Below are 288,358 nucleotides of genomic sequence, written 5' to 3'. Positions count from 1 at the left end.
GGGCATGAAACGGCAGCAGTGGTTGGGAGGGGAGTGAGACAGGGTTGTAGCCTACCCCGATGTCATTCAATCTGTATATTGAGCAAGCAGTGAAGGAAACAAAAGAAAAATTCAGACTAGGAATTAAAATCCATGGAGAAGAAATAAAACCTTTGACGTTTGCCGATGACATTGTAATTTTGTCAGAGACAGCAAAGGATTTGGAAAAGCAGTTGAACAGAATGGACAGTGTCTTGAAAGGAGGATATAAGATGAACACCAACAAAAGCAAAACGAGGATAATGGAATGTAGTCGAATTAAGTGGTGTGATGCTGAGGGTATTAGATTAGGAAATGAGTCACTTAAAGTAGTAAAGGAGTTTTGCTATTTGGGGAGCAAAATAACTGATGATGGTCGAAGTAGAGAGGATATAAAATGTAGACTGGCAATGGCAAGGAAAGCGTTTCTGGAGAAGAGAAATTTGTTAACATCGAGTATAGATTTACGTGTCAGGAAGTCGTTTCTGAAAGTATTTGTATGGAGTGTAAGCCATGTATGGAAGTGAAACATGGACTATAAGTAGTTTGGACAAGAAGAGAATAGAAGCTTTAGAATTGTGGTGCTACAGAAGAATGTTGAAGATTAGGTGGGTAGATCACGTAACTAATGAGGAGGTATTGAATAGGATTGGGGAGAAGAGGAGTTTGTGGCACAACTTGACAAGAAGAAGGGATCGGTTGGTAGGACATGTCCTGAGGCATCAAGGGATCACGAATTTAGTACTGGAGGGCAGCGTGGAGGGTAAAAATCGTAGAGGGAGACCAGGAGATGAATACACTAAACAGATTCAGTAGGATGTAGGTTGCATTAGGTACTTGGAGATGAAGAAGCTTGCACAAGATAGAATAGCATGGAGAGCTGCATCAAACCAGTCTCAGGACTGAACAACACAACAACAACAACAACAACAACAGCAGGTCCGCTGTAGTATGAGTCTTATGATGTATTGGTGGTATGCCGATGAGGAAACTTAGAATTCTTTTGAACGTGACGAAAGTGACCTGTGTTAGAGGAGGGGCTGGAAGGGGGGCGGGGAGATGCGGAAGAGCCCCGTGCACAAGTTTTGCACACGCCACCGCACCCTGATGTGGTCAGCACACAGCTCTCTCGGCGGTCGTTAGTTTTCGTGACCGGAGCCGTCGCTTCTCAATCAAACAATTTTTGAATTGGCCTGACAAGGGCCGAGTGCACCCCGCTTGGCAACAGCTCTCGGCAGACTCGAACGATGACCCATCCAAGTGCTAGCCAAGCCCGACGGCACATACCTTCGGTGATCTGACGGGAAGCGGTGTTGCCACTGCGGCAGGGCCGTTGGCTTGTTTCAGCGTACCGTTTACAAAAATTATTCCTCGTTCATTACCCTCAGGGTCACGTTTAAATTAGTAACGTTCACAAAGTTGCCGACTATGCTGGTAGTGTAATAGATCAGCCAATAGAGACCAAAAAAGGTGGAATGTTGGGAATAGTTCGTGTGATCGGAAATTTTTGTTCAGTGGTCGGAGGGTGTACCACGAACAATATTAAAAATCCTGACAGCTGTGGGATGAGTGTGAGGTGGAGGTGTGTCTGTTTTCCTTGAATAACTGTAAAATCATGGCCTCCTGCGAAAACGTATCCCAGTACAAAATTTAACCGCATTATATTTCCTGCTACAAAAAGGTAGGACTGATAGTTTGCGAGTAGCGAGCGAGAGAATATGAAAATCTCGCGCGTGCTTTATGAGGACCAGCTGTGACACTGCGGGTGTCATCAAACGACAGCAGTAGGGACCACCATATACAGGATGAAGCGAAATTCGCGCACTCGGGCTTTGCAACGCGACTCCTCCCATGACAGCGATAAAAAAAATCTCTCTCACAAAATTTCGCCCGGCGAGTACATCCAGCAGAAGAAGGACATTAAAGAGTGGTAATCTGGCAACACTGTAACCACATCTATGGTAACTACCATTGTCAGTGAATAGAGTCTTGGGTTATCATGCAGGAGGTCAATGGTTCGATCCTGGTTTGAGGCATAAGTTTTTAATTTGGTAAATGTAGTCCAGGTGGTAAAGTACCTGGCATCTTAATAGTCAACAACGACTACAGCGGGTCCTCTTGAAAACATTTGCACTTATATATTACAATCGTAGAAATGGAAGATTGGTCAGCTTTTAAAGCAGCCCTTTTGCACGTCGGCGGCGTGAATTTATTCTCACCACTTCATTTACCAGATGCGAAACCTGTTTTCTTTTGTATCCTTCTCCAATGGTACCATAAATTAGTACCAAGTATTATTCTTGCCTCGTTCACGTCCATTACATTTCGTTAGCGCCTTACGTTACCAGTAGGACTAACAACGTGCTTTGCGAATACTGCGAATGGTTCCAACAGGAACATGAAGCCAACGACGACTTCGTGGATGACTGGATGAAGCAGCATTCACTCTTGACGGCGTCTTCAATACTCAGAATGCCTACCACTAATGTGAGGTTAGCCTGTACGTCACCTGTGACTATGGATATCAAGTTCGCTTTGGTATCAACGTCTGGGCCGCAATATTTGACGATACGTGTTTGGGTCCTACATATTGCCTGACCAGTCGACTGCACGAAGGTATCATGCATTCCTCTCAAACTATCTGTCTGATGCGCTGGAAGACGTTCCACTACATGTTTGACAGAGGATGTGGTTCAACATGATGGTACACCTCCACACTCTGGAATTAATGTGCGACAGTATTTGGACAGAACATTTCCAGAGAAATGGCTCGGTCGTGGAGGTCCAGTTGTAAAGCCACCGCGTTCACCTGATCTAAATCTCCTGGATTTCTTCCTGTGGGGACACCTGAAGAAGCACGTGCGCTCTACTCCGCCGACGAATATGGAAGAATTGGTAGTGCGTGTTCATGCTGCTCTTTTTACTGTGGATGCAGATTTTCTGCGCAGGATACAGAGCTGTATAATCCGGCGGGTTGCGCAGCGGTTGGACGTACAGGGAGGTCGCTTTGAGCATCTGTTGTTCTGAGGACAAAGTATTCTGTTCTGAAGGTCACGCGGTCATTAATTTGGACATTATTACTGTAACTGGTTGCTAATGTGCAACATCTGAGCGCTCATATTACATGTAGTATAAACGACTAGTAGATGTTATGTTATTGTACTGTGCTATAATCTTTAGCATAACGAAACATATTGTTTTTGTAGTTATTCTGTCTTATGACAGGTCATTTGTTTCAACTGTCTATTTCTTATTGGTGTAACCACGTATTTGTTATGTTCAACGATACAAAATGTTGTAAATTTAGGATACTTGTGACCTAAGAAACGGTGTATATTATAGTATGAAATGTCAGAATGAAATTAGCAAATAAAAAAATGCGGCCCAACCCATGGTCGAACCCTCGACCTCCTGCATGCTAACCCAAAACTCTATGCACTGCACTGACTGTACTGCACAACTAATGTATACTGACATAGTTAGCATACATCTGGTTACAGAGTTGCCAGATTGCCACTCTTCAACGTCAGTTTTCTGCTGGATGTACTCGCCGGACGAAATTTTGTTACAGACATTTTTTTTATCGCTAGCATGTAAAGAGACGCGCTGCGAAACCCGAGAGCGCGAATTTCGCTTCACCCTGTATAGCACACGACATGCTACAGTTTGCCTTCGCTAATTGTTTCTAATCGTTGGATTATACAAAGGGGACCGGCACCTTGACTGGCCTGTTCTCTGTATTTGACATCCTTCGATAATTTTTTCTAGTGAAAGCTAAAAGTCACTGTTGACCACGACGTCAGACTACACCAGATGATACAAAACGACCTATTACTGCTGTCTGTACTAAAATTTTTGGAATAATAATAGAACATGTGCACCAGTCATGACATGGCAAACATGAAGCCTGAACTGAAGCTGTTGGTGGACATTTATAACATTATCTATGAAGACAAATTCTCTTTCTTGTTCGGATTCCACAGCATTTGTTTATTCACTTGTTTTCCATAAGTTAGTGCAGACACAGGGTACAGATAATATCCGGTGTATACAATTTTCTAACTGTGATTGCTCGTGTACTGCTCGTCTGCCTCTGCGACTAATTGTCTATCACTGGTGTCTATCTTGTTGGAAACCACTGTAATATACACAGTGCATGACCTGCAACAGCTTTCCTTCACCGATTGTACACCAGCACTATAAAAACACCAGTTACAATAAAATTAGTACTAGTTTAATTTTGTTTACGTCGGTGGGCATTGTTTCATTTAAGAAAATCTTACCTTATAAATTAAGTGAACATCCTAGTGCTTGTTAAAATATTTTTTGTGCTGCAATTGTGGGTCTTTCGTTACATTTAATTTCTGTGAAATCAGCACATCGATGGCTCCTTCCTCTTCAGAAGTGTTTGGGGTGCAAGTCTTAGAATACTCACCCTGTACACTGAAGAGCCAAAGAAATTGGTACACCTGCCTAATGCCGTGTACGGCACCCGCGAGCACGCAGAAGTGACGCAACACGAAGTGGCATGGACTCGACTAATGTCTGAAGTAGTGCTGGAGGTAACTGACACCGTGAATCCTATCGGGCTGTAGGGGGGCGTGAAGATTTCTTCTGAACATGCTCAATAATGTTCATGTTTGGGGAGTTTGGTGGCCAGCGGAAGTGTTTAAACTCAGAAGAGTGTTCCTGGAGCCACTCTGTAGCAATTCTGAACGTGTGAGGTGTCGCATTGTCCTGCTGGAATTTCCCAAGTCCGTCGGAATGCTCAATGGACATGAATGGATGCAGCTGATCAGATAGAATACTTACGTATGTGTCATCTTTCAGAGTCCTATGTAGATGTATCAGGGGTCCCATATATTCCAACTGCACACGCCCCACACTATTACAGAGCCTCCACCAGCTTGAACAGCCCCCTGCTGACATGCAGGGTCCACGGATTCATGAGGTTGTCTCCATACCCGTACACGTCCATCCGCAGGATACAATTTGAAACGAGACTCACCAGACCAAGCAACATGTTTCCAGACACCAACAGTCCAATGTCGGTGCTGGCAGGCCCAGGCGAGGCGTGAAGCTTTGTGTTGTGCAGCCATCAAGGGTACACGAGTGGGCCTTCGGCTCTGAAAGCCCATATCTATGATGTTTCATTGAATGGTTCGCACGTTGACGTTGATGGGCCAGCATTGAAATCTGCAGCACTTTGAGGACGGTTTGCACTTCTGTCACGTACAACGATTCTCTTCAGTCGTCATTGGTCCCGTTCTTGCAGGATTTCGTTCCGGCCGCAGTGATGTCGAAGATTTGATGTTTTATCGGATTCCTGATATTCACGGTACACACGTAAAATGGACGGAGTCGCTGTTTCACATCGCTCGTGGGCCGACTATAACACCACGTTCGGACTCACTTAAATCTTGATAATTTACCGTTGAAGAAGCAGTAACCGATCTAACAACTGCGCCAGACACCTGTTGTCTTGTACAGGCGTTGCCGACCACAGCGCCATATGCTGCCTGTTTACATACCTCTGTATTTGAATATGCATCAGCATAGCGGTTTCTTTGGCGCTTCAGTATATATGCTATCCATTCAAAAGTGTCCATACATACATTACTGGACATTACTATAGAATGCGTCTGCCCTTCGCCCTTATGATTGCTTGAACCTTGCTGGGGATGACTTCAGTTTGGTGTCTGAATGTCTGTGGAGGAAAGACAGTCCATTTTTCCTCAAGAGCCGCAACCAGAGAAGATAACTCCAACTGCACACGCTGAGGTTTGGAGGGAAGTCGACTATCTATCTCATCCCAGACGTATTGCATTAGGTTCAGGTCAGTGCTCTGGGGAGGCCACTCCATTTCATGGATGTTACTGTCCACGAACCTATACCTCACAGATGCTGCTTTATGAGAGGGAGTATTATCATGCTGATACAAACAACCCTCGTCTCCTAACTGTTCCTGTACCGCACGCAGTACATAATGTTGTAAAATACGTTCATATCCTTCCACATTTAACTCTTTGTTACGTGCAGTAAGGAGACCATGCCTCAACCACGAAAGATACCCCCATAGCGTAACACCGCCTTGTCCCTACTTCACTGTTGGCGCTAAACATGACGGCAGGTAACATTCTCCAGGCATTCGTTGTGTTTGTTCCGTCGCGTTCCACTTCAGTGTCACAACACCAACAGTCTACTTGGGCAGCTTTAGAAGGGTTCAATAACCCTAATGGATTTATCGTTCAGGTGACAGCCAAAGATATCCACATTCGAGATCACTGAGCTCTCCTCACCTAGCCATTCCGCTGTTACTGACAACACACTACTCCCCGCCTCCTTTTATACTGGTGGATTCACCTCTCGTGACATCTATTGGATAATTCCGCGTGATATAGGATGTCTGGATACTTTTGATAGGATACTGTACAATTCGCGTATTCGAAGCTAATATTCGGCGCGGTGGCGGATGGGAGCAACTGTAAGGGAGTTGGCCTTTTACAGTAGCTCCCATCAGCCACTGCGAATGCGTAAATGGCACGAAGTGTTTTTTATGTGGCTATGCAGCATTATTATTTGATATCAATTTGTCTGGTTCCTTTTCTTAACAGGATTTCTTATTCCTCTTCTATTTTCCAGGAAAACTGAGAGACGTCACTGGCAGCTACGCCGCGTGTTTCCTCGCGCTCATGGTCCTCGGCCTGCTGTGTGTAGTGCCGTGGACGATAGAGATGGTGGTCACTGCACTCAGAAGTCGAAAGAAGCCGCTCGCTTAACGTCATATTTATTGAAGCCTGTGAGCAGAACGACACAGAAAAGTGTGTCACTGCAGGAAGCGGAGATCTTTCGATAGCGCTGGCGTAATGGTTTTATCCCTTATCCTGCCGCCTCAGCAGAATATGTACTGTGAATAAGCTTCCCTGGATGGTATCGCACTAGACAACTAAATCTTGAAAAAGACTTGCAAGGGGCAGATGACACTGTTCTTCTAAAGAAATTAAGAGATTAATTAACTGACAGTACATTCCATTCTCCACTGTAAAAGGTTAAAACCTGCTACAGATAGATCTTAATTTCGTATACGTAAATTAAACTCCTACTATTTTATTGGTATATTCTTATTTACTGTATTGTTTGTACATGACTCCGTCACCCATGCTGAAAAAACAACAAATGTCATAAACACAAAGAGGTATTCTGGCTTGCGAATACAACGCTTTGTAGTTTTGTTTTCACCCAGACCTGTCTGAGCACTTTTTGTGCTAAAGTTCAGTGGGTTTATATGTTTCTTTTCCTCCTCACCTTAAGCTATTGGTTGTTTATGCTGGTAGCTTTAAATCTGCCGCACAAGCAACAGTTTGTCATAGTATTTGATGTTATAGTGGTTTGTGTGTGTGTGTGTGTGTGTGTGTGTGTGTGTGTGTGTGTGTGTGTGAAGTTAATATGCTTGTTTCTTTCGCTTTTGTCGTTAATTGTGCATTTCGTAAGATTTGTTCGTCAAGCACAGAGTTTCTTTCGCCATCGCCAAATCTTACAAAAAGCGTGTGTAACGACAACAGCGAAAGAAATAAGCATGTTACCCTGACACAAAGAAGGAAAAAACACCACAACATCAGAAACCATGACAAGTTGTAGATTGTGTAGTAGATTAAGAAATACCAGCATAAACAACCAACAGCTTCATGTACGAAATAAAATAAACAAATAAGTCCAATGACGATAGTATACAAAGTGCTGAAAAATGTCTGGGTGAGAACAAAACAACAAAACAGTGTCTTGCATAAAATCGAATTCCTCTCCAGGTTTTCTTAGCAAGCACGGAAATAAGAAGTGCAACATTTACAAGATGGTTAGTAATAAATACGTACAACGTTGTAAATTAACCATAATGAGCCCTTTGTGAATCTACACAAATTTGTACATTTGTTACAGACAACGTCTGATATGTTTTTAAGTAATACTTTGTCGATATTGTGATCTTCAGTCCGGAGATTGGTCATCCTATACATTGTAGCCTTTCCTGTGCAATCAGTAAGATCACTTATTGTGTACATACATATTTAGCTGGACGTTGATACTACATCAGAATATTTCATGATCTGAAGATGGCAGTAGCCTAAACCGGTAACAGTGAAGTGTAAAAATTTGTGTGATCAAGACGGACCTGTAAAATGAAGTATCCCGTGCAAGCCTCTTGTCTATGCATAGCTATTCCAAGAATACCAGAGAAGGAAATTTGCTACTCACCATATAGCGGTGATGGTGAGTCACGATAGGCACAACAAAAAGATTCACACAATTAAAGCTTTCGGCTATTAAAGCCTTTGTCAGCAGTAGTTACACAAACACACACTTAATTGCCACCTTACTATTCCTTGACATCTCAGAATGTGTCCTATCAACTTAAACTGTATAAAATCATCTTGCTTGGATTGGAAGCTGCTGTTGACTTTTTTTCCGTCTTTCCGAATTAAATATGTTTTTTTTTTTTCTTTTAAACTCCACGTTATGCAAAACACAATTTATTCTTTTTTAAACTCCACATTATGAAAAACACAGTTCATTCACGCATACACATACATCACATCACATTACATCATATAATTTTTCCCTCAGCAGACACACTACAATAATTCTCACCAAAACATTCCAAATTAGTACCACAACGAACGAAAAACACGCACACACACACACACACACACACACACACACACACACACACACATCACATCACATCACATCGCAACACGTTAATTCTTCCCCAGCAGACACACCAGAATAATTGTCACCAGAAAATTCAAAACTGGTGCCACACTCAACAGAAGGAAAACGGTGAACAAGTCCAGCGACAATAACATAGCACCTCTATATGATATGGAGAAGAAAGCATTTACTCAAATATCCTTTTGCGAATAATACCTGTGAAGGGAAAAATGTTAAGAGTGAAACATTAGAAAATCGTAGTTGGTAACAAAATTTTTGGTGTGTGAAAGAAAATGAAAAAAATTTTACGTTTAGTTTGATAGTTCTGCTGTCCCATGTTTTCATAACAAAAAAATCAATTTGACTGTTACATATACAACATACAAATGCATATGCCATGTGTGAAGGGGTAAGGTTGTCACTAAAACTTCCTGACGGATTTACCTCAAAATTTTTCACGACCCTCTAACATTCGGACGGACACAGGCAGATGGTCTATATATTTTTGTAATATATACAAATATATGTAATATATAAAAGGGGCAACGTTCGTCAGCATAAATTTCGAAAAGTTCTTGACGGATTTACTGTAAACATGTACATAAAAGAGAAACGTTGTTACCAAAAATATCGAAAACCTCTTGACGGATTTACTTCAAATTTTTCACGATACTCTAAAAGCCTAGTTTACACGACGACACTAGGTTGCAGGCAATTGCGCTACCGGCCACTGCGCATGCGCGCCGCGTATTTGCGCAACTCGTCGGTAAAACTAAACACTTTCGGCGTGTTCCAATTTTGGCGGCACTAGTTGCATGAGTTTTAGAAGTTATGCGTGTTCGTAGAGTGTAGACAAATTGCAATATGCAGTGAGGAACGGAGAATAATGTTAACTTTTTGGATATCTACGTTTTGCGTAGGTGTTTTTTGGATTTCATTGATGGTGATTACAAAAATAAGCAGTATATTGCTGCTCATGAGACCTTCACGTGCGATCAGAACACAGAAAGTTTGAACATATCTGAGCTGCAGAGCAAAATTTATTGAATTAGGAACACATATACAACTGAATTAAGAAAAATACAAGCAAATGTAATTCTAGCTGTGGAAATGCTCTCGTCTACAAGACTACAATCCCATTGTTCGAGTTGGCCGACTCTTTTTTAAGGAATATTGTTGACAGGAGGGAAGGCTACACAAATCAAGAAGCTGCATTCTTTATTCAATATTAATCTATTTAAAACGTCGCAGCAGTGCTCCCCATTCAAATAAGTTTGAATTTGAAATATTGCCACTGTACAGATCTATCTTCAAGACAGTAGCTTGCAAACGGTTCTCTTCTTAATGCGGCCTGTTCGAATAATTACTGCTGTTAATAATGATTACAGTTAATATTAATAATTATCGGTGTCTATGAAAAAGTGTCATTGCCAACTAAATCCGCATCTTATAGCATGTCGAGTATTCTCGATTGTCATGCACACAATGTGATATGTAATTTCAGTTCTGATGAAGTGCTTCATGCATTATGGTATCTTTATTCCTTATCACAAAATTAACTCTATTTAGAAGAAACGTGAACAGTTCAGGTGATATTCTAAGATAATTAAAAGAATGCTGAGCCGAGCTGACGTCTTTTCTTCATCCAGTCACGAATCGAAACACGTTTCTTACTTTTTCCTTATGCAGCTATTCCATGCGACAAGCTTTAACTCCATCACAACTCGTGCGACGTGCACCTGCAAAACTTTCGTTTGAGACACGACTCAGGAGCCCACTAAACGACAAACAAGTGTACACTGGTTTCGCCGTGTCGACAGTCAAATATGAAACCATTTGCGTGCAACTCATTCAACCCAACGAGTGGCGCAACCCAATGTCGGCAAGCAAACTTGGCTTTAGGAACATTAAGACGAAAATGGACATAGATAGGTGGCAGGAGGACAGAAAGAGAGGGGAGAACGTTATGCCAGAGAGGTGGGGAGAGGAGGAAGTGTATGGAGAGAGGGGGTGGGGAGGGATGAGAAGACGGCCAGAAAGAGGGGAGAGAAGGAATTTAAGATGTTTATAGAGTTCCCATACATATTTAGCAATTGCGAAGCACTGCCGAGTTCGCTAGTTATAGGATTAAAAAAGTGTTACTTTAAGCCGAGTTGCGAGCTCTGTCAGCCTCTCGGCCTCGTAAAGCTTTTTCTACCGTTACTGTTTTCATTCATTTGTTAGGCAGTTTACACTCAGTGGCCCAGATGAAAGTTTTGCGAAGTGGTTTGTCGCATAACCCTTTGAGGTCAGCTCTTTGTGACGGCAGATTCTGGACTCGCATTTTGGGCGATGGTGATTCAGATCTTCATCCTCCCAACCACCTGGATATTTTCCACAATTTCCCAGCATATCGCTTGTGGCAAATGTCGAGATGGTTCCTTTCAAAATGAGATGGCCTATTTCTCCTGCGCTCATTCAACAGTGACCTTTTTGGCGGGACGCTAAACCCTGACCACTAATCTTTCTTACTGATATCGCCATTCCTGAGAAGTCATTTGTAACTACGGTTTTCGTACTCTCTTACTGCAAGGCGTTAGGTGTTTGTGTTAATTATTCTGAGTCTGTAGTAGCGAGGCGTTAGGTGTTCGTAACTGTAATCCCTTTCAAAATATTGTTAAAACTGACACTATTTTTTTGGAATTATTGCTATTACTATTATTGTCATTGTTATTGTTATTATCATGTTTTTGTTTACGATTACCCAAGTAACAGTATTGTTTTTGTAATTATTGCCATTGTAATTACTATTATATTATTGTTAACGATTATCCGTTATTGCATCGCATCGTGTCCTAGTATTACACTGAATAATGTCGTATGCCCTCTATTAAAACACGGTGAGGAAGTATGGTTTCCGACTGTGTATTACAAAGATAATATTTGATTCTCTTCAACGCTGAAAAGGATCTTTCTGCCGAAGAACTTGTTGCGGGAGTTGTTAAACTTAATTTTATTAGTTCTGATGCTACAGGTACTGCTTCATCGAGGCCACAGGAGGTGTGATATTGATTTTTTTCTAAATACTGGCTGGTTTCGGAATCCGTCTGGAGAATATACCACAGATAGTTCCGTCTTTAGTCAAAGGATATCAAAATGTCCAGCGTAGAATACCTTCAATGAATTAAATGCAGCCTCAGGGAAGTTATCTATATATTGTCTATAGTTTTCGTAATTAGTAAGTGAAAGAAAGTCTAGATTATCCGAATCAGCATACCTGTCTGTTAACTGATGCGAGCAGAACACATGGCCAAAGGTACAATTTTTGTGTCTCTTTACAGCCATATAACCATTAGTAACAGAAGTATCAAGATTCTTGACAATGCCTGACATAATATTTAGTTACTGTATTTAAATGTGAAAAATTTGATGTAAGTCGTTACTGTTTGATCATGTCGCTTTTCCCTTCCAAATTGATATTTCCACAGACTTTCCAGCACACGTTTACTATTTCGTATGTCTGTATCTTTTGAGGAGCCCACTACTTCGTCCACATTGTTTTAGCAAGCCAACTTCACGCTTCCGTAACAATTTAAAATCACTAAAAATATGCTGTTCACTGAAACTATAATGAATAACTAATTACATATAGTGAAACACTATGAAACAGTAAAATATGTGCTCTGACTTACGTCTGAAAATTTTCAGCATTGTGTTTTTAGAAGCGCTAGAGAATCGAAGGCTACACGATTATCAACTGTCTTTAACGGCTACACAGCCATCCGTCTCTTTATCCAGCGGAAGCGAGATAGGGGATGGACCTTACAATTTGATGAGTGCATACGCAACGTTAATCGTTGTTACTGAGAAGTTACTGGGGTGTAGCATGTATCTGACGAACTCCTGTAGCCTTCCAAACTGGTGACTGTCATACAGACAGCCTTATCAATTGAAGATACAAAGTCTGAAAATGAGTCCGTGATCATATTTTTGGCACTTTATTTTACAGGTCCGTCTTGATCACACAAACTTTTAGACTTCACTATTACCGGTTTCGGCTACTGCCATCTTCAGATCTGCTACAAACAAAAACAGTGCCTAACCAACCAAGTTCAGATTTTGACGCTGAATTTATAAAAGGCCTGATGCTACATAAGAAAGATAAAAAGTGTTTACATGATTAACAGCTATATATACCAGCCATAAATATCATACAGTATTCTGATGTAGTATCAACGTCAAACTAATCATTTAGGTACATAGTAAGTAGGCCAACTGGTGATGATCAGAATGCGTCTGGTATTTATACAAGGAAACTGAGGCCAGCAGAGGACACATACCGCATTTTACCCATTACTTTTGCGATAGTGGTTAATCATGTACCCTAGCTATATTGCCCTCTGCTGGCCTCAGTTTCCTTGCATAAATACCAGACGCATTCTGATCATCGCTAGCAATTACTATGTACCTACATCTTTAGTTTGGCGTTGATACTACATCAGAACATTTTCTGGTATGTATGGCTGGTATACATGGCTGTTAGTCATGTAAACACTTTTTATCTTTCTTCTGTAGCACCAGGCCTTTTATAGATTTAGCGTCAGCAAACTGAACTTAGTTGGTTAGACACTGTTTTTGTTTGTAACAGATCTGAAGATGGCAGTAGCCGAAACCGGTAATAGTGAAGCGTGAAAGTTTATGTGATCAAGACGGACCTGTAAAATAAAACTCTGACAGCCGTTAATGTCTGAAATGCCCCAGGGTTAACAGTGCGTTTTACAAGTATGAATTATGTCCGCAAGTGAAATTGTAGAAAAATATACGGTATACCAAGAATGTTAAGCAATTTTCAGAAACAGTAATCCGCTCTTGCAGCAGTTACTAGCGCCCCTCGCCCCTGCTAGTCTGGATCTTTGGATCTGAAAAGGGTAAGATTATAGTTTTAACGCTTATTGCTAGACTTCGTCCGTAACACTTCCTACTCTTACCAATTATGTTTGACGGATTCTTAGGAACATCAATGAATCTCTCTTTAAGTGTGCAAGATGCTTTCCTATCAGTCGGACCAACGCGTTGGACTTGGCGTCGTTAACCTTACCTTGAAAGTGCTGACGGTCCACGAAACAATTATTGAAATCCTAGCGAATGAGACAAACAAAATTGTAGATGTTCTCAACTACAGTACTTTAAGAACTAAATTTCAATTGAGTCGCATATTACTAAAATGAGATACGACTACTCCTCAAAAATTTAAGTGCATATTTTATTAGTTAGGGTTTCTTGAGACACAGATGCGTAGATTGTAACCAAAATGGGACGCTGTCACGATCTTGCCTCTTTTAGAGAGCGGATTTAATTTTTGCCACTGTTTCTAATGGGAGACAATTCCATGAGTTGTCGCGTTTTAGAAACAAACGTGCGGCAGACCTGGAATCATGCTGAGCCACTCGGTGATTTATATTGCAAACTTTGTTTAACTAGTCCGCAGATAATGTTGAGCAGCTTAGGGTTTTCAGTTCCAAATAATGATGAAAACACAAGAGAATGGAAGAAAGGTAAGCTTGCTCACTTTTTGGCTTAATTTTGAGATATACGGCTTGAAAACACATGAAGTTATATTCTAATGTTACCACAAAGGTCAAGGTTAAAAAGGCCTTAATGAAGTGTGCACCTCTCTTTACCTTTATATTGATATATTTGTTCCCAAGAAACATAAGTGAACGCTACTTCTTCAGCGATGCCCACTGAGGCCAAAATCGCACTCATATGGTTGTAAAAATGTTAACAGTTGTTAACAGACAGTGGCTGAATTGACAAAAATCTTCCACTATTACCATGTTGCAGAAGACTCTTATCTGCATCTCAATGTGACTTAGGTATCGCGAAAGGAAAATTACAAATCTACGACCGAGTTCTTATTCCAGATAAGTGCATGTCATTTATCATCGAATCCAGCTGTCTCAGTCTCTTTAAAGTTTGTACTGCAAAAATAAGCAATGTGGTGGATGTTAAAACATGGTGGATTGTTACATATAAAAATGTCGTCCTCTCAGCTGAAACAATGGAAAAAGCCAAACAGGACAAAAAATAAAACTTGCTCTCCAGCAGTTCCTGTACTGTGAGTACAGTTCAGAAACGAAAGAGTAATTTGTTGCTGAGTTCTAAATCTGAAGGTCGAAGTCCATGCCTTTACATCAGTGAAAGCCAAGACATATTTCCAACAAGAACATTGCGTACTCTCAAGCGGAAGCATATGATTGGGAAGTCTTCACAAAAAAAGAAGAAAGATAATAGTAGCAAATAACTGAAGTAAGTTACAGATCCGCAGATCAAGTCTTTCATAATCAGCTAAAGACGTCACCCATCACAGAACTGAAAAAAGATTAAAACTTATTATCTTTTATAACATGTTACATATTCAGTTTCGTATGAACTTATTGCAGGTTTGTGAACACGTAGGGTTAAAAAAGTTAATAGCTGACATGTTCAGCGGTTTAGGTTCAAAAGCATTGAGAAACAGTAAATTTTTTGGTCATAATTTAAACGTACTTTGTAACTTCCTAACATACAGCACTGTAACTATGCATTTTTCTGTGCAATAGAACGCTCAGCACAGATATATTTTCTTTGTATTACATTTATTGTGCACAAAATACTATCAAATTAATTAATAGTAAGCTCATACTTTCATTTAAATAAATAAATGCCTTAAAACTTATTTGCTTCCTCATTTATTGCTATAAGCTGAGAACGCCAGATGATAAAAATCACAACAGCCACAAGTATTTTACAAACAAGGTAATATTGGGGTTACACATTCCGGAAAATTACTACTTCACAAGGTAGAAAGAAATTTGCCATTAAACTATAAGGTTGTGCAATGTTTTTTTCGTCCTCCTGAATAATTTATGAATTGCGGGTTGTTGACTATTAGAAATAAGCGATTCTATTCATTTGTGACTTCACGATTTTTGCACACCATTGTATAAACCTCTCAAAGACGGTTGCTCCGTCCCAGCCTTGGCCAAAAACACTTTCTCATGCATATTATCTTTCGTTCAATATTCACGAAAGTGACGTCTGCAGAAGGTAAATGATTCGCATATTTTCGTGTCATAGTGATTTTTTAAACAGTCCTTCATTATTTTAACGTAAACGCAAGACTTATCCTTATTAACGAGTTCTACTGATTTTTTTCAATTTTCCTTTTTTTAAAAAACTATCCCCAGGGGCACCTTATCCTTGAAGGCATTGCCCTGATAGTAACAGTATAGCTATACTCCTGCTATTATTGCTGTTAGTTTCCATAATTTCGCGGTGGTTATTTTCTGCGTTTGCTCTTGGAGTAAACATGGCGACGTGACGTCGTTACGCAACAATACAGTAGTCTCTGCATCGATGCAAGCCGTTGCTTAGCGTCAGTTTAAGAGGAAGCGAATGGCGAGCAACGTGAGTGTGTGTGTCCGCAGTCAGCAATATCTTACGATAACCGTGAAATGCAGTAAGAGCACAAAGTAACGGTAGCAGTCAGAAGGTAAGACATCAACGAACATATGAGTTCTGCCAAACCGTGCCACCATAAACACAGACGGCAGATCGAGTGCACCTTTCTGTGAGCGCATAACATAAAATCTCGTAGACATCACGCTGGTCACTTTTCGTCACGTTCACAGGTGCCGGCGCAGCGTCAAATTATAGTTCCGCTGCGATTTAAAACACGTGAACTATTCTGAGACTCCAGTGCCGACTTGGTCCAGTGAGTTAAAAAAATTCCTGACAGGTGCCGTAACGCCGTTCCGACACTTTCTGGCCAAAATTAAGACCGGTTCCAAACTGTTTATCAAGGTTGTCTGAGACAGTTTGTCTCGGAGAGGCACGAATTTTATAAGTTACTGGAAACTCGGAATGTTTCTGTACCGAATGATCTCTGTATTCGCTCTAATGACATTGTCCAACAACTCGAGCGTATCACCACCGTCTCTTGAAACACACATTTTCCATGCACACATGAGAATATCTAACGATTATGGACGAATTTCTAACATTAAACTGGAAATTTGTCCGAAAACTAATTTGTCGTTTAAGTCACAGGCGTGTTATAAAACGGAAAGAAATGCGATTTGAAATTAAACAAGGTGAGCCAGATCCTCAGTCCAAGTTTAGTGTACCCACATTTTCTTCGCTTATCGTCCCCCTAATACTGAATGGGTAGCAGTAGCTGGAATTGTAGATGCTAATAACATGATTCATCATGCTGTCAGCTAGGCCTACTGTGCACAGTAGACCTGACACCATAGGAATCGGCAAGAGAAGCCAAGAGGTTGCTGTAATTTGAGTGTAGGATTTATATTCGTTATAGTATTTTCACACATTTCTAACAATGATTATCAGATACTCCACTGAACTGCAAGTTTAACATATGCTGACCCCAACGGAAATCAGCATAACTTAAGCAACCACTATACATCTCGGCGTGTTTGGTTGTCACGCTGTTCATAGGAAATTTGCCAGTTCCTACATGTGGCAACGATTTCGGCGTTCTTCTGCAATCAGGATGGGTGCGAGATTTTACAGAACCATGCCATCATCCATTCTCCAATTCCGATATGGATGACCTCTCTCTTTATTGAACAATGGCATCGTAACTGTTCTTTACCGTTTTATGTAGACGAAGAAGATCAGTAATGCAAGAGCGTACATGACAGTTTGTAGGGGGGGGGGCAATGGGTAGGGGGGGGGGGGGGGCTAGATTTGGGGGTATGGTGCATTTTTAATATTTTGGAAAACGAATGGTGACCTGTAAGTAGCCATAAAAATTTCCATTTCCTACACTGTTCAAAGCCAGCGTAATACCAACTTTTAAAGCATTTCCTTGAGAGAAATACACCTGACTAGATTTTTTCCTTTCCCTGAGAGCTGGGAGGGGCGGGATCCTCCCTTTGTTCCCTAGTATGAGCCTCCTTGCTGTCATGGCTCGCTGCATAGTTATGCTACATTCAGTTTTACATGGCAGAGCTACTGTAGTGCTCTCTAAAAAACACATCATACCATACCACATGTGTGTACACTTACACTGAAACTTGGGATCTAAACACATCTGTCGAAATAAGATAACGCCATTTTCTGTGAGAGAAGAGGAAAAAAAACTGGTGTTAATTTTCAAGATCAGAAAATTATCTTCACCAGCCACTGGGATATTTCCGAACTCAATGGGGTGCAACACAGCCCCAAATGCAGTCACAGAGCTAGCGTGATAAAGCAAACAGACAAGAGCTACACAGGTTCAACTCCAGGCATTTACAAGCTGATTCTGTGAGCCTATTTGAGGGTGATTCTGGCCGATTTTCCACTTTCATTCATTCAGATGGTGTGCGTGGATTACACTTTGCCCATGCAACGTGAAAAATATACATTTCAAAACATTTTTTATTCAACTTAATTATGACAGTTGACATTAAAAACAGAAAACATGAAATTAATGTAACAAACCCATTAACATGATCAGATGTACAGTTTAAGCAAACAAAATTGTAAGGTATCAAAATTCAATATGGAAAGCAAGCTCAGTACAGAAAGCAATTTTATTTCTCACTTCATAGCCTACACAGCATATGTAGTAATGTTCCAATATCTAGAAAACACATTGCAGTGTGTGGAAATTCAGTTGACATTGTGGCAGTGGCAATACTGATGATGTGTAGCAAAAAGAATGTTACAGCCTTGTGATTGTTTATTGGTACTGGTTTTAAGGGGAGCTTTTCATTTTGACCTCTATGTGCACTGCAATAAATTATCTGCTTTATACAATTAGCAAGTAAACATTTTTATTATTTTTATTACACTCCTGGAAATGGAAAAAAGAACACATTGACACCGGTGTGTCAGACCCACCATACTTGCTCCGGACACTGCGAGAGGGCTGTACAAGCAATGATCACACCCACGGCACAGCGGACACACCAGGAACCGTGGTGTTGGCCGTTGAATGGCGCTAGCTGCGCAGCATTTGTGCACCGCCGCTGTCAGTGTCAGCCAGTTTGCCGTGGCATACGGAGCTCCATCGCAGTCTTTAACACTGGTAGCATGCCACGACAGTGTGGACGTGAACCGTATGTGCAGTTGACGGACTTTGAGCGAGGGCGTATAGTGGGCATGCGGGAGGCCGGGTGGACGTACCGCCGAATTGCTCAACACGTGGGGCGTGAGGTCTCCACAGCACATCGATGTTGTCGCCAGTGGTCGGCGGAAGGTGCACGTGCCCGTCGACCTGAGACCGGACCGCAGCGACGCACGGATGCACGCCAAGACCGTAGGATCCTACGCAGTGCCGTAGGGGACCGCACCGCCACTTCACAGCAAATTAGGGACACTGTTGCTCCTGGGGTATCGGCGAGGACCATTCGCAACCGTCTCCATGAAGCTGGGCTACGGTCCCGCACACCGTTAGGCCGTCTTCCGCTCACGCCCCAACATCGTGCAGCCCGCCTCCAGTGGTGTCGCGACAGGCGTGAATGGAGGGACGAAGTGAGACGTGTCGTCTTCAGCGATGAGAGTCGCTTCTGCCTTGGTGCCAATGATGGTCGTATGCGTGTTTGGCGCCGTGCAGGTGAGCGCCACAATCAGGACTGCATACGAACGAGGCACACAGGGCCAACACCCGGCATCATGGTGTGGGGAGCGATCTCCTACACTGGCCGTACACCACTGGTGATCGTCGAGGGGACACTGAATAGTGCACGGTACATCCAAACCGTCATCGAACCCATCGTTCTACCATTCCTAGACCGGCAAGGGAACTTGCTGTTCCAACAGGACAATGCACGTCCGCATGTATCCCGTGCCACCCAACGTGCTCTAGAAGGTGTAAGTCAACTACCCTGGCCAGCAAGATCTCCGGATCTGTCCCCCATTGAGCATGTTTTGGACTGGATGAAGCGTCGTCTCACGCGGCCTGCACGTCCAGCACGAACGCTGGTCCAACTGAGGCGCCAGGTGGAAATGGCATGGCAAGCCGTTCCACAGGACTACATCCAGCATCTCTACGATCGTCTCCATGGGAGAATAGCAGCCTGCGTTGCTGCGAAAGGTGGATATACACTGTACTAGTGCCGACATTGTGCATGCTCTGTTGCCTGTGTCTATGTGCCTGTGGTTCTGTCAGTGTGATCATGTGATGTATCCGACCCCAGGAATGTGTCAATAAAGTTTCCCCTTCCTGGGACAATGAATTCACGGTGTTCTTATTTCAATTTCCAGGAGTGTATTTATTAATTTACTCTAGGTGATACATATTTGCAATAGGAAAAGTAACTGTGGCAATTGGACTGAAAGTGTCATTTATTATTACTGTAACGGATAGTGTCTTTTAGTTACATAGCCTACTGTTTATATGTAGACTCAGTTCTTTTCTGGGGATCAGATGTGCAAAATATGAACACAATTTTTATCAAATGGTAGAAAAGGACAATAAGAATAATAACTAAAATTAGTAGTCCAGCTCATTATTAATATCTGTTTAAAACACTGAGGATTTTAAATCCATTGTGTGAATACATTTATCAAACAGTTATACACATCAAAAGTAACATTGGTAATTGTTGCACAAACAGCTTTGTCCATGACCATGAAACAAGATCTAGATTTATATTTACCATGAACAAATAAACATAAAACTCAAAATATCGTTTTATACCACCTGTACAATAAGTTACCAAAGGAGAATGGAGAAACTGTTAGAACAAACTAATTTAAAAAGGCAGTTAAAAAGTACCTGTTAATCCAAACATTCTACACATATATATTTCCTTCCTTTTTTTCCTATTTTGGTAAAACTTACCCCCAAAGCAATGCAATGTGTAACACCAACACCTTACCCTTTCTGAGCTCAACATCTCCCTCATTATAGAGTTTTTCAATGGTCCTGACATCTGCTGGTAGTGTGTGTAGTGTTATGAAACAACGTGTGTATAATGTGTGCAGTGAGTGGGATTGAGAAATGAATGAACAGTGTAGTATTGTACGCTAGTGGTAAACTGAATGACGTAACACTGTTTTAAACAGATTGGCCTTGTATTTGGGAGGATGGAGACTCCAATCTTCATTCAGCAATCCAAATTTGGGTTTCCTGAGGTTTTCCTAGATTGTTTCAGGCAAATTCCAAGATAGTTCCTATTATAAAGCCAATAATTAACTGTCCCTTCCTTGTAAAGTCTGTAAATGTCTGTATATATTAGTTAGACCTACTTTATTTTGTTGTTCTTATATTGTAAAACCAAAACATGTTTAACATGCCAGTGAAAGAGAACTACAGATAAATACTACTACTACTGCAATTCCATTGCTGTTTATTACCAATTCTATGTCTTTCTCCAGCCATGGCTTGGCAGACAGCCCTAAAGCGACCAGTTCTAGTCCACATCTACACACAAGTTACTTAAGTCAATTTTCTTGGCATTGAGCTTACAATCTGCATACACAGATGCATCAATGTGGGTAGTAGTTTCCCTGCACCATACATTCACCATCTCTATTCTACTTGGCAAGCAATGGATGCGGCTTAAAAAAAAAAAAAAAAAAAAAAAAAAAAACAAGTACTGGCATAGTATAGGCATCTAAACTTTTTAATATTTCACAGGGAACTTTGTATCTACATCTTAAATCTGGTTCTGCTAAGTCAGTACTTGGATATTTTAAAAAGGAATTTTCATTATAAATGAAACTGAAAACTGTTAGTCACACAAAGGAACTAGACAAGAGTTTCATGGTCTGAATTCATTGGCAGTGAAGAACAACATTGCACATCCCTTTCAGAGTGGAAATGCAGGATCAGATTGGCCTGAGTAGGCTAATTTATGAAAAGCAATCCTTGAATTACTTTCAGAACTCCAGAATCAACTAGCACAGGTCATTGAAATGGATTCAGTCAAGCTATAATCAACAGTTCTTTTGATAACTCGTCCAAGGTCTACAAGTATTAAAACATAGTCAAGTATGGTAGACCTCTATCAAAGATTTTCCTCTCCCACAAGTTAATGGACCTAAATAACCTGAGAAAAAACATCATCTTATTTTACAGAAATCATAAATTATAGCTGATTCTCTGTTTAAAAATAAAATGATAGATAAAGTAAAAGTATACCCAAAATTGTGTTTTCTATCTGAATTAAATGCTTCGTCTTCTTTGCAGAAAATTTGTTCATCCAGACACAATAAGAAACATTGCTAAACATATTTAAAGGAAAACCTACAGATGTCAAAACTACCTCTAGACATTCCTGTCCCTGAAGGATCTGTCCCATGTCTTATCTGTGCTGCTTTACTTGAGAATAATCTAAACAAAGAATAATGGATTCAGTGTAATTTTTGTACAAAGTGGGCTTCACACAATGTACAGACTTCACAAAAAGTAAGAGATTCGCTATTTATGATCTTTGTCACAAACCTAAATGGCAGGTTGTTAAATTTTGGTTTATAGCACCTTGCAGCCAATGAAAATATACTATAATTTGTTAATATATTTCCATTTTACCCTCACAGTCTTTCCATTGTGCCCTCTGTCTGAGAACAAGATGGAATTAATGTATAAGTTTAAAAAATATTTATTGTCTGTATTATGTGATCTGTAAATACAAAGTATTGTGTTATGTATAACTGTACCAAATAGTTGCAGGTTGCAAAAAGTAGTTACCTTTCGGACTGAATTGTCTTGCAGTATTTTTTGTAAGTGCATGAAATTAATTTTTCCATATTTTCCCCTCTCACATATACATGTCATCGAAGTTGAACAACATTTTTTTTTTTTAAGTTAATTTACTGTTTCTCAACTTTGTAGAACTTTTTGTCTTTTTTGTTGGTTGCTTTTGTTGATATCCAAAAGGATGTTGCATGGGCTGTGGATTAAATCTGCCTTGCAGATTAACGATGGGGATCTGTGTGGCAACCAGCCTGGATGTGTTTTCAGGTGCATTACGTAAATACCATGGTGGTTCCAATATGCTGCCTGAGATACACTATGTTCAACCTCTCTGAAAAACAATATCTCATTTGGCCTTGCAATAATGCTACACACCAATTCCTTTCCTCACCCGCCAATAAAGTGTAAACTTTGAACAATGGATCTTCACCAATCTCTCTTTAAATTCATTGGCCAAAATGTAATTAGGTGTAGTGGTCTTAAGGCCTGAGAGGTGGAAAATGCTTTAAGTGATATGGATAAAATAACTTCTTATACGTAATTGATTATGGCTCCAGAAGTTCCAATTTTCTGCACACATGTTCCAAGATAATCTTCTACTCATTGTAACACTCTATTCTCCATATCTGCTGTGTGAAGTTGTGAGGTCCACTATGATCCAGTGTTATTATTGTAATGATCTTACATTAGCTACCTGCTGGAACAACCTGCTGCACATTTTTGCACGCAGAAAGTAATGTTGAGGATGTAATTTGACATAATTGACACGTGCCTGTTTATTAATGCCAAAAAGTAAACAATAGTAGAACATCCTGGCAACCATTTCTTGTGTAGAGTTGTGGGAGGCCTTTTCAGTGTACACACTGCATGGAATCATTTATATCGTTCTCAACATTCTCAAAACAATGCATTCTTTATGGAGACAGATGTTCATGATATGTCTAATAACAACACCACAGTCAGCGGACTAACAAATATGGAGTGGAAGTACACAAGTAAAATTACCCGTATCTCAATATACATTTGTTACTAGAGGTATGTCTAAATGATTTGTTTTCTAGTTTTCACCGTTAGCCTAGTATCTTCTGAGAAACTTGGAACAACATAAAAAAAGAATATACTGTTTAATTTAATAGAGAATTCCAGTGTTCGCTTTGTTTCTTCCATACATCGTTACCTTTTCATATCTTTTAAAGAACTGAGAACCTTTACAACCACTAATAGTCACAGTGTCTTCTGACATTAACAATTATAGGAACATATTTTTTCAACGGCTTATCTTATTTCTTATGACATTGTTTTTCTTCAGATCCTCAGAACAGTCTTTTCTGCAATCACAGCCTTTTTGCAATTACAGATTTCTTCCTAATTTTTCCACATTTCTTCTTTCCTTGGATTCTTCTGTCCATGATGACACAATCACCATGATGATATATGTAGCAATCTTGTGTTAATGTACTGTTATTTTTATACTGCAGCCTTTCATCTGGTACAGGATCATACTCCCTGAACGAGTGAACTACGTGTTAATCAAAGACCTAAAGTAATGTTATTTTCAGTCTTTGATTTTGGTAAGTGTTTTGCTTGTTCGAGGTTCTGCTGAAACCTGATACGTTGATTAATAGTCATTGGCTGTGCATTCATACTATTATAGGTGGACGTTAAGTGGTAAAGGCTTGCCAGCATTGGTTTTGAACAGAGAATATCCAAGAAGCACATAGAGCACAAATATTATTGTAAAGAAATGGTAACCATACTGAATCAAAAAGGAGTTAATCAACTTCTTGTAAATTGTTGAAAAGTTCCCTTGAGTCCTCCAGGTGATGGGGGAAGCAACTTACACCATATATTATCAGTAAACTGAAGAAAGTTGTGAGGAATTGGTTGAGATTAGTAGGAAAATAGCTTGGAAAAACTTTTATGATAAAGATAATAATACTTGGAAGGTGATATCAAACAGAACAGTGTCTAACATTTTTGAACATTTCCAATCATTAATATCTCATGCCATAATTTTTTGGGGTAACACTTTACTTGGAAAGTTAAGCAGTCCACACACAAAGCTACTCAAAAGAAACTGATACTGAAATTACCAACTTCATTAGTGACATAGCACCTCAAGCACTATTCAAGTGATTGAAATAGGTAGTTTTTGTGTGTTCATGGTTCAAAGTGTAGTACAGTCATTGTTAATTTCCATGGATAACACTTCAAGTGATGATTCCTGTGATGAAACTGAAGTACTAGGTTGTTACTATCACTATAATAGAAACATAATAGGCCTATTATAAAGATATTGAAAGAAATTTTAATTGACTATTTTTCATTGCTGCAAAAGAACAATAGATTTCTGCAGCAACATTTTTACCATTTTCTCGTGTGTCTAAAAGCAGTTATCTACAGATAGGAGAAATGACTTCCCCTGAACTGCACAGATGAAATACACACAGGATGGAATGTTTGGATCCACAAGAACAGATATTAATCACTCTCTGGTAGGGAAAAAAAAGTATATCAAAAACAATACAAATTCTTCAAAATATATCTTTGAAAATGTTTAAATTTTATGCAGATTAATTTCATTGTTTAAATGTTTCTTGCACTGTCTCATAGTACCCTTCTGGGACCTGCACTTTTTATAGTTCTCTAGCTGGCACATCCGCAAGGTAGACATCTCACCAGTCACTGTTTCAGGCATGAAAAATACTTCTGCTGTTTTCAACACTGATGATGCTAATGTCTCTTGAGGAGAATCAACTAAGAAGAGTGAAAGAATCTCATCCACTACATCTGGTGTTTTTCTTTCAAAATGACATGCCTGACTGTAGGCAGGATACTTAACAATAACATTTTAAGTTTTTGCATTCTATATGCTGCATATGGTGAGCTAGTGTTGTCATAAGTGGTATGTTTCTTTCATGGACCAGATGCCTGTGCTGTTGAAGCTGCCAATGGTTTCGCTGGAAAGAACAGTGATAGAGGAATATTCAATAAATCTGGAGAGAGAGAGAGAGAGAGAGAGAGAATATTCAACTACAAGTTAAGCTGTGGACAAAAAATCATGCAGCATGCTTTAGACATAGCATGCAAAAAGTTTTCTGTTTTAAATGATCTTCTTTGCATTCAAATTCCAGAAAATGTGGATTTCATCATCAAAGATGCATGTGTTCTCCAAAATTATGTAGGAAAACAGGAGGGCTCTGATTACAAAATAGCTTCTTCTAAAGACTGTACAGGCAATAATGATGACACAGCACAACCACAACCAGGGCCCGCTGCGATGGAGCACTTCCTTTCACGCTGATCACCTGCCATCCTACCTAAAACCTCTTTCCTCATTACCTTAGCCAGCTTCATCCTGACCCACAACTTCTTCACTTTTGAAGGCCAGACATACCAACAATTAAAGGGAACAGCCATGGGTACCAGGATGGCCCCCTCGTACGCCAACCTATTCATGGGTCGCTTAGAGGAAGCCTTCTTGGTTACCCAGGCCTGCCAACCCAAAGTGTGGTACAGATTTATTGATGACATCTTCATGATCTGGACTCACAGTGAAGAAGAACTCCAGAATTTCCTCTCCAACCTCAACTCCTTTGGTTCCATCAGATTCACCTGGTCCTACTCCAAATCCCATGCCACTTTCCTTGACGTTGACCTCCACCTGTCCAATGGCCAGCTTCACACGGCCGTCCACATCAAACCCACCAACAAGCAACAGTACCTCCATTATGACAGCTGCCACCCATTCCACATCAAACGGTCCCTTCCCTACAGCCTAGGTCTTCGTGGCAAACGAATCTGCTCCAGTCCGGAATCCCTGAACCATTACACCAACAACCTGAAAACAGCTTTCGCATCCCGCAACTACCCTCCCGACCTAGTACAGAAGTAAATAACCAGAGCCACTTCCTCACCACCACAAACCCAGAACCTCCCACAGAAGAACCACAAAAGTGCCCCACTTGTGACAGGATACTTTCCGGGACTGGATCAGACTCTGAATGTGGCTCTCCAGCAGGGATACGACTTCCTCAAATCCTGCCCTGAAATGAGATCCATCCTTCATGAAATCCTCCCCACTCCACCAAGAGTGTCTTTCCGCCGTCCACCTAACCTTCATAACCTCTTAGTTCATCCCTATGAAATCCCCAGACCACCTTCCCTACCCTCTGGTTCCTACCCTTGTAATCGCCCTCGGTGTAAAACCTGCCCCATGCACCCTCCCACCACCACCTACTCCAGTCCTGTAACCCGGAAGGTGTACAGGATCAAAGGCAGAGCCACGTGTGAAAGCACCCACGTGATTTACCAACTGACCTGCCTACACTGTGACGCATTCTATGTGGGAATGACCAGCAACAAACTGTCCATTCGCATGAATGGACACAGGCAGACAGTGTTTGTTGGTAATGAGGATACCCTGTGGCTAAACATGCCTTGGTGCACGGCCAGCACATCTTGGCACAGTGTTACGCCGTCCGGGTTATCTGGATACTTCCCACTAACACCAACCTATCCAAACTCCGGAGATGGTAACTTGCCCTTCAATATATCCTCTCTTCCCGTTATCCACCAGGCCTCGATCTCCGCTAATTTCAAGTTGCCGCCACTCATACCTCACCTGTCATTCAACAACATCTTTGCCTCTGCACTTCCACCTCGACTGACATCTCTGCCCAAACTCTTTGCCTTTGAATATGTCTGCTTGTGTCTGTATATGTGTGGATGGATATGTGTGTGTGTGTGAGTGTATACCCGTCCTTTTTTCCCTAAGGTAAGTCTTTCCGCTTCCGGGATTGGAATGACTCCTTACCCTCTCCCTTAAAACCCACATCCTTTCGTCTTTCCCTCTCCTTCCCTCTTTCCTGACGAAGCAGCCATTGATTGCGAAAGCTAGAATTTTGTGTGTATGTTTGTGTTTGTGTGTCTATCGACCTACCAGCGCTTTCTTTTGTGAGCCACATCACCTTTGTTTTTAGATATATTTTTCCCACGTGGAATGTTTCCCTTATATATATATATATGTGTGTGTGTGTGTGTGTGTGTGTGTGTGTGTGTGTGTGTGTGTGTGTGTGTGTGTGTGTGTGTGGCTAGTATTGTCTGTTATTAAATTTTAATGACATAACACCTTTGATTTAGGATCATCATTCAATTACACTGGCCATGAATGATAAAAAGCTGTTTTTAACTGACATAATGGATGTCATCATTGTAAGAAATATTTTAGTGATGTGTGAAGCTGCAATGGCACCAAGATTGCTAGATTGTTAGCTGAAATTAATAATACATCCAAATAAAGAAGATTTCACAAACAATTTTGACTTAATGGGTTTTCAATCCCTAACATAAATAAAAATTTACAGATTCTGTATCTCATGGTTGACAATGTCAACAAATTTAATCCATTTTAAATATAATCAGAATTATGCCTTCCATTCCAGTTTATTCCCTGATTCATTTATTTGTTTTCAGTCTCTCCTGGTAACTTCCAGCATGCAACCTTCAATTGGTCATAGAGCAGCTCTCAATTTTAATTGCTTTTTGCATTAAAATTATACATTTCATTACCAATAAGTCAAACAGAGACATTAATTGTAAATTTCCCTTATTAGGCATATCAAAAGATTATTTTTAAACTCTATTTCACTCACCAAAAGCACTCATGATCATTTCCCTAAGTATTAATTTGCTGTCTTCAAATACCCAAAATACAAAAACACCACAACTGCCACTATGATTTCTTTATTAATTTCCATTAATTTCCTTCCAGTGTGTTGTATTACACTATTTTAATCTTATCACTTTTGAATTTCGAGCCTATTTGCAAACTTCTTTTGCTGAGTACTTTCACTTGAAGTTGATGTTTCACTTCACACAAGGCAAACAGTACAGTGTCATTAGCAAAATAAAGGTGTCTCAGATATGTTCCATTAACACAAAATCCTTCTTCTTTATCACAGTTAGGGGGAATCTGGAAACATCCTATACTGCAGCTGGGGACATAATTGTGCAGTACACCAATGTCTTTGTTTGTATGGTTACAAAATGCAAATCCTGCAACATCTAATGCCAAACAAAAAAATATTCGTACAACACTTTGCTATGGATATGGTGTAGCCTATTGTCATGACTTTCAGCTTCCTGGAAATATTCTCAGATGAAGTAACTTTTCATGTACTAGGAATAGTTAATTGGCATAATGTTCATATCTGGAGCCCACTCTCATTGAACATGTTTGTGATAGCCCTAAATGGAATGTGTGGTCTGGGCTAATGCATGACAGTATTGTTGACCCATTCTTCTTTGCTGGAATAGTCAATCAGACAGTGTAACTGGACATGTTGGAGCTGTTTGTGTAACCACAGATACATGACTTGCAACCCATCATCATCTTTCAACAGGATGGAGCTCCATCACATTGGTCAATGGCTGTTCGCAAGTTCCTGGAAATTTCCCAACCACTGGATCAGACACATAGCACCTATTGCCTGGCCCCCACATTGCCCAACATTACCCCACTGGACTTATCCTTGTGGGCATTCATGAAGGACATAATGTGAGAGTTAATGAATTGAATGATTAGATGGGAAAATGAGAAATAGGAATTGAAAGAGAAGACTGTTGACAAGTAAGATGTGTTGAGAATTTTATGTGAGAAGAGATTTCTGACAATAATTAAAAATGAAAGAAGAAGCTGATATTGAAGAAAAGGAACAAAAGAAAACAGTGCAAGGACAAATGCTGTGAAGTATAAAAGACCGAAAACAGTTGACAGTGCAAAAAATGGAAAGCTAAAAACATGGAGTTAAAATTGTGATCCATAACAACAATAAGCTCTGAATAAGTTAATGGCATGTGTTTCCTTCACAAGAAAACCTATTTTCATTTAAATGTGAACCATTTGCGGAATGAAGTTATCAAGTCTGTATTCATTTTGTTGTCATATTCTTTATAAACTGTCCTCTGTCACTGCCACAATCACACCTGTGATACAACCTCTTAACATTGGAATATCTTCCACATTGGTCGCATATACATGGTCCTTCAGCATAAATCCCGCTAGATGACAGCCGACTGACCCAGATATGCTAATTCGCATACTGTAGGTAAAATTAGATCAGATGTCAGAATATGTTAAAAGTTATACTGACAGTAAACCTATTTTGTGGGCTTCTGAATGTGTTACGATATATTAAGTTATAAAATTTTATCATACAGTAATCCATTTGAGGCACTGATGGGGGAAACTCCTCATCACACGCGCTTCATATTTAGTGGTAAGATGGACCAGTGGATAGCCCATCAAAAACTGATCATGGATCAAGCATGAAAATGGGAAGAAGGTGTAGTGAACTGTAAATAAAAATCAAAATAGAAACAGTGAACAGTGCAAGCTTAACACGTACAACATCGAGTGCACCTGGATAGCCATGGCATCATGATTAAGTGATCAGGGTGTTGGACTGCAAAGCGGATGGACAGTGATCAAAATTCCCTCATGTCTGGTGACAGACAACTCATTGTAATGCTCGAAGTTTAGGGTCATTCTAGTGCTCGAGGTTTAGTTCTGTAATATCAGCAGGCACAATTAGTAAAATTCTGTGGTAACCTACGAAGCAATTAATCTGTCTGGCAAGGACCTGTTCAGGAAATTGACGTCAAACATTTCTTTTTTACGCTTTATGATACTTTGGTTAAATTAACACACACTTCCCAGACCTCTTACTATAGTCTGATCCATGAATGATGGCAGTTCGCGCGTGTCGAGGCAGGGACGGGGATTGCATTGTTGAGGGTTCCAAGAGACGGTTGCGGTACGCGCAAGCGCATGCTTTCCACTTGAAGAAAGTGTTTATCCTGCAAATTATGTCTCTCCCTCTCTTGTGCAGATGTTATCCCTTACCACCACAATCAGCGATGCCAGCGTGAAGCAAACGGAATCAAAATTCACCAAGCAACTCCCTACAATCATGTTTAATGCTTGAATCAGCTTCGTGATTCACAGAAGAGTGCTCAGAACACTTGACTGCCGGAGGATATGTGTCGTAGGTGTGCATCGTTCATGTCTCCATCTATAGTAGCTGCAGATATATGATGTATTTTTCGAAATGGGAGTGTTTTTCAAAACCGCTATGTGTCACAACAATCTATACTATATTTTCAAATTAATGAAGTAAGCAGTTTTATAGAGAATCCTCCATTAACCAACCTAAAGTGATTACCCTTTCATGAGGCTAATAAAATGATTTTGTTAAAGGACTCCTTAAAAATTGAATCTAAGGTATGATATACACAACGGCGCATTGAAAAAAAATAGTGCACACTAACGCCGCGTGGCTGGTTCCTGAAGCTTTGTCACCATCTGACTGGAGAATATTGTCAAACAGTCAATACTTGACCTCACACACTAAGTATATACTGACAGTACTGAAGATATTTTGACACCCGTCAACACTTCTAGGATTAGTCAATTCGGGCCCTCAGATTGTCAATATAGTGTCAATTTGACAATATTATTGAGCGTGTGAGGGCCCCTTAAGGGCCATGCCACATAAACCCAAAAGGCGACTGCCAATCATTGTTTGTTTATGTGGTTGATTGTGTGTGCAAATGATCAGCGTTATTATAATTATTTGCGAAATCCATAGATTCAGACTACCAGAGTGGAAATAAATGACTAACAAGTAAGAAAGATGAGATATTATCTTCTCAGTGTATTTAAGAAAATAAAATGTTGACAGAAAATTTTTGCCACATCGATACAGTACAGTCCCCGGTCAGTGCCCAGTCCCTAATGAACGAGGCAGGAACTGAAGTTGAGGGTAGTAAAACAAAACCTGAAATGCGTAACTCCATTTAGAAATGTCCCTTTAAAAAAGAAAACCCATGAGAGTTGCTCCAGTTTAATACTCCAGGCCCCAATGGAACAATGGAATCCCTGTCAGATTCTACTCTGAATTTGCAGCTAAGTTAGCCCCTTCATAGACCCCCCCCCCCCAAAAAAAAAAAAAAAAAAAAAAAAAAAAAAAAAAAAAAAAAAAAAAAAAAAAAAAAAAAAAAAGTACGTTTCTTGATTTCAGAAAAGCATTATCGTATCGGGTATCAAATGAAATTCGTAAATGGATTGAGGACTTTTTCATAGCGAGGGCACAGCAAGTTATCTTGGATGGAGAGTCGTCGTCACATGTAAAAATAACTTCAGATGTGCCCCAGAGAAGCTTGGTGGGACCTTTGCTGGTCATGTTGTGTATTAATGATCTTGCAGGCAATATTAATACTAAAATCAGGCATTTTGCAGATGATCCAGTTATCTATAATGAATTACTATCAAAAGGAGCTGCATAGGTATTCAGTCAGATCTTGACAAGACTTCAGTATGGTGCAGAGATTGGCAACTTGCTCTAAATGTTCAGAAATGTAAAATTGTGCACTTCACGAAATGAAAAAAAACTTAGTATCCTATGACTATAATATCAATGAGTCACTGTTGGAACCCGCCAACTCATACAAATACCTGGGTGTCACACTTTGTGTGGATATGAAATGGAACAATCACATAGGTTCATTGCGGGTAAAGCAGGTGGTGGACTTTGGTTTATTGGTAGAGTACTGGGGAAGTGAAATCAGTCTACAAAGGACAACACTTACAAATCACTCGTATGACCCATCCTAGAATATTGCTCAAGTGTGTGGGACCTGTACCAGATAGGGCTAACAGAGAATACTGAATGTATATAGAGAAGGGCTTCACAAAAGGTCACAGGGTTGTTTACTCCTTGGTAGAGTGTCACAGAGATACTGAAGGAACTGAACCTGCAGACTCTTGAAGGCAGATGTAAACTATACCGAGAAAGTCTATTAACAAAGTTTCAAGAACTGGCTTTAAATGATTACGCTATGGATATATTGCAACCCCCTAAGTAATGCTCACACAGGGATAGTGAGGATAAGAATTACTGCATGCACAGAGGTATACAAACAATCGTTCTTCTCACACTCCATATGTGAATGGAACAGGAAGAAACCCTAATTACTCATACAGTCAGATGTCCCTCTGCCATGCACCTCATGGTGGTTTGCAGAGTATAGATGTAGTTGTAGACTGCTCGATATTATAGTCATAGGATATTAAGCTTTTCATTTTGTGCAATGCACAGTTTTAGATTTCTGAACATTTAAAGCAAGTTATCAATTTTTGCACCACTTTGAAATCTTATCAATATTTGACTGAATATTTGTGCAGCTTCTTTCAACCGGTACTTCATTATAGATAACTGCATCATCTGGAAAATGTCAGACATTACTGTTAGTATTGTCCTCGAGGGCATTAAAATACAATATGACTAGCAAGATTTCCAACACAAGTCCCTAGGGCACACCCAAAGTTACTTTGACCTCTGTTGATGACTCTCCATCCACAACTACTTGCTGTGTTCCCCCTACCAAAAAATCCTCAACCCAGTCACAAATTTCATTTGATACCCCATATGACTGTGCTTTTATCAAAAGCATAGATGTGGCACTGTGTATTCAGTGTATTATGTGCTTCATCAGAAACCAAGTATTGAATGTTACAAAAATAAAAAGGTTTCAAATAATTCACATCCAAAAGTAGTACTGATCTATTCATTATGGTAAACAAGTTAGCCCTGGTACTTAACAGGTTAGTTAGCACTGGTACTTAACAGGTTATAGATACTCAGTGTTACCCATGTGAAGCTCTGGCAGGACACTGGTTAACCACAAATACCATTACGGAGTATATTTATTGGCAGGTAATTGCAAGCTTCTGCAAGATATTCATTTACAGCATTAAACAATATTCTTACTGCAAGCTTCTATAGAGTAATAACTTATTTCACCATAGCTACAGTGATTCATAAAATTATGCCATGGGACTTGAGTGAGTGCAAGTTTGTTCAGTATCTTAGGAATTTCATCTGCTGGTCAACACAGTGGAAGATTTCTGATGTATAACACACAGAACTGAGATGTTTGGTTAACTTGTGAATGTGCGATACCATTTCGTACAGTACCTGTCTGGATACCAAGGAACATCACACATGGAGCTTCATCCAGTGTGAGTCTCTGTAAGATTAAGATTAAAATTGCTTACTGTGAACCAGTTGTAAATCATCCCCATTATTTTTCTGTCTGTATCTGATATGAATATATTCAGACCCCCTATCATTATACTTGAGTTATCAGTAAACATCACCGAGCGAGGTGGCGCAGTGGTTAGACACTGGACTCGCATTCGGGAGGATGACAGTTTAATCCCGCGTCCGGCCATCCTGATTTAGGTTTTCCGTGATTTCCCTAAATCGCTCCAGGCAAATGCTGAGATGGTTCCTTTCAAAGGGCACAGCCGACTTCCTTCCCTGTCCTTCCCTTATGTGATGAGACCGATGACCTCGCTGTCTGGTCTCCTTCCCCAAACAACACACATGCAGTAAACATCAATGTTTTTGAAGATCTCTCCAGTGTCCCTGGTAAAACAATAGTGTAGGCAACAACAAGAGTGAGCAAAACACTAAGTTTTGTGGGACATCATATTTAATGTTCCCTGAATTTAGTGATATTCCTATGGCATCACTTATTAATGGTGTATTTGTCTATTTTCAAGATACAGCTCCAGCCATGAAATGAGGATGCTGTCAATACTCTACCATTGTAATTCCTCTAGTAGAATTTTATCATCTTCAAAACTAAAGACTTCAGTAAGATTGCAGAAAGTTACCTTGGGGTAATTTTTGTTGTTTAGTTCTACTAGAAGTGAGTTCATGAGATCATTTTATTACTTTTCCTGTAAAGAAGTCTTTCAAGAAGCCAAATTGAGGTGTACTTAAAAAGGTTTTGTTGGAAAGGTGATTCAACATTCTGTTGTAAGCTAGCTTTTCAAATATTTGTGAGAATACAATATAAAGTTACTTTATTTATTTATTCAGCAGCTGTTAAGATGTAATAATTGAGTAAAACGGATTTTTGTCTAATACATTTTTTAAATTCATTTACGTTCTCTATTTGCATAATGACAGTTGGAAGACAGTTATAGCAGCGCATTCCTGTGTATGTAATCCCTTTCTCATATTGGCTGGTTCAATGCTGAACTGTGCTTAGTTTCCAGCAATTCCTGGTTTCATATTGGTGTACCTGTTCATATGTTTGACAGAGATTACTGTTTTTCTGTTGTGTGTGTTAGAATTCTGCTGATTTAGATATTTATAGCTATTACGATGTTCACTTTGAAGTTTGGTCTTTAAGTGGTATGTCTCTTTTGCCTTGTCACTACGTGGATGGCATTTTTCTGTATAATAAGGATCTTGTTCATATTTTATGGACTCCCACAAAGTTCTGTCCCATAAGACATAATGGAATAAAATTGTGAATAGCAATATTTTATCAGGGTTTCTATGTTGACAATTTCACTTAACTTCCTGATAGCAAAACAAACCGTGTTGAGCTTATGACATACAATATTGATGTGCTCCGACTATGTCATTTTGTCATCTATGCAGAGACCTAAAAATTTTGCACTTTTCACTTTCTCAAGGCTGTTGTCATTAATTTTTAATTTCAACACATTTTGTTTGCTCTTGCTTTTTTTGAAACAGTTATATTGGTTTTCTTGTAATCTGATACTAATCTATTATTGCAAAGCCATTTATCAAGCTAACAGAGAACACCTTCAGCATTTCACAATATTGGTATCATCAGCGTTAACGATGGTCTAGCTTTGGATGCAACTGGGAAGATCACTTACATAAATCAAGAAGAGTAATGGCCAAAGCACACTTCCTTGTGGTACACCATGTGTCATTTTCTTTACGCCCGAGTAAAATTTATTTCCTTTTCCATCTATATTTCCACTTTCTGACACCTGTTTGTCAAATATGATCTTGACAAGTCAAGCACAGTACCCCTGATCCCATAGAATTCTAATTTCTCCAAAAGTAATTCGTGATTTACTACGTCAAATGCTTTAGATAAGTCGCAAAATAATCCTATTGTAGTTTCTTCCTTGTCAAAAGCATCTAGCACATAGTCAGTGAGATCTTATGCACCACTAGTGGTGGGCTTATTTTTCTGGTAACCATGTTGACTTCTGGATAATATTTTGTGTATTGTGAAACCTCATCAACCTGTTGTACAGAATACATTCAAAGATTTTTGCTATTGTTGGTAAAATACTAACATGTCTGTAATTTTCTGGTTCTCTTGCGTCACCATTTTAGAATAAAGGTAATAACCTTGCAACTTTTAGGCTTTCTGGAAACACCCTCTCTGGCATTGACTCTTTGAAGACTTTGGCCAGTGGCTTAGCTATAAAGATGGAAGACAGTGTCACGGACATAGTTGATGTCCCATAAACATCGATGTCTTAGTGTTGTTCAGGTTGCCATAAATGGGAAATTTGTGATTTGATATCTCCTGTGCCTTATCTTTCCAGTCCCCTACCACCTCCCAATGTCCTACTGTCTGGATACAGAGGAGCATTTCGTTTGTAACTCAGTACCACCAAGAACTGGAGCAACTGAATTACATTCTCCGCGAGGGTTTCAACTACCTCTCACCGTGACCTGAAATGACGCTGCTCACTATCCTTCCCACTCCTCCAAAAGTGGTATTCCATTGTCCACCAAACCTACACAATATACTTGTCCATGCTTACACAACCCCTGCTTCCAACTCCTACCTCATGGCTCACACCCCTGTAATAGGCCTAGATGCAAGACCTTTCCCATACATGCTTCCTCCACCACCTACTCCAGTCTGGTCACAATCGTCATCTATCGCATCAAAGGCAAACGGTTACCTGTGTGAAACCAATCATGTGATCTACAAGCTAAGCTGCGACCACTGGACTGCATTCTATGTGAGCATGATAATCAATGAGCTGTCTGCTCGCCTGAAAGGCCACTGACAAACTGTGGCCAAGAAACAAGTGGACCACCCTGTTGCTGAGCACGATGCCAAACATGACATCCTTCATTTCAATGACTGCTTCACAGCCTGTGGCATAGGGATCATTCCCACCAACACCAGCTTTTCTGAATTGCACAGGTGGGAACTTTCCCTGCAATACATCCTATGTCCCTGTAACCCTCCTGACCTCAACTTTCATTAGTACCTATCCTCACCCATCCAGCCCCTTCCCTGTTCCCATTCCAGTACTACACAGCTGTCATTCCACCATCACACTCAGTCCTTTTACTTCTCACCTTTCCTTCTCCCCCCCCCTCCCCAATTTTACCCTCCCCTCCGTCTAACCTGCAGCACTTCTCTGTCTGCCACCCCTACCATACTATCCCTTGCCCTCCCCACCCCAGTCTCCTCGTGTGTGTGTGTGTGTGTGTGTGTGTGTGTGTGTGTGTGTGTGTGTGTGCGCGTGTGTGTGTGTGTCTTCTATTGTTGACGAAGGCCTTACTGGCTGAATGCTTTATTTGTGACAATCTTTTTGTGCCTATCTGTGACTCAGCATTTCAGCTGTATGGTGAGTACCAGCTTTCTTTTTTCCTAATTTTTCCTAATTATTTGCTGAGATTGTGGTATTGTCTGTCATATGTTTTCAGATATTTAAAGTAGTTATTGAAGAAATTTGCTATTGATTCAGGGATTTTTATTAAGATGCTATCTGTAATAAAATGGCGGAAAGTGTAAACTGCAAGTGTGTTAGCTCTACAAATATTAACGTAAATTGCACGAAAAATGTACGACATACATAAAAATCAGTGAATACTGCAGTTGTAAATGCATTGTGTGTGATATTATAACTCAAGTGTGCAGAAATTTGGTCTAGAAATAGTGAACTACTGGTACGTATATTAAGTCAAATAAAATGGCTCACGAGTGTGATGTGCACAATGTTCTACCACGCGGAAATACAGCCGTTAAAAGTGAAAATATTCCATGTAACAAATGTGTAACAGATATTGAACATTTAAAAGAGTGTATCATAAGCATGCAAACAGTGATTAACACTTTAAAGAATGATTTAATGAAACTTCGAAATGAAAATACCGAACTGTTAGGTTATCTGAAATCGAGTGCACCAATCAAAACAAAACGGACAAAAACTGTAAATAGTGAGAAAGAAAAGCAGCAAGAATGGAGCAGAAGCAAAAATACTACAGCGAAGGACTCAAGTGTTTGTGTTATGAAGTACCCTGACAAAACCAACAGCGTTAATACAAATGAAAACTGTAAAAAAAGCAATAGACCAGTGCCCCAAAAAATGATATACAGTGATAACAAGAGACAGAATGTATTAATTCTTTCTGACACTTATGGTCATCACTGTGCAAAAATTATGAACAGTTCTCAAAATCAAAAACACCACATCTCTTCTGTAATAAAATCAAACGCACAGTTAAAGGACGTGGTTTGTAACATAAACGGGAAGACGAAAGAATATATGAAAAATGACAGTGTCATCATTCTAGGTGGGACAAACAACATACTAAAGAAATTTCAGGACTTCAAATGTGCCTTAACAGACTCTCTTCATAGGACAATCCACACAAAAGTTATCTTGTACTCAATTCTGTACAGATACGATGTACCAAAACTGAACAACAGAATCTATGCTGCAAACGAATTCTCAATGAGGACAGCAAAAATTATGAGCATCTAATGGTAGTGGATGTCAATACATTCCTCAGTAGAAGCGATTATACAAAGCATGGACTTCACTTGCGAATGGAAGGCAAAGAGAAATTATGTAGATATTTACAACTGGCAGTAAGTGTCAATCTGCAAATACCGGCTCCAACATACATACAATGTGAAGACCTTTCAGCAAATATGACAGTGAAAACACAAGAAAAATCAGCAGCAGAAACGGACTTATCCAACTTGATAGTTATGAAAGATAAACAAGCAGGCGCAAAAAAGAACTGTACTACACTTTTATCATTCAAAGAAGACACAGCGGAACAAAACTACTATTGACTAAATAAGTCTGTGATACCGGCAAAAGCATCTAACCAAAAAAAAGCAGCAGAACCAAATTCCACACCCGAAGATATTCAAGATACAACAAGAAGAACTGGGCACTGGAAACCAGAAGCAGTACCTACAGGAGACCCACTAAGGACATCAACAGATCAAGTCTCAAAAGTATCACCAAGGACATCTAATTTTACATGTATCGGTGAACATCAACAATCTACTACTACCACCCCACAACAGGAGGAAGTTCAGCAATTCCAGTGAGAAGAAGTGTAAGGCGACCATGTCATCTACAAGATTTTTTATTCCCAGAGTGCCTCAAGACCAAATTAGGATAACTAGTGCACCTATCAACACCACCTCCAGTAGCAGTCCTTGCAGCAAAAACAGAAACCACCTCAACATCGATCACACAAGTAAAATGATCAGAGAGATGGAGAACTGCCCCTATTCACCATCAGGACATTTTCTTATGACCAATGGAAAAAACCAACTCACGCTTCTAGATGAGAACAAAGATTTCTCACACAATTTAAATTCAGGAATAAAGGTAAGTAGTCAACCAAGTACAATCAGAACAAACCTAAAATCTCACCAGGTCACTCTTCTTCATCAAAATATACAGTCACTTGGGAATAAAGTAAGAGAGCTTGAAATCTTGCTATCAAGCGAACTCCGATACGTTAATATACTGTGCTTAACTGAACACTGGCTGAAAGAAAATGAGTTAAAGACAGTGAAAATAACGGAATATGTGCTAGCAGCACAAACTTGTAGAAATAAGTCTACACATGGAGGGAACTGCATATACACAAAGAAAGATATCGAATTCAATAACTTAGACAATGTTGAATCCTTAAACACTGAGAAAGATTTTGAAATATCAGGCATAGAAATTCCAGCATTCAAGTTAATTGTAATATGTTTATATAGATCTCCAGATACTCACCTAAAAAAATTCAACACTCGGCTTGATACTTTACTAAATAAAGTAGTAACAAATAGAAAAACAGGTCTTATATCTGGAGACCCTAATGTAGACTTTAATAAGCAAAGCAATTCAGAATCTGAGCTGATGAACATTTTAACAGCCAAAAATTTGGAGATTACAATCCACTCCCCTACACGTGAAACGAATCACTCTAGCACTACCATAGACCAAATAATAATAAGCTCCAAATCAAAATATAAATCAGTTGTAATAAAAGCTGGACTGGCAGACCAACATGCACAGGCTATAAGCTTTTGTGTAAACACTAATCCATCCTATAATTATATGAGGAAGACCACACACTTGGGCAGAACTTTCAGTAATACTGCAGTACAAACATTCCAGAATTATCTCCAACAAGAATCATGGGAGATAGTGTATAGTACAGAAAATATTTCTGATAAGTTTCAGACATTCATGAGTATTTTTAAATATTATTTTGATCTTGCTTTTCCATTGAAAGTCAAAACAACGCAAACCACTAAAAGCAACAAGTGGATTACTAGTGGTATAAGGAAATCTTGTCCTAGAAAATGGTACCTTCACAATATTGCAAGAAGCTACAACATAACTCACGACTTTGATAGTTACTTTAAAAAAATATAAATCTACCTTAAATAAAATAATAAAGGAGGCAAAGATACGAGACAATGACAAATACATAGAAGATGTTTCAAACAGAACCAAAGCAATCTCGCAAGTTGTAAAAAAAGAAACCAAATCTTACAAAAGTAGAGTTAATAATATAGTATTAAAGGCTGACTTGGAAAACATTAATAACCCACAGGAAGTAGCTAATATGTTTAATAACTATTTTATAAATGTAACAGAGAAACTATTACAACAGACTTCTAATAGAAAACAGCATACAGGAACAGGGAAAAAAGTCACAAGCAGATCAATGTTCCTGTACCCAACAAATGTAGAAGAAGTTCAGTTTACAATAAAAAGTCTCAAAATGAAACACTCTGCAGGTATAGATGATATACCTGATTTCATTATAAAGAAGTGTGGGGACTTGCTTACTGAGCCCTTAACCCACCTATGTAACGTATCTTTTGCTACAGGAACTTTTCCTTCATGTTTGGAAGTAGCAAAAGTAAAGCCATTATACAAGAAAGGAAACAAAGATGATGTTTCCAACTACAGACCCCTGGCACTTCTTTCTGTTGTCTCAAAAATATTAGAAAGACTCTTCAATAAGAGGCTAACAGACTTCTTAGAGGTAAATAGCATTCTGTCAGAATCTCAACATGGATTTAGAGCAAACCACTCAACCAAATCTGCAGTTCACTCCTTTCTATTAGAGGCACTGATAACTTTAGACAGCAAAAAACTTACCATGGGCATATTTTTAGATTTGTCAAAGGCATTTGACACCATAAACCATGACAAATTGCTACACAAGCTAGGAAATCTTGGCATTAGGGGAACAGCTAACAACTGGCTCAGCTCTTATCTTAAAAACAGGGAACAATATGTGGAAATAGATCAAGAAAGGGACAATGTCATTAGGAAATATAATTTCAAGCTACTATGGAGTGCCACGAGGATCAGTAATGGGTCCTGTTCTGTTCTTGCTCTATGTAAATGACCTAAACATAAGCAATGACAGCAGTAAAATATTTCAATTTGCTGATGATAAGAGTGTCCTAATTACAGGAAACTCAGAAGAAAGTCTTGTAAAAAACATAAAGGAAATCACTGACAGGCTAACATGTTACTTTGATGACAATGACTTAATAACAAACACTGAAAAAACTGTAGCTATGGATATACACACAGCACAAACAAAAAATCTGATATCACCCAATCTAGATCTATACGGACAGACAATTGCCAAAACAGCCTGTACCAAATTTCTTGGACTTCATCTACAAGACAACTTGAAATGGAAAGCACATATTGAGCAAATCAAAAAATTAAGTACTTCTTGTTTTGTGCTGCATACATTAAAAAATTGTACCAGCTACAACACCCTTCAGTGTGTATATTATGCAGCTGTACACTCTCACCTCCGGTATGGGATTATGTTCTGGGGAAATTCTGGAGATGCCATCAAAACATTCAAAATTGAAAAAAAAAAAAAAAAAAAAAAAATTTATAAGAATAATGGAAGGGGTAGATAATCGCAAATCATGTAGACCATTGTTTCAAAAAAGAATGATCCTGCCACTTCCTTGCATATACACTCCTGGAAATTGAAATAAGAACAACGTGAACTCATTGTTCCAGGAAGGGGAAACTTTATTGACTCATTCCTGGGGTCAGATACATCACATGATCACACTGACAGAACCACAGGCACATAGACACAGGCAACAGAGCATGCACAATGTCGGCACTACTACAGTGTATATCCACCTTTCGCAGCAATGCAGGCTGCTATTCTCCCATGGAGACGATCGTAGAGATGCTGGATGTAGTCCTGTGGAACGGCTTGCCATGCCATTTCCACCTGGCGCCTCAGTTGGACCAGCGTTCGTGCTGGACGTGCAGACCACGTGAGACGACGCTTCATCCAGTCCAAAACATGCTCAATGGGGGACAGATCCGGAGATCTTGCTGGCCAGGGTAGTTGACTTACACCTTCTAGAGCACGTTGGGTGGCACGGGATACATGCGGACGTGCATTGTCCTGTTGGAACAGCAAGTTCCTTTGCCGGTCTAGGAATGGTAGAACGATGGGTTCGATGACGGTTTGGATGTACCGTGCACTATTCAGTGTCCCCTCGACGATCACCAGTGGTGTACGGCCAGTGTAGGAGATCGCTCCCCACACCATGATGCCGGGTGTTGGCCCTGTGTGCCTCGGTCGTATGCAGTCCTGATTGTGGCGCTCACCTGCACGGCGCCAAACACGCATACGACCATCATTGGCACCAAGGCAGAAGCGACTCTCATCGCTGAAGACGACACGTCTCCATTCGTCCCTCCATTCACGCCTGTCGCGACACCACTGGAGGCGGGCTGCACGATGTTGGGGCGTGAGCGGAAGACGGCCTAACGGTGTGCGGGACCGTAGTCCAGCTTCATGGAGACGGTTGCGAATGGTCCTCGCCTATACCCCAGGAGCAACAGTGTCCCTAATTTGCTGGGAAGTGGCGGTGCGGTCCCCTACGGCACTGCGTAGGATCCTACAGTCTTGGCGTGCATCCGTGCGTCGCTGCAGTCCGGTCCCAGGTCGACGGGCACGTGCACCTTCCGCCGACCACTGGCGACAACATCGATGTACTGTGGAGACCTCATGCCCCACGTGTTGAGCAATTCGGCGGTACGTCCACCCGGCCTCCCGCATGCCCACTATACGCCCTCGCTCAAAGTCCGTCAACTGCACATACGTCCACGCTGTCGTGGCATGCTACCAGTGTTAAAGACTGCGATGGAGCTCCGTATGCCACGGCAAACTGGCTGACACTGACGGCGGCGGTGCACAAATGCTGCGCAGTTAGCGCCATTCGACGGCCAACACCGCGGTTCCTGGTGTGTCTGCTGTGCCGTGCGTGTGATCATTGCTTGTACAGCCCTCTCGCAGTGTCCGGAGCAAGTATGGTGGGTCTGACACACCGGTGTCAATGTGTTCTTTTTTCCATTTCCAGGAGTGTATATACTTGAAAATATAATGTATTTAAAGCAAACCTTACATACAAAAAGACCACTCATCACTCAAAATCACACAATACACAGCTATGATATGGGACAAAAATTGGATGTACATGTTCAAAGCGCCAACACAAAGTTATTTCAAAACAGCCTTATCCATCCTAGTATCAAACTATACAATGCCTTACCAGATACCATTAAACACATACAAAACATCGGTCACTTCAAATCTAAACTGAAGTCGTACTTGGTTGATCACTACTTTTACACAGTAAACGAATACCTACAAAACTAATTTTTGTCTGTTTACCCAATGTAGTCTCATTCAGAAGAACATTTGTATTTTATCTCTCTGTATATAGCGTAACAACATTTATTTAAGTATTCATCATTCATTGATTGTGTTATTATGTACAAAGGTATATTATATGTAAAACTGTTAATATTAACAAAAAAAAATCCAAATATCTCTTACACATTGTGCAGCTGTAGATGAAATGGATCAATAAATCAATTCCTTCTAATTTCTTTGGAACAGTCCTTTTTATTCGTTTTATGACCTGGTTCTTCATTTAACATTTGCCATGCTGTCCTGACCTTGTTTTCTGACTAAAGCTTTTGCTGAAAGGCTGATAGCCATCTCAATAACCTTTTTCTTAGCACATTTTATGACTTTGTTCTATTTTTTCTTATACCTAGTATAATACATCTTGATATTTGATCACTTTGTTCTGCACTTAATTAAACTATGCAGCTCTTGAGCCTACTACTGGATGCTATAATGCCCCTACTTATCCAATTATTTTAATTGTTTTACTACAGACACATTTGTTTTTGGATGGGAAAGCCTCGTTGAAGTATTCACAATATTTAGTTATACGGCAATAATATTTTTACTGTTTTCAAACTACTTACAGGAATTCAGCCCGGTAATATTTACAGAAACCACCAGTATTTTGGAGGGAGTATGCCTATCCATTTTCAAGGCACAAACTGCAATGGACAGGTGATGTACAGGCAAAATTTAAAACACACACACACACACACACACACACACACACACACACACACACACTGAGTGCTAGTGCCACCAAAGATGACCAAAGTCAGAGGTATTGATAGTGAAAGATTACGAACTAGCAAGTGACTCTGTCCCTCTGTTTTTTGAAATGGCAGAGAGCAGGATTCCAAGCAGAGGTTAGATAAAAACCTCCATCCCTGTTTACAAGGTTGCTCGCTAATTTAATCTCAACAGACTCAATAATAACACTGTCCTAAAAGCTGTATGTGCATGCAAATATCTCAGTATTGTTATATAACATGGGGTGACCAGTATCCAAACAATTTTCAGCAATATCAGATCTACTTGGCGGCTGCAATCTTGTGTGCCGTTTATGCTCAGTACATTGGCCCTCCACAGTCCTGATAGTCTGACCAATATGAGCCATGCCACACTACAAAGAATGCCGTATATACCCACCTTACACAAACCAAGATCATCCTTAACAGAACCCAAGGCACTCTTATTTTACGTGGAGATTGGAAAAAAACATTTCACATCGTATTTCCGTAAATTATGACTAATCTTGTTGGAAGTGCTTCCACGTAAGGGCAAAAAGGCAATAGACTTAGGTGTCGACTCCATATTATCATCAATCACTCAATGCACAGTTGGTTGATAGCACAACGTACATTCAATCTGTCTTTCACTATAACCATTCTGATGAAGTGTACCTTCAGGATGGGCCAGCTCAGCTGGCAAAGTCTCAGTGTCAGAATTGATATGTGCCGTATGTACCAAGGTATGAAGTACCCCTTCATGCTGAGCCAGATAGTACCCCTTCACGCTGAGCCAAGTAGTACCCCTTCAAGCTGAGCCAGATGGTGACAACTATCAGCTTGTAAATACAAGTCAGTGTGAGTATGTTTCCGGTAAACTGCATGTCCCAATGATCTATCAACCTTCTTCCTAACCAAAACATCAAGAAAGGGAAGGCAACCATCCTCTTCCACCTCCGTCGTAAAATGAATATTCAGGTGGATCGAGTTCAGATGTTATAAAAAGGCATTGAAATTCTCCCTATCATGAGGCCAAACAACAAAAGTATCATCAACATATATGAAGAAACAGGCAGGTTTCAAAGGCACCAACTCCAATGCACATTCCTCGAAGTCTTCCACAAACAAATTTGCAATCACAGGAGAAAATGGATTACCCATCTCAGCTCCATCTGTCTGCACGCAATACTGGTCATTGAATAAAAAGTAAGTCGATGTCAACATACGCTGAAAGAGATTAGTTAATTCAACACCAAACCTAACCTCAATTAACTGCAGTGAATCAGACAGAGGAACATGAGTGAAGAGAGAGATCACATCAAAAATCACTAAAGTATCAGAGCCATTCAATCGCATTCCCTTCAAACAATGTAAGAAATCAGCTGAGTTCTTGATACGATGTTCACACTGACCAACTTGTGTACTTAACAGAAAAGCAAGGTGCTTGGCTACAAATTATGTCGGAGTGCCAATATTGCTCACTATAGGATGGAAAGGAACCATTTCCTTGTGTATCTTAAGAAGGCCATGGGGAACAGCACTATAGGTGTTAAGACTCTTGATAGTGTCCTGTGACAAACCATTTTTCTTCAGGAGGCTGTTGGTCTTTCTCTCAACACTTTTGATAGGATCAGCATCGATTCTGTGATAAGCTGAGTCAGATAATAAGTATTGCATCATTTGTACATAATCCTGTTTGTTCATAACAACAGTGGCATTGCCTTTGTCTGCAGGTAAAATAATGATATCAGGATCAACTTTGAGAGACCGTAAAGCAACCCTCTCTGCTGTTGTTACATTACTCTTGGGTGGACGAGCCCTAGTCAACAAACGGCATGCATCCCTCCTAACCTCCTCTGCAGTGTCAGGAGGTAATTTGCAAACTGCCTGTTCAATTGAATTAATAAAATCAACTACTGGCAGACTCTCTAGTGTGGGTGCAAAATTTAAACCCTTCCCTAGCACGGATAAGGCTGTGTCTTCAAAAGATTTCTCTGTGAAATTTATCACAGAACGTCAAGATATAAAATCAGACTCCGAGTGATGGAAATGTTCAAACTTTGCCAGATGCTGAGCAGTAACAGAATTGTATTCCCAATCAGCTTAAGTACATGAGGCTCTGTCCAGTCAATCCAAAGCGAAATTTCAAAGCAACTATTAAATGGAAACAAAACAATTCTTTGGAAACAGAACCCAAATGCCAATGAGTAATATGAATCCTTTCACACCCAAGAGCCAAGCCACCACACTGCTTGATGCGATTGGTGGCAGGAGAATTAATATGGTGCACAACCTTGGCCAGTATTGGCAAATTTTTTGTGACAGTATAATCAATTGCAGTGACACTGTTTACAGAAACTCTAGTAGGGACTGTAATTGTATTGCGCATGTTGAAAAAGGTGAATATTGATTGAAGTTCTTGTTTTTGTTTAGAATTCTTGAGATAATCAATGTTGAAATCCCCACAGAGTATTAAGTTGCATTTAGATTAATACTTTATCCAAGCTATTGAGAAATGTTATTAATTTACTGTCAGGTGGTCTATCAACATTAGTGATTACATATCATAGACATGTTACTTGGTCTCATTAGCATTGTGAACATCCATCTTCATCAATCTTCTCCTGCTACCTGATAGGTTGTTTCATAGCAAATAATGAGCTACTATAACAACACAGTCAAATTCATTTGTTTTGTTTCATTGCATTTTTTGCTTTAAACTTACAATTATCAATTTTTTGAAGCAATTTTAACTGTTAATACATCACAAGTTTGCACTTCATGTTGTCTGTGAGTGATTTAACATAATCAATCAATGGAAACTCGAGCTGGAATATCAACAATATAAGCAAAAGATAGATTTCTAGTCACTGTAAAGATGACACATTAAGTTGCAGACAATATCAATGAAAATACCCTTACACATCTGCTTTCAGCAAAAGCCTTAAGCAGAAAAGGAAACACACACAGTTGTTCATTCACACAAGCAAGCACACCTCATGCACACATGACCACCATTTACAGTATCTTGGACCAGTAGTAGGAAGAGGCAGAGAAGGAAAAATAGTAGATGAATGTGAACTGGGGGAAAGGAATGAAACAAGAAGTCACCTTCTAGAAATTTGCACAAAGCATAATTTAATCATTTGCTAACATTTGGTTTATGAATCATGAAAGGAGGTTATATACATGTAAAAGACCTGGAGACACTGGAAAGTTTCAGACTGATTATATAACCGGAAGACAGAGATTTTGGAACCAGATTTTGAACTGTAAGCGATTTTCAGGGGCAAATGTGGACACTGGCCACAATTTATTGACTATGGACCATAGATTAAGCCTGAAAAAAATGCAAAAAGGTAATAAATTAAGCATACGGGACTTGGATAATTTGGAAGAACCAGGGGTTGTTGAGAGTTTCAGGGGGAGTATTAGACAAAAGCTGACCGAAACAAGTGAAAGGAATAAAATAGAAGACAAATATAACCGGAAGACAGAGATTTTGGAACCAGATTTTGAACTGTAAGCGATTTTCAGGGGCAAATGTGGACACTGACCACAATTTATTAACTATGGACCATAGATTAAGCCTGAAGAAATTGCAAAAAGGTTATAAATTAAGTATACAGGACTTGGATAATTTGGAAGAACCAGGGGTTGTTGAGAGTTTCAGAGGGAGTATTAGACAAAAACTGACTGAAACAAGTGAAAGGAATAAAATAGAAGACAAATATAACTGGAAGACAGAGATTTTGGAACCAGATTTTGAACTGTAAGCGATTTTCAGGGGCAAATGTGGACACTGACCACAATTTATTAACTATGGACCATAGATTAAGCCTGAAGAAATTGAAAAAAGGTAATAAATTAAGCATACAGGACTTGGATAATTTGGAAGAACCGGGGGTTGTTGAGAGTTTCAGAGTGAGTATTAGACAAAAACTGACGGAAACAAGTGAAAGGAATAAAATAGAAGACAAGTGGAGATATGGAACATTGAGAGCAGTAGAGGATCAAGTAGGTAAAAGAGGCAAGGCCCAGGAGAAATCCTTAGATGTCACAGGATATACATAATTCGATTGATGAAAGGAGCAAATGAAGCAGGTGAAACAGAACACAAATGATTAAAAAGTGAGAGTGACAGGAAACACAAAATGACAAACAGGAATGACAAGAGGACAAATGTAAGGATATGGAAGTTTATATTACTTGGTGAAATATAGAAAATGCCTATAGGAAAATTAAGGTGGCATTTGGATGGAAGAGAAGCAGCTATATGAATACAGGCAACGGCCTTACTGCAGTGGATACACCAGTTCCTGTGAGGTCACCGAAGTTAAGTGCTGTCAGGCGTGGCCGGCACTTTGGTGGGTGCCTATCCGGGCCACCACATGCTGCTGCCATTTTTTGTGGTACACTCAGCCTCATGATGCCAATTGAGGAGCTACTCGACTGAATAGGAGCAGCTCTGGTCTAAGAAAACCATAACAATGACCGGGAGAGCAGTGTGCTGACCACATGCCCCTCCTACCCACATCTTCAGCTGAGGATGACATGGCAGTTGGATGGTACCAATGGGCCACGTGTGGCCTGAAGATGGAATGCTTTGTATGAATACAGGTATCAAGAGCTCAGATGAAAAACCAGTACTAAACAAATAAAGGAGCACTGAAAGGTGGAAGTTGTGTGTAGAGGGACCATACAAAAGAAATGAACTTGAAGCAATATTATAGAAAGGGAAGAGGACATAGATGCAGTTGAGATAGGAGATACAATGCTGTGAGAAGATTGTGACAGAGCACTGAAAGATGTAAGTTGAAACAAGGCCCCTGGAGTAGGTGACATTCCACCAGAACTGAAATACCCACAGACTTCAGGAAGAACATGATAGTTCAAATTCCAAAGAAAGCAGGTATTGGTGGGTGTAAGTATCACTGATCTATCAGTTCAATAAGTCATGATTGCAAAATACTGACATGAATTATTTACAGGAGAAAGGGAAAATGGCTAGAAGCCAACATTTCGGAAGATCATTTTGTGTGAGGCATTACTGACCATCTGATGTATATCAGGAGATAGGTTAAAGAAAGGTAAACCTATGTTCACAGCTTTTGTAGACTCAGAAAAGCTTATGACAATGCTGGCTGGAATAAATTCTTATTCTGAAGGTCAGGGGTAAAATAAAGGGAGCAAAATGTTACATACAGCTTGTACAGAAACCAGATGGCAGTTATAAGGGGGTGAATGGGAAACAACAGTTGAGAAGGGAGTGAGTCAGCATTGTAGTCTATTCCCAATGTTATTTAACCAATACACTGAGCAAGCAGTAATGGAACCAAAAGAAAAATTTGGGAAAGGAATGAAAGTTCAGGGAGAAGAAATAAAAACTTTGAGGTTTTTCCAATGACATTTTAATGCTGCCAGAGACAGCAAAGGGGTCTTGAAAGATGTCTTGAAAGGAGGATATAAGACAATGTTAATAAAAACAAAACATGGGCAATGGAACATGCTCAAATGAAATCAGGAGATGCTGAGAGAATTAGATTAGGAAATGAGATAGTAAAAGTATTAGCTAAGTTTTGCTATTTGGCAGTAAAATAATTGATGATGGTTGAAGTAGAGAGGGTACAAAATGTAGAATGACAATGGCAAGAAAATCACTTGTGAAGAAGAGGGATTTAGTAACACTGAGTATGAAAGTAAGTGTTAGGAAGTCTTTTCTAAAGTTGTGTGTCTGGAGTGCAGTCATATATGGAAGGGAAACTTGGACGATAAGCAGTTTAGACAAGATGAGAATAGGGGCTTTTAAAATGTGGTGATACAGAAGAATGCAGAAGATTAGATGGGTAGATTCCATAATTAATGAAGAGTTACTGAATAACTAAAAGAAGGGTTGGTTGTTAGGACGCATTCTGAGTCATAAAGAGATCACTATCTTAGTACTGGAGGGAAGTGTGGGAGGTAAAAATTGTAAAGGGAGACCAAGAGATAAATACAGCAAACAGGCTCTAGGCTGGAGTAGTTATTCAGAGATGAAGGGGCATACATGGGATAGAGCAGCATCGAGAGCTACATCAAACCAGTCTTCAGACTGAAGACTACAATAACAGCAACACCCAACACACCAATTTTTAAAAGAATGAATGAATTATATTTTTAACAATTACAGAGAATCTCACTGTGAAGCTCATGAAACAAATAAATAGCATTTTACTTTACATTATACACATATTACATGATCAAATACATTTTCTGTAAGTTCTTCATTTAAGTTCATGACTGACATGACACATTTCAACAAATAATGTGTATTTTCATCCTTCAAGCAATTATCACATATATCACAATCACATTAACAGTAGGTTAAAAGAAAACCACGTTAATTGTGGATGTCATTGCTGTTTCAGTTGGTGATACAGTCACTGATAACTTTATGCAGTTTACAAATTTTACAAAATTTCCTTACAGTATGGAAAAATATTTACTGAACATGATTCAGTGCTCAAGTGTTTCTTTCATGAAAGTGTAAAATACACACATGCAAGTAAATGTCTAGTCAGATATCTGCTACACAAGAACACTCCTCATATTTGCATAAAAGCTACAACTGAATGATAAGAATACAGTAACTAAGAGCAAAATTTTTCTTATGTTATGGTGTTATTACATTAATAGAATTTAGCTCTTAGGTAGCAATAGAAGAGGAAAACAACAACAAGTTTAGTGTTCCTTTACTAATACACAGACAATACTTTTATGTGTACAGTGCATCTCAGTGCTGCTTGATACATGTGAGAAATTAAACTGTATATATTTCTTAACTATTTTAATCACATATTAGGAACTCCTGGCTTATTCCGAATAACTAACACAGTTTTTGTTACTTATCAAATTGTGTCACCAATTATAGGCAACAGAAAATTGTACAGGCAGTTGCCATTCTTAACCAGATTTAAGGCCACAGAGATATTTATCATATGATCACGATGCACAAACTGTGAGAATGTTGCAATTATGCCTGTGCCTCACACAAATGACATAGCAGTAAATGTTATGATGATAAACATTGCACACTAGCACATATTTAAGATAAGATGTGACCAACCAATGTTATACTGGCTGGTAGCCATATTAATGTATTATGTTCCATCCAGCTTTTGTTGGAACTGATTGCCACATAATCGTGTATCGAAAATAAATTAATACTACATGTGGGCCATTTTAACATAAGGATTTTATAGTTACCAGCTTGTGTAACAAAGAATATCTGTATCTGTATTCTTTTTTCTGAGATTACTCTTCCAAAATTTTACAGATGTATGCAGAGTGCATGAGCAGACACCCTGAAAATTCTTTTCGTAATGTCTCATTAGTTTATGTTTGTTCAATAATCTCTCTCAGACTTGACCATGTGCCAGTGGCAAAGCCAAGCACACCAAACATAATAATTAAAATATTTTTCCAGAGGTGCCAGTAACAAGTACCAAGACCAGGTGAGTCCCAGAATGTAGCCAGTTCAATAATTGCAGGGAATATGATGCCCATAGTAGACAAACTGACAGCTCCAACTAGTGAGATGAAAGGGCCTATGTTTGGCACTGCAGCTGCCACGCCCACTGCAATAGAGTAAATGTAAAAGATTGTTATTTTATTTCAGTATATTATAGAAATATTTATTTTAGGTACCAGTAATATTAATAATGACTTGAATGTAAATCTTCTTTGCTGACATGAGGACAAATTGTTTTCCTTCATGAAACTCCTGCAGATTTTCTCTAAGAGGATAAATCTTGATTAGTGTTCACCGCTACATAAAATAAATCAATCAGGTAAAAAAATCTATAACCTAATAAACTTCTACTTATAAGTTGGTGCAGACATATATAGAAAAAATAATAATAATAACATGAGCACTTTCTTTCAAAAGCTAGAAAAAGGTAATAGCAAATGGCAGGGAAACCAACTAGGATGTTAGACTAGGAGAAAGACAGCAAGACAGAACAATAGGGAAACTATAGTTGTCTCCTTTGATCAAATATCCTGAATGACTTTTCTATTTAAATTTAACAATACACCATTTTAACTCTTTTTCAGACAAAGTAAGAGCTATTTCAGGGAGTCACTGGTTCCAACACTGATTTGTGGAGAGCCTTTCACCTTACTACCACCTAGGAAACAAACGTTTTCTTTTTTATCTAGTTGTAAACTGTTCAAGCACAATATTTTTGGCAGTGTGACTTCATATGAATGTGGCAAAATACTTGCCTGCCAAAATAGAAGCTTTTTATTCCCAGTATTGTGTTTTATGATAGTCAAATACACTCCCAGAAAAAAATAATACACTTTGAATGATGAACTTGATTTTGATCTGATGATGGCATATGCCACCTGGGAGAGAGTAGATGTACTGATAATGGTTTCAACATTGTCAGCCATCAGACAGAGTAGTGGCATAGCTACCAGAGCTCCACTTGTGTCTACCCTTCAAGAGGGAATGCTCACAGCCAGAAGACTCAGTGTGATGCTAAAGTGTGAAGCAAGCAGGCAACCATGCCATGGAGATGCACTAATGCTTCCTACAGCAAAATGAGTGAATTTGAAAGGGCCAAACTGTGGCCTTTTGAGTGGTGGATTGGTCCTTCCAGAGAATTGTCACACAAGTTGGATGAGCTGTATCAGTCATGCAATGATGCTGGTATTAGTGGTCACATGAACGTTCTCACACTTGTAGATGAGGTTCTGGGCATTGATGCAGCACAGATGCCTGCCAGGATTGTTGTTGTCAGGGCAGCAGCGGCAGATTGTACAGCCACATAACACAGATGAGAGGGCTTGTGAGTCTTGATGTGTCAACATGAACTGTTGTGAACCAGTTATTACAAGTGGAACTACAGACACAAACACACACACACACACACACACACACACACACACACACACACACACCTCTAGCCTGTCTTCCACTCATGTCACAGCATCGACATTCACAGCTCAGCTTTTGCTGTCAGAGGATTACTTGGAATAAGGAATGGTGTACCATGATTTTCAGTGATGAAAGCAAATTCTGCCTGCATGCAAGTGATGATTGTTGCACAATGACATAGACACGGTGAGTGCTGTCTTGCAGACTGTATTTGTCCTTATAGTCTGAGGTGTGACAAGCTACAACTCTTATTCACCTTTCATTTTTCTGGAGGGTACACTAACCAGTGCTTGGTATGTGCAGAATGTTGTCAGATGCATTGTTTTGCCATTGTTGCAACAGCAAGGTGATGTGTTGTTCCAACAGGATAATGCTTGCCAACACACTGCTCATGAAAATCAATATGCTCTGCGAGAAGTGCAGCAACTTCCCTGGCTAATACAACCTCCAGATGCCAGAGACAGAGCCTGCATTGCCACCCATGGAGGTCTACACCATGTACCAATATGGACATTTCAGCGAGGGTCGACACCTGGTACCTCAGCACTGCACGTGCTTTTAATTTGTAAATGTAATCACTTCATGTACTCCACAAGAACTGTTGCAACAGTAGATCATGAGTAAACTGGAAACCTCTAAAAGGGTGTACTAATTTTTTCTGGCAGTGTATTTGGAATGATTCGTCATAGGAATTCAGTTTTCCCGTAAACATCATTCATCATTAACTGATTAATTCATTCATTAATCCATAAATTGTGTTCCACAAATTTCATAATGAAGGGAAGTCTTGTGGGGTGTAGAATGAGTCAAGCTAGCGTAGTACAATTTAGTTTTTGCATGTTCCATGGATCAGTGTTGCATTCTCTCATTGTTTTGTTTTTCAGTTGTGATTAATTGTTGACAACAGACATCATAAGGGAATAAATGCAGTGGGTGGCTGTCGTCAGCAAGCCCAACTGCTTGAAGAGTTGTTTACAAGAGGTTTTAGTGTGGACACCACATATTATCCTGTGCAACACACAACTTTCTTCCTCAGTGATAGACTACCCCAAAATATGAAGCCATAAGACATAGGAAAGGTATGTCAACTTTAACATTTTCAGTTTCAAAATCTAATATTTAGTATCAGGAAAAAGTTGTAGAGTTTAGATGTTTAACAATATTTGTACCACATGACTTATGGTTCACTCTCTTATCAATATTGTGGAGCTTAGTCAAAGAACATAAATGAGTATCTGTACTCTTGTTGAATCTACTGTGAGCCACAATCTTTTGTATGGCCTGTTTTTTTTTCTTCTCTTTTTATATGAATGTTTACCTTTGCTTGTGCCATGCGCATAACTATTTGTTGTATATCATTGAAATGTCTGAGGCCCTTTTCACATGGAGTGTTGTAATAAAGTGTTAAATAATATGTATATTAGTGTTTTCAATACAACTAAACAGTGGCAGAATTGTCAATATGTGAGACAACTCTCAACAACTATAAACACCCTATAATTTGGAATATTCTGTTTCATTCATTCATTTATTTACACTCATGTGGTTCTTATAATGATGAGTGGTCTAGCCATGTATAGTAGAGAAATGGATATATTATGTTTCATCCCAGTTCAGTAAAGCTCAAATATAACAATAACAACACTCTCTCTGGTACACCTGTAGTGATTATTCCCCCATACTGAAGACATTGTTTTGTTGTGTCCATGACCTAAGTTCCTTAATGCTACACTCTACATCCATTAAGTTATATGCATAAAATCTGATTATCAGCAAGCTCCCTGATATAATAATATTTCAGCTGTTCTAGGAGAAAACTGTTAATTGTGTGATAAAATGCTGTTAAAAATTCACAGACAGCATTTTATCACTTAAAATTAATATGATATGATTAATCAATTTCAAAATGGCATATTCTATGACACAATCCTTTTTAAATTAGTTTTGGTGAACTATGAATTGCGTTTTAATCATCGCATGACGTACATTTGCAATCCATTTGTAATACAGTTACAATTATTTTACATTAATAAATAATAGTACTACAATAAATAATAACACTATAAGGATATTTTTTGGAATATATATAACATTTTATCCAGCTCAAATTTCCAGTTTGTCCTGCATGAATTCATCCACTGAGTAATAACACTTCATTGTCAGTACCTCATATAGCTTTCTTTTAAGTGAACCTAAATTCATCTGCACCAACTTGTTCCCTTTTAATTCATTACAAAAATTTTCATTTCCATATATTGAGGCCAGGAAAGAACAAATTGATCAGCTGGTCAAGAAACTTAGCTCATCATGCTTTGCACTAAGAGCTCTCCATCAGTTAGTAGACAGAGAAATAATGTTGCTGTCATACTTTGCAATTTTCCATTCTGTTCTCTCCTATGGCATAATCTTCTGGGGAAATGCTGCAGGTGTTGAAAAAGTCTTCAGAATACAAAAATGAGCAGTGAGGCTAATATGTGGGGTCCCTAATGCGACATCTTGCAGAGGTCTCTTCAAATCTCTCAGGATACTTACCATCACAGGTCAGTATATATACTCACTGATGTTATTTGTAGCCACCAACAGGGAACTGTTTCAGAAAAATTGTGACATCCACAAGCATGACACAAGACAGGTGAAAAATTTTCATCAAGGCTCTGCATCTCACACTAAAGTACATAGGGGAGTTACTGAGACAGGTATAAAGGTCTTCAATAAGCTCCCCATCAATATAAAAAAGGAAATAAATAATATACAGGTTTTCAAAAGGAAACTAAAATTATTTCTCATCGAACAAACTTTCTATAAAATGAATGAATACTTAGAGTTATGATGTACAAGAGTGGGGGAAACTGCCTAAGAAAAGCACTCCCTTAAAGATAAAGTGTGATGCTGTTAATTGCAGTTTAACTGAAATTGTGGTGATAAAATGTAAATTTATCTGTTTCATTATGAGAAAATGTGAACTCCCATGTATCCCACTCTCTTGAGCATTCACTTAAACCTCTTCTTAAGGAATGCAGTTAAAATTTGTATTCATTCAAACCATGACCATGAAGAAAATTTACTTCTTTATATATGTCAGTAGCATAAAAATATGCACTGTCACTTATTCTACTATTTTAAACAATCACTTAAACTTTTTTGGCATAATGCAGGCTTTAATACTGCATGCAAGTAATTGTTCGTGTAAAATAAACCAATGTCTGTGCAATGTGATGTATAAATATTAATGTACTACTGTAATTGCATCAATTGACTTGTTCTATATTACTTGTACACTGGCTGTATAATGTGTAATCAGCAGGGCCAAATAAATAAACAAAAAAATAAAATAAAAAGACGTACCTGGTCATAAAATTTTCTTTGTTTCTAGTATCATGTGAATGGACAAAAGGTTTCCTTCAAATAATTCATGTCTATTGTACAGAAATATCAAATCTCATATATGTATAAGGGTGGCAGAGTTAATTTAAGTATTCTAGATGATGATCGACATGGTTCTTTGTGATCTTCAGTGCACATATTTCGAATGATTCTTTTCTGTATTTTTAGTATCCACACTATGTCAAGTTACCCCAAAAAACAATACCATACCTAATAATAGATTCGAAGTAGCTTGTATATGCTACTTTTCATTGTCCCTGTCAGTTGTAGTTGATAATATTTGCATTGCAAATGCAAAGCTGCTCAATTTGTTTGGTAGGTATTCAGTGTGTGCCTGCCAGCTCAAATTTTTACCTACATTTAAACCAAAGAATTTGATGAGTCAACCTCTTCTATATCTTGGTTGTTGTGTACAATCTTAATCTGCTCATATTGTGAATGTTTGGTTTTGAACTGCATCATGTGTGTCTTAGATATGTTTAGATTCAACTCATTTGGCTGAAACCAAGTTTCTAAGGTACTGAGGGCTCTGAATTGTTTTTGAATTCTGATCTCCAACTAAGACAGAAGTATCATCTGCAAACAGAACTGATGGGGAGCTGATATTTTATGGTAAGTCGTTAACATAGAAGAGAAATAGGACTGGACCTAATATGGAGCCTTGTGGAGCACCCTGATATATATATATATATATATATATATATATATATATATATATATATATGCGTTTACAAATGTCTGCTTGTGTCTGTGTATATGTGGATGGATATGTGTGTGTGTGCGAGTGTATACCTGTCCTTTTTTCCCCCCTAAGGTAAGTCTTTCCGCTCCCGGGATTGGAATGACTCCTTACCCTCTCCCTTAAAACCCACATCCTTTCGTCTTTCCCTCTCCTTCCCTCTTTCCTGACGAAGCAACCGTTTGTTGCGAAAGCTAGAATTTTGTGTGTATGTTTGTGTGTCTATCGACCTGCCAGCGCTTTTGTTTGGTAAGTCACATCATCTTTCTTTTTAGATATATTTTTTCCACATGGAATGTTTCCCTCTATTTTATATATATATATATATATATATATATATATATATATATATATATATATATATATATATATATATATATATATATATATATATATATATATATTTCCCACGTGGAATGTTTCCCTCTATTATATTTATATATATATATAGATGATGAGACTTACCAAACAAAAGCGCTGGCAGGTCGATAGACACACAAACAAACACAAACATACACACAAAATTCTGGCTTTCGCAACCAACGGTTGCCTCGTCAGGAAAGAGGGAAGGAGAAGGAAAGACAAAAGGATATGGGTTTTAAAGGAGAGGGCAAGGAGTCATTCCAGTCCCGGGAGCGGAAAGACTTACCTTAGGGGGAAAAAAGGACAGGTATACACTTGCACACACACACTTATCCATCCACACATACACAGACACAAGCAGACATTTGTAAATTTGGCCTTTACAAATGTCTGCTTGTGTCTGTGTATGTGTGGATGGATATGTGTGTGTGTGCAAGTGTATACCTGTCATTTTTTCCCCCTAAGGTAAGTCTTTCCGCTCCCGGAATTGGAATGACTCCTTACCCTCTCCCTTAAAACCCACATCCTTTCGTCTTTCCCTCTCCTTCCCTCTTTCCTGACGAAGCAACCGTTTGTTGTGAAAGCTTGAATTTTGTGTGTATGTTTGTGTGTCTATCGACCTGCCAGCGCTTTTGTTTGGTAAGTCGCATCATCTTCCTTTTTAGATATATTTTTTCCACATGGAATGTTTCCCTCTATAAAATATATATATATATATATATATATATATATATATATATATATATATATATATATATATATATACACAAAAGGATATGGGTTTTAAGGGAGAGGGTAAGGAGTCATTCCAGTCCCGGGAGCGGAAAGACTTACCTTAGGGGGAAAAAAGGACAGGTATACACTTGCACACACACACTTATCCATCCACACATACACAGACACAAGCAGACATTTGTAAATTTGGCCTTTACAAATGTCTGCTTGTGTCTGTGTATGTGTGGATGGATATGTGTGTGTGTGTGTGCAAGTGTATACCTGTCCTTTTTTCCCCCTAAGGTAAGTCTTTCCGCTCCCGGGATTGGAATGACTCCTTACCCTCTCCCTTAAAACCCATATCCTTTTGTCTTTCCTTCTCCTTCCCTCTTTCCTGACGAGGCAACCGTTGGTTGCGAAAGCTAGAATTTTGTGTGTATGTTTGTGTTTGTTTGTGTGTCTATCGACCTGCCAGCGCTTTTGTTTGGTAAGTCTCATCATCTTTCTTTTTAAATATATTTTTTTTTTCCCACGTGGAATGTTTCCCTCTATTATATTCATATATATATATATATATATATATATATATATATATATATATATATACACCTAAAAACAAAGATGATGTGACTTACCAAATGAAAGTGGTGGCAGGTCGACAGACACACAAACATACACATACCTAAAAACAAAGATGATGTGACCCACCAAATGAAAGCGCTGGCGGGTCGACAGACACACAAAAACGAACACAAACACACACACAAAATTCAAGCCCTCGCAACAAACTGCCACCCCACCAGGAAAGAGGGAAGGAGAGGGAAAGACGAAAGGATGTGGGCCTCAAGGGAGAGGGCAAGGAGTCACTCCAGTCCCGGGAGCGGAAAGACCCACCCTAGGGGGAAAAAGGGACGGGTACACACTCGCACACACACACACATCCATCCGCACATATACAGACACAAGCAGACATATTTGGTCTTTAAATATGTGTTTGTGTTCGTTTTTGTGTGTCTGTCGACCTGCCAGCGCTTTCATTTGGTGGGTCACATCATCTTTGTTTTTAGGTATATTTTTCCTACGTGGAATGTTTCCTTCTATTATAACCATATATATACACTCCTGGAAATGGAAAAAAGAACACATTGACACCGGTGTGTCAGACCCACCATACTTGCTCCGGACACTGCGAGAGGGCTGTACAAGCAATGATCACACGCGCGGCACAGCGGACACACCAGGAACCGCGGTGTTGGCCGTCAAATGGCGCTAGCTGTGCAGCATTGGTGCACCGCCGCCGTCAGTGTCAGCCAGTTTGCCGTGGCATACGGAGCTCCATCGCCGTCTTTAACACTGGTAGCATGCCACGACAGCGTGGACGTGAACCGTATGTGCAGTTGACGGACTTTGAGCGAGGGCGTATAGTGGGTATGCGGGAGGCCGGGTGGACGTACCGCCGAATTGCTCAACACGTGGGATGTGAGGTCTCCACAGTACATCGATGTTGTCGCCAGTGGTCGGCAGAAGGTGCACGTGCCCGTCGACCTGGGACCGGACCGCAGCAACGCACGGATGCACGCCAAGACCGTAGGATCCTATGCAGTGCCGTAGGGGACCACACCGCCACTTCCCAGCAAATTAGGGACACTGTTGCTCCTGGGGTATTGGCGAGGACCATTCGCAACCGTCTCCATGAAGCTGGGCTACGGTCCCGCACACCGTTAGGCCGTCTTCCGCTCACGCCCCAACATCGTGCAGCCCGCCTCCAGTGGTGTCGCGACAGGCGTGAATGGAGGGACGAAGTGAGACGTGTCGTCTTCAGCGATGAGAGTCGCTTCTGCCTTGGTGCCAATGATGGTCGTATGCGTGTTTGGCGCCGTGCAGGTGAGCACCACAATCAGGACTGCATACGACCGAGGCACACAGGGCCAACACCCGGCATCATGGTGTGGGGAGCGATCTCCTACACTGGCCGTACACCACTGGTGATCGTCGAGGGGACACTGAATAGTGCACGGTACATCGAAACCGTCATCGAACCCATCGTTCTACCATTCCTAGACTGGCAAGGGAACTTGCTGTTCCAACAGGACAATGCACGTCCGCATGTATCCCGTGCCACCCAACGTGCTCTAGAAGGTGTAAGTCAACTACCCTGGCCAGCAAGATCTCCGGATCTGTCCCCCATTGAGCATGTTTGGGACTGGATGAAGCGTCGTATCACGCGGTCTGCACGTCCAGCACGAACGCTGGTCCAACTGAGGCACCAGGTGGAAATGGCATGGCAAGCCGTTCCACAGGACTACATCCAGCATCTCTACGATCGTCTCCATGGGAGAATAGCAGCCTGCATTGCTGCGAAAGGTGGATATACACTGTAGTAGTGCCGACATTGTGCATGCTCTGTTGCCTGTGTCTATGTGCCTGTGGTTCTGTCAGTGTGATCATGTGATGTATCTGACCCCAGGAATGCGTCAATAAAGTTTCCCCTTCCTGGGACAATGAATTCACGGTGTTCTTATTTCAATTTCCAGGAGTGTATATATATATATATATATATATATATATATAAAAATATATATTCTTTTCCCCAGACAGAAAAATAGTATGCGCCATTTGAATAGATGCTAACTCTTTACTTTCTGTTCGATAAGTAGGATTTAAGCCATTATAGGGCACTGCTGCTAATGCCATACTTTTCAAGTTTGTAAACAAGCAATGCATGGTTTACAGAATCAAATGCCTTTGGGGGTTGCAGAAAATTCCTGCCACCTTATTTCTCTTGTCTAATGATGTACTTATTTCCTCAATGAAACTGTTTAGTGCATCTATGGTCTTTTTCCCCTGCTGAAAACCAAATTGATTGTTTAGAATAACAGAATATTTTGCAATTAAGTTTTGGATTTGTGCAACAGCTAGTTTTTCAAATACTTTAGATAGGACTTTGAGAATTGAGATAGGACAATAATTGCCATGCTCTCTCTTGATCCCTTCTTGAACAGTGGTTTGACTTCTGAATATTTCAGTACCTCTGGGAAACAGCCCTCTTCAAAACATTGATTTATTATTTGAGCTAGTGGGTTTGCAATTCTTTTGTGTACCACTTTACTAACTTTGGTGCGTATTCCATCCCAACATGCAAATTTTTTGTTTCTTAATATTGGAATAGCATTTTCTACATCCTCCACAGAAACTTTTAAGAATGTTGTAAAGTTTCCAGAGTTTTCACCTAGGCCAAAGGGATTTACTTTTTTGTGATAATCTGTTACACCTATGTCAGACTTGGGTACATTTATAAAGAATTCATTAAAGTACTCTGGTATTTGAGTTGGACTTACAATAATTCCTTCAAAGTCATTTTGACAAAGAAGAAGAAGAAGAAGGGGGCAGAGAGAGAGAGAGAGAGAGAGAGAGAGAGAGAGAGAGAGAGCAGCTTTACATATTATAATACATAATTTCTATGAACTCTTTGTAAGTCCAAATACAGACAAACTAATTATCTCATTTTGATATAGATGTGTTATGGTTCTTATACATTAGTTGGTAAAAGTAGCCACTGCAGGCTACTTCCACAAAGTGTGTTAACAACTATTTATGACTAATGTTAATGTATTAATGCTGATTATGTGATCTATGTTCATCTATATTGGGAGAAAAATGTTTACTTTGATACAAGCTACTGGTATTTCTCTTCTGCTATTACTCAGCTGTTATTTTTATCTAACACTTTAACCAAAGCATCTGTGTAGTTTTACACAGCTGTCTACATACTGACAAAGTTATGATCTAGTTAATAAAAACGTTGGAGATATGCAAAATTTATCTTCTTGTGTCAATATATTACGATAAATTCAAGGACCAGGTAAAGAGATATTGTTTTCCTTTGTTTTTGAACATCCGGGTGTTTTTAATTCCCTGCCTAATGTCTGTGTCTAGCCTATTAACTAGTTTGGGTCATGTAAGGACCATACTAGTTTTACAGTGATGTTGTTGTCTGCCATTTCTGGTGTTCTTGGTAAAGCTTAGTGACTGCTTTCTTGTTAATACCTTCAGCATTTCTGTTAGCCCAATAGTCTTTTTTTCCCTCCTGAACTCTGTCTTGCATTCCTCAGATCATTTCCTTATATCATTGTGGTTAACTTCTGTAAAGGATGTTAGGAATGGTCCGGTTTCAATAGCTAAATGACAGTTACCCCTCTTAATTATTATGTCTTGCCTAATATGAAATTCTGGAAGGTTTTTCTCTGTTTGTTTGATCCAAAGGGACACAGATGCTTTACCCTTGTTGGCTACTTTGAAGATCTGATAGGACAGCTTATAAGGTTCCATACTGTACAGTTGGCTGTAGAACACTAGTTGTCTTCTTCTCATTGCATTGGTGAAGTTATTTTCTTGATTTTGGCAGAGTTCACAATTAGGTTTATGTCATTGTTTTCAATCCTCTAGGATCCTTGGTGCCACTAACTTTCCTTTCTTGTAACTTGAGGAATCTCATTGACGTCTTGTTACTTAGTGATAAACATTCTGCTGGTTAGAGGACTAAAGCTCTGACCACTGTGTTATGATATCTTAGTTTTATTTTGATCAACAGCTGTTTCAAGATGTACATTTTTCTGGTAGCATAGATGCTCTCTGTAGTTTCATTTTCCTTTGTTCAAAAGCTACCATCTCACTGGGATCATCTGAAATCCATTCCACAAGATACTTTATGGTTTGGATCTCTTGATATGCTTGTTAGTGTTGCCTCTAATTGTTATCAGGCCATCTTGAATATTGGTAAAGATTTTGGTCTTTTTCATTTTAATCAACAGGCCTGTCCCCTGTGCTGCTAAATGCAGTGCCTGTAGTTACAAAGAAGCCTCTCACATGGCATTTTCCAGCAAGGTCAAGTCATCAGCAAAGTCCAGGCATGGAATCTTTCTGCTGTCTACTTTGATCCCTGTCGTTAGCCCAGTGTTTGCTGGTAGAGATTTGGTCCATTCCCTGATGACTTTTTTTCCATGACATAGTTAAATAATACACACTACCAGGGAAACACTAGTACACCCTTTTAGAGGTCTCCAGCTTGCACAAAATTTACTGTTGCAACAGTGCATATCGCGTGCATGAGATGATTACATTTACAGATCTATAGCACAAGCAGTTCTCAGGTACCAATGTTGATCCACTCCGAAACACCCATACTAGTATATGGTGTAGCTTTCATGGGCAGCAATGTGGACACTAACTCTGGCATCTTGTTGATCATACAGATGGCAAATGCTGCCCTGGGACATATTATGCCACACCTGCTTGATCTGTTCACATTGTTCTGTAGAGTTGCTGGCTGACGAGACCCATCATATCCCGCATGTGCTCAATTGGAGACACATCCAGAGATCACGATGGCCAGAGCAGTTGCTGCAGATCTTACGGAGTAAATTGATTTTCACAGCCAGTGTGTGGGCAAGGAATATTCTGTTGGAATTACACATCATCTTCCTGTTGCAAGCATGGCAAGAAAATGGTCTAACTACATTTTGCACATACCAAGCACTGGTTAGTGTCCCCTCCAGAAACATGAAAGGTGAACAAGAGTTGTAGTTTGCCACACCCCCAACCTTAAGGACTGGGGTGGGGCCAGTGTGTCTTAGACAAATACACTCTAAAAGACAGCACTCACCCTGTCTACATTGTATGTGCAAATGGTCATCACTTGCAGGCAGAGTCTGCCTCCATCATTAAACACCATGGTGCTCCATTCCATCTTTCTAGTGATCCTCTGACAGCAACAGTTGAGCCATGAACATCGGTTCTGTGATGTGAGTGGAAGACTGGCTAGAGGTGTGTGTGTTTGTAGTAGTCCCACTGTTAATAACAAGTTTGCAACAGTTCATTTTGATACATCTAGACTCACAAGCCCTCTTATCTATGCTGTGATAGCTGTAATATCTGCCACTACCACCCTGACAACATGAAAATCCTAATTGGAATCTGAACTGGATGTCCAGAATCTCATCTATGGGTGTGAGAATGTTCACATGACCACTATACCAGAATGATTGCACAACTGATGAATCATATCCAGCTTATGTGGAAATTCTGTGAAGGGACCATATCATTATTCAGAAGGCCACTCTTTGGCCCCTTTCAAACTCACTCAGTTGGCTGTAGGAAGCATGAGTGTGTCTGCATAACATGGTCACCTATTTGCTTCACATATTTGCTCCACAGCGAGTCTTTTTCCTGTTACCATTCCCTATTAAAGGGTGGGTACAGATGGCGCCCTGGTAGCTATGCCACTACCTTATCTGTTGATTTTTTGGCAGATGATGTTGAAACCATTATCAGTACATATACTATACCCCAGGTGGCATAAGCCATCATCGCATCAAAATTGAGATCATCTTTCCAGGTGTACAAATTTTTTTCTGGTAATGTACATGAAATGTTGTCTCATTGCCTTACCCTTATATTGATCAGGAAACTTCTTGACAGCTGTCCCCTGCACTCTACATTGGATCTGATGTTTTAGAGCATGGTCTCATGTGTCTTTATTGAGAGTCCATAGCTAAACTATGAAAACTGAAGGTTATCAGTTTTATAATAATCTAGATGTAATTACCATAAATATTGGTGTGAACAGAATAACACTAGTAATAATTTTATGTTAGTATACTTTACAGAAGTAGCCTGCATGTCTATTCTACCTATTAATGTACAGATTGACTCATTCCATATCTCTGTATGTACTCCTTCATTGTGGCATCTGTGAAACACAGTGCATGAATGAATGAATGAATGAATGAATGAATGAATGAATCACTTGTGAGATCATTTATGGTTCTGTTTCAGAGAACTCTTCCTAAAAACAAGTCTCACTGGTAGTTAACAAGCACTTTCAAAAATTTGGGTCTGTGTATATTTAATAACCACTAAAATATCCCATCAAGTTATCACAAGATTTAAATAGTTTCTACAAACATTTTCAGACCTGGAGGGGTTAAAACCACCCGAAAGTGTTCTCTGACTGGACAGTGTATAAATTATACCTGTCATTTGATCTAATACATTAAGATGATGATTGTGTCAATTTTCATTCTATAATAGAACATTGCACATATGGGTACTTAAATAAGCAACATTATGAAATAGTTAATGAAGTTATAAACCTCTTACCTGTGCATAAAACAAGAACTGTCCTTAAGGCATACTCAGCTAACAATCTGTAGGAGCCAAAATAGTGCTTGGATGCGTTCCAGATGACTTCAAAGGGAACATAGAACTGCAGCGCATATGTGAAGAAGATTGCCACTGCAATCTTGATCTTAACCAACTGGGCCAATCTGTAAAAATATACAGTTGTTATGGATGTGCTTAATTTGGACTGTTCACACTTTTTAAATAAGCTTTCTCTCTCTCTTTCTCTCTCTCTCAATCTCTCTCTCTACTCTTTACTCTCTACTACAGAGCGAGGTGGTGGATTCAGGAGGATGATGGCTCAGAATCACATGCAGCTACCCAGATTTTGACTTTCCATGATTTCTCTAAAATTTTCCTAAATCACTTCAGGCAAGTGCCAGTATTGTTCCTTTGAAAGGGCACAACCAGTTTCGGTACCCATTCTTCCCTAATCTGCACTGCACTTGTGCTCCAATTCTAATGACCTCTTTAAACAGTAATCTCCTCGTCCTCCTTCTACTCTCTACCATCTCTCTCCTCCCCCTCCCCCTCCTTCTGCCTTCCCCTCTCTCCAGTGTAACTGATACATGGAATGTTTTCATACGTGTCTATCTTTGTTGACTGTTTCAATTTGGAACACATTATTTTGTATTGCCCAGTTGTCTTGATGAGCTCCTTTCATCAATCGTGTGGTCACTGCATGAACTCAAACATATATAGCAGTAGTGGTGGGAGAGGCGGGAGGAGGCTACCATTACAACACTTAAGGAGAGGGACAAGGGATGTAAGTAGCACACACATCAGAAGCAGCCAAGCAAATTATCTGTCAACAATCACCACACAAAGTATAACCATGAAATGAGATAGAATTATACCTGCCTAATGGTACAGATTACAGGTTTCTGGACTAACATATTAAAGGTATCAGTTGAAATAGAGATTTCACGTAATATATCATACAGTTATAGAGTTGTCAATTTTACCAATACATGAGCTCCAATGTACAGTTTATTAAGAGTTAACTGGCCACTTCATCTTTAAACTTAAGAAAAATCCTGGGAGACAGCGAATTCTGTAGACTGAGGATGCTAGAAAACACATGTGCATCAAAGAACATAGTTGATACTGGGAATCAAACTCAGGCATAAATAGATGCTTGACACTATAATTCTAGTAGACTCCTATGGGAGCACTGTGTCCACTGCATTATACCCGACCAACAGAGTAGAAAGGTCTACTTTGTACTGTTAAAGATAGTCTAAGTATCCATAAACTAGGCATGTGCCACATTCAATCCAGTGGGGTTCTGACAGGAAATACAGCTTGAGTCACTTAATGACTGCTAGCAAAGCTCATCAAGTTAGCAAAAGACTTAAATGAATTCTATAAATGCTTTCACATTCAGAGGGATTATACCCATCTACTACTGTTCTCAGACTGGACAGTATATACATTACAGCTGTCATTTGAGTTAACAGGTTTAGATGACAAATGGGTAAATTGGTTTGGTAGGACAGATAAGGGGAAGTGCCAAGAGCATAAGCAGCAGTCCTACCTGAAGCAGCCAAGCAAATGGACAATTGCCGTGCATTGCCCTAATTAAAATCATAAAATTAGATGCTATAAACCAGGATTGAGAGAGAAAGACACCACCATATAAAGAGGGACAGAGATTTTAATTTAAGAGGGGATTGGTGCTTGCTTCACAGTTTATCTCAGGAGACAACTAATTCAGCAGTGCTAGGAAACACTAAGAGGGTTCTGTTTCATAGAATAACTGCACAGTTGTACGAAAACAAATGTGCATGAAAGGACTGTATAGGTGCTGCAATTTTAACTTGGCTATAAATAAGAACATGACATTAGTAACAGTGTCAGTAAGAGTGACAGGATACACATTGCAGAGTATCTGAGTACTCACCATCAGATATTCAATGCTGAGGATGAAGATGAGGAGCACAAGTAGATAAATTTCAAACGTTTCATTCAATATGCCTTAGACACATATTTTTGGAGCAAGGTCTTAATGGATGGGAAAGACCCACTGTGGTTTAATAGGCATGTTAGGAAATTGCTATGTAAACAAAGAGAGTCAAAACCTAGCTGACAGAAGCTGAATGAAGCAAAAATAAGTTTAAGAAGATAAATGAGAGAAGTGTTCAATGACTTTGAAAGTAAAATTCTGTCAATTGATTTAAGTAAAAACCATAAGAGGTTTTGATCTCACTTCAAATATGTAAGTGGTTGAAAATGCATTGTTCATTCACTCAGTGACCATACTGGTACTGACACAGGAGATAACAGAGAGAAGGCTGTAATACTGCATTTTGTTTTCTCAGATTGTTTCATCATGGAAGACTGTAACATAGTCCCTTCTTTCAAGCATCATATGAACTATGAAATGGTAGATACTGAGATAACTGACACTGAATAGATCTGTAACTACAATCACTAAGTAGTGGAAAGGCATCAGGACCAGATGAGATACCTATAAGATTCTACAAACATTTTGTGAAAGAAATCACTCCCCTTCTAGCTGCAGTTTATCATATTGATTGCTGAAGTAACAAAGGATATTTATTGATTAGAAAAAGTGCAGGTCATTCTCATTTTCAAGAAAGATCATAGGAAAGACACACACACACACACACACTCACACACACACACACACACACACACACAATATTGACAACATGCTATTGTAGAATTGTGGATTCTGTTTTATGTCCAAGCCTTAAGATGCTTTTGAAGAACAAAAAAGGTCCTCAATGAAAATCAACAGGGATTCCGCAAATAGAGATCTTGTGAAACTCAGCTCACTCTGTTCCTCCATGAGACACATAGTGCTGTAGGCAGATATCACTCAGGTTGATCTCATGTTTGTTGACTTCAGGAAGGCATTTGACAGCGTCTCACACTGGCATTTAGTGCAGAATATATGAGTTTACTGAGTATTATACCATATTTGTAACTGGATTCAAAACTTCCTTGTAAATATAAGTCAACACATTACTCTCAACCGATCAAAATCAACAGATGTAAAGGTAATTCCTGGAGTACCCCGAAAAAGTATGATAGGACCATTACTGTTCTTGTTCATAAATAATATAGTAGAAAGCACTGGAAGCTCCTTAAGACTGTTCATGATGATATGGTTATCTATAAGAAAGCAGCAATGCCAGAAGACAGTATTAATTTGCAGAATGGTCTTCATTCAGGGTATTCCATAGGTTTTGCCATGGAGGAAATTCTTCAGGGGTGTGAAATGAGTCAAGGCATACATTAACTAAGTGGACCATAGATAAATAAGCTGTATTTGGCCCTCAAAAGCATTATACCTGAAGCCTTCAGTGACTACCAAATAAAGGCTGTTTGAGGCACCAAAGTTGACGTCTAGATGGATGATACAGGAAATCAAATGATTGATAGTAAGCAAAAGCAGAAATGCTGAATTCTGTTTTCAAGGGGGGAACTAGTAGTTCTGCCCTTGTTTAAATCTTGTACCACTGCTCAGATGACTGATATAGATATTAATATCAATGGAATTGAGAAACAACTGAATTTGCTAATACTGAAAAAGGCCCAATGGAACCTTTATCAAATTCTAGATACACACATCAAAAAAAGTTCTGAGAGTTCCAGAACCTGTACAGAAAATTGGAATAGAGATCAACGTAAACATCATTTCTGCCCTTTTTATTGCTCATGAAAACCACACATTGCATGTTGTACCGCCATACAGCGAGACCTTCAGAGGTGGTGGTCCTGATTGGTGTATGCACCGGTACCTGTAATACTCAGTAGCATGTCCTCTTGCATTGATGCATGCCTGTATTCATCGTGGCATACTATCGACAAGTTCATCAAGGCACTGTTGGTCCAGATTGTCCTACTCCACAGCAGCAGTTCTGCATAGATCCCTCAGAATGGTTGGTGGGTCATGTCGTCCATAAACAGCCTTTTTCAATCTATCTCAGGCATGTTTGATAGGGTTCGTGTCTTGAGAACAAGTTGGCTGCTCTAGTCGAGTGATGTCATTATCCTGAAGGAAGTCATTCATAAGATGTGGATGATGGAGGCCTGAATTGTCATCCATGAAGACGAATGCCTCGCCAATACGCTGCCAATATGGTTGCACTATTGGTTGGAGGATGGCATTCATGTATCGTACAGCTGTTACGGTGCCTTCCATGACCACCAGTGGCATACGTTGGCCCCATTAAACGCCACCCCAAAACATCAGGGAACCTCCACCTTGCTGCACTTGTTGGACAGTGTGTCTAAGGCATTCAGCCTGACCTAGTTGCCTCCAAACATGTCTCTGACAATTGTCTGCTTGAAGGCATATGTGACACTCATAAGTGAAGAGAATGTGATGTCAGTCCTGAGCAGTCCTTTCGGTACATTGTTGGGTCCATCTGTACCACGCTGCATGTTGTGGTTGCAACGATGGACCTCACCATGGACGTCAGGAGTGAAGTTACACATCATGCAGCTTATTGCGCACAGTTTGAGTCATAACACGATGTCCTATTGCTGCACAAAAAGCGTTATTTGGCATGGTGGCGTTGCTGTCAGGGCTGCTCCGAGTCATAATCCATAGGTAGTGGTCATCCCATGCAGTAGTAGCCCTTGGGTGGCATGAGCCATTTGAAAACCAATTTATGCTTTTCTCATGTGATATTGTGAAAGCTGTGGACCAATAAGGCAGGTAGATGCAGTACTTAATGATTTCGAAAAGTAATTTGGCTTATCAGCAAAAGTAGTAACAGGGAATATACTACAGCCCCCTGTGTATTTCTTCCATAGGGGCTGCAAAGAAAAGATGAAACTAATTACAACATGAACAGAGTCATTTAAACATTCTTTATTCTCATGTCCCATATGTGAATGGAATGGAAAGAAATGCTAGAACATAGTAATGTGGAGGCCTCCTCTGTCATTCACATCACAGTGGTTTTCACAGTGTGCTAGGAGTGTGAATGTAGATTTAGTTGTAAAATAGCTGTTACAAACTAATTCTGCACATTGTATAAATGATTAACAATTGTGTAGGCATATTGACAATGTAGGGAAAGATAGATTGCTACTTACCGTAAAGAAGACGTGTCAAGTTGCAGACAGGTACAATTAAAAGACACTCACATGTTGCTATTGGGCCATAGGCTTCATCAGTAAAGACATACATACACACACACACACACACACACACACACACACACACACACACACACACACACACACACCTCATGCACACATGACCACCAACTCCAGCATCTCAGGCCAGAAGGCAACATCATGTGAGATGCAAGCAGCAATGTGGATGGGATGGGAAAAGGGAAGGGACAGTAGTGTTGAGAGAGATAAATGCTGTCTAGTGGAGTGTACAGGGACTAGATTCCAACAGGCACAGTGTCAGGAGGTTGTGGGGAAGGGAGGTAGCGAAAAAAGCAAATAAATAAATAAATAAATAAGAAGAACAGGAAAGACGGGTGGATGCATTGACAGACAGCTGCAAATAAAGAGGGTGTGAGGTAAGAATGGGGAGGAGATGATAGGACATGGAAACTGTTGGTGGATGGTGTGGGAGCAATATGTTTCCGTAGGTTGAGGCCAGGATATTTATGGGAGTGGAAAATATGTCGTAAGGATAACTCTCATCTGTGCATTTCAGAGAAGATGGTGTTGGAAGGAAGGATCCAGATGGCTCGGGTAGTGAAGCAACCATTGAAGTCAAATGTGTTATGTTCAGCTGCATGTTGTGCCACAGGGTGGTGTCCTTTGCTCTTGGCCACAGTTTGTCAGTGGCCTTTCATCCTGGTGGACAGCTGGTTGGTATTCACACCAATGTAAAAATCTGTACAATGATTGCAGCATAGCTGGTAAATGAAATGGCTGCTTTCACAGGTGGCCTGGCCTCTCATGGGGTAGGATAAACCTGTGACAAGACTGGAATAGGAAGTGCTGGGTGGCTGGACTGGACAGGTTTTGCACCTATGTCTTCCACATTAGTATGATCCTTGTGGCAAAGAGTCATAGGAAGTGCTGGGTGGCTGGACTGAACAGGTTTTCCACCTAGGTCTTCCACATTAGTATGATCCTTGTGGCTAGGGGTCGGGATTGGGAGTGGCATAGGGATGGACTAGGATGTGAAAGTTGGGTGCCTGATGGAACACCACTTGGAGGGATGAGAAATATCTCGGGTTGGATGTATATTATGTAGATAGCTTTTTTTTCAGATAATTTTTTGCAGTCAATAAGTGTTTCAAAAATCTCATGACACTGAAATGCATTAACTGTATTTCATTAATACTATCAGTTTCATCTGTAATCCATCATCTGGTATGAAAATCACTTAAAAACATTTAATTTGTCAAGAATATTGAAAAACAAAGCACTGAATATTTTAATCAACATGAAACACAAAAAAAACTTATTCTTTACATTTACAAGCACAGCAATCATTATCTTCATATGACATGGCACCACAAAGCACTGAATATTTTAATCTACATTAAACACATAATAAAACACTCATTCTTAGCATTTACAAGGACGATTGCTACTTTTGTAAATGCTAAGAATGAGTGTTTTGTTATTGTTTCATATGGATTAAAATATTCAATGCTTTTTCTTTCACTATTCATGACAAATGAAATGTTTCAAGTGATTTTGGTACCAGATGATGGCTTACAGCCAAAACCAGAATACTAATAAAACCCAGTTACTGCAGTTCAGTGTCATAAGTTTTTTGAAATTATTATTGTTTACAGCTAATGTCTGCGTTGGAGTTTTTTTATGGCAACTGGGACCATATAAGAAATTGCCCGGACGACCTGCCTTCCTTGTTCCTACCAGTCAAGAACGCATCGACGAACTAGCAATTACATTTTATGGCAACAAAATTAACTATTCTGCTGCTGTTATTGTGTTAGAAGAGTTATGGTATTAAAGGCTAATCTTGAGCAACTAATTAAACAATTCAGGGATTCATACAGAGAATTTGTTTTTATGCCCAATGGTATAAGGAATGGCTTGTCATTCCACACACATCCAAGAGAATAGTGAAACTTAATTGGTTACAGGTTGTCGATAAACACCTTAATACTCAACTTTACAAAAACTCATACTGTGGTATTCCAAGTAAATAATGTATCAGAAGTAGATATCAGTGGGTACACATAAATGAAGGTCTGTGTGTCAAATTTTCTGGTCTGCAGCTGGATAACAAACTGAGTTGACACCACTATAAGAATAAGTTAAACACAATTCTTAGTTGTATACCTTTGAATTTAAAAACTTCAGTCACTGTATTGACCTGTAGAAAAGATTCATAGCATACTGGGCATATTTTCACACTATACTGTCCTATAAAAAATCTTTCAGACTGGTGTAGCTAGGACCATGAACATACTTGTTCTACATAAGTGTGCAGTTTGAGTGTTAAATACTGATTCTGAAAATATTGGAGAAGCTTCGTTCAGGTTCCCAGCAATTCCTACACTCATGCACCATTACATTTACTCCCTAATGGTGGTGTGGCTAATTATAAGAATGAAATTAGCATAAACTATAAATAACATGACTATAGTAGTAAAAGAAAAAATAATTTTGATTTAGACTGTGCATCCCAATCTACATTTCATAATAACTGACTTCTATATTCTGGCGAGAAAGTCTTTAGCAGGTTACTGGCAGACATCAGGCAGGAAATTGGAAACCCCAAGATATTCTAAACAAAATCAATAAAACAACACTTCATTATTGATTACTTCTGTAATTTATCAGAACATTGGGGCATGGGGACAAAAATTCTAGTTAACTTCAATGTTCACATTAAACATGTTTCAATCTTCCTAGTAGATAAACAGCTTATAGTATTATCTGAAATCAGTAAATTTATGGAAATGTTTACTATGAAGTAGTTGGTTGAAACAGCAGCTGGGTAATGCAACAAGAAATTCAGTGGCTTTTTTGAAAAGTAACAGCTTTCTCTATTAATCTAAAAGTAATTCCCATAGCTAACAAGAGTATATTAGTATTAGTTGTAATTGGTTGTTGGTATGCTTCACAGAATTAGCATGTAGTGACTGCTTCTGCCTCTTAATGTAGTACTCAACCATTTGCACATCCCTGAAGGCACTTCTTCATGATAGCTATTGCCCTTCATGATGTGTGGATGAATGGATGATCTAAACCTCTACATACTATTTACACTAATAGTAAAAAGCTAGAAAGCAGCAGGACAGCAATTAAAAAAAAATTATACCAACAACATGACAGTATAACATAGACAGTTCAATACAGTTTCTAGAATGTACAACAGTGGCTGGCGGTATAACATAGACAGTCCAATACAGTTTCTAGAATGTACAACAGTGGCTGGCAGGAGCCAGTACATGAAAATATAAAGGGCTTTTGTCCACCAGGAGCCACTGGCTTTCTGCTGCAGGTGACGAAGGTGCTGTCCGTGGTCGACAGCCTCTGGTGGGTTGCCTGGAGCTGCTGAACAGCACGCTGCTCAAACATGATGTGCACCATGACAGCAGTGGTAGAACGTGTAGTAACATGCAGATTAGTAAATGAAGTTATACCAAGTGAATTCGGTGATGAAGGTGAGTTTTGTAGGATGACTCAAGATATAAATTACTACAGAGACACAGTGCCTGTTTCTGTATTTAAAATTAACATATTGTTAATTACTTCATCTTCTACATGAAGATCTTTTCCATACATTAAGAATCACAGGTGAGATCACTGAGTAATTAGTGTCATCACACATCATGTTCTGCGAATATCATCATGAAGGGGAGCCTTTGGGGATGTAGAATGAGTTAAGTTATGTATTAACAGGAAGAGGCAGACACTACAGGGATCTCTCTAGAGTAAACATGGACAAGCAATGACTAGTGACAATCTACTCGAACAGATAAAAATGGGATTTACTTCTAGAGTAACCTGTGTTAAATATGAGCATATATTTTATGAATAAACAGCTACTTTGATGGTAGTTGATTTAGGGGAGGGGACCAAACAATGAGGTCATCAGTCCCATCAGATTAGGAAAGGATGGGGAAGGAAGCCAGCCTGCTCTTTCAAAGGAACCATCTCAGCATTTGCCTGAAGCTATTTAGGGAAATTATGGAAAGCCTAAATCAGGACGGCTAGGTGTGTGCCACGTTGCTCGGTAGCTACTCAAAAAAAGATAGTTCTTCTCTCTTCACTTCCTAGGTGCTGTCAGCACAAAGTATTTATGTGACATAAAACAGAATACTATGAAGTGTCTGTAAAAGCACCAGTGGCCTAGGGGTATGTCTCTGACCAATAATCAAAATGTCACAGGTCCTGCCATTGCTTGCATTTGGAATGAAAATCAGCAATGGTGGCCAAAGACTTCCAGCCTAAGAAGTTACCCTCAACCTTGTCAAAGAGGGCAGAGGAATGGACAGAAGTTCAGGGTACACTCTTGCCCTTGGTGTGAGAACTGCCCATAAAAGGTGGAAGAATCAGCATTGATCAATAGCATGAAGATGCAGAAGGCAATGGAAACCACTGCATTAAAGACACATGAGGTGTATCCACAAGTAAGGGGACAGCAAAGAGGAAAAAGAGAAAGGTAACCAAGAGACAAAGATTGAATAAGCAACAAAAGCGTAACATTCTGCGAGTTTGGGTTTCTAATGTCAGAAGTATGAACATGGTGGAGAAACTAGAAAATCTGAAAATGGATATGCTAAGGCTCAATCTAGATATAGTGAGTGTCAGTGAAGTGGAATGGAAAAAAGAGAAGGATTTATGGGTAGACATGTGTAACAGAGTCTCAATTTTCTTTTCCATTCTTCTGTATATCATTCTTGCCAAGGATTTAGATCCATTACCTGGTAAGCTGATTGTGCCTTAGTTCTCACACTTCTTGTCTCCTGTTATCTTTGGAACTGTGTGGTGATGGTTTTCCAGAATTCCGATGGTATATCGCAAGTCTCATACATTTTCCACACCAACTGAAATAGTTATTTTGTTGCCACTTCCCCAGTGGTTTTAGAAGTTCTGATGAAATGTTATATATCACTTCTGCCTTATTTGATCTTAAGTCATCCAAAGCTCTTTTAAATATTGACTCTAATATGAGGACATTGAAAGGGTAGTTCAGTATGTAAAGGGAGATAAAAATCTAAAAGTCATGGAGTCTGGAATGTAGTTCTAGGGGAAGGAGTAGAAGAAGGGGTTACAGGAGAATATGGGATTGGTAGTAGGAATGAGAGAGGGAAGGACTAATTGAGTTTTGCAACACATTTCAACTAGTAATAATGAACACTTTGTCCAAGAACCATAAGAGGTGGAGTTATAACATGAAAAGGCGAGGGTATATGGGACAATTCCAGTTAGATTACATCATGGTCAGGCAGAGATTCTGAAATCAGATATTGGTTTGCAAGGTGTACCCAGGAGCAGGTACAGACTCAGATCACAATTTAGCTATGATGAAGTGTATGCTTAAGTTTAAGAGACTAGTCAGGAAAAATCATTGTGCAGAGGAGTAGGGTACAGAAGTAATAAGAAATGAAGAGTATGCTTGAAGTTCTGTGACGCTAATGATACTGCAATAATGAACAGCTCTGTAGGTAGTTCAGTTGAAGAGAAATGGACATATCTAAGAATTGCAGTCCCGAAGCTGGAAAGGAAAACACAGGTACAAGGAAGGTAATTGATGGAAACCATGGGTAACAGAAGTCGACAGAGAAGAGATGAGGGTTCCAATATTAGAGTCAATATTTAAAAGAGCTTTGGATGACTTAAGATCAAATAAGGCAGAAGTGATATATAACATTTCATCAGAATTTCTAAAACCACTGGGGAAGTGGCAACAAAATAACTATTTCAGTTGGTGTGGAAAATGTATGAGACTTGCGATATACCATCGGAATTCTGGAAAACCATCACCACACAGTTCCAAAGATAACAGGAGACAAGAAGTGTGAGAACTAAGGCACAATCAGCTTACCAGGTAATGGATCTAAATCGTTGGCAAGAATGATATACAGAAGAATGGAGAAGAACATTGAGACTCTGTTACATGATGATCAGTTTGGCTTTAGGAAAGTTAAAGGCACGAGACAGGCAGTTCTGATGTTGCAGTTGATAGTGGAAGCATGACAGAAGAAAAATCACAACAGATTGATAAAATTTGTCAACCTGGAAACAGAGTCTGACAATGTAAAATGGTGCAAGATGTTCAAAATTCTGATAAAAACAGGGGTAAGCTATAGAGAAAGATGAGTAATATACAATGTGAACAAGAACCAAAAGCAAATAATAAAACTGCAAGGCCAAGAACAAAATGCTCAGATTATAAAGGGCGTAAGACAGGGATGTAGTCTTTTGCCTTCACTTTTCAATCTACGCATGGAAGAAGCAACGGCAAAAATACAATAAAAGTTTCAGAGTAGACTAAAACTGCAGGTGAAAGGATATCAATGATTTACTGATGACATTGGCATCCTCGTTGAAAGTGCAGAAGAATTACTGGATGTGTTGAAAGAAATGAAGAGTCTTATGAACACAAAATATGGCTTGATAGTAAATTGAAGAAAGATGAAAGTAATGAGAAGTACCAGAAATGAAAACAGTTAGAAACTTAACATCAGAATTGGGAATCACAAAGTAGATGAAGTTAAGGAATCCTGGTATCGAGGCAGCAAAATAACCCAAGATGGATAGAGCAAAGGGAACATAAAAAGCAAATTAGCACTGACAAAGAGAGCATTCTTGGCTAAGAGAAGTCTGCTAGTACAAACATAGGCTTCAATTTGAGGAAGAAATTACTGATACTGTATGTTTGGAGCACAGAATTGCATTGTAATGAAATGTGGGCCGTGCGAAAACTGGAACAGAGGAGAACTGAAGCATTTGAGATATGTTACTACAAAAGAATGTTGAAAGGTAGGTGGTCTGATAAGAAAACAAATGAGGAGGTTCTCTGCAGAAAGGCATATATGGGAAAACACTGGCAGGAAGAAGGGACAGTGTGATAGGACGCCTGTTAAGACGTCAGGAAGTAACTTCAATGGAACTAGAGGGAGCTAGAGAGGCTAAAAACTGTAGATGAAGGCATCCAGGAAATAACTGAGTACATAATAAAATTTTAGAAAGGATGTTTGTGAACATATGGGGATTTTCAGTTTCCTGCTTGATGTCTACCAACAACATTTATGAACTTTTTCACTGGATTATGAAACTCCTTTCTGAAACATAGATAGTGGTGCATAGTCTGTATGACAATTGTTTGTATTTCTGGTATTGTGATTGTAAATTTCACAGTTCATCCTAAATTCACTCTTTTTTATTAATCACAAATGACATTAGGCTGTAGATTAATTGGCATGTAAAAATCTTGAGTGCCTGGTGATCTGCAGCTTTCAGATATTTATTAAAAGACAACCTGTATACACCATGAGCGGCACTAGAAATATTTTATTTGCTAAAGCTTGTATTTGGGTTTATAACCCATAATCATTGACATATGATACAGAGGAATAAACAACTGTATGTGCATCGATTTCTACAAAATGATAACTTTTACATATATGGCAGTAATATAACTCTACTTACATTAAGCACTTCTACAGAAATGACATGCTTGTCAGTTAACATTACAGGATCTGAAATATGTCCTGTAACATACTACACAGTTTGTTATGTATGTTATTGCTGTCAAATTTTAGGCTGTGACAGTGCCTAATAATGTTCGACATAACTGTTATATAGAGTAAAAACAGAACTGACAGGTCAAGGAATTTGCATTATATGTCTTCTGTTATTTCTAAGATCATATTTATATAAGATATCTGTGTGGTGCAAAAATTGACAGTTGACACTAAGTAATGAAAAGTATGAGGTCAACCACATGAGTGCTAAAGGAATCTGTTTAAACTTTTTTTACATGATAAATCAATCTAATCTAAAGACTGTAAATTCAACTAAATATCTAGCAAATACAATTATTAACACTTAAATTGGAAGTTACACATAGAAAATGTTGTTGAGAAGGGGAACCCAAGACTGTGATTTATTGACAGAACACTTAGAAGATGTAACAAATCTACCAAAGAGACTGTCGATACCATGCTTGTCTGTCCTCTTTTGGAGTACTGCTGCATGGTATGGGATCCTTATCAGGCAGAATTAAAAGAGTACATTGAGAAAATTCAAAGAAGAGCAGCATGTTTTATATTATCAAGAAATAGGGTATGGAGTGTCATGGACATGATACGAGATTTGGCGTGAACATCATTAAAGAAAAAGGTATTTCTCATTGCTGCAAGATGTTTTCACAAAATTTCAATCACCAACTTTCTCCTCTGAATACAAAAATATTTTGTTGACACGAACTTATGTGGGGAGAAATGATCATCAGAATAAAATAATAGAAATCAGAGCTCACACGGAAAAATATAGATGTTTGTTTTTCCACGCACTGTTCAAGAGTGGAATAATAGAGAATTATTGTGAAGGTGGTTCGGTGAACCCTCTGCCAGGCACTTAAGTGTAATTTGCAGAGTATCCCTGTAGATACAGATGTAGTCCATGTAGATTTAGATGTAGATGAAGTGCATAATGTAAGTAGACTTATACACTCCTGGAAATTGAAATAAGAACACCATGAATTCATTGTCCCAGGAAGGGGAAACTTTATTGACACATTCCTGGGGTCAGATACATCACATGATCACACTGACAGAACCACAGGCACATAGACACAGGCAACAGAGCATGCACAATGTCGGCACTAGTACAGTGTATATCCACCTTTCGCAGCAATGCAGGCTGCTATTCTCCCATGGAGACGATCGTAGAGATGCTGGATGTAGTCCTGTGGAACGGCTTGCCATGCCATTTCCACCTGGCACCTCAGTTGGACCAGCGTTCGTGCTGGACGTGCAGACCGCGTGATACGACGCTTCATCCAGTCCCAAACATGCTCAATGGGGGACAGATCCGGAGATCTTGCTGGCCAGGGTAGTTGACTTACACCTTCTAGAGCACGTTGGGTGGCACGGGATACATGCGGATGTGCATTGTCCTGTTGGAACAGCAAGTTCCTTTGCCGGTCTAGGAATGGTAGAACAATGGGTTCGATGACGGTTTGGATGTACCGTGCCCTATTCAGTGTCCCCTCGACGATCACCAGTGGTGTACGGCCAGTGTAGGAGATCGCTCCCCACACCATGATGCCGGGTGTTGGCCCTGTGTGCCTCGGTCGTATGCAGTCCTGATTGTGGCGCTCACCTGCACGGCGCCAAACACGCATACGATCATCATTGGCACCAAGGCAGAAGCGACTCTCATCGCTGAAGACGACACGTCTCCATTCGTCCCTCCATTCACGCCTGTCGCGACACCACTGGAGGCGGGCTGCACGATGTTGGGGCGTGAGCGGAAGACGGCCTAACGGTGTGTGGGACCGTAGCCCAGCTTCATGGAGACGGTTGCGAATGGTCCTCGCCGATACCCCAGGAGCAACAGTGTCCCTAATTTGCTGGGAAGTGGCGGTGCGGTCCCCTACGGCACTGCGTAGGATCCTACGGTCTTGGCGTGCATCCGTGCGTCGCTGCGGTCCGGTCCCAGGTCGACGGGCACGTGCACCTTCCGCTGATCACTGGCGACAACATCGATGTACTGTGGAGACCTCACGCCCCACGTGTTGAGCAATTCGGCGGTACGTCCACCCGGCCTCCCGCATACCCACTATACGCCCTCACTCAAAGTCCATCAACTGCACATACGGTTCACGTCCACGCTGTCGCGGCATGCTACCAGTGTTAAAGACTGCGATGGGGCTCCGTATGCCACGGCAAACTGGCTGACACTGACGGCGGCGGTGCACAAATGCTGCGCAGCTAGCGCCATTCGACGGCCAACACCGCGGTTCCTGGTGTGTCCGCTGTGCCGTGTGTGTGATCATTGCTTGTACAGCCCTCTCGCAGTGTCCGGAGCAAGTATGGTGGGTCTGACACACCGGTGTCAATGTGTTCTTTTTTCCATTTCCAGGAGTGTATTACTATTGTATATGTGCAGCTGTCATTTTGTAGAAACCACACACATACAGTTGTTTGCTCCTCCGTACCACATGCCACTGATGATGGGTTATAAATCTGAAAACTGGTTTTAGAAAATAAAACATTTCTAGTGCAGCTCATGGTGTATGGAAGATGTCTTTTAATTGATATGTGAGTGTAACAATTCTGGGTCCCTGAAGAGGCTGCAACAAGATGTTCAGTTACCAACTTCACACAATGTTCTTCCTACATGTGTCTTCAAAATAAATACTTTTTTGATTTTGGCTTGTTTCCACAGAAGGTTATGACATAGTCCAGTAATGAGTGAAAGTATGTTACTAAACCTAACTGCAGATCAACATAATGAAGGAAATTTCTAAGAAAAAAGCCAATAGAACTGAGATTTGATTTTAACTTATACATATGCCGCTGCTACCATAGTTTATTCTACAGCTGTATTTACATCTTCATTTATACTCCACAAAGCAGTGTAAAGTTAATCCAAGAGGGTACTTTTCACTGTACTGCATCTTAGAGCTTCTTCCAGCCCCATTCAAATATGGAGACCAAGAAGAATGATTGCTGAAATGCTGTTGTATGTGCTACCTTGTCTGTAGGATACCTACTGGAGTGACATGTAGAAGGCTGTTGTATGGGCTTACTCCCAGAGTCCTTGTTTAATTGCTTGTACCTTGAATATCTGTATGTAAGCTTTCACTGGATAGTTAATGTTGGTCTTCATACATCTCCAAGTTCAGGATTTTCAACATTTCCATATCACACTCTCATGAGTCAAACAAATATGTGACAATTTATACTGTCTTCCTTTCTATTTTACATTCAGTATAGCCTGTTAGTTCTGTTTGATTAATTGTTTGGCCTGATAGCTTTGATGTTTGCATCAAACTTATTTTCTAACTCAGTAAATAATTCCCGTGTTTGATCTTTACCCTTGAGAAAATAACAGAATATCCTAGAACAGCCATCCACTAGTACTGTATGGGATTTGCTCAATGAGCCCACATAAATCCATATGCAACAAGCCTAGCACCTCACACTGATTCTGTCTTCCATCCTTACAAAATTTAGACATCTTACTAAGCATACATGTTTTACACTTGTCTACAGAATCCACTTTGTGCCTCCACTCTGTAAACATCACGTAAGTCCAGTGCCAACTCCAACTTCACCAAGTCTATGACGTGATACATCTTCCTTGTTATTAACATTACTAACAGCTAAGGCATTCTCAAGGGACACAGGTTCAACATTTTTTAGTTTATAACTGGGATTCGACTCCAATCTTGAGAAATGTAGCTCTTCCCTTTTGAACATCTTACATCCATCATTGTCAGAGACATCTATGCCTTTCTCAACCAAAGCAGGAGCAAATTTATGGCTAATCCAGGGACAAGAATAACATTTCTCATTGGAAAAAATATTGTCAAGGGCAGTTGCTACTCACACATAGTGGAGATGCTGAGTTGCAGATAGGCACAACAAAAAAGACTGTTGGAAAGTGAGCTTTTGCCCAACAAGGCCTTTGTTAAAAATAGCACACACACACACACACACACACACACACACACACACACACACACACACACAATCCCAGTTTACACCCACAAGACCACAGTTGCTGGCAGCTGAAGTCAGACTGTGAGCAGCAATGTATTATGGGAGAGGCAACCATGTGGTGGGGGTAAGGAGGAGGCTGGGGTGGGGAGGGGGGTATAACTGGTTGGCAAGGCGGTAATCTGCTGCTTATGGGAGTGAGCAGGGATGAGGTAGAGAGAGGGTAGTGCAGCTAGGTGCAGTCAGGTGGTTATACAGAGGGTGGGAGAGGGCAGAGGGGTAGTGGAAAAGGAGATACATTGTGGAAAGAGGGCTGTGCAGTGTTGGAATGGGTACATGGAAGGGGCTGGATGGGTAAGGACAATGAATAATGAAGGCTGATGAGGCTGGGACAGTTAGAGCAATGTAGGATATATTGCTGGGAGACTTCCTACCTGCACAATTCAGAAAGCTGGTGTTGTTGGGAAGGATCCAAATGGCACAGGCTGTATGGAGTCATTGAAATGAAGAATGTAGTGTTGGGTGGCTTGCTCAGCACAGTTTCTTGGCCACAGTTTGTTGGTGGTCATTCACGTGGACAGATAGCTTATCAGTTGTTCATGCCCACATAGCATGCTGCACAGTGGTTGCAGCTTAACTTGTAAATCACATGCCTGGTATTGCAAGTACCCCTGCCTTTGATGGGAAAGGCGATGTTTGTGACTGGACTGGAGTAGATGGTGGTGGGAGGATGTACAGGACTGGTCTTGCATCCAGGTCTATTACAGGGTATGAACTATGAGGCAAGGGGTTGCGAGCAGGGGTTGTGTAGGGATGGACGAGGATATTGTGTAGGTTCGGTGGGCAATGGAATATCACTGTGGGAAGGATGATGGGTAGGACATTTCTCATTTCAGAGCATTGTGAGAAGTAGTGAAAACCCTGGTGGATAATGTGATTCAGTTGCTCCAGTCCTAGGGGGTACTGCACCATGAGAGCAATGCTCCTCTGTGGATGGATGGTGAGACTCTGGGAGGTAGCAGGTGACTGGAAAGATAAGGCATGGGAAATTTGATTTTGAACAAGGTTGGGAGGGTAATTGCATACATCAGTGAGGCACTTGGTATATTTCTAGTGGGATTGAGGTTCTGGAAGAATGTGGATAGGGTATCCTCATCCTCAAGTCAGATTACGAAGATGTTATCAAAGGATCTGAACCAGGTGAGGAGTTTCGGATTCTGGGTGTTCAGGAAGAATTCCTGTAGATGGCCCTTGAATAGGTTGGCATAGGATGAGGTCATGTGGGTGCCCATAGCCACACCTTGGATTTGTTTGTAGGTAATGCCTTCAAAGGAGAAGTAATTGTGGGTGAGGATAAAATTGGTTATGATGACTAGGAAGGAGGTGGTTGGTTTGAAATTCATCAGGGATTGGGGAAGGTAGTATTCAATAGCAGTAAGGCCATGGGCATGGGGGATGTTAGTGTAATGGAGGTGGCATCAATAGTGCTGGGCACCATATGGTATAGAATCAGGAGCTATGGAGTGTTGTTGGAGGATGGTTGGTAGCTTTTTTATAGGAGGGTAGGTTGTGATTAATAGGCTGAAGGTGTTGGTCTGTGAGAGCAGATTCTCTCAATGGGTGTACAGTAGCCAGCCACAACAGAGCAATCTGGATAGATTGGTTCATGGATTTTAGGAAACATGTAGAAGGTAGGAGTGCGAGGAGTGGTGGGGATAAGGAAAGAGATGGACTTGAGGGAGAGGTTCTGGTATGGGCCTAAGGATTTGAGGAGGGACTGGAGATCCTACTCCTGGAGATCCTGTGGCTTAGCCACAGCCTGGAGGATGTTTCCTGAATGAGATTTGAGCACTTGCCCACAAAAGGCGAAGGTCCTGAGTTCGAGTCTCGGTCCAGCAGACAGTTTTAGTCTCCAAGATCCAGGCAGTTGCAGAGGATGGGCTTACTGGTAGTTGGGAGCTCCAATGTCAGGCACGTAATGGGGCCCCTTAGGGATATGGTTGCAAAGGAGGGGAAGAAAACCAATGTGCACTCCGTGTGCATACCGGGGGGAGTCATTCCAGATGTGGAAAGGGTCCTTCCGGATGCCATGAAGAGTACAGCGTGCACCCATCTGCAAATGGTCACTCATGGCAGCACCAATGATGTGTCTCACTAAGAATCGGAAGAAATCCTCTCTGGCTTCTGGAGGCTATCTGTTTTGGTGAGGACTGCCAGTCTTGCTAGTGGGATGAAAGCAGATCTCACCATCTGCAGCATCGTCGACAGGGCTGACTGCGGACCTTTGGTACAGAGCCGAGTGGAGGTTCTGAATCAGAGGCTGAGACAGTTCTGTGACCATATGGGCTGCAGATTCCTCAACTTGTGCCATAGGGTGGTGGGGTTTCAGGTTCTGATGGATAGGTCAGGAGTCCACTACACACAGCAGGCGGCTACATGGGTTGTGTAGTGTGGTCTGGGCAGTTTTTTAGGTTAGATGACCTCGGGCAAGTACAGAAAGGACAGCAGCCTCAAAGGGTATGGGGCAAAGTCAGGACATACGGGGACCAAGCAGCAATCGGTATTGTAATTGTAAACTGTCGAATCTGCGTTGGTAAAGTATCGAAACTTCAAGCGCTGATAGAAAGCACCGAAGCTGAAATTGTTATAGGTATGGAAAGCTGGCTGAAGCCAGAGATAAATTCTGCCGAAATTTTTACAAAGGCACAGAATCTGTTTAGAAAGGATAGATTGCATGCAACCGGTGGAGGCGTGTTTGTCACTGTTAGTAGTGGTTTATCCTGTAGTGAAATAGAAGTGGATAGTTCCTGTGAATTATTATGGGCGGAGGTTATATTCAACAACCGAGCTACGTTAATAATTGGCTCCTTTTACCGACCTCCCAACTCAGCAGCATTAGTGGCAGAACAACTGAGAGAAAATCTGGAATACATTTCACATAAATTTCCTCAGCATGTTATAGTCTTAGGTGGAGATTTCAATCTACCAAATATAGACTGGGACATGCAGATGTTTAGCGTGGGTGGTAGGGACAGAGCATTGAATGACATTATACTGAGTGAACTATCCGAAAATTACCTCGAGCAGTTAAACAGAGAACCGACTCGTGGAGGTAACATCTTGGACCTACTGCTAACAAACAGACCTGAACTTTTCAAGTCTGTAAGCGCAGAACAGGGAATCAGTGATCATAAAGCCATTGTAGCATCCCTGAATATGGAAGTAAATAGGAATATAAAAAACGGAAGGAAGGTTTATCTGTTTAGTAAGAGTAATAGGAGGCAGTTTTCAGACTACCTAACAGATCAAAATGAAAATTTCTGTTCCGACACTGACAATGTTGAGTGTTTATGGAAAAAGTTCAGGGGAATCGTAAAATGCGTTTTAGACAGGTACGTGCCGATCAAAACTGTGTGGGATGGGAAAAACCCACTGTGGTTCAACAACAAAGTTAGGAAACTACTGCAAAAGCGAAGAGAGCTTCACAGCAAATTTAAATGCAGCCAAAACCTCTCAGACAAACAGAGGCTAAATGGTGTCAAAGTTAGTGTAAAGAGGGCTATATGTGAAGCGTTCAGTGAATTTGAAAGTAAAATTCTATGTACTGACTTGACAGAAAATCCTAGGAAGTTCTGGTCTTATGTTAAATCAGTAAGTGGATCGAAACAGCATATCCAGACACTCTGGGATGATAATGGCATTGAAACAGAGGATGACAGGCATAAAGCTGAAATACTAAACACCTTTTTCCAAAGCTGTTTCACAGAGGAAGACCGCACTGCAGTTCCTTCATTCCTCGCATGAATGAAAAAATGGCTGACATCGAAATAAGTGTCCAAGGAATAGTAAAGCAACTGAAATCACTCAACAGAGGAAAGTCCACTGGACCTGACGGGATACCAATTCGATTCTACACAGAGTATGTGAAAGAACTTGCCCTCCCTTCTAAAAGCCATGTACTGTAAGTCTCTAGAGGAACAGAAGGTTCCAAATGATTGGAAAAGAGCACAGGTAGTTCCAGTTTTCAAGAAGGGTCATCGAGCAGATGTGCAAAACTATAGGCCTATATCTCTGACATCGATCTGTTGTCGAATTTTAGAATATGTTTTTTGCTCGCGTATCATGTCATTTCAGGAAACCCAGAATCTACTCTGTAGGAATCAAAATGGATTCCTGAAACAGTGATCATTTGAGACCAAACTCACTTTATTTGTTCATGAAACCCAGAAAATATTACGTACAGGCTCCCAGGTAGATGCCATTTTCCTTGACTTCCGGAAGGTGTTCAATTTAGTTCCGCACTGTCACCTGATAAACAAAGTAACAGTCTATGAAATATCAGACCAGCTATGTGGTTGGATTGAAGAGTTTTTAGCAAACAGAACACAGCATGTTGTTCTCAATGGAGAGACGTCTACAGACATTAAAGTAACCTATGGTGTGCCACAGGGGAGTGTTACGGGACCATTGCTTTTCACAATATATGTAAATGACCTAGTAGATAGTGTCGGAAGTTCCATGTGGCTTTTCGCGGATGATGCTGTAGTATACAGAGAAGTTACAACATTAGAAAATTGCAGCAAAATGCAGGAAGATCTGCAGGGGATAGGCACTTGGTGCAGGGAGTGGCAACTGACACTTAACAGAGACAAATGCAATGTATTGCGAATACATAGAAGGATTCTTTATTGTATGATTATATGATACTGGAACAAACACTGGTAGCAGTTACTTCTGTAAAATATCTGGGAGTATGCGTACAGAACAATTTGAAGTGGAATGATCATACAAAATTAATTGTTGGTAAGGCGGGTGCCAGGTTGAGATTCATTGGGAGAGTCCTTAGAAAATGTAGTTCATCAACAAAGGAGGTGGCTTACAAAACACTCGTTCGACCTATACTTGAGTATTGCTCATCATTGTGGGATCTGTATGAGGTCAGGTTGACAGAGCAGATAGAGAAGATCCAAAGAAGAGCAGTGTGCTTCATCACAGGGTTATTTGGTAAGCGTGATAGCATTACGGAGATGTTTAGCAAACTCAAGTGGCAGACTCTGCAAGAGAAGCTCTCTGTATTGCGGTGTTGCTTGTTGTCCAGGTGACAATACTACCTACAGACATACCAAAATCATGGTGTAATTGCCAGGTGCTTATCTGTGGGTTGTGGTACACTGTCACTAGTACTGCTATTTCATTAGCTTCTCCTGTAATGTGTTTGCTTCATTTCTTTTTGCCAGTGTATACACTGCCATCAGACATAAAGATATTCATAACCTTGTAAAAGAATGAGTGACGGGAAGCTTTCTCTGGAAAATGTTTGACATACAAGGCAACAGCATCTTCAACATTTCTCCTACATTCCCTGTAAATCAGGATATTTCAGTTTTTCTTCTGTTATTGCAACATTCATCATCCACTTGCAAGTCTGTTTTCCAAATGATAGATAGGTGTGCACGCAACAAACACTGTGCAAGTATTGTAAAGTTTAGAACCACTGCTGTTCTACATGTGCATGGCCCCGGTCACAGTGTACTGCCTGTTATGATATGTCATAGTTTGCTGTATGGCCGTGGTGGTGCATTGAGTAGTTCCTTGTTTTATATGTCAGAGAAATACAATGTTGTGAATGGGATTTCCAATTAAAAGTTATGAAATACTGGCCTATCCTCCCCTCAAAGTATGGAGGGTGGGTCCTATATGTCATCAGATATTCAATGGCCATTGAGTAGCATGTTGTAAATTACAATTGTGTATACATTTCTATTCGTCCAATTACAGCACCGTCTGTAGTGAAATGAAGAAAATGCTTCAGACAAACATATGTAGATTTTGCTGTAGAATTGTAATCTGTAATAAGAAATGGTGGTTCCCATTGGAGATTTCAAATTTCCACCCTCGCTCGGGGTGGGGTGATGGGGTGAATGTGTTATGGTTGAATGTCCCCTTCTGAGACAAAAACAATTGGAATTATAGCCTTTTTTGATCTGATGTGTGGTTTTCAAGATGTTACAGCAGTGGTCCAAACACACATCCCTGAAGTATGTCTGCAGTTAAAATGAACCCTCTGTATAGTTCACTGCACAGATTTATTTTCCAGGGCAAATGACCTGTTAGAATGTGTTAGTGTATAAGTTTGTAATGTTGGTGTGTGAATACAAGTATTATGAATGATGTAGTTGTTATTTTTTCCATACTGTCATAAATAACAGCACATTGTAACACATATTACTACAAACTATTACACACAGATGTCTGTATGAGTTAACTGGTTACAATTCCTACTCACTGATGCTGTATTCAAATGGTACTACATTTATTGACTTTTGAAGGTGCACAATTTTACTTTTCTCAACAATTAAAGCAAGTTGTCAGTCTTTGCATGACTTTGAAATCATATCACGATTTAAATGAATATATGTACAGGTTTTCAGACAGTACTTCTTTACAGACAACTGCATGATTTGCAACAATTTACTATTAATATTGTCTGTCAGGTCATTAATATACATCAACAACAGTGGTCCAAACATACATCCCTGGGGTATGCCTGAAGTTCCTTCTGCACATTTCAATGGCTCTCTCCATCCGAGATCCTCACTATAAAGGAAACCTCAATCCAGGCACAAATTTTGTCTGATACACCATATGACTATACTCTTGCTGATAAGCATTGTTAAGGTACTTTTAAGAAACATTTTATTTTCAGTTAGATGTCTGTGACTTTCACACATGAAACTTCATCCAGTTTTTTATGTTGATTTCTACTTTCTGTACCTGTTCGTTTGGAATTACATAATACAAGTCTTTGAAAATATAAAGTAAATGGATGGGTAAAAATCCTACTCACCAAGTGGTGGGAGGAGAACACACATATAAAGGTATTTAAATGTGCGGGCTTATGGAGCCAGTGGCTTCTTCACTGCCAGAATGTTTGAAGGGGTAAAGGAAAAGAACTGGCAAGGTTTACAAAATGGGGAGACTGGAAAAGTCACCAGAACCCTTGATCAGGGGAGACTTACCAGATGGTATGGCAAGGAAAGATGAGCTAATAAGAGTAGAATGCTAAGTGCATTGTTTGTGGTAGTGAGGGAAAAATAGAGGGGTCAGAAAACAAAAGATATAGGAAACTAAAAGGGAGTGAAGAAAGAATAGTTACTGAGAACAAATGCTGGGACTGAAGAAATTAACATAAATTAAGGGCAGGTGGGTGGCAAGAACCAAGGAAATGTAAAAACAATTTCCACCTTTGGAGGTCTGAGAAGCTGGTGTCTAGGGCAAGAATCCAGGTGGCACATGTGATGAAATGGGCACAAGGTCATGACTGTCATGTTGTAGAGCAATCTCTACAACAGGATATTGTGTGTTGTCAATACTGTATACATCCTCTACCTTCGACCATTCGTTCTAAGTAATAACTTGGTCGTAGTCAAGCCACTGTAAAATTCTGAGAGTGTTTACATAGCAGTTGGTACATGATGTGTTGTTTCACAGGTGACTCTGCCTTTACTATTAAAGGCATGCTGATAAAGGTGATGATAGGAGGATGCATAGGACAAGTCTTACAGCAGGGATGGTCCCAGTGGTAGGAGCCATAGAGTAGGAAAATGGGTGCTGAAGGAGCAGTCTGACAAGAATATTGCATAGATTGGGAAGGCAAGGAAACACTATTCTCGGTGTGGTAGGCAAAGTATCAGAAAGATTTGACCTTTTTTCAGGACATGGCTTTAGGAAGTCATAGTTTTGTTTAAGTACCTGATTAATACATTCAAGATGAGGATAATACTAAGTGATGAGAGGTGTACTCCTGCTTTGCTTTTTGGGGGGATAAGCAGTACAAAGATGTGATGGCTTGAGAAATCTGCTTTTGACCTAGGTTGGTGGAGTAATTACATCCAGTGAAGGCTCAGGTTATAATGGTGGTGTATTGCCGCAAAGGGCCCGCATCTGAACAAATATGTTTTCCTCGAATGCCAAGGCTGTATAGGATGGAACATTTAACATAAAAAGGATGACAACTTTCAAAATATTAAGTTCTGTTGTTTGTTGGTAGGTGTAACTTGAATAGAAGTGTGTGAGGATGAGATCAGCATGTAGGAAAAAGGCATGGAATTCAGAATATGGTCAAGTGAAATTCAATTGGGAGAATGTACCATATTTACCCAATTATAAGACAAGGTTTTTTCCCAAAATTGTCAGTTGAAAAATACTGGGTTGTCATATATTCAGAAATAAAACTGTGGTTGCTGAGGTCAATATTTTTATGTTGTTTAATAAGTTGATATAAGGGTCATTTTACACTTACAAATGTAACTTTGGCTGTTGAGATCTCACGCAGATTTATTTTTAAGGATTCAGAAGGGTAAGTTAAGTTAATGATACTTGTGGTTGAACAGGCTATGGATTTCCTGATATGCTGAAGTGCTCAATATAATATCAACCTTGCTCAAACAATCATGTGACATTTGATGTGTGCAACACTAGTGCAAGGGATGCATGATTTCATGGTGAACTATGGACTAGCAACCATAGCAATCTAATGCTTTGCTTAAAGTTTGATAGTTTTGTGAAACACAGGAGAACATAATATTGAATTCTGTCATCTTATAAACTCTTTTTGGATTGAACAAGTTTGCAGTAAAAGTTTTCATGGGTGTCTGGATACCATATACAGACATTTATGGTGCTCCTTAAGTAAAGCTGATATTGACAGGTGAAAATATTGTCCTTGATAAAACATTTCCAGAGTCTGAGCACAGGTTAATATTTTATTTGGTTTTGAAAAACTGTGATGATCTACCAACTGAGTTGCAAATGAGAAATTTGGTCAGTGCTCATGTATTAGAATACTGGATAAAAATGTTATGACCTTTTAATCAGCTTTAGAACAATATTGTGACATTCAGGTGAAGCAAGAAAGAAAATTAATCCAGAGTAAACATCTAAATGATGAGATAAATTGTGTTAAACTGACTGTAATTGTTATTTCCAGAAGAAAGTACAGCCTCAAGACAGATGTCACTAGATTGTGGGATGGGTGAATGTTTGTGAATTGGACTGAATTGTGATTGCAGTCTTTTATTTATGTATTAGTTGGTGTTGGTACATGTGACCTGCACTGTAAGAGATATTGCAGTTTGTGTTTTACAGTTGCTCAAGCACAGCACTGCACAAATGTTTGAGGGGGAACAATGACACCAGCTGAGCTGAGAAGTAGGATGAGTGTGGGAAGAGGAGTGGTGAGCAGGCAGGCCAACCAAGGAAACCTGTACCATGTACTTTGGCTTTTTATCAGCATATACCACATTCAAATTACAGTTTGTTTGAATCCATTTGAATTTACTTTAAAACTGATCAGATATGCAACAATAGTATATATATTTCTATAGGAGATGGTATCTATTTTGTGCAACAATGTCTTTGATGCTTATCTTGAGGTATGACAAGGAATGAAAGGAGGTGTGTCAGCTGCCAGTTCTATGTGGCCAATTGGGGGGGGGGGGGGTAGACCATATATTTGGAAGCAAAAAACATTGTAACATTCTCATGTCAGTATTGAAGCAAAATAAGATTTGTATTTGGCAAAAGTCCATAGCTGCATTATTAGGATGTTGGTGATGATTAAAAATAGTGATACCCCAGATGATATGCTTAAAGGTACTGAAGATAAAAATTAATGAAACCATATCTTTTTGTTTATCTTTTTTCTCCTTTTATTATCAAATTGTAGGCAATTAATAAATGGCCTACATTTAGAATAGGTATATTGCTCATGTTTCAGGCAGATGCTTTATGCCAGTAGAACAGTTTGTAATTTTGATTACTCAGAATTTTTTTTTTTTTTTAAGGTGTCTGTTAAAAAAGGGAGGTCGCCCTATATTCAGAGTTGTCTTATACTCAGGTAAATACAGTATTTAGAGATTCCAAGAATATTAACAGGTCAGCCTCACCATGAGTCCATGTCACAAACATATCTCATCAAAGTATCTAAACCAAACCAGCAGCTGAAGCCACTTATATCCCTGGAAAGCACCCTCCAAGTGATCCATGAAAAGGTTGGCATAGGAAGCAGCCGTGCCAACCTGTCTATGTCAAATGTTCCCTCCCATACAGCATTGGCATTCAAGGCAAACATATTTGTTCAGATGAATACTCTTTACAGCAATACACCACCGTACTCACTTCAGCCTTCACTGGATGTAATTACCCCACCAGCTTAGTTCAAAAGCAGGATTCCTGAGCCATCACATCCAATCCCGGTACTGCAAATCCCTCCAAAAAACAGCTCAGGAGTACCTCTCCTGTCACTCAGTGTTATCCTCATCTTGAATGTATTAATCAGCTACTTCAACAAGCCATGAATCCCTAAAATAATGCCCTGAAATGTTGTCCAATCCGTCTGACATTTTGCCCACCACACCTAAAATAGCTTATTGTCACCCTCCCAATCTTCACAGTATCCTTGTCAGACCCTGTGCTCCTTCTGCATCCATTTCCCTATCATATGACTCTTACCACTGTGTTGTCTCCACTGTAAAACTTGCCCTATGTGCACTCCTCCCACAACCTATATCAACCTTGTAATTGACAAAACACATATTATCGAAGGGAGAGCCACCTGTGAAGCAATACATATCATGTATCAGCTATTATGTAAACAATGTTTGGCCTTTTACATTGGCATGACTACACCAAACTATCAGTTAGGATGAATGGGCCTAGTCTGACCATGTATACTGCCAACACACAATATCCTGTTGCAAAGCTTGCTCTACAACATGACAGTTGTGACCTTGGTGCCCATTTCTCCACATGTTCCATATGGCCCCCCCCCCCCCCCCCACCCCAGACGTCAGTTTCTCAGAACTCTGTAGGTGGGAACTGGTATTACAAGAAATCCTTGGTTCTTGCCACCTATCTGCCCTTAATTTATGTTAATTTCTTCAGGCTTGGTATGTCTTCTCAGTAAGTATTCCTTTATTCACTCACTTTTAGTTTTCTGAATCTTTTATTTTCAGACTGCTCTATTTTACCTATCCCTCATCTCTACCTTCCCGCTATTATTAGCTCATGCAAGATACTTTGTGAATGGTCTCTCGTCTTGTGTATTGCCCTGTCTTCGACTTTTAAGCTCTCAGGTTTTCAAAAATTCATATGCTGCAGTCCCTAACAATCAATCTTTCTCCTCATCCTGTCTGGTAAGTCTCCCATGACCCAGGGTTTGGCTGACTTTTCCAATTTCCTAAACTTCATCAGTCCTTTTCCTTAGCCCCTCTTGCCTCCCCTTCAACCCTTCTGCCAGAGAAGAAGCTACAGGCTCTGAATGCTTGCAAATTTCAATACCTTTTTATGTGTGTTTTCCTACCTTTGCTTGGTAGGTAGATTTTTTTATCTATCCAATTGCATTATATTTTCAAAAACTGATTATTTAGTGACAGCTCTGTAGATGGTTACTGTTTCTGCTTGTAGCCATTAGTGCTTCACTGTTGAAAGTTGACAACATCACTGCAAGGTGTCAGGGATCTTCTTACTCCATCCCTACTGTAGTATAGGTGTGATTGGACCCTTTGTCAGTATACTATAACTGGAGTCACAAATGATGGCTATCAAGCTTAGGCTCATTTTGCCCACCTACGTCACACATTCTTCAATAGCCAATGAGTGTCCAGTAGTGTTCTGAAAGCTGTGCTTTGAATCTCGTACCCAATGCAACCATTAAACATGATCTTAGCTAGTTATTTAGTGAATTTGTATCCAATTTGTTGCAAGTTGTCATGGCTGATGGTAGTGGCAAGTGACAAATTCTAAACAAGGAAGTGGGAGATATAATTTGCAGGATACACATTTACTTCAAGCTCAAAGCATGTGCAGTTGCATACCACAACTGTTGCTTATATCTGTCAACAATGAAATCCCATCCATTTCTTGACCTGCATGAACTACCATTGTTTGTGGATCAGATTATAGTGTCATCATCAAATATCACAATTTTTGAACAGTCCTCCTGTTTGGGGAAAAATCATTTATATTGGGTATGAACAGGAGTTGGAAAAGTCTGTCTTGTGGGATGACAATTTTTTCCCTCTTTCGACTTAGTCTTCTGCCAGTGGTATCATTTGTTAATGGTATCCTCTGTTTTCTAGTGTTAAGATATGACTTCATTCATGTCAGATGGAATTCCTTTCACAGTGTGCCAATTTAGTTTCCCCAGTACAATTTCATGAACTATTAATCAAAGTCTTTGAACAGAGCATATTGAATGCCAATAAGTAATTTTTCTCCTTTAATTCTAATGGGATATAGTTTTTGAGATCATATATTGCTTATTCTGTAGAGAAGCCTTAGGAAGCCGAAGAGGTATTATTAAAAGATTATTGTCAGAAAAGTGGTTCCGTATTATATTGATAGTTACATTCCAAAACTCCTTTGAGAATTTGTAGGTACGGGAGTGGGTCTATAGTTAAGAGTTCACATGCTCATATTTACATCTATACATTAGTGTCTCTACTACATATTTCAACCACCTAGAAAATACACCTTGACTTTTTAATGATTAACAAAAAACCCAAAATGGAGTTCTACCAAATCAGTAAAAGATTTTAGTGGTCTGGCTAAGATACAATTATAGACAAAAGAGTTATTTCTTTTCAATAAACTGATTATTTTGTTCTGAGGAAAAGAAATCTTGGTGACAAAAATTATTGTTTAATGACACATTTTGCCTTTTTAGGGCACCATCAGATTTTCTATGACAAAGAAGGAAGGAAAATATAAGTAGCTATCAAGTACAGCTCAAAAGAAAAATATCAGAGGAATGTCTATGAACCATTAGAAAGAAAACTTACATTTGTCATTGTGCTGTGAAATAAGAATACATCAAGATCACATTGAACAGGGTGTGTACCTGTACAATAAATATGAGTAATAAATAATCTTAAAAATGAAGAAGTAGTGCGATAACAGAAGCAAAATGAAAAGTTCAAACAGTACTTTCAATACACAATTGATGGCAGGCATGGTGGTGCAGTGATAGGACCACACAGAAATGCAGACATCAGGCTTCATTTAAACACAGTGTTGTGAAACTGACCAACACATTTGAAGATATCAAGCATGTGAAACATCAGACTAGCTACCACTTGGAGCTTCCTGAAGGAAACTCACACAGATGATGGTCATGAGTAATTTTAAAACATAAATTTAAATGAAAGTGCATAACAGAAATGAAAAATAAGGTTACTGAACAAGACATTATAAAGAATGAATATATTACAATAATAAATAAACATTATACTATATTAAAATTAGAAGAAGAATTGAGCACTAGCAGGCCACAGGTCCAGTGGTAGATAATGGAAAGTGATGGGTACATCATTAAAAATGCAGTACAAAATATACAGCATGAACTATGCAAATCTAAGGCCATAAAATAACAATGTAAAAATTTAAAAAACATTTTACACGTTCAAAGGCCAACTATGTAAATATTCTAACACTTGACATCATGAAGTCAAAATAATTCTGACTTTTATGAATCAGGTGATCTTGAAGCACTTGATATTGATCACTGATGTTTGTTTAAGAATTTCCATTTCTTCAAGAAGATTTAGCTTTTTGCCTGTTTGAGCATAATGTAAAATCTGGAGATTGTCCAGTGCAGGTGTCTGTTGCTCTGTTACTTTCAAGTGCTCAGCAAAGACAGAGTGCTGGGCCTTTTTAGGTAAAAATGTTCATTAAATCTAATCTTGAATATCCTGCTGGACTACCCTATGTAAAACATTTAACAGACAATACATTCTAATCTATACACTCCAGAAGTAGCATATTTATCTTTATGAGGCCACTCATTATGAATATAATTGTGTTGAGCTCCATTTTAAGTTATTAAAACTATTTCAATATTGAAATTTTTGAATAATTTAGCCAAGTCCTATGATATCTTTCCCAAAAGTGGAAATTTAAAATATAGCATTTATGAACAAGTTTTTATTCATGCCTGACAATTTCGTTTTATATAGCTTATTCAAAATCAGTCGACTATATATATCTTACTGACTGCAACAAATTTTAAATTTTTGAGTTCTCTGTTGACAGAAAGTGTACTGAGAGGAATATAGTAAAGTTGGTCAATCACAGATTTAAAAAAAGCTTAGTTTATTTATATGCTACTATGCATGTGGTCTACTGGTCTCTATGGGTATGTCCTTCTTCTAATTTATACATCCCACAAAATTTATTTATTATTTTAACATATTTGTTCTGTAGAATGTCTAGTTCAGTTACCTATTTTTTAATTTCTATTATATGCTTTTATTTAAATTTGTATTTTAAAACTGTGTGAGTTCCTGCCACTAAACTCCACTAGGTGCCTAGTCCAGTTCTTAATTGTTTACATATTTGATGTCTTCAATTGTATTGGTCAGTTTCATTATCCTGTGTTTGAATGAAGCCACATGTCTGCAGTTCTTTAAGTGTAGTCCTATTGCTGTACCACTGTACCAGTCATATGTGTGTATTGGAGAAAATGTTACCACTTTTCACTTTGCCTCTGCTACAGTACTTTTTCATTATCAAAGATTTTCTTCTTACTCATATTTGTTGTTTAAGTGCATGCTTGTGTAGTGTGATCTTGCTGTATCCTTATTTTACAACATAACAGCAAAAATACATTTGCTTTCTATTGGTTTGTAGACACTTCTTTGAGTTTTTATTCTGGGCTGTGCATGACAGGTCCATGCCCCTGGCTATTTACATTTCCCTTTCTTCTTTGTTTTAGAAAATCTGATGATGTCCTTAAAAGGTGAAACACTTCATTAATCAGTAACCGTCACAACCAAGGATGCTTTTCTCCATTATAATCGTTAAAGGGTTGCTGTACCAGCCACTTGATGGAGTGGGAAAAGTTTTATAATTATTTTGTGCTGTCTACAAGTTGATCTGATGCTTAGTGGTGGAGTATGCAATGCCTTTCTAAGTGATTCTAATGGACTTTCATTCAATGGCCCATTTTTGTCCCTTTGTTTTCAGCTACTATTAGGAATATTTTATTGCATTTAGTAGCTGATTAATTGAATTTAATACTATCTAACATGCTACTGGGAGCATATACATTTTTCTTACAGTGTTTATTCCTTTTGTTCCTAATAATCTTCTAAATTTGCTATCACATTGTCCTTGGATTTTTAGCTTTTTCTACTTAGTATTATCATTTTTTATGAAATGGTGAAGAAGTTAGCAAGAGCTATGGTTGGTCAACCCCCCCATGAACCATGGACCTTGCCGTTGGTGGGGAGGCTTGCGTGCCTCAGCGATACAGATAGCCGTACCGTAGGTACAACCACAACGGAGGGGTATCTGTTGAGAGGCCAGACAAACGTGTGGTTCCTGAAGAGGGGCAGCAGCCTTTTCAGTAGTTGCAAGGGCAACAGTCTGGATGATTGACTGATCTGGCCTTGTAACAATAACCAACATGGCCTTGCTGTGCTGGTACTGCGAACGGCTGAAAGCAAGGGGAAACTACGGCCGTAATTTTTCCCGAGGGCATGCAGCTTTACTGTATGATAAATGATGATGGCGTCCTCTTGGGTAAAATATTCCGGAGGTAAAATAGTCCCCAATTCGGATCTCCGGGCGGGGACTACTCAAGAGGATGTCGTTATCAGCAGAAAGAAAACTGGCGTTCTACGGATCGGAGCGTGGAATGTCAGATCCCTTAATCGGGCAGGTAGGTTAGAAAATTTAAAAAGGGAAATGGATAGGTTAAAATTAGATATAGTGGGAATTAGTGAAGTTCGGTGGCAGGACGAACAAGACTTTTGGTCAGGTGACTACAGGGTTATAAACACAAAGTCAAATAGGGGTAATGCAGGAGTGGGTTTAATAATGAATAGGAAAATAGGAATGCGGGTAAGCTACTACAAACAACATAGTGAACGTATTATCGTGGCCAAGATAGATACGAAGCTCACACCTACTACAGTAGTACAAGTTTATATGCCAACTAGCTCTGCAGATGACGAAGAAATTGAACAAATGTATGATGATGAAATAAAAGAAATTATTCAGATAGTGAAGGGAGATGAAAATTTAATAGTCATGGGTGACTGGAATTCGAGTGTAGGAAAAGGGAGAGAAGGAAATGTAGTAGGTGAATATGGATTGGGGCTAAGAAATGAAAGAGGAAGCCGCCTGGTAGAATTTTGCACAGAGCACAACTTAATCATAGCTAACACTTGGTTTAAGAATCATGATAGAAGGTTGTATACATGGAAGAACCCTGGAGATACTAAAAGGTATCAGATAGATTATATAATGGTAAGACAGAGATTTAGGAACCAGGTTTTAAATTGTAAGACATTTCCAGGGGCAGATGTGGACTCTGACCACAATCTATTGGTGATGACCTGTAGATTAAAACTGAAGAAACTGCAAAAAGGTGATTTCAGGAGATGGGACCTGGATAAACTGAAAGAACCAGAGGTTGTACAGAGTTTCAGGGAGAGCATAAGGGAACAATTGACAGGAATGGGGGAAAGAAATACAGTAGAAGAAGAATGGGTAGCTTTGAGGGATGAAGTAGTGAAGGCAGCAGAGGATCATGTAGGTAAAAAGACTAGGGCTAGTAGAAATCCTTGGGTAACAGAAGAAATATTGAATTTAATTGATGAAAGGAGAAAATATAAAAATGCAGTAAATGAAGCAGGCAAAAAGGAATACAAACGTCTCAAAAATGAGATCGACAGGAAGTGCAAAATGGCTAAGCAGACATGGCTAGAGGACAAATGTAAGGATGTAGAGGCTTATCTCATGAGGGGTAAGATGGATACTGCCTACAGGAAAATTAAAGAGACCTTTGGAGATAAGAGAACCACTTGTATGAACATCAAGAGCTCAGATGGAAACCCAGTTCTAAGCAAAGAAGGGAAAGCAGAAAGGTGGAAGGAGTATATAGAGGGTCTATACAAGGGCGATGCACTTGAGGACAATATTATGGAAATGGAAGAGGATGTAGATGAAGATGAAATGGGAGATACGATACTGCGTGAAGAGTTTGACAGAGCACTGAAAGACCTGAGTCGAAACAAGGCCCCGGGAGTAGACAACATTCCATTGGAACTACTGACGGCCTTGGGAGAGCCAGTCCTGACAAAACTCTACCATCTGGTGAGCAAGATGTATGAAACAGGCGAAATACCCTCAGACTTCAAGAAGAATATAATAATTCCAATCCCAAAGAAAGCAGGTGTTGACGGATGTGAAAATTACCGAACAATCAGTTTAATAAGCCACAGCTGCAAAATACTAACATGAATTCTTTACAGACGAATGGAAAAACTGGTAGAAGCTGACCTCGGCGAAGATCAGTTTGGATTCCGTAGAAATACTGGAACACGTGAGGCAATACTGACCTTACGACTTATCTTAGAAGAAAGATTAAGGAAAGGCAAACCTACGTTTCTAGCATTTGTAGACTTAGAGAAAGCTTTTGACAATGTTGACTGGAATACATCAAACCAGTCTCAAGACTGAAGACCACAACAACAACAACAACACCAACATTTTTAATGAAACATTTTTCACTGATGAGGCATGGATTCATTTACCCGGGTACGCAAAATTCTCGTATGTGGAGCACTGCATATCCATTGTGTATTCATGAGAAACCACTTCATTCTGTTAAAATAGGGGTTTGGATTCAATATCTAGACGTCAGATTGTGGGTCTCATATTTTACAACAAAACAATAAATGCACAATGGTACTGCAGTGATATTATGTACCCATTCATACGAGAACTTGTGTTAAGTGAAATACTGAATGGTTATTTTCAACAAGATGGTGCAACTGCGCATACAGCTTGCGTTTCAGTGTCACTGCTTGCTGATGTTTTTGGTGATTGCATAATTTCACAGGGACTTTAGCCTCTACAATCGGCTGACCTAACACCACCTGACTTTTTCTTCTGGGATGCAGTGAAAGCAGCAGTCTATAAAAACCATCCAAAATCCACCGATGAATTGAAAACTGCAAAATCCACTTTCACTCCTTCTGTTACAGAAGAAATGTGTTTGGAAACATGATTAGATGAATTGAATTGTGTATTCAACAACAGGGGGGATACTTTCAACATTTAATGTGAAAATTTGGAAGTGAAAATGAATATTCAGTAAATTAATTCACTGTGTTTCAGTTCGCTATATTCACTGCGGCTACAGCATGCACGGCTAACAATCATACGGCACTGCAGAGAGACTTTTTGAACACCCCGTATATGAGTAGTGTATGTAGTTGTGGCAACTGTATCATGCCAGTTTTGGACACGAAAGTCTTTAAAATTTGATATTGCAAAACCCTTGTTCTACTTCACTTGTACGAAAAGTATATTTTCAGCACTTCACAAAATGCTTTCACCCCTGCTTGCACTCCCATCACTGAAAGACCACTCCCCCTCTTCACACATTCATTAGGCAAGCTTATTTTACTTGTATTAGCGTGGTGTGGTGGCTGTGCTGGCTATTGTGTGACTTAACAAGTCACCAGCCAAAACGAGTTCACTAGCTGGAAATGGGTGCTGTTTCCTCGATTATCACCAAGCATATTCTTGAATTTAAAAGGTTGATGATTGATACAGTTACTGAATGTAGTACATCAGAAATACATGCAAAAAGATATGAGACTGAGTTATAAGTGGCACAAGAAATGGTTGTGGTTGGCCTGTTCGTCACATTTTGGCTCAGCCCAGAACACTTCACATTGACTGTCTTGTTTATCCATCACTGCTGCAACCTAGCAGTACTTGTATCATAATTCCACAGTTAAGCTAAATGTTGTAAGTTGTGCTAGCAACACTGATCGTGGGTTAGTCAGCATTTCCTCTCTCACATACCGTGAATGCAAATTATACATTCAAAACATGTTTCAACATGTTTCTGTGAGATCAGCCTTTGTTCTCATGCAGAATAAAGCAAAAATTGATGAACAGGTTGAACTGAACCAAAAACATCACAGCAGCTTATGCTCCCTTAACTCTGCCACCACAGTCACATCAAATGTCAATAGGAAGAAAATAGGATGAAGTCAAGCGAGACATCGAGTAAGAACAGAATCCATGTAAACCTCACTAGGAATAAATGTAAATTAAGGAAATTTTTAGCATTGATCTTATGGTGTTTTTTACAGGGGCTGCAAATTTATGGTGTGGGATCATGAAAAACTTATAATTGGAGAATGTGAAATTGAAGTTCCACTGTATATGCTTTGACATGTTTCATGTCCTGTAATATCTTCCATTATTATAGGATCTACATAACATGATGAATGGATCATAAGAATTAATAGATTATTGTGCACCTGTTGGCTTTCATCAGTCAGTACACGTTTCTCATAGTTCCTTTACTTGAATTTAGTGTGAGAAATATCCCAACTGGAACATTCCACTCTCTTTGTTCATCCAATTATGTTACTAGAGCACAGTTGGTAGAGCACTTGCCCGCAAAAGACAAAGGTCCTGAGTTCGAGTCTCAGTCTGGCACACAGTTGTAATCTGCCAGGAAGTTTAATTTATGTTACTGTTCATGTTACCATATTTACGTGATTATAATATAATACTTTCCTCAAATCTTCTGTTTGAAAAGTAAAGGGTTATCTTACACTTGCAGATTAAACTAATTGCTGCTGAGGTCAACATTTTACATTGTGCCATAGTTTAATATAGGGGCTGAAGTGCAGATTTATTTTGAAGAATGTAGGGGTAATAAATAGTGCCATCAGATTGACTGAGATCTATGACCAATGTGGAGAGACACGGTCAGTGAGAGGGCAGCATTTTGTGATACTGCCAACCATGGAAATGTATGCAGTGTTTGGCTCTTTATGAACAGCTAACACTTTTAAACTGTAGTTAGCCTAGATCAATTTGAATTCAAAATTAAGTTGCCTTTGTAATTGCACAATATTGAACAACAGTACACATTTCTGCAGTAGTTGGTAAAAGCCTAGATAGGGAATAGGGACCACTGGCAGGCATACTTAAGTGTTTTGTGCACCAACCAGCACCATTTGAAAGCTTGATGTGAGGTATGGTGGGAATGAAAGGGGTTCTGTCAGCTGCTGGTTCTATGCAGCCAATGCGAGAGCAGTGGGCATATGACACATTTGGAAGCAAGATAAGATTGAATATTGTCACATTGTCATGTCAATATACATGCAAAATCTGCTATGTATTCAGCAAGAACAACTGTGTTATCATGTGTTATCAGATTCCGCTACAAGCATTAATCTCAGAAATCGAATTATTTGCAAGAATCGGTCAAATATTTTACTGATGCCCTATTCACTTGCACTAATTTAAGTTGTGCCATTACATCCCATCCTTATCTCCACCTCATAAATTACAATATATACATAGTCAAGATGTTTGTGACAACAGTGAGGAAGAGAAGGGTATCAGTTTTGATGCAAATAATTCATTGCCTCTCTTCTCACCTCTCATTAGTTACATGAAAGTATCGTCCCATTGGCTATGTGGAGCAGATGCCTTGCCATCCCATTAACAATGAAAAACACTGCTGTGACTGATGGTAGCCCAGATCTAAACGTTAGTCAAAGGAAGTGATATTCCAAACAACTGGCTTAGATAAGAGGCAAAAAAGGAAGTGAAGATAAAAATTAATGTAAACTATTTCATTTTGTTTATTTTATTCCACCCTGTATTATCAGGTTGCAGATAATCAATAAATAGCATAAGCTTAGAATAGGTACTATGATAACTTTTTAGGTAGGTACTTTATATCTGTGAAACATTTTGTAAGTATGATTAACTTCAAATATTAAAAATAAAATTATATCAAGGAGCTTAAAAAGGGGGGTGTCATATTTGAGATCACCTTACACTCAGGTAAATATGTTACACTGAGCAATAAGTAACAAGAATGAAACTGATGAATATCATATTAAATGAATCAAGAATCATTAAAAATGTTAACACTACAATCACACAATATTAAAACATTTTGATACCTACACTTCTGTTGTTGGTAGATTCAGTGTAATATTGGCTTGTGTAGTACTACCATACTTTAGGTAACCAAAGAAACCTACACTCACATACAGAGCAACCACAATCGTCATACCAATGTTCAGCACTCCTGGACAACCAACAAAATGTGCTGGTGTCTTCATTTTATTAGCCAATGGCATTACCTACAGAAACAAAATAAAAGTTTACTTAAATTCCCAAGATGTCCCACTAATGAAACTTTTATTATTTCTTTATAAAAAATTTTGCACTCAATGCAAGGAAGAAAGTAATTCATCAATTTCACTATAATACTAGCCAGAATAAATTTTTTTGTCTTTGTAATGGGATACATAAAGCTGATTATATTTAGTTGCTAAAAGTGATCATATCTAATTTAAAATACATAAATGTTTTCCAGATACAGTGATTCCATTTCAGACAGAGAGAAATGTTGGTGGAATTGGGATTTTTCAATCATTATACATGCATACCGGTATCACTGAAGATCCGAAGTAAAAGGAGGCATGAAAGGTTAAGATAAATTCAGAATTACTGACAGCTAAAAATCTGAGAAACTGGATTCTACACAGAATGAAATCAACAAGCCAGAGGTACAGAATTTATATTTCATAAGTAATGCATGGATGCCAATCCGTTTCCCTAACTGCAGAAGAATGGCATGTTCCAATCATTAGTCTTTAAATATTTGTTTTTATCTATTGACTAACAGCTGCCTCATCAAAATAATAACACTTATAATAATAATAATAATAATAATAATAATAAGGGAAACTGATTTTTGATAACATAAAGCAGTTTTCACAGTATTTCAAAGGCTAATTGTTTTCCACGACTTTTTATTTATGAGTGTAAGGTGTGTGGAAGAGGAAGTGGGGAAGTCATTTAGCAGATGTAACTTACCACTCCAATGCCTTCTAGTGCAAATATGGCAGTTCCAAAAAACAGTGGTAATTGTTCCCAAGAAGAAAACTGTGGCAAACCACTGTGAATAATGGGTGGCAAATCACTAAAAATGTAGTAGAAGGTGATTCCTAGTCCAACAGTCAACAAAATGTTTGCCAGCAGAGAGAAGATAGCAAGATACTTCAGATCTCGGACCCAATTGATTAAGATCAATAAGGGTGCCATGATTAGCAAATAATACTGAAATTGCCAGTCTTTTACTATGTAAAACTCAACAACCTGAAAATGAAAACAATGGGCATTACTGACAATTTCTAAACACAACAACATAGAATATTGTACTTCATTATATACTATGTGGCAAAACTGTCCATAGGTGATAGTGTGTGGCAAAACTACCCTTCAGCCTTGGTATACATTTCAAAGAGACAAGTCATGCAACTGATAATATGTTAGAACTTTTTAACTGTTATTGCAGTGTTTGGCTAAAGTATTTGGCAAACTTTCCTCTCAATTCTGATACATTGCAGACAGAATGTCATCCATTCTCTGTGAATTATTGTGAATAATTGTTGCTGTGACTTTTGAGGAAATTGGCCTCTAACTCATCAGGTATTGCCTAGCAATTTATCCCTGTTCAGGCACCAATTTAAAATAACTTTTATCTTAATAATATGAATATTTATATATGTGTTTGGAGAGAGAGAGAGAGAGAGAGAGAGATTTTTGTTTCAGACTTTTGAGTTGTAACTGGTACCTGAATTTTGGTTGCTGCCTCCTTAAATGATCAGCTTCTGCACCAGTTGGTGACATATTATAAATTTGAGGACGTTATTGTTCTTTAAGATTTAAAATATGACTCTGTTGGTTACTTGGCCATATTGCGGATAGCTTTGAGCTCAAGTTGTCATAGCTTTTCAGACCTAAGGGACCACTGTTGTAAGTAAATAATATCAAACAGCATTCTGCTTTTTGTGAAAAAAGGAGATTGCTTGGCACACAAACTTACTTCAAACAACACGTCCTGTTGCATCAAAATTGGTCAGTGGAGTTCAGCACCATACTATTATACAAGAACATAATTCAATTAAGAAATTATGAGAGGTTGTTACATATTGAATGAAAACTAGAGAGAATGCATTTCCTTTCCTGTATTTTAGTTAACTTTGTACACTTACAATTCTGTCAATTGATGGCTGGCAACGACAATGAAGTTCACCTCCTTTTCCAAAAACAAGATATTTCTATTCTTCACTTCCAGAAAATATGTATACATAAATGTTTGGCAATTATTACACATACTTTACTCGGTTTTATCACTGAAATAGCAATTTTCATTCTATGTAACAATATGGTCTATACTCAAAGATTCACAACTACTATCATTGCGGGGATTGTGTGCTATGGAGTTTCTTGCTGTCCAGCTGCACTGTACTACACGTCAAGTACTTTTTTAATCAAGTTTACATTTATGGTATTTTCATACATTACTGAGCTTCTTAGAATAAAATCAGGCACAGATTAGTTAAATAAAAAAAAGGCAGTGAAGTTCACATAACATTACAACCTGTAACTATTTATGAGTAACCAAACAAAGACAAGGAACACCACGTTATCATACCACACCTATTGAACTGAACAGTATATTCCATTAGGGAGAGCTCTGCCAGGTCCACTCATGCTCATTTGAGTAGTGCATTGTGTAGACCTACTGTGACAAAATACTCCATAAAACATTACCCACTACTCCATATACCAATAATAGCATTTTTGCATTGTTGTAAGTGATATTATACATTTATTTTCATAATAAGTGGCATCTGGACAGCAAAAAGAACTGCATTCCACCACCTTTTGCTGAATATTTCTGCCACTATTTTGCAATGGATGTCATCTGCAATAATTCTTAAGGATGTCTAGTAACTGAGTGGTTTAAATTTTGCTTCAGTGTCAGCTTATTTTACCAATATGACATCGTGCTTCCCTAATGAATACATTACACAACAACAGGGTTAACAATGAATTTAAGCACATGACATTAATTTCAAATGCTATTGACATAATGTCTGAACTCTTGTACCCCTCTTATAATGTCACATTAGAAAATCAAAATTCAGTCCAACACAATTCACATTATAAGGTTCCATCAGATACACAGTCTCACTCACACACTCAGTATAATCATAGTGGTGTTTTGAGACTTTGACGTGTGTGTGTGTGTGTGTGTGTGTGTGTGTGTGTGTGTGTGTGTGTGTGTGTTTGAGAGAGAGAGAGAGAGAGAGAGAGAGAGAGAGAGAGAGAGAGAGAGCAGCAAATTGGGAGTGGGGGTTAAATGCTAGAAATTTGAAACCACTATTGTAGTGGATAAAAAAAATTTGTTTCTATTATGACTAAATGTCAATAAAAAATAAAATGATTTAACAATACCAAACTAAATTTGAAAATATTTTAGCTTCTCAGTATGGTATTAATGAAAATCAGCAATTTCTTCTTGTGAATGTTACTCACATTCTTTAATATAATGATTTACATTTAGTGACTTACATTTCAGCTACTGTTTACCTGTTGTATATTTCTTGCAACAAAGACATTGTAGACACAGCAGCAGCCCAGTAAGTCAATAACCAACAAAGTATTTATACAGCCCCTGAAAGTGAAGGCACCACTTCCATTAGCATAATCAAAATTTTTCATTTATGGTAGTGAATTTATGCTAGCTAGTCTGTAGGTGATGTGACCAAATAAAATTAAACAGAATACAGAAAGTCTTATGAATGAAATTAAGTTTTAATGATCTATGAGAGACAATAGCTCTCTATGGCAAATCTGTTAAATCATTAAATTGTTTAAATGAGGCTAATGATTTCAGATAGATGTACTCAGCTAAAACCGAATGAGTATTTCATAAGTTTTTACGCATACTTACGCAGCAAATCCAGAAAATTTGTGTAAAATTGGTGGGCCCATGAGAAATGCAGTTTTTGCTGTTTCAGAGAAACTCAGTGTTGGGACCTTGGATCTTTTACAGAGGATATGGGAACACTTCACCTACAAAAATGAATGTTATTTTAATTATTCTAGAAAATTATAGCAATTACACTAATAAATTTTCTAAAATACTTATGTTCTGTACAACAAATGTGGGAAGTGGCTGGGAGGTATTCATAATTTTAGCTCCTAATAACTGATTGATTTTCAGTCGATGTCATCAACATCTTGGAGAATGCAAACAGGTCGTGAGGCAACCAATTAAAGTTTTGCAATTATATTTACTGTTGTATGTTCCATATTGAAACATAACATTGTTATGTTTGTGCATAATTAAGACACACAAACATGATTTGATTCAATATTATTTGCATTCTGTGTACTTTATTCCCATTCGGCAGTGACATATCATTATGCAAAATGATCAAAGAAGGTTTTTTGTTACAGATTTCACAGAGTATAATGTGTATGTGGAAGGTGCGGGGAGGGGGGCAAGCTGAGGGGGGGGGGGGGGGGGGCAGGTTCATATGCTAATGGAAACATGGTTCAGTCATTACAAAGCTATAATAATCTCAGACTAATGATTAATAATAAGGTATAGAATATCATTGCTGGCCAATGCAGGCAAAACAATATTGTTACATTTTTTATATTCAAATACATAATCATTGTCATCAGCTACCAGTATCTGACATCCACTGCAAAATATAGACGTTTGTAGGCTATTGTTTATTATCTTTCCTGGAAATCCCTAGCATGCACATCTCATTTATTTGCCAAAGGGACTAATTTAGAACCTTAATATCATTGTTTTACACTTTTTCATTGAGATTTAGCTCTCTCTTCAACGAGCATGAGCATTTGCAAATAAATGATACTGGTAAATTATTGTAAACTGGGGAGCAAAATCTATGTATATGTAATATACTGCTCTGCTTAAGACAAGAGAACACCACCACCAGTGACTAATATGATTTATTATGAAATAAATCACATAAAATAATCACATACAATGGTTTTCACTATAATAATTGACTCGTATTACGCCAAAATTTCAAATCTCATATCTGTCAGTGTAAATAAAGATGCAACAAAATTAAAAGAGCACAAACATTCTGCATTCCACACCAGTGGAACAACACATGCTGTGAACAAGTATAGTACGAAGTGAGGCATTATGTATGCAGTTTCAGAATACTGGCACTTTTTACACTTAATATACCACTTTCAATTTGTTCATCAAGTGCTGAATTCATTGTATAGTGGCAGACAACTGCACCTCATTCTCTTGTAATACCTGTGATCCATCAGAATGGATCTTGCTACACATTTGCCTGGGAAGTAGCTTGATCCAAATTGACACTGACCAGAAGTGAAGGCTAACTTATATAGCCTTGGGACTGGATTCCCTTGTTAGGGCATGGCTGCTTTGATACAGCAACATTATTTTAGATATCCCTAGACTGCACAATGAAATATTGGATGATCAAGATGCTACTGCTGTGGTAAGTCCTCTACTTTGTTGCAAGCAGAAGAAAAAAAAAAGGTGGATGAAAAATTGGTGTAAGGAGCATCAAAGATTCATATACAGTTATCTGTTAGGGAATAGAAGTTGTATGAAGCAAATGACTATCAGAAATTTTGTACACATTAGTTGTTCATCACTGATACATCACTGAAAATGGTTTGCCTCTATGATCAAAAAACAAAATATTCTCTCTGAGCCTCTCACTGTTTTAGCTTCTTTCCTCAAGTTTGTCCTTAAAGAATTAAATTTTTCAGTCTTCTGCATTCTATATTTAGTGAGCAACAAGCAGTAAGAATCATTCTTAACTTTCTGATTTTATATTTGTCCTAAGGTCTCATAATACAGACAATGATTTCTACATTTCAGCACACTAATAAGTTTTCAAGTCATTTTTGTATATAATTAGATCAGTAAACACAAAGAAGCCTAGAGACTGTACTTCAGTGGAGTTTATGAGTTACTGGGGAGGGTATTGTCAATAATGGCCACTGATGGTAGCTCCATATATGTTTCACAAGTTTTGATATGCTCGGTATTAATACACACCCTCAAGCTCACACATTCAATTTTATTGCACATCCAGAAACATTAAGCAATAGTATTGACAGTTTAGGGATCACTTTACTAGGCAGAGAGAAGTTTATCCTTTGCTACAGTGGCAAAGTAATACAAGCGCACCAGCGTCTTCAGAACTATATGTAGCATGAGACCAAGAGCTTGAACAAGGAAGAGGACATGGCATCAAAAATAGTATGATAGTTTCCTTATGTGACAATTGTCAGCAGCATTGAAGGTAGCAACGCCAGTGTAGCCATCATGACAGGATATCATTTTCCGATTACAATGATTTTTGTCTTTTGGTTCTCCAGAAGAAAATTAGAGGTAAAGCCTTCACATGTTATTTCATATACATCATCTGTAGAATTTTGCTATGCCTTTTGAATACTGATGAACACCGCCTCAGCTGGACAGACAGCGTCAAGATACAACATTATCAAAATACATGAGTATAACTCTATTATGATAGTAATTTAATACCACAAGACATATGTAAGTTATAAATTAGATTACAATAATGTCACAACAATAAAACAGATACAAGTATAAAATGAAATTAAATATAACGGTTGCTGTTGGAGTCATGGCTAGCCCAACCATAAACAGAATACTACGGAAACATTGAATATTTAGAAAAGGTGAATGCATGGTGTAGAGAAACTACCATCCATGGTGGTGTGGCTGTGTATGTAAATAGCAAACTCAGTGCCAGTAAAATTGACTTAAGTAAATTTTATGTAGGTCTAGACATAAAATCAGCTGCTTTGGGACTGTCAGATGCCAACTTTATTGCTGTTTCTGTGTACTGTTCCCAGATGGAAATTTTGAAAATTTCCTCAACCAGTTGGAAAGCTGTCTGTGTCATCTAGTGCACTTAGGGACAAAAACTGCTTTATGTGGAGACTTCAACATTCATATTGGAGAAGGTAATGATAAAGAAAGAGCTTTCATGAACTTAGTAAGCAGCTAAGGGCTACTCATAGGGAACTCTCTACCAACAAGAGGAGCTATATGTCTTGACACAACTGTGACAAACCTAAATAGTCGGGACTGCAAAGTGAGTGTGGTGGACCCTATACTAGCAGATCATCATGCGGTTATCATGAAGTTATGGACAAACTCAGTAAGTACACAACAAATTCCCAGCATTCAAATTATGTATTCAGAAATAGAGTTATTACAAAGAAAAGCTTAGATGATTTCAAAACTACAGTGTCTTCTATAGAATGGTACCAAATAACTGACAAATTGACACCAAATTCTGCATTCTTAAAGTGAAATTTAATGAACATTTTCCATTAAAACCCAAGATATATTCAAATGCTAAATCCAAATGTAGACAAAGAACTAGCAAAGTAAAGAAGTGATATACTGCTAGACTAGCCAAAATAAAATGTATTGTCCAAATACTAAATGACAAGGTCGAAGCTGCTAAAGATATAGATATTAAGGATAGACTGTACTCTAGTTATTTACAGACCAAAAGGGTCTACAGAAAGGAAGTAGAAATAGCAATGGAGGAAAGCAATGCCAGATTTATTGAAGAAGCTCACAATCCTTGCAAAGCAGCATGGGATCTGGTTAATGAGCACAGGAAAAAGCCCATCTCTTGCTCTAATTCTTGTAGTCCAGATGAGTTTAACGACTATTTTATAAAGATAGTGGAAAATGCAGTAGATGAAATTCCTGACTTTCGAATAGATCCTGCAGCTGTTGTGAAATTTGAGAATAAATGCAGCATGGTAATGTGGAAGAGAGTGTATCCAAAAGAAATAATAAAAATTGTAAAATGCTACAAATCTTAAGGGAGCCCTGATATTTATGGCATGTCCTGTACTATGTTAAAAACTATAATCAGAGAAATTGCACAGTCATTAACAGTAGTAATAAATAAAAGCCTCCGTGCAGGGGAATTTCCAGACTTCCTGAAAGTAGCACGCACAGTGCCTGTTTACAAAAAAGGCAGCCCACATGAAGTGTCTTGCTACAGGCCCATATCTATAATACCAGTACTAGCGAAGGTGAAGGAGTTGATAATGAAAGAACAACTATTAAGTTACTTTGAAGGAAACAGTCTCTTTTATGATGCGCAACATAGCTTTCAGAAGGGCAGGTCAACAACAACAGCTGTACTCGACTTAGTTACAAACGTAAGTCAGGGTTTTGAAGACAAAGAGACTATAGCACTAGTACTCTGTGACCTTAGTAAGGCATTTGACTGCATCCCACATAAGGCCCTGCTCAGAAAGCTAAAAACATATGGTATAGGGGGATCTGTCCTGAAAACTCTTGAATCCTACCTGAGAAACAGACAACAGCTTGTCTCCATGCAAGGAGCTGATTCAGGTGAGAAGAAGCTACAGCATGGTGTGCCACAGGGATTGGTAATAGGGCTCCTGCTGTTCCTTATCTTTGTAAATGAAACAGGCTCCAATGGACACACCTTGCAGTTTGCGGATGATACAACCTTGTTATGAAAAGGAGAGAATGTTGTACAGGCAGTCCAACAAGCAGAAGTCTTGTTCAATGAAGCTAAAGCCTGGTTTATCATGAACAAAATGAAAATTAATGAAGAAAAAACTCAGAGGATTATATGCAGCTTCAGCAATACTGGAGCACTGGGTAATGCAGCAGATGTTAAACTTCTGGGCTTTCTCATTGATACCAAATTAACCTGGCAACAGCACACCAAACATGTATGTTCCAAACTTTCAAAGACCACTGTAAACCAATTTTCAAATTTTCACCAGGTTAGGAGTTCTGGCTGTTTACAGCCAGTATATATTGAACTGCCTCTTCCACATTAAGAGAAACCATGATATCTACATACAGAGAAATGAAGTTCACAAATACTGCACTTGCAACAAAGACAGTATCGATATGCCAAGGTGTCGATTAGCAAAGACACAAAACAGCTTCCCAATGGTGGCCCTAGAATTGTTTAATGCTCTACCTGATGACATTCAGTCTTTACCACGGGAGCAGTTTAAAACTACTATTTTGCGTAAGCTAAAAGAGCAACCCTTTTACAATACTGTAGAATTCTTCTCTAGTAATAGCAAAGCAAATACCTCTGATACTCTGGCGACCTTTTGCACTTCATGTTTGCAGATTAGTAACAGAGCTGCCATATTCTTTCAACTAGACAGTAGAGTAGATCCTGTATCTAGACAGAGTAGAGGACAAACACACAGTGAGGAGAAGAATGGAACATAATGGTTACACATTAGCTTGAATGGCTGAACTGAGTAATTTGCTGGGAAAAGGACTGAACTACCAGTACCTGAGGTTTCTACCAGAGAATACTGAAACATAATTTTTGAGAATAGGTGCTGTAAAGTGAGTTCATGTTTGACAGACATCTCCCAACATTCGTAAGCTTTAAAAATAGCCAAGAATTATTATTCATTAGTACAACATGTGCTGACTAAAAATTATGCCATCTGTTAAGTTATCTGCAACAAATCACAGAACGTTTCCCACCATGCTTCAATTGTGTCATTCCTTACCCAAAAGAATTTTCCTTCTGTTTCACTTCTCTTAATATCAGGCATTGGAGGAAAGAACTCCATACTAGAAATGATGAGTAGATGTGACATCTTTTCTCTAATTTGATCAAATTATGAAAGTGTATAGGAGTGATAAAATTACGGCACTGAGAGCAATGTTGATGCCAGAGTTGAGAAATATTTTCAGGGCAGTTAGAGGTAAATGAGTCAGGTCAGTATATAGATTAGAATAGGTGTGGGGTCTCCTACATCTCATCTGTGGCGAGAGAAAGCCAACATGTTTCTGACTACCACCAACCTGATTAATGGAAAAAACAAATACAGGGTGAAGATTGCCTTCTAGCTGGAAGATTCATAACAGTTAAAAGTGAGGATGCTAGAAAAGCAATAGAGATCAGTTGTATCAACAATACTAAAACAAGGTAAAGGAAATAATAAGATCGCTAGGCAAGTGGTCCCCAGGCGTCTACATGTGAATGAGGCTGCCCACATCCATCCCAGCCCCAACCTGTTACCCTCAAAGTGTTAAAGAGAGAATCAGCACCCACTATTAATCAGGATGCTACACATAAAATGGAAAGTAGATGTGACAAAAAAATGTGGCCAACCGCATATAACTCCAGGTATGCAATTCCATCATGAAAGCAATTGGAAACATTACATCTGAGAATAACAACCACTTTCAATGAGAAAACAGAGAACCTGGTCAGGTGTCTTGTCAGTAATTCATCAATATTAGAGGTAAAGAATTCAGACTACCATGCTTAGACAGAGTGCCAGAAAGAGGGGACACTTCATCAGGATGTGAGCTACTGCCTGTACAGCTTTACATCTTCAATTTGGGGGTGGCTTGTTACATAAAATAAATCAGTTGTTTAATCTGGTATGACTGATGCAGAGATCATACAGGGTGGTGAATTTTTCCAGGAGGAGTGATAGTATGAGTGCAGTGGATCAGCAGTTTACTTCATAGCACAGAGTGAATTGGAGGGAGCAACTCCTGCAGATGTAGATACATCTTTGAGCAAAAGAGAGGTCTTATTTGTACCAGCAAATCTATCTGAGGTCATGAAATCAAATGTTGTGTATCACTTTTATAGGCAAACAGTCAGCCAGTTCGTTCCCTGGGATACCAACAGGTTGGAAGTGGTATGATGATAGAAATGCATGACTCTTGTGTTTGTGGGAGATAATTGGAAGCTATGGGAAAGGATCCAGCAGAAGCCGTTTGGAAGGTGACTTGGAACTTAGGTTCAGAAAAGGTTACAAATTGGGAGCTATTCCAAATGTCAACATGCAGGACTGGGGTTACCAGCCACTGGTCTGATGGAGTTTGGTTGGTTTGTTGATTTGGGGATGGGGACCAAACAGCGAGGTCAATAATCTCATTGGATTAGGGAAGGGTGGAGAAGGAAGTGGGCCATGCCCCTTCAAAGGAACCATCCCGGCATTTGCCTGAAACGATTTAGGGAAGTCACAGAAAAACTAAATCAGGATGGCCAGACGAGGGTTTGAACCATTGTCCTCCCGAATGCGAGTCCAGTGTACTAATCACTGCATCATCTCACTCGTTTTCGGCGGGGGTCTAGAGTCCACTGATGGTGGCAAGGGAAAGTGTAACACACAGCATGGAGCCCTGCAGGTCGCTGTTCTGATGGATCACTGGAGAGCTGAGAGATGTACCAACTCTAATCAGAAATGACCTGTGGGATGAAAACTGAAATAAAAATCGATAGGGAGCCTCTACAGATACAGTAAAATGTGCTGGCGCCAAGCGGTGTTGTATTCCTTACATAAGTTAAAAAAGATTATAATGAGGCATTGGCATTCACAAAATGCCTGTCGGATTGCTGTTTACAACTTAACAAGATGGCCAGTTGTGAATCATCCCTCCCAAAAACCATACTAGTGTGGGAACAAAAGGTACCATTATACGAGAACCAAATATAATTGTTGGGAAGCAACCCATTCGAAGCAGTTTGCAGAGCTTATTCATGAGGCTCAATGACTGGAACGGTGATACTGTCTCTTCATTGTGAAGGGAAAGCACCTCCTAACCAAAAATAGCAAATAGCTGAAGACTCTGAGTAGATAGAGTCTTTGAGAAGCATTCAGTTGTTAGATCATCTAACATTAAATCTAATCAGGCCTGGGGTTGTATCACGTGGCGACACAAGAGCCTGAAGCATTTTCCATTCGGTGAGAGGTTCATTATATAATCCGGCATGACAATGGGTTAAGAACAGGGAGGATGTCTTCAACTTCTCTTAATATCTAACTGAAAGGTATCCAGGTAAGAAGAGGATGCTGACGCAGAAGCAAAGTGCATTGCAAGGTATTGAGCAAGAACCAGGTCACATTTACAAAGACTGCCACCATGAAGGAAGAGACCCAGAACAGTTGTTCACCCTTGGCGGCCGAAAATACTTTGGAGTATGACAAACACCCGGAATGAAGAGGCATACATTCCCAAAGAGGAGACATAGTGCTTCTAGAATTCTTTGTTGTTGCACTTAATTAGATAGTAAAATTTAGTATCGTGAAGCAGCTTCAAAGAGAGGGGGGTGCTCTGTGAAAGGATGTTTCTTGGGAGACTGCAGAGTTTTCGACGATCCTGAGTGACTGTTGCAAAGTCTGGTCGGGGAAGGGATCCTTTCCTGTAGAAAGAAGAACAGCAGTTCCAACAGCACAGTTACTCTCATCAGAGTCATCTGATACAACCTAGTCAATGCAGTCTGACAAGGAGAGGGGGGAAATGACAACAGAAATTTAAAATTGGCACTTGGCTCTTTGAAAAGTCCAACATGGTAGTCAGACATTCGGGTAGAGATGTGGAAGTGAGAGGATCATCAGAAGTTGGTCACTGCCACTAAGGTCGTTGTGTTTGTGTAGCGACCATTATAGCAAAGACATGAGACTGGGGGAAGAGATCGTAAGATCGATATATAAAAATGTTCTGTGGGTGGCACTGCAGTGAATAAGGGTACCTATCATTAAGGAGACACAAATTGAGATCGGAAATAAGCTGATAAATCAGGAGGCCCTTACTAGACAAAGTGGTACTTCCCCACTGTGCACTGAAATCACAAAGTAGGAGAAAAGGTGGGAGGGTTGTTAGATGAAAGTGGTCATTTCAAAGTAAATAAGTGCCTTGTCTGGGGGTAAATCAATGTTACAAATTGTGATTGCTGGGGTTGTTTGTATGCACACTGCTACTGTTTCCAAAATGGTGAAGAGGGAAATCTGTGTGAGCCAATGTGCAGACCCTTTTTCAAGGCCAGTATGATTCTGAAAGAATGCATGGAACATAGTCATCAGTGAAGTGAGTTTCTTGGAGAGCAACACAGATAGCAGATCAAGAGGAAATTAGTTGCAGTTCTGGCAGGCGACAGTAATATCCATTGCAGTTCATCAGAAAGACAGTGTCCTGGTTAGACGTGACCAGAACCAGAGGGCACGTGATGCCTCAGGATCACTGCTTGCCACCAGTAACGGTGTACCAGCATCAACAAACATTTGTTAGGAGTCTGGTGGCGTGGTGGGATCAGACGCCTCTGTGGTTACCAGAATTACCTTCTCCCAAGACTTTACTTTCTCATAATTCGCATCTCTTACCTATCGAGATTCTTGTGAAGGCTTAGCCACTGTGGGTGCACGAATGAGACTAGAGTGGAAGCCATAGGAGCCACAGTCTGAGATTCCTAAAGCACTGGCTGACGTCATATCTCTGATCAGTGGATTTATCGGGAGAGGGTCCCCAAGAGAGAACCCTGCCACTTTCAGACATCTGGATGGGTGCAGGGAGTGGTTCCGGGAGATGGTGCCACAGGTAGCCTATCGCCCTCATCAAGTTTATTAGCACGACTACCAAGTGCCTACGTCAAGAGAGTAAATACACAAGATACTGCTGACAACCTGGCCACAGTAGTGCCAAATATCGATACCAATGAGATTGGGCACAAACGATCATATTTTCCTGTGCTTCAAAATACTAGCGGGGACCTATGACCTTCAGTTTCTGGATTTTGTATTCTTTGAGTAGGTTAGCACACATCAAGGATGTTGGTCGTTCCCGCAATTCTCACAGACAGGTGGTAACACACATTGTGAATTTTCGTGAAGTGGCTGGTCACAGTCTCCACAAACTGGGTCATATGTGCAACAGCAAGACATACGCTTGAAGCTCTAGCATTTAAAATACCACACCGAGCGTGGAAAATATGGCTTCACGTCGCAGCAGTAACAAATGATTGTGAACTTTTCTGGAAGCGAACTATGCTCAGAAGTGGGATGATGCGCCAGGGCTTATCTTGATCTCTTCTGAGCGTTGACGTACATGATCTCCCATGCCTCTTCCAGTGCACACATAGTTCTTCATCTGTCTGCAGCGCTAAGTCCTTTTGAAAAATTAATCCCTGTACCACGTTGAGGTTCTAATGGGGTGTGATGGTAACAGGTGCATCGCTGTTTTGTTCACAAGAAAGTAATGCTTGGTGCCGCGCGGGATTAGCCTAGCGGTCTAGGGCGCTGCAGTCATGGACTGTGCGGCTGTCCCGGCGGAGGTTCGAGTCCTCCCTTGGGCGTGGGTGTGTGTGTTTGTCCTTAGGATAATTTAGGTTAAGTAGTGTGTAAGCTTAGGTACTGATGATCTTAGCAGTTAAGTCCCATAACATGTCACACGTAATGCTTGGCTATGTATAGGATTTCCCATCTTAATTGAGATGGAAGTAATTCGTAATTTGCAAAGGGAAGAGAGTTTGGTAAATACATTTTCAGTGTTCTCCACAAAAAAAAGAACATAGGTGTAGTAGAGAGGAAGTCCTTAACATCTGTTTGGGAGCAAACCAGGAATAATTGTCTGCGAGTCACTTGTTTTTGTTTTTTTTCATACGGTGTAATCAAGGAGCGAAAGTTCTTGGGGTCGTAACTCCGTCTGGAGATACTGCTGGGACCTCACGGCCATTGGCTGATAACTTTGGTCGTTTCATGACGCCAAATATCCACCGTGATGCCACCTACTCCGAGCGATGACTCTTCCCACGAGCAAAGGTCAAATTACATAATGATCAGAGTCCCTATTGTGCCCAGGTAACACCTACTCTTTGGCGTGTGCGAGGAGGTTACAGATCGCGCATCAGTAATGTGAGCCCTTCGTTGTCGTGGAGCTATCAGGTAATCAATAGGCACATTTTATAAGTGTTTACTGGAACTGTTTTCGTTATCTGTCGGAGAGATTCCATGTGGATGTAACGTGTCGCAACAAAAACGACTTTCCACAAATAATTAACACGTGTTTCTCATCACTTCTTTAAAACGTCGTTAACTGAGGAGTTACTAGAATTGGGAAAGCCGATATTAATAGCCGGAAAATCGGTGTGACATCTACAGGGGTTGGACACACTGCAAAAAATGCATGCAGTTACCAGCGAGGCTTGCGCTGTTGTATCCCACCACGATGGCACCTGCGCATGTTCTTAGTATGTTGCAAGTGTCGTTCGTGGTCAGAACAACATTCTGTGTAGTTGTGAGTGAATTATGTCGGAGTTAAGTGAATTCGAAAGTGGCCAAACTGTTGGTGCTCGTTTGGTGGGTGATTCCATAACGAAAGGTACCGAAGTGTTTGGTGTTTTAAGAGGCACCCTACGAAAAATTTATACCACACACAGGGAAAGCGAAAACATCATCCACAAACTCATAACGGAGACAAAACTGTGCGTTGAGTCGTCGTGATGGACAGTCATTGAAGAGATCTGTGATGGAAAAGAAGAGGGCAACAGCTACAGTAGTCGCGGCAGAAGTAAATGTCTTACTAGCGAACCCTGTCAGCACCAAAACAACACAAAGGGAGCTCCATAAGCAGGGAATTGCAGGGCGACCTGGAATTCCGAAACTACACATCAGTGATGAAAATGCTGATAACTCGAAAACGTAGTGTCGAAGACATAAAACCTGGACCATAGAGGAACGAAATAAAGTCGTTGGGTCAGATGAGTCTTGTTTCACACTGGCCGAGTTAAAGTCTCAAAGAGTGAAACATGGCCGGGGATTGGCAATAACTTCGGCAGTCAAATCGTGATTTTTCAAGGCCCCATTGTTGTCCTGCAATCTATTAATGGCAAGGATTATGTGACCATTTTGGCTGGTCAGGGCCATCCGATTGCACACTGTTTGTTCTCCAATAGTTATGTTGTGTTCCAAACAACAGCGCCACTATTCACACAGATGAGTTCAGGACTGGTTTTGTGAGCATAAAATCTCTCACCGCCCCCCCCCCCTAACCCTCCCTTTGGCACCATAGTCACCAGATCTCAATATTATTGAATCTTTGTGGTCTACTTTGGAGACCTCCACATCGTTACATCAACTTATCATTGTTTTGCAGGAATGGTATAAGATAGCCACCTGTATTTATCAATGCCAAGATGACTGTAAGCTGTTTTGAATACCAATGGTTTTCCTACGCCGTATCAGGAATGGTATGTTTTTAGTGTCTGGATATTTTTGTCCAACCACTGTCCATGTCCCACAGTACTAACTTCCAGTGAACTATTGGCGGATGATGACACCACAGTCTATCGGCACAGAGCGTCATCCGTGATACCAGGTCGAGTTTTCATCGAACTTTGTTTACGATGAGATAAACTTACCAATGTCTGCACACAATATGTGCAGATAACGCCAACAACACACGTGGCTATTAGACCACACAGCAAGCCTGCGTTGAGGAAAGCCAGCGGCATGGATAGTATACCGGATCCGAGGCTTCCCTTTATTAAGTGCACCAGTGTTTCAAAGTCTCTGAAAACAAGTCGCACAATAAATATGTTGATCACAAACACCGATTAATCAAGTCAAATATTAAACATTCGCTTTAGCGTGAATTGGCAAGTAGTGTACAGATAGCTTATTATATAAGCACAATGAAAATAAGGATTCGCGTTTTTACTGAAACAGAGCTAGATGACGCATTGATTAACACAAGGGACTTATCAATCGGGAGCGTGTGTATCTAAATCCCGTTCGGCTATAGAAATCTAGGTTTTCCGTCATTTCTCGGACTCGGTCAAGATGAATGGTGGAATCAGTAACGGCTCGTGAGTAGCCCATATACATTTTGGGTTTTAACAGATTTTTGCATTCAGATAAACTTGAAAGTGTGAAATAACATCTGTTGTATAACATTTATGATTTGAGCAATTTTATGCAATTGCAGTCACTGCCAGTAACAATAACAGGAATAGTAGTACGGTAATAATAATAATAATAATAATAACAATACTAATAATGAGCATCACTTGTTTGACGAGAGAAAAATTGTTTTTGTAGAATTTTTTTTGTTTTGTATGTAATTAAGTACAGTTTAGGACAATAACGACATACATTTAAAATTCTCCATTTCGTCAGCCAAATATTAATACTTTAATAATAAAGTATTGTCACTCACAAAGTCTCACTTTCTGAAGCAGAAAAATACCATAATTTCTTCTAATGAACTGTCCTATCTTTCCATATGATGATGATGAGGTCCCATAGTCCTTGACAGAGCGTAGGGGATGATGCGGGAGACACGCAACGCCGTACTAGGCAAAGTCCTAGCGGAGGTGGTTTGCCATTGCTTTCCTCCGACCGTAATGGGGATGAATGATGACGATGAGGACCACACAACACCTTGTCATCTAGAGGCAGGTGAAAATCCCTGACCCCGTCGTGAACCGAACACGGGACCCCGTTCTCGGGAAGCGAGAACTCTACCGCGAGACCACGAGCTGCGTATTATCACATTACACTTCACTGCAAGTACACTTTAAAACAGAAAACACTACACGGCAGCATGACTGACATTGCCGATTTAAAAAGAAAAGCCTAGCGCCTGTTTTAAATTTTGCAAATGCCTCGGTCACGCTGTGACTGAATCTTTGGTTTAATTCACAACCTTACTCTCAGTTGCAAGCACTGTCAGTGCCGAAATCATATTCTCCGTCATCGCGTTTCGAAGAAAGGTTTTTATACTTTTCATTGTTGAGAAACAACGGGACAACTGTGTGATAAAATTCAAGACTCATATCGTGGGTAGCAAATGAGAACCTTGTAACTACGTTTTTTTTTTCCAAATTTTGTGGGTGAAGCGAAACGATTTCTTAAATAATAATGTAAAGTGATACAGAAAGTTTCTTCATGTGGAACTGTATATTAGAAGCCCAGTTATTGGCAGATTAGAGAAATCCATGCACTTTCAAATCTCTCTTTGATTGTGGAGTTACTGGTTACCGGAATTACGAGTTATCGCCGACAATGGAGTTTACGAGGTTTTCATTGCCTACCATTGATATACTATAACACATTCAGAAACCAGCAAAACAGGTTTTGGTTTTTGTATCAGTGTAACAAATACTCATGACCAATCTATTTGTACTACGTAATGAGTGAATTAGCATATGTGAGGAATGTGCTATTATCTAGGGGCATTTATGCCAAGCGAACAGGGGATAAACGTCTACTGCAGTGCTACCACCTTGTGGCATTGACGTAAACTTGTGTTGAGTGGTAAGTGGTAGCTGTGCAGCCCATGAATAGTGCACTTTATTTATCAGATCCTTATTTATTTGACCCACGAGGCAAATACGTCAGGCCATTTGCGAGTGCGCCAAGTCTCCTTAACATGTGCACAACCGAAGATGTGCTGGTGAACCATGATGCCAAGTTTTAAGGAGTCTGCAGGATTAGCGATATAGCACAGCATGATAGATTTAAGCGCCATATGTTTCAGATTATCACATCTATCTTACGTTTAACAGCATTCAAGGAAAAATAACCAATAAATCTGCAAGGTGTAGACAGTTAAGGTGTTCACATGTTTTTGTGCTCTTACACAGCATCTGCCACTGGGTAGAATGGTTCGTATGAAAGGGACATCGCTAGTTTCCTTCCCCATGCCAGCTAGGCCGAGCGTGCTGCGTATCTAACGGACCTGTCGTTAGGGACATTAAACCGTAATCTCAAAATTTTTACTCTATTTTTGCACTTATCGCCGGCGTGTGTGGCCGAGCGGCCAGAACCACATGACCGCTACGGTCGCAGGTTCGAATCCTGCCTCGGGCATAGATGTGTGTGATGTCCTTAGGTTAGTTAGGTTTAAGTAGTTCTAAGTTCTAGAGGACTGATGAGCTCAGAAGTCAAGTCCCATAGTGCTCAGAGCCATTTGAACCATTTTGCACTTATATTAATAGACATGATCAAGTTTCTGCTCTTCAGTCTTTAGTTTACAAATAAAAACGAATAAAAAACAAATAGTAAACTGAAAAGTAATGTTACAGGCTTTGAGGTTTTGAACATGGTCGTGCTTCACCAATTGTGCATGCGAGAGCCTTGGTAAGTTAGATATAACAGCCAAACAGTTGCAAAATGCAGGTTTATTAAATCTAGACCACAGTTTCAACGGTTTTAAAACCACCTTCTTCAGAATATGTAGTACCTGGTGAAGACATTTTTTACTATATCTTGTGACCGTCAGGGATCATCATTCATGTTATTATCATCCAGAAGAAGTGGTGGATTGCTTCTAGGACTGATGAAATTTTTAAAAATATCTGGAATCCGATATATCCATATTTAAAAAGTATTATTATCGGCCCTCGACATATCGAAAAAAGTAATGATATACGGATGGAAAAGATTTCGATGTACCGGCCTATAAAAAATAGGCTACACATTGTAGATGTACCACAGGCCTTAGAGCTACATAGTTAAGTATAGATTTGTTAATAGATATTCTATACATCAACAATCTAGCAGTCTGCTTATTCCCCTTAGAGTAAGAATTCAAAGGAAAACGATGCAAGTTCATGTTTGGCGATATACACTTTGCTAGAAATGGTGAGTGCATGCAAGTTGCACCATAAATGGTGTCCAATGAGCCCATCGTTCGGTTTCGTTACATATCGGATTTCTCCGGAACACATCATGTCGACTTCACAGGTTTTTCATCTCTGCAAATGCCAGCGACCCAGAAACTGTAGTGTCAAAACTGCGGGGTGAAGGTAAACGTTGCAGTTTGTTAGAAGCGCCGATTACGTCAGTATTTTCCCTCACACGTCTCCGCCCACCGCAAAGGCCAATTTTGTCATTTAGATTTTTATTCATTATTTTCAGCAACTGTTTTTGAAGAATGCCGATGTGAAGAAACGCAATTGGTGTGCTATTTCTCCACATCGGAAAACTTGTTATTCCATTCACACCGCCATCCCCCCCCCTCTCCCCACCGTCCATTGAAATTGGACTTCTTTTGTGCCACCTATACTTACTTCACACAGTCGAAGAGAAAGATTGGACATGACGAAAGCTCAAAAAATAGTAAGATTCCTTCTCACAATGAAATTAAAATCGTGTTCTACTGCAACTTTAAAATAAGTGTCAAATATTTACCGAAAATTGTGAAAAAAAACATAATATAAGATAAGATATACCGGTGAAAAATATATAGCCGATATGTAACGATTTTTTTTTTGGAAAATTTATCGATATGTCGATATTTTATCGACAGCACAAATTGCTGCTACCATGCTCCTGTAATGATTCAAGACTCGGGTAACCTAGCACCAATGCTTCGCCATATACTGACACTGTCGATGATCTCAAAGAAATTGGCGCAGCGAACGCTAAGAATACCAGACCAATTTATAACACACGTTGAACAAGAACTGCAATTATTTTACACAGGCAACAGCTGCAATTAAGTTGGTGATTTCTCTGTTCATGATGATCAAGGCAAGGGATGCCTGTAACGCAAACGTCTCTTGATAAACTGAGTTTGTCCTAGAGTTCAAACCCCTTTTTTCAAAGCGCTTTTCTAACAGTGGATGTGACCTATAATGCTTTTTAAATGGCCCCGCCTTTACTTTTGCTATCATATGTGACGAAACGAAGAGCATAAGTTCGCTGATCTCTTTACCTTTCCTGCAATCACTATTTGAGACTTATAAAATAGACGTTAAGGAACCATGATTAAGACAGTGGATTAAAAACCCAACAATGGAAACGAACAACGGTGTGAGTATGAAGTTTAAAAATACATTACTAATTAATTTATCTTATCAAATTGCAATATAACAAAGGATATTGTACTGAAAGGTTGAAAAATATGAAATCACCTTTGATGTAATGGTTGTACTTATTCTGACAATAGCTCGAAGCGTAGTTTAATGTCAGCCACTGTTGTTCCCATGGCACTCTCAATATCCTGGAGATCTGAATTACGTTTTGATATAGTGGACATTAGTGTCGAAAAAGACCGTCAACACTAAAACGTGATAGCAAATGCCAGAAAAGTTGCCAGTGTTAAAACAAACGGTGCTAGAAATTCTACCTTAACACCTTGCCCAAAACCGTTCAATCACACACATCAAAAAAGTTTTGCATCACCTCGGTTCCGAGAGTTCCGGAACCTGTACAGAAAATTGGAATAGAGATCAACGTAAACACCATTTTCGCCCTGTTTGCTGCTCATTAAAACCACACTTTGCATGTTTTAACATCATAGAGCGAGACCTACAGAGATGGTGGTCCAGACTGCTGTACACACCGGTACCTCTAATACCCAGCAGCACGTCCTCTTGCATTGATCCATGCCTGTATTCGTCGTGGCATACTATCCACAAGTTAATCAAGGCACTGTTGGTCCAGATTGTCCCACTCCTCAACGGCGATTCGGCGTAGATCCCTCAGAGTGGTTGGTGGGTCACGACGTCCATAAAAAGCCCTTTTCAGTCTATACCAGGCATGTTCGATGTAGTTCATGTATGGAGAAAATGCTGGCCACTCTAGTCGAGTGATGTCGTTATCCTGAAGGAAGTCATTCACAAGATGTGCACGATGGGTGCGCGAATTGTCGTCCATGAAGACGAATGCCTCGCCAATATGTTGCCGATATGGTTGCACTATCGGTCGGAGGATGGCATTCACGTATCGTACAGCCATTACGGCGTCTTCCATGACCACCAGCGGCATACGTCGGCCCCACGTAACGCTACTCCAAAACAGCAGGACCTCCACCTTGCTGCACTAGCTGGGCAGTGTGTCTAAGGCCTTCAGCCTGACCGAGTGGCCTCCAAACGCGTCTGGTTGAAGGCATATTCGACACTCATCGGCGAAGAGAACGTGATGCCAATCCTGAACGGTCCATTCGACATGTTGCTGGACCCAGCTGTACCGCGTTGCATGGTGTCGTGGTTGCAAAGATGGACCTCACCATGGACGTCGGGAGTGAAGTTGCACATCATGCAGCCTATTGCGCACAGTTTGAGTCACAACACGACGTTTTGTGGCTGTACGAAAAGCATTATTCAACATGGTCGCGTTGCTGTCAGGGTTCCTCAGAGCCATAATCCGTAGGTAGCGGTCATCCACTGCAGTAGTAGCCCTTGGGTGACCTGAGCGATTCATGTCATCGACAGTTCCTGTCTGCCTGTATCTCCTCCATGTCCGAACAACATCGCTTTGGATCACTCCGAGACTTCTGGACACTTCCCTTGTTGAGAGCCCTTCCTGGCACAAAGTAACAATGCAGACGCGATCGTAACGCGGTATTGACGGTCTAAGCATGGTTGAACTACAGACAACACGAGCTGTTTGCCTGCTTCCTGATGGAATGAATGGAACTGGTCGGCTGTCGGACGCCCTCCGTCTAATAGGCATTGCTGATGCATGATTGTTTACATCTTTGTGCGGGTTTAGTGACATCTCTGTACTGTCAAAGGGACTGTGTCTGTGATACAATATCCACAGTCAACGTCTATGTTCATGAGTTCAGGAAACCAGGGTGATGCACAACTTTTTTGATGTGTGTATGTTCAAGCATTAATTTCGTGCGGCGTTTCCATATTTTTGTCGAACCTCGGTATTTTTTGAACAGTAACGGTCCTGTAACATTCTGTGAGGATACACTCAAAGCTAGTTTTACATCTGGTGATTTCTCTTAGTGCACAGTTATGTTGCCCAAAAAGTATGCAATCTGATGATAAAACCAGTCCACTATTTCAACTATGTAAGAATGAATGAGGAAATGAGGTCACGACACTCAGCAATGAATAAAACGTCTAATGAGAGAGAATGTTTTTGATGGTTGGAACGTACATGGAATTGTACTGTGTAAAAAAGTCATTTATATTACAAAACAGTTTTAATTGGGTTGTAAATGGTTATAAATTTCAGTTTTCCATCAGCTAACCCTGTTTGTCAGAGAATCTGTCAACTTGTTCCTTGCTGAAACCTGCTGCTCGCTGCATATTCATGGATTCAGCTGCCCTCAGACGTAAATCTTTGTCCTTTCGCAGAATCATAGAAAAAGTCTTGAACCGCTTTGTTGTTGAACCGAAGTTTTATTTTCAGTTGCTCTGCATATTGTACGCTAGGTTCAAGAACTCATCTTCAGCCTACTTAAAAGCATGAACTGGCTATCTAAATTTATAACGTGATCATACAATACTTTTTGCTAGTTGAGGCAGACATTGACACAGCCCGCAATGTAGAAAATAATAACAGCTGTACTAAAATTTTACCAGACTTAGTTGCCAACTTTAACTGGAGCCGAAACTGGACATCTCAAAAACGTGTTATTATTATTCAAAACACATTACACAATATGTACATTATAGCTGTTATAACAGGAAGCATGCATTTATTTAATACAATATTCATTGTTAAATATTGCTAATACAGTCATTTGTGCGAGCCTCTAGTTTCTTTGCTAGTTATATTTTGAGGCTACACTTCTCACTTCACAGCTTTAACAAGTTCTTTCCCGTCGTCGGAATAGTCAAATTTAGGAAATTCAACACATCTCATACGGTAGTTAAAATTCCCAAACAGTTCAGCTTTTGCCATTTCCACTTTCAGTCTGTTTCTTCCACTGCTCCAGCTATTTAGCATCACACTGAAAACCTACTCTACAAACGCAGTGGACGGTGTCACTGGTAATAATGTTGACCAATTTTCAGCAGATTATGTGCTTTGCATCTCTCTAAAAAATGTCACCCATTTGTTTGAAATGTTTGAGTCTGGCAAGTCCTTAATGAATGGCAAGACGTCATTCAGACGATATATTTTAGGAAATAGTTCGTCACTCTTTATATTTATTTGAAATAATCTATAAGTTTCATTATGTTCTCCATTTTACGAGGCTCTTCGAGATTCAACTGAGAACTAAGGTTGAAAACTGAATCTTCACTTAAGTCAAACAGTGTTTCTATACATTCCGGAATACAAGTATCGACTTGTTGAGCTTCTCTGACAAATTTTGCTTGTTCATGTTGCAGACACTTTTTCATCTCTCATATCTTCAGTTCGAAGAAATTATTTCTTTGTCTTTAGTAATTTCTGTACGCAACTTCAGGAATACAGAATATCTTTCATTTATCTTACATAATCACTTTCCACGTGTTTTAGGGTTGTATGAAATAGATGCATAAAGTTGTGGACAAAATAAATGTAAATCTCTGGGAGAATCATCGTCCACTTCACTGTCATCTTCATGCGCTGTCTATAAGTTTGGCAATATTGTCTTCATTCTGGCATAGAAAATAGGTCTTCAACAATGGCCTGTTCTGGAGCAATCCATCTACAGCAGAAAAAAAGAGTTAAAAAGCGTGTAGGAACATGCCGGAGTAGTGTGGAGTACTCTTGACAGCAGGAGCTGAAAAAGTTCTTCATTTCGCTCGCCTTCTTCACACTTCAAGGAGACTCATTAAATAGCTTAACCACTAACGATTCAACATCGTATGACACTAGCTCTAGTCCATATTTGGCAACATTGTGCAGTATATGCATGTGACAATGTCCTGCAATAAGATGTGGTGCTTCAAAGATTTTTTCAACTGCACGAAAACAGATTGGTTTTTCCTGTAATTGATGGGACAGTTGTCCGCGCCATGCGCAACTAGTTACGATCCTGAAAGACCTGTCAATGATGTTCTCTTTAAACTTCTTGGCTACAGAATTCGATGTTTCGTCAGCGTATTCGTAAAAATCTATAACAGCTGAAGTCGTTCCACTTCTTGGTTGAAGCACCAGATAGCAACTGGAAATAATTTCATATTTCCTTTATTTCAGCCATCATATGCAATCGAGGATGGAGTTGTACCAACTTTTTTCAGTATTTGTTGCAAAGAATGTGAAGCTAATACATTTTCTACTATAGCTTCAGCTGTAATAAAACGAAAATGCGACATTTTCACAGCTTGTTTTGTTTGTTGTATTTTTGCCACTATATAACTGTGCAGAAGAGCAAATAGACATAAACTGATATTATAACTCTGCTTTATTGTCCACATGGAGGTGACATGCAGCTGTCATAAGAAAATACAAGCTATTATTGGCTTGTCTCTTATTGGAGTGGTCTTGAAAAGACTTGACGACAAAGGACGACAATGGATATAGCGGTGTAATAAAAATACAAAGCCTGTTTGACCTCTTTGACATGGCTGGTCGAACAAATGAACACGCCAACTTATATTAAAGTGCATTGGAATTCGCCGGCCGAAGTGGCCGCGCGGTTCTGGCGCTGCAGTCTGGAACCGCGAGACCGCTGCGGTCGCAGGTTCGAATCCTGCCTCGGGCATGGATGTGTGTGATGTCCTTAGGTTAGTTACGTTTAACTAGTTCTAAGTTCTAGGGGACTAATGACCTCAGCAGTTGAGTCCCATAGTGCTCAGAGCCATTTGAACCATTGGAATTCGTTGCGACAAATTCACAATGCTCCCAACTTGCGACACAAAATAATGAAACCAAACAATAAGCAAAATGAAAAGTATAACTGGCCTCATTTTCATTACTTAGCTTCTGTAAAAAAAAAAAAAAATAAAAAACGAAATTAGTAAATAAGAATTTAGCTAATTTCAGGGGGCCCTAAAACCAGACTTTTGACGTCCGCTCGGGACGTTCTACCGGACACCATAGTTTTTATTTAAAAATCAGATTGTCAGGTCTAAAACCGGACAATTGGCAACCCTGTCCTGCTCATTGTCGCCCACTAACTGTCATCTTCATTTCCCCCTTTTTTTTTCTCTCGAAGCTGTTGCGACTACGTTCTGTATTGTTGGTACGAAAGCCGTCGCGACTTTCTTAAAACGGATGAAGTAAATAACTAAGCGCGATGCATCCTCTTCAAGAAAGAAACGCAACAGTGGAGGCGTAAGTGTCTGCCGGTTCATTTAAGGAAACACGGACATTTTTACAAAGACGCTTCCTGGCGTTTCCACACCAGAAAAGTGCAGTATACACGATTTGGTGACAAAGTGGCATACTGCAGGGTTAGTTGAAAACACAAAAAAAGAATCGAGCCCCGTTCGTTCGCACACCTGCTGTGATCGCGGATATTCGAACACAAATGTTCCGGAATCCAAAGAAGTCTTCACGTAAATTGTCGCAACAAGTGAAACTTTCACGTAGGTCCTGTCAAGATGTTTTACATCATATGGGGATGAAGTCTTACAAAATGACAAGTATCCGAGAACTGAAAGAGGAAGACAAGGTAAAACGTGGCTATGTCAAACAACTGATAGTGGAATGTTGGATCCGCTGCTGTATTGCATGAGTGACGAAGCGTGCTTTCAGCTGGCAGGACATTTGAACCCTCGGAATGCCAGGTATTGATCTACAAAAAAAACCTAGATGATAAATGGGGAACTTCTCCATGGTGAAAAAGTCGGAGTGTAATGGGCTGTGTCGGATTGTGGGTCCAAATTTTTTGAAACTATAGTAAACACTAGTGTGTATATGCGAATCTTTGAGAAATTTTACGTAAAATCCCCCATGAATATACGTATGCTTTCTTTCAACAGGATAGGACAAACTGTCACACTTCACGCCAGCCAATTTCACGAATTTATGAAAGATTCACAGAAGAAATGACTGCCAGCAAAGTATTGTGGCCGCTGCGTTCGCTGGACCTAACCACTTGTGACGATTATGTGTGGGGCAGTGTAAAGGGAAAAAATGTACGCACATATCCCAATAACTTTAGAAGACTTCAAGGATAATATTCGTAATGATGTTTTGAGAATTAATACGACAGAGTCGGGCGAAGTTTCTATCAACATGCTAGAGTGCGCGCAAAAGTGCATTGATGCACACGAAGCTCATTTTCAGCACCTGATGTAATGTTATGTAAAAGAGAAAATCAATCCAGGGAATATAGGCCTTTGTTGCATTGATTCAAAACTTTTGTAAGTGGCCTTATTCCTCCGTAGTTCACGTTGCAGTGGCGCATAGGGGCTGTTACTAGCGCTAGAGTTTAGCAACAGCTCTTGCCGTAGCTACAGCTGGGGAAGTTCGTACCCAGCAAGGGGAAGAGCAGGGTAGACACTCTCCCCCATTTTTTAAGGAAAAATATTAAGATCTTTGCAGACGAAATACAGAATCTGAGTCAGAGTCGAAGTTCGTTCTCAGCAAGGGGAAGGGCATCGTAGTCGCCCCCCTCCCCCTTCCCATTACTTTGAAGGAAAAATCTTAACAGAAATAAATGGTTGTAACTCCATCATAAGTTGCATTAAGAAGTATCTTCCTTTTATTTCTTGATGGTGACGAGTTTCGGACACCTATGTCTATTTTCAAACCATCCTACGTAGAAAATGACAGAGCATAATACAATTTTATACAAACGAGGCATTCGTATTTGCAATACAATAATATTACACTATTATACACGTAAGGTATACAAATTTGACATGGTTATTTAGTTTTATGAGTTGCCTTACTAGTTACTTCCAGTATTGTAAGTGTGACAACACAGGCGAAAGCTTGTGTATAAAAACTGCGCCTGCAGTGATGGTCAGTGTGGCACCATGGCCTACTGAACAACAATAAATAGGCCACGTAGGACGGACATTGGAGAGCTGATTAAACGACACATTCTTTTTCTTTCATTAACTTAATATAGTGTTAAAAACTCCTCCAATGTCAAAAACTCTTTTTGATAAGACCACTCATTGGTCTCCAGGGGGTCGAATTATACCAAAGTGCTATGCTTTACCTTACGACATGACGTCACCTGCAGAAGACGCTGCAGTTGCATGAGTTACGCTCAGTAGTTACACTGTTATTAATTATACATAATTTATGTCTAGTCTCTAAAAAATCTTTACTACAACTCAAAACCAAAACGTGCAACAGCCCGCGCTCCAAAAATAAATTAACCTGCCGATTTGCAAGAAGACAGCCCCTAATCAGATCGTCCCAATAGTAATACATTAGTTTATATTAAGTCCTCTAATAGAGAAATGTCTTACTTTCATATAAAACATGGTAAAATAGTTTTACATACAGTGACCAAAATTTACATTTGATTAAAACAACCTAAAGCCAGAGCGTGCGGCATTACGCACAAAGATTAAAAAGTAGGAACAAGCAACCAGCATGCAGTAAAAGCACCCAAAGACAAGCAGTTTATGACAGATTCACGTAGTTTTACATACTGTGCTTTAACAAGCAAAAATTAAATTTGTTTGGTTTTGAGTTGTAGTAAAGAAACGTAATTTCTTAGAGATTGGACATAAATTACGTGTAATGCAAAACAGTATGACTTCTGAGTGTAGCTCATGCAGCTGTACTGTCTTCTGCAGATGACGTCATGTCGTGACGTAAAGCATAGCACTTTACTGTAATTCGAACCACTGGAGACCAGTGAGCGGTCTCAGCAAAATATTTTTTTGACATTACAGGGGTATTTAACTCTATATAAAGTTAATCAGAGAAAAAGGATGTATCGTTTAGCCAGTAAACATTTTATCGTCGACGCGTGCCGCTGTCAACGACCTCTAGGGTTTTACCGGGCAACCACAGGTGTGTCTGCACACCAGTTCTCGAATGTTCTATCCGGTCTGTTTACTGTTGCTGAGTCACTGTTGCCACTTTGATCATCACTGAAGGGGCAGTGCTTTTGCCTGTATTGTCACACTTACGATATTATACCCAAGTAATAAGGCAACTCATAAATTTAAATAACCACGATAGATTTGTATATATTACGTGTATATTAGTTTAATATAATTGTATTGCAAATATGTATGCCTCGTTTGTATAAAACTGTCATGGCAACTATAATTTTCTTTGCAGGATGGTTTGAAAATGGACATAGGTGTCCGAAACTAGTCACAATAATAGATAACTGTAAGTAGAAAATTTACCCAGAGACATTTGCCGTGAAATCTTAGAACTATTTCGTCATTTTAACACTTCAGCTTTCACTAACTAATGAGTCAATCTTTTTGAGTATTAGTAATGACTAGTAAGATGCATAAAAAATATATTGACACGGGGAAAGTAACACCTCGAGGCATTTATAGTATACGGTATTTAATGCTCCTATTCGCAAAATATTGTGAAATCGCCAACCCAAAATGCGAAGGTTGTTATAAAAATAAACAAGTTCCGATCTGTTAAACTGCGATTTAATTTTAATTTACGACCAATGCAATCTGTTTGGATTTTTAAGGTTTACCAAGGACCAAGCAAGAATCGAGCAGTTGTACGTTCTTTGCGGATGGAGAGTTAGCGCTTAACGTACAGTCGACGAGGAGGTCATGAGAGACGGGCGAACTGCGGAAAGCGAGTGGCGAGCGGGAGGGCCGCTATCCATCCACATCCGCATGGGAAGACATTTACTCTCATGCCGGCCTTCAGCCTTCATGAACTGAAACGACGTGCGGTCAAGGCATCAAAGAAATTCCTCAAGACGACATTCGGAGGATGTGAGCTTCAGAGCCACAACGTATACATGGTATTCGTGCTCTTTGGGTAACATCTTCTGATGATCGTAACCACCTCTGAAGAGAATTAAAGTTTATGTTTGATAACCGTTAAGAGATGAGCATCTCAAAAGTGTGAGAAATACCGCAATGGTGCTTCACGGTGTAAATCTTCCATTACGGTCAGTATATACCTGGCCATCGCGATATGGTACTGAGCGAATGCATCGATATCTCGTTCTTTACGCGCCCTGCGTGCCACTGTCACATCAGTCAACCAGTACAAGGGCTATCTTAAGCATCAGTCAGTAAACTCCTATATAAGATTTTGGGCTTAAATTCCACATTTTTTACTATTTTAATTTTCGACTGTGTGTTGGTGTTATATATTCCACGTAAAATCGTGACCAGAAACTACGGAATTTTGAGCCAGTTCCTGTGAATATTGCTTGGGGAAGCATAATTGGCAACTATTGTGTATGACTTCGACACAGTGGTAAGGAGACGTGGACTGCAGAATGGTGTGGCGGCGGTCGTCATAGGAACGTTGGACAGGAGCGGAAATGATTAGTGAACTAGGTACACAGGAAACAAAGATTTACTGAACTTTTATTTCTCCAAATGTACGAAGACTCGTTGTAAATGCTGCAACAAGAAAGAGATACCAGCTACGACATCAACAACAATGGTGATTGAGTCGCCACTAAGTGTCGTCTATGTAGCTTCGTAACACCATAGCTCTAATGCTCTACTGATTTATTTTGCCTTTTGTTTTATTTAATGTTACATCGTTGAGCATCTGTAAATGTGTTTGATTGAATCGATAACACAAATTGTGTACTCCTTTCTTTGTAAAAACTTTGATGTCTTTTGGAGTGTAGGAAGTATAATCTCTGTAATATGTACAATATGAGTAAATTATATGTTTTTTCTTTGTCATATATTGTCTTTGGTTATCCTTAAAATTAAATAATTTTATTTAAATAATTTTGTGTAGAACTACCAATATGTGCAAATGTTCTGTTTTATTTGATATGTTTATTTGCTGTTATGTAAACTGCTGACCTTCACTTAGGCTTCTTAGTTATTTCGTATGTAAAAGTTGTGGTTGCCCTCGGGAACGGAACTGTGTAGCGCGCGCAAAATGTGGTTGGCATGGATAGAAAGGTGGAACAAAGAGTCAGTCGGGGACGAGCTACCAAACTATCAACTGCTCATGTAAAAGTTGTGTATTGTGCTGGATCCGAGAGAGGCTTTTCCTGACCCTTTCCAGTGCCTCGGATGGATGGATAAAGAGCTGGAACTATTCTGAAATTGGTATCTATCATCGCCACAAAGAAATGACAGAGTCCAGTAATTCTACCTGCAAATTCACCTACCAACATGCAGTCGCCACCACATTGCGCAATCACTGTAGTGGAACACTATAGTAATGTACATGAAGGATCAGCTCATAGGATGTTATAGTGTACCCAAATATAAGGTAAAATTTGATTGAACTCTTGTATCTACCGTGATTCATCCACAGTCACATATCCGCTTAGGGTCCCTCCCACGCTGAAGTGTTTACCGAGTGTCTTTTATTGAAGGCATATTAAAATTAATATGGCATTTGAGTGTGCTAAAATTAATATTGTTTGTTGAAAGGATCTTACAAATATCTCAAATTTGTGTTTCACTGCAATGAAAGTTCAGAACTGCAACTGTTGAGAGTTATATGTTCGTGCTTGCTAAGTACTTCTTTCTCTAGTGTATTGAAAGTGTGTTTAGTTTGCTCTGCTACAGTGGTCAAGATTAAGCCCCTCCCCCCCTCCATTGAAAGTAGTTCAAATGCACAAAGTTACTTAATTACAGAAAGTTTAAATTACTCTTGCTATTCAAGTCAAATTCTGTACAATATTGGGTTCCTCTTGTGTATTGAAAGTGCATATTAACAGTGTAGTAGGATCCACAGTTTATACTTTATGCTCATGATAAATAACAATTAATAGAAAGACCACTATCCATGAAAACAGTAACTTTTTTTATTCAAAATTCAGTGAGAAATTGTTTTGTTAGTGAAATACATTTAACTTTCATTCTACATAGGAAAAGTATTTAGCCGAGAGAGAATTCTGTGACAAGTTCATAATAAAGCAGTGAACTACACTTCCAAGTTTTGTCAGATAGGAAAATGTTTGAAAAGCAATACTGAACCTATGTCCAATTTATGATTCTACAGTGAATATTGATAGTAACGTTATAAAGATCATTCAGTTTGAATAAGCCCTGAAAGTAATAATGTGTATGGTTATCTTTTATATTTATGTAAATAGTTTGTTCTGCTCTGTCAGGTCCAATCTCACCGTGAACATATGCAGGTGTTAGAGTATTGCACTCTCGAGTGACAAAAGTATAGGCTGTGTTTGCCCATTGAAGTTACTTATTTTCAGTTCTTGAATAAGAATGTTACTCATTCTCTTGCCTAATTAGACTGGCGACCGTTTTCTGTATTCTTTGAACAGTGTAGATAGGTAAAACATTGTTTGTTACTGTTTAAATACGTATTTACGTAATTTCAACTTTCACTTCCGATAAGCCACCTCCTTTAGATACAACACGGTCAACATAAAAAATTCCTCTCAGGGGGTAACACTGTTCTGCTACTTTATACTATAATTGCTTGAACAAAAATAATTTAATTATACAAACTGCCTCCAGCTTTGAGGTTATAGTATAGCAGTAGCGGACGGAAGTGTTACAGCTTCCCGTAGCGAAGTAGCTCCGAGCGTGGATGGGCTGATTCACTGGCGCCGTCAGTCCTATATTGTGACAGCAGAGGGCGATCGAACTACAGGGCTGCTGAAGGTGTGGTTCAGCGGACGTGCACGATTGTGTCCGCCAGATCCCACGCCACTGCTATTGGCGTCAGGTGGAAACTTGCAATTCTGTTGCTATGACGCCCGTGGAGTGGTATTACACAGCGTGAGTCATGAACTATTGCCACCAAGAATAACTCCAAAAGTAAGATAGGAGCTGAAAAGTTTGTGGGACAAAAGTTGCATGAGACAACGGGGGCCATAATATGATATTCGTTTTTTGTTGCTTTTTGGGGTCGCTTCAATGATGTGTGACAATAAGGTCTTTGAACGTCAACAAAGGTCAAAGAGGTGGCATGAACGTCCATTTACAGAAGGTGTTCGAAGTGATGACCATTGACATCAATGCACTGCTGCAATCTTCTTATCATGGCTTGAGTGGTACTCGTTATCACATCGGCACTTATCTAAGCACGTGCTCTGACGATTCTCTCGCGCATATCTTCAGGTGTACTTGGAACGTCTTTATAAACATTGTCTTTTACGAATCCCCACAAGAAAAAATCTAGAGGCGTCAAGTGTGGCGAACGAGCCAGCCACGACACATCCCCTCCGCGTCCAGTTCAACGATGGGAATTGTATCTGCAACTCATCTAGTCATCAGCGAAAAATGTGCCGGACGCCCATCATGTTGACACCACATTCTGTTCCTTGGTCCTAAAGGTATTTTTTCCAATACGAGACCTAACGTTTCTTGCAGGAATGTGGTGTACTTCCTACCACTAAGATTTCCTTCGATGAAATAGTGGCCTACAATTATGTTCTCCAGAATCCCACACAATTCATTCACCGACCACGTATTTTGCTGCGCAACTTGCCGGAGTCAACATGGATTTAAAAAAAAAATGGTTCAAATGGCTCTGAGCACTATGGGACTCAACATCTGAGGTCATCAGTCCCCTAGAACTTAGAACTACTTAAACCTAACTAACCTAAGGACATTACACACATCCATGCCCGAGGCAGGATTGGAGCCTGCGACCGTAGCGGTCGCGCGGTTCCAAACTGAAGCGCCTAGAACCGTACGGCATGGATTTTCAGTTGCCAAACAATGCATGTTATGCAAATTAACATTTCCATGGTTCGTGAAAGTAGACTCGTCAGTAAATAAAATCAAATTAATAAATGTGTCATCCCTCTGAATCTGACTTTGAGCCCATTGGCGGAATTCAATGCGAAGCATACAATCCACACCAGTTAATTCTTAGTGGAGACTGATACGGTAAGGATACGAGGGTTGGAACTTAAATAGTGGCAACTATTTATTCACAATGGATACAAGAGTTACTTGTTGGCACCTGTTACTGTCCTTCACAGTAGTCACCAGCGTTGTGGAGAACCCGTTGTCAGCGATGTGGAAGGCATAGTATAGCGTTAGCAGAGCCTGTCTACATCTACATCTACATCCATACTCTGCAAGCCACCTGACGGTGTGTGGCGGAGGGTACCTTGACTATCTCTATCGGTTCTCCCTCCTATTCCAGTCTCGTATTGTTCGTGGAAAGAAGGATTGTCGGTATGCCTCTGTGTGGGCTCTAATCTCTCTGATTTTATCCTCATGGTCTCTTCGCGAGATATACGTAGGAGGGAGCAATATACTGCTTGACTCTTCGGTGAAGGTATGTTCTCGAAACTTTGACAAAAGCCCGTAGCGAGCTACTGAGCGTCTCTCCTGCAGAGTCATCCACTGGAGTTTATCTGTCATCCCCGTAACGCTTTCGCGATTACTAAATGACCCTGTAACGAAGCGCGCTGCTCTCCGTTGGATCTTCTCTATATCTTCTATCAACCCTATCTGGTACGTATCCCACACTGCTGAGCAGTATTCAAGCAGTGGGCCAACAAGCGTACTGTAACCTACTTCCTTTGTTTTCGGATTGCATTTCCTTAGGATTCTTCCAATGAATCTCAGTCTGGCATCTGCTTTACCGACGATCAACATTATATGATCATTCCATTTTAAATCACTCCTAATGCGTACTCCCAGATAATTTATGGTATTAACTGCTTCCAGTTGCTGACCTGCTATTTTGTAGCTAAATGATAAAGGATCTATCTTGCTGTGTATTCGCAGCACATTACACTTGTCTATATTGAGATTCAATTGCCATTCCCTGCACCATGCGTCAATTCGCTGCAGATCCTTCTGCATTTCAGTACAATTTTCCATTGTTACAACCTCTCGATACACCACAGCATCATCTGCAAAAAGCCTCAGTGAACTTCCGATGTCATCCAACAGGTCATTTATGTATATTGTGAATAGCAACGGTCCTATGACACTCCCCTGCGGCACACCTGAAATCACTTACTTCGGAAGACTTCTCTCCATTGAGAATGACATGCTGCGTCCTGTTATCTAAGAACTCCTCAATCCAATCACACAATTGGTCTGATAGTCCATATGCTCTTACTTTGTTCATTAAACGACTGTGGGGAACTGTATCGAACGCCTTGCGGAAGTCAAGAAACACGGCATCTACCTGTGAACCCGTGTCTATGGCCCTCTGAGTCTCGTGGACGAATAGCGCGAGCTGGGTTTCACATGACCGTCTTTTTCGAAACCCATGCTGATTCCTACAGAGTAGATTTCTAGTCTCCAGAAAAGTCATTCTACTCGAACACAATACGTGTTCCAAAATTCTACAACTGATCGACGTTAGAGATATAGGTCTATAGTTCTGCACATCTGTTCGACGTCCCTTCTTGAAAACGGGGATGACCTGTGCCCTTTTCCAATCCTTTGGAACGCTACGCTCTTCTAGAGACCTACGGTACACCGCTGCAAGAAGGGGGGCAAGTTCCTTCGCGTACTCTGTAAAATCGAACTGGTATCCCATCAGGTCCAGAGGCCTTTCCTCTTTTGAGCGATTTTAATTGTTTCTCTATCCCTCTGTCGTCTGTTGATGGTGCAGATGGAGTGGTCTACTGCGTTTCGAATCTCTGGAACAATTCTCCACGGAATTAAATCAAAGTCACGACGACTTAAGTCCGGGGAGTATGGTGGATAGTACAGTACTTACCAGTCTCATCGACCGAACAGAGCAGCCGCCGCTTACGCTATATGCGCCCGCTCATTGTCGTGCAAAATGATGGGTGGGTTGCGCAGAAAGTGTCGCCGCTTCTTTCTCAAAGCACGGCAATGCCGATTCCTCGCACGCCTCTTGAAGACCTTGATGACACTCTCGTGCTGTACGACCTCTGGCACATTCAATCTTGATTCAACTCCGTTGTGACACTGTTACGTTAGACCGCTTGCTCACAAATGACTGTTTCCCTCGACTGTGCGCACGCCGGTGACGTGGGACGAGCAAGTCCATTTGCTACGAGGTAAGGTAGGTATGTCAACAACGTGTGCTATCAGCGACAATAGCAGATTCTATTGCATAGTGTCTCCACAGCAGTGTTGCCACTATTTAAGTTCCAACTTACGTATTTATGGTGATGCAGAACACGAACAACATTACTGTGGCTCATGCCAGATTCCCTTGCGATTTGACGCGAACTATCACAAGGATCTCGAACCACAGTGGTAAGAGTACCAGTTCCCGTTTCATAGTTAGTAACTTTCCCTTGCCGGATATGTTTCCGATGCATTAAAGATCCAGTTGTTCTCAATTTATCATACATATATTTAAATATACGACGTGTAGGGTGAATACGTTGATGATATCTTTCAGCGTATAAGTCTCTAGCTCTCACTGAATTTCGTTGGCATTCTCCCCAAATGAGAAGCATATGGACTTGTTCTTCGAAGGAATACATCTTTCACATTCACTTGATTAGAATATACTAGTCTTACCGTTCCTATTAGTATTGTATTGCGAAACCGTCGAATGTTGTCTACATGAGAATGGCACGTTGGATGGATACTCCGTAGTTGGCGAATGCTTACTATTTGCACGATATACGAGAGAGAATTGTCAGAGCATGTGCTTCGATAAGTTCCGTAGTGATAAGGAATACCACTAAGTCCATAATAAGAAGATTGCAGCAGTGCATTGATACCAATGGTCATCACTTCGAACACCATCTGTAAATGGACATTCATGCCACCTTTTTGACCTTCGCTGACCTTAAAAGACCTTACTGTTACACACCATTGGATTCGTCTCGATAGCCGCTATCAGAAAATAAGTACCAAACAATAGCATCCTATTTTAAAAAAAAACAAAGTGGACCTTCATATCTCAGACGCTATCCCACCTAGCAACAAAAAACCAACGTCATATTATGGTCCCCGTTGTCCCATGCAACATTTGTCCCACAAACCGTTCAGCGACTGTCATACTTTCGGAGTTATGCTAGGTGGCAGTAGTTAGTGACTCACCCTGTATATGATTCCACAGCAAGTTATTGATGTACAAGGAGTCGAAAGTAAAACGATCCCAAAAGGAGTTTCTGGATTGAGTGGACAACTAATCTTAACAGCACAGAGCAAGTGGTTTCGAGATCTGAAGATATTAGCAATGGAAACTCCCCATCGCAGCACCCTCAAATTTTGTGGTAAGATGGACCAGTTGCTAACCCGTCAAAAACTGAACAAAGATCAAACATGAAAACATGAAGAAGGTTTATTGAACTGTGAAAACAAAGCAAAATAGAAACAATGACCGGTCGAAGCTCACAAAGTGCAATATTGAGGAATAATGCACATAAGTGGCGTCTTGGTTATGTGATCACGTAGTTTGCCTGTAAAGCGAATGGGCTGTGTTCAGAACTCACTGGAGCTATTTTTTTTCACAACGTTATGAATTGTCCGTCCGGCATATCAAATGTTTGTTCTCTTTCTGCAGTCTTGCAGTTGTCATACTAATCACTATGTGATCAAAAGTATCCGGACACGTAGCTGAAAGTGACTTACAAGTTCATGGCGCCCTCCATCGCTAACGCTGGAATTCAATATGGTGTTGGCCCACCTTTAGCCTTGATGACGGTTTCCACTTTCGCTGGCATACGTTCTATCAGGTGCTGGAAAGTTTCTTGGGGAACGCCAGCCCATTCTTCACGGAGTGCTGCACTGAGGAGAGATATCGATGTCGGTCGGTGAGGCCTGGCACCAAGTCGGCATTCCGAAGCATCCCAAAGGTGTTTTATAGGATTCAGGTCAGGGCTCTGTGCAGGGCAGCCCATTACAAGGATTTTATTGTCGTGTAACCACTCCGCCAAGGGCCGTGCATTATGAACAGGTGCTCGATCGTGTTGAAAGATGCAATGGCCATCCCCGAATTACTCTTCAACAGTTGGAAGCAAGAAGGTGCTTAAAAATGAATGTAGGCCTGTGCTGTGATAGTGCCAAGCATAACAACAAGGAGTGCAAGCCCCCTACATGAAAAACATGACCACACCATAACACCAACGCCTCCGAATTTTATTATTGGCACTGCAGACGCTGGCAGATGACGTTCACCGGGCATTCGCCATACCCACACTCTGCCATCGGATCACCACATCGTGTACCGTGATTCGTCACTCCACACAACGTTTTCCCGCTGTTCAATCGTCCAGTGTTTACGCTCCTTACACCAAGCGAGGCGTCGTTTGGCATTTACCAGCGTGATGTGTGGCTTATGAGCAGCCGCTCGACCATGAAATCCAAGTTTCCTCACCTCCCGCCTAACTGTCATAGTACTTGCAGTGGATCCTGATGCAATTTGGGATTCCTGTGTGATGGTCTGGATAGATGTCTGCCTATTACACATTACGACCCTCTTTAACTGTTGGCGGTCTCTATTAGTCAACAGACGAGGTCGGCCAGTACGATTTTGTGCCGTACGTGTCCCTTCACGTTGCCACTTCACTGTCACATCGGAAACAGTGGACCTAAGGATGTTTAGGAGTGTAGAAATGCCGCGTACAGACGTATGACACAAGTGACACCCAATCACCTGACCACGTCTGAAGTCCGTGAGTTTCGCGGAGCGTCCCATTCTGCTGTCTGACGATGTCTAATGACTACTGAGGTCGCTGATATCGAGTACCTGGCAGTAGGTGGCAGCAAAGTGCACCTAATACGAAAAGCGTATGTTTTTTGGGGTGTCCGGGTACTTTTGATCACACAGTGTACATTGATTATAGAATATTACTCATGTGGTAAGAATACGTTACCGTCGCAGGTAAACGAGATGAATAATGAGAGCAGGCGAAATACCACATACACGTCTCACAAAAATGAAAACAGCAAATAAACGAGTGTGAACTACGGTACAACATTGGAATTCAAGAGTCAAAACTTCAAAAACGGAAAGAAACTTCAAATACGTTAAAAACATATGTTTTGACAGAGCGCAGAGAAACCGTATGATTGTGAAACTGTTGCGTTCATTTTTGCAGCTTATGTGACAAACTGTTATGTTTTCGTCATTTCCTTGGGAGTGATCACACTCATACAAACACCTAAATCAGGTAAGGAGGCATATCTCATTCACTTTACCAGGTGTACAAAGTAGATGCGTTCGTAAGAGATTACTATTATATGATACACGTACCGTCACTAATGCCGTGTATGACACACAGGATGTGTTTTCAGCTGGAGATTTCGGATGACTTGTCGCCTTGTCACTAAACATTTGCGGTTCCGAATCGTAAGCCTCCTCCTTTCGGCTGCTAATAGAGTAGCTGTGCAGAATCAGTTGTCATTATGGATCCCTCCCTTACACCTCACTGTTGCAAACGGACGCTACTCCACGACACAGACACAAATTTGAATACGGCGAACAGCGAAAAATAAAAATTAAAAAAAATAAAATAAAAAAATTTGATGGTAAGTAGGTTTCAACACATCTTTTTTAAAAATCTTAATTTTGTTCGTTATTTATTCGTGGCGGACATCCCATGACATCCATTCATTTTCGTCGTTGATCGTTCACTCACTTTTTTTCTTTTTTGACAGAGGGCTGCACAACGACGCCATTGCTTTTCCTGTACTGCACTTCTTGTTCTCGGACCGTTCACTGTTTCTATTTTGCTTTTTTTTTTCTTACGGTTCAATACACCGTCTTTCTGTTTTCATGCTTGACCTGTCTTCAGTTTTTCACGGGATGTCCACTGGAGCCTCTTGCAACTAAATCTGAGAGAGGTGCGACGGAGAGGTGCCCTTGCAGGTAAGTTTTTCATATCTTCAGTTGAAGCCAGTTTTGGTCTACCTGTGAAATGTATCAGAAAATGCTCGTCACTACAGTCTGAAACAGTTTTATCTTTGCCACCCTGTTTCCGTTATTATAGTTCAGCGTATCGTTGTAATCATACACTCAGTAATGAAATAAGTTTGACGTTTAAAATGGGCTGTATTATTATCGCCGCAAACGATATGGCCGTTTTCAGTTGACAATGTTGGGGCCCTTTCTTAAACCGGAGAATACCTTTTTATCAGGTTGTGCATAAATAATTAATGGACACTAAAAAACTGAACGTTTCTCATAGAGCACTGTGGCTATAGATGTTGTGGATTACTAGTGGGAGACAATAAACCAAATAAATGAGTCGGAAAACAGACTTGAGTGGAAAACATAGCTAACGAAAGTATTAATCCGGGTCAAAGGAAAGACGCCGATGGTAACTGGGGATGTAGTGGCACCTCATGTGATTTATGTACGAACTAATGTCACAAACCAACAGAAGTGGTGCAGCCTGAGGTCTAGGTTAGGTTGGAATGTGACAGTTTGCTCGCAGAACGCACATTTAACATGAACGTTTCAAAATCTTTCTGGGGTATTTTCAGAATGTTACAGTTTTCGGGTTGGTTGTTAGGTAGGAACCTAAGTGTTTATGGAATCCTCCATTTTATATAGCGTCCTGCACAACTACATTCTACTGACCCGTATTTTCATGTAATCGACATCATGGTAATATTCATCGAACGCTGTTTCATCGTGGTTCCGCCATCGACCCTAATCAGTCAACACCATCCGTTGCCATCTGATTTTCCGTATTTCGCTTACGTGTACTAAAATATTATTTTCGGTACACTGCATGGAATTTTTTAAAAATTTATGTAAGTAGATGTGCTCCTTGCCCACATTTCAGTAACACACGAACGATTTTAATGTATGCTAGTCTCTCTCAATTGGCTCTGGATTTATTTGTAAGTTTTACCGGATGACATAATTGTAACTGTAATAGAACACAGATAGGTAGGACCTATAGCCAAGTGAATGGATAGTTGATGAATCAAGGAAGTTTTTTGCTGGATATGAAGAGAAAACAATACGAAAGTATGTAAAAAGAGCCAAAGAAACTGGTACACCGGCCTAATACCGCTTAGAGTCCACCGCGAGCACGTAGAAGTGCTGCAACACGACGTGGCATGGGCTCGACTAATGTCTGAAGTAGTGCTGGGGGAACTGACACTATTAATCCTCCAGGAGTGTCCATAAATCCGTTAGAGTACGAGGCGTGGAGATCTCTTCTGAAAAGCAAGTTGCGAGACATGCCAGATATGCTCAATAATGTTCATGTCTGGGGAGTTTGGTGGCCAGCAAAAGTGTTTAAAGTCAGAAGAGTGTTCCTGAAGCAATTCTATAGCAATTTTGGGTGTGGGGTGTCACATTGTCCTGCTGGAATTGCCCAGGTACGTCGGAATGCATAATGGACACGAATGAATGCAGGTGATCAGACAGGATGCTTATGTACGTACATCTGTCAGAGTCGTAGCTAGATGTATCAGGAAATCCATTATCATTCCACCTGCACACGGCTCACGCCATTGCAGAGCCTACAACAGCTTGAACGGTCCCCTGCTGACAAATAGGGTCCATGGGTTCATGAGGCTGTCTCTATTCCCGTACACATCCACCCGCTCGATAATATTTGAAACGAGACTCGTCCGACCAGGCAACATGTTTCCAGTCATCAACAGTGCAATATCTGTGTTGACGGGCCCAGGCGAGGTATAAAGCTTTGTGTTGTGCACTCATCAAGGGTACACGAGAGGGCCTCCAGATCCGAAAGCCCATATCGATGACGTTTCGTTGAATGGTTCGCACGCTGACACTTGTTGGTTGCGCAGCATTCAAATCTGTAGCAATTTGCGTAAGGGTTGCACTCCTGTCACGTTAACCGATTCTCTTTAGTTGTCGTTGGCCCCGTTCTCGGAAGATCTTTTTCCAGTCGCAGCGAGGTCGGAGATTTAATGTTTTACCTGGTTTCTGATATTCACGGTACACTCGTGAAATGGTCGTACGGGAAAATCCCTAATTCATCGCTACCTCGGAGATACTGTGTCCCATCGCTCGTGCGCCGACTATAACACCAAGCTGAAACTAACTTAAATCTTGATAACCTGCCATTGTAGGAGTAGTAACCGATCTAACAACTGTGCCACTCACAGTGTTGTATTATATAGACGTTGCCGACTGCAGCGCCGTATTCTGCCTGCTTACATATCTCAGTATTTGTATACGCATGTCTATACAATTTTCTTTGGCGCTTCAGTGTAACATGGATACAGCATGGTACTTAACGTTCATATAACCTCTATGTAACACGTCGCAAAAATGTATGCTTGTAAATCAGTCAACAATCCCACAAGTCGAGGTGCTCATAAACAATAGCGGGACACATATCAAATAGGGTCATAACGTTAAAACGCATACAGGAGAACAATGTACAATTTAAGTACTCATTGAACAACAACCCATTGACATTATTTCATGCACCAAGATCAAATTTATTCCAATGGTTTGTCGACACGCAGACGAAACTACAAAACAGCTGTACCAACGTACAGCAAAGATATTGCCGACGGATTTTAACGTACTACAAGTTTCTGTCGATAATGTATGCCTCACACATGGCATGTAATAAACATAGCTCTTGTTCACAAGGTAGGGAACGGGAATAATTACGTGCTCCATTATTACACATTATATGACGACCAGCATCTGTATGAAATATTATTTCAAATTATTCGCTTATTACAGGCTGAAATGTATATACATGTATTACGCAGTTGTGACATATGAAATGGGTCAGGCTGGGAAGCTAACATAGGTAGCCAAAATGATTCAGGTGACTGCTCGCTGGTTGATTGATGGGTCCGACTCCCAATCTGGCACTTATTTTTATGTCACAATTGTGTATTACATCTATATGTATTGCTGCTGATTCATGAAATTTGCAGTCAGCAAATAATTTGGAATAATATCTCATACAGCTGAGCAAATCATATATAAATTTCATAAGCCGAGACGGAGCATACGACAGTGAAAATAGTCTCGATTCTTTGTGATGCTATCATTCTCACTAAGTGGAAATCAAGTAATGTTGCGAGCTTAAAGGGAAACGTACATAAGACGATATAAGGATACGGACTGTGACCTATGGACGTTTTTGTCAGGCGGGAAAAGTCCACGGATAGCCAAAATGGTTTAAGCAACTGCTCGCTGTAAGTAGGAAATTCAGGCTCAAGTCCTGGTCCAACACAAATTTTCATATGTCGGAACGCCTATACCCTTTGCAGCCAATATCATGATATTCACATTCAGCAATTATAATTTGGAATAACACTTCATCGTACTGTATTTCAGAATGTAAGCATGTGATTATCCGACACTTTATTGTATTGTATTTCTGAAACGAAACGTGATTATTCCTGTTCAATACACCATGAACAATGAACTGTGTTCAATGCATGCAATCTGTCAGGTATAAATTATCGATAAAAACCTATAGATCATAGTGTAATATAATGTATGTTAATGGTAGAATTATGCCACTTCCGTTTAGACCAGAAACTATAATACCATACTGGACTTATATTTGACTCGATGCGGCAGATGCCATACTGATTTTTTAGTATTTAGGTGTTTTTTTTCTTTCTTAAATATACCTTGCAGTATGCCGTTTCGAAGCAATGGTACACGAAAGTTTTATCATAAACAAGTCACACTTGCAATTAATTTTCAGTTAATGACGCATTAACGATATAAGCTTCAAGAGATACTAAGACAGTTGACACAAAAATGAAAATGACATGGCTTTGGCATAAAATAGTTAATGATAAATCAACGATATAAGCTTCAAGAGGTACTATGATAGCTGACAGAAAAATGAAAATCACGTGCCCTTGGCGTTGCGTAGTGGGTAAGGACATAGATTATAGAGTCGAACGAAGTAGGTTTGCGCCCTGCTATAAGCATTTTTTACTGTCTTAGCGTTTTTAACACATTCTAGGACATCTGATGAAAGTAATATAGGTATATTCTACAATATTCGATGTTATTTACATTTCCATCTCATTAAAAACAAACGATGAAATGTATATTTTAATTTTTTTTTTCGAAATAGATGGCGATTTCCAAGTGTGCAGCTAGACAGGAAACTATGAGGACAGCTTAAATTATTGCGAGTAAAACGAGTAGCAATAAAATTCATATTCTTCCTTGTCACAAATATTTGGCTGTTTATTTCCTAACGTACGGAAAGATCATGAAGAGACAAATACTTCACATGTTAAATCCAATGGCACTTTCGGCTGATATAGTTCTGCCACTAACGAGTTGTGTGTATTATAGTCTTCGATAGCATCTTTGCTAGGTGTTGGGACAGCTGTTTCGTACTTCAGTCTGGATGTGGACCATCGACGAACAAATTTGATACTGGTGCATGAAATTATGTGGATTCTCGGTGGGTTGCTTTTTAATGCTTACTGCAGTTGTTCTGAAGGTGTTTCTCCCACAAGTATTTTCACATTCTTTCCCTATTTGATAAAGGTCACGTTAGTGTTCGTATGGAATCTCCGTATGTGGACTGATGGATTGATTAGCATGACACATATGTTTGCAACGTGTTAAACAGAGATTATCTTAAACTACTAGGCTATAGCCATCTTAAACTGATAATAGTTTTTATATATGTTATATGATGTATTCTACCTGTTATTTAAATATTTTTAGATTGCTTGATAATGACTAAACAGTCAAATTGATCAATAGCAAAAGAGAAAAGAACCGACGATTGTAGATTATTTGTTCAGGGACAGTAGAAGTGTGAAGATAAATGTTTTGTAGAAATGTGGGATTTAAACCTGAATATTTCTTTCAAATTGTTTCGTGCGAAAGCATTTGGAATCCGATTTGTTGACTATATCAGTACATTTCGAATTATGCAAAACAACCATACTAAAACATTAACTATTACATATTTAATACACTTAATATATAGGGTTTACACGAGATAGTTGTAAAATCAGAGAGCAGTGAAACATAATTACATTTTCACCTTTACGACCTCTAGGAATGGTATCAGTGAAGTACTTACGTGGTGGCATGACGTAGATTGCGATGTTCGAATGGGTCGTACTCCGTCTCGTCGGCGTCGGACTTTGATACGAGTATTGCTGTGGAGACGGCTACCATGGTGAAGGACGCATCATTCTTGTCGTACTTTTGCCTGTCGGATAAAGCGCATAGTTTATCATAAAAAGTATACGAGACAGTCGTATGTGAGACAACTAGTTTAAATTCGTGAGTCGGCTAAATTCAGAGAAGGACGTTCGATGAACTACGGATCTCTTTTTCATATGGGCTTCATACATAAAACCAAATCATAAAAGGTGTAACAACTGTTATTTTATGTGCTACGGTCGCAGGTTCGAATCCTGCCTCGGGCATGGGTGTGTGTGATGTCCTTAGGTTAGTTAGGTTTAAGTAGTTCTAAGTTCTAGGGGACTTATGACCTAAGATGTTGAGTCCCATAGTGCTCAGAGCCATTTTTGTTATTTTATGCAGTTTTCATCGAAGGATTTGAAACCGTGCTGCCATATGCCTTCGCCATCTCACCCGTCGACACTAGGAAATATTGTATAGCGCCTACTAGGCACGCCTATGACAAGACAAGACCAAAGCACGCCCCCAGATAGGCGCCGATAAAGCCCCATGGGCAGTATGCCGACCGAGCTGTCTCAACCGCAGTACGTCGCATCGGAACTCATTGCGCATTGCACCTCAATACGTCGCACTGCGCTCTAGCCTTCCACAGTGATAGTCGTCACCTCGCACCTTAGCTAGCTGTGAGGGAACGATAGTCATTGTGTATAGTAGTGATACGGACACGGACAAGATTCAAGAATTAGTACATGTTATTTGATTGCTGTTAACCACAGAACTTCAGATTGGGCCTAATTGAAGTTAAGTACTCAACTGGTGCCTGTAATAAAATGTATTTTAATCACGTGTGCATTTTGTGTTGTAGTGAGAGGAGACGCTCTCCTCATCCAGCCAGGAACCACAAAACATTACACGAGGGCACAGCCACAACAGAAACAATATTTAATATATAAGAAACTATCAGCCTCGATTGCGGTAATGAAACCAACCTTTACCTGGGTTTCAGGCTAAATAATTGAGCTTTCTTCAGAAGATATACCTGAATCTATAATTTGTCTAAGAGGGCATGGTCTATAAATAAAACTAAAACAGCCTGAATAGGCGTAGTTACATTTTAAAAATGCGGTACATAAGTACTAAGCCAACACCAAGACTTAAGCTCTGGCGCGCTCCTCGTCACCTTGGACGTCGTACGGTGGACCTCGGGAGCTCACGTGAAACTAACAAGGGAACCTCCCCATCGCACCCCCCTCAGATTTAGTTATAAGTTGGCACAGGGATAGGCCTTGAAAAACTGAACACAGATCAATCGAGAAAACAGGAAGAAGTTATGTGGAACTATGAAAGAAATAAGCAAAATATACAAACAGAGTAGTCCATGCGCAAGGTAGGCAACATCAAGGAGGATATGAGCTTATGAGCGCCGTGGTCCCATGGTTAGCGTGAGCAGCTCCGGAACGAGAGGTCCTTGGTTCAAGTCTTTTCTCGAGTGAAAAGTTTAATTTTTTGTTTTCAGACAATTATCAAAGTTCAGGCACTCACACACAATCAACTTCGCTCTCCAAAATTCCAGGACATGTTCAGATTTGCTTGGACATATGCAGGATTTGACGGTCTACAGACGGAAACATTTGAAAACGTAAAAAACATATGTTTTGACAGAGCACAGGGAAAACTGTGCCACTGTGAAACTGTTGCATTCATTTGTTGCAGTTTATGTGACTAACTCTTATGTTTTTATCACTTTTTGGGAGTGATTATCACATCCACAAGAAAACCTAAATCGGGCAAGGTAGAAGAATCTTTTTACCCATTCGCCAGGTGTGCAAGTTAGGTGGGTCGACAAAATATTCCTGTCATGTGACGCACATGCCGTCACCAGTGTCGTATAGAATATATCAGACGTGTTTTCCTGTGGAGGAACCGGCTGATCTATGACTTGCGATCAAATGTTTTCGGTTCCTATTGGAGAGGCACGTCCTTTCGTCTACTAATCGCACGGTTTTGCGGTGCGGTCGCAAAACACGGACACTAAACTTATTACAGTGAACAGAGACGTCAATGAATGAACGGACAGATCGTAACTTTGCGAAAATAAAGAAAGTAAAATTTTCACTCGAGGGAAGATTCGAACCAAGGACCTCTCGTTCCGCAGCTGCTCACTCTAACCACGGCACTCCTCAGCTTACACTGGCCTTGATGTTGCATATCTTGTGCATGGACTACTCAGTTTGTATATTTTGCTTAATTTTTCATAGTTCCACACAACTTCTTCCTGTTTTCTCGACTGATCTGTGTTCAGTTTTTCAAGGCCTATCCACTGTGTCAATTTATAACTAAATCTGAGGGGGGTGCGATGGGGTGGTTCCCTTGTGAGTAGGACTAGATAACGCGCTGCAAATCAGCATGGCGGGGGAAAAATTGCGCATGTCTGAGACCATTGCGCATGTCTGAGACCATGACTGTCAACGATAAAAGATCAAATAACTTATAGAAAGGTTGAAAATCTTAAACATAAAGCCTCTCCACCAGGTTATGACTACAATGTAACAAACTATGCATGGATTTATATAAGTTCGAACACACTACCCCGACTTACACTATTACACTCCTGGAAATGGAAAAAAGAACACATTGACACCGGTGTGTCAGACCCACCATACTTGCTCCGGACACTGCGAGAGGGCTGTACAAGCAATGATCACACGCACGGCACAGCGGACACACCAGGAACCGCGGTGTTGGCCGTCGAATGGCACTAGCTGCGCAGCATTTGTGCACCGCCGCCGTCAGTGTCAGCCAGTTTGCCGTGGGATACGGAGCTCCATCGCAGTCTTTAACACTGGTAGCATGCCGCGACAGCGTGGACGTGAACCGTATGTGCAGTTGACGGACTTTGAGCGAGGGCGTATAGTGGGCATGCGGGAGGCCGGGTGGACGTACCGCCGAATTGCTCAACACGTGGGGCGTGAGGTCTCCACAGTACATCGATGTTGTCGCCAGTGGTCGGCGGAAGGTGCACGTGCCCGTCGACCTGGGACCGGACTGCAGCGACGCACGGATGCACGCCAAGACCGTAGGATCCTACGCAGTGCCGTAGGGGACCGCACCGCCACTTCCCAGCAAATTAGGGACACTGTTGCTCCTGGGGTATCGGCGAGGACCATTCGCAACCGTCTCCATGAAGCTGGGCTACGGTCCCGCACACCGTTAGGCCGTCTTCCGCTCACGCCCCAACATCGTGCAGCCCGCCTCCAGTGGTGTCGCGACAGGCGTGAATGGAGGGACGAATGGAGACGTGTCGTCTTCAGCGATGAGAGTCGCTTCTGCCATGGTGCCAATGATGGTCGTATGCGTGTTTGGCGCCGTGCAGGTGAGCGCTACAATCAGGACTGCATACGACCGAGGCGCACAGGGCCAACACCCGGCATCATGGTGTGGGGAGCGATCTCCTACACTGGCCGTACACCACTGGTGATCGTCGAGGGGACACTGAATAGTGCAGGGTACATCCAAACCGTCATCGAACCCATCGTTCTACCATTCCTAGACCGGCAAGGGAACTTGCTGTTCCAACAGGACAATGCACGTCCGCATGTATCCCGTGCCACCCAACGTGCTCTAGAAGGTGTAAGTCAACTACCCTGGCCAGCAAGATCTCCGGATCTGTTCCCCATTGAGCATGTTTGGGACTGGATGAAGCGTCGTCTCACGCGGTCTGCACGTCCAGCACGAACGCTGGTCCAACTGAGGTGCCAGGTGGAAATGGCATGGCAAGCCGTTCCACAGGACTACATCCAGCATCTCTACGATCGTCTCCATGGGAGAATAGCAGCCTGCATTGCTGCGAAAGGTGGATATACACTGTACTAGTGCCGACATTGTGCATGCTCTGTTGCCTGTGTCTATGTGCCTGTGGTTCTGTCAGTGTGATCATGTGATGTATCTGACCCCAGGAATGTGTCAATAAAGTTTCCCCTTCCTGGGACAATGAATTCACGGTGTTCTTATTTCAATTTCCAGGAGTGTAGAATATATCGGCCCTTTCACAACGAATGCTGCATAACGCATCCATCGTTATTAATGATAGATGACATAGGACATAAAACAGCGAAACTGTAGTATGTAAAGGCCATAATGCAATAATCTCGGTTAACCTGTACACAGATGGTCGAGTAGGTGTTTTTATCAGTTGATGTTGATATACTTCTTATTGCTGACACGCATTGAATGAAGAATATTATCAAGATAATTTTTTAAAATCTTATTACTAAAAATAACGCGTGAGTGAACGAACAACGCCACTTCATCGCCATGTAATAGCAAATGACCAGCATAGGTCAAATTATGTTTTACGTGTAAAAAATATGGTAATTGCGTGAAGGTACGTGCAACGCCCTTATACTCTATGCATGGCATGCACATGAGCATATTAGTAGCTATCTTTTATTTCTTTTTAATTCTTCCCTGCGAAGAACATGCCATTTTCCTATGTCAAGTGTCCATAAAATTTTCCTACGTGTCTTTTCGGGTCAAGCACGTTTTATCATATCATATCTATTTAACAATAGCCATTAATATAAGAGGCAATAATTTCCTTTTGTAGCGCGTAGTGAAACTGACCTATGTCGGTCGGTAGAGTATAAGGGCGATGACATGCGTAGTGTTCCCCGCCATGTTGATTTGCAGCGCGTTATCTAGTCCTAATTAGTTTCACGTGAGCTCCCGAGGCCCACTGCACGGCGTCCATGGAGACGAGGCGCACGCCAGAGGTTAAGTCAAGTCTTGGTGTCGACCTAGTACTTATGTACCGCATTTTTAAAATAAGATTACGCCTATTCAGGCTGTTTTAGTTTTATTTATAGACCATGCCCTCTTAGACAAATTATAGATTTAGGTATATCTTTTGAAGAAGGCTCAATTATTTGGGCTGAAACCTAGGTAAAGGTTGGTTTCATTACCGCAGTCGAGGCTGATAGTTTCTTATATATTAGATTATCACGATTGCTGACTGGGCTGCAATGTTGAAAGTTCAGAAACATTATTTATTTAAGTGACGCTAATAATTGATGATGCAGTTGTAGAACTTCCTCCGAAGTTTTTCATAACATTGTAACTTCATACTAATATGGCAAAAACTTCATGGGCTGTCGCCTCAGTAAGAGCTTTCAAATTTGGGCCGATCCTGGAATTTCTTGGATATGAAATAGCCTTACATGCCGATGATATCAAAGCGAGGACGCAACGTGATCCGGAACCGCTTTTATGATGAGACATATGAAGGCCATACGGCGAAAGAGGAGGTCTGAAGGTTGTAGTGGGCTTGGCGCGACTTCTCCGCGCGTCCCCCATAACCAATCACGTAACGCGATTTTCTATACGTCTTAATGGCAATATCTCAGAGTTACCGCAGCTCTATAGTCGATTGTTGTTTCCGGTCTTCATTGAAATGTCGCCCAACTTCGTCCAGTAAAAGTTTTATAATACTGTACGGTAGCGAAACTAGCCACAGCAACAGTAATATCGGATGGAAGAAAAAAAAAAAATAAGGATAAGAACTCAATACACCAAACTTTAAAACTGCACACCACCATGTTATTTTGAGGTCATGAAATGGACGTTGGGTGCAATTGCAATCCATATTTTATTTCACTATATATTGGCGTTTGGTACACATCTAATATTTAAAAAACGTTTTGTGATACAGGGCACGTAACAGATGATAACAGACCATAAGAACACAACAAGTAGAAAAAGACCGACGCACAACGAAGGAATTATCTGGATGATACGGAAACTGGTAGATGTGATGTACGTGTACAGACATACAAATGATCACAATTTCAGAAAATTTGGATGATTTATTCAAGAGGAACTGCCTCACAAATTGAGAAAATCAGTAACGAAGACAAACAGAAGTGCGAGAGGGCATTATCTTGTTGAAATGTAAGACCAAGATGGTTTGCCATGAAGGGCAAGAAAACCGGTCGTAGAATATCGTTCACGTACTGCTGTGCTGTAAGGGTGCTGCAGATAGCAACCAAAGAAGTTCGCCATGAAAGTAAGTGGCACCCCAGACCATCGGCTGTATGGCGGGCCACAGTCAGGTTGGTATCCCACCGCTGCCTGGGGCGTCTCCAGACACGTCCTCGGCCTTGAATGTGATTGGCTGGAGTAGAACTGTCTTCAGCGAGAGTCCTGCTTCGAAATGAGCCCCGATGATCAGCAAAGACATGTCTGGAGACGCCCTAGGCAGCGGAGGAATACCAACCTGACTGTCGCCTTGCATATGGCCCAACAGCCAGGAGTAATGGCCTGGGGTGCCATTTCTTTTCATAGTAGGACCCCTATGGCTGTCATCCGCGTCACCCTTACTGCACTGCGGTACGTCGACAACATTCAACAGCCCGTTTTCTTGCCATCCTGGGCTTGCATTTCAGTAAGAAATTGTTCCCCCGCACACAGCGAAAGTTTCTACTGCTAGTCTTCGTGCTTCCCAGTTACTACCTCGGCCATCAAGACAGCCAGATCTCTCCCCAGTCGAGTACGTTTGGAGCATTATGGGCAGGGCCCTGCAACCAGTCCGCGATTTTGACGATCTAACGCGCCAACTGGACAGAATTTGGCACGACATATCTCAGGAGGACATCCAGCAACTCCATCAACCAATGCCAAGCTGAATAACTTCTTGCATGAGGGCCACAAGTAAACCAACGCATTATTGACTTGCTCAACTTATCAAGCTCCTTCTCTTGAATAACTCAACCATTCTTTTTTTTAAAATTGTAATCATTTGTTTGTTTGATCATTTGTTTGTTTACGTCTCATTCGGACAAATCCTTTATAGTGCGTGTTTTCTTTCCTTCTTCCTTTTTTTGGCTTAGGGTGTGTTATTAAGTTTACAATGTACAGTATCTGATCAAAAGTATCTAGACACGTGTATGTAATAGAGGACTGAGCAATTGATCTGGCGCTAATGTGCTATGGCAGCAAACGAGCGACGCGAGTGCCTTTGTTAACAGCAAGACAAAATGGTTCAAATGGCTCTAAGCACTATGGGACTTAACATCTGAGGTCATCAGCCTCCTATGCGTAGAACTACTCAAACCTAACTAACCTAGGGACATCACACACATCCATGCTCGAGGCAGGATTCGAACCTGCGACCGCAACAGCCGCGTCGCCAGCATGACATCGCCTGTAGCACCTCTCCTGCAGTGCCTCTCCTGGGCTCGTGACCATATCGACTGGACCTGTACCGTGGCCTGGGCAAATGAGTCTCGATTTCAGTTGGTAAGAGCTGATGGTAGAGTTCGAATGTGGCGCAGACCCCATGAAGCCATGGTCCCAAGTTGTCAACGAGGCACTGTGCAAGCTGGTGGTGGTTACGTAATAGTGTGGGCTGTGTTTCCGTGGAATGGACTGGATCATCTGATCGGACAAAACTGATCATTGACTGGAAATACACTCCTGGAAATGGAAAAAAGAACACATTGACACCGGTGTGTCAGACCCACCATACTTGCTCCGGACACTGCGAGAGGGCTGTACAAGCAATGATCACACGCACGGCACAGCGGACACACCAGGAACCGCGGTGTTGGCCATCGAATGGCGCTAGCTGCGCAGCATTTGTGCACCGCCGCCGTCAGTGTCAGCCAGTTTGCCATGGCATATGGAGCTCCATCGCAGTCTTTAACACTGGTAGCATGCAGCGACAGCGTGGACGTGAACCGTATGTGCAGTTGACGGACTTTGAGCGAGGGCGTATAGTGGGCATGCGGGAGGCCGGGTGGACGTACCGCCGAATTGCTGAACACGTGGGGCGTGAGGTCTCCACAGTACATCGATGTTGTCGCCAGTGGTCGGCGGAAGGTGCACGTGCCCGTCGACCTGGGACCGGACCACAGCGACGCACGGATGCACACCAAGACCATAGGATCCTACGCAGTGCCGTAGGGGACCGCACCGCCACTCCCCAGCAAATTAGGGACACTGTTGCTCCTGGGGTATCGGCGAGGACCATTCGCAACCGTCTCCATGAAGCTGGGCTACAGTCCCGCACACCGTTAGGCCGTCTTCCGCTCACGCCCCAACATCGTGCAGCCCGCCTCCAGTGGTGTCGCGACAGGCATGAATGGAGGGACGAATGGAGACGTGTCATCTTCAGCGATGAGAGTCACTTCTGCCTTGGTGACAATGATGGTTGTATGCGTGTTTGGCGCCGTGCAGGTGAGCGCCACAATCAGGACTGCATACGACCGAGGCACACAGGGCCAACACCTGGCATCATGGTGTGGGGAGCAATCTCCTACACTGGCCGTACACTACTGGTGATCGTCGAGGGGACACTGAATAGTGCACGGTACATCCAAACCGTCATCGAACCCATCGTTCTACCATTCCTAGACCGGCAAGGGAACTTGCTGTTCTAACAGGACAATGCACGTCCGCATGTATCCCGTGCCACCCAATGTGCTCTAGAAGGTGTAAGTCAACTAACCTGGCCAGCAAGATCTCCGGATCTGTTCCCCATTGAGCATGTTTGGGACTGGATGAAGCGTCGTCTCACGCGGTCTGCACGTCCAGCACGAACGCTGGTCCAACTGAGGTGCCAGGTGGAAATGGCATGGCAAGCCGTTCCACAGGACTACATCCAGCATCTCTACGATCGTCTCCATGGGAGAATAGCAGCCTGCATTGCTGCGAAAGGTGGATATACACTGTACTAGTGCCGACATTGTGCATGCTCTGTTGCCTGTGTCTATGTGCCTGTGGTTCTGTCAGTGTGATCATGTGATGTATCTGACCGCAGGAATGTGTCAATAAAGTTTCCCCTTCCTGGGACATTGAATTCACGGTGTTCTTATTTCAATTTCCAGGAGTGTAGTTATGTTTGGGTATTTTGAGACTGTTTGCAGCGATTCAGGGGTTTTAGTTTCCCAAACAAAGATGGAATTTTTATGGATGACAATGCGCCATGTCACCGGACCACAGTTGCTCGTGAGTGGTTCGAGCGAATGATTTAGCCACCCAGACATGGGACTTAATGAAAAAAGTCAGTTTGTGCAGAAAAACCATGAGGCGGCATGCCTCAGTATTTCTGCGGGAGACTTCCAACGACTTGTGGAGTCCGCTCCACGTCGATTTTCTGCGCCACACCGGGCGAAAGGAGGTGTGATACGATGTAAGGAGGTATCCCATGAGTTTTGGCACCTCAAGTAAATTATTAACAAGATTAGTAAAGATGGTAATTTAATATACGATCTTGAACAGATCTGTTCTTTATGAATTATAAATGCACAAATGGCATAAAAAAATTTAGTATGGCGTGTGTACGTCTGCTAGGATGACTTTCATAGACTACTGAGTACAAGAAACTAAGATAACACTCGACAGACGATGTCCTTTCTGCGTTATGTGGTGTAAGTAGCTACAAAATTGTCAGTTCATTTTTTTTATTGGAAAAGAAAAGATACTTTACTCGTTATGGTTCTGATCGGCCAGTTCCACCCCTGTGATATTTTTCTTAGCGTCGTGCTCGGCAGTTATTTCTCTCATGCTGTCCATCTGTAAATAGAGGAGAAACACAAGAATGTTACTGCCGCAGTTTGATGAAACATCAGTAAGACAGCAGCACTATTGACTCCACACAATCAGTATAAGAATAATCATTTCCGCTCAGAAGGTTTACTGGGTAATTTATGCTATATAGATATGTTATTGTGACGAACGTGAAAAGTTACAAATATTTCTGTCAGATTCCTAAGAACAGAAAATACAACAGAAGAAGAGGGAAAGACGAACAAACGCTATTTATAAACTTACTGTTCAAATGTGTGTGAAATCTTATGGGACTTAACTGCTAAGGTCATCAGTCCCTAAGCTTGCACACTACTTAACCTAAACTATCCTAAGCACAAACACACACACCCAGCCCGAGGGATGACTCGAAATTCCGCCGGGACCAGCCGCACAGTCCGTGACTGCAGCGCCATAGACCGCTCGGCTAATCCCGCGCGGCTATAAACTTAACTATTCTTATGTACTGTGACAGCAGTAACATCTGCTGCAGCTCTTCCTTACCCTGAATCAGTCAGTACTGTTGCACGTACTGCCATATGTGGCAGTGCTTAGCCCGCCCCCGCTCTTACATGGTGGTCCGGAAGGAATTATTTTTTTTGTACACACAATCATGTTTCCAAAACAAGCAGATCCTCATACACATATATTTAGGTCTAACAGGAATTAATAAACTATTCTCACGGAAATTGCGGTTGGTAGTGATCGAAGAAAGGAGTGAGGATAGCAGAATTTCATTTAGTACCTCTCCTTTAGTTACCTCTGGTGCTTTCATAATTACGATGAAACAGTACAAAATCCAGGAAACTGAATACAAGAGTACTGACTTTGTTCGTTTATATCTCTTGCAGCACAGTCATGTCAATTTTCTTGTCGATAATGTAATTAAAAACCTTATTGTTCGGGTCTCATACTACATTGTAGCGCCGTATTGACCACTTCCAGAGATTCTTACATGAAAAAGTCTAAGGCGTCCTTCGGGAAACGCATTCAGAACTCCTGGATCAAGAAGCAATGTAGACTACACGGAAAGAGGGGGGTGGTCAATTTGGCTCCTATTTTAATGGGAAGAAGCGACGGGTCCCCAAGTCGTTCTCCATCCTCATTTCCTCCCACTTATAACCGATGTTCATACAGTCTGTCGGATAATATTCACGACTTCTCCACCACCTAGAAGAAGAATTATTAGGCAGGATATTATTATTCTCTCTAGAACCATAAAATGATTTACCTATAACCCGAATTAGGAAGTATTGGGAGCGCCAAGGCGCTGTGGTGTTATTGATGTATCCGCACAAAATCTGGAGAATTCGGCCGGTTACTCTCTTCCTATAGCCTACCTGCACTCGCCAGAACACGTGCTGGCTGCCGGAGAAGCGACAAACGTAATTGTAATTTAAAATCAAGCGCGTTGGGACCTTCCCAAGACCGTTAACGAAGGAAACCTTACGCATAATACCTACAGCGCCGAACTCCATCCGCACGTCACGGAAACGTTGTAGCACACATGCATACGTCTGCATTATATGGTCAGTGGAAGAAACCGTTGGTCCGCACTTCTGCAATATCTACCTCCAAACATCACTCAACTAGGCTTGTTTATCCGGGTATCTCGACTATACAACTGTTGATCTCAGCCTGCCAATGTTAAATTTCTCTCGATCTCACTACATCTACCACTATACTCTTCTAGGCATGTTAAGGTACATTATGTGGTCAAAAGTATCTGGACACCATCAAAAACATACGTTTTTCAAATTTGGTGCATTGTACTGCCACCTACTGCCAGGTACTTCATATCAGCGACCTCAGTAGTCACTAGACATCATGAGAGAGAGTCCGCCCCCGGTAGCTGAGTAATCAGCGCGACAGAATGTCAATCCTAAGGGCCCTGGTTCGATTCCCGGCTAGGTCTGAGATTTTCTCCGCTCAGGGACTGGCTGTTGTGTTGTCCTAATCATTGTCGTTTCATCCCCATCGACGCGTAAGTCGCCGAAGTGGCGTCAAATAGAAAGACTAGCACCCGGCGGACGGTCTACCAGACGGGAGGGCCTAGTCACACGACATTTATGTGAGAGCAGAATGGTGCGCCCCGCGGAACTCACGGACTTCGAACGTAGTCACTTGTGTCATTCGCCTGTCCCGCGAGATTTCTACATCCCTAGCTCCACCGTTTCCGATGTGATAGTGAAGTGGAAACGTGAAGGGACACGTACAGCATAAAAGTGTACAGGCAGACCTGACCTCTCTGTTGACTGACAGAGACCACCGACAGTTAAAGAAGGTCGGAATGTGTAAGAGGCAGACATCTATTCAGACCATCACACACGGACTCCAAACTGCATCAGGATCCACTGCAAATACTATGGGAGGTGAGGAAACTTGGATTTCATGGTCGAGCGGCTGCTCATAAGCCACACATCACGCTGGTAAATGCCAAACGACGCCTCGTTTGGCGTTAGGAGCGTAAACATTGGACGATTGAACAGTGGAGTAACGTTCTGTAGAGCGACGATTCACGGCGATCCGATGGCAGGGTGTGGGTATGGCAAATGCCCGGTGAACGTCATCTGCCAGCGTCTGCAGTGCCAACAGTAAAATTAGGAGGCGTTGGTATTATGGTGTGGTCATGTTTTTCATGAAGGGGGCTTGCACCCCTTGTTGTTTTGTGACGCACTATCACAGCACAGACCTACATTGATGTTTTAATCACCTTCTTGCTTCCAACTGTTGAATAGCACTTCCGGGATGGCGATTGCATCTTCCAACACTATCGAGCACCTGTTCATAATGCACGGCCCTTGGCGGAGTGGTTACACGACAGTAACATCCCTTTAATGTACCTGCCTGCACAGTGTCCTGACCTGAATGCTATAGAACACCTTTGGGATGTTTTTGGAACGCCGATTTGGTACCAGGCCTCACCGGTCGACATCTATACCTCTCTCAGTATAGCACTCCGTGAAGAATGGGCTGCCATTCCCCAAGAAACCTTCCAGCACCTGATAGAACGTATGCCTGCGAGAGTGAAAGCTCTCATCAAGACTAAGGGTGGGCCAACACCATATTGAATTCCAGCATTACCAATGGAGGGCGCCACGAACTTATAGGTCATTTTCAGCCAGGTGCCCTGATACTTTTGATCACATAGTGTATGTGGCAGAACGTACTTCCGGTACGACTTATCATTTTTCATCCCGCCTTTCTCACCTTTTTCCCGTTAAATTAGTGTGTGGGAAGAACGATTGTCGATAAACCACCGTGTGAACCTTAATGTCTGACTTTCGCGCTGTGACCATTTCGTGAGACGCATGTGGGAGGACACAGAATCTCGCACGACTGTTTTTCCAACGTACACTCTCAGAACTGCGGCATAAAATCTGTCCATGGTGTACAATGCCTGTCATCTAGTTTCTGGCTCTGTACTTCGTTGAGCATCATAATAACGCCCTTGAGCCGACCAAACGACCCCACAACAAAAGGCATCCCTCTTCGTTGGATCACTTCTGTCTCTTCTGTTAACACACTGTAAATAGTAACGCTTCTATAATACTCCCCTGGGGCACTGACGAAATTATCTTTACATCTGTCGATTTCGCCCCGCCACAACAACGCCTCTCTCTCTCTCTCTCTCTCTCTCTCTCTCTCTCTCTCTCTCAACCTCTCTCTCTCTCTCTCTCTCTCTTTCTCTCTCTTTCTCCCTGTCTCTCTCTCCCATTTTGGGAGGGATTGCCGAAAAGTAATATCTCTGAATTTTTCATCTAGTTCTCAATATCTTTTGAGGTGTTACACAGCATGCATATTTATCAGTCGACGATACCGCTTCGCTGACGCAAATTGCAACGCTTTGCCGCTAGAGGGGTCCGAACTGTAGCGTGTGAGATACCGCTGTGTAACACGACTATGTTGGTGAGAGAGAGCGGGTCGTAAGATCTCAGAAAACTGAAACCACGAATTAGCGGGGTTCGTCCACACATGAAGTACTCTCTTCTTCAGCATGACAATGCCGTAGCACACAAGAACGGTGCGACATCTGCAATAATCCGACGCCTTGGGTTCACAGACATCGATCATCCTCCGTGCAATTCCGACTCGGCTCCATCAGAGTTTCATCTGTTTCCAGAACTTAAAGAACACCTTCGAGGACTTCAGTTAGACAGTGATGAAGCGGTGCAAGCAGCAATGCGGCTGTCGCTCCGTCAACGATGTCAGACACTTTACAGTGACGGTATCAACAAAATGGTCTCTCGTTACGAGAAAAATGGTCGCCAGGGTGCTAAATAGGTAGAAATGAATAATTACACTACTGGCCATTAAAATTGCTGCACCAAGAAGAAATGCAGATGATAAACGGGTATTCATTGGACAAATATATTATACTAGAACTGACATGTGATTACATTTTCACGCAATTTGGATGCATAGATCCTGAGAAATCAGTACCCAGAACAACCACCTCTGGCCGTAATAACGGCCTTGATACGCCTGGGCATTGAGTCAAACAGAGCTTGGATGGCGTGTACAGGTACTGCTGCCCATGCAACTTCAACACGATACCACAGTTCATCAAGAGTAGTGACTGGCGTACTGTGACGAGCCAGTTGCTCGGCCACCAATGACCAGACGTTTTCAATTGGTGAGAGATCAGGAGAATGTGCTGGCCAGTGCAGCAGTCGAACCTTTTCTGTATCCAGAAAGGCCCGTACACGACCTGCAACATCCGGTAGTACATTATTCTGCTGGAATGTAGGATTTTGCAGGGATCAAATGAAGGGTAGAGCCACGGGTCGTAACACATCTGAAATGTAACGTGCACTGTTCAAAGTGCCGTCAATGCGAACAAGAGGTGACGGAGATGTGTAACCAATAGCACCATATACCATCACGCCGGGTGATACGCCAGTATGGCGATGACAAATAGACACTTCCAATGTGCGTTCACTGCGATGTCGCCAAACATGGATGCGACCATCATGATTCTGTAAACAGAACCTGGATTCATCTGAAAAAATGTTATTTTGCCATCCGTGCACCCAGGTTCGTCGTTGATTGCACCATCGCAGGCGCTCCTGTCCGTGATGCTGCGTCAAGGGTAACCGCAGCCATGGTCTCCGAGCTGATAATCCATGCTGCTGCAAACGTCGTCGAACTGTTCGTGCAGATGGTTGTTGTCTTGCAAACGTCCCCATCTGTTGTCTCAGGGATCCAGACGTGGCTGCACGATTCGTTACAGCCATGCAGATAAGATGCCTGGATCTCGACTGCTAGTGATACGAGGCCGTTGGGATCCAGCACGGCGTTCTGTATTACCCTCCTAAACCCACCGATTCCATATTCTGCTAACAGTCATTGGATCTCGACCAACGCGAGGAGCAATGTCGCGATACGATAAACCGCAATCGCGATGGGCTACAATCTGACCTTTAACAAAGTGGGAAACGTGATGGTACGCATTTGTGCTCTTTGCACGAGGCATCACAACAACGTTTCACAAGGCAACGCCGGTCAACTGCTGTTTGTGTATGAGAAATCGGTTGGAAACTTTCCTCATGTCAGCACGTTGTAGGTGTCGCCACCGGCGCCAACCTTGTGTGAATGCTCTGAAAAGCTAATCATTTGCATATCACAGCATCTTCTTCCTGTCGGTTAAATTTCGCGTCTGTGGCACCTCATCTTCGTGGTGTAGCAATTTTAATGGCCAGTTGTGTAAGATGTACGATGTTAACAACGTTTGGCTTACTTAGAAACCTCTGTTTTCTCATAGAAAATTCAGATGAATTACTTTTCAGCATGTTCTCGTATTGGTATTCCTCCACGCATGTTGAAGGCTGGTTTGCAGGTTGCGTTCGGTATATTTAACTGATGCGAATATATGGATATTCGATCCGCCATTAAGTATATGAGATATCTTGGTCGTCCCAGTTAAGGAAAAATTGAAGTGAACTGAGGAATTGAAACCTCAAAGCCGGAGGACTGCGTCATCCGCTTAGATTTACGCAGAAGGTCTCACTTACCGCGAAGGAGTTAATGAAGCCTCGACTGCAACCACTGACTTGTGAACCGCTGCAGCCTGTCCGGACCACACTGTGCGACTGACGATTAGGGCCTAAGCTGCTCCCCACCAGTCACTGGCGCTCCTTCTCAAGTGGCTATCACTCTACTGGGAATTGTCTCCTACTGATAAGCTGATATGGACAACCTCTTCAGATTTTATGAAACTTACTGATTTAGATTACATTCATATCATTTAATTGAGCAATTGGATGTCAGTTGCAAAAGCAATTTCTCCATTTACTTTTTTTTATATATTCGTTGACATTAACCACGGAAATACAATAGTCATAAAGGAAGAAGCATAAACAAAAATGAAATTACAGTTCCACACTCAGATGTTGAGCATCAACCGAATGACCAAAAATCACGGAAGAGATTATACCATTCTAAGGTTTGCCGTGTACGGCGCACGAATGTTCCGGTTAGATGCGGCGTATGGCGCCAGTGCAAAACACGATACCTGACCAGTCTGTTACAGAGAGGTGTGTACTGAACATGACAGCACGTTGCAGATTAACCGACCCTGCACGTGAGATGATCACTGGTACAAGACGCATAGGACACAGAATATCGGACATTACAGCGTTGCCGGGCGGAGTGGCCGTGCGGTTCTAGGCGCTACAGTCTGGAACCGAGCGACCGCTACGGTCGCAGGTTCGAATCCTGCCTCGTGCGTGGATGTGTGTGATGTCCTTAGGTTTGTTAGGTTTAATTAGTTGTACGCTCTAGGCGACTGATGACCTCAGAAGTTAAGTCGCATAGTGCTCAGAGCCATTCGAACCATTTGATTACAGCGTTCCAGAGGTCAAAAGTTTTTGCGTGAATTTTCTACTCTGTCTACAAAAGTGAAGCACCCAGAAGGGAAGGAGCAAACTATACGAAACATCAATTCAGAGGATTACGTGATCTTATTTCACTGGTTACAAAAATCTAGCTAAATTTACAAAATTCTTGGCAGTATTAGTCTACTTATCAGTACGACGTATCATCCCACGGCCCAAGAGTCATGAACTGATATGGTTGCGAAGCACGTCATAAAGCCGTTGTATCCTCTGATGAGGCAAGCTGGCGTACAACTGTTGTAAATGGTCCTTGATATCCTGGATACTGACTTTCGGACCGAGCTGACGTCCGAGCTTGTCCCTGACATGTAATATCAGAGATAGATCATGGGTTCTTCCTGGCCACGGGGGTACCTCAGCATCACGAAGACACTTGCTAGAGTCACTTGCCTCTATGGACGAGGAATATCCTGTTGCAAAACGGCTCCACTGTTACGTGAGAGACAAGACATCCGGTTGCAGGATGTCCGTGACGTACGCTTGTACCGTCTGAGTTTCCTCCATCAGTATCGGCCTTAAACTCAGTTCATACCCAGTGGCTCCCCACGCCATGACTCCAATAGTAACAGCACTGTGCATCTCGAAAGTATTGGAAGAATGGGATTTCTCCACAGGCAGCCATCATACTGTCAAAAGATTGTCATCCGAGGTAGTGTAGAACCGCTATTCATCGCTGAACGTAATGCGACGCCATTCATCAGCGTACGATTACCGCTGATGGCGCCACTCCAAATGCTGCCGTATGTGTTTTGATGTTAGTGGCAGCCCATGCATGCGACGGTAATTCCCTAGCCCGGTCCAATGGCCCGGAATCACACGGCGCTTGTGTATTAATAGGTCCAAGGTTCCCGTTGTGCTAAGAATCGTTGATGAAACTTTAATGAGCATATTCAATCTTGCAATGCAAGATAACCCACACAAGTTCAGAGTCAGTGAACGTGACATGAGAAGAGCGATACTGCCGTGCTGGAGAAAGAATCAACCAATTGGCCCCAGTTCTTGAGTAATAGGCTTTAAAATCCCCCCTCCCGCCCTCTTCTTTCCGAACTGACGTTCCTGCCCGGACCTTTTTTTTTATTACCAGGTAGTATTCTTAGATATGCGCCCTCCCCCCCCCCCCCAGTAAATGGGAAGGACCATGCCGGAAGATAAATTCGCTGCAGGTAATAACATAATAACCAATTATAGAAGAAATGATAGGTACACGTGGGGGAGATGAAAACTAACAATTACTACTACAGCTAGTGAACTACAGACTACATTGGGTAGGATACGTGTCAGACGTGATCCATGACTGCCTCTTCCGAGTTCTGTCGAAACATCTACTCCCATCAGTCACCGCGAGGACAGCCTTCTTAGAGTGAGCGACTAATACACAGATTCTCTACCGTCTGGTTAAACAGAGCTCTGATAGCAAGCGAAATGCCTTATCTCATGCGAGCTTCGTCGTTCTCGTACCTTGTGTAGCGACCCTTTTTTCTATCCCGACTTCCGTATCTTGCATGAAAGTAGGAACGTTAATTTATCTATACATTGACTGGTATTGAGGGGTTTTGTTTTATCCCGGCTAGTTCTTAAATTAACCCCAGTGTGTCACTACACGTATTGTCTTCCCAGTTCTGAAGGAAAAAACCGTAAGTAAATTAATACTAGTGTTTTCAATAGATTCTCGTTCACTTGTTTCAGTTACTACTCTGCAGTTTATTCTTGGTGAAAATCACGTAACCTAATTATTTGTGGACCTAAATCGAAGTAAAGTTCAAGACGAATAGTCAGTTTCAAATTAACACGTTATTTTATTTAACAATAATTATTAATAAATCAGTTCATTCACACGATCGCATTCAAAGGGGTTCTTTGAATAAGTATCTAATATGGAATCCCGTCAATATCAGAGATACTAAACAATGTTCTGTCACTTTCGATAAAAAGATTGTTCCCGTTAAATATCCATAAACTGTCTCGAACTATGATTACTAGTCGCGTGAAGTGAAGCTTTTCCACTATCACAATACAAAGTCCGAATCTGTCCAAAAAATCGTTAATTCCGTAAAATATTTAAATCTTCACACGAAGTGACGTTAAAGTCCGAGAGATTATTGATCAACTCCCCGTTCCTCTAATATGACAAAAGTTCTAATTCTGATCTGAAATTAATGCTTCCCAAAAAACAATCTCGTCGCGATTTATTCTTGCGCCCTGGTTTAATAAAGCTCCTATTGTTTCTTCCTAAAGCTGTACGTCCTAATTGACTTCGAACAGACTAGAGGATAGAGACTGGAGTATCATAACTGCGTTGTATGTCTATTTATACTTTAGTAAACGCTATCTTTGGTGTTCAAGACCTACGTTCTGTGACTATAATATTGATTTTCTCATATATAAGAATAACTAATAATTTAATCATTTCTATCGTTTTTCCCCCCTCCCATGCTGCCAAAATTTATGATTAAAATTCTTTTCTTTTTCTATTATTTCTCTACTATAGATTTCCCTCTATTTGTCTCTTATTTCAATTTCGTAAATTACTACTTGTGGAGGGGTTTGGGACATTTTCTGAATTTATATTTCGAGGGCATGGGAGCTAATTTGGGAGCTATCTTGGTTTATTAACACCGAGAGGCGTTGTAGGTGTTACACCTGCCAAAGGGAAAGACAAGTGGTGGTAGAGGGTACCCTCCGCCATACACCATACGATGCCTTGCGGAGTGTATATGTAGATGTAGATGCAGGTGCCGTCGTCATGTATCGCTGTACCTTCTGCATCGTTTCTTGTAGTAGCCACCTTTCGTGTCGACGTCACTTGTGCTGTAGTAAACTGGAATATATACGCTTACGAACGACTGAGGTAGAGATAAGTACATTGCTGGACGGAGTTCGTAGTTCGCCACAGCGAATGGAAAAGTTCGGCGTGTCACGTGTCTAACATGGCGTCACACCTTGTACTGGCTGTCGGCGTGACTATCAAACCCAGCGTTAACAAGACGTATGCGACAGCCGCCTGATCGTACGTTTCCGACACTTGAGACGCTGTATCTTCGAGGCCACACAGGCGCTACTATTTTCTCGTGCCGCTGTGTCAAGGATACAGCAGTGAGTATTTCGATTCGTGGAAAACTACAGCTGCTGTGGGAAACATGTTTATGTCAGAGATCAGCGTCGACTATCGCTGGCTGTAACAACTGGTAGATAGATCGGCCAGAATGCAGAAAAAAACTGGCCTTTTAGATGCTTAATGACACACGGAGTGCAAAGGATTTCCACTATGAAACGTAGAAGACATGGGTGTTAGGTGAAACGAGTACATTGAGGGCCTCTATGTGTTGGAGGAAATGTTGATGACGTGATAAAGAAGAAATTGGAGTTGATATGGAAATCATTGTGTGTCAAGTTTTAGTGTCAAAATTCAACAGACCTTGCAAGAATTTTGTTCAAATAAGGCGGAGGAAGTTAGAACCAAACAATTATTCAGATAGTGAGTAATATCTGTGAGAATGGAGAGATACCATCGGACTTTTAGGAAAAGAACTCATCCACACACTCGCGACGTATCAAAGTCATATGAATAAAAGAATTTCAGCCAGCTTATCACCTTATTCATCCAAATTACTGACAAGATTAATATAAAAGAAAACGGAAAAGAAAACAGAGAATCTTTTAGTTGACAACTAAAGTTGCTTTAGGAAAGGTAAAAGCGCCGAAGAGGCAATTCTGACGTTACACTTGATAATGGAAGCAAGACTTAAGAAAATTCAAGGTACATACATGGGTTTGTCGATGTAGAAAAATCGTTCGAGAGCATAAAATTGTGCGAGATGTTCGAAACTCACAGAAAAATAGGTACAAGCTACAGGGAAAGATGGGTAATATACAATATGTCCAAGGACCAAGACTATAAGGCCAAGAGATGCCTGTACGGATTATAAAGAGCGGAAGACAAGGATGTAGTCTAGCCATCGAAGAAACAATGACTTAAGCAAAATAAAGGTTCAGGAACAGGTTTAAAATTTATGGTGAGTGGATATCAGTGCTAAGATTCACTGATGACGTTGCTACACACAGTACAAATAAAGAAGAATTACAGGACCACTTAAATGGGATGAACACACGACTAAATACAGGATATAGACTAAGAATAAACCAAAGAAAGACAAAAGTAATGAGGGACAGAGGAAAGGAGATTAGCGAAAAAGTTAACATTAAAACTGGAGATTATGTACGAGAAGAAATTGTTCTAAATTGGAGGAAAAATAACATCTGATTGATGGACGAATCATTGAGGATATAGAAAGTGAAATAACAATGGCAAAGAGGGAATTCCTTGTTGAAAAATCTGCTGTTTTAAAACATAATTATTTTGGGGAACAAGTTTCTGAGAATCTATCTATGGATCACAGCATTGTATAGAGTTCTATCATGGACCATGGGACAACTGACAGAAAAAAGAGAATCGAACCTTTTGAGATCACGTAAATTTTGAAAATTCACTGGACTAAAAAGAGAACGAATTAGGAGGCCCTCTGCAGAGTAAGGGAGAAGGGAGAGAAATAATGTATGGAAAACATGACTAGAAGAAATGATAGGACAAGACAGAAATTAGAATATTTTTGTCAACAGCTTTCTTACTAGTTTTATGTGTCCCCCAATAGTTTTCCTCCTGTGATAAACTCTTTATTGTAAGTAGAGCGGCTATGTTAGGTCTTGGCACATGTTAATCAATGGGATATATTTCAGACGAGTTGTCACACCCCTTCCCACTCCTTTCAAGGCCAACATCAGCATCAACCCTTCCTACTCCCTCCCCCACCTTCCTCTCCCCCTCCACCTCCCTCACACCTGCTACTCCTACCCTGCCCCTTCTCTGCCCATCCCCGAATTCTGTAGGCCAATTGTGTGGCATAAAATTAATGGCACATTGTCATGTTGGTTGTCAGATCTCCACCCCAAGTTGCTCTAGGCCTTCTGTTGATCAGAAAAGTCACCGCACTCTCTATGCGTGCCAAGCACACTAAGCTTCACTCATGTTTTGTACACCATAGCGAGAGAACCGACAGGTATTAAGCACTGCACAGTAGCTGGGCACCGCAGGATATCTTTGCGCGAGGTACCGCTAAGCACACCGGTAAGGCATGGAGATTATTCTGGATCACGTCCGTCTCTTTAGAGATGCGGCAGGTCCCGACTTTCTGTATACGGACAGCAATGCCCGTCCACACAGGACCGTCGAAGTATCGGATACACTGGAAAGTCATGATATTGAAGTATGGGATGACCTGCGTACTCGCTGGACTTAAATGCTATAGAATATGCATGGGATGCTCTTGGCAGACGTGTTTGTCAAGGAACACCCCCTCCAAGAACGTGCAAGAACTAAAAACCTCCTTGAGAGAAGATTGTGACAGTATCCCACAAGTTCACCTCAACGGTTTGGCAAGCAGCGTGAATAACAGCTGCAGAACATGCATTAGTGCCCGAGGAGGGCATATTCCTTATTGAGAGTCCGATATCGACCTTTATGTTGGGAATCTGATCTGTGTCAAACATGAACGTTATTTAGCTCTTTATCCTACTTTCCCATGTGGTGGAAACTGCACCATTTGTGTTACAGATATACTGCTCCACCTCTATTACGTATGTACTGTGTTTCGTGCTGTCCATCATTGCCTGTGATTGTTCCTGTCCAATAATGTCTCTGTTATTTAGCAATTGCCAAGTGTAGAAATGTAATGCTATGACTTGCAGTGAGCAGACTGACTGAACAGAAAGACGACTGTTTGCTCTTAAGATTCCTGGACGGGTCTTTGGTAGAAGCGGCTAACGTTTTTAACGGGCAATGAGTACCGTATCGTTTAACCACTTTGACTAGAGTGATGTTGCAGCCACCAGTTGGAATTGTTTTGAGCAACTGGTGGGTTGTTAGCCTTTGTTTTGTTTACGTTTAGCTTGCGTGGCATAACAGATATCTGACGCAAAGCACCGTTTATTATTAGCCCGTCCTCTTAAAGCAATGGCTATGCTTATGAATTTCAAGAGCCATTCTGTATAAACGTCCGTGATAATTGCCAGCTTCAACCAAAACTTCCGTGTTATTGAAATGGATAGTGTGATCACTCACACGCAATGCACTGCCGACGGAGGTATGCGCCTATCCTTTGCCTTTCGTAAGCCAAGTTCTGTTGTCCCGACTTCCCATTGGGATGTAATTTACAATCACGACTCCATAACAAGGCATCTTTTGCCTACAGTAGATTTCAACTAGTTCGAAATTTTCTTCGCATGTTTCTTGGTAACAGCTACGTTACATTTTCAATAAATGCGGACGATACTGTCTGTTGCTTTCCGAAAGTAAGTTTCAATTGTGTCCTTTCCAACGACGCCGGAGTGCTCATAGATTTATGAATACTTGCCGTACAATGTCCGGTCGGTGCAAAAACTTGAGTGAGGTTCCAAGGGCACTTTCGTGTCGCACGAACGACCACCGCAGACCAAATCGATAATATGCGCCTGTGTTGTTTCCCCCGACAAGGAGTTAGCTGGTTTGAATATCGTTGGTGGAAAAAATTTTCACCGCCAGTGTTAGGCGCCAAGGATTGTTGGGAGGCGCCGAGCTGCCGATCACCACGCTTTGTCCCTGGATTAAATTATAAATCGGTCCTTGGATGATTCAGACACTGTTGAAGGTCATCCGTCCGCCAGATGGAAACATTAAGCTCAGGGACACACTATTAGAGAAAGGTTGACAGTGTGCCGGCGCCGCGTTAACCCTTTCCCTTCCTTCATCCTCGTACAAAACTAACACGATACATGACTATCCATTATCTAATCTAAGTATCCGGACACCTATAGTAGACAATGATATGAGATGCATCCATCCTTCACCTTTAACGGCGTGAACATTGCCTTGGACAATTTCAGTGAGATGTCTGAATGTCAGTGGGGAATGACTTCCTCAAGAGCTGAAACCATAGTAGACAGTGATGTTGGACGATGGGGTCTGGAGTGAAGTCAGTGTTCCAACTCATGCCTGACGTGTTCCATTGTGTGCAAGTCGAGACTCTGTGCCGGTCACCCATGTTATTGCCCTTTAACTATTGCCTTGTAGGTGCATTCTATAGGTACATAATCACGCTCATAAAAACAGTGATCGTCTCCGAACTGTTCCTCTGCTGTACAATGCAGTAAAACGCGTTCCTGTTTCTCGGCATTTATCATTTTCTTACGCGGAGCACACCCTAACTAAGCAAAACGTTAGAAATGAACAAACTAGTATATTTTGCACATTTTCACTCACTAATAAGTCATGGTATCATTTTTGGGGGAAACTTAAGCTATAGGTATACGCACTACTGGCCACTAAAACTGCTAAATGAAGAAGAAATGCAGGTGATAAACGGGTATTCATTGAACAAATATATTATACTAGAACTGACATGTGATTACATTTTCACACAATTTGGGTGCATAGATCCTGAGAAATCAGTACCCAGAACAACCACCTCTGGCCTTAATAACGGCCTTGATACGCCTGGGCATTAAGTCAAACAGAGCTTGGATGGCGTGTACAGGTACAGCTCCCCATGCAGCATCAACACAATACCACAGTTCTTCAAGAGTAGTGACTGGCGTATTGTGACTAGCCAGTTGATCGACCACCATTGACCAGATGTTTTCAATTGGTGAGAGATCTGGAGAATGTACTAGCCAGGGGGCAGTAGTCGAACTGTATCCAGAAAGGCCCGTACAGGACCTGCTACATGCGGTCGTGCATTATCCTGCTGAAATGTAGGGTTTCGCAGGGATCAAATGAAGGGTAGAGCCACGGGTCGTAACACATCTGAAATGTAACGTCCAGTGTTCAAAGTGCCGTCAGTGCGAACAAGAGGTGACCGAGACGTGTAACCATTGGCACCCCATACCATCACGCCAGGTGATACGCCAGTATGGCGATGACGAATACACGCTTTCAATGTGCGTTCACCGTGATGTCGCCAAACACGGATGCGAGCATCTTGATGCTGTAACCAGAACCTGGATTCATCCGAAAAAAGGGCGTTTTGCCATTCGTGCACCCAGGTTCGTCGTTTATTACACCACCGCAGGCGCTCCTGTCTGTGATGCAGCGTCAAGGATAACCGTAGTCATGGTCTCCGAGCTGATAGTCCATGCTGCTGCAAACGTCGTCGAACTGTTCTTGCAGACGGTTGTTGTCTTGCAAACGTCCCCATCTGTTGACTCTGGGATCGAGACGTGGCTGCACGATCCGTTACAGCCATGCAGATAATATCCGTGTCATCTCGACTGCTAGTGATATAAGGCCGTTGGGATCCAGCACGGCGTTCCGTATTACCCTCCTGAACCCACCGACTCCATATACTGCTAACAGGCATTGGATCTCGACCAACGCGAGCAGCAAGGTCGCGATTCGATAAACCGCAATTGCGATAGGCTACAATCCGACCTTTATCAAAGTCGGAAACGTGATGGTACGCATTTCTCCTCCTTACACGAGACATCACAACAACGCTTCACCAGGCAACGCCGGTCAGCTGCTGTTTGTGTATGTGAAATCGGTGGGAATCTTTCCTCATGTCAGCACGTTGTAGGTGTCGCTACCGGTGCCAGCCCTGTGTGAATGCTCTGAGAAGCTAATCATTTGCATATCACAGCATCTTCTTCCTGTCGGTTAAATTTCGCGTCTGTAGCACGTCATCTTCGTGGTGTAGCAATTTTAATGGCCAGTAGTGCATTTTCAGAATAAAGAAGCGTTTTGTCAGAATTATATCTAGTGTTACTTTTAGAACATCCTACAGGGAACTCTTAAAAAAACTTGGCATTTTAACACTGCTTTACTGTCCAACAGAAAGTTCTGTAATTCAGTTTTAAACTTCACCACATTATCTACGTTAAATATGCTATGACAGGAATCTGAATTCCTTCATTCTCTTAAAATACGACAGGCGCGTTTTCTCTGTTGTTTCAGCAGATATTAGATAACTGCAAGTTCGTTTTGCAGTGTGTAGCTGGTGACAGCCCATACAAATAGTGCTCATCACGTCTTTTGTACAACACCCAGTGTCGTCAGAAAGCGTTGATTTGTTTCCTGTTCCAAACAAAATAGTTTCCGATTTTACGTGGCCACTCGATAGTGTGGTGCCAGATTAGTGAGATATTTGTTAACACGAAAAGTAAACCACGAAGAATGAACAGTACGCCAGCAGCGACTCAGCAGCGCTGCATGCTTGGCGGCAGCAGTCAGCGCGGGCCAGGCAACTGCTGTCTCTGCTGGAGTTCAAAATGGTTCAAATGGCTCTGAGCACTATGGGACTTAACAGCTACGGTCATCAGTCCCCTAGATCTTAGAACTACTTAAACCTAACTAACCTAAGGACATCACACAACACCCAGTCATCACGAGGCAGAGAATCTGCTGGAGTACTGGTTAGTCTTCACGGTTTACTTTCCGTGTTAACAAATATCGCACTAATCTGGGACCGCTCTATAGAACAGCGACGTATAACTCCGTATTAAAAATCACTCGGTTTGTAAAGGGAAACAAACTGATGCTATCTGTCGACACTGCATGACGCATGAAAGACATGATTAGCCCTATTTGTATGGCTGGCTCCAGCTACACATAGCTGAAACGAAATTGCAAATATCTGCAGGAACACCAGAAAAAATTCGCCTGACAGCATTTCTCAAGAAATAGCGCAAACATGAATATGATGCAAGGACCAGAAAAATCTGTACATAGAATTAACTAGGGTTAACGTTAGTACAGAAAGGAATCATATGAATGATTTCAGATTCCTGCCAGAGCATATTATATTTAATGTAGAGAATGTGGTGAAGTTTAAAACTAAATTACACAACTTTCCGTTGGACAGTAAATTGTATTTTCATATAAGCCCTTAAAATTAAAATTTGGGCATTTTTATATTTAGTACTGAACTTTAATACAATAGTCTTTCGCAGTGTTAGTACTTTTATTGGACTTAAATAAAATGCACATCTTTTACTTCTTTCTACATTCTATAAACTGCTGTCAGCAGAATCAGTGGAATATAACTAATGTAATTACAACGTGCCTATACTTTTGTAACTTCCTTCACTACGTATGTTATTCATTTTACTTAATTTAATTTACATAATGATGTTTATTTCTTGGACGAACTGCTTCTTGCAGAACTAGACCTGAAGATTGTCCATACGTCAAACTCAGACTGGTTACGAAAACAAATACGGCATCTATCTAGCTAGGACAGCCACGACTTTTGTTTCAGTATACCGACGTTCTTCTGAGAAATTTTGAAAACTCTGATAATCCAACCCACAGAGAGTAGACTGAGATTAGAATTCCACTGCTTCCAGATATGAATCACCACATCTTGTCGGTAGCGGCATTTATGTCTGCGATATCTCACAGGGCTCTGGTAATATCAAAAAATTGCGACAGTGGAACATTAGGAAATCTCAGCTGTCTAGTTATCTTCAAATACCTGGAAAATTATACTCCAGGAAACAACTGTACTCAATTGTTAATGGACTATCTTATCATGATGCACAGTTAATTGAGATAACAGTGTGACACCTTACAACCTGGAGGCAGGTTTTGTTCTGAGCAGTGAGGCTTGTTAACGAGGACAGGATACAGTGTTTCAAGAGGAAGCCAAAAGGGCTGTTACGGGATGAGGTTACGTAGAAAGAGATGCTAATGTCAGATTCAATTTATTGCATGTGTAATTGCGTCAACATTTGAAAGTTGCTTTCCTAAAAAAATATCCAAAAATCCATCAAAAAATAAGTAAAGCGTGGAAAGCTAAGGGAATTAAACTCTTGTATGAGGAAAAGGGAATGCATTACTTGCATATTACAAAAAACACTGCAGTATTTTAAGGAAAACCATTAAAATGTCGAGAAGTATGCATGTCCCAACAAGAATAAATAACGCAAATCATAAGATTAAAACTCTATGAGATATTGTAAAATGGGAGACAAGACAGCCAGTCATTGTACAAGATTCATGACAATTAAACTACATGACAATTTTTGACTGATAATTCACAAGTTGCAACTACTTTCAACAATCACCTTCTAAATGTAGCAGTAAGTTAATATATTAAAAATGTCATTCCAGAAAACTTTAAGCATCCTTCACTGAAATTAATACAATTATAAAAACTCTGAAAAACAAAAGTTCTTCTGTGGTTGATGCTATTTCAAACAGAATTCTGAAAAGTTGTTCCAACTTAATAGCTAATGTCCTTAGTGATATATGCAATGCATCACTGGCACATGGAATTTTTCCAGACAGGTTAAAATATGCGATAACTAAACCGCTTTGAAAGAAAAGTGACAAGGAAGACTTAAACAATTGGCATCCAGTTTCCTTAGTGACAACTTTTTCCAAAACAATCGAAAAAGCAATGCGCTCAAGAGTAGTCACTCACTTAAGTGGAAACAATACACTTAGCATACTACAGTTTGGGCTCCAGACAGATTGCTCATCTGAGAATGCTATTTAAACATTCGCTCATCAAATAGTGGAAGCCTTAGATATTAATGTACCACCTGTTGGTATTTTTTGTGGTCTTTCCTAGGCTTTCGATTATGTAGATCATGATACTCTCTTATAAAAAGTAAAGTTTTATGGATTTGATGGCTTCACACACGGCTGCTTTGAATCATACTTGACAAACAGAACGAAAAATTTTGTGCTGAGTAATTAAGACAACGGCGGGAAGGTGGAAAATTTTAGTGGTTGAGATAAAAATCACAGCCCAAAGGGCTCAGATCTAGGTCCACTCCTATTCCTTATTAATGTGAATGACCTTCCATGTTACATTCAACAAACAAAATTGGTACTTTTTGCAGACGATACTAGTGATATAATTAATTCTATTAGAGAGAAAGCAACAGAAGAGTTATTAAACGACATTTCCAAAGAAGTATTAAGTGATTATCTGAAAATGGACAGTCTTTAAATTTTGAAAAAGGCTTACATTCAGTTCTGTCCAACAAAACGAGCCATTCCAACAACTTAGAGTATAGTGCTCCAAATTTCTGGGTGTGTGTATTGATGAAAACTTGAACGAGAAGAAGCACACTACTTAGCTGATCAGATAATTAAGTTCAGCTACTTTTGCTCTTCATACAATCGATAATCTTGGAAACAAACGTATCGGCCTGCTGACATATTTTGCATATTTCCGCTCAGTAATGTTGTACGGAATAATTTTCTGGGGTAACTCATCAAAGTATTGACTGCACAAGAGCGAGCAGTAAGAATAATACGTGGTGTTCACCCATGGACGTCGTCTAGGCACCTCTTCAAGGAGTTACGCATTTTAACTCCGCCCTCACAATACGTAGTTTCGACAAGGAAATTAGTCATAATTAATCCATTGCAATTTGAGTGATGTACATACCTAAAACACTAGACGGAAAAATGACCTTTATTGCCCATTATTAACGTTGTCGGTGGCTATGAGACGAGTTCAGTATGCAGCAATAAAAATTTTTGATCGTTTGCGAATGACATAAAATGTCTGACAAGTTTTAAGTCTAATTTAAAATCATTTCTCCTGGACAACTCTTTATATTCCATTGACGAATCTCTACTTGGAGAAAAATAAGCTTGTTTTAAGTGTAATGGCATGAGTAGATATAAAATGATGTGTTCATTAATGTTAACATCAAACATGTACACATATCTTGTAAACTGACTCGTTCCACATCATTTCCATAGAAGAATCGTTCAGATGACCTATAAAACACGTAACTAATTAGCTAACTAACTAACTATCAACATCCCTATAAAACAACACATTTGAAGTTATTCGATATTTATAACGTATGACCAGGTTTAAGGAAGACCTCGAATACATTGGCCTGTACTCGGCCCTTTTGAATAATAAAACTTGTTACGATGACCGACTAGAATTCCAATGTTCTGACTAAAACTCTGAGGTTCTCCCTCAAATGAGTCGTAGGATCACTCCTCGCGGTTCCTATCAGAACTTCTATCCAACAGTGACTCTCTTTTTCAGCATCGGTTCTGTCACGATGATGCGGGGATGAAGTCTCTGGGAGTCACGATTAACTGCTACATTGAAAGTTCAACTTTTTGTTGGTGTGTTCCACAATCCTTATACTACACATTGTAACGAGAAAGGTGGTGAAACTGCACTCCCGTAGATCAATGTGCCCATTTCAAATTCCGAAGACCGATACATAATTTACACATCAAATAAGTTTTTCAACTTTGCTCCTACCACCTTCTTCTTTTTCTCTAACTGTCGTGTCAGAATCCTCAGACGACTTCATAGACTGCTGCTCTAACCTCTGCCAGAACAAAGAGATTTTCAGAGTCGTTTTCCATTCTCTGATTTCTCCAAACACGATATATGTGAAGTGCCATATACTCACTTGTAGTCTATTTTGTCTTCTGGTATTACAAGCAGCAGGTAGTAATTTTTACCCGACACTACATCAGCTAGGTACATTATCGGTATTATTAATTCTCTATACGTACAAACTATATCGGGAACATAATTGCTTTGTCTATTCAGGTTCTGTGGCTTTTATCCAAGTAATGACTGTTGACGGAGACCATAACCAGCCGCAGATACTTCTAAGAAGGCATATTTGATCGTGATACATGCTTTCGGGCCATTATACCAAGCCTCACATAACTTTTCTTGTTTTGGTACCGTGTCAGACTATCTTCTGCCCCTGTCTTTTTCAGTAGTAAACGATGTTTCGTTCGTTTTTCGTACAAGATACAATTTTGCAAATGGCTTGGTAGCAAATTAATTTATTCACCCTTACGCTTCTCGATACAGATTCAGCAGAACACAGCTGTGACGAGAACAAAACATACATTAAACACTGATGAGCCAAAACGTTTGTGAGCTCCTGCTTAACAGCTTCTTTGTCCATCTTTCAAACGAAATACACCACTGATTCTGCGTATCTGGGATCAGACAGTGCGTTGGTAGGTTTGTGGAGGTATGTGGTATTAGATGTCTTCGCATGGATCACGGTAATTCAGATAAATAACGGGCCGCTGATACGCGTACGTGGTGATGGTGCCCGATAGCGACCCAGATGTGTTCCATAGGACATGTATCAGACGAAGGTGGCCGCCGAGGCATTAACGTGAATTCACTATAATGCTCCTCGAACCGCTGATGCACGGTTCTGGCTGCGAGATACGAACAGTTTTACTACTGAAATAAGACATCGCCTCCGGGGAAGACATCAAGGGAAGACATGCAGGTGGTTCACAGTGGTCAGCGTGTCTTCGATTATGACCACAGGTCCAGTGCAAGTGCAGGTGAATGTCTATCATATAGAAAATATGGACAATATATAGGCAATATAGCTCCTACCAGCCTGCGCTCTCCATGTTCCGAGCTGCCGTTCACCCCGATGACGACGGTTTTGGAGATGATCATCGGTCTAGTGTGATAAAAATATGATTAACCCGAAGAGACGACACGTTCCCAATGATCGACGGTCTCATCCCGACGGTCCTGTGCCCACTGCGATCGTAATTGACGATCTCGTTAGATCAGCATGTGAACGCGTAAGGGTGGTCTGTTGCGGAGCTCCACGTTCAACAATGTACGATGGACGGTGTGTTGCGAAACACTTGTGCGTCCACCAGCTTTGTGCTCTTTCGGCAGAGTTGCCACAGATCACCATCTATCCTACTTTACAGAGCAGTCTAGCCACCGAACCCCGCGTTATGTGAAGAGTCGTGGACGTCCTACCATTTAGCTGCTAGTGGTAGTTTCACTGTCTTTCGACGTCTTTTGTAGATGCTCACGACAGTAGCACTTGAACATACCTCACTATACTCCTGTCCCCCTGATAAATATGGAATAAAGTGCCTATCTTGCAATTTGTTGGTCATTTATAAATGATTTTGTAATTTTACTAATATATAACTATTTGTATTTGGACTTTGTCAACCTCTATCCTTTTTTATTTTGTGCCACATCTGTACTTCTTGACATTGGGTCACGTTGTTGCTTATGGTCTTGAGCTTATGCTATTCTGGATCTGTCTAATTCTATGTACCCTTTTCCTATAACGTTTTACTTTGTCTGTTTAATTATTATTATGTAAGTGTACATATTAACCCATTAGTTTTATTGGCACATAGTGTTACGTTATTTTGGGAATATTATTTTTGGTTGTGCTTGGCATTGGTGCAATTTTCCAGGTACTTTAGTCACACAGCTGGATTCAAAACGATAAAAGTTTGTTTGCGACTGTATTGTGTAATATGTGTCTAATTCTATTTCGATGTCTGTACATGTACTGTCTATACTGTCAACATTTAAATGAAGCGAGTTCATCTGTAATATTTTATTACTCTGATATTTTTAATGTAATAAACCTGCTTGGCTTCGCTTTAGTTGCGACTTTACGTCTGTCATAATTGTCGGTAGGAGGTATAAACAATTTTTGTTTGCGTTTGGCATTGTAAAATTTCTCATTTAGGCCGGCCGATGTGGCCGAGCGGTTCTAGGCACGTCAGTCTGGAACCGCGCGTCCGCTACGGTTGCAGGTTCGAATCCTGCTTCGGGCATGGATGTTTGTGATGTCCTTAGGTTAGTTAGATTTAAGTAGTTCTAAGTTCTAGGGGACTGATGACCTCAGATGTTAGGTCCCATAGTGCTCAGAGCCATTTGAACCATTTTTTGTCTCATCTCTTTCTTTCTATGGACGTTAATCATATGTCTGTGTACATTTGAACCCTTTGATTTTATTGTCAAATATTACGTATGTTATTTTGGCTTTATGATTTTCTGACTGTGCTTGGCATTCATACAATTATTCTACTGCTTTCGTCACAGCTTGACTGTAAACGAAAAAATATACACTACTGACCATTAAAATTGCTACAAAACGAAGAGAGACTACGTTGGGTAATGTGCAATCAGTTAATTACACGTCTTCCGAAATTTAAAATGCATACGTGTCAGTCACATAGCGGGAACACATTCTATCCATGACACAGTGTAAGCACAATGTCCTGTCAGTAATATGAAGATGAGAATATATACACTACAGCATCATGATGATCGCATCCGTGTTTGGCGGTGAACGCACATTGGAAGCACGTATTCGTCATCGCCATACTGGCGTATCACCCGTAGTGATGGTATGGGGTGCCATTGGTTACACGTGTCGGTCACCTCTTGTTCGCATTGACGGCACTTCGAACAGTAGACGTTACATTTCAGATGTGTTACGACCCGTGGCTCTATCCTTCATTCGATCACTGCGAAACCCTACATTTCAGTAGGATAATATACGACCGCATTTTGCAGGTCCTGTACGGGCCTTTCTGGATACCGAAAATGTTCAACTGCTGCCCTGGCCAGCACATTCTTCAGATCTCTCACCAATTGAAAACGTCTGGTCAATGGTGGCCCAGCAACTGGCCCGTCACAATACGCCAGTCACTACTCTTGATGACTTGTGGTATCGTGTCGAAGCTGCGTGGGCAGCTATACCTGTACACGCCATGCAAGTTCTGTTTGACTCAATGCCGAGGCGTATCAAGGCCGTTATTATGGCCAGAGGTGGTTGTTCTGGGTACTGATTTCTCAGGATCTATGCACCCAAATTGCGTGAAAATGTAATCACATGTCAGTTCTAGTATAATATATTTGTCCAATGAATACCAGTTTATCACCTGCATTTCTTCTTGGTGTAGCAATTTTAATGGGCAGTAGTGTAATACACATAGTGCCACATGTATTCGCTGAAGTGAAATGCCGTAAGTGTTAAATTCACGTCGTAAACCGACATAATCAAGGTAGGAACCGATAGGTCATGCAGCTCTGGGCAGAGCGTCCACTCCCAGAAACTGTTAATAGGTGGTGCTAGTGTACCATTATATCGTTTAATTTACATCAAAAAGTTTTTAATAACTAATATACTCTACAAATAATGAATTAATTGCGGACATTTTTGTATCCCAAAGAGAAATCAACTGCCATCAACATGGAATCTTAACGATGGTACATTTAATGTCTGATTCGTAGAGTATGTTATATGTTAAAAATTTGTTCTGTAAGTTAAACGATGTAATGGTACACTAGCCCCACCTGTTGACGGTTTCTGCAAGTGCACGCTCTACCCTGAGCTGCACATCCATTTAGTTTCTACCTTGTTGATGTCGACTTAATGACGATAAACTGACAAACCAAAAGTCTACATTATAGTATGGCTAGAATGTGTTTCCGTTATGTGAGTGATACGTATGCACTTTCAATTATCGAAGGTATGGAAATTATTTATTATAAATTACTCAACGTTGGATAATTGTTGTTTCATGGCATTATCAAATTCTTCTTTAATGTTTTCGCTCCTTTGTTATGGTTGTCGATCAGATAGCACCAAGCTGCTGTCGAAAGCGGTCAATGTGAAATAAAGAATTATTAACGCTCTTGGCTTCAGAAGAAATTTCTTTCCATTAAATCGACAGATCGCTTCCATCACATAAATATCTGTAATCTAATGAGACAGTTTAAAGAAATGGTTTCGATACAGAATGTGCAATGATTCTGCTGTCTCCGTAGTACTTCCCGCTTTAAGGTCATGCAAATAAGTTAAGGACATGCAATAGTAATATTTCCGTAACATAGTACCTAATTAAGTAAGACCAGGAATAGTAATACTACTACAGTATATCAATGTATAATGCCTATATATATATATTTCAAAAATGACCGGTATATTTGAAACGGCAATACAAACTAAACGAGCAGCGATAGAAATACACCGTTTGTTGCAATATGCTTGGGACAACAGCACATTTTCAGGCAGACAAACTTTCGAAATTACAGTAGTTACAATTTTCAACAACAGATGGCGCTGCGGTCTGGGAAACTCTATAGTACGATATTTTCCACATATCCACCATGCGTAGCAATAATATGGCGTAGTCTCTGAATGAAATTACCCGAAACCTTTGACAACGTGTCTGGCGGAATGGCTTCACATGCAGATGAGATGTACTGCTTCAGCTGTTCAATTGTTTCTGGATTCTGGCGGTACACCTGGTCTTTCAAGTGTCCCCACAGAAAGAAGTCACAGGGGTTCATGTCTGGCGAATAGGGAGGCCAATCCACGCCGCCTCCTGTACGTTTCGGATAGCCCAAAGCAATCACACGATCATCGAAATATTCATTCAGGAAATTAAAGACGTCGGCCGTGCGATGTGGCCGGGCACCATCTTGCATAAACCACGAGGTGTTCGCAGTGTCGTCTAAGGCAGTTTGTACCGCCACAAAATCACGAAGAATGTCCAGATAGCGTGATCCAGTAATCGTTTCGGATCTGAAAAATGGGCCAATGATTCCTTTGGAAGAAATGGCGGCCCAGACCAGTACTTTTTGAGGATGCAGGGACGATGGGACTGCAACATGGGGCTTTTCGGTTCCCCATATGCGCCAGTTCTGTTTATTGACGAAGCCGTCCAGGTAAAAATAAGCTTCGTCAGTAAACCAAATGCTGCCCACATGCATATCGCCGTCATCAATCCTGTGCACTATATCGTTAGCGAATGTCTCTCGTGCAGCAATGGTAGCGGCGCTGAGGGGTTGCCGCGTTTGAATTTTGTACGGATAGAGGTGTAAACTCTGGCGCACGAGACGATACGTGGACGTTGGCGTCATTTGGACCGCAGCTGCAACACGGCGAACGGAAACCCGAGGCCGCTGTCGGATCACCTGCTGCACTAGCTGCGCGTTGCCCTCTGTGGTTGCCGTACGTGGTCGCCCTACCTTTCCAGCACGTTCATCCGTCACGTTCCCAGTCCGTTGAAATTTTTCAAACAGATCCTTTATTGTATCGCTTTTCTGTCCTTTGGTTACATTAAACCTCCGTTGAAAACTTCGTCTTGTTGCAACAACACTGTGTTCTAGGCGGTGGAATTCCAACACCAGAAGAATCCTCTGTTCTAAGGAATAAACCATGTTGTCTACAGCACACTTGCACGTTGTGAACAGCACACGCTTACAGCAGAAGGACGACGTACAGCATGGCGCACCCACAGACTGCGTTGTCTTCTATATCTTTCACATCACTTGCAGCGCCATCTGTTGTTGAAAATTGTAACTACTGTAATTTCGAAAGTTTCTCCGCCTGAAAATGTACTGTTGTCCCAAGCATATTGCAAGAAACGGTGTATTTCTATCGCTGCTCGTTTAGTTTTTATTGCCGTTTCAAATATACCGGTCATTTTTGAAACACCCTGTATATACACTCCTGGAAATGGAAAAAAGAACACATTGACACCGGTGTGTCAGACCCACCATACTTGCTCCGGACACTGCGAGAGGGCTGTACAGGCAATGATCACACGCACGGCACAGCGGACACACCAGGAACCGCGGTGTTGGCCGTCGAATGGCGCTAGCTGCGCAGCATTTGTGCACCGCCGCCGTCAGTGTCAGCCAGTTTGCCGTGGCATACGGAGCTCCGTCGCAGTCTTTAACACTGGTAGCATGCCGCGACAGCGTGGACGTGAACCCTATGTGCAGTTGACGGACTTTGAGCGAGGGCGTATAGTGGGCATGCGGGAGGCCGGGTGGACGTACCGCCGGATTGCTCAACACGTGGGGCGTGAGGTCTCCACAGTACATCGATGTTGTCGCCAGTGGTCGGCGGAAGGTGCACGTGCCCGTCGACCTGGGACCGGACCGCAGCGACGCACGGATGCACGCCAAGACCGTAGGATCCTACGCAGTGCCGTAGGGGACCGCACCGCCACTTCCCAGCAAATTAGGGACACTGTTGCTCCTGGGGTATCGGCGAGGACCATTCGCAACCGTCTCCATGAAGCTGGGCTACGGTCCCGCACACCGTTAGGCCGTCTTCCGCTCACGCCCCAACATCGTGCAGCCCGCCTCCAGTGGTGTCGCGACAGGCGTGAATGGAGGGACGAATGGAGACGTGTCGTCTTCAGCGATGAGAGTCGCTTCTACCTTGGTGCCAATGATGGTCGTATGCGTGTTTGGCGCCGTGCAGGTGAGCGCCACAATCAGGACTGCATACGACCGAGGCACACAGGGCCAACACCCGGCATCATGGTGTGGGGAGCGATCTCCTACACTGGCCGTACACCACTGGTGATCGTCGAGGGGACACTGAATAGTGCACGGTACATCCAAACCGTCATCGAACGCATCGTTCTACCATTCCTAGACCGGCAAGGGAACTTGCTGTTCCAACAGGACAATGCACGTCCGCATGTATCCCGTGCCACCCAACGTGCTCTAGAAGGTGTAAGTCAACTACCCTGGCCAGCAAGATCTCCGGATCTGTCCCCCATTGAGCATGTTTGGGACTGGATGAAGCGTCGTCTCACGCGGTCTGCACGTCCAGCACGAACGCTGGTCCAACTGAGGCGCCAGGTGGAAATGGCATGGCAAGCCGTTCCACAGGACTACATCCAGCATCTGTACGATCGTCTCCATGGGAGAATAGCAGCCTGCATTGCTGCGAAAGGTGGATATACACTGTACTAGTGCCGACATTGTGCATGCTCTGTTGCCTGTGTCTATGTGCCTGTGGTTCTGTCAGTGTGATCATGTGATGTATCTGACCCCAGGAATGTGTCAATAAAGTTTCCCCTTCCTGGGACAATGAATTCACGGTGTTCTTATTTCAATTTCCAGGAGTATATATATATATATATATATATATATATATATATATATATATATATATATATAGTGCCATTGGTTACACGTCTCGGTCACCTCTTGTTCGCATTGACGGCACTTTGAACAGTGGACGTTACATTTCAGATGTGTTACGACCCGTGGCTCTATCCTTCATTCGATCCCTGCGAAACCCTACATTTCAGAGAGTTCCGGAACCAGAAAATTGGAATTGAGATCAAAACAACCATCATTTCCGCCCTTTTTATTGCTCATGAAAACCACATATTGCACGTTGTACCACTATACAGCGAGACCGTCAGAGGTCGTTCTCCAGATTTCTGTACGCACCGGTACCTCTAATGCCCAGTAGCACATACTCTTGCATTGATGCACCCCTGTATTTGTCGTGGCATACTATCCACAAGTTCATCAAGGCACTGTTGGTCCAGATTGTCCCACTCCACAATGGCGATTCGGCTTACATCCGTCAGAGTGGTTGGTGGGTCACGTCGTCCATAATCAGCCCTCTTCAATCTATCCCAGGCATGTTAAATAGGGTTCATGATCGGAGAACATGGTGGCCACTCTAGTCGAGCGATGTCGTTATTCTGAAGGAAGTCATTCACAAGATGTGCACAATGGGGGCGCGTAATGTCGTCCATGAAGACGAATGCCTCGCCAATATGCTGCTGATATGATTGCACTATCGGTCGGAGTATGGCATTGACGTATCGTACAGCCGTTACGGCGCCTTCCATGACCACCAGCGGCGTACGTCGGCCCAACATAATACCACTCCAAAACAGTAGGAAACCTCCACCTGGCTGGACTCGCTGAGTAGTGTGTCTAAGGCGTTCAGCCTGACCGGGTTGCCTCCAAACACGTCTCCGACGATTGTCTGGTTGAAGGCATATTCGACACTCATTGGTGAAGAGAACGTGATGCCAATCCTGAGTGGTCCATTCGGTATGTCGTTGGGCCCATCTGTACCGTTGCATGGTGTCGTGGTTGCAAAGGTGGACCTCGCCATGGGGGTGGGAGTGAAGCTTGCGCATCATGCAGTCTATTACGTACAGGTTCAGTCGTAACACGACGTCCTGTGGCTTCACGAAAAACATAATTCAACATGGTGGCGTTGCTGTCAGGGTTCCTCCGAGCCATAATCTCCTCCATCTCCGAACAACATCGCATTGGTTCACTCCAAGAGACATGGACAATTCCCTTGCTGAGAGCCCTTCCTGGCACAAAGTACCAATGCGGACGCGATCGAACTGCGGTATTGGTCGTCTAGGTTGAACTACAGATAACACGAGCCGTGTAGCTCCTTCCTGGTGGAGTGACTGGAATAGATCGGCTGTCGGACACCCTCCGTCTGACAGGCGCTGCTCTTGCATGGTTGTTTACATATTTGGGTGGGTTTAGTGACGTCTCTGAACAGTCAACGGGACGGTGTCTGTGATACAATATCCACAGTCAACGTCTACCTTCAGGAGTTCTGGGAACTCTTATATTGATGTGTGTGTGTGTGTGTGTGTGTGTGTGTGTGTTTGTGGGTGTATGTTGTTGTTGTTGTGGTCTTCAGTCATCCAGAGACTGGTTTGATGCAGGTCTCTATGCTATTATATCCTGTGCAAGCTTCTTCATTATTACTGCAACGTTGCAATCTACATCCTTCTGAATCTGTTTAGTGCATTCAAGCCTTGGTCTCCCTCTACGATTTTTACCCTCCGCGCTTTCCTCCAATACTAAATTGATGATCTCTTGATGCCTCAGAAAGTGTCCTACCAACCGTTCCCTTCTTCTAGTCAAGTTGTGCCACAAGTTCCTCTTCTCCCCTACTTTATACGGTACCTCCTCATTAGTTACGTGGTCAACCCATTCAATATTTCGCATGCTCCTGTAGCACCGCATTTCGAAAGCTTCTATTCTCTTCTTGTGTAAACTATTTATCGTCCGTGTTCTACTTCCATACATGGCTAATGGTTTGTGATTAGAATACTACTATGAAATCTGAATCACCTGGGATGTTATAATCCTAGCTATTCATGGACTAAAACTAGTACCCTCACAGATCCAACAGCTGGAGAGGTCCCTCTCATATCAGCCATACAAATGCTAGCAGCCATTTTCCCATTCATCTTAAGCGACTTCAACTCCCAATCGAGGTTTCTTTTGCAGTAACAACAAACAAGGCCCAACGTCAGACAGAGGGTGAAAGAGGAAATGGACAAAGAGGGGGGTGGGAGGAAATGGTCACAGAGAGGATGGGCAGAGAGCAAATGGGGGAAGAGGCTATGGACAGAGAGGGAGTAGGAGTAGTATTTGAACAAAGAGACGGGTGAGGAAGAGATGGACAGAGAGAGGAGGTAGAAGAAGATTAGGTTTTCTATTCAGTTCCCAGGCATATTTAGCGACTGCGAAACATTTCTGAGACCAGTAGTTTTCTACAAATGCCTACTGCCTGTCAGATAATCTTATGTCGTATTGATTGATGTCTCTATGGATAGCCGTCAAGCTATAAATTTTATGTTTCAGGTTTTGTTCGCAGGTTCCTTCGAGACTTCTTTTTTCTTTTTACTATTTCATTCTCTACCACAGAATATCCTGTAAGGTTACCGTTTCTGACTAGAGTAACCGACCGAATAGACAGAATACTTCGGAAGAATCGTTTAAGGACTACGTTTTTCATTTATCCTAAGATAAAAGCCTTCTTCCGACCTACAACGGACGTTCCGGGCGACCCGCACATGACGGGACTCTGGTCAGATATTTACCCACCGTAGAGTCAGGACCCTTCCATCCAAATAGCGGTAGTCTTTGCGCAAAATGGGGCCAGAGGCAGTCAAAATTGGGAATAATGTGGGAGCGGGAGTTCCGGTTCTGGTATTTGCCTTTCAACCAAGGGAAGCCCCGGAAGCTTTGGTCAGGACTGGGGAGTGGGATTCATTTTTAATTCAGTTCTGGGATAATATGACCCAGACAAAAAATTTGAAAGCGTAGTGTATTTGTTGGTGTGAGTAACAGAGCAACATCGAAGATTTGCTTGTCTGTTGTAGCGTACCTAAATGGCTGCCAATTGCAGACAGTGTTATCGACTGTAGCGTTCATTATGCTTCAAGACTTTTTTATCTGCTTATTTTTTAATGGATATAACATTACTTTGATCTTTGACACACTATTTGGATTCCTATTAATTTATTGGTTAATTACCGGCCGTTGTGGCCGAGCGGTTCTAGGCGCTTGAGTCTGGAACTGCGCGACCGTTACGGTCGTTGGTTTGAATCCTGCCTCGGGCATGGATGTGTGTGATGTCCTTAGGTTAGTTAGATTTAAGTAGTTCTAAGTTCTAGGGGACTGATGACAGATGTTAAGTCCCATAGTGCTCAGAGCCATTTGAACTATTATTGGTTAATTGACTATCGGAGTAAAATGACGGAAAACGCAGCAAAGAAACTACACACACCAAAATGATAATTCGGTGTAGCAGTCCGACTCCGGTAGCTGGGTGGTTAGCGCGACAGAATGTCAAGCCTAAGGGCCCGGGTTCGATTCCCGGCTGGGTTGGAGATTTTCTCCGCTCAGGGACTGGGTGTTCTGTTGTCCTAATCATAATCATTTCATCCCCATCGACGCGCAAGTCGCCGAAGTGGCGTCAAATCGAAAGACTTGGACCCGGCGAACGGTCTGCCCGACGGGAGGCCCTAGTCACACGACATTTTCTTACTATGTAGCTAACAGGAAGGGGGTAAAACGAGACTACATAAATTTTTATAATAATATTTGTGCTTCAGTTTGAAATTGTGTAAGTTTTCAGTCTCAAGACATGGGTTAACTCAATACCAGTCGCAATTTTGTTAAAGGGGGAATGTGGGAAACCTCTTACCTTGGGCGGTAGGAGAATATCTGCGTGGATAACGGTCTCCGTCGGAGGTATGGGACAGGTGAATATTGTGCCGCGTCCCTGAAAAACTGGAAGGCTGGCTTTACTTACTCTCCGGTACAAGTGTCCTGTGAATCCTGGACGCAGCAAAGTTAACCTGCTTTGGAAGTAACTACATCGAGTTATGCGGCCGGGGTCACGATAATTAAAATTCTTCTGGGTGTTGTACCGCGTCATTGTATAAAATACTTAAATTTCAAATTTAAAACCAACGTTTCGACAGTACTGCAACGGCCTTCCTCAAGGCAAGACTCGTTTTAATGAGGGAAAGGTGACTCTATTTATTGTAGACGAGCGGTGTCAATACGTCATATTTTTTAAAACTTTATTGGCCCTTGGATACAATAGGCTAGTCATGATGGAAGGGGCAGGGTAGGAAAGAAGCTGTCGGTCGACTAGCCGGCTTGTCAGTGCTTGGCGACAGTCTGCAAATCGATGCTTGTGTTCTGGCGGGCACGCTTTCTTCCTGGTGTGCGCAAAAACCCACTGACAGTTCTCCTGTAGCCGTTTGTTTAGGCTGTCGCATCAGTGTCCGGTTTGTCTTCTGCCCCGCGACCGCTCGCGGTCCGTTGGAATGGGATAGCTGGCAGCCAGGACGCCGGAATTTTACAGCCGTCCTCTTTAATTAAGTTGTCAGGCTGCTTAATAATTTCAGTCGCCTCTCGAATTTTCCTTCGGCGCGTCCGCGACTCTTTCACCAGCATACGAGCTTCTGGAACAAGATAGGGTGTGATGTTCCGCTATCGCCGATTTACAAAGTATTATGCTGTGCGAATCGGATATAGCGTTCATGTTTTGCTACTCTTGTGCTAACTGGTCTTCCTTGGCATCTCCGCAATCACAGTGTCGTTTGTATACTACTGCAGTATAAAGTTTGTTGACTGCATCCTTGGTGGAACATATGTTGTGGATCCTGTAATGTTGCGGAAGGTCAGTTTCAAGCCTCGTCGGCGGAGGACCTTGCCGAGCCTTTAACTGTCACCCCTCACATACGGTAAGTGTACCAGCAGATGATTCTCTTCACTGCATTCTTCTTTGCTTTGCTTGGGTGCTTTGTCGCCTTTCTTGTAATGTTGTTGTCATAACCGTTGGCGCGAAACATATGGTGTAGCTCCATCAATTCTTCCTTGATGATGTTAGTGTCATTTACTTCGTAGGCATGGACAATCAGCGTGTGCAGAACTGAATACTTCTGAAGTGGTTGATAGTGGCTTTCCGCGTGCAGGTACCGACAAAATAGTTTACAAACAAGAGGTAGAATTGGTCAGCAGTCGACAGAGGAAGAAATTTAAGAAGCTGACAGGGAACAAATAATATACATAACCAATTCTGTACACAGCACGTACAGTGGTAAACATCTCCACGCAGACTACCAGGTGGCGGCGATGTCAGTTACGTCTAAACTTCGCAGTTGCACCCGCGAACGATTCCCACAGAGATCATTCAGCCTGCGGACGCGTCGCTTCAGCTAGCACCACACGTCGAAGCAGAAAAGATATGGCAAGCATCCACCAGAACATTACAACGAGCAAAGCCATCAAGACACAATATTGCACGTGAAGAAACACAGGCCATAAAAAGCTCAGGAGCAACAAAGATATTGTGGTACTACGTGCAGACTAAGGAAACGCTGCGGTTTTGATGAACACCTTTCAATATGAAAAGAAAGTGGACGAACCGCTGAGCGACTCCATTTACCGAGCACTAACAAGGGAACCTCCGCATCGGACCCCTCTCAGATTTAGTTATAAGTTGGCACAGTGGATAGGCCTTGAAAAACTGAACACAGATCAATCGAGAAAACAGGAAGAAGTTGTGTGGAACTATGAAAAAAAAGCAAAATATGCAAACTGAGTAGTCCATGTGGAACATAAGCAATACAAGGATAACGTTAGATCAGTAGTGCCGTGGGCCCGTGGCTAGCGTGAACAGCTCCGAAACAAGAGGTCCTTGGTTCAAGTCTTCCCTCGAGTGAAAATTTTACTTTCTTTATTTTCGCAAAGTTATGATCTGTCCGTTCGTTCATTGACGTCTCTGTTCACTGTAATAAGTTCAGTGTCTGTGTTTTGCGACCGCACCGCAAAACCGTGCGATTAGTAGACGAAAGGACGTGCCTCTCCAATGGGAACCGGAAACATTTGATCGCAAGGTCATAGGTCAACCGATTCCTCCACAGGAAAACACGTCTGATATATTCTACACGACACTGGTGACGGCATGTGCGTCACATGACAGGAATATGTTGTCGACCCACCTAACTTGTACACTTGGCGAATGGGTAAAAAGATTCTTCTACCTAGCCCGATTTAGGTTTTCTTGTCGATTTGATAATCACTCCCAAAAAAGTGATCGCATCGGACGGACAGATAATAATTGTCTGAAAATAAAAAATTAAAACTTTTCTCTCGAGGGAATACTTGAACCAAGGACCTCTCAATCCGCAGCTGCTCATGCTAACCACGGGACCACGGCGCTCCTGAGCGTATGTTACTCTGATGTTGCATATCTTCTCAGGGACTACTCAGTTTGTATATTTTGCTTATTTTTTTCATAGTTCCATACGACTTCTTCCTGTTTTCTCGATTGATATGTGTTCAGTTTTTCAAGGCCTATCCACTGTGCCAACTTATAACTAAATCTGAGGGGGGTGCGATGGGGAGGTTCCCTTGTAAGGAGTGATCAGACGGTGAGGATAGTCAAGAACACGAAGGCCCTTGTAAAAGACTCAAGGATTGATCGTGACAGAGCCAAGAGACTTATTACCAAAGTCGCCGTGCCTCCTAGTATTTATGAAATACCTGAGCTCCATAAGGAGTGTTACGCACTGAGGCCTATAGTGGACGGAATCGACTCACATACCTATTACGTAGCGAAACATCTGGCGTATAAATTGTGCCATTGTTTGGGAGTCAGTTTGGCTCGTATGTGAAGGATTCTTCCCATTTCGTACAATTAATTAAGGAGCAACGGATACAGTCAATTGACATTACGGTTAGTTTCGATACCAACATACCTATAGAGGAGACAATTTGCTTCCAACAGGAGCAGATCCCATTGTGGTTTGATGCGTTTACGCCTACATTCAACGTACTTCGTCTGGCGGGGAAAATTTTATGAGCAATTAGATGGAGTCGCACTGGGCTCCTCCCTCTTCTCAGTTGCTGCGGACATCTTCAAGGAAGCTCTTGAGCGAACTATTCAACGTCCTCGGCCGATGAGGTTTCAGACCGATTTTTCGCAGCATCACGTGACAGGTTCCACCGAGGATGCAGTCAGCAGGCTACGTACTGTAGGAATGTAGTAACTACGAAGTGAGTGCAGAGCTGCCTCCATAGGGGAGGCAGGGAGACCAGTTAGCACATCAGTAGCGAAACATAGACACTATGTCCGATTAACACAGCATAATAAATCGGCGATAGCGGAACACCACCAAGGCAGTGGGACAGCCTGTCTAGTTTCAGGAAGGCCTTGTATTGGCGAAAGAATCGTGGACGTGCCAATGGAAAATTCGAGAGGCGAATGAAATTATTAATCAGGCTGACAACTTAGTTATGGAGGACGGTTACAAATTTCCGGCGTCATGGCTACCAGCTGTCCCAGTCCAAGGTGGCCGCGAGCGGTCGCGGGGCAGAAGCGTAAACGGGGACACTGTCTGTGCATTTCCTCGCGCGCTAGGAAGACATCGTACCCACCAGACGCCGTGCGCTGATTTGTAGGCTGGGGCCAATCACTAACTAGACGATTAGCCCACGAATTGCTTCTTTCCTACCCTTCTCGTTCCGTCATGACTAGCTTGTTGTATTCTAGGTCCAATGAAGTTTCAAAAATATGACCTATTGACACCGTTCGTCTACAATGAATGTAGTCCCCTTTCCTTCACCAAAACCAGTCTCGCTGAGGAAGGCCGTTGCAGTACTGTTGAAGCATTGGTTTCAAGCTTATAATTGAAGCAGTTTATACTATGATGCGGTACAACACGGAGAAAAATTTTAACTACCATGTTCACGGAAATGTTTGCCATTAAGTCTATGCGACACCTGCGCTTGTTACGGAATAATAGGGGCTCTGGGAAATCCGAGGCTATTTGCAGACACCATACGTATTCTGGTTGGCTGCTGCCAGGTGTTACTTTCCTGTTAAAAATAATAGTGGTGGTTTCCACATGACACCTATATTGGGAAATTCGCCTGGGAGGCGCAAGCAATGTGGCGGGGTAGCAGGTGCCGAGTGACCAATATGAGCACGTCTCAGTGGTAGTTTATTAACGAGGAGTGGCCCAAAGCGAAGACACATCGTCAACGAAATGTATTATACAGCTCTGAAGGAAATTTGTTTACGGGTGGGAGGAAGGAATATTTTTCGGTAAAGGACCAGAAGATGTGTAGTTTTCTGTTAACGCGACATGTTTCTATGGAGGGGCTATGAGTTACTAAATGTGTTCGTGATACCTGGCACAGCTTTAGCAACTAATTGAGTTAGATTACGAACCCCGCTATTGCTTGGGATTACTCTAATAGTGTAACTTAGCATTTACCCTCTTAGCTTTCAACGTTTCGTATTTGACACACGGATATCTGCATACAGAACGTTAGTTGTGGTCAGTTGCATGTAATAGAAATATTAGAGCGACAATCATGCGGCTGGTGCCCTGGAATTGAAGAGGCTAAATTTAGTGAAAGAGCTTCACTCTCAATTAATACTGATGTGTCCTTACTAGTACTCAGTCTTCCTATCGTTAAAGTGTTTTCAGGTACTTTGTGCTGTCGACGAAATGCAGTGTGTTCTCAGATATTTGTATGTAGGTGTTGTAAGTGAACAGGAGTCGTTCATTTAATTCGATTTACTGTTGCGCGTTTTCTGGAGTTGGTATCTCTACAGCTGACCGATCTTTTGAACGGTCGCTGGTTCTTCGGGAAAGGAGCAGCCAGAAGGGCATGATGTGTAACACTTAGTGAATTACAGTTGTCTCACAGTATCAACGTATTATAATGAAGCAAGCTTGCGACCCAGTTATTTTCAACTATCGATGGTGGGAGAGCTGGTATTTAAGGCAGCCGAAAGTGATTAAGTTTACTTAGGTGGCGCAGTAAAGGACTGGTACGTCACAACTGTTGTTACATCATACAACACCAAGTATTACAGAAGTAAGAATTATTATGTAAGTAGCTACAACCATTTTAGATCCAAAGTGGTGTGAACTCCTTTTTTGTATGAGCAGTATAGAAATCATCACAGTAAATACTTTCATGGAAGTCTCCTGCAGAAATATTGAGCCTCTATAGCCGTCCACAATTGCGAAGGTGTAGCCGCTGCAGGATTTTGTGCAGGAACTGACCTCTCGATTATATTCTATAAATGTTCGGTGGGATTTATGTTGGACGATATGGGTGGCCAAATCATTCACTCAAACTGTTCAGAATGTCCTTCAAACGAAAAGTGAGCAATTGTGGTCCGGTAACGTGGCGCATTGTTAACCACAAAATAAATGGCTGCAAAAGTTATCCCAGCAGCCGAACATAACCATTTCCAATCAATGATCGGTTTAGTTGTACCAGAGGACACAGTCCATTCCATGTGAACGCAGCCCATATCATTATGGAGCCACCACCAGCTTGCACAGTGCCTTGTTAACAACATGCGTCAATGGCTTCGTGGGGTCTGCGCAACACTCGAACCCTGCCATCAGTTCTTACCAATTAAAATGGGGACTCATCTGACCACACCACGATTTTCCAGTCGTTCAACCGATAATGCTACGAGCCCAGGAGAGGCGCTATAGGCGATGTCGTGCTATTAACAAAGGCACTCCCGTTATTCGTCTGCCGCCATAGCCCATTAACGCCAAATTTCACCGCACTGTGCTAACGGATACGTTCGTCTTACGTTCCTTATTGATTTCTGCGTTTATGTCACGTAGTGTTGCTTGTCTGTTAGCACTGAAAACTCTACGCAAACGCCGCTGCTCTCGTACGTTAAGTGAAGGTCGTTGGCCACCGCGCTGTCCGTGGTGAGAGGTAATGCCTGAAATTTGGTTTTCGCTCCACAATACTGACACTGTCGATTTCGTAATACTGAATTCCCTGACGATTTCCGAAATAGGACGTCCCGTGCGTCTAGCTGCAGTCACAATTCCGCATTCACAGTCTGTTAATTTCCGTCGTGCTGCCTTTATATCGCTATCCCATGACTTTGCCACTTTAGTGTATTTGGACATGATTCCTTGTGTTTCATCATTTCATATGAGAGCGAGTGACAAGACTTAAATGGTAATATTCAGAACGCTGATGTTAATACGTGAAGGACGAATGTAACGTTCTAAAGTAAATTCCATTACTATCATCCCTTGTAAAACCATGTTAGGGGAGGAGAGTCCATATTTTCTATGGAATTAATATCGGGTGATTTAGCGTCGCAGTCGAGGTGCGACAAAGTGCCTGAGTGTTCCTCTACCCAGAACATATGCATAAAGCTCTGTGAACACGGTGTTGCCGTCTTGTAAGGAGATAGTGTCCACAGCATAGGCACCATGAAGATGTAGATGAAAGAAGATCACTGTGTCACCGAGAATGTTGAAATACACATCCTGGTTCATGTTAAAGGTAATGTGAATGAGTGAGCCCAAATCTTGATATACACTACTGCCCATTAAAATTGCTACACCAAGAAGAAATGCAGATGATAAACAGGTATTCGTTGGACAAATATATTACACTAGAACTGACATGTGATTATATTTTCACGCAATTTGGGTGCACAGATCCTGAGAAATCAGTTCCCAGAAGAACCACCTCAAGCCGTAATAACGGCCTTGATACGCCTGGGCATTGAGTCAAACAGAGCTTGGATGGCGTGTACAGGTACAGCGGCCCATGCTGCTACAACACGTACCACAGTTCATCAAGAGTAGTGACTGGCGTATTGTGACGAGCCAGTTGCTCGGCCACCATTGATCAGATATTTTCAGTTGGTGAGAGATCTGGAGAATGTGCTGGCCAGGGTAGCAGTCTAACATTTTCTGTATCCAGAAAGACCCGTACAGGACCTGCAACATGCTGTCGTGCATTATCCTGCTGAAATGTAGGGTTTCGCAGGGATCGAATGGAGGTTAGAGCCACGGGTCGTAACACATCTGAAATGTAACGTCCACTGTTCCAAGTGCCGTCAATGCGAACAACAGGTGACCGAGACGTGTAACCAATGGCACTCCATACCATCACGCCCGGTGATACGCCGGTATGGCTATGAAGAATACACGCTTTCAATGTGCGTTCACCGCGATGTCGCCAAACACGGATGCGACCATCATGATGCTGTAAACAGAACCTGGAGTCATCCGAAAAAATGACCTTTTGCCATTCGTGCACCCAGGTTCGTCGTTGAGTACTCCGAGCCGATAGTCCATGTTGCTGGAAACGTCGTCGAACAGTTCGTGCAGATGGTTGTTGTCTTGCAAACGTCCCCATGTGTTGACTCAGGGATCGAGATGTAGCTGCACGATCCGTTACAGCCATGCAGATTAGATGCCTGTCATCTCGACTGAAAGTGATACGAGGCCGTTGGGATCCAGCACGGCGTTCCGTATTACCCTCCGGAACCCACCGATTCCTGCTGGCCGCGGTGGCCGCGCGGTTCTAGGCGCTCCAGTCCGGAGCCGCGATGCTGCTACGGTCGCAGGTTCGAATCCTGCCTCGGGCATGGGTGTATGTGATGTTCTTAGGTTAGTTAGGTTTAAGTAGTTCTAAGTTCTAGGGGACTGATGACCACAGCAGTTGAGTCCCATAGTGCTCCGAGCCATTTGAACCATTTGAACCACCGATTCCATATTCTGCTAACAGTCATTGGATCTCGACCAACGCGTGCAGCAATGTCGCGATACGATAAACCACAATCACGATAGGCTACCATCCGACCTTTATCAAAGTCGGATACGTGATGGTAAGCATTTCTCCTCCTTACACGAGGCATCACAAGAACGTTTCACCAGGCAACGCCGGTCAACGTCTGTTTGTGTATGAGAAATTGTTTGGAAACTTTCATCCTGTCAGCACGTTGTAAGTGTCGCCACCGGCGCCAACCTTGTGTGAATGCTCTGAAAAGCTAATCATTTGCGTATCACAGCATCTTCTTCCTGTCGGTTAAATTTCGCGTCTGTAGTACGTCATCTTCGTGGTGTAGCAATTTTAATGGCCAGTAGTGTAAGAAACACTCCTAAAACATCGTCGACAACTGGAACAAAGGAAAAATCTCTTTCCAATATTTACACGTGAAGAAAACATGGACGAAATAAAAAACGGTACCTCAGAAACTAAACTCCCAAATGTCCTGATAGCACTGTCTGCTGCCTCATACAGAGAATTTTGTGACTAATAAATCGCTTCAGTTTCAAACGGAAGTTCTTCGAGTCATTTACAGTATTGAGAGTCAAGAGGTTGCACCTCTCCATTATCTAGGCTACACTACACAATCCGTTACCCACTTCCAGGAACAGCATCAGTCAGTGCCACACCATCCCCAAAATAAAGACATCCACAGGTACCTCAAGAAGCTTTCATAACTCCTATGATTTTACACTACTCAAACCTCCACATCTCCCACCTTAGGCCGCACCAACGATTCTATCCGTTTGAACTCAAAATGCACTATCTACTACATCATCCCAATAAACGCAAACTCCTCCACCATTTAAAACTCGGGCTTTGTGTCTCTCAAAATTTCCACGTCTCCCACTTTACGGCCCACCAACTGTTCCCTCATTTTCTACACTAAGGGAAGTACTACTCCACCCTCCCAAGGTGGAAGGAAGTACAAAACGGAAAAACCTAGAGGAACTGAAAATTTCTACAAGACTGTGAAGTACGTAACATTTATCTAGTATGTGAAATACCTACAATTCATCTAGTATAATGGACATCAATTAATAATTTATATTGTGCAATGAAGTTATTTGTGTATAAAAGGTCTGTTAATATAGGTATTTTGTATGTCTGCAGATTTGTATCGGTAATACTGTTACCTTTAAAACTAGTTCGAGAACTGGTATCCTACACTTACCCCAGTGCTATTGCTAACATTTCTACAGACTGGATACGATTTCTCATTGTGGTATTTTTGCGCTGAATGGTAAGCAATAAATAATTTAACGAACACAGCAAAATTAAGTGAACTTGTTTCATGATGACAGTACACTGCCAATAATCGGCTGACTCGCCGTGCGTAAACGCTCGAGTTCGGTAAGCGACGACGGTCAATTGACCGCAGCAGAAAAAATCCATGTGTGCAGCCAGCCTAAATGGCAGTCGGTTTCAACCCCGGTTGCTGTTAGTGAATGTAGGCCCACCTGAACCAGTTTCTGAGCGAACATTGCAAAGGACAAGTGGAGTAGGGTACGTCGGAGAAAGTCATTGCTCACAATGACATACAAAACTGCACTTCAGTAGGCCAAACGGAACAGAAACTGGATATCAGCTGCCTCGGAGTATGTAGTGTAGTCCGATAAGTGACGATTCTGCCTCTTTTTAAATTATGCGAGGCGTCGAGTACAAAGGTTTCCTTCACGTTCTGTGTTCTGAGAATGCTATTTGCAAGGGCCATATTTTTGATCCTTGTTCTCTTCTTCTACGCTGAGACTCTTGTAGTCTCTGTTGTTGCCTATCATTTATTTAAGAAATGTAGTTCGTCGTTAAGTATGTACTTCTTATTTGATAGATTTTGAGGCACTAGTTTGCATTCTTTTGCCCTCTTTTCACTCTTGGAGAAGGTGTCACGCAAATGTGTCCATCGTTTTATCTATTCCTTACAAAAAGCAAAAATAATTAAGTAATATCCACATTAGCTACGTAAAACTACGAAATAATAGTTTGTTTCTTCTTCAGGAATTAAATTATTATTTTTTTTCGTTATTCAGATATCTGGAAAGTGCATGTGCTTTCACCGACCTTCATTACTTTTTTAGAGTAGGAATTCCAATACCAAGAATGTTAGAGATGTTTTTCAAGCAATGTGATAGGTTATATAAAGCGACTGCGTACTTCTCCTTACAGACGAAATGTAACAATCAGTAACAAATGTATTTGAACATGCGACAAACTTTCCACATTTCACAGGTCAATACATGGGAAAAATGTCCGCATCGTATCTCCAGTAGAAAGTAGATCTATGAATTTTCATTATAAAGATTACTACGCAGTTATGTTAATGGACACTGGAGATAGTAAGTACCTTTTTGTTTATGTGCATATTGGTAGCTGTGGGAAAGAATGTGAGTCATCGATTTTTAAACAGACTTAACTACGGAAATGAACAGGAATGCAGTTCAAAAAATCTACCTGGTGTGAACAATCTACCAAGTACAGAAAGTCAGAGAGTACCATAAATTTTTGTTGGCAATGCAGCATTTCGGCTTCGTAAACATCTGCTGAGGCCTTGTGTTGGGAAACATTTAATAAATTTAACAAGTGAATCTTTAACTAGCGATTACGGTCAGCAAGAAGATACATAGAATGCGCTCACGGTGTCCTCTGCAATATATGGAACTTATTCCATCGACTAATAAATGTCCAACCACAGTACGCTAATTATATTGTTAAAGTCTGCGTTATTCTTCGTAACTGTGTTAACGGATTGAGAGGGATACATGGTTGAGGATACAGCGTCACTTACAAGGTTGGAAGGTAGTCACGGAGAGAATACTACAAAAGTAGGTCTCAAAGCAAATAATGTGCGAAATATTCCATATAAATATTTTGTTTCAAATGTAGGAAACGTTTTCTGGCAGTTCTTCAAGATAACAGGGCATTCCTAACGGGTTGATGACAGAAAACAACTTTCAAAGAGCTCGCTTTATTACTTGTGCCGTCACAGCGACAATTGTGTTGTAAATACATTTAAAAAACGTGGAACGAAAAGTGGATTTCGCGATGAAATAAATGTACACGAATGTTATGCGTTTCACCGACTGCATATGCGGTCGGTGAAGTAAGTCAGTCCATTAAAAGCTGAATAACTCAACAGTCAAAAATCAAAGTGTATATTTAAATCTCTTTGAATGATAGATTTCAAGTAAATCATTTTATCGGACCACACAATTACACTCACGCGTGTTTTTAAAGACATCGAACAAATAAGAAAAAGATAAATAAATATACTCCTCCCGAAGAGCCACTTCATACTGAACACAAGTATTCCAATACAGAAATGTTTATCTTTTGTTATTGTAGCACTGGAAGCAAGAAGGATAATAAAACTTTTTTAAAACCTTAATATTGTTAATTTTTCCAATGATGATGTTTATATTCCTACAAATAATACTTAAAGGAGGAAGTTCACGAAAAACACGTACTATTTAAAAGATGCAGCGAATCCACAATTTAACATATTTGCTGTTACGTTCCTTGCTCTGTATATATTTAAATGTTTTATGGGATTCAAAAAGATTATTTTCAAAAAATAATAGATGTCCCTTTTTCTCAGAAACTATGCAAGAGATTTCTACAAAATTTTCTCCGTTTAATCTCTTTGCCTATTGTAGGCTTCACTCATAATGGTTTTATAATACTTTGAATAGGAGAATTTTAGTAGATTTTTAACTATAATTCTGTAAATATAACATGAAATTCATGCAAAATTCCAAGTACTTTGCCCCACATCTCAGCTTATACTAAGAATTTCAAAATTTATTCTTGAGACAACATTTATTGAGTTTATGGAAACAAGTGTACAAAATTGCATTATTCTATCTTTCATAGATTATGAGAAAAAGGTACGTAAACTGTAAGAAACATAATTTTCAGGAAATGAAATTTAAAGTTCCAGGTAACGTTTATTCATATGTCACCTCTTCAAAAGACCCTAGATTTGTACTCAAGATACTCTTTCCCTTCAAGGTTTTTCTTCTGGTTTCTTGTTTTCTGTCTTCTTTACTTTACGAGGTCTTTAATTGACTTTTCAGTTGGAGGGAGGTACTGTAAATCTATTTTTCTCAGGATGTCTTGAGTGAAATTATCCGTCTTAAAGCCTATTCTTTCTAATATCTTCATCCCCTTTATGTTCCCATGATTGAATACAAGAACTAAATCATAAGTTGCATTTATGACAACTGTAGTAGAGGAAAATGTGGCTTTTGGGCATCGTTTCCACAAGAGTGGATTAGGAGATTCATTTGGATTCAGGTTTAGCCACGAAAACACTTTTTACAAGTTCAGGATCGGCCACAAACCTGTAAGTGGGCGTGACAACATTCAGGATACAATTTGGAAACCTCTCCTTGCGAATGTAGCGGTTGCAGTCTGAGCCTGTAGATACACACATAAAAAAAAAGTTTTCCTTCACCTCAGTTCCGAGAGTTCCGAAACCTGCACAGAAAATTGGAGTAGAGATCAACATAAACATCATTTCCGCCTTTTTTATTTCTCATGAAAACCACACATTGCATGTTGTACTACCATACAGCGAGACCTTCAGAGGTGGTGATCCAGATTGCTGTGCACTCCGGTGCCTCTAATACCCAGCAGCACGTCCTCTTTCATTGATGCATGCCTGTATTCGTCGTGGCACACTATCCACAAGTTCATCAAGCTACTGTTTGTCCAGATTGTCGCGCTCCTCAACGGCGATTCGGCGTAGATCCCTCAGAGTGGTTTGTGGGTCACGTCGTCCATAATCAGCCCTCTTCAAACTATCCTAGGCATGTTCGATAGAGCTCATGTCTGGAGAACATGCTGGCCGCTCTAGTCGAGCGATGTCGCTATCCTGAAGGAAGTCATTCACAAGATGTACACGATGGGGGCGCGAATTGTCGTCCATGAAGACTAATGCATCGCCAATATGTGGCCGATATGTTTGCACTATCGGTCGGAGGATAGCATTAACGTATCGTACAGCCGTCACCACACCTTCCATGACCACCAGCGGCGTACGTCGGCACCACATAATGCCACCCCAAAACAGCAGGGATCCTCGACCTGGCTGCACTTGCTGGGCAGGTTGCCTTCAAACACGTCTCCAGCGATTGTCTGGTTGAAGGCAATTGCGACACTCATTGGTGAAGAGAACGTGATGCCAATCCTGAGAGTTCCATTCGGTATGTTGTTGGGCCCCTCTGTACCGCGCTGCATGGTGTCGTGATTGCAAAGACGGACCGCGCCATGGACGTCGGGAGTGAAGTTGCGCATCATGCAGCCTTTTACGCACAGCTTGAGTCGTAACACGACGTCGTGTGGCTGCAAGAAAGACTTTATTCAACATAGTGACGTTGCTGTCAATGTTCCTCAGAGTCATAATCCTCAGGGAGCGGCCACCCACTGCCGTAGTAGCCCTTGGGCGGCCTGAGCGAGGCTTGTCATCCACAGTTCCTGTCTCTTTATATCTCCTCCATGTCGGAAAAAACATCGCTTTGGTTCACTCCGGGACACCTGGACACTTCCCTTGTTGAGAGCCCTTCCTGGCACAAAGTAACAATGCGAACCGCGGTATTGACCATTTAGACATGGTTGAACTACAGGCAACACGAGCCGTGTACCTCCTTGCTGGTGGAATGACTGGAACTGATCGGCTGCCGAACCCCCTCCGTCTAATAGGCGCTGCTCATGCATGGTTGTTTACATCTTTGGGCGGGTTTAGTGACATCTCTGAACAGTCAAAGGGACTATGTATGGTTCAAATCTCTCTAAACACTATTAATTATTTTTCAGGCACTTCTGATGCAATTTCTCCATTGAAACTTTGGGAACTTATTGTCCATGAGTTCTACTAACAAATTAAACATAAATTGAAAATTCACATTGTTCATCAATTTCATTAACGTCTCTCCTTAATAATAGCCCACCGTGGCTGTCACGACAATACTAAAAAGACAAATAAATAATTCAAATGTTAAATGTGTGTGAAATCTTATGGGCCTTAAATGCTAAGGTCATCAGTCCCTAAGCTTACACACTGATTAACCTAAGTTATCCTAAGGACAAACACACACACCCATGCCCGAGGGGGGACTCGAACCTCCGCCGGGACCAGCCACACAGTCCATGACTGCAGCGCTACAGACTGCTCGGCTAATCCCGCGCGGCAAATAAATAATTATAACGGGACATGCCACTACAGGATATGAGTATTACCACTTCTGGAATCTCTAAATCGATTTTCTTCGAGTACATAGGGGAGAGAAAATTTGTACTTACCAAAATGATTTCTTTCTTTTTCGTCCAGCATATGAAAGTCGCTGCGAACTCCCAGGCAAACTTCACACCAAGAATTTCTGGTACCATCTCTGTCCTTGGAAACGTCGATGGTTTTATGCAAAAAACAGGCCTTTCTTGAATTTCATTTCTGTATCTCGGTAAGTCGTGTTTGCAATGTAATAAAAACCAGTTAACAACTGTGTACAGTGTCGAAGACTCAACTCACATGGAACAAAACAACCCTCTACAGAAGAGTAACCGCTGTGTGTTTAAACGTGCCATTGTCACGTACGCCGCTACTAGGACGGCGATGGTAAAACCACCGTCTGAGCCAGTGGCAGCTTGCGGTTGCACAGCTACTGCAGGCGGCAGATTTACTGCTCGTTTTTTTTTTTTGCTTTTACTGTGCAGGCCCCACTTTACTTCAGCGCATTGCCGTTGGAACGGCGGCCACTGGCCAATCACCGCGGCGATAAAATTCGCCGCATTCGCAACCGACCGTGTGACACTGGTCTGCGGCCCTTGTCGGTTAGGATCTTCTGCTGTCACGCCGAGATACATGGATGAGAGTGGTATGCCTCTTTTTACAGTCCGTGTTGATATTCGAGCAAATAAACTAAATTAACCTCCGTCCGAACAGGCCTCGTAAGGCCCAACGGTACTGGCCAGCCGCCGTGTCATCCTCAGCCCACAGGCGTCACTGGACGCGGATATGGAGGGGCATATGGTCAGCACACCACCAATCTCCCGGCCGTATGTCAGTTTACGAGACCGGAGCCACTACTACTCAATCAAGTAGCTCCTCAGTTTGCCTCACAAGGGCTGAGTGCACCCTGCTTGCCAACAGCGCTCGGCAGACCGGATGGTCACCCATTCAAGTACTAGCCCAGCTCGACAGCGCTTAACTTTGGTGATCTGACGGGAACCGGTGTTACCACTGCGGCAAGACCGTTGGCATTCGAGCAAATTGGGCCATTTTATTCGCAGTAGGGTCATGGGTTTGTCCAAACAAGACAGCTCCTTTGTGCCATTATGCCACCTCTCCACCTTGTCCCATCCTATAGGGCTGATCTAAACAACAGATCGTCACGTACACATCACTCCACAGACATGAACTACGTCAGAGGTGGAGTCACGTGAGTACCTGGTACGAGTCCTATTCCATCTACAGAGCTGCAAAGTGACCAGTGTGTTCTCTTCAACAGGGTGGCTAAAATTTTGCCCGGCGAGCTTGTGATTACTGGTTTAAATTATTTGAATCATTGGACTCAGTTACCACATGCCTTAAAGAAGAATTGCGCACGTTTTATTGATTCTATGTAAAAATATAAGATTAGACATATCTGGTTGATGGTCTGAAGAGAGATGACGCTTTATTAGAAACTAAGTTTAGTTATGGTTATATTTGCCGTACATTGTGCGAACACAAACTAAAAAAAAAAGGAATTGTCAACGTCTGATCTGCTTATATACTACTGGACACACAATTATGGCCACTACGAACGAACATAAGTTGGCTACATTAACACTTGTCACATGTTGCGGTTATGCTGAAGCAGCATGACGAGAATTCTGTCCTCTCTCATTTCTATTAACAGTCTTCAATCTATTCACCTCTCTCTTGAGATTATTCAGTTTCTTTATACCGTAGAAATTTCTAATATTCCATTATCGGTTTTATAGCAGATCTTTATTCAGTTTCGCCTTCATATACTCGTAGATACGAAATATAGTTTGCAACCACTTTACAGTGTAGATCGGAGGCTGCCTTTTTCTAGTGGTAACAACTTCCTGGTCTTATCTCTCCTTCTCGTTTGGAGGGAGGGAAAATAAGTGTCTGTAACTCGCTTATTATCGGCTGAGATGGCACAGTAGCTAAGACATTTCAATCGCTCTCGGAATAAACAGGTTTCGGAACCATGTCGTGTCTTACACTTTTATGGTGTCCTTCATTCATTGAAAGGTTAACGCCTGGACGTTTCCATCTAAACGAGTACTGCAGTGCGCAACACAAAGGTCACTTTCATGTAACGTCGTAATTCTGTTGTAATGGGACCCAGAAGTTTTAAATTTGGCTCGAAGGTGCCACCAACGTTCCTCTAACGGTGCAAAGCGTGGCGTCCTGTGAATCCACCCTCAGACAAAGCGACGCTTCACATAGCAGGGTGGCGACACATGCGAACAAAAGGCCAAGGCTCAGAAGTTCATGTGAGCTGTAAGGTGGGTCAGTGATGGCATATCGGCACTAAATTTCATCACAGCTCTGCTCAACGCCACTGCGGACGTTTCAGGCGATGGAGAGGTCGTCACAGCTGCTCTTTCCCATATTTCACCCCTTCGTTTGACGCATTTGCGATGGAGATCACCAGTGATGCCTAGCGTTGAAATCGCGCGGGTTTCTCATGGGTGGCCGAGGAAAACATTTCAAACACACTGCCACTCAGAACCGACTGGGAAAGGCCTCTGGAGGTGGCATAAGGGGTGTCAATGAAACCACCCCTCCCCTAAGGGTGCTCATTTCCACACATTGCGCGCTCGAAAACGGTAGTTTGCAGTAGTATATACGTGAGGAATTTCTTGACAAATTTCGACACTGTTGACACTCCCCTGACAACTCAACCCTTTACTTTGGATATCGTGGGGCTACAACGCCACTGAAAGTGATTTCAGCGCTTTGGAGCGTAGCGTGACCGTAAGATTTTCTTTGGTATACATGGTGGAACCACTAGTGACCAATCAGAATCATTCGACGGAACTTGAACGTGATCCGAAAGAGAAAAATATGTTTACGTTTTTTCGTCCCTGCTTTATTCGCGCCGTCCTTTGTTATGTGCACTGAGGAATGAGACACTGATACGCAGATAATTAGATGGCAAAGGCTCCTGTAAGACTCCGCGGTTCGTTAACACCCTTGGTAACACTGGCGTTAATGGGCGATAGGAATAAACGACTGACGCGACTGCCTTTGCTAACAGCACGACGTTGCCTCTGCTGGGCTCATGATTGTTTCGGTTGGACCCTATGCGACTGGAAAGCCGTGGTCTGGTCAGATGAGTCCCGGTTTCGGTTGGTAACAGCTGATGGTAGAGTTCGAGTGAGCCGCAGACTCCACGAAGCGTGGACCTAAATTGTCAACAGGGCAGTGTGCAAGCTGTTGGTGGCTCCACAGTGGTGCGGTCTGTGCTTACGTGGAATGGACTGGGTTCTCCGGTCAAACTGATCCAACTGAACCGATCAGTGACTGGAAATGGTTACGTTCGGCCCTTTGGATACCATTTGCAGCCATTCATAGCTTCATCTTCCCAAACAACGATGCAATTTTTATGGATGACAATGCGCCATGACATCCGGCCACAATTTTTCGCGATAGATTTGTAGAATAGTCTGAACAGTTCGAGCGGATGATTTGGCTACCCAGATTGCCCGACGTGAATCCTATCGAAAATTTATGGGACGTAATCGAGAGGTCAGTCTGTGCACGATATCCTACACCGGCAACACTTGTGCAATTATGGACGCCGGCATGGTTCAATATTTCTGCAGTGGACTTGCAACGGCTTGTTGAGTCCATGCAACGTCGAGTTGCTGCACTTCCCGGTGCAAAAGGAGGCCCGACATGATATCAGGATGTACCCCATCACTTTTGTCATCTCAGTGTACATGATAGACTAAAATCTTTGTACCATTATCAATATTTACACTTCTGGCCATTGAAATGGCTATACCACGAAAATGACGTGCTACAGACGTGAAATTTACTGACAGGAAGAAGATGCTGTGACATGAAAATGATTAGCTTTTCAGAGCATTCACACAAGGCTGGCGGTGGTGGCGACACCTACAACGTGCTGACATGAGTAAAGTTTCCAACCGATTTCTCATACACAAACAGTAGCTGACTGGCGTTGCCTGGTGAAACGTTGTTGTGATGCCTCGTGAAAGGAGGAGAAATGCTTCCCATCACGTTTCCGACTTTGATAAAGTTCGGATTTTAGCCTATCGCGATTGCGGTTTGTCGTATCGTGAAATTGCTGCTCGCATTGGTGGAGATCCAATGACTGTTAGCAGAATATGGAATCGATGGGTTCAGGAGGGTAATACGGAACGTCGTGCTGGATCCAAACAGCCTCGTATCACTAGCAGTCGAGGTGACAGGCATCTTATCCGCATGGCTGTAACGGATCGTGCAGCCACGTCTCGATCCCTGAGTCAACAGATGGGGACGTTTGCAAGACAACAACCATCTGCACTAACAGTTCGACGACGTTTGCAACAGCATGAACTATCAACTCGGAGACCATGGCTGCGGTTACCCTTGACGCTGCATCACAGACAGAAGCACCTGCGATGGTGTACTCAACGACGAACCTAGGTGCACGAATGGCAAAACGTCATTTTTTCGGATGAATCCAGGTCCTATTTACAGCATCATGATGGTCGCATCCGTGTTAAGCGACATCGCGGTGAACGCACATTGGAAGCGTGTATTTGTCATCGCCATACCGGCGTATTACTCGGCGTGATGGTATGGGGTGCCATTGGTTACACGTCTCGGTCACCTCTTGTTCGCATTGACGGCACTTTGAACAGTGGACGTTACATTTCAGCCCGTGGCTCTACCCTTCATCCGATCCCTGTGAAACGCTACATTTCAGCAGGATAATGAACGACCGCATGTTGCAGGTCCTGTACGGGCCTTTCTGGATACAGAAAATGTTCGGCTGCTGCCCTGGCCAGCACATTCTCAAGATCTCTCACCAATTGAAAACGTCTGGTCAATGGTGGCCGAGCAACTGGCTCGTCACAATACGCCAGTCACTACTCTTGATTAACTGTGGTATCGTGTTGAAGCTGCATGGGCATCGGTACCTGTACACGCCATCCAAGCTGTGTTTGACTCAATGTCCAGGCGTATCAAGGTCTTTATTACGGCCAGAGGTGGTTGTTATTGGTACTGATTTCTCCTGAGAAAATGAAATTGCGTGAAAATGTAATCACATATCAGTTTTAGTGTAATATATTTATCCAATGAATACCCGTGTATCATCTACATTTCTTCTTGGTGTAGCAATTTTAATGGCCAGTAGTGTATTTTGTAAATTTATAGTTTGCGACAAATGAACGAATAAATCACCAAGTTCGTTTGCAGACAGTGTGCATTACGAACGTCATTTTTCCAACCCATATGTTTATACTGGACCGTTAATTGAGTAGTTTGGTTAATTGATTCCTGCAGAACTCGATATTTGCATACGAATAATCTATCGGAGTCTCTACAATGTCGCACTACGTTCCTTAAGTGTGCTATGTGAAGTTTTCGGGTTGTAGTTATATGTCCTGTAGAAAGATACGCAGGTGGTTTTATTATTCCGTGCTGTGTCACAGGCAACAACCCAACTAAAGGACCGAAGTCGTTATATCGTTGATCAATGTGAGACAACCTATTACAGCGTGTGTTTAGAATACCAATTGAACGTGGTCTTGCAAACGGTACCACTACAGAGAATGTATTTAGTTTATGGTTGGAGTAATGTGAAAAATCGATGGGATGTTTTCGTACAATGGGTGGTTTTGATTAGCTAGATTATGTGCACTGGAATGACATTAGGTGCAGATATGTAATCTTACATGTGCAGTGTATCAACCATCATAGAATCTGCAGTAGGTGTTACATAAATCACAACGAAGCTTCAACGGCAATAAAACTGGTTGACATTAAGGAGCTGAAATTTTAGTGCTAAAAACGTTGATACTGGCAGGCAATGCCTGCGTTGGTCGGAAGTGGATATTATGGCAAAAATGTTCGGGTTTTGTATCATCTGTTAACAAGAACTTCGCGATGTGCATATAGCGCATCAGAAGCATGTGGCACGTTCTCTTATTTGGTGTTTATCTACTTCTTTCGTCGCAGAAACGCCCCATTTACATGTCCGACAGGACAGACATCACCAGTGGTAGAGCGGTGATAAAGAAGTTATATTACGAGAAAGTAGGACTTCAGCCGCCTAAAAGCATTGAAATAAATCAATAGTGAAAGGTAAAATCTTGTACCGGGCCGGGAGTCGAAACCGGATGCTGCGCTTCTCTAGAATGGGTGCCTTGCCGAGGCACCTGTTTCAGACAAGCATAGCACCCGGATTCGAGTCCCGATCCGGCATGAACTTTCAACCTTCACCATTATTTCAGTGACTGTAGACGGTTAAGTGCTGATTTCCCGTAATATAAAACGTACTACCGACATACCCATACAGGGAAACTCTCTGTTCTGCGCTCATAGGCAGCACACCGCTCCTGGTACACGCGGCGCTCGGGGACCACAGCACAGCTACGACACCTGAGGGCGGGCTTATAACAGTCCGAAACCGGTCGTGTGAAAATAAAGTAACTTACAACTGAAGTGGTATTTTCAACCTCTGCTATTATGCTCAGTTGTGGATGTTCTTCCAACAGGATTGTTTGATTTTCAATTATGATTCTGTAAACTGAAATGATAGACATTCCTCACATGCTTTTCATCGATCCTTTCTCAAAATGCTGTTAACAATAACCTGATGGAGTAGTCTGTTCCAGTTGACGGCCTACCGCTCCCTGGCTTGTCCTGAGTGCTTACCCCACCTTCGCAGAGACAAGCAGACTACCGGATACTATGTTGCGATCCGCTACACTCTCACACTTCTCTCGATGCGCTGTAAATTTCCGTTCGGTTCTTTCCACATAGGGATTCGATGTCGATGTAGGAACGCTGGTCGCTACGTGTAATCCGACATGGCTCAGTTTCAGCTTCCACTTTAAATCTTAGTTACTCTCGACACGTCCAAGCGAACAACCGAAAACAGCGACCGTCGAGTTTTGAAATGAACCTCTGATTTTTCATATATATATATATATATATATATATATATATATATATATATATATATATATATATATATATATATATATCACATCTTAGGATGCCATATTACCTGCAAACACTACGGAGGAAAGATGAAGAAGAATGGGAAGTTAATGAAGAAGACGTGAAAATCGCAATCAAAGGACTCAGAAACAACAAAGCCCCAGGGGAGGACGGAGTAACATCAGAATTAATCAAGAAGTGAGACGAGAGCTTACACTTAGAGATATATGAACTGATCCAGTTGATACTGGAGAAGGAGGCACTGCCAGAAGAATGGAAACTGGCTATAATATGTCCAATAAACAAGAAGGGAAGCAAAATGGAATGCGGTAACTACAGAGGAATCAGCTTGTTGAATGTAACGTATAAGGTGCTGTCCATCATTATCCTCAGAAAATAGCAACCATTCATAGAGAACAACTTACAGGAGTACCAAGCTGGCCTTCGACCAAACCGATCGACAATGGATCACATTTTCACACTAAGACAATTGTTTGAAAAACATTGGGAATATGATAAAGATACCTTCAGCCTGTTCGTCGATTTTCAACGTCCATATGACAGCATACACAGGAATAGCCTATACAATGCAATGCGGGACTTCAGAATCCCTGAGAAGCTAGTGAGAATGGTGCAAGCTTTTATGGAAGGTTCAAAGGCAGCAGTACGTTTCCGAGGAGCCACATCAGAAACATTCGAAACTGAGACAGGCCTCAGACAAGGGGATGCTCTCCAAGTTTTCTGTTCAATGTCATCTTAGAGAAAGTAATAAAAGAGTGTAGGCAACAGTAGTGGGCTGGAGAAGAAATGGACGGTAACTTCAAACGCCTCGCATATGCAGATGACATAGTACTATTAAGAGAATCAAAGCACGACTTGAAAGAAATGTACCTAAAAATGGACAATTACGCACAGAAGGTAGGGCTCAAAGTGAATCGAGACAAAACATAGTTCATGCAATTAGGAAGAAGACAAGAACAGGTAGAATTTCTTGAGGTAGATAGGTTCAAGAGAGTAGACCAGTTTAAATACTTGGGATCTTGGTTTACCACGTACAACAACATAAAAATGTACATCAAGGAAAGAATAGCTGTGGGAACGAATTGCATGCATTCCCTCAGAGAGACAAGCTCTCAGTGAACACTAAGATGAAAATCTACAACACAGTGATACGCCCAGCAGTAATGTTCGGTTCAGAAACATGGTGCATGACTAAGCGAGAAAGGGAAAAACTATTAATATTTGAAATAACAGTAATGAGGAAGATATGGGACCAGTTTTAGATAACGGAGAACGGAGCAGGAGGAAAAACGAGGAAATTTACCTTCTGATGCGACAACCCACTATCCTCGGGAAACCAAACACCAAACGATTAGACGACCAAGACAGCGCTGGATGGACGACCTGGCGAAGGACCTAGCAGCTCTGGGAATTGAATACACCTGGAGGAACCGGGCACAAAACAGGAAGGAATGGAGGAACTTTGTGGAAGCAGCGCGTGGTCTGCAGGGCCTGTGATTGCTGAATATCTATCTATCTGTAATATATGTAATATATAAAGGGCAGACATTGTTACCACAAACTTCGAAATGTTCTTGACTGATTTACTTCAAAAATTTTCACAAAACTCTAATAAACATTCAGACAGACTTTGACCGATTGCAAGAAAGGAAACACTGTCGTGTGCTGTGCTATGAAAATATGCGATTTAGTTTTCTTTCTCACAGTCAGTTCTATTTGCCTGTGTATAATTTTAAACAAAAATTGTATAAACGACAATGTGCTGCATTGTTTTCTTCCTCGCAGTTGGATTAACAGAAAACATAAAAGTTGTATTTATCGATTATCAGCTTTTATTAGAACACTGCTTTGGAACCAGAATCGTTCGAAGCTTCGCGAAATACCGGCATTGAAGCTACTGACCTCACAGATCCAGCACTTGACTGGTCTCTCTCATACCCGTATACCAATGGTCCCAACCGATTTTCCCACTCATTTTAAGCGGCCTCGGTTCGCAATCAAGAGTTTGTTTGCAAAAAAATAAACAAGGCTAAGAGAGAGGGTGGAAGAGGATGTTGCTTGAATAGTGAGGGAGGAGGGGAGAATGGACATAGAGAGGGAGAAATAGGACGTAAGATGGGACATCATGAACAGAGAGAGGCGAGGAAGGAGGAGATGGGTATAGAGAAAGGGGGGGGGGTGAGGAAGAGATGAACAGACACAGAGGTTAGAAGGAGATTAGGACATATATCCAATTCCAACACATATTTAGCAATTGCGAAGCATTGCCGAGTTCGCTAGTTTATGTATATAGAGAAAAAAAGCTGTCTCATCCATCGTCCTTGGTTGAGCTTTACGTCAACGGTATCATTTTCGTATGCATACACAAGCGCCACAGTTCGTTGATCCAGTTAGCCTTCGAAATAATGTTGATGTTCATGAACATTTTCTGCTGAATCGCTTGCTGGTCGAAAAGCGTTAGTGGTGGGTTAGCGCCAAAAAGATAATTTGCAGTTGTTATACAACTGAAAAATGAACAGTAGTGACGATGTATTCAGTCAAATCAAGTGAATATCACTGCCTGCGTGAGAATCTCACATATATTGAGTGTCAGTTAACCAGTCAATAGGATACACATGAAATAGAGATAAACATTTTTTCTCCGAGCGGAGATGCCAGAAACAGCAGCAACGGCAGCAGCAGAGGGCGCGTCTCCGCGTCCGTTTTAACAGTGTTTGGCGACACAGTGTTAAAAAACTGAGTGATTGTACGAAACATATGTCTTAAAAATTTGTGTCTAATGTCTGAAGTGTTTGTAGTGGGATGCTGTATACTACGCAAGTAACATGGTATGTCAACGAAATGACAGTGTTAGAAGGGCTCACGACGTTATGGTTAATATGCAGTGTATTTAAAAAAAGTAATATACGTATTACAAAGTATTATGTTGTAAAAACTATCGATTTGAAGGATCGAATATATTGCCTAATTTATAATCATTGCCGCTAGACGTCGAAGTGGCCGAGCGGTTCTAGGCGCTACGGTCTGGAACCGCGGGACTGCTACAGTCGCAGGTTCGAATCCAGCCTCTGGCATGGGTGTGTGTGATGTTCAAAAATGGTTCAAATGGCTCTGAGCACTATGGGACTTAACATCTATGGTCATCAGTCCCCTAGAACTTAGAACTACTTAAACCTAACTAACCTAAGGACATCACACAGCACCCAGTCATCACGAGGCAGAGAAAATGCCTGACCCCGCCGGGAACTGAACCCGGGAACCCTGTGTGTGATGTCCTTAGGTTAGTTAGGTTTAAGTTGTTCTAAGTTCTAGGGGACTGATGACCTCATAAGTTAAGTCCCATAGTGCTCAGAGCCATTTGAACCATTTTGAACCGCTAACCGTCGGTTGTCTTCTGCTTGCTTGGTTACTGTCATATTCTGCAAATTAGTTACTCCGCCGCAAAAAGAATTTTGTGTTCCCGAGTTAGCGAAGTGTAGTTTGGTGATTAAAGTGTAAAGACGTTTCAGGTTGGGGTACCAAACTGATCCTCCAGATAGATGGAATATTCGCAGTTGGTATCGACAGTCTGTAGACACGGAATGTGTAAGTAAATGAAAGAGATCTCACCGCCCTCGTGTTTCCAACTAAAATGTCGCAGTAATTCAAACTGCTTTCCAACGTACTCCTTCAAAATCAACTCTCCGTGCCAGTCTGGACTTGCAACTGCCTACAACTAGAATTTGGTGTTTCATGAGACGTCAGTTTGGTTATGAAGCCGTACAACTTACAGCTATTACAGGATCTACGTTATGACGACAAACGCAAAAACGTGCTTCAGACAGCTATTGACAATAAGTCTTTCACACACCACCTCATATTCAATGATGAAGCGACTTTCCACCTTATTGCCAAAGTAAACAAACACAACGTTCGAATTGAGGCATACAGAAGCCTCATGCACGCACTGAACATGTACTAGATTCACCCAAAATCAATGTGTTTTATGCGAGATACCACTCATCTGTTTACGGCTCATTTTTCTTTGGTGGAAACATTGTTAACGGTCTGCAGTGTCTTGCTGCTTTACAAAACTAGTTATTTCCAAGGCTGAACTAGGACAACTTCAGCTTTCAATAAGACAGGGCACCCACTGACTGGAGTCGCCAAGTGGGTGAAAAATCTGAATGAAACTCTGTCGAGTCTTTGGATTGGTCGTCAGAATTAGCATTTCTCAGCTGGTCTCCACAGCCATCGGATTCGTCGCCCTGTGACTTCTTCCTGTGGGGTTCATTAAGGAAAAGGTTTATGCACCTTCACTACCAGAACCTAGCACAGCTGATGAACGGCATCGGTACTGCCATAACATCAATGACGATAAACAGGCTTACCAGAGGATGGGAGGAATACGAGTATTGACGTGATATTATTCGTGTTGTTGGTGGAGGACATACTGAACATCTTCGATATAAACTTGAGAGATTCGTAAATATGAATCACAAGTTTCATGCTCGTATGTCTTACGATTCAATTAATATACGCATCCAAAATACGTATATTCTTTTTGAAACACCCTGCGTAATGTACAATAAAGTTAGTTTCGGTGTGGAGGTAGAATGATGCACTGACGCAGTTGGGCAAACTCACATACACAGAGTTCTGAAGGTATATAAAAAGCAGTTATTCCCGTAGCATTGTTGTACTGGGAACGGATGGGACGATCGCCAAATGTGTATTTATCCATAATGTGAAAGGAAAAAAATACTATTAATACTGTTTATCTAAAAATATCAGTAACACTTTATTGTTGTTGTTATTGTTGTTTTCTTCAGTCCGAAGACTGTTTTGATGCAGCTCTCCGTGCTACTCTATCATACGCCTCTTCAGCTCTGAATAACTACTGCAACCTTCATCCTTCTGAAGATGCTTAATGTATTCATCTCCTGGTATCCCTCTACAAGTTTTACCCCCCACACTTCCCTCCAGTACTAAACTGGTCATCCCTTGATGTCTCAGAATGTGTCCTACAACCGACCCCTTCTTTTAATCTAGTTATGCCACAAATTTGTCTCCCCAGTTCTGTTCACTACCGCCTCATTAATTACGTAATCTACCCATATAACCTTCAGTATTCGTTTGTAGCACCACGTTTCAAAAGCTCCTATTCTCTTTTTATCTAAACTGTTTATCTTCGCCGGCCGGTGTACCGAGCGGTTCTAGGGTCTTCAGTATGGAACCGCGCGACCGCTACGGTCGCAGGTTCGAATCTTGCCTCGGGCATAGATGTGTGTGATGTCCTTAAATTATTTGGGTTACGTAGTTCTAAGTTTTAGGGGACTGATGACCTGAGATGTTAAGTCACATAGTGCTCAGAGCCATCTGAACCACTTTTTTATCTTCCATATTTCCCTTTCATCCTCTTTTCTTGCCATTGCCAGTCTACATGTTCCTTTCTGCTTCGGCCATAATCATTTATTTTGTTGTCCAACTAGCAAAACTCATCCACTACTCTGTTTCGTTTCCTAATCTAACTCCCTTAGCATCACCTGATTTAATTCCTTTATACTCTATCATTCTCGTTTTGCTTATTTTGATGTTCATCTTATATTCTTCTTTAAGGACATTGTACATTCCGTTCAACTGCTCTTCCAAGTCATTTGCTGTCTCTGATAGTATTACAATGTCATTAGCAAACCTCAAAGTCTTTATTTGTTCTCCCTGGACTTTAATTCCTACTCCAAATTTCTCTTTGGTTTCTTTTACTGCTTGCTCACTGTAGAGACTGTGTAACATCGGGGATAGTCTACAATTCTGTCTCTCTCCCTACTCAACCACTGATTCCCTTTCATGCCCCTCTACTCTTATAACTGCCGTCTGGTTACTGTAAAAGTTGTAAGTATCCTTACGATCCCTATATTTTACTCCTGCAACCTTCAGAGTTTTAAAGAATATGTTCCACTCATTGTTGTCAAAAGCTTTCACTTAGTCTACAAAAGCTATAAACGTAGGTTTGCCCATCCTTGACCTGTTTTCTAAGATAAGTCGCAGTTCAGTATTGCCTCACGTGTTGAAACATTTCTCCTAAATCCAAAATGATTTTTCCCAATGTCAGCTTCTACCAGTTTTTCCATTCGTCTGTAAAGAATTCATGTTAGTATTTTACAATCACGACCTATTAAACTGATAGTTGGATAATTTTCACGCCTGTCAGCACCTGCTTTCTTGGAATTGGAATTATTATATTATTCTTGACGTTTGAGAGTATTTCACCTGTCTCATACATCTTGCACACCAGATGGAAGAGTTTTGTCATCGCTGGCTATCCCAAGGCTATCAGTAGTTCTGATGGAATGTCGTCTACTCCCGGGGCCTTGTTTCGACTTACGTCTTTCAATGCTCTGTCAAATTCTTCACGCAGTATCATATCTCCTGTCTCATCTTCATCTACATCCTCTTCCATTTCCATAATCTTGCCCTCAAGTACATATCCATCGCATTGACCCTCTGTATACTCCATCTACCTTTCGGCTTTCCCTTTCTTCCTTAGGACTGATTTTCCATCTGAGCTCTTGATGTTCATGCAGGTACTTCTCTTTTCTCCAATGGTCTCTTTAATTTTCCTGTAGGCAGCACCTATCTTTCCCTTAGTGATATCTGCTTCTGTAACCTTAGATTTGCCCTCTAGCCAATCCTGATTAGCCATTTTGCACTTCCTGTCAATCTCATTCCCTTCCGCCTGCTTCCTTTACTGGATTTTTATATTTTTTCCTTACATCAATTAAATTCAATATCTCTTGTGTTCCTCAAGGATTTCTACTAGCCCTCGTCTTTTTACCTACTTGATCGTCTGCTCCCTTCACTATTTCATCTCTTGAAGCTACCCATTCGTCTTCTAATTTATTCCTTTCCCCTGTTCAAGTCAAGGGTTGCCTAATGCCCCACCTGAAACTCTAAACAGCATTTTCTTTTACACTGGTTCCATCTTCTTCATTTCCTACCTTTCTGCAATTTGTTCAGTTTTAGTCTACAGTTCATAACCAATAAATTGTGGTCAGAGTCCACAAATGCCGCTGGAGACATCTGAAAATGAATCTTGCAGTGCTATCCATAAATCCCTAATAGTACGAGAAGGTGGAGATCTCTTCTGTAAAGCACGTTGCAGGGCATCCCAGATATGTTCAACAATGTTCATGTCTGGGAAGTTTGGTAGCCAGCGGAAGTGTTTACCATAAACTCAGAAGAGTATTCCTGGAACCACTCTGTAGCAATTCAGGACGTGTGGGGTGTCGCATTGTCCTGCTGGAACTGACCAAGTCCGTCGGAATGCACGATGGACATGAATGGATGCAGGTGATCAGACAGGATGCTTATTTACGAGTCACCGGTCAGAGTCGTATCTAGCCATATGAGGGGTCCAATATCACTGCAACTGCACACACCCTACACCCTTACAGATCCTCCACCAGCTTGAAAAATTCCGTGCTGACATGCAGGGTCTATGGATTCATGACGTTGTCTCTATACCTGTACACCTCCATCCGTCCGGTACAATACGAAACGAGACTCGTCCGACCAGACAACATGTTTCCAATCATCAACAGTGCAAAGTCGGTGTTGACGGGCCCAGGCGAGGCGTAAAGCTTTGTGTCGTGCAGTCACCAAGGGTACATGAATGGGCCTTCGGCTCCAAAAGCCCATATCGATGATGTTTCGTTGATTGGTTCGCATGTTGACACTCGTTGATGGTCCAGGATTGAAATCTGCAGCAATTTGCGCAAGGGTTGCACTTCTGCCACGTTGAACAATTCTCTTCAGTCGTCGTTGGTTCAGTTCTTGAAGGATATTTTTCCGCCCGCAGCGGTATCAGAGATTTGACGTTTAACCGGATTACTGATATTCACGGTATACTCGTGAAACGATCGTGCGGGAAAGTCCCTACTTCATCGCTATCTCGGAGATGATGTGTCCCGTCGCTCGTGCGCCAGCTCCTACTGTAACAGCACATTCAAACTCAGTTAAATCTTGATAACCTGCGGTTGTAGCAGCAGTAACCGATCTAACAACTGCGGCAGACACTTGTCTTATATAGACGATGCCGACTGCAGCGCCGTATTCTGCCTGCTTATATATCACAGTATTTGAATACGCATGCCTATACCGTTTTCTTCGGCGCTTCAGTGTCTCTTGTAACTAGAGACTTGCGATGGCTGTCAGTTCCAAGGCTTTTGGTTTCCAAGTGTTTGTTACCCTTCGTCTCAGATTATGTAAATAAATATCTGAATTATGAAGTATTGGTTCGGTACTGGAGGACCAATAAATGTTTGGATTTAAAATGAGACGGTGTCAGTTGGTACCGACTGGGGAGCCACGGCTGTTAGCGGTACCCGCCCCGCAGCGGACTGGGGCCTCTTGATTGCGTGGAGCTTTGTATTTTAGAATAATTTAAACAATTGTGATTGCATTTGAGTGTATTATTAGTTTAGAATTTTTACTTCTTTTCGAGGTGCATAAAGGGTCTCTATAATTTATTATTGATTATTTAATAATTATAGTATTTAAATAATTTGCGTATGATTCAAAAGAGGAAAGGGCACCTTATCAGCGTGTCGTAAGAATTTAGAAAATCTTCAAGGAGTTATTGTCATCTAAATTTGTTCTTGTTTAAATGGTTTAAATGGCTCTGAGCACTATGGGACTCAACTTCTGAGGTCATTAGTCCCCTAGAACTTAGAACTAGTTCAACCTAACTAACCTAAGGACATCACACACACCCATGCCCGAGGCAGGATTCGAACCTGCGACCGTAGCGGTCTCGCGGTTCCCGACTGCAGCGCCTAGAACCGCACGACCACTTCGGCCGGCTTTGTTCTTGTGAATAACTTTTAATTTCATGTTTTAAAGCCGGCCGGGTTAGCCGAGTGGTTCTAGGCGCTACAGTCTGGAACCGCGCGAGCCGGCCGTTGTAGCCGAGCGGTTCTAGGCGCATCAGTCCGGAATCGCGCTGCTGCTACGGTCGCAAGTTCGAATCCTGCCTCGGGCATGGATGTGTGTGATGTCCTTAGGTTAGTTAGGTTCAAAAATGGCTCTGAGTACTATGGTACTCAACTGCTGTGATCATCAGTCCCCTAGAACTTAGAACTACTTAAACCTAACTAACCTAAGGACATCACACACACCCATGCCCGAGGCAGGATTCGAACCTGCGATCGTAGCGGTCTCGCGGTTCGAGACTGTAGCGCCTAGAACCGCACGGCCACTCCGACCGGCTAGGTTAGTTAGGTTTAAGTAGTTCTAAATCCAGGGGACTGATGACCTCGGATGTTAAGTCCCGTAGTGCTTAAAGCCATTTGAACCATTTTTTTGATCCGCGCGACCGCTACTGTCGCAGGTTCGAATCCTGCCTCTGGCATGGATGTGTGTGATGTCCTTAGGTTAGTTCTAAGTTCTAGGGGTCTGATGACCTCAGAAGTTAAGTCCCATAGTGCTCAGAGCCAGCCATGTTTTAAAATTCAACTGGTTGGAAATAATGGCTTCGTCAAAGATTTTAATTTCATCTTATTTTTGTTTGTCCGCTTTGATGAAAAAATCAGAGAAGTGTAATTAATGTTTAATTTTAATAAATTTTTGAAAGTGTTAGTCTGCCTTTTGACACTCAGCCTCCTATTCCATTGCGAAACGGGTACAAAATGGTAGCAGAGCGAAAATATCGGTAGGACAGGCTAACGCGTTGTTATTCGAATTATTCTTCCTACTGTTGTTTTCCAGGTAGGCTGTGACGACAGTGAGGGACCCCACATACTTGCGGAGAGATGAAGCCTTGTACAAAGTTAGGATCGCTTATCTCAAATTGATACATTTACCTTTCTCCATCACCCCTGAAAATTTAGAACATCATCGCGGTACAAGTCCGTATACACGATAGCGGTTGCGTTCACACGCGGAGAGCAATGGAGACAGAGGTCTGGAAGTTTTGTTGAGTACTAGTGCAAGTGCCTTTCATGAGGGAGAGAACATGCGAGTATAACTTTTTTCCTGTAATAGCAGTTAAAGAGTTAATAAAACTAACATGTAACTTATTGATGCGTACGAGTTTTTGTTTAAAGATTATCCAGTCATGAGTTGTAATTAAAATACCGTCGAACTCCAACAGGCACGGCTTTGGACTTATTTTATAGCAGCAAGTAGGTACGAACGACCAATATTCTAAACAACTGAACGTACAAGTTAGGTCTTTTCCTATAAAGATTGACAGTCGCGTGCCTGAATAGATTAATTTTGGACAAAGCATTGTAGACATTTTGAAGCCAGTGCAATTAACATTTTTGTTTTCGTCATTATGATAAAGCAAGAGAAATACACGAATAATTGTGGTTAAAGGAATGGAAGAGAAACCGCATGGGAAAGAGATATGAAGGAAATAAAGACTTCCAGCTGCACGGGTCGTTGTGGCAATGAAATGCCGACAGCTGAAAATTTCCAACGCAGCGTCCGCGGCTAACCGACCGCTTTCCATGAAGTGGGGCCGGGGCTGTTCCTCAGCTAAGTAACGTAGCTTGACATGGTGCCACGATAGTTTAGCTTTTTGTGTTTGACCGTGCCTTATTCTGGCATATATTAGTTTATTTTATGCTTCTGAAGAAGGCTAGATTACTCTAGCTGAAACCTCCGTAAATACCAGTAACTTTTCGCAACTGAGGTGGATCTTTGACGTATTAATTTGTAAATTTTTGTTGACCCGGAACTCGAACCCCGATGCACCTCTTCTCTCGAACGGTTGCCTTAACGGCCTCGACCAGCCGGACTCATTTCCCCTCAGATGCAAATTCCCGGCTTCCCGCTCACCGCACCGCAATGGCCTCTGTCCATTAAGGTCGTACGCGCAGATTTCTGATTCCCGTAGGAATTCGGAAGTTGGTTGTGCATCCGCACTGAAACTTTTTCATTAAACAGCCGTCGCGCCCACAAGATTACAGATGAGAAAGCTCCCTGTTCGTCAGGCATGCCCGTGCACAGACACCACTCATACCTATAAAGCACGGGATGCACATTTATGGTAACGAAATATACTCCTAGCGCAGTATTCAGTGCCGTATTGCTCCACTGCGTGCAATGTAACACGGTTGACATAATGTGGCCGGGACGTTACGCTCAAGCCTGCCTCCATTCTTTGACAGCGGCCTTTTGAGAGCCATACATTTGTTCATGAGAGGTTCTGGCGATGACGCAGAGCAAGTTTCGTCTGATTTCAAGGGTGCTCAGTCGGGTTCATCTCAACAGACACCGCAGACTATTCTTTGCGGTTGATTTCAACTTCGTGAAGGGAGGTATTCAAGAAGAGGGCGAGCTATGTTGGTGCATTACCGTCTCGAGAGACGAACCTGTGACCCAAATGTTGACTGTAGAGCTAAAAGATATATTGGAGTATCCAGCCCCGATACTGAACAGCTCTCAATAATAAGGGGTGTCCGACATCTCCATATGGTTATTTTTTTTTTACTTTCCATCTCAGAACAGTACTTGCAAACTACGTCCTCAATTAGTTGCTCGATGTATTCTAATCTACATCTACATTTCATATATACTCCGCTAGCCACCAAGCGGTGTGTGGCGGAGGGCAGTATTCGCACCAAACTCATCGTTCCCCCTCTGTTCCACTCGCCGTTCGCGCGAGGGAAAAACGACTGTCTTAACGCCTCAGTACGAGCTCTAATTCCCCTTACCTTTGAATGGTGATCATTGCGCGATATGAAAGCTGGTGTTAATAATACATGCTCTACATCCTCGGCGAAGACAGGATTTTGATATTTAGTGAGCAGCCCCTTCCGTTTAGCGCGTCGTTCATCTGCAAGTATGTCTTCCTCAACAGTTTTAGCCCTATACAACTCTCTCTAGTACCATGGAAGTTATTCCCTGGTTTCTTAACAGATGTTCTGTCATCCTGTCCTTCCTTCTTATCCGTGTTATCAGTAAATTCCTGTCCTGGCCAACTCTGCAGAGAATCTCCTCATTCCTTACCTTATCAATCCGCTTAATTTTCAATATTCTTCTGCAGTACTACTTCTCAAATGCTTCGATTCTATTTTGTTCCGGTTTTCGCACAGACTGTGTTTCACTACCATACAATGCTGAGCTCCAAACGTACATTCTAAAGAATTTCTATCTCAAATTTAGGTCTGTGTTTGATATTAATGGACTTTTCTTGGCCAGGAATGCCCTTTAACCAGCGCTAGTCTGCTTTGTATATCCTCCTTGGTCCGTCCGTCATGGGTTATTTTGCTCCCTAGCTAGAACAATTGCTTGTCTTCATATGGTTTGTGGTCGCCAGTTCTGATAACTTTCTCGCAGTTCTCGTTCCTGCTACTTCTCACTGCTTTCGTCTTTCTTTATTCCATCTAACGGATCCTGCAGTTCTTCCTCACTTTCACTGAGGACACCAACGTCATCAGCGAATCTTAATATTCATATCCCTTCACCTTGAATTTTAAATCCACCCTTCAGCCTTTCTTTTATTTCCGTCATTGCTTCTTCGTTCGTTGTATAGATCGAAAATTAGGGGCGAAAGACCACTTTCCTATCTTACACCCTTTTTAATGCGAGCACATCATTCTTGGTCTCCCACCCCTAATGTTCCTTCTTGATTCTTCTACATACTATATAATATCCGTCTTTTGCTATAGGTTACACCTACTTCTCTTAGAATTTCAAACATCTTGCACAATTTGAAAATGTCGAACGCTTTCTCCTGCTCTACAAATCCTGAACGTGTCCTGATTTTTCTTCAGTCTTCCTTCCAGTATCAACTGCAACGTTAGAACTGCCTCTGTGGTGCGTTTTAGGAATGGTGTGGATGACGCTTTTCCGACTTTTCCGAGAGTCAGATAACAGATCGCCAGTCTCACACATTCTACACACCAGCTTGAATACTCATGGTGTTGCCACTTCCCCCAATGATTACAGAAATGTCGGTGGAATTTTATCCATCCCTTCTGCCTTATTTATCTTTAGTCTCCCAAAGATCTTTTAAATTCTGATTCTGATTCTGGATCGCCTATTTGTTCCCTGTCGACTCCTGTTTCTTCTTCTACCGTCATCAGGCAAGTTTTCCCCTTCACATAACGTTCAATGTACACTTTTCACCTATCCGCTCTCTCCTCGGCATTTAACAGTGGAATTTCCTTGTACCTAAGTTTTTCTTTCCAACTTCTGTGATTGTTGTTTTAGAAATGTCCGTTCTCCTTCAACGGAAATGCCTACTGAGCTATTCAGTATCGCCGTATCTACGGCCTCAGAGAACTTGAAGTGTTTCTTTTCATTCCTTAGTACTTCCGTATCACACCTCTTTCCTCACTAGCCTCTTAAGCGTCAGCCTACCCTTCATGATACTAAATTGTTTTCTGAGCCTCTACCTGCTCCTGTGTACGCAATGCAATCCAATATCTGATTTAGAAATCCCTTCCTGACCGTGATGTAATATAACTGGAATTTTTGCCCGTATCTCCCGTCTTTTACAAGTATACCTCTTCCTCTTCTTATTCTTGAACAGAATATTCGTTATTACTAGCCGAATTTGAGTGCCGAACTCAGTTAGTCTTCTTCCTCTCTCATTCTTACTGTGAAGCCTATATTTTCCCTTAATCCTTTCTTTTACTCCTCCCCCTACAACCGCATCCAGTCCCCCACTATTTTAGCTACTCTTCTCCTTTAGAGTATGAATTACTTTCTCTGTCTCTTCATCCTCTGACTGTGTCGTCGGCATGTATACCAGAACTATCTTTGTCGGTGCTGGTTTTCCGTCCGTTCTGATGAGAACAGCCCTATCACTGAAATGTTCACATTAACCCACTCTCTGCTCTACTTTCCTGTTGATAACGAATACTACTCCCGTTATACCATTTTTTGCTACTGTTGAAATTACCCTATACTCATTTGACCCGAAAGCCTTGTCTTCTTTTCATTTCATTTCACTGACCCCACGATATCTATATAGAGCCTAGCATTTCCCTTTCCACATTTTCTAGCTTACCACGTGCAAATTTCTGACGTTGTACGCCCTGGCTCGTAGAACATTATCCTTTCTTGGTTCTTCAGTCTTTTTTTCATGGCCGCCTCCCCCTTGACAGCCCCCTTCGGAGCTGCGAATGGAGGGTTAGTCTGGAATCTTCTACCGATTGAGAGATAACACACTTTCTCTATTACAGGCCACATGTTCTGTGGATACACATCATACATTTTTAATGCACTGCCTTCCGCATTCGCATGTCTTTGATCGTTGCTGATTCTTCCGCCTTTTGGGGGCAGTTTCCCACCCAAAAGGCCAGAGAGTGTCCTGAACTTCTGTCCTCTCCTCCGCCTTTCTGACAGGGTCGTTGGCAGAATGAGGGCGACTTCTTATGTCGGAAGTCTTCGGCCGCCATTGCTGATGATTTTTATTCAAAATTTAAGCAGTGGCGGGATTCGAACCTGGGACCGAGGTCATGTTGATTGCTAGTCAAAACGCTACCCCATTTTTTATATTTTGTTCGTCATTGTTGTGATAATTTGGTCTGGGCGGACTGTATATGACACCCCTTTACGTCCATCGTTAAAAGCTTAATTCAGTTTATTACAGAAGGCAACCAGAACTCTCGACCGAACACGCTGAACTACAGTGCTGGTTGGCCCACAGAACTCGGGGCAAATGGTCCGTATGGTACCGTGTACCATTATCTCGCCACTTCCAGACTCTTCTCGGACTGTCAGCACGCGTCAGAAAAATGCTGTTTGTCGGTGGAGAGAATGCGACGCCATTGAGCCAGCTTCCATTCCAGGAGGTCCCTTGACCGACTTTTCGCAAGGTAGAGAGCTGGAGGATTTCTGCTGTCGTTCCTAACGTATGTCAGAAGCTTAGTTTTATAGTACAAGGATACTTGTACGCTATTTAAGCCGCCAAATCCTCCTGGTTGCCTTTATAAATCCAGCGCGTAGTTTTGTTGCATTGTCCTAAGGTACAGACGCTGAACGAAAATTCGGAAAAACTGTCAGAATTGCATACTTGAAAATAAATACAGATGCTAGCCAAGCCTGCATTTTGCGCTGTAGTATTAGACCACAAATGGCACCTGTGCAATGTCCTTAATACGTCGCTAGTGTCAGTCCTGAGAGCACCATGTCGGAGCTAAGTGAATTCGTACGTGGACAAATGGTTGGTGCTCGTATGATGCGTACTTCCGTACCCATGATAGCCGAAGTGTTTGGTGTTTTTAAGAGCCACTGTGGCGAATGTTTATACCGCTTACAGGAAAAGCGGACAGACGTTATCTGCCAAGTCAACGCGGACGAAAGTGTTTGTTGAGTTACCTGAAAGGGTCACAACTTGGAGCGACATGTACACAAACCGCATTTCTCATTCACTGCTGGAGGCATAACACGCTGTTATAACCTACGCTGAGAATGTAGGTTTACTTTTAGCTTCATAATATAGGTAAATGTAGCAAGGGGCTTCCTATTGTCAAAATATTGAAGAGGTCACTGGTCAAAATACACAAATCGTGCAAGTCAGGAGGCTGCTGCAAAACTTTGTGACCATTTTATATCAGTTCTGCGACGCTTGTTATCAGAAGCGGCATGAAGCTATACGCGGATGATGCTGATGTGTAGCGAAGTCGCAACACCAGAAAACTGTGTAGGTAGGCCATTAGAGGTTCAACACTTGGTACAGAACAGGCAGTTACTCCTCGACGTGATTGGACATATAAAATTGAAGATAAAGTGGAGAAAGACCCGTTATTGTTCGGTTAAATCTTTGGTGAGCAACAAGTAGAAACACCTACAAGAGTAAAATGACCAGAAGTAATCGCGTGGAGCGACCTGTAGTGGAACAACCACATGAGACTAGTTACAGGAAGAGTACGAGTATATGTCAGACCGAAGTTCGTAGGGAGAGACTGAAGGAAATGTAATTCACCCACGGAAGAGGCAGCTTATAAAACACTCGTTTGTCCGAATCCTCATTCTTGCTCATGAGTGTGGAACACTTACGAGATAGAGTTAACAGTGGAGATTCAGAAGATCAAAAGCAGAACTGTGCGCTTAGAGACGGCCTGCTAAAGCAAGCAAGAGCTTCATAGCGATTCGTAACCATGAGCTATGGTAGAGGATAAAGAAGAAGAGTAGCGAGTTTTATTATCAAAATTCCGAGCGTGTACGTTCCAAGAAGAGTCAAAATACATTTTACTTCCTCCATTATACATCTCGCAAAATTATTGGAAAGTCAAAAATTAGAGAAATTTTACTTTACACAGAAGTTTCTGTTGCACGATGAATATGTGAGCAGGGTCAGAATGCAAATACGGAGATTAGGGGTTCGGTTCTGAGACAGACAGGACCGATTTCTGTGACATTTCTGTTCGTTCACCTCTGGCAATGATTTGTTAATGAGAGTAATGTTAAGCTGAGATTACTTCAGCCAATGTTGTACTGTAGGTAAATGCCATCATACCAACTCCAATAGGACCTTGCACAATAAAGCACCGCCGTAACAAAACCTTGTTTAGTGTCAAAGCCAGCTTTACATGCTAAATACCGAGGGCTATCGACAGACGTTATCCCCTCCATCCCCACCTCCAATCTTTCATGACCCGCGAAAAGAACTGCAATGGGTCGAAATGTTTTAAATAGGCGGAGTATTCAACGCCACACAAAGTAAAATTGGGTGCAGAGTATAACTGTATATTTACATGTTGAAAAATCAACGGAAAAACAGCGTCTGTTACTATTGATTTGTTTATTCTGTATCAGAAAAGTACAAATATATATACAGCAGTGAAAGAGGAAAAGTGGATAATTAGACTGGGAAAACGCAATACATGCTGTTAATTTGTACCTTCATATTACACACTATTAAGACGAAAAAAAGACGCACCACGAAGAAATTATCCCAATTACACGGACATGTACATTTACAGAAAAACAGATCATACAGTTTCAGAAAAATTGGATGATTTATTCACGAAAAAAAGAGCTTCACAAACTGCGCAAGTTAATTACGCGTTGGTCCATTTTTCGCCCTTATGCAAGCAGTTATTCTGTTTGGCATAGTTTATTTGGCTTGGTAGATTGTTGGGTGTCCTCCTGGGTGGTATTGTGGCACATTGTGTCACATTGGTGTGTTAGAACGTTGGAGGTCCTGCCTATAATGCTCCAAAGGTTCTCAGTTGGAGAGAGATCCGGCAACCTCACTGGCCAACGTACAGCTTGGCAAGAACGAAGGCAAGCAGTGTGCTGGTGGCCATTATCCTGCAGAAATGTAAGCCCAGGATGGCATGGCGCGAAAGGGTGTAGAATATCGTCGGTGAACCGTTGTGCTGTAATGGTGCCGCGAATGACAACCAAAGAGGTCCTGCTATGAAATGATATGATACCCCAGACCATTAGTGCCGGTTGTCAGTCCATTGGCGGGCGACAGTCATGTTGGGATCCACCACTGTCCGGGGCCTCTCCAGACACGTCTTTCGCCTGTAATGTCATTGACTGGAGTAGAGTTGTCTTCAGTGATAAGGATAATTTCCTTCTTGATGCGCCGGTGCGCCGCGAACTAGGGCTGACATAAATGATACCGTCCTCTGTGCAGTATGTTGGGCACAGAAGGCATTGTAGCATGTGGTTTGTGGTTTGCTGTTTTCCACATTAGCAGCGTATATCATCACCATTAAAGTCTCTTTTCTTCAAATTGCCCTTGGATCTTTCCACTCTCGATACTAATCCGTTTATTGACTTCCATACCAAACAGTCTCCACCATGTCCAGATGGGAGCTGCTCAGGTGCTGACATCTGCGGAGTTGACGTGCTCTCTCTCGTTCTATAACTCCAGCCTCTCCTTCTGTGGATCTTAGGAAACTCTTCCTGGTCTGCTGCCGTTTCGGAAGAGGAATCTGCTATTCTGCTCCACTGGAAGACTCTTGTAATGAGCAGACACTTCTCTGCGTATAGAAGGGGCGCTGTTCCAGGTAGATAACAAAGTTTGTCTGCTGGAGTAGGTTGAAGGCAACCTGCAATCAGCCTACACGCTTCATTAAGAGCTGTGTTGATCTGAATAATAATACATTATCTGAATCAGAGCAGAGAAGCATACCTCCAGCAGAAAAATCCAGTGTCAATGCAGATTAACGGATTGTTGGGGGGGTGTCAACCCTGTTTTGACCCTGCCAATGACCAAATCAAATTATGTGAAGTGAATATTCTTGTTTTGTAGTTCTTGCAGTGGTTTTTGAATGTACGAGATTTGCCAAGTGTCTGTGCCAGATATTTACGAGTAGAAGAGCAACAGTGTTGTATACTGCCAGTGACAAATTTCTAGAAAACCACGATTTCGCATACGTGAACGAGCCGCCAGCATACACGATATTCATTTCTAATTACCGGCGGACATTCCTATCCTAGTGTGACAGCACGCTGACCCGTCCACGTCCAGTGAACTTGATCTGTTGTGTTGGCATATGTATAGGGAAAATGCTAATGGCCGACGCAGTCCAGGGGAAACACCGGCAGCCCACCGTCCTTCCGCATAGACTACAGCCTCATTACGGGCAGAGAGAGTCTGTTATCTACAATACACCGAGTATAGGACATTCCTGCCAGCAGCCTGAATCCCACACCTACGCATTCGCCGCGCCTTTTTGTGAAGCATCTCACTGAAAGTGTACGGTAAACAAGTGTATTTACAATTGTTACGTGTTACGAAACGTAACCCTTTTGTTATAATAAATAAACATCGTCTCGATAACAAATTTTTATTTACCGACAACCGATTTCAATCTGCGCTGCAGATCACCTTCAAGTCTGACGGCGCAAAGTGCAGTTTGAAAAACTGCACGTCGGAGCGTCAGACCTGAAGGTAACCTGTAGCGCACATTGAAACCGGCTGTCGGCAAATAAAAAATTGTGACCCAGACAGTGTTTGTTTACTTAGCTGTGTTTATCTCATCTAGAACTTGAACACGATGTACCAATTTACCGAAACAGGTTTTACGCCGATCCGTACTGCTGGAAGTGTTTTCCGAAGTGTTTCCGAAGACACTTATTGATAAGATACATACAGGAAGACCTAAAAAATGCAGTTGAACCAGTACGGTCTAAGTATTTTCGATTTGTTGTTCTATGTTTCAAGCGCAGGTGGGGTTGTATGTTGCCATATCTTTTAAAATATGCCAGTGCCTTCAATATACTTGTATAATACGGTATGAATTATTTTCTCTAAGCCCTTGATTACTCTACCCCCTTTATCGTGTTTCTTCACTGTTAAACACAGAATTTCATGTTTCCAACTCATTTAAGTAAATTAATTTCTCCACTCACATTAAACAAAAAATACACTCCTGGAAATTGAAATAAGAACACCGTGAATTCATTGTCCCAGGAAGGGGAAACTTTATTGACACATTCCTGGGGTCAGATACATCACATGATCACACTGACAGAACCACAGGCACATAGACACAGGCAACAGAGCATGCACAATGTCGGCACTAGTACAGTGTATATCCACCTTTCGCAGCAATGCAGGCTGCTATTCTCCCATGGAGACGATCGTAGAGATGCTGGATGTAGTCCTGTGGAACGGCTTGCCATGCCATTTCCACCTGGCGCCTCAGTTGGACCAGCGTTCGTGCAGGACATGCAGACCGCGTGAGACGACGCTTCATCCAGTCCCAAACATGCTCAATGGGGGACAGATCCGGAGATCTTGCTGGCCAGGGTAGTTGACTTACACCTTCTATAGCGCGTTGGGTGGCACGGGATACATGCGGACGTGCATTGTCCTGTTGGAACAGCAAGTTCCCTTGCCGGTCTAGGAATGGTAGAACGATGGGTTCGATGACGGTTTGGATGTACCGTGCACTATTCAGTGTCCCCTCGACGATCACCAGTGGTGTACGGCCAGTGTAGGAGATCGCTCCCCACACCATGATGCCGGGTGTTGGCCCTGTGTGCCTCGGTCGTATGCAGTCCTGATTGTGGCGCTCACCTGCACGGCGCCAAACACGCATACGACCATCATTGGCACCAAGGCAGAAGCGACTCTCATCGCTGAAGACGACACGTCTCCATTCGTCCCTCCATTCACGCCTGTCGCGACACCACTGGAGGCGGGCTGCACGATGTTGGGGCGTGAGCGGAAGACGGCCTAACGGTGTGCGGGACCGTAGCCCAGCTTCATGGAGACGGTTGCGAATGGTCCTCGCCGATACCCCAGGAGCAACAGTGTCCCTAATTTGCCGGGAAGTGGCGGTGCGGTCCCCTACGGCACTGCGTAGGATCCTACGGTCTTGGCGTGCATCCGTGCGTGCTGCGGTCCGGTCCCAGGTCGACGGGCACGTGCACCTTCCGCCGACCACTGGCGACAACATCGATGTACTGTGGAGACCTCACGCCCCACGTGTTGAGCAATTCGGCGGTACGTCCACCCGGCCTCCCGCATGCCCACTATACGCCCTCGCTCAAAGTCCGTCAACTGCACAGACGGTTCACGTCCACGCTGTCGCGGCATGCTACCAGTGTTAAAGACTGCGATGGAGCTCCGTATGCAACGGAAAACTGGCTGACACTGACGGCGGCGGTGCACAAATGCTGCGCAGCTAGCGCCATTCGACGGCCAACACCGCGGTTCCTGGTGTGTCCGCTGTGCCGTGCGTGTGATCATTGCTTGTACAGCCCTCTCGCAGTGTCCGGAGCAAGTATGGTGGGTCTGACACACCGGTGTCAATGTGTTCTTTTTTCCATTTCCAGGAGTGTATAAAACAAAGAAAAGAGTAAATAATAAAAACCAGCTATAACATATCTCATGTGGTGCTGCATTCAACCGTCACAATGTAGCAACATTTTCGTAACATGGGTGAATAATGGCGTCTTCTAACTTTCCCGTTAATTACGATCTTGAGATTTACGTTTCCATGCTTCTCGCGTGTCAACATTCCATAGACGTCTTCGTCGTTTCTTATCGCTTGTGACTTTGTTTACCCATGTTTAATAAATACGGTTGGCTACAAGTCCCGTCCATTACACTCGTATTTATGTCTTCCACTACGATCTTAGCCTGTTCCGTTTACTTCGCTTCCTTTCCCTCCTAGTAATTACCACCGTAGTTCGCTCCATTCCTGCATGCGTAAACGTTTTTGAATAGTTTTAACAAAGTCGGTATCTTACTGCGCAGCTTACATCAGGTAATACGCAGTGGTGTAAACGTGCCGTTTCATACATATTGGTAACTTCATTTCGAAAACACTGTTTAGTACACGTAAAGCTTCCGCGGTCATTCGCACTCCTGTTTACTTTTTTGCTGTCCATCTAGCCTTGGTCTCCGTCTGCCCTTCACACAAAACTGATTAACTGATTGTATTCTTTGGTTCTTTGGTTATTCTTTTTTTCCTCTCTCCTTGAAGTTCTTCCATACGCTGTTAAAGATTATATGCACTTGAGACAAGCAATAGCATTCCTTGTCAGTGTGCGTCATTCAGGTTCATTCAGTTATCCCATTTCATTTTCTCGTTTTCTTGTTTAATTATACTAGTAATGCAACACCTTTTTTCTGAAAGCGGGCTTGTTTTATTCAGTATTCCAATACATCATATTATTCCCCACTCTTTTGGCTAGATAAAGCTGTTTTTCAACATAATCTCCGTTCAATGCGACATCCTTACATCACTAAAGTGGGAGGATCTGTAGGCCCGTATGGTAACACTCGGCCCAAACAGATAGAAGTCGAAAGGCGCGAGACCTAGCTGTAGGGTGAATAAGGAAGAACAGTCCAATGAAGTTTCGTGAGCTCTTCTCGGGTGCGCAGGATTGTGTGATTCCTTGCGTTATCACGGAGAAGGAGAACTTCGTTTCATTTTTGTGGTGACGAACACTCTGAAATTGTTTTTTCAGTTTCCTGAGGGGTGCACAACACACCTCCTGATTGATCGTTGCACCAGACAGACATAACTGACATATTCAAACAGAGTAACGCCTTCGGAGTCTCAAAAGACCGTCGCCATGACTTTACCGTCTGAGGGCGCAGCTTTGAACTTTTTCTTCGGAAGAAGAAGTGGTGTGGCGCCACTCCATGGAGTGGCGTTTTGTTTCCGGTTCGAAGTGATGAACTCATGTTTTATTGATTGTGACAATGTTCGGCAAAAAAATTGTCATGATCAGCCTCGTAACGCGGAAGCAATTTCGCACAGAGGTCCTTCACCGTTCTTTATGCTCTTCTGTTAGGGAGCGAGGACCCAGTCCTCACAGACCTATGAGTACACCAGCAGGTGGACGAGCGTCTCAGCACTCCCAAAGAAGACGTCCAGTTGTGCAACGAGATGTTTGATTGTGATCTGCTGATCGTTTTGAATGAGAGTGTCCGCACGTTCCGATACTACAGGAATCACAGCTGTGTGTGGCCGTCCGGAACGCAGGAGACCGGATAGGTTTGTGTGAACCTGTTGCGATGATGACAGACTCCTCGCCCAACGAAAAAAATGGTTCAAATGGATCTGAGCACTATGGGACTTAACATCTGAGGTCATCAGTCCCCTAGAACTTAGAACTACTTAAACCTAACTAACCTAAGGACATCACACACATACATGGCCGAGGCAGGATTCGAACCTGCGACCATAGCAGTCACGCGGTTCACTACTGAAGCGCCTAGAACCGTCGCCCAACGACTCTGCGTGCTTTTGTTCACTGCCAGGTCTCCGTAGACGTTCTACAATGTGCTGTTTTTTCGCAAAAAAATGCAGTGTAGTCGCAGTGGGTACGACTTGGTATTTTATTCAACATTTCTCAACAACGTTGATCGCGAAAAAAAACAAATTTTCAGTATTACTTCATTATTTCAGGCACGCTGAGACATAATATAACTTTTATGTAGTACATACTGCCGGCATACTGAATGCAGATAGTTTCACAGATTTCCACATTCAGGTTGCCATGTAATCGTGACTTGTTTAATTTCGTAATAGAAAACAGCTCTTTCACACAAATATGTCGATCCGAAGATTCTAGATGTTCTGCAACCTCATTACGGAGACGTCGAAATTCTACCTGAGAAAAGCAATGTAGACGTCCTGGGAAGTTTTAACGTAAAAGCATACGTCATAAAAATATGATTTACCTTGCGGGTGAATCAGTTACATCTTCACTTGCACAGGTGCGCTTTTAGCTGGAACGGCAAACAATATCGGAAACAGACAAATGTAAGATTGACAGTGTCCCCAAAACGTTTAGGAAAATATCCTTATAATTCTTTCAAGGCCACAATGACTCCTCCAGACCTTTCGTTTTCTTTATCGCCAGTGAGTTTAAGGGACTCTGAATGTGGCGTTCCTGAATTCCTTTATCCTACATGAAATCAACAATAGCGTGTTTTAAATCGACAATCGTTCTAGGCATACCCCTTGACTTAACCAACGTACTTTGCATCAATACATAATGTCTTCACAGTCTTCTTTTAATTCCATCTGAAACTGTTGTAACTGACAACGGTTTAATGTATGTGACTTCAGAAAGTGTACTTTTCATACCACTCATTCCTTCATGTGCTGCAAGGCTGAAAATTTAGCATCAAGTTCTTTTCGATATATAGAACAGTGATTCCCATCTGCCAGTCTTTGTAATTTGATGCTCTACGACTGTCAACTACATCTTTAAATTTTTCTGCGTCGTATGATAATATTGTTTCGTAGCAAATTTCAGTACCCGTCGCTTATGTGAGTGCATTTTATATATTGAGAGTTCGCATTCCTCTCTTCTTACATTCCCATTCATTATTAAATGCTCGTGGTGATAGATTGCTAGCTGCCTCTTTTTGTGCGAACAGCCACAGGATCTGTGAACGCCCTTCATACCACAAACAAATAGCGAAGGGTGAACAGCGCTGACCCCACGATTCTGCCGAACTGTAGAGAGTTGTGCCGACCGAAATGCCGGCCGGTGTGGCCGAGCGGTTCTAGGCGCTTCAGTCTGGAACCGCGTGACGCTACGGTCGCAGGTTCGAATCCTGCCTCGGGCATGGATGTGTGTGATGTCCTTATGTTAGTTAGGTTTAAGTAGTTCTAAGTTCTAGGGGACAGATGTCCTTATGTTAGTTAGGTTTAAGTAATTCTAAGTTCTAGGGGACTGATGACCTCAGCTGTTAAGTCCCATAGTGCTCAGAGCCATTTTAAACTTTGCTACACCATGGCCGGCCCTGCTTTAAGGAAACGCATTTTTTGCTTTGTTATTGCTCCAAGATTTTAACTGAATTTTAATATATGCTCCAGTGTTCGTCTTTGGATCGCTCATGTATTTTTTACGTTTGTTTACATACTTAAGCTAGTTTTTCCTTTGTGTATAAGTGAGATCAGGGGTGTCCGATGAATTCGAATGGAAATGCTACGTTCTAATTTTCTGCATATAAACTAAACACGCATTTCGTAGTTTTGCCGTTATCCTCGACAGTTTGTGTAAAAACTTCTGTAACTCGTGCCAACTTCCTACTGCACTGGCAGGAAAAATACGACACCGTCTGGGACAAGGTCATTTTATTAACATGTGATGTGACATGTAGTTGATCATTGCAGGAGTTAATGATAACAAATTCAGGCCGAATTAAGCACTCATGTCAATTGTACCCAAACAGTCGTATCGTTGCACACGGTAGCACCCTTCGGCTCATCACAGACGTGTATGCCGCATGAAAACGATCATAAAGGTGCCGAACGGCATCTTGCGATAGATTGTCCCGAGCATCTTGCACATTATGTTGCAGTTCAGAAATGCTTCTTGCAGGCTCTAGAGAACGAGTACGTTCCCACTACATCATGTCGCATACGTGTTCAGTTGACGAAAGATCTGGTGCTCTCGCTTGCCAGTGAAGTTATTGTACACCATGATGAGCATGGTGGTCCGCAGCAGCAGTTTGACGTGCACTGTCCTGTAAAGAAAGCCCATCACTTTCCTGCAGAAGAAATGACGGCAGCACAGGGGTAACAATCGGTGCAAGAAAGTTTTTCATTCCGCTCTCTTAATAGTGGAGTGGGCTTTTCGATATCCAGGCCATTAAAGAGTCGCGGTTTTATTCGGTCAGTTACCAGACAAGCCGATAGTACGTCGGATGTGGGATCTCAACTGGGAATAAATCGGAAGGGCTTACCACATCCGGCATTCACCTTAAAAACAAGGGTAAGATCCCAAAAACCTTGATCGAAACTGAAGGATTGGACCTTATTAATTTATTTCTTCAACATCGTTGTGGACGTTTCCACAGCAAAAATGAAAATGTTCTCTATATGAAAAGTGTATATATGTTGTGTGTGATTGTGTGTGTGTGTTTTACAGAATGGTGTGATTTGTAACTCGGTCCTTCACACCATGAAGCCGGAGATGGGACCTCTGTGTGTGTGTGTGTGTGTGCGGGGGGGGGGGGAGGGGTGTTGTGTGCCATGGGCTAAAGCACTATTCCACGCTCCAGTCAACCCTTCCACGACACCAGAGTAGCCGTGCTTGGCAGTGGTAACCAGAGCAGAGGTACAAAAAATGGTTCAAATGGCTCTGAGCACTATGGGACTTAACATCTTAGGTCATCAGTCCCCTAGAACTTAGAACTACTTAAACCTAACTAACCTAAGGACATCACACACATCCATGCCCGAGGCAGGACTCGAACCTGTGACCGCAGCAGCCCCACGGTTCCGGACTGCAGCGCCTAGAACCACACGGCCACCGAGCAGAGGTACACACGATCTTAGTCCTGCTGCAGGTGGATGGTTCCCAATGGTCCTCGGTCACACAGTAGGTGCAAGATGTGCCTGAGTTTTGTTCCTGGATGATCTTCGATCGACCACCGCTGCTCGCTCAGTGCGGCGATCTTGACATGCGTCTGTAGAAGGTGAACGCTTAGCAACTGGTCTACGGGTGTGGGAATGTTCCAAGATGAGTGCTAAAAGGAGAGAGACAGACAACCGATACGTTGTGCCCAACATGTGCAGCAATCCGTCGACAAATACATCCAGCTTCCCACAAGCCCACAATGCGACCTTGTTCAAATGGCGGAATTTGTTCAACACGAATCCGTACTCCTCGTCTGGGCATGGTTGTACCCTAGAATGAATGTTACAACACCGTTCATCTCTAAAATCATCACAGTTACTGCCAACAGAGTCAAAACAGTGGGTGCACAAACATGCCTCTTGAGTATCATCTGATCGCCTATGACTGAGACAAGTGAATCACTTACAGGACTACCTTCCAGTATGCGTGTGGGGTGCCACTGAATACAGTGATTGAGGGTGTTGCATTATGTGTTGCATTATTTGCGGCAGTGTGTACTGTCAATAGCAGTTTACATTTGTACTCTCTGTAAATTTTTGCAGTAGAGCTTTGTCCATCCAATCGTTCCCGTAAACGTCATTGCATGTCTCTTGATGAAAGGTATATTTTTACGAATTTTCAGACGCATACGAGCGTCGTGCATTTTGTATGAAATCTACGGTTGTGAGCTACAGTTGTGGCAGCAATATCTTGGGCGGAAAATAGCAGGTACGTGCGCGATTAGTGCAATATCTCCACCGGTTGCCGCTTTGTATAGTACTGCGTTCCACTCATATTCTAGTGTCACACTGTGTTCCAGTTAGTTTCCCCTTTCAACAGCTGTTTATGTTGTCTACACTGGTCGTAAATTTGCTGCTATTTACTAATTTATTAAACGAATCTGTTGGTGAGCACAACCACAACAAAACAAAATTTCGAAAGAGATTGAGAAAATTAAAGAATTTCATCCCAAGTTTTATTCTATTATTACACAAACCAGTTTCTTCGGCCTTGTAGCTTGAGCACTTAAAGGGGATCAGTAATTCTTCTGTGTAACAAAAATGGTGCAAATGGCTCTGAACACTATGGGACTTAACATCTATGGTCATCAGTCCCCTAGAACTTAGAACTACTTAAACCTAACTAACCTAAGGACGTCACACAACACCCAGTCATCACGAGGCAGAGAAAATCCCTGACCCCGCCGGGAATCGAACCCGGGAACCCGGGCGTGGGAAGCGAGAACGCTACCGCACGACCACGAGCTGCGGACTTCTGTGTAACAGATCATGAAGTTAGAAGATAATCTAGAAGGTTAGACTTAAGTTATTTGTTTTCTGTTAAGAACACTGTACTCGGACACGGGTCGAGTTAGTTCCTGCTTATAAGTAGCCGAGAGTCGCCCTAACTGTTGCCAAACGATTGGAAACGGTTGTCAGTGAGCGTATTGGGCGAGCTACCGACGGTCATGTACCACAGTTAGCAAAGGTACGTCAAGTACTATACTCTTCCGTGTATGCTGTCTCCTCTACAGCAATGTTGGAAATGCCACTACTCATCGACTTGACTATGAATGACGAATCAGTGGTAGGTCTAGGGAGCTTCATACAGGTTAGGCAGGGACTAGGGAGCACTTAAATTACCACATTCACGCGCTTAGTAACAAGGTGGAAGTCCGTCTCCCACTGAAATAAAACTGAGCCATTGTTCCAACTGTTGCGAACCTTGCTGTGTCCTCCGTCAAATGCAAAAAATATCTAAAGGATGTGGTGTGTTAATCACCGCCAATTCAAACGTATGAAAAGTGGCAGCAAATGATAGGAAGGACAACCTTAAGCACTCTGTGTGTATGTGCCTGGTGGCCTCAATGAACATGCTGGATAGGCTGTTCTGGTAGCCCTGAAGGAAAAGGATACAACCAGTTGCAGGTACCGGACACATTGGAACACGTGGAGCTAGTCTTCGATATCACTCCAACAATGATTGATAAAGAAGGTTGAGAAACCAGGCTCACGGAATGTCAGTGACGCTCGTAACTAGCAACATTGTGCCCAGAACTGATCGTGGCCCCCTGGTTCGGAGACGAGTGGACTTGAACCAGAGACATGCTACGTTGCAGCTTCCTAGACTTCAGCCGTAACGCAGCGAACTGTGGGGTTCTCCTAAATGGATCAGTAGTGCAGTACAAATCGGAGGCTGCTGTCTGAGCAGATGAACGTGTGTTGGATACGCATTAGTGGGACATTACATAAGATATTGTTTCGTACTCGGCATTATTTCGTGATTGTTATTTTGTGAGTGTTGGAGAAAACTTTTGCATATTTTGCACGGAGATGGCGCAATGCCGGTGCGGTCTCAGGGTCCTGTTTTCGGCAGAAGACAGTCGCTGAATCTCATTATGAGAGATTCTACCCTGGGAGATGGGCAGTTTTCGTGGAACTGAAACTGCTGCCTGCTTCGTGCTGTTGCGGACAGACCTGGTGAGCTGGTGTTACTATTGGGTTTGTCATTTCTGCCTTTTCTGTATGGACATTAAGGGCTGAGACGCTGCAGCACTGTCTGGCCAGCGTGAGACCCACAGTTGCTTTCACTCCACAATTTTGGTCATCCAGTCAAATTGAGTCATCCCGCCAACGCGCTTGGTGTGAATTGCCTGACCAATGGGGAAAACACTACTCCAGGCTGGTACCGATCTTGTGTTTGTTAATTTGCATTTTATCCACCAAGAGTGGGAAATCACTGCTGCGGCCCTGCAGAACCGTGAACATAGATTTTCGAAATTGTTGAAAGGGAGTTGTCTCTGACCGCGAGTGTTGTTTGGCGCAAGGTAAATGATTTGGAGAAATGTCAGTGTCGCAAATCGTGGTAGCAAGACCCACATTCTGAGCAGCTGGTAACTTGCTTACTTTTCCACGCAACTTTGTTTATAATTTATGGCATCTTGTTGTATTGCTAACTTTGATTTCATGAGCGGCCCAGAGGAGCACATCTAGTAGCGCTCTCCCCATGCAGTCTTACAGGCGTTTTGGTACCTGCCCAGAGTTAGTCATTTTGTAAATGGGTCTGAGCTTTAGGGAACTCTGCTCTCTGTTGATTTTACTGTGACTTATGTCAATCATTAGAGCAAATAAATAACTGTTAATCTCAGTCTTGACGTAGATTTCGAAATCCCTCACTGTTGTACGACTTCTCCATGGTTAGGCGACCCACGAATAACAAATATAACCAGTTGCACACCCAATTTGCTGTTCTCACTGTGGCAGTGTTTTCATTTTTGTTTGTGGCCAAACTCAATATGAAGAATTCAGAGAGAAGAAAGGACATTTCACTCGCTCATCTTGTATGATCAAACACTTTTCTATAACGAGCATTCCACTTACACTCCTCGACTCATATCTGGGACACCTAGACACAACTTTCATCAGGCTTTTCTAGATTAGATAGCAGCCCAACCATTCCGTAAGATAAATTTACGAGAAATTAAAGTGTTAGTGTGAGATCCAAAGAAATTCCTTCGAAGATTATTAAAATCATACCGGTCATTTGCCGAAGAATTCACAACAAAGTCCCAAAGTTTGAAGTATCCTAAAACGCTGTGGATCTTATATACTAATAGTTACAGAAGCATGACAACAACCAGAAACTGTAAACATTAAGTTTTCGGATAAATCTAAGTGCTTATTGAATGACTGGCTCATAGGTAATGGAAATGGCGTATTCTTTGCAATAGATAAACTCAAATCCCCCGAGATATAAATTGATGCTGTTTGCTTTGGACAAGACTCACTTACCAACGGTGGGCATAAACTTATAACTGGGTGCTTCTATAGACCCAGCAGACTCTCCAGAAGATGCAAGAGGATACTGTAGAGAAAATCTCAGATCGCTAGTATATGTAGTTCCCGAACATACTGTTGTCGTTGTAGGAGAGTTTCATCACTCAACAATCGGTAGGGCTAAGTGAAACAAAACTAAATGCTGTCCCTTGAAAGTACTTACAACATAATGCTCGGAAACCCACACGTGGGAAAGATATATTGGATATAAAGGCAACAAATAGACCTGACCTTTTTGAGGATGTAGGCAATGAAACTGGTATCAGTAACCACGGGCAATTATAGAGAGTACATTTACCATATTACAAAATAAGCATAGAGGTCTTAATGTTCAGTAAAGCAGCTAAATAAGCAGTAGTGTTACATTTCAACAACGGACTAGAAACAATACGTACTGCGCAACAGCATGTGGAGAAACATGGTTCATGCTTACCAGCATTGTTGAAGAGGCGCCAAGTAGAACAGTTCGTGATGAGAGAGGCTCTCCATAGTACATATTCTCTGTAGAGAACCGCTGAAGAACCAGCGACTGCTGCGCAAGAGGTGTAAAGCTAAGCTTAGGGCTATAGATGGAGACATTCTGAAGGAAACACATTTGACTGTAAAAAAAGCAATGCACGAAACCTTCAACGACTACCGTAGAAAAATCTTCCCTAAGTCCTTTTACCAAAGCCAAAGAAAATTTGTCATACGTAAAGTCTATTAGTGTCACAAAAGTTAGCTTCCAGATACTCAGTAACGACACAGGAATCGAAACTGGTGGTAGCAAAAGGAATAATGTTCGTTTACAAATGAAGATCTCGGGTTTCTATCCCAGTTTAATTCTCACTCTAGTGCAAATATGAATAATATATAAGGGGCAGTCAAGGAAACGCGAGGTAAATGGAAAAAAGTAAGTAAACTATTTATTATTTCAAAAGTAGTTGTGACAATTGTTAATAAATTTATCGCACTAGGAGACAAGACCGTCAGTGCCTTCATGGGGAAAATGCTTGCGGTCGCCTACGGAACCATGATTATATTCAGACGTCCCACGCAAATCGACGGATACGAAAGTCTTTCCTCAGGACTGCAAAAATATGGAAATCGCACGGGGAGAGATCGAGACTATATTGTGGATGTGTAATGGCTTCCCTGCGAAACTTCTGCAAAGTAAAGTCTTCGCAACACGTGGGTCCGCCCACATTGACTACGCTGCCAAAATCTCGCTGGGAAGCCCGTACACGTCCTCTATAGAGTCGCAGTCTTTCCCCAAGCGATTTCTGTATTTTTGGAGCCCTGGAGAAAGACATTCGTGGCTGTTGATTTGCTTCGGACGAAGAGGTGCAAGTCTGGGTACAATCATCAATCCGTAGGTAATATCAAATATTTTTCCAGGAAGGTATCGGCCTTCTTGTTTCGCAATGTTAACAGTTTTCAGTCTGTCTCGTTTTCATTTGAATGCCCCCTGTACACTACGTGATAAAAGTATACGGACACCCAAAAAAAAACATACGTTTTTCATATTAGGTGCATTGCGCTGCCACCTACCGCCAGGTACTCCATATCAGCGACATCAGTAGTCAGTAGACATCGTGAGAGAGCAGAATGGGGTGCTCTGCGAAACTCACGGACTTACAATGTGTTTAGCTGATTGGGTGTCACTAGTATCATATGTCTGTGCGCGAAATTTCCACACTCCTAAACATCCTTAGGTCCACTGTTTCCGAAGTGATAGTGATGTGGAAACGAGAAGGGACACGTACAGCACAAAAACGCACAGGCCGCCATGGTCTGTTGACCGACAGAGATGGCCGACAGTTGAAGAGGGTCTTAATGTGTAATAGGCAGACATCTATCCAGACCATCACACAGGAATTCCAAACTGCATCAGGATCCACTGCAAGTACTATGAAAGCTAGGCGGGAGGTGAGAAAACTTGGATTTCATGGTCGAGCGGCTGCTCATAAACCACACATCACGCCGGTAAATGCCAAACGTCTCCTCGGTTGTTGTAAGGAGCGTAAACATTGGATGATTGAACAGTGGAAAAACGTTGTGTGGAGTGACGAATCATGGTACACAATGTGGCGATCCGATGCCAGGGTGTGGGTATGGCGAATGCCCGGTGAACGTCATCTGCCAGCGTGTGTAGCGCCAAAAGTAAGATTCGGAGGCGGTCGTGTTATGGTATGGTCGTGTTTTTCATGGAGGGGCTTACACTCCTTGTTGTTTTGCGTGGCACTATCACAGCACGGGCCTACATTGATGTTTTAAGCACCTTCTTGCTTCCCACTGTTGAAGAGCAATTCGGGGATGCGACTGCATCTTTCAATATGATGGAGCACCTGTTCATAATGCACGGCCTGTAGCGGAGTGATTACACGACAAGAACATCCTTGTAATGGACTGGCCTGCACAGAGCCCTGACCTGAACCCTGTAGAACACCGTTGGGATGTTTTGGAACGCCGACTTCGTGCCAGGCCTCACCGACCAACCTCGATACCTCTCCTCAGTGCAGCACTATGTGAAGAATGGGCTGCCATTCCCCAAGAAACGTTCCAGCACCTGCCTGAACGTATGCCTGTGAGAGTGGAAGCTGTCGTCAAGGCTAACGGTGGGCCAACAACATATTGAATTCAGGCATTACCGATGGAGGGCGCCACGAACTTGTAAGTCATTTTCGGCTATGTGTCCGGATACATTTGATCACATAGTGTATATATCAGTGTCACCGACTTTGCAAAACAACTGTTATTGCCATAATCGAAGAATAAGAATGACCCAATCTAACCCTTGTCAGATTCTGTACAGAATTCTGCAGCCAAATTGTCTCATATTCTAACTATATTACACCGTAGGTACCTTGAGCAAAAAAACTGTCTTTGGTTGGAAGCATGCACAGCTCACAACCATCTACAGGAATGATAGAAGAAGTGACCCATAAAATTACTGTCCAATATCACTGACGTACTTGGCATAAAGCCATGAATCAAGGCAATTAGGCAGTAGCAGTATTTCTTGACTTCTGGAAGGGATTAGGCTCAGTACCATACCAACAAAAGTACGATCAGAAGAAGTACCGAATGAAATTTATCACTAGATTGAGATTTCATAGGAGGGAGAAAGTAAAATGTTATGTATGGAGGGTCATCGATACATCTAGAAGTAACTTCTAGCGTGCCCCACGATGGGTATTGGGATCCTTATTTTTCATATTGTATGTTAGCGACCTGGCAGACAATATCAATTGTAACCTTAGACGTGCAAAAACCAAGTATCCTATGACTACAGTACTAATGAGTCACAAATGGAATCAGTCAGTCGTAGGCAAAACGACAGGGCTTAAGAATACTGGGAGAACGCATTCAGTCTGGAAAGGAGATTGCTAACAAAACACTCGTATGACTCATTCTTGAATGTTGATCAAGTGCCTGCCCACACCACATACGACTAACAGGGGGGTGTTTAAGCATATACAAAAGTGAATGTTGCATTAGCTCAGGAAAGTACGTCGCACTTGAAAACCTGAACTTGGAGACACAACTATTCCGCAAAATCATACTTACAAACTCGAGAACCCGTTTAAAGCAAGCAGCCTGAGAACATACTACTTTCCCAAACAAATCGCGAAGACAAAATTAGACTAACCACAGGATGCAGATAAGCATTTAAACTGTCAGTCTTGTCGCACTCCGTAGCTGATTGGAAATGGAAGACACCCTAATATGCGGTGGAGTAGGGAGTATCCTATGCCAAGCACTTCACAGTGGTTTGCAGACTACGAATATAAATGCATAAGAAATACCCTCATTCTGCCAAAGGCCTTGTAGAAGAGAGCGGAAGACCGAACAGGGGTTCAGGGCACTCTCTTGTCCTTGGGGTGGGAAACTGCCCCGAACAGGCGAAAGAATCAGCAATGATCGACGGCATGAGGATGCACAAAACAATGGAAATCACTACATTATAGACACATAATGTGTATCCAAAGGACAAGTGGCCTGTAATTGAAAAAGTGTCATGATTATCCCTCCATTGGCAAATGATTCCGAATTAGTTTCCTGCTCGGATCTCCGGGTGGGGACTGCCAAGGGGGAGGTGACCATTAGAAACAGATTGAATAACTAACGAAAGGATAACGTTCTACGATTCGGGGAATGGAACAATAGAAGTTTGAATGGGGTTAGGAAGCTAGAAAATCTGAAAATGGAAATGCTAAGGCTCAATCTAGATATAGTGGGAGTCAGTGAAATAAAATGGAAAGATGACAATTTCTGGTCAAATGAGTATCGACAGCAGCAGAAAATGGTACAACGGGAGTAAGATTCGTTATCAGTATGAAGGTAGGCCAGAGAGTGAGTTACTGTGAATAGTTCAGTGATGGCGTTGTTCTCATCAGAAGTTATAGTAAATTAATACCGACAACAACAAAATTTAGTTAAGGTAAAAATGCCGACTTCGCAAGCAGAAGATGAACAAATAGAGCAAGTATATGATGATATTCAAAGGATAATTCAGTATGTAAAGGAAGATGAGCATCTGATAGTCATGGGGTTGGCGTACGGTTGTAGGAGAAGGTGTAGAAAAAAGTGTCACGGTACAATATGATGTTGGTTCTGGGAACGAAAGAGGAGAAAGACTAATTGAGTTCAGAAGTAAATTTCAGCTCGTTACAGCGAATACTCTCTTCTAGAATCAGAAGAGGAGGAGGTATACTTGAAAAAGGCCGGGTGATACGGGAAGATTGCAGTTAGATTACATCACGTTCAGGCAGAGATTCCGAAATCAGATACAGGATTGTAAGGCTTACCAGGGAGCACATATAGTCTCCAATTAGACTTCAGTAATGATGAAGAATAAGTTGCAGTTTAAGAGACTAGTCACGTGAAACACGGAAAAACTAAATAATGGAGCGATACGCTTGAAGTTCTCGGAGGCTGTAGATACTGCGAATAGATCTGAGTACCTCTGTAGGCATTTCAGTAGAAGAGGAATGGACATCTCTAAAAGGAGTAAACACAGAAGCTGGATAGAAAAACAGAGGTACAAAGAAGGTAAGCGTGAAGAAATCAGAAGTTACAGAAGTACTTCAGGTCAACGATGAAAGAAGGAAGTACAAAAATTCTCATGGAAGTTCAGGAATACGGAAGTAAAAGCCACTTACGAATTAAATGAATAGGAAGTGGAGGTAAGATAAGGCAAAACAGCTGCATGACAGATGTGCAAAGATTGAAAACGAAATGATTGTCGGAAGGACTGACCTAGCATATGTTGTTGTGGTCTTCAGTCCAGAGACTGGTTTGATGCAGTTCTCCATGCTACTCTATCCTGTGCAAGCTTCTTCATCTCCCAGTACCTACTGCAACCTACATCCTTCTGAATCTGTTTAGTGTATTCATCTCTTGGTCTCCCTCTGCGATGTTTACCCTCCACGCTGCCCTCCAATACCCAGCATACAGGAGAGTCAAAAACACCTTCGGTGAAATTAAAACCAAGAGCCGTGACACTAAGAGTGCAATGGGAATTCCACTGTTAAATGCAGATAAGAGGACTCCGAAGGCCTCTGTGAGGGGGCGACTTGGCTGATGATTTGACAGAAGAAGAAACAGAACTCGACAAGGAAGAGACAGGGGGCCCAGTATTACAATCAGAATATAAAAGACTTTGGAAGACTTAAGATCAAATAAGACAGAAGGTAGACATAACATTCCATCGAAATTTCTAAAATCATTGACGGAAGTTGCAACAAAACGACTCTTGACGTCGGCATGTGGAATGTATGGGGCTGGCGATATACCATCAGGCTTCTGGAACATACACACAGTTCCGAAGATTGCATGAGCCGACAAGTGCAAGAATTAGCTCACAGTCACCTTAACAGCTCATGCACCCAAGTTGCTTACAAGAATAATACATGGAGGAATGGAAAAGAAGATTGACGATCCGCTAGATGACGATCAGTTTGTCTTAAGGGAAGGTAAAGGCGGTCCTGACGTTACGGTTTATAATGGAAACAAGACTAGAGGAAAAGCAAGACATCTTCAAAGGGTTTATCGTCAGGGAAAAAGCGTTCGACAATGTAAAATGACGGTGATCGAAATTCTCAGAAAAATAGGGGAAAGCCATAGAAAAAGACGAGAAATATACAATATGTACAAGACCCAAGAGGGAACAAAAAGATTGGGAATCAAGATCGAAGTGCTCGGATTAAAAAGTGTGTAAGACAGCGACGTAATCTTTCTCCATATGGTTCATTCCATACAATGAAGTAGCAATGACGGAAATAAAAGGAAGGTTCAAGGGTGGGATTAAAATTCTAATTGAAAGGATATCAATGATGACACTCGCTGTTGGCATTGCTATCGTCATGAAACTGAAGAAGTATTGCAGGATCTGTCGAAGGAAATGAACAGTCTAACGAGTACAAAATGTGAACTAAGCATAGATCGAAGAAAGAGGAATGTAATGAGAAGTAACAGAAATTAGAACAGCGAGGCACTTAACATTAGAATTGGTAATCACGAAGTAGAGGAAGTTAAGCAATTCTGCTACCTAGGCAGCAAAATAGACGATGACAGTCGGAGCAAGGAGTAACAAATGCAGACTAGCACTGCCAAAAGAGACATTCCTGGCTAAAAGAAGTCTGCTAATATCAAACAGAGGCCTTAATTTGAGGAAGAAATTTCTGAGAATGTACGTGTGAAGCACAACGTTGTAGGGTAGTGATATATTTGTCCGTCGGAAAACCGGAATAGAAGAGAATAGAAGCATTTGACATGTGATCATACAGAAGGATGTTGGAAATTAGGTGGACTGATAAAGTAAGTAATGAGGAGGTTCTCCGCAGAAGCGGCAATGGAAAAGAATATATCGAAAACACTGAAAAGAACAAGGAACAGAATGATAGAAGATGTGTTAAGATATCTGGAGCTATCTTCCGTGTTACTAGAAGTAGCTACAGAGCATAAAAACAGTAGAGGAAAACAGAGATTGGAGTCCATCGAGAAAATTACTGAGAGCGCAGACTGCAAGTGCTACTATGAAATGAAAAGGTTGGCACATTAGAGGAATTCGTGGCGGGCGGCCTCAAACCAGTCAGAAGACAGGTGACTTAAAAAAACAGACAACAAAAATGACCTTCTAGATAAGCATCAGTTGTCCCAGCAATCTCATTTTCCAGGTGATATTTTCTGTGTCGTCGGGTGTGGTGATTTAGATAACGACGACGTCCTCGAGGTCGTAACGGTTTTCAGGATGTCTTTCGGCGTTTATAGGGCGGTGATGATGCGCCTCTGAAAGAGCGTTACTTTCCTCTCCGAGCTTTAACTGTAGGGGTGAACCGGGACAATAAAGGGCGCGTAATCATTATTCACATACAAAAACACGACAGACAACTTATCTGCTGTGAAGCCATTGTGCAACTGTCTCATGAATCAGTACTGAGACTGTCATGCACCAGCTGTCAAACGTGTGATGTATTGGTATAGAAGTGTTAAGCACGTCGTCCCGAAACATGTCGTGGTAAATATATCACATGTTTGACAACTGGTGCGCTACATTCTCAGTACTGACAACCGACAACATCTGTGTCCCACGGTCTTTCACGTTCCACGTACGAGTCAAATAAATATGTCAACTCTCATCACAACAGGAACTTGGAAAAAGAGAGTACATGACAGGACTTTTTCATTCCGTCAAAAAGAAGACAAACGAGAGACTGAGGAGCTTATAAGTACTTCAAGGAATTAAACGTGTGTCCAACTTCTAGGCGGCACGCTTCCGTCTTCTTTAATGACAATACGTTGGCCTGTAATTTCAACCCGTGAATCCTCCAAATTATTGTTGCACTTAAAGTTAGAAAAACTATCTTAATAGCTTTATTGATGTTAACTCGTCGATCACCAATGGGTAGAAATATTACATTAATAATGTTGAGATTACGTCTGTAAGTAACTGAATATTTTTTGAGGTTACATCTGTAAGTAAGTGAATACATGCGCATTTAGTTACACTCAGATGCAACATCAAAGCCATTAACCCATTTCTTCCCAGTGTTGGGTACGGCCGGCCGCGGTGGTCTAGCGGTTCTGGCGCTGCAGTCCAGAACCGCGGGATTGCTACGGTCGCAGGTTCGAATCCTGCCTCGGGCATGGGTGTGTGTGATGTCCTTAGGTTAGTTAGGTTTAAGTAGTTCTAAGTTCTAGGGGACTTATGACCTAAGATGTTGAGTCCCATAGTGCTCAGAGCCATTTGAGCCATTTGTTGGGTACGCACAACGTGAAGTTTTCAGTAATTTATTTATTTTTCGCCATGTGTTAGACTTATTGTAAAATAAATGTATATAAAAAGTAGACAGAGAACTCCTGAATGCTTACTAATACATGCCTGATGAGTTGAGTTGTGTAAAATATGGATTGAACTTCGTGGTGCTAAATTTCGTGTTACCTGTACGCAACACTGGAAAGAAATGGGTTAAAATGACTATCCTGAAATTCATTAAGACACGCGGTTCTCGTATGTGTCTTTTCCATACTTCTTTGTCCTTGCATTTACATTGCAGTAAGTCTGACACAAAAGACAAATTTCATCGACTCTTTTAAATAGTTTTTAGTATGATGATAGCTTAATAAGTCAGACGAAAAACAACATAACATATACAAATAAATTTACAACTATCTTCCTTTGGCGGCTGTACAATAGACAAGGGAAAACTCCAAATTTTGTGTCGAGTCAAAGACGTAGGTATTGACAAACCCTCCTACAATCCATCATTGGCAATTAGGTTAGGGACATCATACATAAATTAGTGACCACAATGGAGTTTTACCGCAAATGAATACCGTAACATCCAAACCTAGTAATATACTTACGGATCAAAATATTCACTTGTCGTCGTCCTAAGAGGCACTCGCCTTTCCTTCCGTACTAACGGTAAAAGTCGACCAAATGTGGTTCACGTTCAGAAAAATACTGTTGATGGTATTGTGAGTTGTGAGTATTATGCCACGTACATTAAAAACAGACGGAACAGGTCACCCACTAAACATAAAACAGGTCAGGACACTGTTACAGAACTGACAAAAACAACATGCCAGACTTGAAAGAATGCAAAATGTCCAAGATTAGTGATGATTTACAGATGCTCGAAACTTAATGTGGATTTCATTGTGAAATGATTTGAATAGTTTCCATTGGCAGATAGTTCAGAACGGTTTTGGTCGTAAGTAAAGTATACCACCGACGAAACACAATCAACAGCTTTACTGCGTCTCTGAAAGAGCGTTACTTTCCTCTCCGAGCTTTAACTGTAGGGGTGAACCGGGACAATAAAGGGCGCGTAATCATTATTCACATACGAAAACACGACAGACAACTTATCTGCTGTGAAGCCATTGTGCAACTGTCTCATGAATCAGTACTGAGACTGTCATGCACCAGCTGTCAAACGTGTGATGTATTGGTATAGAAGTGTTAAGCACGTCGTCCCGAAACATGTCGTGGTAAATATATCACATGTTTGACAACTGGTGCGCTACATTCTCAGTACTGACAACCGACAACATCTGTGTCCCACGGTCTTTCACGTTCCACGTACGAGTCAAATAAATATGTCAACTCTCATCACAACAGGAACTTGGAAAAAGAGAGTACATGACAGGACTTTTTCATTCCGTCAAAAAGAAGACAAACGAGAGACTGAGGAGCTTATAAGTACTTCAAGGAATTAAACGTGTGTCCAACTTCTAGGCGGCACGCTTCCGTCTTCTTTAATGACAATACGTTGGCCTGTAATTTCAACCCGTGAATCCTCCAAATTATTGTTGCACTTAAAGTTAGAAAAACTATCTTAATAGCTTTATTGATGTTAACTCGTCGATCACCAATGGGTAGAAATATTACATTAATAATGTTGAGATTACGTCTGTAAGTAACTGAATATTTTTTGAGGTTACATCTGTAAGTAAGTGAATACATGCGCATTTAGTTACACTCAGATGCAACATCAAAGCCATTAACCCATTTCTTCCCAGTGTTGGGTACGGCCGGCCGCGGTGGTCTAGCGGTTCTGGCGCTGCAGTCCAGAACCGCGGGATTGCTACGGTCGCAGGTTCGAATCCTGCCTCGGGCATGGGTGTGTGTGATGTCCTTAGGTTAGTTAGGTTTAAGTAGTTCTAAGTTCTAGGGGACTTATGACCTAAGATGTTGAGTCCCATAGTGCTCAGAGCCATTTGAGCCATTTGTTGGGTACGCACAACGTGAAGTTTTCAGTAATTTATTTATTTTTCGCCATGTGTTAGACTTATTGTAAAATAAATGTATATAAAAAGTAGACAGAGAACTCCTGAATGCTTACTAATACATGCCTGATGAGTTGAGTTGTGTAAAATATGGATTGAACTTCGTGGTGCTAAATTTCGTGTTACCTGTACGCAACACTGGAAAGAAATGGGTTAAAATGACTATCCTGAAATTCATTAAGACACGCGGTTCTCGTATGTGTCTTTTCCATACTTCTTTGTCCTTGCATTTACATTGCAGTAAGTCTGACACAAAAGACAAATTTCATCGACTCTTTTAAATAGTTTTTAGTATGATGATAGCTTAATAAGTCAGACGAAAAACAACATAACATATACAAATAAATTTACAACTATCTTCCTTTGGCGGCTGTACAATAGACAAGGGAAAACTCCAAATTTTGTGTCGAGTCAAAGACGTAGGTATTGACAAACCCTCCTACAATCCATCATTGGCAATTAGGTTAGGGACATCATACATAAATTAGTGACCACAATGGAGTTTTACCGCAAATGAATACCGTAACATCCAAACCTAGTAATATACTTACGGAAACAAAATATTCACTTGTCGTCGTCCTAAGAGGCACTCGCCTTTCCTTCCGTACTAACGGTAAAAGTCGACCAAATGTGGTTCACGTTCAGAAAAATACTGTTGATGGTATTGTGAGTTGTGAGTATTATGCCACGTACATTAAAAACAGACGGAACAGGTCACCCACTAAACATAAAACAGGTCAGGACACTGTTACAGAACTGACAAAAACAACATGCCAGACTTGAAAGAATGCAAAATGTCCAAGATTAGTGATGATTTACAGATGCTCGAAACTTAATGTGGATTTCATTGTGAAATGATTTGAATAGTTTCCATTGGCAGATAGTTCAGAACGGTTTTGGTCGTAAGTAAAGTATACCACCGACGAAACACAATCAACAGCTTTACTGCGTCTCTGAAAGAGCGTTACTTTCCTCTCCGAGCTTTAACTGTAGGGGTGAACCGGGACAATAAAGGGCGCGTAATCATTATTCACATACGAAAACACGACAGACAACTTATCTGCTGTGAAGCCATTGTGCAACTGTCTCATGAATCAGTACTGAGACTGTCATGCACCAGCTGTCAAACGTGTGATGTATTGGTATAGAAGTGTTAAGCACGTCGTCCCGAAACATGTCGTGGTAAATATATCACATGTTTGACAACTGGTGCGCTACATTCTCAGTACTGACAACCGACAACATCTGTGTCCCACGGTCTTTCACGTTCCACGTACGAGTCAAATAAATATGTCAACTCTCATCACAACAGGAACTTGGAAAAAGAGAGTACATGACAGGACTTTTTCATTCCGTCAAAAAGAAGACAAACGAGAGACTGAGGAGCTTATAAGTACTTCAAGGAATTAAACGTGTGTCCAACTTCTAGGCGGCACGCTTCCGTCTTCTTTAATGACAATACGTTGGCCTGTAATTTCAACCCGTGAATCCTCCAAATTATTGTTGCACTTAAAGTTAGAAAAACTATCTTAATAGCTTTATTGATGTTAACTCGTCGATCACCAATGGGTAGAAATATTACATTAATAATGTTGAGATTACGTCTGTAAGTAACTGAATATTTTTTGAGGTTACATCTGTAAGTAAGTGAATACATGCGCATTTAGTTACACTCAGATGCAACATCAAAGCCATTAACCCATTTCTTCCCAGTGTTGGGTACGGCCGGCCGCGGTGGTCTAGCGGTTCTGGCGCTGCAGTCCAGAACCGCGGGATTGCTACGGTCGCAGGTTCGAATCCTGCCTCGGGCATGGGTGTGTGTGATGTCCTTAGGTTAGTTAGGTTTAAGTAGTTCTAAGTTCTAGGGGACTTATGACCTAAGATGTTGAGTCCCATAGTGCTCAGAGCCATTTGAGCCATTTGTTGGGTACGCACAACGTGAAGTTTTCAGTAATTTATTTATTTTTCGCCATGTGTTAGACTTATTGTAAAATAAATGTATATAAAAAGTAGACAGAGAACTCCTGAATGCTTACTAATACATGCCTGATGAGTTGAGTTGTGTAAAATATGGATTGAACTTCGTGGTGCTAAATTTCGTGTTACCTGTACGCAACACTGGAAAGAAATGGGTTAAAATGACTATCCTGAAATTCATTAAGACACGCGGTTCTCGTATGTGTCTTTTCCATACTTCTTTGTCCTTGCATTTACATTGCAGTAAGTCTGACACAAAAGACAAATTTCATCGACTCTTTTAAATAGTTTTTAGTATGATGATAGCTTAATAAGTCAGACGAAAAACAACATAACATATACAAATAAATTTACAACTATCTTCCTTTGGCGGCTGTACAATAGACAAGGGAAAACTCCAAATTTTGTGTCGAGTCAAAGACGTAGGTATTGACAAACCCTCCTACAATCCATCATTGGCAATTAGGTTAGGGACATCATACATAAATTAGTGACCACAATGGAGTTTTACCGCAAATGAATACCGTAACATCCAAACCTAGTAATATACTTACGGAAACATAAAAATTCACTTGTCGTCGTCCTAAGAGGCACTCGCCTTTCCTTCCGTACTAACGGTAAAAGTCGACCAAATGTGGTTCACGTTCAGAAAAATACTGTTGATGGTATTGTGAGTTGTGAGTATTATGCCACGTACATTAAAAACAGACGGAACAGGTCACCCACTAAACATAAAACAGGTCAGGACACTGTTACAGAACTGACAAAAACAACATGCCAGACTTGAAAGAATGCAAAATGTCCAAGATTAGTGATGATTTACAGATGCTCGAAACTTAATGTGGATTTCATTGTGAAATGATTTGAATAGTTTCCATTGGCAGATAGTTCAGAACGGTTTTGGTCGTAAGTAAAGTATACCACCGACGAAACACAATCAACAGCTTTACTGCGTGATAGCAATAGTAATGCAGCTAAAGTAGAGTTACTAAACACGATTTTCCAAAATTTCTTCATTAAATACTATGCAGTAACCATTCCAGAATTTGAATCAAGAACAACTGTCAACATGAGTAATTCCGAAGTGAAGCAACTTAACCCAATAAAGGTAAGACGTCCGTCCAGACTGTATACCACATGGGTTCCTTTCAGATTATACTGATGAAAGATCTGCATGAGAGCAATCATATACAACCGCCCGCTCAATGAAAAATCATTACCTAAGGACTGGGAAGTTGCACCGATTACGCCAGTATACAAGAATGGAAATAGAAGTAATCTGCTAATTATAGGCCTATGTCATTAATATCGATTTGCAGTAGGATTTTGCAACATATACAGTGTTATAAGATTATTGAATATCTCGATGAAAACGATCTATTAACATATAACCAACACTGATTCAGCAAATATTATTCCTGTGAAACAATACTGGCTGATCATTCACCCGTTGTTAATGATTGCTGTCGACGCGGTATCTCAGCAGGATTCCGTATTTCTGGAAGACTTTTGGACTGTTCCGCGTAAGTGGCTTCTAATTGAATTGCGTGCCAGATGTGCGACTAGATTCGTCATATCCTGACAGAAAGATCGTAATTGACGGTAAGTCATCTAGTGAAACCAAATTTTATATCTAGGGTTCCACAAGGAAGCGTTATAGGTGCTCCGTTGTTCCTAATCTCCTTTAATGCTTATCACATGGTGGTATCGTTAAGAGTTTAGTAAAATATTCGGAAGATCGAAACGGATTACAAAGTGATTTAGAAAGAAACCTAAAAATGGCAATAGACTCTGAAGAATAAAATATGTTAGCTGCTTCACATGAGTTCTAAGAATGTCAGTTAAATTTCAGTGACAGAATATACCACACAAATTTAAAAGTTCTCAATTCATCTAAATACCAAGGGATTGAAAGTACGAAAAACTTGCAATGGAACTATCAAACGGATATTGTAGGAAAATTGAAATAGAGACTGCATTGTATTGGCAGAACACTTAGAAGGTACAACAAACCTACTAAAGAGACTTCCCACATAACGATTGTCCAAACTCTTCTGGAGTATTGCTGCATCTTATCAGAAAGGATTAGCGGAGGACACCGACAAAATTCAAAGAAGGGCAGTACGTTTTGTACTATCGCGAAAAAGGGGAGAGAGTGTCACGTAAATGATACGCGAGTTAGGCGTTTTTCTTTAGGGTGATTATTACTTCACGAAGTTACAGTCACCGACGTTTTCCTCCAAAAGCCAAAATATTTTGTTATTTCCTCCCACAAAAGGAGAGATGACGATCTTAATAAAATAAAAGATATTAGAGCTCGCACGGGAAGATTTAGGTGCTGTTCGAGAATGGAACAGGAGAGGACTATTAACTTCTCATGGTTGGAGTGAACAGTCATATAAAAAGTTTAAAGGCCATCGTAGTAATGGTAGAAATTAATTATTTATGCTATTGCGATTTCGGCCTTAAGCCCATCATGAAGTGGCATACAGCACACTCTTTTGCAGTATACCACTTGGTGATCACCTTAGGGTCGAAGTTGCAACAGCGAAATTAAATGATTTATACAATTTGTGGCAAGTGTAGGATCTACGATGGTCTTTAACAGGTAAAGAAATGGCCTGAAACTAATTGTATGAACCCTCTGCCCAACACTTTAGTACGAATTGGAGACTAATCTTGCAGATGTAGAACTACTCTGACGGTATTTTTAAGTAGAGTGCGATTAAAATTATTTGATAGCTGACGTCTGTCACTAGCCGCTACAGTGTTGCCACATTGGCTGCCGCTACCGCTCGGTTATTGCCATCACGCAGACACGGGGGTCACTTCGCAAATGCAGTTAATGTGGAACGCGGAACAGTCTTGGAAGTGGCCGCAGCGATTTATGACGGAAATGCCAGATGATCTGCCGACAGACGATTTTAAGTAACCATTGAACTGCTGCAGACGACGCGTTTAGTAGCTATGAATGTAGGCTCATGTCCTAACCTAACCACAACCTCGTGATATGCAATGTTTCTGCGGCAGAATTAAATCACGACCGCTTTGCTCACGGTGATTAAAGCCGACCTCTATGGGCAAACAAAAAAAAAACAAAAAAAAAAAAAATCTCCGCTAAAATCAATCGGTGATTTCTTGCTGTAAATATTCTGGTGCAATTATCCTCACTCTAGCTACACGAGCTGCCGCGTCACTAACCGATGAGCAGTCCTCGTTGACACTTGGTTGCAGATGATAGGAGTTACAGGCAGATTCCAAACGTAAAAAGAATGACAGGAAGAAAAATAAGTACAAATAAAGTCAGTACAATGATGAAAATGACGTGTCAAAAAATTAGAAATAAAAATTACATTTAAATCAATTAATGGAATAAAAATAATAATGAAACTCTTTTGATTAGATTTATAAATGAAAAAAATTCGCTTAATTTGACGAGATTCAGACCTCCGACCTTCTACACATCAAGTTTGTGTCCTAACCGTTGGGCATTTTTTTTTTTTTTTCGCTAAGCCACGATGGCGTCTTGTGCGAAAGGATCCAGTAGTGTTTGGTCAGTGCTGTGTATGAAAAGTGTGTATTTGTTTAGCATCGTTGCGTGCATGTGTGTGTGGGACTGGGGCTGGGGGAAGGTGTTGTTGATGATGTGGTTATCATGTGTGATGAAATAAAAAATAAAAGCGCTGGATCCATGATTCGGGATCCAAACACATCAAGAAAGAATGCCGGACAAGGAACTGCAAGTGAACTGACCAACTGTTGTGGCAGTTTGGCGGCAGCATACGGTTCGGGCGTGATGCTGAGCGCTCTGATTGGAGGAGACCAACGCGTGAAGTGTCATTTGTCAAATAATTGTAATCGGACTGTAGTGAGGTGTCACCTGTACGCATTTTCAGTTTAGGGAAGACAACAATATAATATAGTCAGAAGGCTGCGTTCTCACTGGTGTGGATACCATCATGTACTGTGTTGCGTGGTAGCCGTTATTAAATAGTGTTGTAGCTGCTAGGAGTACCGCAGAACTTACACTCGTAAGCACTGGTTATGTCGGTTGTCCCGCAGGCGCCTCAAATGAAAGTAAAGAGATATCGTTAGGAGAAACGTTCAGGGTGCATTTCGTATACAAGTATTGTATAAAAGAGATAAGCGCATTTAAATTTATTGGAGGCTCTCCTGCCTTTATTTACGAGCCTCCTGATGATCGCTTGAAATTTCTTGGGGATTCATCATATTGCTGCAGCACATGTATAAGCGATACATATGCCCACATAGAACTCATTACCTTGAGCAGGCCGGCCGGGGTGGCCGAGCGGTTCTAGGCGCTACAGTCTGGAACCGCGCGACCGCTACGGTCGCAGGTTAGAATCCTGCCTCGGGCATGGATGTGTGTGATGTCCTTAGGTTAGTTAGGTTTAAGTAGTTCTAAGTTCTAGGGGACTGATGACCTCAGAAGTTAAGTCCAATAGTGCTCAGTGCCATTTTTGAACCTTGAGCAGGCGTGTCAACAACAAAGCACTAGGGAATCTTATCAGGAAATATTTCCTACCTGGTAATGAAAAAAGATAAAGCCTGGAAAATATTACACACTCTACATGAATATCAGACAGATCAACTAGACCTACAGCGCCCCTTAATGCCTGATGGAAGCACTGAAAAGCCTGATTACGATTTGAAGACTTTAAAAACATCGAATCCGTACCGCAGTTCCACGTAAAATTCAGATGGTAATCAAAGTATCTGAATGAGCTACGCAGCTGGAAAAAAAAGGTAGTTTGAAAGCAATTCAGTTTTGCCAGTAATTTGTAAATTGGAATGCTACACAATGTTTATGAACTATACTTTTCATTCTCTACTCCAAAGTGTAAAGCGGGTTGTTTTAGATCCGACCCATTGAGTGGCGGTTCTTTTCAGCCAAGTACCGGATGAGCTGATAGTAGGGCAAAAGGGGTTCCCAAGTGAGAATAAAAGGGAAGAACATTGGTCAGAACTGGGGAGTTGGAGATATTGTAAATTATTGCTAAGAGAATGTGCTGTTGTCTTTGATTATGTGTATATGATCTACGTACGTGTGTTGTGTGTGCGTGTTTGCTATATGGACTGATGTGTTGACGTGCGAGGATGAGCAATGTGTTTGTGTTGCACTACATTTCTTAAAACAAGAGGAAGTGAACGCCTATGAAAGAAAATACCATGCGTAAAATCTATCATGAAAATAGGACCATTAGTTTAATATGTGAAGCAGATGTTGCATTCTAATTCCCCATCACTCAAAGAGTTATGGGTCATATCTTTCTGTGTGACTATTCCGTCGACTGAGGGAGTTAATAGTCACATTCAGACACAAGTTCAAGGAACTTGCAGACCGAGAATGTAACGGGGGAAATTAAGTAAAACTTTCAACGACAAATAAAGATGATGATCCAAACTTGTAGGAGATCTGAATATAAATGTATGAATTACAAGATGTTGAACACCACACCACTATACGAAAAGAGTGACGTAGTAGATACTAAAATTCCAAAACCGTCGTTCAAGCATCCTTAAAATTATAGGTGGTGAGAACAAAACGAACGAAGCCATTTGTACACACAGAACGAAGGAATTAATAAGGAAGCTGTAATACAAGAAAATTATGCTGCAGCTAGAGACCACGATATACACTGAAAAGCTAAAGAAACTAGTACACCTGCCTAATATGATGTAGGGCCCCAGCGAGCACGCAGAAGTGCCGCAACATGACGTGGCATGGACTCGACTAAAGTCTGAAGTAGTGCTGGTGGGAACTGCCACCATGAATCCTGAAGGGCTGTCCATAAATCAGTAAGAGTACGAGAGGATAGAGATATCTTCTGAACAGCACGTTGCAAGACCTCCCACATATGCATAATGAGGTTTATATGTGGGGAATTTGGTGACCACCGGAAATGTTTAAACTCAGAATAGTGTTCTTCGAGTCACTCTGTAGCAGTTCTGGATGTGTGGGGTGTCGCATTGTCCTGCTGGAATTGCCCAAGTCCGTCAGATTGCACAACGGACATGAATGGATGCAGGTGATCAGACAGGATGCTTACGCACGTGTCACCCTTTGAGAGTCGTATCTAGGCGTATCAGTGGTCCCATATCACTCCAACTGCACACGTTCCACACAATTACAGAGCCTCCACCAGCTCGAATAGTCCACTGCTGACACATAGGGTCCATGTATTCGTTAGTTGTCTCCACCCGTACAAGTCCATCCGCTCGATACAATTTGAAACGACTCGTCCGTCCAGTTGACATGTTTCCAGTCATCAGCAGTCCAATGTCGGTGTTGGCGAGCCCAGGCGCAAGGCGTAAAACTTTGTGTCATGCAATCAGCAAGGGTACACGAGTGGGCCTTCGGCTCCGAAAGCCCATTTCGATTATGTTTCATTGAATGGTTCGCACGCTGACACTTGTTGGTGGCCCAGCATTGAAACCTGCAGCAATTTGCGGAAGAGTTGGACTTCTGTCACGTTAAACGATTGTCTTCAGTTGTCGTTGGTCCCCTTCTTGCAGGATCTTTTTCCGACCACAGCGGTGTCGGAGATTTGATGTTTATCCGAATTCCTGATATTCACAGTACACTCGTGAAATGATCGTACGGAAGAATCCCCACTTCATCGCTACCTCGGAGATGCTATGCAACATCGCTCGTGCGCCGACTGTAACACCACGTTCAAACTCGCTTAAATCTTGATAACCTGCCATTGTAGCAGCAATAGCCGACCTAACAACTGCGCCAGACACTTGTCGTCTTATATGGGCGTTGCCGATCGCAGCGCCGCATTCTGCCTGTTTACATATATCTGTATTTGAATACGCATGCCTATGCCAATTTCATTGGCGCTCAAGTGTAGGTTATCTCCAGGTCTCCACGGAACCATTCAAACGAGGTGTCTAGAGGACTGACATTCCACACGAATCACATTAAAATTTACATCTGGGCATCCTGATTTAAGTTTCCTGTTGTTCCATAAATACCACATTATTTCCTTCGAAACTGACGTGGCGGATTCAGCTTCCCGTCCTCATTCAAATCGAGTTTGTTCTTGGTCCCTAACAATCTCAACGCAGACGGAAGAAAGAACTTTAGTGTAGCTTCCTTTTTCTGTGGGCTATATGAAAATGTGCATCCTGTTGCCACTATTATCTTTTAAAGGAGACTGCTACTAATGGAGATTAAAGTGCTGTTATGTTTCTTACGAGTCACACATCTTACAAAAAGAAAAAAAAGTTTGGTCTTACCCACACATAAATACTACATTTGTTTTAAAAATGTAAGATGGTGGTAGCGGTATGATGTAAGGAAAAGTTCGGCGAATTCTATAGGATAAACCATGGATGACACACACAGCGGTTCTAGGCGCTACCTAGAACCTAGGCGCGAACCTGCGACCGCTACTGTCGCAGGTTCGAATCCTGCCTCCGGCACGGGTTTGTGTGATGTCCTTAGGTTAGTTAGGTTTAAGTAGTTCTAAGTTCTAGGGGACTGATGACCTCAGAAGTTAAGTTCCAATCCAATGCCTCTGAGCACTATGGGACTTAACATCTGAGGTCATCAGTCCCCTAGAACTTAGAACTACTTAAACCCAACTAACCTAAGGACATCACACACATCCATGCCCGAGGCAGGATTCGAACCTGCGACCGTAGCAGTCGCGCGGTTCCAGACTGAAGCGCCTAGAATCGCTCGGCCACCGCGGCCGGCTCAGAAGTTAAGTCCCATAGTGCTCAGAGCCATTTGAACCATTTTGACACACACTTTCTAGTTGTGGTTAAAAATCCATCCCCAGCCATAGACAAATATTATTGTGTTCGTAGGAAATTCTATGCAAGATACTCTGTTTGGTCACCGGTTGGAAGGAACACTAAATTTCTGTAAGAACATCTCAGTCCGTAGAATACGTCGTTCTGTGTGTATCGTCAGATACGTATCTGTCAACTATTGTTGGCTCTAGAAACCAGCGGAAATCTACGGCCACCTGTGTGTTATCTTGGTGGGAAGAATCAACAGTACATACCAAAATATTGGAAGAATTATTTACTGCGGTGGACGGATGAGAAGGGGTATTTACAGTTTTATGGGAAAAATGACAATGGCATTCGCACACTCCGCCGCCTACCTGCACGTTCATCTATCTGGAAGGACGGCCAAAAGGGCTTGAACTGTTGTGTAAGTGGTTGGTGTCTGTAGGGTACTTGTTTTGTGATAGCTTTGCTGTCTCTCAACCGTTTCCGTCTGCTTGGCCGTACATTAAACACCTACTCGCCTTGTTCCCGACAGGAATACCAGACCATTCTGCTGCGCCAATCACACAGCCAGAAACACACAGGGAACACATGGCACGAAGTCAGAGGAACTGTCATTCGTCAGCGCCATCTACAGTGGCAACGATGCATTTCCGGACACATTTTCATACGGCCTTTTTCCCTCCATTCCCGGTCAGGAATCCGTCCCTCCAGTTGGCCGGTTTCATTAATGCTCACTCTGTATAGTGGAGCAAGCATTGTTTTCGAAGTAGAAATGTTCGTCTATTTCTACATCTTCATCTATACTCTACAGTCAGTCTTATAGAGTGTAAGAGGGTACGTCTGGTACCACACTTTCCCTGCTTCCTTGTTCGTTTTACGAAAAATGCTCTGGAAGAATGACTGTCGATAAACCTCCGTAAGAGCCAGAACATCTGCGTTGTTCTCATCGTGATCATTTCAGCGGCGTATTTGCAAGGAAGTAATGAGTTAGCAAACTTTAACGCTCCCGCGTCATCTAAACGATTCCTTGCAAAAGGTACTGATCTCCATTGGATGTTATGAATTTATTCTGTTAACACATCCTGGTAAGTGCCCGACACTAATGAATTATACACAGGAATCGATCTGACAAATGTTTTGTACTGGCTTCTTTTCTTAAGATTCTCTCTGTGAATGTAAGTCTGGTATCTAATAGCCTATTCCGACAATTTGTTCTATGTGGTCATTCCACTGCAGGTCGTTACGAATGGTTACACCTAACTATTTTTCGGTAGATACTATTTCAAGTGATTTCTCGCTAATAATGTAATTGAATAGTAATGCAATTCTTCGCTTTTCTATGCTGCATACGTTACATTTATTTACGTTCAGGCTCAACCACCACTTCGTGCACCGGTCGCCGTCCTCTGCAGGGCTCCCTGTCTGGTGCTCCAGTTGGCATTGCAGCCTTCCTGTAAACAGCATCGTCAGCTATTCACGGAGCCCACAACGCTATCCATTAGATCAATTATACACTAACAAACCAAAGAAACTGGTACACCTGACAAATATCGCGTAGGGCCCCCGCGAGCACGCAGGAGTGCCGCAACACGACGTGGCATGGACTCGATTAATGTCTGAAGTAGTGTTGGAGGGAATTGACACCATGAATACTGCCGGGCTGTCCATATATCCCTAAGCGTACGAGGGAGTAGAGAGCTTTTAAGAGGCTATTGTAAAACGTCATAAGTATAGAAACCATGTTCAGGACACGTAAATAAATGTAAATGTGTGAAGATGAGATGAACATAAATTGTATGTAATCTTATAAAAAGAATGTTTAGAGGCATAATTTGCTGGAGAGATGTCACGGGAAAGAACGGCCTTTCATGTCAGTACATTACCCCATCAACATTAACGTCACTGTCGGCATAGTTTTGATTTTATGCGCCAAAAGCACTGCTTTTGCGTCTTGTGACGATGCGGCCCATGATATTAGAGAAGTATATTAATCATACCTGTGGGTCGCCAAAGATTGCCTACGGCTGTTCTAAACAGTAAATGTCGTATCATACTACCTTGGGTTACGCCTGAAATTACCTTTACAAGTGTTGTAAAGGTGTGAATGATGCAGGGTTTCCAAGTAGTGGCGATTAAGTAGTAGGGGAAGGGGTGGTAATATGAAACAGGGTTGTAATATGAAACAAAATAGTATTTGGAGACTTATAAGGCCAGCTGGCGACAGTTTCAATTATCATAATCGTAATGTTCTGTTTCCGCCACTAGAGGCAGCAGAGATCAATATCTCATAGTTTATGGCCGTGAGTAGGCGCACATTGTTTTCCAACCCCCAAAAGTATTTGCAAGGTTAGATTCAAACACTTTTTCTGCCACCTTTATTTACAAGTTAGCATGCTGTTTTTACTTTAAGATTTAGTAATAGAATTAAACCTACGAATGATAATTTTAGTTACTTGAAATTTTTTTCGAAAGTCTAGTTTCATTGGTTAGTCTCGAAAATGGCGTTGGGTGGTTATATGAAACATGCTGTTCCATATTACAAGCCCTCTTTTGTTTTGTAGGTGTCACCAGGCCAAGAAGCAGGTTATGGCCTGGAAAAAGGGGAATGCGACAGATGATATGATGATATGGTTCAAGCAATAATGTCTGTTAGGGATAAAAGTAAAACTGTAAATGAAACAGCACGATGTTTCAGTATACCTAAAGCCACACTCCATAGAAAGGTGGCGAGAAAGGGTACATACTTTAGCACATGAAAAATTAGGTAGAACATATGTTCTTCCCCAAGAAATTGAAAAGGACCTCGGTGAGTATTGCCTATTGAGGAAAAAGAAGTTTTATGGACTCACTCATAATGAGAGGCGAATGGCTAATCAGCTGGCAGTAAGAAACGGGATCAGCAATCCGTTCACTGATGATATGGCTGGAAGGGCACGGTTCGACTGCTTCATGAACACACACAAGAATCAGCTTTCAGTACAAAATCCTGAAGGAACATTACATGCTTGAGCCACTGACCCCAACGGAAAGAGAGTCATGAACTTTTTTGGTCTTCTGGAAGCCGAACACCTTAAAAACATCGTTATCCCCCTTACTGGATCTTCAATGTTGACGAGTCTGGTCTTAGTGTAGTGCAGACAAAAATTAGCATGAAGGGAAGAAAACAGATAGGAGTCCTCATTACTGCAGATAGGGGAAGTCTGGTGACGATCATCGCGCCATTAGTGCACGTAGCAACTTCGTGTCTCCGATGATGACTTTTCCACGCATCAATTGGACAGACAGATTGATGAAAGGGGCACTTCCTTGGAAAGTGTCATCCTTCAGGCTGGGTACAGTCTTATCTATTCACTGAATGGTTTACCCATTTCATTAAACTTACGAAACCTTAAGATGAGTCCCCAGTCTCGCTCATATTGGATGGACGTTATTTTCACACCAGGATTATAGATGTCGTAATAAAAGCAAAAGATAATCATGTGACCATTGTCTGCTTGCCGCTCATACTAGTCACAGACTACAGCCCCTCGGTAGGACTTTCATTGGCCACTAATGACATACTGCAGTGAAGACATTAGGCGGACACTAATAACAGGCAGTATGGGCACCTATCACATAGCGGAGAAGGCATACCTCAGAGTCCTAAGTGGTGCCAGTCAATGAATTCAAAAGTGCCGGCATTTATCCACTGACAGAGGTGTTTTCACAGAAACTGATTTAATTGAACCTGAATATGAGTCATAACAGGTTGCTAACAGTAGTGAAGCACTTTATGATGATGAAGATGATGATCAAACTTCTGGCAATCATACCGGGGGTGATTCGAAGGAAGGCGATGGATGGCAAAGAGAGGAGGAGACATCACGTCCATCAACATCTGTAGGATATGTCAAGCCACAACACACCTCTCCAGTCCCAAGCTATAAAAAGAGGACTTAGGTAGAGGTCGGAAAGCACTTTCGGCTACCATCCTAATCAGGTCGCCTTATAAAAACTCAATGAAGTGTTCCATAGACAAGAAATAAATTGAACTGTATACACAGAAGAAAAAGGCATCAATTCAGGTATATCCCTCTTACAGGCCTAACGGAGGTCACCAAGTTCAATTAGGAACCAGTAAAATGCCACACAGACCTACAAGAGAGTAGACTGTTGACACTGGGAAACGAAGACTGTGCTCAACAAGGCAAAGAAATGAGGACAAAAGTTCTAGCAAGGAAGAGAAAATAGAATTATCTTCTGTAGTTCAAACATGATGGAATCTGTTGGGTAAGATGTTCCTAAAAGCAGTGACCCAGATTGTCTGTCTTGTGGTAAGGCATTTAAAAAATCAAAATCTGGGGAACATTTTTTCCGTGTGCCATGTGTCAGGAATTGGCTCATATATTGGGCAGTGGATGTGAGTCGGAAGTGTTCTTTTGCGACTTTTGTTCACAAAGAACTTTCAATTGCGAATCTTAATTGTTATTTATAGTCAATAAAAATATTTTTAGTATAGATTTACACTGTAATTTGTAAGTTTTTTCCATGTGAGCTTAAAATACAATTTTATGGTTTGATTAATAAAAATGTAAAATGGCAATGTTTATTTTATTATTAATTTTATGTCTGTTCCACATTACCACCCCATTTCAAAATGCTCATAATTTACAGCAAGTTAAAGAATCTACTGCAATTATTTAGCATCAAAATCATTATTGATCGTTTATAATGGATGCAGTATATAAATTAACACAAGTGATATTTTTGATGGAACAGCCACGCTTTAAATTCAGTATTTTCCCTTACACAAAAAAGTGTTCCATATTACCGCCACTTCCTTTATTACTCTGAACTCTTTTTGTGAGATTAAAATAAATGCTTCTGCTGCTTCTTATATCTCCTATTGTCATTAGCGGATGATACAGCACGCAGTCGTCGGAAGACAGAATAGTTACGCGCAAATTTTCGAGGGCGCGGTAGGACTGACACTGTCGTTTTGATGCCCTTCCAGTTAGACTAGAACTATAGGTCTGAGCAGAGTTTCATAACTTCACTTCTGTCAGTTAAGTTGGTGGGTGTTCAGAAGTGGGACGTCTGTACAGGATTGCCGGGCAATATTGAGGTGATCCTGTGGCAATGCCAAAAAGTGCTAAAGCAACGAATCTGCATTTCTTTCTCCTTACAGTAGCTCGTTTTTATTTTTATTTTGTAGAAGGGTTTAATGAAAATTTAAGCGTTACTGCAAAATGCTATTTGAATTGCCTATACTGCTGAAAAATATTGCATGCACGAATTAAATGTGTCATTGCAGCAAATAAATAACAAATCCTATGAACTTTCTAAAAAACTGAAAAGAAAACAAATTGAGTCATACTGTTTGGGTGTGGCAGCAACTGTGCATCAGTCCTTATGTGCACGAATGGAATGTACAGAAAAACGATGTGTCCATTGAGATTTGATACAAGAACTACACTGGTCAATGGTTTCCTAGAGTGATTAGCAAATGAAGTTATGGCATTTAATGCTTCAGAGTGCATTAGAGCTTCATCCGATCTAGAATAACAACATACCGAGTACGTAAGTCACGCTTACTTCAAGCAATCTAAAGACACCAGATATTAGAGCTTTGCAAATGTTGACAAGTTTATTTACAAATGGTCTCCATTTAGATTATTGAGTTCTATGTGTACGACGACTAACGACTACAGGGTTTATCACTGAATTATTAATTTATGTTGGAATCCATAGAGGTCCCATATGCTTCGACCGTCGGATATGCCAATGGAAGAATGCAGCAATCAGTCGCGAATAATCTGAATTTATTGCGGATCGATTTCGACTGTAGAATAGGGGAAGGAAAAACAAGTGAGACACAAGCATATGTAAGACTGTGAAACGCAGTAAAAATACGAAGGAGAAAAATATGTACCATAATTTACTGAATGCGGTTACATCAAACTTTTGCTTAAACACATGTTGTTGTTGTGGTCTTCAGTCCTGAGACTGGTTTGATGCAGCTCTCCATGCTACTCTATCCTGTGCAAGCTTCTTCATCTCCCAGTACTTACTGCACCCTACATCCTTCTGAATCTGCTTAGTGTATTCATCTCTAGGTCTCCCTCTACGATTTTTACCCGCCACGCTGCCCTCCAATACTAACTTGGTGATCCCTTGATGTCTCAGAACATGTCCTACCAACCGATCCCTTCTTCTAGTCAAGTTGTGCCACAAACTCCTCTTCTCCCCAATCCTATTCAATACTTCCTCATTAGTTACGTGATCTACCCATCTAATCTTCAGCATTCTTCTGTAGCACCACATTTCAAAGGCTTCTATTCTCTTCTTGTCCAAACTATTTATCGTCCATGTTTCACTTCCATACATGGCTACACTCCAAACAAATACTTTCAAAAACGACTTCCTGACATTTAAATCTATACTCGATGTTAACAAATTTCTCTTCTTCAGAAACGCTTTCCTTGCCATTGCCAGTCTACATTTTATATCCTCTCTACTTCGACCATCATCAGTTACTTTGCTCCCCAAATAGCAAAACTCCTTTACTACTTTAAGTGTCTCATTTCCTAATCTAATTCCCTCAGCATCACCCGACTTAATTCGACTACATTCCACTATCCTCGTTTTGCTTTTGTTGATGTTCATCTTATATTATCCCTTCAAGACACTGTCCATTCCGTTCAACTGCTCTTCCAAGTCCTTTGCTGTCCTTGACAGAATTACAATGTCATCGGCGAACCTCAAAGTTTTTATTTCTTCTCCATGGATTTTAATACCTACTCCGAATTTTTCTTTTTTTTTCCTTTACTGCTTGCTCAATATACAGATTGAATAACATCGGGGAGAGGCTACAACCCTGTCTCACTCCCTTCCCAACCACTGATTCCCTTTCGTGTCCCTAGACTCTTAAACACATATCTTTTCAAATTTGAATATATAGTCACAACTGTAAACATATTTAGAAGAAGAAGCATATCTGAAAAAATACGAACATGAACAGACTGCAGCAGCAACAACGATTTGGCATCCTCGACCAAGAGCGCCCTCTATTTGGGCAACTAGTCAAGCGCATGTTTATTTTTGTAAAAATGTTGCGATAGGTGCTTGTATTATTTCAGAAGTGGTACATATGAATAATGGAATGCACCTATCGTGATATTTTTATAAAAATAAACTTTTGCTTAACTATTTGCCCATTTTGTCCATACAGTGGGCGATCTTGGTCGAGGTGGCCAAACCGTTGGTGCTATTGTAGTCTGTAAGAAATAACTGCAGATCACGTTCGCATTCTGTCAAATAATATTACACAATTTTAAGCTGCACAGCGCGCCACTAGGTAAAGTTAGACTTTTACGCTAGAGGAATTCCGTCGCCGGCTTCATTTTCATGTGTAGTGACGCGCGCACACACTCACATTCGGTAACTGGGAGCACCGGCGATCACGCTCCTGTGGCAGCTATTGGCGGACTGCGGGAGGGAACCCCCCAACTTGTTTCCAGGCGTCACTAGAACAGATCGCTGCCACCGTTAGCGCTGTTGCCGGTGTGGCGTTAGGTACTATGTCGAAGACAGTTTAACTTCAGCTTATTTTTTTTTCAGCAGAAGGGGAGAAAGCAGAGATGACGTTTCTTAAGACTGTGGTACAGCGTTTTTTGGACGTATAGGTGGGTAATAAAAATCTGGTATACATGTGGCAGCTCTGACCTTGAGATCTAGTATACGTGCAGATTTCAGATACACAATTAACTGACACTTTTCTGATTGAAACTTTCTGGTATATAAAACAGTGTCAGTCCAGGATTCGAACCCCAGTCCTTACGTTTCGTGGATTTCTTGAGAAGGGATGAAGCCCATTTGGTGCCAAAAATGCCAGTTTGGAAAAATATCGTTTTGTTATCTCCTAGGATTTCTCCCTATTGTGTAAAATTTTTTTGCACATTCCTCAACCAATAACATTTCAAATTGTGTTTCTCTTCGAATGATACAGATACAATGTCGGGCATCATATAAAAATTAAGGTGCGTAAGTTACAAAAAAAACTCGCAAGTTTCATTTTTGGCCCGATTTATGCAGTCGCGGCACAATTTTTTTTAAGAAGAATATTACGGCATTCAAAATTGAACGTTCCACTAAAATATTGTTTTTCATTATATCTTAACAGTTCTATCTCCACAGTTCTTCACATGTTTTGAAATATATGGACTATGTTATTACCCACAAATAATCGAAGAAATATCTCCAGTCATTGACCTGTAATGTGTATCAGTTCAAGGAAGGAATTTTGTTAAAGCGACTGTGCCGACTCCAATTTCTCTATATCTCTGCATACTTGTTTGTAAGGACATCAATAATTGTAAATAGCTATGCAGTATTTCAGGATTATATCTCTAAAATTTCCGTATCACCGAAGTTTTGAAGAAAATGATGCAGTCTCGCTGTGGCTGGTTCTAGTTTTGCCTACAGAAGTATTCCGAAAACTATATATTCATTTAACTCTTTAGAAAACTTACAGATAGACTTTCAGGATTCCATAATAGGACTAGACACCATCCTTTTTAAATTACAGACAAACATACTTCAACATAACAATTAACGACAATACATTACAGTGTACGCACGCAGTTTGATGATAATACTTGCGCAAAAAAAAAGCTGAAGTACAAGAGACAGAAAAGGAAACGAGGAAGAAGAAATCAGATCGAACTGAAACGCGTTTAACACATTTGAAGTAAATCGTGGTTCGTAGATGCTCACATGGAGATACATGGCTCAGCTAACATCTTTGCAAGAGATAACGCAATAATTTGTTTTTGAGAGTGCAGGAAGATGTAATATCTCCGATGTTGCGAGACAGGATTATCCATGGCCGGCAGAGGCTAAGGAAAATCTAAAACCACGCTGCAGTAAATAAAAGTGTATAACATGCTGTTTAACAGGTTCAAAGATTAATTATGAAGTGAAAGTAGTGTTGAGCTTAAAACTAACTTCAGGAATTCTATGCAACTAACAGATGAGAAATTAAGTCGCAATAGTTCCGAGTGACTGGGAAAAATAACACATTACTACTGTTCCGAAAAAGAGTAAACTAGCGGATACTTCAGAATTACACCTATATACTGGTGTCGTGCCTCTGCTTTAGAGGCAAATGTTAAGCCCGAACATTCAGATGTTCCAGGAGGAAGGAAAGGGGTGTTAGTGTTAACATCCCGTTGGAGACGACGGCACAGAAGACAGGACACAAACTTGGATTTGGGACAGAAATCGGCTGTGTCCTTTTCAAAGCAACCACTCGTGTATTTGTTTTAAACACCTTCAACAGATGAGAATTTGAACTGCGAGTTTAGTGTCTTACCACCCACTGCAGCCTCTCGCTCGACTGTTCAGAAGGAAAAGAAAATTCTGCCAAAGAATCAGCAAAGGTTCAGGAAAAAGCATTCGTGTTAAACATAGATAGCTTCCAAAATGTCTTAGTACGTATAATAATGAGGATGCCAGCGAACTTTCCTAAAATCACCATCTCCCACCATGTTTAGTGTGTATCCGACGATACCTGCTTAATGGCTGCACTGAGTGGTTTGTATTGAGCCACATTGCATCAAATAACATCCGCATTTTATGAGGGATCGGCAATAGGCAAGTCGAAGAGGTAACGAGCATATTTGACGCTAGTGTGGTGTCTCGTACAAGGACAGCGAGAGGGCGCTCACTAATGGCATCGCTGGTTACGTAGCTCCGACTCGGGGTAACTGTGAGAATGTACTGTTGTCCTACCGAACAAATATTATCTCGCCAGAGCTTACTGGGGAATATCGCTGTGATGCACACTCCATGAGGTGATGACTACTAGTTCCTGTACGACGATGTACAAAGTGTTAGATACGCCTAAACAAAACAAGGTTTATTTTAATAGCATTGTTTGCGTCCATCCTTTTTTCAATAATTTTCAGACTGATTTTATGCGACCCTCCAGACTCCCTCTACTGTGACAACTCCTTCATCTCAGAGCGGCAACATCGATTGTCCTCAATTATTTGTTGGATGTATTCCAGTTGGGGTCTTCCCCTACAGTTTTTGCACTCTGTGACTTCCTCGAGTACCATGAAAGTTAATGTCTGATTTCTGAGCGCGTGTTTGTTATTCTGTTCCTTGTTTTGAACATTTTTTCCATGTACTCCTTTCCTCGCCGATTCTTAGGACAAGCTCATCATTTCTTATCTTATTACTTCACTTAATTTTCACACAGTGTGTGACTGACTTCTGCACACTGCTGTGTTGCAGACATACATTCTCATGAGTGTGTTCCTCAAACTGAAACGTATTTTTCGTACAAATAGACTCCTTTAAGCAAGTAATGCCCCGCTGGCCTACGGTAGTCTGTCTCTTACGTTCTTCCGTAATGTATTATATTGCTTCCTAGGTAGTAGAACTTCTTCACTGTGTACTGATTAGTGTCCAATTTTGATGTTGCTGGTTATCCTCAGTACTTCTGTTTTTCTTTGATTTACTGTCCGCCCGTAATCTATATTTATTAGACTGTTTTCATTCATTTCAGCAGGTCCTGTAATTGTTCCTTTGATTCACTGTGGATAGCAATGTCATCAACGAATCTTATAATTGTTATCTTTTCACTCTGGATTTTAATCTCACTTCTTTACCTTCCATATGTTTCCGTCATCCTTACTTTACGTCTTTTTTAGTCCGAAAACTTACGTTGTGTAAATTAGTCGCTTACTGAGAAAATGTGACCAGCTGCTAAATGATCAAGAGCAACGCTTCAGCGACTGCGTCTTTTATTATGTCCTTGTCATCATTTCGTGTACAGATCGTGCAGTGAGTGCTGTATTACGCAGGTGGTATACCTGTTGGAGCAATGTAACATCTGGACAAAATTGGAACGTAGGAGAAAGCCTATGACGTCATCACGTCGTCCTCTCGCCCTCTCCCGTCTCCCCCTCTCCCAACCCCTCTCTTTCCTCCCTCTTTCCTGAGCCTCACCCTCTTCTTGGAAGTAGGCCAATCAGAGAGCTTCTAAGCCAGTTGTATTACACTCACAATCACCGCACAGTATTTTACTGACGTAAAAAATGAAACAGCCAGTCAGATCGCTGACAACTATAAGGATAGGTGGTAGGAAACATCGTCCAGTGGTGATGATAGCTGCATAATTATCCACTTTTCAAGTATATATTTCGCTTGTATGCATATAGCCAATTCCTTACACATGCACCCTTTTACAAAGTAATCCAAAAATGGTATGTATCATCAAATCCCACCCATTTCACAAAACTTTACTTCCTTTTTCTTCCTGTGATTTTTTCAAGCAGTTACATTAACTTCTTTAAATAAGTGTTGTAAAATTCTTTACCTGAGTCGGTTTGCAAATGCTATGCAAACCTTTTCATTTGTCTATACAATTTCCTAAGTACATCTGTAGCATCAGAAATAGTTTCAGTCTTTAGATCAGCAGCCCATGCACATTTTGAGGATCTATAAAAAACTGATAGTAAATGCATGTAATCTGAATTGTATTTAGCCAAGTCAACTAAATCAGCCTGATGAAGTCTATCAGTTGCTTTTGTGATAACTACCCCCCTCAGATAAAGTTACTATGCTGGAAGATGCAGTTCTTCTACTATTTCAGCTGCATAATGATTACAATGAGGACGTTAGATAGTGATTTCAGTACCAAGAGCAAGATCTCGATGGAATGAGGCAGGAACAATAACATTTTTCTTTGTATAATATATAACATGGAAAAAGCCAAGAAAACAAAAAACTCTGGATATAAAATAGATACATACTATAAAATCAATGTTTGTATGTATGTATGCATATATGCTGTATATATATGAATGCATGTATGTATGTTTATCTGTATATATGTATGTTCCACATCTGCTAAATCACTGGACCCATTTCAATGAAACTTAGTACACATATCACTTACTCTCTGGAAAAATTGCTGTGAGAGTAAGGAAAACATAACTGTCAAAGGGTTATTGATGTAAGATAAGTGTAGTAGATGATGTGCCAATAACAAGACTTTATTAGTCCTATATTTGAGAATAGAGCGCTTAGTTACCTTACACATGCCCGCAATGCCCACAAAACGATGAAAGGAGAAAAGTTTGTCACTTATTACATTTTTGCTATTCATGTAATGAAACTGCCGCTTCAGGCATGGCGTTTTAATTTACTACTTATTTGATACTTACTCTATTAGCAACACATTCTGCAGGCAGTATCCACATATGCCGCTGAATATACCTACAAAATTATATCACTGTACCACACATTTTTCTTAGGAGATGTAGCTTCTAAGCAAAGAAGGGAAAGCAGCAAGGTGGAAAGTGTATATAGAGGGTCTATACAAGGGCGATGTACTTGAGGACAATATTATGGAAATGGAGGAGGATGTAGATGAAGATGAAATGGGAGATATGATACTGCGTGAAGAGTTTGACAGAGCACTGAAAGACTGAATCGAAACAAGGCCCCTGGAGTAGACAACATTCCATTAGAACTACTGACTGCCTTGGGAGAGCCAGTCCCGACAAAACTCTACCATCTGGTGAGCAAGATGTATGAGACAGGCGAAATACCCTCAGACTTCAAGAAGAATATAATAATTCCAATCCCAAAGAAAGCAGGTGTTGACAGATGTGAAAATTATCGAACTATCAGTTTAATAAGTCACAGCTCCAAAATACTAACGCGAATTCTTTACAGACAAATGGAAAAACTGATAGAGGCCGACCTTGGGGAAGATCAGTTTGGATTCCGTAGAAATGTTGGGACACGTGAGGCAATACTGACCCTACGACTTATCTTAGAAGAAAGATTAAGGAAAGGCAAACCTACGTTTCTAGCATTTGTAGACTTAGAGAAAGCTTATGACAATGTTGATTGGAATACTCTCTATCAAATTCTGAAGGTGGCAGGGGTAAAATACAGGGAGCGAAAGGCTATTTACAATCTGTACAGAAAGCAGATGGCAGTTGTAAGAGTCGAGGGACATGGAAAGGGAAGCAGTGGTTGGGAAGGGAGTGAGACAGGGTTGTAGCCTATCCCCGATGTTATTCAATCTGTATATTGAGCAAGCAATAAAGGAAACGAAAGAAAAGTTCGGAGTAGGTATTAAAATCCATGGAGAAGAAATAAAAATTTTGAGGTTCGCCGATGACATTGTAATTCTGTCAGAGACAGCAAAGGACTTGCAAGAGCAGTTGAACGGAATGGACAGTGTCTTGAAAGGAGGGTATAAGATGAACTTCAACAAAAGCAAAACGAGGATAATGGAATGTAGTCGAATTAAGTCGGGTGATACTGAGGGAATTAGATTAGGAAATGAGACACTTAAAGTAGTAAAGGAGTTTTTCTATTTGGGAAGCAAAATAACTGATGATGGTCGAAGTAGAGAGGATATAAAATGAAGACTGGCAATGGCAAGGAAAGCGTTTCTGAAGAAGAGAAATTTGTTAACATCGAGTATAGGTTTAAGTGTTAGGAAGTCGTTTCTGAAAGTATTTGTATGGAGTGTAGCCATGTATGGAAGTGAAACATGGACGATAAATAGTTTGGGCAAGAAGAGAATAGAAGCTTTCGAAATGTGGTGCTACTGAAGAAAGCTGAAGATTAGATGGGTAGATCACATAACTAATGAGGAGGTATTGAATAGAATTGGGGAGAAGAGGAGCTTGTGGCACAACTTGACTAGAAGATGGGCTCGGTTCTGAGCTATCGAAGGATCACCAATTTAGTATTGGAGGGCAGCGTGGAGGGTAAAAATCATAAAGGGAGACCAAGAGATAAATATACTAAGCAGATTCAGAAGAATGTAGGCTGCAGTAGGTACTGGTAGATGAAGAAGCTTGCACAGGATAGAGTAGCATGGAGAGCTGCATCAAACTAGTCTCAGGACTGAAGACCACAACAACAACAACGTGGCTTCATAAACACATATACGTGAAAAATTGTCACGTCTTGCGTGAAGTTTTAATTTATGATGTCAATAGTTAGAAATTCTATTTGCAACACATTCAATTAAACCACTGAACGTACAAGTAAAATTATTTTACGACACATTTTTCAGGAGATATGACATCGTAAACATTGAGTTGCGCGGAAAAGAAACTGCAGGGCAAAATTCGCTAGATATGCAGGTGAAATATATGTACTTAGATCATTAGATTTTGTGATAAAATTTCGTGAATTTTATTGTAATGGCCCAACTGGAGTAATGTACTTTTCTGACTCTTATCTCACTCATCTCTCATATTTTGTAGTAAAATCAGATGAGTGTTCTATTTGTATCATTAAGTGCAGTAATTGTATATGGTGAAATAGGGTGCACCGAACCTAAATAAAATTAAAATAAACAAATAATTTTGTGTGAAATATGTTAAATACATGAGCATGTTTATGTGTGTACTCTGGCAAAGCTTTGGGTCAAAAGTTCCTCCTAAACCCCTAGACTGATTTCAACAAAACATGATATTCGTGTTACTTACTGTGTAGAAAGAAATACTGTTGGGTTAGTAACTTGGTGATGGATACATAGGTTGAAGAGAAGGTGATGCAGGGTTAAGGAGGATAGGGACACTGAGCTGGTCAGAGATATTTGGAGGGGGGGTTGATCGGAAAGAGAAAGGATGAGGAAATTGACAGAGAGTGTGGGAGGAGCGGATGGATAAAGAGAGAGAGGAGGAGGAGATCGACTTAGAGAATGTGACAAGATGAATTTAGAGGGGAGAAGAGGAGATGGACAAAGAGAGGGGAGGAACAAATAGGCAGAGAGAGGGAGGAGGAGCGGGTGGACAGGGAGAAGGCCAGGAGGGGTTATATAGAGTGGGGGGATGGAAGAAATGGACAGAGTGGAGGGGGGGGGGGAGAAAGTGGACAGAGGGGAAGAAGGAGATGGGCTAAAGGAAGCTGGAATAAATACATTCCTTGGCAACCACAAGTCCCCAACTGTTTATTATAAAAAGTTAAATATGTTGACATCTTTTCTTTTTAATTTTCATCGAGACATTTGAGTCTCATCTTTAGCTTCCATCATTATTTGTTTGTTTGTTCAGCAATAAGATGTATTCTGCTCATTCGTGTCGAAACGAAACTCTCTCAAATGACAATCGTGCCATTACCAAGAACTTATCATTTAACTTGGCAGTCATTGTAGAGCACCACCGGCTACTATTAAATTAGTGATACGCCGGTAACTTTATCGCTGTGAAAGGATTTTTATTTTGTGATCGTGACTGTGTGCAATGGAGAGGTGTCGGAATTTTTGTTTCTCTAAAGATTTCTATTCGAAGGAAGCAGTAGCAAGACAAACGGGATTCCACCATGCTTCTATTAGTGATCAAGTGAACTGTAATTACATAAAAGGAAACTGTTACCAGTCTAATTAGGCAAATTTGTACTCAGTACTAGCATGGTTCGTAAAGAAAATTAATTATTGGGGTTGACCTAACTTGATATGAACTTCTGTTTTGCTCCTTAGATACAAGACAGTAGACAATTTAGTAGCAAGTAATATACCAGTGATTTGACTTGAACTACACAGGAGGAATATTGCTGCGTTTAGTCAACAACTGGCTCTCAATAACACTTACTATCTGCATATTACAGTACGAATCTAATAATAATTATGGGTAAGTGATTAATAATGGTGGAGTACTACTGACTTGGACAAGAGGTTCTTTTGTCAGTTTAATTACAGGAAATTACTGTAAATGAAATAGTTATGAAGTAATTGCATCTTTTGTACTTATTATTATTTTCATTCTCAAAGAATATTCACTTCCTTATATATTTAACTCAAGCGGAACTTGCGATATCGGAATCTAATATAGTTTAAATGTTTGTAGCCAGATGCTTATTCTATATTGCTATAACTGTAATAAGACCTTTAAATCCGGCTGAACTATTAGTATGGGTATCCGGAAACTAATCTATCGGTGGACTCAGCTCGAGGCTGAACACTTCATCCACAACACAATGTAGGAAACACCGTTAACTACATAATATATGAAATTGTATACATTTATTTCAATAAAAAGAATCTTTGAACTGTATACTTTAAAACTCTTCTTAGTAATTCTACTTTCATGAAACTTTAACTGTTCATTTATGAAAGCAACGTGGAGTATTTCAAAACTTATAATCACTAAGTAATTATGCCCCATACAACTCCACAAAGTTTATCAACTTTTGTTAAAGAAGATAACTGATTTTCAGTTCAATACAATAGGATACTTGGATTCGTCGTAGATCTTGGGATAGTACGCTGTCTGGGTAAACGATTAAGGATAAAATACGGTGGTTCAAAACGAAGTTCATAGAACTCAAAATTATAATTGAAAATGAAACCACATAATTGGTCCATGCACTTATACAGTACTCAATGATACTTTGTTCTCGAAGTGGTGGCAATCTCGATCTCCTGTGCTATTCAAAAAAGGCGGCAAATTATTCATGGCTCCTCCTGTGTAACAACCTCTGAAAATTCTGATTTTAGCATTGGATTTTCGTAGTACAGAGCTAATCAAAGTATGCTGTGAATAATAAGCCGAATTATTTCGGTATCCAAGGCTATATTATATAATCTTGCAGTTCTTCTCGCATTTTTCAGTTCACAAGATGCGCACCCTTTACCTCCTAGCCACCGATTGACTCATGCCACATTGGAACCTTGCAGTTCGACGGGAAGATCAACCTTTTCTATTCCCGCCTAACCATTTCCATTGCGGAGGGACTTCCCTCCAAGTTTTACATGATAACGAACCTACTTTCCCTATGCATGAACCAGTATTACAATTAAAGTTTTAACTTTTACATTCTTTGCCGGCCGGAGTGGCCGAGCGGTTCTAGGCGCTTCAGTTTGGAACCCCGCGACCGCTACGGTCGCAGATTCGAATCCTGCTTAGGGCATGGATGTGTGTGATGTCCTTAGGTTACTTAGGTTTAAGTACACTACTGACCATTAAAATTGCTACACCACGAAGATGGCGTGCTACAGACGCGAAATTTAACCGACAGGAAGAAGATGCTGTGATATGCAAATGATTAGCTTTTCAGAGCATTCACACAAGGTTGGCGCCGGTCGCGGCACCTACAACATGATGACATGAGGAAAGTTTCCAACCGATTTCTCATACACAAACAGCAGTTGATCGGCGTTGCCTGGTGAAACGTTGTTGTGATGCCTCGCGAAAGGAGGAGAAATGCGTACCACCAAGTTTCCGACTTTGATAAAGGTCGGATTGTAGCCTATCACGATAGCGGTTTATCGTACCGCGACATTGCTGCTCACGTTGGTCTCGATCCAATGACTGTTAGCAGAATATGGAATCGGTGGGTTCAGGAGGGTAGTACGGAACGCCGTGCTGGATCCCAACGGCGTCGTATCACCAGCAGTCGAGATGACAGCCATCTTATCCGCATGGCTGTAAGGATCGTGCAGCCACGTCTCGATCCCTGAGTCAACAGATGGGGATGTTTGCAAGACAACAACCATCTGCACGAACAGTTGGACGACGTTGGCAGCAGCATGGACTATCAGCTCGGAGACCATGGCTGCGGTTACCCTTGACGCTGCATCACAGGCAGGAGCGCCTGCGATGGTGTACTCAACGACGAACCTGGGTGAACGAATGGCAAAACGTCATTTTTTGGGATGAATCCATGTTCTGTTTACAGCATCATGATGGTCGCATCCGTGTTTGGCGACATCGCGGTGAATGCACATTGGAAGCGTGTATTCGTCATCGCCATACTGGCGTATCACCCGGCGTTATGGTCTGGGGTGCCATTGGTTACACGTCTCGGTCACCTCTTGTTCGCATTGACGGCACTTTGAACAGTGGACGTTACATTTCAGATGTGTTAGGACCCCTGGCCCTACCCTTCATTCGATCCCTGCGAAACCCTACATTTCAGCAGGATAATGCACGACCGCATGTTGCAGGTCCTGTACGGGCCTTTCTGGATACAGAAAATGTTCGATTGCTGCCGTGGGCAGCGCATTCTCCAGATCTCTCACCAACTGAAAACGTCTGGTCAATGGTGGCCGAGCAACTGGCTCGTCACAATACGCCAGTCACTACTCGTGATGAACTGTATTATCGTATTGAAGCTGCATGGGCAGCTGTACCTGTACACGCCATCGAAGCTCTGTTTGACTCAATGCCCAGGCGTATCAAGGTCGTTATTACGCCCAGAGGTGGTTGTTCTGGGTACTGATTTCTCAGGATCTATGCGCCCAAATTGTATGCAAATGTAATCGCATGTCAGTTCTAGTATAATATATTTGTCGAATGAATACCCGTTTATCATCTGCATTTCTTCTTGGTATAGCAATTTTAATGGCCAGTAGTGTAGTTCTAATTTATAGGGGACTGATGACCTCAGATGTTAAGTCCCATAGTGCTCAGAGCCATTTGAACCATTTTTTACATTATTTTACAGCACATTTTTTTCTGGAATTACACCCATAGATCAATTACAATTACATAAATTATCATAAATAATGAATAATACATTGAGATGCATGTTACATCAAAGTGTATGGTTATACAGAAGTCACATTAAGTAAAAACAGAGAAAGAAGTTAGACAAGACCATTATAGGTAACATTGATAACAGTGTTACAACTGGCTATATCTATCAATACCAGGAAGTGAAGGGCATATTCCAGCGAAAAGTCCTTAACACACTTAACACTCTCGAAACCGTTCATGAACACATCTGACTCTGGTTGTGTAACTAAATGTAAATCATGCATTGCTGTCTCCAATGATATACCATCTGAGCCAATACTGTGACGTCGATGATTTGGTATTAATCACTTTGTTGAAGTTATATCCAGCTCATAGTAGGGTGTTGTATATTTTATTGTTGTATGTCACATACCTAACTTCCACTACTGAAGTTACTTCGTGTGTTTTTAATTCGCAAGTACACTACAAGGATGTTTTCTTTGCTGTGATATCGTTATCTGAAGGCATAACTGTCTTTGGCACGCTCAGTAAAGTGGTCGGAAGATACTGGTGCCCTCTGAGTTTCGGTTTCTACGAGCAAATGAATTCAGTCGCAGACTACGGCTGGACAGTGAACGGCCTATTCGAAAAGGACTAATTAGTGAATTTGGAAGAGTCGCTCGGTAAGGAATATGAATTACATTAATCCATCAGAATAGCAGGGTTTTCAAACTCATTATGTTCCCATTCAAATAGCTTCTGTCAATATTTTTCCAAATATATTGGTTTGATTTTGTTCCAATTCTTCATGTGCTGTTGCCTTTTGTACAAAGTTGTTTTATACATAAGTACTGTGTGTCCCATCGTGGATTAACTGCATTTCGAGAGCTCTGATACGTTTTTATAATCAAATATTTCAAATCATTCGAATTTCCTTACCATCAAGTTTCGAGTTCTGAAAATCTTACACCGAGTTGCCCTTTGGAATTGGACGTAAACCATTTCACGTAAAGTGCATTTTGCCTGCAGTAAATTCAGCCGTTTGCTGGCATTGATTCTACAGTCAGCATTAGAGTATTCAGAAAATACAGTGAGGAATATTCTCTGTTTTGACCGCATGCTTTTTCAGAACAGAGGGTAAATCAGTTAATGCCGGCGCAGATGGAGCAAGAGTTCATCTTTTTGTATAAAGGTTGAATAATTTACGTCTTGTATTTGTGAACTATGCTAACGAGCTGGGCCCAGCATTTGCTTGGCACATAACTGAGCTATAAGTGTAGTTGTTTACACTTATCCCGTGTAAATTCAGAAATTTAATGCAACTTGTCTATTTAACACAAATCAATTAATTAATTACCATACACACTACAACGTGTACTGGTAAGTAAGTATCTCGTAGTTCCCTAATTATCCAGTCGGAAGACATTGATATGTAAACTATGGCTTTAAACTTTTTATCCGAGGTGCCATTTCAATTCAAGGCATATTTAGGACTTATTTTTGTGTGTAATCTAGTTTCAGTACTGGAACAAGGAGCTTACATCTACATCTACATCTACATTTATTCTCCGCAAGCCACCCAACGGTGTGTGGCGGAGGGCACTTTACGTGCCACTGTCATTACCTCCCTTTCCTGTTCCAGTGGCGTATGGTTCGCGGGAAGAACGACTGCCGGAAAGCCTCCATGCTCGCTCGAATCTCTTTAATTTTACATTCGTGATCTCCTCAGGAGGTATAAAAAGGGGAAAGCAATATATTCGATACGTCATCCAGAAAGGCACCCACTTGAAACCTGGACAGCAAGCTACACCGTGATGCAGAGCGCCTCTCTTGCAGAGTCTGCCACTTGAGTTTGCTAAACATCTCCGTAACGCTATCACGCTTACCAAATAACCCTGTGACGAAACGCGCCGCTGTTCCTTAGATCTTCTCTATCTCCTCTGTCAACCCGACCTGGTACGGATCCCACACTGATGAGCAATACTCAAGTATAGGTTGAACGAGTGTTTTGTAAGTCACCTCCTTTGTTGATGGACTACATTTTCTAAGGACTCTCCCAATGAATCTGAACCTGGCACCCGCCTTACCAACAATTAATTTTATATAATGATTCCACTTCAAATCGTTCCGTACGCATACGCCCAGATATTTTACAGAAGTAACTGCTACCAGAGTTTGTTCTGCTATCATATAACAATACAATAAAGGATCCTTCTTTCTATGTATTCGTAATACATTACATTTGCCTATGTTAAGGATCAGTTGCCACTCCCTGCACCAAGCGCCTATCCGCTGCAGATCTTCCTGCATTTCTCTGCAATTTTCTAATGCTGCAACTTCTTTGTATACTACAGCATCATCCGCGAAAAGCCGCATGGAACTTCCGACACTATATACTAGGTCATTTATATATATTGTGAAAAGCAATGTTCCCATAACACTCCCCTGTGGCACGCCAGAGGTTACTTTAACGCATGTAGACGATTCTCGATTGAGAATGACATACTGTGTTCTGTTTGCTAAAAACTCTTCAATCCAGCCACACAGCTGGTCTGATATTCCGTAGGCTCTTACTTTGTTTATCAAGCGACAGAGGGGAAGTCGAGGAAAATGTCATCTACCTGGGAGTCTGCATATAATATTTTCTGGATCTCATGAACAAATAAAGCGATTTGGGTCTCACACGATCGCTGTTTCCGGAATCCATGTTGATTCCTACAGAGTAGATTCTGGGTTTCCAGAAATGACATGATACGCGAGCAAAAAACATGTTCTAAAATTCTACAACAGATCGATGTCAGAGATATAGGCCAATAGTTTTGTGCCTCTGCTCGACGACCCTTCTTCAAAACTGGGACTACCTGTGCTCTTTTCCAATCATTTGGAATCTTCGGTTCCTCTAGAGAGTTACGGTACACGGCTGTTAGAAGGGGGGAAAGTTCTTTCACGTACTCTGTGTGGAATCGAATTGTTATCCCGTCAGGTCCAGTGGACTTCACTCTGTTGTGTGATTTCAGTTGCTTTTCTATTCCTTGGACACTTATTTCGATGTCAGCCATTTTTTCGTTTGTGCGAGGATTTAGAGAAGGAACTGCAGTGCGGTCTTCCTCTGTGAAACAGCTTTTCGAAAAAGGTGTTTAGTATTTCGGCTTTACGCGTGTCACCCTCTGTTTTAATGCCATCATCATACCGGAGTGTCTGGATATGCTGTTTCGAGCCACTTACTGATTTAACGTAAGACCAGAAGTTCCTACGCTTTTCTGTCAAGTCGGTACATAGAATTTTACTTTCGAATTCACTGAACGCTTCTCGCATAGCCCTCCTTACGCTAACTTTGACATCGTTTAGCTTCTGTTTGTCTGAGAGGATTTGGCTGCATTTAAACTTGCAGTGAAGCTCTCTTTGCTTTCGCAGTACTTTCGTAACTTTGTTGTTGAACCACGGTGGGTTTTTCCCGTCCCTCAGTTTTACTCGGCACGTACCTGTCTAAAACGCATTTTACGATTGCCTTGAACTTTTTCCGTAAACACTCAACATTGTCAGTGTCGGCACAGAAATTTTCGTTTTGATCTGTTAGGTAGTCTGAAATCTGCCTTCTATTACTCTTGCTAAACAGATAAACCTTCCTCCCTTTTGTTATATTTCTATTTACTTCCATATTCAGGGATGCTGCAACGGCCTTATGATCACTGATTCCCTGTTCTGCGCTTACAGAGTCGAAAAGTTTGGGTTTGTTTGTTATCAGTAGGTCCAAGATGTTCTCTCCACGAGTCAGTTCTCTGTTTAATTTCTCGAGGTAATTTTCGGATAATGCACTCAGTATAATGTCACTCGACGCTCTGTCCCTACCACCCGTCCTAAACATCTGAGTGTCCCAGTTTATATCTGGAAAATTGAAATCTCCACCTAAGACTATAACATGTTGAGGAAATTTATGTGAAATGTATTCCAGATTTTCTTTCTGGCTTTACGCTAATATAATTATGAATTTCGGCACTTCTGATTATGTATGAAAATGGAAATGAAGTCCCATGCTTCTTTACAGAGCGTAGGGGAACGATGCGGTAGACCCACACCGCCTTACTAGGCAAGGTCCTAATGGAGGTGGTTTGCCGTTACCTTCCTCCGACCGTAATGGGGATGAATGATGATGATTCTAGACGACACAACACCCAGTCATCTCGAGGCAGGAAAAATCCCTGACCCCGCCGGGAATCGAACCCGTGACCCCGTGCTCGGGAAGCGAGAACGCTACCGCGAGACCACGAGGGCGGACCTGATCATGTATACGTGAGAACAATCTATGTGATTCACATATTATAGATGCTTCTTGTGTTATTTTGTCAGTCAGTCTCTCACTATCTGTTAACTGTTCTGCCAGGAAATAAATTTTGGTTTCTCTGATCACTCATTTAGAAATACAATTATTTCGTATTAGCTGAGTACCCGGCGTTGTTCAGTATGTTTTTATTCCAATTTTATTATTCCTTCTTCTCCTTGCTCCTCTCTCCGCCCGTCTCCCCCTCCCCCCCTCTCTCTCCCTCAGATTCTTCACCCTCTTCTCATTTACATCTCCCCCTCTGTCTGTCCATCTCCTTCTCCTCTTCTCTCTGTACATTCCGTCCTCCCCTTCTGCCTGCCCGTCTCCTTCTTTCCACTCTGTCAATCTCGTCCTCATGCTCTCTCTCTCTGCCCATCTCCTCTTCCGTTTCTCTGTCAGTTTACCTCTGCTCGTCTCAGTGTCCATCTCCTCCTCCTTTTTATCCGTGTCCATCTCCTCCTTTTTCCTCTCTGTCCGTCTATCTGTTCTCCCTCCTTCTCTGTACTCGTTATCACTCCCACCCCAATAGCAGGCATCTCGTTCTTACCCCACAGTATCGATTTTCTGATAGTAAGTAATATGTATACCAAATTTGGTTGAAATCGTTCCGGGGATTTAGAAGGAGCTTTCTACCTGCGTTCTTCCCCGTGTACTCATATATCACAAATATTTCACTTATATATAATTTATTTCACACATATTTGTACACAAATTTCACTGTATCTCTAGCGTATTTTGCACTGCTGTTTCGTTCACTCAGCTCAGCGTGTTATGACGTATTTCCGGAACTGTGTGTCGTACGATTATGTAATACGATGCAATTTTGTGAGTACATCCAGTGGTATATGTGGATACATCTGCGAAATATGTTGCGAATAGCGTCGGTAGAAAAAAGAGTAATACATTAAAACGTCATGCATGATGCGGCAAGTTTTCAAGCATCTCAGTATTTATGAAGTCATATTTCCTGAACTACGTTTTGTTCAGTGATACATTTTTGCAGGTATATTCAGCATTATGTCTGAACGCTTATGCAAATTGTGTTACGATTGGAGCTACAAATACAAAAGTAGAGAAAGGTCATGCCTGATGCAGCCGTTTTACTGCATGAACAACGAAAATGTAGTTAGCTATAAACTTCTTTCCTTTCACCACTTCGGGGGTGACCGAGGAAAAGTCCTGTAAATGTTTGAAATTGTGTATAAAGATTTTGCAAATCATGAAGTGCTCACATACTCAAATATTTGATGAATATATTCTGGCTACGTGCTCGTAGTGAGCTACACTTCTGTTTAACTCCCATGCCCATCCCTTTGAGGAATATGTGGTTCTTTCCAGACAGTAAGTGATGTGAGTACAAAGTTGGTAGAAATCGGGTTCAGTGGTTTAGGAGTGGATGTGCAACAAACAAACATACACACATCCGTATATCCACTTCTGTAATATGTATGGATTTATCTTGACAGAGGTACTGGTACATTTGCTTTTCTTAGTAGTGAATATCCTGAAGAGCACAGCATTCAGCTTAAACTGTAGTTAATATTGCTTCACATTTTCAGGTCAGTGTAACAAAAATTTATATACTGCGTGATTCTTAAGCGACGTAGATGATGAAGACATAGGAATTTAATGCAAGACACATGCGGCCTTAAATGTCGGAAAATACCTCAAAAGTGGAGGACAAAGTATGTGACGTCACCAGGTGACATGCCTCGCCGCAAGTGCAGCAGTTGAGCCTATCGGTCAGTCGCACCTGATCGTCCGTCCCAACCGAATTCAAGGATTCACGTTGGAGTGTCTCCGGTCCTAAGTGCGCGACTTTTACTCCTGGAGCACAGATTTCTTCTCTTGCGTCTGCAGGTAATATTTTTTTGTATTGTTGTAGATAATTACGTGTTTATGTCCAGGTAAGATTTATTATGTTATTTACCTGTCTCACTGTCTCTGCTGATTTATTGCAATCAACAGTGCAGTAAAAGCTTACCGGGTACAAGTTTCCGAATCACGTCGTTACCAATAAATGATCTGTTTTTTCCTTAATATATAATGTTTAACCTAAAACAAAGCGACAAGAGGGAAAACAACACAAAATAAGAACAGGTTTTCCTTGGTTACAGCTAGGGCAATATTTTACAACAGGCCACGTTTACAAAAGGTGTTCAAAATTTGCAACGTTTGTTTGAATGCAAATATTGCATTGCTCCATCATCCCTTCAAGAACACGCTCGAAAATATCATCCGTATTTTAGTTATCCGCAGCGGCAGCGGCTGTGTGGTCTATGAGGCAATTTGGGACTTTACTGGGATGCTGTAAGCTAGTTCCTTCGAATGACCACAAAAGGAAAAAAAAATCAGTGGGTTTAAATCCATTAGTTTTGCCCAATCCATTTGTCTGGTAATTTCATGTTGTTGGGCTCCATCTTGCTGCAGCACTGCCGTGTCACTTCGGATAACGCAAGAACGAAAACAGAGTAGCCTAATGGAGCGATGTGTAGCACTGCCCCCTACCGGGGAGGGTAGGATCGAAAAGCCCAACCGCTGCAACGGCGGCGAGGTACGTCATCTCATGACGTCGCATGTTCAAGATTTGCCATCCTTTTTTGGGGTGTTTTCCGACATTTACGTACCCATGTATCTTACGTTAAATCACTTCTCTCAGTGTCATTAACGTCGCTACGGGAGTTTTTAAACGTTAATAACAATCAACCTGAATGTGTGCACACCTTCCATTTTTCTCAGGCTCTTTGATGCTTTATAATTGTGTCTTGTTAGCTGTTTGAACTGTGTCTAAGAACTACGTATTGAAACTTTTGTGCTCTCTTGTGATATTCGACTGGCTGTAAGCATATTTACTGTGTGTATTACTCTTCGGAAAAGTTCAGATTTCTGTTGCATTCAGTGAAAAATGCGGAAACTGTTAGTGTAATTCAGAGTCCGGAATTATTACATGTTTTTCATTGTAGTGAAAGTACTTTATGCTTACTTCAATAAAACTCTGAGTCTTGAAAATAAATTTGGGTTGCGTAAGGTAATTTTTCTTTCTGAACAGAAGTCGTGTGAAGTGAGGACCTTTCAATTGTGGATCAGTTAATAATATTGTTTGTGCTATATTGGAGATGTTTACGTGTCTTATTATTTTTGGTACTAGAATTTTATTTTGTAACAAGGTTTGCACTAGTGAGAGACAATTCTTTTAGTTCGAAAAACATACTCCACTGAATAGAGTTTGCATTCATTCGTCCTAATAAGAATTATTTCATGAAACCAGATTTGTGGATATGATTACTGCAGTGATTAGAGAATACTGAAACATTCCTTTTGTTTCCTCCTCATTGGAGTGAAAAATATTTGTTTGTTGTACTGTAAAGGGAACATCAAATTGCATTGAGCGCTTGAATGTGGCCTGGAGACGCTGAAGTTCTTGCTGATATATTAATGAGGTTGAAAAATTCTCGTCGTCAATGTTTAGCAAGAGTAATACTTTGGAACAGTAAATAATTGTACGTCTTTGTTAGGATTTACTATGATGCTGATGTGTAGACAGGTGTATGGAATAAAGATGATTTTTGTGAGGGAGGTTTTCTTTCTGTGAGATACTGTTGTTAACTGCATATTTTCTAATCAGGTATGATTAATATTATGTTATTGTGCAGTGGAACAGCATTTTTTTCTTTGATGTTTTCAGAAGCACAAGAAAAGAACGTTCGTTGTCCACATTATCATATTATCCAGCAGACCAATTTTAAAGTGTGAAGCCGATTTTCATGTGTACTAATGGATAAGATTAATGACTTTTAAAGCTACTTGAGTCTCTCGCAACAGACTTGTTGTAAATATAGTTGTCGGATGTCGTTATGAAAATTCCACAATATTTCGTCGCCGTAACTGTCAGACATCTTCAGGTGCGGCCAACACGTTGATGAGGCTGAACAGGGAATCCTGAAACAGTCCGAGAACGCTGCCGAGGAAGTCATATGGGAGACTTGCCGTGCTTTGACGTGGGAGTCAGCGCCCAAGCGTACTATCTCGGCTGCAGATGTCAGATGAGTATTCTAATATTACCGGAGGATAAACGCAGCTCAACAGTTATCGTCTCCAAACAGATGTACTTAAGCAAGATGAACCAGTTACTGGACGACTCTACATATCGCCTTCTAGACAAGGATCTCCCGACCAGAGTACTATAGAGAACTTTAGACCTTCTCAAGAACAGTCTCTGATGCTGTGGCCAGGAGACTTCGAACACAGGCACCTGTCCTTTCCAGAGTATACCGATTGCCTAAGATTCACAAGAAAACCGTGGCTCTTCGACCTAAGCAATACTGGGACGCCAACGTACAATCTGGCTAAGTATCTAGCAGCGCAGTTGAGCCCTTTAGTGGGAAAAATCAGAAGATTTCATCCGTCCGCTGAAGAAATTGTGACTTGCACCATCAGAAGTTCTCCTTAGTTTTGATGTTGTCTCACTTTTCACTCGAGTGCCATCGCGAGAATCGGCACTGCTCATTGGGGAGAAGCTGGAAGGGGAACTTGTTGATTTGTTTGAGAACGTTGTCGACTTACTTTCTGTTCAGTGACTAGCACTTTGAACAACCTGACCGTGTCGCAACGGTTAGTCCCTTTTCATCCATTGTGGTTAATCTCTTTATGGAAAATTTCAAGGAGAGAGCTTGCCAGTCGGCGGAGTTGAAACCTATGTGTTGTTGGCGATATGTGGTTGACACCTTTGTCATCTAGCCCCACCTCACTGCATCTCTGGATTCAATTTTGTAACTTCCACCTTCTCTGCATTTTAACATCAAGTTTACGATGAAGGTGGAGAAAAATGGCGAACTACAATTCCTGGACGTGCTGGTGCGGAGGATGCTACCTTGAGTCACGCTGTGTACCGTAAACCTAACCACTTACACTTGCAGGCCACCAGCTGTCACCAACCTGCACAACGAAGTGGCCTGCTTAGGACAGCTGATCTACTGATCTACGCCATCGGCGTACCGTATTTTGAGTGAATGGATTTTCTGAACGAGAGATTTGCCGTGGCTTACGTCTGGCACGTCGTCTTGCATTACGTCGCGTCGGTGGCCTTTCTTCGAAAATAGGAAGATTATTGGAGAAACATAAATGATCTCATCTCCGATAACGAAACTCAGAACTCTTTTAGGCTTAGTGAAAGATGATCTTGGTTTAAGAAGGTTCAAAAAATGGTTCAAATGGCTCTGAGCACTATGGGACGTAACATCTGAGGTCAGCAGTCCCCTAGAACTTAGAACTACTTAAACCTAACTAACCTAAGGATGTCACACACATCCATGCCCGAGGCAGGATTTGAACCTGCGAACGTAGCGGTCGCACGGTTCCAGACTGAAGCGCCTAGAACCGCTCGGCCACAACGGCCGGCGGTTTAAGAAGGCCTGATGTCTATAAGATTCCCTGTAGCTGCAGGATTTCATACGTTAGACAAACTTGTTACACTGTAGGGGAGAGATCTGTCGAACACCGACACACGTCTGGACAAAACAGAGAAATCTACTGTGGACGAGCATCGTCTCAGTACAGGACACAGTATGGAATACAAAAACACCAAAATTCTGTCGTCGACGTCTTCGTACTAGGACAGTTGATGTGTGCACATCGACCTAGCGTTATCGATCCCGTGTGGCATAAAGTTTGTCTATACAGCGCGCACCTGAGAGGAGGCACGGAAGAGAGAGAGAGTGAACACGGAGCCGCTAGGGGCATGTGTTGCGCATGCACTGTGTTTTGAAGCACGCTGGGCGGCAGTATAAGCTGGCAACGCGTAGAACTGAGACTTGCTACTGGCGTTGGTGATTCTGACGTTCATTGGTTGACGGGACTCTGACTGGACACCTTGTTTCTGCTCACAACGGCATTGGAACCATGGATAGTATTTTTTTTTTTTTTTTTTTTGAGTCAGCAAATTTTCAGCCCATGAACTACTGCAGAAGTTAACTCTAAAGTCATTTATTTGTCAGCTTCAATTTGTTTTTGAGATTTCTATATTTAATTAGAATAACGTTTTTATGAGAAACTTTGTCTTAAAATTTTATGCTCTGTGCTTTCCTTTTCTCTCTCTTTTTTTTTTTTTTTTTTTTTTTTTTTTTTTAGTAAGTACCAAGGAATGAAACTTGCTCAGACAGTTATACAGGTATTATAATGAAGTTAATCATGTTTGATACCAACTCACCACGGCATGGGATCCAGCGCCGCCCATATTAAAATCGCAGCAACTACAAAGAAGAACTGTTGGTCGTACGAGGGATGACGCTGGGATGGCGACATAGATTTTCGGTTGACAACGGCAAAGAAGATCGCACGTAGGCCTGGAGACGT

At 41.4% G+C, this 288,358-nt stretch overlaps 2 protein-coding genes and 1 pseudogene across 2 annotated transcripts in view; 1 reads left to right on the top strand and 2 right to left on the bottom strand.

Moving 5' to 3' along the window:
- LOC126176864 (monocarboxylate transporter 13-like) overlaps positions 1-6,876 on the top strand; it is a 16,645-nt gene extending 9,769 nt beyond the window's left edge. The window contains exon 3 of the mRNA XM_049924055.1: positions 6,661-6,876. Within this exon, the coding sequence (XP_049780012.1) occupies positions 6,661-6,797 (137 nt within the window). The 3' untranslated portion in view covers positions 6,798-6,876. The remainder of the gene's footprint in view (positions 1-6,660) is intronic.
- Positions 6,877-50,187: 43,311 nt separating this feature from the next.
- Positions 50,188-163,021, bottom strand: LOC126176863 (proton-coupled amino acid transporter-like protein CG1139). The gene is made up of 10 exons (XM_049924054.1): positions 162,957-163,021; positions 156,845-156,930; positions 147,293-147,424; positions 119,088-119,238; positions 106,784-106,905; positions 106,420-106,504; positions 103,855-104,136; positions 102,937-103,115; positions 65,285-65,451; positions 50,188-51,619 (listed from the first exon to the last, which is right to left on the bottom strand). The coding sequence occupies exons 2-10, from the start codon at positions 156,928-156,930 to the stop codon at positions 51,378-51,380; spliced, it is 1,446 nt and encodes a 481-aa protein (XP_049780011.1). The 5' UTR covers positions 162,957-163,021; the 3' UTR covers positions 50,188-51,377.
- A 40,462-nt stretch (positions 163,022-203,483) lies between these two features.
- LOC126177575 (5S ribosomal RNA) lies at positions 203,484-203,601 on the bottom strand (annotated as a pseudogene).
- Between the last annotated feature and the right edge of the window lie 84,757 nt (positions 203,602-288,358).

The sequence above is a fragment of the Schistocerca cancellata genome, chromosome 3 (genome assembly GCF_023864275.1).
Source record: "Schistocerca cancellata isolate TAMUIC-IGC-003103 chromosome 3, iqSchCanc2.1, whole genome shotgun sequence".
Taxonomy (NCBI): domain Eukaryota; kingdom Metazoa; phylum Arthropoda; class Insecta; order Orthoptera; family Acrididae; genus Schistocerca; species Schistocerca cancellata.
Note: the sequence above shows the minus strand (reverse complement) of the source record. Positions and strands in the feature narration are given on the sequence as shown.

Bases quoted from the DNA above. Each gene is read 5' to 3' on its own strand.
- LOC126176863 (XM_049924054.1), bottom strand. From the start codon at position 156,930: ATGGACAGCATGAGAGAAATAACTGCCGAGCACGACGCTAAGAAAAAT. The intron at 119,239-147,292 runs GTAAGTACTTCA...ACTTGTTTTCAG, and splicing joins AATCTACGTCATGCCACCAC to AGACTTTGAAACACTGGTGC. The intron at 65,452-102,936 runs GTAGGTATCAAA...ATATTTTTACAG, and splicing joins AATCTACCAACAACAGAAGT to ATTGGCCCAGTTGGTTAAGA.